Source organism: Anticarsia gemmatalis, chromosome 9 (genome assembly GCF_050436995.1).
Source record: "Anticarsia gemmatalis isolate Benzon Research Colony breed Stoneville strain chromosome 9, ilAntGemm2 primary, whole genome shotgun sequence".
Lineage (NCBI taxonomy): Eukaryota > Metazoa > Arthropoda > Insecta > Lepidoptera > Erebidae > Anticarsia > Anticarsia gemmatalis.
In genome coordinates this window covers 9,697,106-9,985,463 of record NC_134753.1, presented here as the reverse complement: position 1 = coordinate 9,985,463, position 288,358 = coordinate 9,697,106, and the positions used below count along the sequence as shown (strand labels likewise).

General features: G+C 34.4%; 11 protein-coding genes across 13 annotated transcripts; 5 read left to right on the top strand and 6 right to left on the bottom strand.

The window, feature by feature from the left end:
* Nucleotides 1–61,957: 61,957 nt before the first annotated feature.
* Nucleotides 61,958–202,860, bottom strand: LOC142975777 (junctional adhesion molecule 2A-like). The gene is made up of 7 exons (XM_076118845.1): nucleotides 202,600–202,860; nucleotides 162,615–162,820; nucleotides 134,722–134,857; nucleotides 129,020–129,153; nucleotides 89,707–89,826; nucleotides 86,760–86,904; nucleotides 61,958–62,469 (listed from the first exon to the last, which is right to left on the bottom strand). The coding sequence occupies exons 1-7, from the start codon at nucleotides 202,652–202,654 to the stop codon at nucleotides 62,387–62,389; spliced, it is 879 nt and encodes a 292-aa protein (XP_075974960.1). The 5' UTR covers nucleotides 202,655–202,860; the 3' UTR covers nucleotides 61,958–62,386.
* On the top strand, nucleotides 103,679–126,668 carry LOC142975768 (facilitated trehalose transporter Tret1-like). 3 transcript variants are annotated; one of them, XM_076118833.1, is made up of 8 exons: nucleotides 103,679–103,909; nucleotides 105,086–105,162; nucleotides 106,232–106,461; nucleotides 114,765–115,088; nucleotides 117,854–117,986; nucleotides 119,326–119,543; nucleotides 122,761–122,955; nucleotides 126,420–126,668. In XM_076118833.1, exons 1-8 carry the CDS (start codon nucleotides 103,809–103,811, stop codon nucleotides 126,642–126,644), a joined length of 1,503 nt encoding a protein of 500 aa, XP_075974948.1. In that variant the 5' UTR covers nucleotides 103,679–103,808; the 3' UTR covers nucleotides 126,645–126,668. The 3 variants fall into 3 exon arrangements, with proteins under 3 accessions (XP_075974948.1, XP_075974950.1, XP_075974949.1); XM_076118835.1 differs by lacking the exon at nucleotides 114,765–115,088 and having other exon boundaries at nucleotides 103,680–103,909; XM_076118834.1 differs by lacking the exon at nucleotides 103,679–103,909 and having other exon boundaries at nucleotides 104,956–105,162.
* Nucleotides 202,861–255,375: 52,515 nt separating the features above from the next.
* mRpL4 (mitochondrial ribosomal protein L4) lies at nucleotides 255,376–257,046 on the top strand. Its single transcript, XM_076118846.1, has 2 exons — nucleotides 255,376–256,119; nucleotides 256,359–257,046. The coding sequence occupies exons 1-2, from the start codon at nucleotides 255,485–255,487 to the stop codon at nucleotides 256,573–256,575; spliced, it is 852 nt and encodes a 283-aa protein (XP_075974961.1). The 5' UTR covers nucleotides 255,376–255,484; the 3' UTR covers nucleotides 256,576–257,046.
* Hyls1 (Hyls1 centriolar and ciliogenesis associated) lies at nucleotides 257,036–258,698 on the bottom strand. The gene is made up of 4 exons (XM_076118847.1): nucleotides 258,474–258,698; nucleotides 257,981–258,319; nucleotides 257,538–257,719; nucleotides 257,036–257,196 (listed from the first exon to the last, which is right to left on the bottom strand). The coding sequence occupies exons 1-4, from the start codon at nucleotides 258,589–258,591 to the stop codon at nucleotides 257,152–257,154; spliced, it is 684 nt and encodes a 227-aa protein (XP_075974962.1). The 5' UTR covers nucleotides 258,592–258,698; the 3' UTR covers nucleotides 257,036–257,151.
* A 433-nt stretch (nucleotides 258,699–259,131) lies between these two features.
* On the top strand, nucleotides 259,132–266,569 carry LOC142975775 (aminoacylase-1-like). The gene is made up of 10 exons (XM_076118842.1): nucleotides 259,132–259,323; nucleotides 260,028–260,224; nucleotides 261,220–261,389; nucleotides 262,599–262,770; nucleotides 263,693–263,839; nucleotides 264,014–264,084; nucleotides 264,202–264,318; nucleotides 264,612–264,707; nucleotides 264,931–265,064; nucleotides 265,427–266,569. Exons 2-10 carry the CDS (start codon nucleotides 260,137–260,139, stop codon nucleotides 265,629–265,631), a joined length of 1,200 nt encoding a protein of 399 aa, XP_075974957.1. The 5' UTR covers nucleotides 259,132–259,323; nucleotides 260,028–260,136; the 3' UTR covers nucleotides 265,632–266,569.
* Nucleotides 266,570–266,935: 366 nt separating this feature from the next.
* Nucleotides 266,936–269,984, top strand: LOC142975776 (uncharacterized). The gene is made up of 9 exons (XM_076118843.1): nucleotides 266,936–267,132; nucleotides 267,225–267,364; nucleotides 267,487–267,520; nucleotides 267,676–267,707; nucleotides 267,840–268,001; nucleotides 268,548–268,673; nucleotides 269,017–269,083; nucleotides 269,199–269,327; nucleotides 269,586–269,984. The coding sequence occupies exons 1-9, from the start codon at nucleotides 267,022–267,024 to the stop codon at nucleotides 269,982–269,984; spliced, it is 1,200 nt and encodes a 399-aa protein (XP_075974958.1). The 5' UTR covers nucleotides 266,936–267,021.
* Nucleotides 269,985–269,995: 11 nt separating this feature from the next.
* On the bottom strand, nucleotides 269,996–271,210 carry ND-B14.5B (NADH dehydrogenase (ubiquinone) B14.5 B subunit). The gene is made up of 3 exons (XM_076118849.1): nucleotides 270,975–271,210; nucleotides 270,559–270,702; nucleotides 269,996–270,243 (listed from the first exon to the last, which is right to left on the bottom strand). Exons 1-3 carry the CDS (start codon nucleotides 271,132–271,134, stop codon nucleotides 270,194–270,196), a joined length of 354 nt encoding a protein of 117 aa, XP_075974964.1. The 5' UTR covers nucleotides 271,135–271,210; the 3' UTR covers nucleotides 269,996–270,193.
* Nucleotides 271,211–271,619: 409 nt separating this feature from the next.
* On the top strand, nucleotides 271,620–272,506 carry Bka (FCF1 rRNA-processing protein Bka). The gene is made up of 2 exons (XM_076118848.1): nucleotides 271,620–271,758; nucleotides 271,853–272,506. Exons 1-2 carry the CDS (start codon nucleotides 271,756–271,758, stop codon nucleotides 272,462–272,464), a joined length of 615 nt encoding a protein of 204 aa, XP_075974963.1. The 5' UTR covers nucleotides 271,620–271,755; the 3' UTR covers nucleotides 272,465–272,506.
* A 135-nt stretch (nucleotides 272,507–272,641) lies between these two features.
* On the bottom strand, nucleotides 272,642–277,342 carry DMAP1 (DNA methyltransferase 1 associated protein 1). The gene is made up of 8 exons (XM_076118837.1): nucleotides 276,883–277,342; nucleotides 276,529–276,692; nucleotides 275,764–275,982; nucleotides 275,421–275,552; nucleotides 274,897–275,163; nucleotides 274,433–274,574; nucleotides 274,172–274,326; nucleotides 272,642–273,890 (listed from the first exon to the last, which is right to left on the bottom strand). The coding sequence occupies exons 1-8, from the start codon at nucleotides 277,082–277,084 to the stop codon at nucleotides 273,777–273,779; spliced, it is 1,395 nt and encodes a 464-aa protein (XP_075974952.1). The 5' UTR covers nucleotides 277,085–277,342; the 3' UTR covers nucleotides 272,642–273,776.
* A 346-nt stretch (nucleotides 277,343–277,688) lies between these two features.
* LOC142975769 (retinoid-inducible serine carboxypeptidase-like) lies at nucleotides 277,689–283,951 on the bottom strand. Its single transcript, XM_076118836.1, has 9 exons — nucleotides 283,755–283,951; nucleotides 282,872–283,101; nucleotides 282,374–282,473; nucleotides 282,078–282,223; nucleotides 281,494–281,815; nucleotides 280,549–280,725; nucleotides 279,401–279,478; nucleotides 278,209–278,363; nucleotides 277,689–277,793 (listed from the first exon to the last, which is right to left on the bottom strand). The coding sequence occupies exons 1-9, from the start codon at nucleotides 283,882–283,884 to the stop codon at nucleotides 277,725–277,727; spliced, it is 1,407 nt and encodes a 468-aa protein (XP_075974951.1). The 5' UTR covers nucleotides 283,885–283,951; the 3' UTR covers nucleotides 277,689–277,724.
* A 644-nt stretch (nucleotides 283,952–284,595) lies between these two features.
* Nucleotides 284,596–286,923, bottom strand: LOC142975774 (retinoid-inducible serine carboxypeptidase-like). Its single transcript, XM_076118841.1, has 9 exons — nucleotides 286,847–286,923; nucleotides 286,531–286,754; nucleotides 286,214–286,313; nucleotides 286,010–286,140; nucleotides 285,612–285,930; nucleotides 285,323–285,529; nucleotides 285,171–285,251; nucleotides 284,843–284,997; nucleotides 284,596–284,715 (listed from the first exon to the last, which is right to left on the bottom strand). Exons 1-9 carry the CDS (start codon nucleotides 286,896–286,898, stop codon nucleotides 284,653–284,655), a joined length of 1,332 nt encoding a protein of 443 aa, XP_075974956.1. The 5' UTR covers nucleotides 286,899–286,923; the 3' UTR covers nucleotides 284,596–284,652.
* Nucleotides 286,924–288,358: the final 1,435 nt, after the last annotated feature.

The following is a 288,358-nucleotide window of genomic DNA, read 5'->3' as shown; positions in this document are numbered from 1 at the left end:
GTGAGAATTGGAACTGTAGTAACTTGTCGTTAGTAACTATCGTGTCAATAGATCTTTCTGATTGAAAATTCGACTTACAGAAGTTGTTCAAACTAGTTCAGACATTGTCTAGTTAAATATATTATTACTAATTGTGTATTTTGCGTAGTGGCTATCTGATGATTTTTGGCGGCTTATTTTGCCTGCTTAATTAATCAGACCCTTTTCCCCTGAAAATGAAAATGTATTAAACTTCAAAGATAATTTTCTCAACTGGCTTATGATTAAAACAAAATCACGTAGAATAAATAAATAAAAATAAATTGAACCCATTACTGTCCCACTGCTGGGCAAGGGTCTCCTGCCGTTATGAGGGAGGGGCGAGGCCTTAAGTCCACCACGCTGGCCAAGTGCGGGTTGGGGACTTTGCATGCCCTTAATAAATGTACTAAACAAATTTTAGGCATGCAAGGTTTCCTCACGATGTTTTCCTTCACTGTTGGAGCATGTGATAATTATTTCTAATACACGCATAACTTCGAAAAGTCATTGGTGTGTTGCCTTGGGTTCGAACTTTAGCTTATACCACTCGGCTATCACTGCTGCACACGTAGAATAGTAAGTATAATTATTTTATACTTTTAACAACCTAATTCTGTTCAAACTTTTAACTAAAACTTTTTTTAAACCCATAATTATATTAAAAGACCCGTAGTATCCCTGGTTCTACCATAAATAGACTACGTTATCTCATAACAGAATAATCTCACTTATTACTACAAGTCGGATTATGACACTATTGTGTTACGAGTCCCACGGGAAAATGCCTAGTCTATGTCAAGGTCATGCGAGAAAGTCTAGCTATCATTGTAATTGGGCTTAATAGCTGCTATATTGAAAAAGAAAATGAAAGTACGTTAGTTTTGTTGTATATAGTGATCATTTTATCTTGGTTTATATTGTTTTTTTATAAGACGAAACCTTTTCAAATTTTACATTATTCATTACTGTTATATGTATAAAAAAAGAGATAAGCATCAATTGGCTATTGTAATTATTGCAATACTTTGCAAATAGCATAAAGGTATTTAAATAATAATTTTAATAATCTTATAAGAAAATGAAAACTAAATATAACGAGCTGTTTCAGGCCCTATTTTAACAAATAGAAGCAAAAGTCTAGACCAAGTACAATAACCAGTGACCCTAGTTTAAAAACTCCTCATTGAACTTTAGTTGTTTACCAAAACACCCTATCTAATTGTCTAACAATAGTTCAATTTAAACAGCTACTGCTTTTTTCGGGAAGGTCAAGTGAAATTACTTTTAAACAAAACTTTTCTTGTTAAGACAATCTTTTGTTCCCAATCGTATCAGAGCAAGATAGGTAACGCTAATTAATGTTCTTAGTAATTGGAATCCAGTTGGTATTATTTTTTTACCGGGAACAAACTGCAATTATGAAACTGATTAATAATTTCAATTTAAGATATTAATAGTTACGTTTGTAACTTAAGATTATGGGTGCCAAATTCAATAAGCGTGAAATTCATGTTTTAAATAATAATAATAATCTATTGATGCTAAATAGGCTAAATAAATGAATAGAAAATTAATATCAATATATAAGTATACCTAAAATTATATTTTGATTACATTTTAATATGAATAATTTTCAACTGGCTAGCTAAATTGAACTAGATTCGATGATAATATGGAAATGATTAATCTAAATAATATAAATGAAAAGCAAATTATTCGTGGCGTATTGATGAAACTAGCTAAACATGAATTTGAATAATAAATACGATGCGTGTTGTACGTGAAAGCTATTTAAGCTTAAAGGCTAGTGCATAGTATAGCTGCATTAGAATATAATATATTGTCATTTTACACAACAACACAGCAATGAACTGCAAAAATATTTCGGTATAGAGGCATTCACATTTGTTTATTTAATAGTAGAAGTAGTATTTAACATTAATGTCTAAAAAGTACACAAAATAAAACCTATATGGTTTTATTTGAGACATTTTTTTTTTTATTAAGACATTTTAACATAAAAGCTACATATGTTTTGTCTTAAACCTTAATATTGCGTAAACATCAGATATCATTGAATCTCATTTTCGCCTGTTGGGTTGTCTTTGACTTTAAAATTTTCTTTTGTTTAAGTAGGAACTTTCTCACAGGCTAGTCACTGGCAAACTGAAGTATTAGTGTAAAAAAAAAGGATCGGTACTCCTTATTTCTTTTTTTTAACCCGGAAGTACACTGCTGGACAAGAGTCCCAAAAACTTTGACAAAAGAGGTTAAACCTTATAAACCTTGAGTCCAAATTTTCCACTCTAGTTTGCCTATATAAAAAACTAGCTGACCCGCGCAACTTCACTTGCGTCTCATAAGAAAGAAATAACACTTTTTACTGTTACTCTGCTCCTATTGGTCGTAGCGTGATGATACAAATTATGCTTTTTTTTCACGAAAAATATTCTCAAAATTATTTATATCTCTTAATATATGTAACGAAGTTGCGCTAAGGCAGTTCCGTCATTAAAACAGTTGCCATGACAACGGAATTTTGTTAATTTAATGTCATTAATAATGACATTAAATTAACAAAATGACTCATTATAATATTGATTATTCGGGACTTCGTTCACCACCTGAATTTTCCCGGGAAATGCGTCATTTTACCGGGGTAAAAAGTAGCCTATGTCCTTTCTCGAGTATCAAAATATCTCCATATCAAATTTCATGCAAAATGGTTCAGTAGTTTAGGCGTGATTGAGTAGCAGACAGACAGACAGACAGAGTTACTTTCGCATTTATAATATTAGTATGGATATAATTTCTAATTAAACAATAATTATATTTTGGTTACAATTTTCATTGCAACAGCCTAATTCTCATATCAAAACCTACTTCAATAGGCTTCAATATACGCTAGCCTTTATCCAACACCTGAATACATTTTATATCAACGTTTGCACACCTAGTTTGTCTATTTGTTATCAAATCACAATGGCGGCCAAATCAACTAATTGAATGAGCTTTATTGAGATTGAATGGAGGTTGCCGTAGGTCATGGGATCACTATAAATAGTATACGATTACTGTAATTGGAAAACCACAATACACAAAGTAGGTTTGCTTTTTATAAAATTGAATCATTATGTGTATTTTTTTATTATTTATTCTATGAGATTATAAAATTGGTTAGTATTTGGGTCAGTTAATATTCGGCCAGTCTGTTAACGTTTTGAAAATTAAAAATATTTTATGTTACGTATCACATAAGAACGTATCTGAAATCTATACTAATATTATAAAGCTGAAGAGTTTGTTTGTTTGTTTGTTTGTTTGTTTGTTTGTTTGTTTGAACGCGCTAATCTCGGGAACTACTGGTCCAATTTGAAAAATTCTTTCAGTGTTAGATAGCCCATTTATCGAGGAAGGCTATAGGCTATATATCATCACGCTACGACCAATAGGAGCAGAGTACCAGTGAAAAATGTTACAAAAACGGGGAAAATTACGATTCTCTTATGTGACGCAAGCGAAGTTGCGCGGGTCAGCTAGTATACCATATTTTTACTACTCTTGAATATCGACAAGCGATGTCTTTGTCTTTTTTTCCTTTGTAAATACTACACAATTCATTCTCTTTTTTGGTAACTATTCCTAGAACAAGAATAAATTTGTAGGAAGCATAGCAACCGTCCAGGAACGCGTCCACGATGTTAACTGTCGTTATTAAGTCTTTACTTACATATTTTTTAATTTTTGTTTATGTTATACGTATATTATTATATTCATAATATTATAATAACCATTGTACTCTATAATAGAATTGTTTTACATCTAATTACTTATCTCAAGCACGCAGTGGTAATGTAAACATGTACGACAGTCACACTTGAATCGACATGATGTTGTCATGCCAAACGGAGATTAAATTAGTTATTCTGGCACTAGACTAGACTATAGATATACTGATATTCTATTTAGTCATAGAGCATATGTATGCAGCAGTAGACAAAGAGAATTGATATAGATGTCTTTTTTCTACTCGATGATGATTTTTCTTTCCCCCATAAAAGGGTGCCACAAGATAGTCGGCAGCAACGGGGAAGGCTCAAAAGGAAATGGCGGGATGACTTGGACGCGTTCCTGGACGGTTGGCAGGACGCAACAAGCGACCAAGAGCACTAGAAATCTATGGGAAAGGCCTTTGCTTAGCAGTGGGACAGAGAAAGAAGCTAAATATATAAAATAAAAATAGATAGTATAAGATGAACATAGAATATAGATAGTATCTATCGAACAAATAATCATCCATACTGAAGGATTAAATCCCTGTAATATTCGAGAAGCTTTTGCAGTTTCTTGAAAAGGAAGACAGAATTGATCCTAAAACGGGTCGTTTTCCAGAAATTGGTGTAATAAAAAGCGTCCAAATATATCACAAGTATAACAATAAAACACAAATAGACGTGACATATAAAGGAATCAAGCTTAAAAATAACCTTTAGATATGAAAAGGAAACAATCGGCCATTGATGACGTCACAATACCTTAAAATTAGGGATGTTATAGAGCTGCGTAACTGTAACCGACACTATCCGATATCCGAAACGAAATATTAAACTTAATATAAAAATATCGGATAATTTTTGCAGAAGATTTTATTTGTTTGGACTCAGGAACTTCCTTCTCTTATGCTTTTAAGTTAGGCGTAAGCATGTTTTCGAAATTGCCTAGCGGATAAAGTGGTGTGCGCGAGTGGCCGCTAGTTTGGATAAGGGCCAATGTATAAATTGCAAACCTGTTTGATTTTTACTTGAACAATTTCGTCAAAATCTTATATCTGTCACTAAAACGAATCAAAACAAACAAATAATCAGAAATCTTTTTGCAACCGCAACTGTATCCAAAACCAGACCAGCGGGCTTATCACGTATCTCAGTTGACTGCTAGTATACGTCAATAAATCCATGGTCACTATTCAGTACATTGCTGCTTTGACGTAAAGTATTAATCACTATAATCTAAGAGAGAAAAGAATGGACAGAATAGTGGCTTTCAAATGGTTGTCAACTGAGATAGCTCTCCAAACCAGAATAAAAATTTACGTGTTTTATGTGATGATAAAACCTATGTTCCTAACGATAACGATAAAAACTATATTTTAATGTTGCCACTTGCCCCTTAAATTATTATTTATATCCGTATCCGTATCCTTATCCGAAATTTCATATCGATAACATCCCTATTTAAGTATTGTGACGTCTCGAGGCGTACATAAATATTCACACTTTTACACAAACGTAAAAGGTTTTTTGTAAAATCAGTTGGACGCACTTTGACATTACGCCCAAAGCCATATTTCTTCAGAGCGAGTGCCCTTACGGTTCCAACACGTCTTAAGGACCTAAGCCACCTACTTTCCTCTGTACTGATATTTCGGAACACGTTTAAAGCTTGTCAAGACGTAATCTTTTAACGTTCTCTTTTATATTTCTGTGTTAAGGATTTTATTTACAGATGTATTTTTAAAAGTGGCTGGATTTTTACTTATGATGCAATAAGTTAGTATTTCATTAGCAACTTTGTCCATTTGGATTTTAATTTTATGGTTCTCGCGCTGCTTCGCTTGCGTCACAAAAGAGAGAATAGGTCATAATTTTCTCCGTTTTTTAAACATTTTTCACTGGTACTCTACTCCTATTGGTCGTAGCCTATAGCCTTCCTCAATAAATGGGCTATCTAAGAGAAAAATAATTCTTCAATTCGCACAAGTAGTTCGGTAGAGTAGATTAGCGCGTTCCAACAAACAAACTCTTCAGCTTTATTATATTAGTATAGATTACCTACATAGTTCCTGCGTGATTTCCGAATCTAAACTACCCTACGTCTTTTGAGGGTCCCAAACTATCTTTGTACAATATTTCATCCAAATCGGTTTATTGGTTGGCATGAAGATGAGACAGGCTGTGAGAATTAATACCACATTTACACATTTTGCGTAGCTGATAGTGTCGCTACACGTAGAGTGTTTTTATCATAGCATTGTTTTTTATAGATTTAGTCTAGGTACAAAAGTCTGGCTTATAGTAGATTTGTGTTTTATTGCACCTTGTGTGCACCAAATACCAAAACACTATTAATATAATTTACCGTGGAATCAATCTTTCACAGAAGGGAAAAAAACCAAACCACAAGATACAAAAGAGACCGTGTAAAGAAACAAAAAACGCGCTCATTATTCACTTCAAACAATTCAAAGCGCCTTAATTCTCCACACAATTTACTGATAAAATCCAAAGTGCGAAAAAGGTACCTTAACATACTTGAATTACGCAGACGGTAACGTTAATACGAGTAGGTGGCCAAAAAGTTCTTTAGCGACCAACATCGTGAGTAAATCCTTACGGCAGGTGCGACTTAGCACCAACTTGAATCCAAGTGGACTTTTGGGTCCCATAACGACTTCTTTGAACTTTCCGTTTCCCTTTGTAAGTGGCAAAAGTGATGAAAAAATTTTACGCCTTGAAGTTTTGATGATTTAATTTATAAACGTCTTTTGTATTCATTTCGTGTAGTATGAATGTTTTAGTTTTATTACCTTTTTTGAGATGAATAAAGTATCTTAGAAAGGTTAATGACCTCACGATCAAGATGTACCTACATTATAAAAAGAAATCCCATCCATTTACTCGCATGCTTAGTGCTACAAATTTTTGAAGACGTGCTTAAAACAGTCACACAAAAACTACTGAAAGAATTTTGATAATATTTGGTATATTGGGATACTTTTTACCTGTCTAAGTCTATGAATTTCAGTTAAGATTTTAGTGCTTAGATCTCTCTGAGCTTTCACTGATAACACTTATCAACCAAACTGCTAGTTGCTAAACCAATTCATAGACCAGATAAAGCTATTTATTCTATGAAGGTGCACGTTGGTTTTGTAAAGGATGAAAACCCTCATTATAATAATTGTACGAGACAATGCAATGCACTCTCTACAATACAATATCTCTACAATAGATACAAAATTGATGAACAAAGTATTTAGCGACTGCTTATAAATACAACAATTTTTATTTGAAAGAATAAATAAAACGGTGCATTAAAGTTGCAGCTGTAGGCGACAGCGACCTGTTAATAGCCAATTTCCTAGAAATTCTGTTTCCTTTCAACGTTGCTTGTACAAATTGTGTGGGTATAAAATCAATATTTTCATTGCATTACAAATTACCCGGCTACGAAGCCTCACAATGGAAATGAACTTGCGGATTCTCGTATCGCTGCATATTGGGTATCTCTCGAATAATTTCCATATAAATAAACTTCGGTAATTTAAATACTGTGCGTCTCCCAATTTCGTATATAATTAACTTCAATGTTGATAGTAATTATGCGATCATGCAGAAGAGCATGTAAAAGAGAATGAAAGAAAACAAATATACTGAAAATATACTAACATATAAACAACGTGCATAAAGAAAACACGTACAGAAATCGAATCCCCGACCAAAATCATTCAAGTAGGATGCATAAAATGATGAATAATATGTTTAATAAATAGTAGTATGCGAAATTACTTTAAAAAAATCTTTTGTAAATAAGACCATATTTTCCTACCTTACTTATTAAGGTTAAACAACGAGAGAATAAGTAAAACGCCAGACTAAATTATACGATGGTTGCATTATTTCTCAATGTTCGTGGTACATAATAGCGAGTTTTAGCGGATTTGCCTCGCTAATCTGCATAATCCAGATAATTTGCATTTTACCAATTTTCCGCACGTTATCACTACTTAATGTACTAGAATTACAAAGTAACTACTTGTTTATACATTGTTTGTTTTACAGATGATACAAATAAACTTTGTAGTATGTAATTTTATGCGTTAACAAACTATAAATTTAAATTTATTTTAGGTGCGCAGTAGACGTAACTGACAGTCCTGTATGACAAGATGTATGGATGTAAATGAAGCAAAGGAAGTGTGTAAGGATCATTGGTACCAGGTTACTTTCTCTAGTCTCTGCCTAGGCTACCCCTATGGGAAGAAAACGTGATTTTATGCAAACTATTTATGACAAAAAATCTGCTACATATAGTATACATACGCGGATTCTAAATGAAATATTTTTGCCAAGTAAACTGAAATGCTAGATAGTCAATAGTACCGTCTGTGTAGAAAACCTCGCTACAGAGTAAATAGGGAAAAGTGGCCAGTGCAAACTGTGCCGTAACTTTAATAAAAAATTAAAGCTGAAAGCTAAAATCGACCACAACTAATAAATAAAATAAATAAATTTAACCCATTAATGTCCCACTGCTGAGCAAGGGTCTCCTCCCGTAATGAGGGAGGGGTTAGGCCTTGAGTCCACCACGCTGGCCAAGTGCGGGTTGCGACCACCACTATTTTTAAAATTTGTCTTTCACAAAATGTTTAGAATTAATGACAGAAATGAAAGAATTGAGATTATCTTCTATCTATCAATCATGTCATTGACCTTTGTCTTGTAGACTATTCTATAATTCAATAGTACGAGTACGTGTCTCTTCGTCAATCGTCATCCATGTAGAACTAGACCGGAATCAAAACCCTTACAGTGACAGGTGTCCAATACAAGGAACCCTTTACGCGAACATTTGATATACTGTTTGTCTGTAGATAGAAATAAAATAGTAAACCTACTGATCGACTTCAAACGTAATATAATTGGGTAATGTATTTTTTTATATTTTAGGAACTTATTAAGAAAGCAATAATTGTAGCAGATAACACAAATACATCTTAAAATAGGGTTGTGTAGTTAACTACAAACTGCATCTATACATCCATCAGTCCATCTAACCGTCCGTCCATCCGCCCATCCATATATCCATCTCTTTTCTAAGTAATCAAGTCTGCTTTTGCAACACCCACCAATGTTAAAGTCTGCAGTCTGCAATACCCACAGTCTAAACAACTAAAAAGCTTTCTAAAGGTAGACCTTTAGGGAAGGTTCATATCTGAGAGAACATGCGTCGCGTATTATATCGGTCGCGTAACGCCAGAACAATGTATAGAAAAACACTTGACCGTTCACACTCAACCGATGATGAGTCGTTGCGAATCCCATACTATTTAGGCTACGCCCGACGCATCTTCGGTCAGACGCGAACTGTCCCTCAGAAGGTTTATATATTATTATATACTAGCTGACTCGCGCAACTTCGTTTGCGTCACATAAAAGAGAATGGGTCAAATTTTTTTCTGTTTTTGTAACATTTTGTACTGGTACTCTGCTCCTATTAGTCGAAGGGTAATGATATATAGCCTATAGCCTTCCTCGATAAATGGATAACTATCTAACACTGATTTTTTTTTCAAATCGGACCAGTAGTTCCTGATATCAGCGCGTTCAAACAAACAAACAAACTCTTCAGCTTTATAATATTAAGTATAGATAAACCAGTTGAAGCAAAAACCACCGGCAAAAGGTAGTTAAACACATAAACAAGAAGAAAAATCAATTTGTCCGCCTTTACGGTTCTTTTTGAATGTTTTTTTACTACTTCACAGATTTCTCGCGCTTATAAATCGTAAATGTATTTACATAACGATGTCGTTTCCTTTATGAAGTCGGATCTAAATTATCCAATTTACGTTTGATGCTTTGATGCGTAGTGCGTCGGAGCGAGGATTAAAATGACATCGAAATAAAATTAACGGTAAGTACTTACTTCGTTTATTTTCGGAGGCTTTGAGAGGTGAGAGATAAATTTGATCGGCGTCTTTTGATGCATGTAAATATAAACTGTCTGACTAATAAATGTTGTGTAAACTGTTGTTAATATACAGTGAGTTATCTTTTTCATTTATATACTGTTTCAAAATTTATGAGAAGGAGACAAAACACTGACGCAATCAGAACTTTTACGATGTTTTTTTTTAATAAGGTTAATAGAGTTTTATACAAGTGACGTTGCTAAACAAGGATTTTTGCCTTCATGGCAGAAATCTAAGATTAAGATTTTATACTATATCTACTGTAAAAAATGTTTCGCATGTATGTCTTTGGCACTGTCGAATACAATAACATGCTTTAGTCTACGGCAAAGGAAAATAATTTTACATCATAATATATGTATATAATGTCACATTGATGCCGAAGTCAAAACCTTACGGTCAGCAGTCGGATAATCTAACTACCGCGCCACATAGGCAGTCAAATTTAATATGTAATTGTATCAAATTATGTTTCTTATGATACAAACTTTTTCTTCCGCTATAAATAATTAAGAAATAAAAATTAGCCCTTCAAACAAAACTTTCAGTACCTAACAAAGAACAAGTTATCTTCAGTTTGAAGCGAAACTGGCAGTAAGTCGCCCTCTGCCCAAAGATAAGGTACAGTCAGTCACAAAAGTTTCACAACTAATTTAAATTTCACAGACCGTTTTACACTATAATATAACCTTTGTCTTAGCTCCTCTGGTCTTTGCCTACTCCTACAGAAAAACGGTGCGATTTTATATATGCATGTAAACGCTTAGTAGTAAGTACATAACTAATTTATGCTTGAACTTTTGAACTACGTCGACGCATATGAGCCAAAATGAAAGTAGGCATAAAACTTGAAAATGACTCATCCACTTTTGTTGCTGACTGTCCCTCAAGAAAGTTACTGGCCAATAGTAACTTTACAATCAAGGCTTTGGTCCTTCTATCTTAGCTCAAGAGGACACTCACCTAATTTTGAGTCCTTACTCCAACTTAATATTGAATCCGAGTATACCTTCCGTTCAATGTAGATGTTCTATTATTGCAAATTTTCTTGTATAAGCCGATGTAAACGGCTTTGGCTTAGTTTCGGAGATTTTACATACATATCCATAAATTATTAAAAACAAAGGCAGTGTTTGTTGGGAATAATACACGTGCATGGTACTAAACTCCGGTCTACTATTAAAAATAATCTTATATTCATTAGAAAAGTATCAATAGCATTTGTCTGACCTTGGCATCGAATCCAGTGTCAGGAGTCAAATCGCGCCACGGTGGGAGTTAAGTCGGGAATAATGCAACTTTTAAATGATGAAAGAGTTTTAGAGTTGGAGTATATTAATTACAGATATAATCCGGTACATAAATATCAATTTCTGGTCTATTTATGAGTGTTATACGTAGAATTACAAACGTTTTAATGTATTACGTAAATTATATTTTCAAACAAAATCAGTTGTTAATTTTCCTATGTGTTTCTCATTAAAAAGCTAAACCTTTATCCCGAACAATACTAATAACGATTAAATCATTATCGAAATGAAGCATTCCATCGATTTTACTTTCCACATGACCTCCTTGATTTATTTCAGGGAAATCGTAATTGGTATTTTTGTCTTTCAATTTAATATTTTAAATCATATAAATTACATAAAATTGAATCGGTTCTACATATTCGAAGACCTTTTTCATATTGTGGCTTGAAATTCCGGGAACTTTGGGAGTCCGAGCGCTCAATAAAGGCTTTGTCGGATATAAGTAGACCCTATGGATTGTAGGCTTCGAGGGAATTATAGGCGTTAGCCGGGTATGTAAAATTATGCTACAGTATTTTAGAGAAAGGAATATTTAAATAATATATGTTACATTAAGAACACGTGAGAATTATATATGAACTTAGAAAGTAATTCATTTGTTTATGCATTGTAATTAAACTTTAAGATGCTATTTATTGCACTTTTAAGTTTTGAAACGTTTGTGAATACAAGATTAAAGAACCTGTAACAAAGCGGACCAAAAATACATAAAACAAAATATCGCAAGCTAATAGCTATAATACCTACAGCTGTATATTAGCGAATAAAAAATCCTTCGGTCAATGACCAGAAAAATTCCCGTCAGCATTAGCTTTTAGCCTCACCCGTGTCCCTCAGGGAAAAGCTTGTCCCCACCGTAAGCAGTAAAAATATACAACACCACAAATATTTTATGTCCTCCCAAGTCTTTTACTTTGACAAGATTCCACGCAACCATTTAAAGTTTAAACCTGGACATAAAGCAAGCCAAATAAGTATTTAAATGCAATTCACTGTTGCTCCATTTCAAGTGAAATACAGTCACGATTTTACGTTTACATTAGCACACATGTTTCATGTCTAACGGCTTATCGGCAAAGTTCTAATTCAGTACGAAGTTTTTCTAATAGAAAACCCTAATCAGACTTTCCCAGGACTTCGGAAATGTTGCTTTTGGCGGTAAATTTCACTTAAAAAGCTTTTTCCTGAGTATGTTGAGGTTCGCGTCGAGTATAAGTCGATGGCTTTAATACCAACGCTATTTATACGAGGCTTACATTTTTCAGGATTATCTTTGGCCGTGCATCGGCAACGTTTAAAGAGCTCTATTTTTTATTTGTATAGATTCATTATGCTACAAAAAATGCATTGAAGTAAGAAGATAGCTATAAAAAGTGGCAATTTGGGTTTCTTACGATTTTTTATTCATGAAACTAAGTTAATTGGTTGGTTTGTTATTAGAGACGCGCACATTTATCACATAATAAATTTTAGTATATATTGTCAACACTTTACATTACTGTCAAGCTTGTTTAGTAATGCTTACTGATTAATAATAATGAGTAAAACAGTCTTTCTCGAAGTGAATAACAAGTCTTTGATATCAAAAAAATCTCTCTCATGTATGATAACATCTAAAAAAGTAATGCATTTTCCGTTACAGTGCATTCAGGAGACATTAAAAACAAACTTAACAAACATCTAAAAATATTATTCTTGTACATCCCAAAGTTATATTTTGTTTGTAAAGCGAGAATATTTGAATTGCACCGGACTGTGTCGCAAAACGTGAGCTGCATTAGTTATAATGCAACACGTTATCTCTCGATGATATAAGAGCAAAGTTTCATCGAATTTTGAATATTCAAAGATAGCTTTATACTGGACAAAACTGGTTAGTGAACTCATTTTTAACCTACTAATGGACTGCATTAAGGTACCTGAAGTGCTTAATTTGCCCAAATAGCTTTAATTAATTGGGTCAATTCGCAGTATTTGATGCATCATATTTGTAGGTTCTTTTTAAAATACTATAATAATATAACGTTTATTATGCACCTAAGATATTACAATGCAGTGGGTCTTAGACTCGATTTCGTAATTTTATATTTAGACTTATTTCGTAAGTATGCAACAACATTTCTTCTGAAAATGAAATAGATAATTATTTGTTTTTCTGTAATCAATGCAACAAAATTTACAATCAGTAACGCGTACGTACAGTCGGTTCTATCGGGTATACAGAGTTTTACATAGAAATGTACTACATTAATAGTTTCTATGATGCCCGCCAGAGGCGCCGAGCCGATTTTCATGCAACATTTCTCCATAGCTCCGTTGTCGATAGTGCACTTCCAAAATACGCAGTGAGCTTTGTACCTACGCGCTGATAGATTTCAGATCTTCAGATTTCAGAAAAAATATATCTTTCTTTTCTACGAAAAACTAACAACACGCATACAACGAGCGACAAATCAATTGCACGAATAACCTACAATATTATTAAGATTAATATCTTAGACTAAAATCGTATGCACGAGTCAAAGTCAGGTCAACAAATTAAACATTCTCGCGGCATCCGAACGTCTGAATTACAACTTGTTTGTCACTGTCCGTATTTTTATATAAAAAGTATATTTTGTTCTAATTCTCACGATCCACGTTGTTTGTTGTGAATATGAATTTATACCTTTCACGGGTCAACGACATGTGACACCATTTTGTAACATTTTTTCAGGCTAGAGGAATACTTAAATAATTTTGTTTACACTGTTATAGGAGCGATCTTCTAGCACTATTGACAATAGGCAACCAATTAGCTATCCACTTAGCTATTTTGTACATTAAACTGATCAGGGTATTTCTCAAGAACAATTTTTTTAAGTAACCTCAAATGTAAATCGCGATAGTACTAAGTGTAGATAATGCAGTTAAATAAGACAGTGCCCAAAGTTCAGAGTAACCAGCCTAAAATTAAGCTTCATTATCAACTTTGTACCTAATCATTATTTTCATTAATATCACAGTGTTCGTGAATGAGTTAAACAGGCGCGCGGAGCGATCTCTGAGGTTAAGCCACGCTTGATGAGGTTGTTCTGTGGATGGGTGACAATCTCATGCATATCGAGTTCCTCCGAGTTTCGGAAGGCACGTTAAATCGTGGGTCCTGGCTGTCAATTTCGAAGATCTTTGACAGTCGTTAATAGTCAGAAGCTTGAAAGTCTGACAACCAGTTTTACCGGCGGGTATCGTGTTAGAACCCAAATAACTGGGTTGTGGAGGTCAGATATGCAGTCGCTCCATGTAAAACACTGGTACTTAGCTGCATCCGGTGAGACTGGAAGCCGACTCCAAGATACTTTAGAAGAAAGGCTAGGACATGATGATTAATATCACAGTGCCTCTTTTATAATTAATTAATTAAACCTTCAAAATGTTAAAAGATTGGGCTTAACATTGATGAAATACACTTGAAATTGTTGTTTATTTTTTTTTGCTTAACATTGATACTGTAAACAACACCGCCACTTATATATACTTATAAAAAGATAGCGAACTCATTTTATTTTACAGGGTAAACTTTTGAACTTAAAATGTTAATCGCGGCTCAAGTTTTCCTATAAAATTATGAGGTGTGCAATATTAACAGGGATGTTTCAAAGTAAATACGACATTTCTAAGTTTTTTTATTATTAGCTAATAATTCGAACATTTTGTACGATGTTGCTATTTATAATTTGATTGTACTCAAGGAATATTGGCATGTTGAAAAAGCTTATTTATGTATAATTCATCACTGTACCTGATTTTAACGAAATATTTACAGCAGTTTTGACTTGATATGCATTCGATCAACACTTCTATTTTATTTTTTAAGTAATTTCTTTAAAGAGCTTTCCGCAATAATATCGCACTTCATATTTTAAAGTCCCCTTACCACGTGTATGTTTTCGATAACAAATAGATAAAACGATTTCCACGGAAGGTTAAAATGTAGAATTTGAGGTTTTGTGTAAAATAACTTTTAAATACAAGCAAAGCCCGGGCTATTCGCTAGTAAAATATAATCAAAGATAGATAAAATTGTATTAAAGTTATTAATATCTGCTAATGCTATCATGCCCTACATATTTAATCCACTTAATGGCGGTTATGTGCTTAGGCAAAAATATAGGCTGATTGAAAAACTTTACGAGTAAAGTAATATTTTGTTCGATACAATTCATAACACAGGCTTATGTACAGCCATGAGCATAAATATAAATACCATTACAACTTTCGGAAACAATTAAATATAGCCGTATTCATATTTTATTTTTGATTCAGAGCCTAACCATCCCCTTTCCAAAACCTTGCCCAGCAGTGGTTCAGTCATGGGTAAAATTTGTGACCTATTTTTGCCTATAGTTTGGCAAACGTCTCATAATTATGGGTACACAGTGATTTTAAGATTTATTACAAATAAACCAATTGCAGTAATTCTAGTTAAGGTGTAGAGAATGCAGAAGCATGAGAGGGTAGATACACGCACAAAGGCCCATTTAAGAGGCTAAGTGCGGAAAAAGCCCAGGAAACCTAACCTAACCTAACCTAAGGTGTAGAGAACCCTAGAGAACACCTTTATTACAGCACATGCATATAATGAGGGCCCCCCCCCAGGTGGTGACTGCCTCTGTGGCGCGGTCGGTAGTGTATGCGGCTGCCGTGCGAGAGGTCTCGGGTTCGAATCCTGGGTCGGGCCAAAAAGTCTTTACTGAGATTTTCTGTTAAGAATTTCTTAGAGATTGCCTGGAGTTGGGAAGTTGAGGTCGAAGACCTCCGTGCCTCGGAGAGCACGTAAAGCTGTCGGTCCTGCGCCTGACCTCTCACTAGTTGTGTCGGTTATCCGTCCCACCAGACTATGAGAGTGATGGAATAGAGAGTGTACCTGTGTATTGTGCACACACTTGGACACTATAAACAAAGTCCTGCATAGATGGCCAGTTTCAATGAAACTGTCCGCCGTAGCCGTATATCGGCTAGGAGGACATTATCATAATGAGGGGCACTATTCAATAGCGTGTTAATCACTATAATCGAAGGGAGGAAACAATATACATCAAAGTGGCTTTCAACAGTTGTCAACTAAATTACAAGATAGCTCCCTCAGGACCCCAGACTAGCTAGCTTCTACTGCACTGCGTTGATTATTTTGCTCGCAACTGTACCAGGACTCAATAAAATTACAAACTTGTATGATTGATGACTTATTGCACAGTTTTACTTGACAAAAACGAAGTACTGTACAAACTTGTAATTTGATTTCAGTTTTGACTGAGGGGTTCAGAAAATACTTATAAGAGTTCTACAATATATCCTATTTGTATATTTTTTACTTGAAGTTAGTTCTATCGATCTAACCCAGGTTACAAGTTTAGTCGTAAAATTTTGTCAATTTTCCCGAAGGAATATGACATAGAACATACTGTTGCTTGTGTTCAGTAGCACGATTCTGGACCACTATCGACAACCAGCTAGCTGTTGAGAAACTTTGTACAACCTGATCGACGCCTCTACGACGACGACGCGGCGTAGGAACTATTTTAGCAGTACATTCTAAAAATATCCAATCGTATTGGTCGACTGTAGAGACGCGCGGTGGTTTCTTTTTTATAGTTTTTAATGTTATTTCTCCAAATACTGGCTACTTTTATAATACTAGAATATAATAAAATAACAATGAATTAATGATTAATGATACTGAACTACTTCCAACGGCACCTGTGCTGAAATGTCAAGTCACATTTTCACATTACTTCCGTTTAGACACAATTTATAATAAATTTTACTGGTCTATTTTGTTGAATATAATAATTGATCGCTAATAAACCGTTATCTACACAACTATTTGTTCTAACAGGATTTATGGAATTAGTTGCAGTTTCATGGAAAATAGCTGCATAGGGACTGCACGTTTGACCTCTTTAAACTTTCGCTTATTTCGTATACCGTTTTTCGTAGTCCCGTTTACTCGACAGAGATAATTACTAACCAAAACTTCTTCGGTTATAGTAAAAACACACGTTTTATCATCATTTCCAAGCAGAGCTTATTTTTTTTTATTATATTATTATCAACACACTCTATGATAAGAGGGGTGATTCCATACCAAGCATGTCTTTACTGCTTGGTATGAAACATATGGATCTTTTCGTTTATATGAAAACCAATCAACGCCCCTAGCGTATTCTGAAAGAACTTATTTTTGTTATATTAACTTACTACATACAACAAATTTCCGTGATGTAGTGAACGAGCCAGTTGCGCTCACCGGTCGGTAAACGATCTGTGGGTGAAGCAACCGTTGGCGCGGTTATTCCATAGATGGGTGACCGCATTTTGGTATTTGACCTGGGCGTATCCGTGCTTCGGAGGGCATGTAAAATGTCGATCCCGGTTGTTGTAAATTAAGTTAACAACTGTTAAGCCACGTCAAAAGCATTTTGCGGCTTGAACAACTTTGACACTAGGTTTACCACTAACCATACGATAAGAAGACTAAGCTACTGCTATTGGTGTGTATGGTGTTATTATTTTGTGTATGGTATAAAATTACACGGGCTCGATTTTCACAAGAAAGTTGCATTTGTGTGATGCGCTTATAATTATTTCGGGTCTGATTCTACTTTGTGTCTGTTGTTTTTATATTGGTAAAAATCCTTGCTAGACAGTACTTTTTGCGAAAATTGTCTCCTTCTAATTCAAAATACAATTTACAGACTATGTGAAGTGCTTCTAAATCCCACACTATACAGTTTCACATGTATGACTGTATTGGCATATCAGTCAAAGTCACATAGCTATTCAAAGGTGAAAGCCGACGCATCACAATACTGTACCGGCACTGATAAATTACAAGCCAATCAGTAAAGCACTACCACCTATATCCAAATTGAAAGTGCTGGTTTTGATTTCCTCTATGTTTATGTATAAGTAAGTTATTTTAGTATAATATTCAGTAAGTGGTTAGAGAGTGATACAGAAAAAATGTATATTATTAAAATATACACTATAGAGATATTTATGTTTGAATACTGTTTTAAAGTAGGTATTTAATATATTTTTTCAAGAAGCAACTTATGGGTAATTTTTGTGTCTGACCGATAGCGTTTAAACTCATATAAATAAACGCTATTGAATAGATAAACTACTGCTAAATGTACCTCAGAAAAAAATAGAATATAGAACTTTTAGAAAAAAAATCAAGATCAACATTGGAATAAAATCGCACCAAACTTTTCATTTAACCCTATCAACTGGTATACGAATACACCAAATGTTCGGAAAACCTTCTAGCCATACAGTCCCTTGGTAAGTAAACCCCCTAAAAAGTGTCACGGCCGATATAACCACAAAATGGATGGCGGAAATGGATCGAAAAGATATACTGCTAACCACAAGGTTTACCAATGACAGTATTCGTCCAAATGAGATTTCGATAGCGATCTATGGCTTGTATTAAAACTGTAATGTATTGTACTGGTATGTTTCGTTCACCACAAATGTTAATGATTTTTAAAGGCTGTTTTGCTGTGTGAATTTTTTTATATCTCTTTAATCATAAGTATGTTAAGCTTGCGTTTTTGAATACAGATACAAAGAAACATACATAACATCACCCTTTTTTCCCACAGAGAAAATGTAGGTAGGCAGAAATCAAAGAGCGCCACATGGTACAATCCTTACAAACTTCCGTTACGTTCCGTTCAAATCCATACATCGTATCATACAAGCACCTGACGTTTTTGCAAGACATCAATTACTATATGTTCCGTGTATGTAAATCTTCGGAAATCGGCAATTGTTTTTAATTTGATTATCTTTTGTTTATTTTTATTTTAGAACATTTAATTTGCCTTGCCATGATATTATTAATTTTGATTTTGTTATCTGTAATTCCAGTGTTCACTAAGAATTTACCTAGCAATAATTTTCCTCTTGAATACGAATATAATAATTTGAGAATTTGAACCAATCATGGGTAAATGGCAAACGTTCTTGTAACCCGTCATAACCCACTAGAGAGCACTAAACCTTACAGAGATATTCGGTATCTACCGTTAGATCCGATGTGAATTTAATACAGTCCCACTAGACTAAATGCACGGTGCAACTTGACTCCACTAAATTCCCTACCTTCTAGGCTTTAAATCTTTCCCAGTCGACACCCTGAATGTTCTTCTTTTTATATGATCGTAAAAACTACTTTCAACCACCTTTCGTTTCGATTAAAAGGATATTTTACACAATATTAGGCGCTGTCTCCACGAGCGAGAGAATCGCGGCGATATTATCGTCGTGCCACGTATTTCTATACACTCTCTATGGAACCGTCTCCACACGGCGATAATATCGCCGCGATACGCCGAGTGTCAACGAGCGTGCGAAACGTCAATACATCGTCGCTAGTCGGCCGCGACAAGCAGCGAATCCGCCGCGCGATCGCGACGAGCGCGCAGCGAGCGCGCTGTCAAATGCAGCGTCATTTGTTTTCAATGTTGCCTCTTGTTTCGAGAAGCTTTTTTTTTTAAACAAGGAAAACGCGGGTTACGAGTCGCCGCGGAATCGCAGAGATTCCGCGGCGACTCGCGACGATATGCGGCGGAATTGTCGCTCGTTCGTGGAGATTGTCCGACGATACATGGGCGGACTCGTCGCGATTCTCTCACCCGTGGAGACAGCGCCTTACAGACAATTCTCAATTGCTTTTTAAAATCATTTATAATAACTTAGGATTTTTATAACACAATTTTAAATATACGAGAGTATTTTTTTATTCAATAAAAAACGTTATCTTATCTCCTAAATCCTTAAGAATGTATTTATTTAAACCCTTGAAAAAGAAAGACCCACAAAAAGTAAGTTAGCAACATTACAGAAAAACTTGAAGGATGACATTGAATTGTGAACGAACTGCTCCTGTATAATTCAAGCGAAAGACAACATAGCCAAAATAAGGAATTCTGGAAACAAAAAAATCTTACTTCGACAAAAGTATCCGAACAAAAAGGTAAATAAGGCTCTAGAACAACGGACAAAAAACAAAAAACAACTTTACGCAAAAATAAACGTCATTAGAGACTTAAAAGTTTTAAGATTCAGTCTATTTGTAGGAAAAATAACGGAATCAGGATATAAGAGTCGCAGGGGCGTGCTACGAATAAGATTTCATCAAGATAATTTGAAAGATGGGGCTGATACAACGCAGATAGAATCGACGGGAGAGTCTGTTGAATGTCCAACCTCTTTGGAGGAATGAAATGCATTAACAACACTTTTATAGTACGCCCTGTTGATTTTCCTTAAGGCTTTTGCTGCAGAATTGTTTTTTTGCTGCCGCATTTTATAGAACAGATAAGGGCTGAATGAGTTTTATGTAAAACTTGAATGGGTGTGATATTTTAAACTTTTGTTTATATTTTGATTTCGACAAATTCATATTACATACATAACATTACGACACATTTCATGGAGATAAACAAGGATTAAGGACGCCACGAACACACAAACAAATCATTTACTTTCAAACTTAATTGTAGTGTTTTTTGTAACCCATATTTGTTCCAGTACTGTGCAAGAGTCTCCTTACAAATATAGGGAGGGATTAGACCTTGAATTCAACACGCTATCTAACAAATAACAATATAATTATTGAAATCAAATAATATCAAGGCTCGGTAAGTTAACAACCGTGTAACTGTCAATTTTATACGCTCAACATCTCCATTGTTCAAAAAAGCCACACAAAAGCAAGTCGACGAATAAAATATATAACAAAAACACAGGAAAACTGTGATATATAGTTTGAAGTTAAAAGCTTTTGTCAATACCCTCTGGGTACTTGGGTCAGGTAGAGCGTTGACCTTTGAAATATTACCTACATTTCTCAAAGTATTTAATATTTCAGTGAATACTACGCGTATTCCGTCACAACTGTGTCGCTCTATTCGGGAGTTAGAAACGTATTCATTAATGATCTTTTTGGGCACGATTCTCTACAGTCAGTACTACGGAGTATGGATATTTTTGACATTTAATATGTATTGAATGGAATGAAAAAATCAATTCTACGGCACCCGCTCGGGGCGTTGATCAGGTTTATATACAAAATTATTAAATAGCTAGCCGGTTATCATAGTCGATAGTAGTATAGAATCGCAAAGAAAGACGCTACGACCCCACTTAATTTCCTTTTACATAATTTTGAATTGTTTAATCTTTCTATTGTTATTTTTTTTACATCAAACAGATTTTCAAATAATAGTGCACTTAACAACGAAAAATGTTTTAGTATTTGTATTTCCATATAAATGAAAAACAAATACTGATTACATTTTATGATGACAATAATGTTGAAAACAACAGCTATTATTAATTAAATACAAATAATTTACTTTGTCATTGCAATATGTTAAACTAAACATTGTAATCCATGAAACCAAAAAACAAACAATTACATTTATTTGTACACCTAACAATACTTATTTGTATATTATAATTTTGTCATGGATACCAATATGTAGTTATTTTGCCTTGCGATCCCGATGCAAGCAAGCCACTGCAACCTTTATCAACTCTTTTCCCAATGCTGCAGTATCACAGTCTCGCTTCCGCCAACGTAATATTCCAGATTCCTATACTATTAACCAACATCCCTACCACTGCCCTAATTTTCAAAAATAGGATTTCCAAGGCGGGTAGACGTCAGGCTAGTTGTAGAATCATCATCCAATTCCCTTTACAGCATGATTTACTTGTTGTGCCGACTCTTATTAATGTGGGATAAATACCTCGATTCTCTTCTACTATAGGCTACCGACAACAGGCTAGCTATCGAAAAAATTGTATGTCAATCGATTCAGCGCCTCTAGCGGGTGTAGTCGAAACTATTTTAGCAGTAAATTTTTAATCTTAAACTCTCGATACTCGATGGTTCCAATTGTAGAGAATCGTGCTAAAGGTCAAGACAAAGAAGGCATATTTATATATAATCGATATAATAATTTCATCTTGAGTACTATCGAGATTCATATACATCCGGCTCAATATACATAAACGTATGTATATACTTAGTATATCTTGGATAGATGGATGTATACATATTATATAACTTGGATAAAACCAAAGTTTTCACTGTGTTTACAAAGGACGTCGACCTAAACAACTGGGTAAGGAATTTGAACAAGGTTGAGTACACACTGGCCTTAGATCGTAGAAATATCTTAATTTAAAAGCAGTTAATTTTTCAGGAAGGTTTTTAAGTAAAAGGCATCTTTACTCATTTTTTTATTACGTAATTAGACCCTTAATGATTATAATTATTAGAGGTATACTTTTAAAGGTATGATTGAATTACGAAGCAAACTGAAGCGCGATTCCATACTACCGGTACTATCGAATATCGGGAGATTGACATTTAAAATGTGCCTCAAAAATAATTCTTACGGTACCCGCTAGTGCTGTTGGTCAAATTTTCATACAAAATTTCTCCGGTTGCCGATAGTTGACAGGGGTAAAAAATTGCGCGTCTTTTCTTTATCCCTAAAAGCTTATTAGTTGATTAAAAATTTCCATATATACGCACAATGGATATAAATTAACTAGAACTGGATAAAACCAATATAAAAGCAGTTAGTAATCGAAAGCACAACACCAATTGGTATGGCAATTAGTTTAACCACTGCGGCGAATGCAGCGTCAAATCAACAACTAATAGATAGTGTTTCAAAGGTAACAAAGCAGAAATTAGAGTCCGTCTGTCCAATAATAGAAATTATTTCTTTGCATTTACTCACAAAAAGTTGCTTCGATATTAAACATATAAGTAGAAGACTAATGAAGCCGTAGTTTGCTATAAAATATGCAATCCTGTATCACGATTTTTTACAGCTTAAGACTTTCAATAAGCTGACTATCAACAAGTTTTATATAAAAACATGACTGGCGCCTCTAGCGGTTGCCGTAGACATCGAATTTGAAACAATTACAAGTACACAAATATCAATCAATAATTATCATAATCTCTCAATTCGGAAGTCCTGACTATAGAGAATCGCGCAACTGTGAACTCATATGAGAAGATGTATATCACAGAACATTTTGTCAAATAACACGATACATTGCTTTAAAAAGACCCAGCTACATATGTGTCGTCACTATACTATATTTCGAGGTGCCCATAGCCAGTTGCGCTCACCGGTCAATAAACGATCTGTGGGTTAAGCAACCATTGGCGCGGTCATTCCATAGATGGGTGACCGCATAGTGGTATTTGAACTGGGCGTCTCCGTGCCTCGGAGGGCACGTTAAAATTCGGTCCCGGTTGTTATCTACTAAGATAACAGTCGTTAAGCCACGTCAAAGGCTCCTCGGGCGGCTTGAACAACTTTGACACTAGGTTGACCACTAACTATACGAAAAAAAAACAAACGTAGAATGAAAAATACGTGTCCCATATACTTGATGTTCAACCTAATGCTCTAAAAACAAATAAATTGGCAAACATCGCTGCTCTAATTGACCCAATGTAGCTAACAAATGCAGCTCTAAACTCAAGCTACATGCGGCTTAGAAACGCTCATTAAGCTCAAAATCAGGAACAACGTACAACCACAATTTAACTTAGAAACCAAAATTCAGTTCTATTGACAATGAATTTCAACTGTGCTGAGCGCAAGTTAGTAAAACAACTGTCAGAATTGTTTGCGCTACGTTTTATGCTAACTGCGTCTTCTGTACAGCGAGCGGCGGTGATTTAAATCAGAAAGCAAAAACTAGGTTTTGTATACTAGGGGATTTCTGTACATAATTATAATAAAACAGTAGAAAAAGTGTGTCCGTACATTGAAGTTGTACTTTATGTTTGCACTTTGAAGGACACCAATAGATTGAGTATCTGCAAAAAAACTCTCTGTCTGTTTGTACACGCTAATCTCTGGAAGCACGCAACAGATTTCAATTAAATTTTGTTACTTTGTTGTATAACTATGAAGCATAGACAACATATAGCTCATGTTTTATATTGATATGCCTCTAAGAAGCCGCGCTAAGAGCAGAAAACCATAAAACAGAGATAATTTTGCAATTGTAAGAGAGTTTTTCCATACAAAATATGTACGTAACGGTTGATTGTTCAACTGCAAATATATTTTTGTCATAAAACCTATTTTTTTCCTGGAATTTCTGCGGTATCGAAACCAAAATTTCTTTATAACATTCCATAGCCCGAAACTTCTTATGATTAGCACGTTCAAAGCAACCCAATCCTATTTAAAATTAATACATAATTACAGATGAGCTCACAATTAAAACTTTTACCTTTCATTATAAAAATTAAAATCCCGGGTTTATTGTTTCAAACTAAATTCTGGCTGACATCCTGAACAGTAGCCAAACTAACTGGAAACTCGAACTTGTTTATTTACATTTCCACACGAACAACATTGAAAAATTAATGTTTATTAAACAAGTAAAAACAATTATTTCATTTAATTATTAGTAGCAACCTTTAATATAATTTTCCGGAACATAGAACATTTTGCTCGTAATTTTGAGGTTAGATGGATGAATAAATTGTGTTAATGAGCTTTTAAATCTAATTTAAAACCTAAAAACGAATCACTCCAAATATTTGTTTCTACATCATTACTGATAAATCTTTGGTAATTGTTAGAAAAGAAACCATTTCTAGGGAATAGGTCCCCAAATTTTTCATTATTTATTTTCTGTATGTTTGAGTACATTAATTTACAATATTTTTTAAATCACAGCATGTGATTTAAGGTGTGTATAGACACACCTGAAAATAAAAATGTGTCTAGTAAAACAAAACAATACACAGATACACGGGTATATCAAAGCAGTCCAGCAAAATTACTAAAAAGAAGTTCGTGATATTACCTTTTCTAAAATATAATTGGTAAAAGTGAATGACCCTAGTGTAAAATATTTTGTGATAAAATGTACGGTTAGAATGAAAAAAGTTTTTAATAGCACATGTCTCAGGCTTCACTGCAAATTGGCAATTTGATTTACGAGTATGTGCAATATTGATTTGTGGTTTATTTGCACCGCGTGGTGTCAATCAAGTGTGCTTTTATTGAAAAATAACATTGTTTTCACACATAGAGTATGTATGATAAAAGTATGACAGTAGCGCAATTCTCTACTATAAACGACTATAGATCGGCAAGTTTTGTGTGAAAATTGATCAGCGCCTCTAATGAACGCTATGTGGGAACTACTATTGCAGTGCATTTTGACTGTTAAATTTTTGAAACTTGCATAACGCGATTGTTAAGATACAATTAAATATACTATATCTTTTGTCGTTTTCATTCAAAACTTGTCCATGGCCTTATTCCAAAACTATATCATAAACTTCTAGACCAATAAACATAAAATCAGTTATACTTTTAACTTCCGAGAAATGCTTACGAAACCGAGGTTTTCATATTATAATAATTCAGCTATACCGTGAAGAATTCCCCTAAAAGTTATCCCCAATGCAGGAGATAAAAATAAACAGAGGCGTCCAATATAGAAAGAGCTTTCTTGGTTTTTGGGTATTGTAATTTTAGATAGTTGGATTGTAGTTATGACTATTAGTGGGGGTCTTGTTTCGTTGGTTTGGGGTGACGTCGGGGCATTCTTGCATCGGAGACAGACGACGAGACGGCGCCATGCGGTGACTCAACAAACCATCCAGCTGCTTTATAGCTTTACTGCTGACTCACTGTAATTCATCATTAATTTAATTAAACGTGACAAAGATTACAAGCGCTGAATACTGATGGTAGGCTCGGTTAAGTTGGAGATAAAGTTGCGCTTGATGTTCTCTTGTTGTCAGATTAAGCCATTTTGTCTGTTGGTTCTTGATTTGAGTGACGTTTACTTAATGTTTGCAAATTTAATTATGATTTTGGTTAAAATGTTTGACATAGTTATACAAGTGTCTTGATGCACAGATTAGGAAAGTTTTATAAATTAAACAGACAGTCTTAGACATGCTCGTAAATGCTACAATATCAAATACAAGTGAGTGATTTCTATGTTACTGAGATACACATAAAAGTGACAGTTACAGACTTGCCAATGTTAATAACCTATTATTCGAGTCTTGTACACGAAACAATGCTGATAACATCGTTACAATAAGACGGAGCAATAATGTTTTCACAGAGAGAGCCACAAAACTTTATGTTAAAGCTATCTATGCTAATAAAATGAGCGTTAAAGATTTCACAAACGATGTTACATGATTGTCAAGGTCATGTATTTTACCAGACTGAAGTATATTTTACTACGAGACTGCTTAACAAGAACAAGTAACAAAACATATTTAAAGACGTGTTACAGAAATGCATGTAGTTGCGTAGCTAAAAGTGTGCCACAATATGGTTAATGGTGACGGAATAAGCCCAAACGCTAGATAGCGGGATGATCTGGAGGCGTTCTCATGTGTTTAGCCAAAAACAACCAGTGAAAAAGGGGTCTGGTAGTCCAGGGAAGAGACCTTTGTCCAGCAGCACACAGAACAAAGCTATATTAAAAATGTACGTAGTTTTTTTAAATACAGGAAATTGTTTTTACCGAGATAAATTTACTAGGGATTGCTTAAAATAGATACTGCGCATTTTAGAAGAATGTATTTTCAAAGAACTGAAACCAAACGCATTTAATAAATAATCGCTTGAAGCGTTAAAGCGCTGCATCTAAATCAGTAATGTTGACATCCGACACTAACATTTTAGTGTAATACTCAAAGTTTCCCCCTAAACAAAGACACCCTACGTCGCACTGCGGCCACCACCGTTACACTTATAAATTGCTTTAATTTAATACAACGCGATTCTGACGAACTCTGATATATTTCCAAGACTTTGCCACAAATAAATAATATTTTTGAAGAACAATACGAGATTTTTAAGCTAGGGATACACTAAAGAACCATATTCAAGTTAAATATATCTACAGCACGTTAAGCGAACCTAGGTGAGTTAAACATTATGGGACTACATTAAATATACCATTACATTTCGAAGACGGTGACATCGCGCAACGCTTTGTCCGTAGTGACAAGCGAAGCGCAGTAACAAACATGTTCGCATCGTAGAATTTTTTTGTACTAGTGTATCTCCGCCTTCAAATACCAAAATGTTCATAGAAAATTCTAGAAAGCTTTTTGCTTTGAGATAGTAAATCTTGAACTTCTAGAAAAATATTTACTGTAGGAAACTTTCCTAATGGTACAGACTTAGGAAACACTAAGTCTGTAAAAGTTTTATCATAACATCTAGGGGCAGACGATCATAAAATAGTCATAAAGTGGACGCGAATGAAATATACTTAGTTTAAAGCAGTTTCATTTTGTTAATGTTTCAAATCGTATTGCTGAATCACCCAAGGCATAGGAATTTTCTTTGAATTTAATTTTATGACGTTATAAATGATTATCGTCACTCATCCTATTATCAGACTTGTGTCTTCACTAAAAGAAATCTGTTGAAAATTACTTCGGCTTACCTACACCGATTAGAATTTTCCGTTTTTTTTATGAAACTATCAAATAGGTACAATGATCTTGCACTTTTTGCCTTTGCTTATAAATGTCTGGCCAGAACTAATGCAAGGTCAATAACCTCGTATCATATTAGACATAAATCATTAAATTCAAAAGTTTTGAAGTTCATCTATTATATTCAAGTTTTTCGACAACTTTTGCTAACAATGTAGATTTATAAGTCCAAAATGCTTCTTCATAAGACGTTGTTGCATATAAACGACTGCTACTTAAATATTATGAAAGATATACAATATATTCTAAGAGGCTACTTTGTGTTGCAGTGAGGAATGCTTTACAATGTCAGGGTGCGTTACGACCCCGTCTCGTTACCATGGCAACCGTTGGCTAATAGAGAGTTATGAGTTTGAGGGAATATTTGCTACAGATTTTACACATAAACTATCTTACTAATAAATTTTAATAATGTGTAAGCTCTGATTAGCGTGGTAGTTTTGTCACTTTCAATTGTTGTTAAAATGTATATAAGTGAAAAATACAAAACACTACACGATTAGTTAGTCAAGTTCTGGTGTTTATATTTGTTATAGTAGACACTTGTCCATTATTTTACTGTCTTAATTTGTGCCATAAATACTCTTATGTTCGTTGGTTAAAAAAAATATTTCGCATCATTCAGTCATTATCATTTTTGACTTTTTATCGAGGTTAGTAAAGCTTAAACTAAAACTTTAAGCGAGACTTTGGAATCCCATAAATTGACGATATAATATTGGAGCATAAACTTGTTAAATTATGTTGAAGATAATATTTTAAATGCAGTAACAACGCTACAATTATAACGAAAGCCGTTTGATCCGAGCATCCAATACCGTAGAAATTGCCAATAAGATTGTCTAGATTTACAAAGCTTCGGAAGACCCGTTTACCGAGATACTGTAGCCAATTTGCAACATAGACTAGAACAATGCAACAAGCACCTTTAAGATAAGTTAGATTTTGATACCATTATATATTTGTTTTTTTTTCACATATCGAAATCGCAACGCGAAAGTCCGTTTGTGTACTTTCATATATAACTCGTTAAACTGATTATTGTGAATATGAGCTTAGTAGAGTAGAGTGGAAACACGAAAATGGAGACGTGGAGTCGAAAACCATATTCTTTTTAAAAAAGAAGTTCCTACTTTACATAAACTACACTTTAGCGAAGCGCGTATGTCTACTATCTTTATTTGGATAAAAAAAACAAGAAATGTTTTTAGGTACTTACACTTTTTACGATGATGACCAAGATGCATTTTTGGTGTCGTGGCAGTCCCCTTCTTGTTCAAGGAAAATATAATGCACTATACATTTTACTTTTACTCAAATTTACTAGCTGACCCCTGCAGTTTCTCTCACAAAATTTTGATTAAATGGCATCGGAAAATAGAGCAGTAGCTCTATTCTCCACTACTATCGAGTTTGGTACGATTTTGGCAGTACATTTTAAATGTCAAACTTTCAGCAGCACCGACTGTAGATTATTAGATAGACATAGATTATTTAATAATGTTTTGTCTCTTTCACACAAAGATAGTTTGGAACTTGATTAAATGAGAGGACATGTATTGATTTATCTATGTATAAAAATCCTTCATTATTAACTCCATCAGGTATTAAGTATTTTGTTGTTTTAATAAACGGAGCTATCTGTTTTACTACTGATTTCCCACGGGAACATTAAATCTCTCCGAATCTAGTCTCCTAGAAGAAATAAACCTGCCGATTGTAGAAGTATTTAGGATCACTAACTTAGTACCACGATTCAAATATAATTGTATACCGTAAGTATACTTCTTAATTTAGAAAGTATTCTCTTTATTTAATTTCACTAGTTCAGAGTATAATGAGTTCGATATCGGATTTCAGAAATAAAAGACAGTTAAGTAAGATGATATTTCTTAAAGTTCTGATCGAAACTGCGCAATAAATATCGCACAATAGTCGTCAAAAATAAACTAAACTAACCTTTTCTTAGAACGTGTATTGTTTTCACCGATTAGGCGATTAATGAGTCTTTCAAGAACATTTCTTTCTACTTTCTCTAAAAGTAGGTGGTAGTAAAACCAAAGACTTACTATATGGATTTTTGCATCCTTGTTTATATTTATTTCTTTTATAATTAGCATACATGTGCTAAATGCATAAGCCCATTGGCGAGTTCTCGGACGAAATACCTTGTGATAACTTAACTGTACCCAAAACCACACCAATAAATGATTAAATTTGAATTGATTTGATTCGACTATGTTTCAATTATTGTTTTTTTATGCATGTTCATTGAAAATCTAGTTCAACAACTCGTAGTGATTTGTTTTGTTGGCTTACGGTATGTATTGTGTTAACCCACTTTACGTGTGCCAAGTAAAAGATTATACCAGTACCAATCTTAACTAGGTACTCCAAGTATTTTAGTTGTATACAAATGCTTTCGCAATACTGTAAAATGTTTAAGTCTTTGTTAGACTTTATTTTTCATTAGCAGCTCGGTATAAACACTCAAACTTTTTTAAGGAATCACTCTATCAATGGATGCATACCCTCTATTCCATTAAGTAGAACGGCATGGGCTAAATTTCCAAATACTTTTTTTATCACAAAATACAAACTATACTTATTTCATTTATGTAAAACTATTTACAGCTCCATACATTTTATTTTCATAATTAAAATTCAATACTCGTAACTTGGTAATAAAATAAAGTACAGTCAAAGGCAAAAATATGTACTCATACAATCACATATCCAAACAAATGTTTTATCTAAGAAACTAATTAAACACTACTTTTTGTCAACTTCAAAGTAATTTTCCAACCATTACGTATAGTTAAATAATAACTTATTGTACTTTGAGGATCTTCAATAATGATGTGGCAGGCATAATACAAGCATTGCTTAGTTTGGAATCAAATGACCGTGAGTTGGCCAATGATATTGATTTATTTAATAGCAATAATTTATTAACCTTTTCCTGCAAAAAAAGTACGATTAAAAATGTGATGATGCATAAATATTTTGCTCGTGACAATATAATGTACATGAACTGTTGTTACGACCAATCAAAAATAAAATTCCTTTATTATATTTTACGCCTTTATGTCATACTATAGATATTGATAAAGCGCTGCGTTGATATTTCCAGTCCATTTGACACAAACAAATGGACGTTTTAATTGGTGCATTCAATTTACTCCTTTCTTTAATTACTGCTATCAATTTAATGGGTGTAGAGTCGCGAAATACTGATATAAATTTCAACTCGATCTCGCTTGAATATCGCAGTACTATTACGTCAGAATGTTTGCAATTAAAACTAATTAAGTATTTAAATAAAACATTAATAAATTAATGCTTTTGCTAATTAAACGGAAGTTTTTCAGGCGTACAATTCTAAGTAACTGTTTTACCCGGTATTTTGTATTGATAGAAATCAACTCTTGTTTTTGTTTATCTTTCGTTAAATGGAAATATTGCATCGGAAGAAATGTAAATTAAATTTCTTGTTAGAATAATTCTTTTTTTAATATATTTTTATTGTATTAACTGTTTATTCACGGGAACCGTTAAATATTTTAAAGTAAGCATTTTTTGTTATTTTAATAACTTTTTTTTACCTCGTTTTTTTAACAGAAACATGTTTTATTTTTCAAATATAAATAAAAAAACTATTCACGGAAATGCTGTGTTTTGGTGTTTTCTACCGTAGAAACAAAATGATATCATAAAATAAGAAAAACAATATTAATGCATGATAACAATATCTTAAAATTATTTAAACAGAGTAAATTATTTAATTTTTGAAACGTATAAAAGGAAAAAAATAAAATAATGGAAAACAAGGACCGATGTCAGACCGATTGACCGAATGACCGATTCGGAGAATACATTTTACTTATAATTTATTTAAAAAACACACTTTTCTCATTACAGCCATTAAGATTTTATATAACATCGTTAAGAAAACCGTGTCATAAGGTATAATCCTAAGAATATTTCACATAGAGCTGCGGAATGTATAATGTTCCCAAATTATAGTTCCCGAGGGAAATTATAGCACAACGGTAACATGATCGACTGAACATAAGTGTTGTGTAAGTTATATAGCAACTCTTCAAGTGACTATAGATTCTTAGTAATTAGGTATATTATACTTGTAAAACGAATTATGAAAGTTTTGTACCTGTATATATGTACCTGTATGTAAAACCTGTAACGCGATTTGATAGCACTATGGACTATCAACAATCGGCTAGCTTTCGTGAACTTTTGTCTTGAGAAAAATATCGAGTATCGAGAGATTGACATTTATAATGTATTGAAGGAGATCCTTGCCCTGCAGTTGGACAAAAATGAGTTAAAAAATAAAGTATTAAAAAAAAAGTTCCTGCACCACCCGCTAAAGGCTTTGATCAGACTTCCATACTTAAGTTACTCGTATCTATAGCAAACCGATTTTAGATAGTTGATAGTAGTAGAGAATCATGCTACTAATTGCAAGAATGATGGACGAGAGATCAGTATACAATATACATATTATTATATTATATACTTTTACATAGTAGGTACCTTAAATTGTCAATCAATTGATACACGTGCCAATTTGGTCACCGGTACAAGATATTTTTGGTCCACATGGGATTTTCATTCTATTGAAGTACAAAGATTGAAATCTTTTCTTGAAAGTATAAATTCAAGGAACCAACTCATGAGTAAATGATGACGAATGAGTTTTTATACTATTAACAAGACAGATAAACATACATTTTTATAATGATTGATCACTCATTGACACGTGGTACATTTGGACAAATTATCTTTAAATAGATAGCCCTGGAAACTTTGTGTTAATGGGGCCTTCCTTATTATGTATTTGTAAAGTAATTTTGAGTAAAACGGTATTTAAGTTAAAGGTTATTTTAATGTCATTCTTGTTTACTTTGAGTTGTAAAAAGAATTTATAATTATCGTTTTATTTATATTAACTAATTATAGGAATGTGACAACGTGTTGTGTGTCCGGGAGAGTCCAATAAAGTGACATCACGTACTTCGCAAGTTTGTACCAGCCGAGTATTGGCAAGGATAGTTATAGTTCTACTTTATGTATACAAAATTTTATTATTTGTATATTTAATAATAAAAGGAAAGCAATTTTTTTAATAACTTTAACCAGTTCTCCTTTGTTATTTTTCAAAAATACATTATTTTATGTAACTATTTTTTGTGAATAAAAAAATTCATATCGATGTCTTTATTTCTTCAATAACGAACCGACGCTATCAAAAATATCCAATAAAATATAAAATACATTTTCATTTTATTGGAGAGTCGTTATCTTTTTAATTATTCATAACACGATAGCCACGTGAAACAATTATTTTGGAAAATGAAAAATAATACCTATAAATTCAATTCTGTATTTTGAGATAGATCAATGGATGACTTGTTACGGCCGTTGCTATGGCAACCACTTTTATCTAGAGTGAATTTAGCATTTGAAAAAAATTGTTTTGCAAAAATTGAAAAATAAACTGATCTTTAAATTGTAATGTTGACTTCACATGTTCTATTTTTTTTAAACACAAGTTCCGCACTATCAGTCTTGTACTTTCTCGAGAATTTTACAGAATATAAACAAGGATTTTGCTGTGGCAACCCTACGGTTAACAGCTGATTTGAATAGCTCCGTGTAATTTTTATTTAATAATTAGTATTTTTAAACATATTTATCAATAAAATACCAATTTCACACTTATTTATAGTTGGAATATCTGTATTTCAACATATTTAGTTAACTTATATAGTATTTATTGTGTAAAAATTGTGTAGTGCAAAGGAGATCGGCAGATTTCGTACAGCTTAAAGTTTGTGTTGTTTCGTAACAGAATTTGTACCACTTATTAAGGGGACTAAGTCACTTATTTTTATTTGGGAGTATTATTTTTAGAAGTCCGGATTAATTAGAAAGTATTTGTTTATTTAAATAATAATTTTTGGTCCATGGCTTATATTTGTTGACAACTAAAGAAAAAGAAAATCTCACGAGACGTCACTTTTCGTCTGACGTCTACGCATCCGCCAATTTGCTGTTGTTTTGAATTGTGGTTTTGACAGCATCTGAGCAATTTAGCGAACTATCGGGGCTTCTAAAAATGGACATAACTTTTACCTCCCAACTTTTAAAAATATAAGAATTTTAAAATAAGCTTGTCTATCATATTAGCTAACAATTAAAACAAAAAGTAAACCTAAACATGACATTTTATAAGCTGTACGAATTCTTCATATAAACCTGCCGTTCGCTTTTGGTGAGTAACAACTACCGGCAATCCGTTAAAAGTTTGTGAAAAGTTTATATTTTTCTGTATTTACGAGGATTCATTGTCGTCTTCTTAAAGGTAACGTAGTAACTTTAAATTAACAACTTATTTTATAAAGTTCTGCAGTGTAGTTGCACAAACAACTACACTTTAATATCTCGCAGAACAACATAACCTCCCATTGTTTGTTTGTGCCTTTTTAGGTGTTTTATTTGTCTTAACAGTTTCATTAGGTTAATTATTTAACATGATTATGACTCGCAAGGCCTTGGCTCGCCAGGAGGAGACCAAACTCCAAATGGCTTTGAGGGAACTTAAGGCCACCAAAGAGAGGTACAATCAACTCAGTGGTGAAAGAGACGACAATGAAAGGGAACTATTAGAGGTGCTTAGTAAAAACGATAAGTTGAAAAAAGAAATGTCAAAGTTGCACTCACAGTACAATCATGCCATAGACGACCGGGACAGGCTCCAACTCGTTGTTGACAGCTTTGATGAGTGTCGAAATGAATACATTTGCGCTCTGAACAGGATAACTAGCTTAGAACAACAACTACACAGAGCTAATAACAAGATATCAGACTTAGAGGAGTTAAATACCACCGTCATTGCCTCCACAAATCAAAGTTTATTCGACGAGTTGGTGGCCCCCGGCTTAGACAATGCTTCAGTTAATAACCTTCATCCATCAGTTATTATTGATCTAACACGAGATGATGAGCCCATTAAACATCCTAATTCTGTGAGGGTTATTAAGTGTAGCAATAAAAAGTTTAAGAAATATATAAAAATTAAAAAATTCATCACAAAGATGAAGAAACAAATAAAAAAACATAAATTCTTCATCAATTGTATGTCCTTAAACAGACACAGATTGCAACTTATTGACCAACTAAAAATGTATTCATTGGAGTTGGACAATGTCTCACTGCAATATCAAACAGACACAAGGGCTATGCAGTCTGAGATTGACCGACTCCATGAGTCACTAACATCCATCACCACTAAATATGAAATGGCTGCTAAACAGAGTAGGGAGCAAGTATTGGCAATAGGCAGACTGGTTAATTCCTGTAAGTGTGATAATGATAGTTCAATAACATTGTCAAATAACTCAAATTTAACTAGAACATCGCTGAACTATCAGCCAGAACCTGCTCCCTCCTCGCTGCCAATGATTAACACACCTCCCTCAACTCCTAATCCTCCTCAAACACATATTCCCACTCCTAGTTCTCCCATAATTAACAAAAAAAATAACATTACATTATTCAGTGATGAAATTGGTAAAGATCTAAGTTCCTACATATTAAACACTAACATGGAGCATTCAATCACAAATTATTGTACTCCTAACTTACCTTATTGCAAAATACTAGATAGAATTGTTAATTCTAATTTCAGCCAGGACACAACATTAATTATATTTGTTGGTAATAGGGGAAATGTAAACAGAAAGAAGTTTATTGACTATTTTGAATGTTTATCAAAACTGAATGTAAACAAAATTGTATTGTTTGCACTTCCCCTTAGTAAAGGTTTGCCACAGGAAGAACTTAATATTAGATCTAATTTAAATGTAATTATGCATAATTTGACATGCCAAATTAATGGTATTAATTATAATAAATTTCATTTTATTGACACTAACAGGATTGTTAGTAACTGCTTATATACAACCAAAGATAGTTATTATCTTTCTTATTATTGTAAAAGACAAATAGCAATTTCGCTATCCTATTTTATTTCTATTACAGCCAAGAACTTGGCTAAACAAGTTGCTTCTATTGAGCAACATAATATTGACATTTCAAATAACTTAGCCAGTAAATTGGCTAATAATTTTGACATTCCAAATAAAAATTATGACATGAATGTTGACGTGACATGTAATTTAAATTAAATCATGAGACAAAAGAGGTAACCTCTTGCATAATAGATCCATCAATTGAAAAGTGCCCTAATATAATTAAGAAAAATAGAAATGTAATTAACCTAGTGCATCAGAACATTAGAGGAATTATGGGCAAAGAGCTAGAAATTGAATTGTTTATGAATTGTAATTGTATTGATATATTTTGCATAACTGAACATTGGCTAAAAAGCAATCAATTCATGTTCAATTTTAATAATCACCAGGTTGGCAGTTCATTCAGCAGGGAACATTCCATACATGGTGGTTCACTCATATTAATTAATAAACAGTTAAAGTACAAGGAACGCCATGATATTGTTTCTCTCTCTGTTGAACGGACTGCAGAAATAGCTTGTATAGAGGTAGAACAGTTTATTGTATTGAGTGTATACAGGCCTCCTTCTGCGTTGTATGATAGTTTTGAGAGTATTATGGAAGATGTTTTAAATAAGGTAACAAATTTAAACAAATTTGTTATTATTTCTGGAGATTTTAATATAAATTTATTGGAGAATTCTAGTTTATGTATTAAAATCAAAGCTCTCTTTCAATCATACAATCTGAAGTACTTGTTTTTGGAGCCAACAAGAATAACTGCCACAACAGCCACATGTTTGGATAATATTTTCACTAATATCAAAATTAATGATAAGAAAATTATTAATCAATTAGATTCGGATCATTGTGGACAATTAATTTCATTTGATGCTAAGACTAAACATGTGGCTAAAAGAAAGATTACTATTGTTCCCAAAACCGTTAATCGTTTTGAAAGTTTTAAAAATAAATTAGCTTGTAGTCTTCCATTTCTAAAACATAATAATGATCCTAACAAGTTATATAATAATTTTTTTAAACTATTTTGTTCTGAATTTGATTCAGTATTTACTTCCAGAACGATTACGGTCCAAGACAGTGCTACCTTTAGTGAATGGGCTACTTTAGGTATACATAAGAGTAGAGCTAGGCTTTTTGAGCTATATGAAGAGAGAAATCTTAATAGAAGTGAAGGATTTCAGACATATGTTAAGAATTACTCAAAATTGTTTAGAATAGTTTGTAGAACTGCTAAGGCTCGCTACTTGAGTTCAAAGATTAAAAATAGTAATGATAAAATTAAAATGACTTGGAGTGTAATTAATAGTGAGACTGGAAGAGTAAGGGGCCACGATCGTGAATATTGCTTGAGTGTTGATAACAGAACCATTAGGGCGGATTCCGACGTAGCCCATGCTTTTGAAAAATTTTTCACAGACATTCCAATCTCGACTACCCAATCTTTGAACTCATCACCCACTGTCGCTGAAAGCATTCTTAAAGAAAACGTTACTATGTGTAACACTACTTTTAGGTTTGACTATGTCTCGCATCAGGACATTATAAAAGTTTTTAATAGTATTAATGTAAAAAATACTGCAGATCTTTGGGGTAATTCAGTAGTCATTACAAAATCTATTATTGATCTAGTTGCGCCCCAATTAGCTCTAATATTTAATAAGTGCGTAGATGGTGGTGTGTTTCCTGATCTAATGAAACATAGTAAAGTAATACCATTATTTAAGTCAGGCAGTACATCAGACCCCACTAACTTTAGACCTATTTCAGTACTGCCTACATTTAGTAAAATCTTTGAAAAATTATTATTCGATCAAATGCATTGTTTCTTTACTAAACACAATTTATTACATAGGAAACAATTTGGCTTCACAAGGGGTCGCTCCACTATCGATGCTGGTGTTGAGCTTGTGAACCACATCTTCGACGCCTGGGAGGACTCACACGATGCTCTCGGCATTTTCTGTGATTTGTCCAAGGCGTTCGACTGTGTCCCTCATGAAACATTGATCAGGAAATTACATCACTACGGTATTCAACATTCGGCACTGAATCTTCTTATCTCGTATTTAGATAATAGGATTCAAAGGGTCGAGGTTAACGGTAAGCGATCTGCGGGATCTGCGGTTAAAATGGGGGTGCCTCAAGGCTCAATACTCGGTCCTTTTTTGTTTCTAGTTTATATTAATGATTTACCACATCTTGTTAAGGATAGTCACGAGATAGTACTGTTCGCAGATGACACTTCATTATTGTTTAAACTTAAACGACAACAAACCACTCTTGACGACGTGAACATTGCTATCTCAAAGGTGGTACACTGGTTTGATGTTAACAATTTGCTTTTAAACGAGCAAAAAACTAAATGTATAAAATTTGTAACACCTAATGTCAAACCAGTGAAAACAGCAGTAAAGATGAAGGAAGATGTGTTGGACCTTGTGGATAATGCTAAATTTTTAGGCATTACAATAGATTGTAAGTTACAGTGGGGATCTCATATATCACAATTGGCGAATAGACTTAGTTCTGCAGCATACGCGGTCAGAAAAATTCGTCAACTTACTGACATTGAAACAGCTAGGTTAGTCTACTTCAGTTACTTCCATAGTGTCATGTCTTATGGAATTCTACTCTGGGGTAATGCTGCCGACACCCAAACCATCTTTGTGCTGCAGAAAAGGGCTATTCGTGCAATTTATAATTTAGGAAGTAGACATTCACTAAGGGAAAAATTCAAGGAAATAAATATAATGACAGTGGCAAGTCAATATATTTATGAAAACTTAATTTATGTACATAAAAATATCGCCCTTTTTAAAAAAAAAAGTGACATGCACAATATAAATACACGCAATAAAGACAAACTTGTTATCCCAGTCACTAGGCTCCAAAAAATAAATAGATCCTTCAGAGGTCAGTGTGTGCGATTCTACAATAAAATCCCGAGTGAAATTCAAAATTTAAGTCTCAATAAATTTAAGTTATTAGTTAAAAGTAATTTATGTCGTAAGGGATATTATACTATTAAAGATTATTTAGATGATAACAAAGCTTGGGACTGTGCTGCTTCTACCAAGTCTATTTCAAAATAATGTATTACAATTTGATATTATGACATTGTTATTAAATATTATGACATTGTTATTAATTTGTTATATTTCATTATTATGACATTGTTATTAATTTGGAAATATTGACATTTAAAAAGAGCAAGCCGTGAGTTTCTTGCCGTTTCTTCTCACGAGCAACAGCTTTTCCGAAACGGTGGTAGATAAAAAATATTTTGACGATTTCAAATACTTGTTAAAGTTTATGAAATAAAGAATATTTGACTTTGACTTTGACTTTGAAGGCACACAAAGTACAACCAAACCGGAAAATAAATTGTGGATTGCATAAATAATTGTTCCGTATGGGAATCGAACCCACGACCTCTCGAAGCAATGGTAGCGAAGTGGTGACCTAAACCACTGCGCCATAGAGGCAATCAAATAGTCAATTATTTTTGGTGTTTTAAATCCCGCGAGATACAAATGACGTAAGAAAATTAAAATTTAATATTTTTACTGTTTAGTTTAAAAAACACTAGTTACCGAATAGGTAATTATTAGTTATATTATTTTAAGCACTGTGTGTCATTGACTAAAATCAATAAAAAGTTCATTCACCCCTTAAACCATAGTGCTGAAAGTTGCATCGCTGATTCTGGCTCAGGGCAGTAAAAATCGACCAAAGCATAAAATTTCTATATCAGAAATTATATTACTCTGCACTTTCCAACATCAAATAAATATAGGTATTTTACCGCTTGTTCTACAGTTACTGCATAGTTATTTCTCGATCGTAGTACCACATTTTTTAAACAAATGTAAACAAGGTCAAAATATTTGAAATAACGACTGCATTAATAAATTCTAAAACCCCAAAAAACACTATAGCAACTAGCGAAAATATGAGACGAAAGCGAATTCCAGGAAGAGAACAGAAATTTGAAATCCTTGAAATTATTAATTTTCATGGCACCCTAAAACAAAACCTAAAAATTGAGGTAATAATTTTTAGGAGCAAATGACTATTGGCTATTATTATTTGACAAGCTTGCTATCATGTGCGTCGCATTTTATTTCTGTATAGAATACGTAAGAACAGATATTTTTATTTCAACCAGCTCCCAATGGAAAACATCATTGATAAATTACGAAATTTCCCCAATTTCTTCTTAATTGGGATCAATTTCTACTTTTTGACAAATGTAGAGAGGAAAACGGAATTATTCTTTTGTCCTTTTCAATATTTTCCATATACTACCTTAATTGAGACTTTTGAAGAAATCGTGATAAAAACGAATTATTGACGTATTTCTGTACAATTTAATTTCCTTTTTGAAGTAATTACTGTTTGATATTATTGAAAGCCAATCGTCGATTTGAATAAGATTGAAGCTAATTATGGTTTATTAGCAATAATAATGAATAATTATTATTATTGATAAAAAATCTGTAACGAGATTTTACCAGAAAGGTGTGTCAAAAAAGGTTTTGCTTTAAGAAAGCAGCCGTGTTTAAACGGAAAATAAGTTTCAAAACATGTTTACTACAATTAAAAACTCATTATGCGACACTATCATACCTCTAAATGGAATCCTAGGATTTAGAAAAGCAAGGTTATCACGTCAATATCACTGTTTAATATAATAACAAAAACACATTTCTAGCTACACAAACAAGACTCCGTACAAAACAAACATATACACATACACATAATATTCCTAAAGCCTTCATACAACCTTGACGAAACACGGTTTCCTTTACTTATTGCCTGAAATGATATACGGGTACAACTAGAGCCGTAAAAGGGAAAACACCGTGAAATTGACCTCCCTCACGGTAATACATCACTCCATAAAATAATGCGACCTATGGGACTACTAAACGTTTTCGAATCGGTACCCGAACTATTGACATTAGTTTGGCCTATATAGGGATTATGTGTTGGGTATGAAATATAGACCTAGTCATATAGGTTAGGCATTTAACAACAAGAGAAGCGCTAACAAAACGTACTTTGGGTTTAATCGAGATTTATTCGAATTCTGAGTACTTGTTTTGAAACTTAAAAGTAAAGACTTCCAACTGAACTGTTTTAAAACAGTTTATCGTTAGATTTTCTCAAAAACATCTTAAATTTGATTACATATTGACGTAGCTGCGGTAAGTGATATTGTATGAGTAGTAAACACACTTAGAACTAGCCTAGTCATCAAAGAAGATGGAAAGTCTTAACAGAGTTCATAAACAGGGTACTACAATTGCCCGGGCAAAGTTCCAAGCCTGTGCCAAACCGCCACGTGAATTTTTCTAACAGACAAACTCAATTATGCTGTTACCCCAGAGAATGAGCTCAGCATCTCGAAACCCGGCGATCTGACTTGCATTTTACTTAAACAAAGAAGAGTTATATGCATAAGAATGGATTCCACTCACAATAGTCACGCTAAGTGACATACAATAGTCCGTCACAAAAAGGATTTTTTCCTCAATCGAATCCTACAATTTTGTTGAAAGATAAGTAGGAGATACGCTCCAGGATTTCTTTCATCCTCACTAGAATGGAAATATTCTGAATTTGTAAGCGAATATCGCCGGCAATTTATACACTTAAAATGAATTATTGCGAACCTTTCCGCATAGGACCGCGGCGACGCGACGCGGCTCGCTGCTGTATGCTACAGAGTACAATATACACCAATTTGGCTTTTATGCAGCCTGAGAGTTTTTTAAGCTTTATGGACAAAACAAAGGCCGTGATAAAGTTTCCAGTATGTATACCGATTATTTAATGTACGCCGTTGACAAAGACTTGTTGGATAAAATATATCACAGGAGAGCTGTGTTTAAGTCGTAGCATAATTATTTACGTTTTAAATAAAAGCAATGTAAGCAAGTGAACAGATACAAAGTTATTGCATTAAAAACTCAGATTTTGGATGAACCTTTGTACGAGGGAAACATCTTTTTGTTTTTATTGAGTCTAAAGGCTTTTTGCTAAAACTCGGACAGGTGAACGTAAAAGATTTTTGGTGTTCGTCACACGCTGGGTTTGCCTTTGTTACAATAACGACTGCAATCACGACACTTCATGCATACGTCACACCGGTGGGGAAAACGAATTATATTTCAAATAACTACCTTTGTACGATGGGCGGGGACACGATGAGAATTTTTATGTTTCAGTCTATGACGGGTACCGTGTTTTTTGAGATACTGATTTTTTCATTGCTCCTAGCTCAATAACGAATATTCGACTAACAAACTTTGGGTATATTCCTTTTTAATTTAGCCCTTAATTAAAAGGGAAGTGAAAGTGCTTATCATTTCTTCTTTTAACACAGCCTTGCTTATCGATATTAGTCTAAATTGTACCTCTAAAAATACAATTAGCCAGTCCCATAATTTTACCTTTAGAATTTTTGCCGTCTAAATGTAAATGTATCTTTGCCTAATCTTGGAGTTACCCAGGCACAGTTTCATGCTATTCGTGACAATAAATTTCCTCAGAGTAATATCCAAAAGTCTGATATATTCAGCAATTTCGATTCTCAAAATGGCAAAGGTTGTGTCTTTTATTACCGAATTTAACGCCGTTGCTAGGCTTAAGAAAGAAATAGTCCCGGATTATGAGTGTGGGAGTAATGCGTTATTGATGAACGAACGAATATTTTGCTTCTAGAACCATGTTGAATTATTCATTGATTCCTAATGGAGTGACGTCATCTTATTTGACTTGGCAGATTGTTCGGTTCTGTTTTTTTCTTTTCTTTTAAGGACAACTCTTGCATTGAGCATGAATATTGAATTGTGCCGGAAACAATGGAATCGATAAACAACTAGATTCGGAACGTTTTATTTGTGGATCCCATTTATGTTTCTGTGTGAGGATTGAACCCATGACCGGCGGCGTATTTGTGGTGTAGCAACTACGAAACGTCGAGCTTTACATAGAATCTGTACCTTTAGCACGCGCAAGTTAACTTTATGTATCTAAATATAGCAAAAAGCCGTTGCCGTTACGTCTTTATTACTGACTCTAATCTCGTATCGTATTTATTTTTGCTCTCTGCAACGTGTATTATATTCACACACAAACTTATTTGCACCTATGTATAATCCGACAATGTAATAGAGTTTGCGGTTGTCTCGGGTATACAAAATTTAGAATTTAAGAAGAAAAGAACTATCTATAATCAAATTGTTGTATACCAATACATTATAACATATTTTGATAACTGAATGTATCAAAATTGGCAGTACCATTTGTTTCTTTATGACGCATGTGTTATGCGACATCTTTGAATGTCTTCCGCTAGTTGCACTACAAAGACACAATATAATATTGTCTTCGTAGGCTATAAAGGAGAGTTATATAACTTGCATTTATACAGAACATGTTTGTGGTAGTAGCACGTGTAGCGCTTTTGCAATGAAATTGGCATACTTGGCAATATACATATACAAAGTGAGGTCAATTTTATAGCTATATAGATTCAATTATCTGTTTGTACATACTTCTACAGTGGCTCTGTCTTTGGCGCTTACAGCAAAACCCTTAAACGGATTTTGATTATCTATACTAATATTATAAAGCTGAAGAGTTTGTTTGTTTGTTTGTTTGATTGTTTGTTTGTTTGTTTGTTTGAACACGCTAATCTCAGAAACTACTGGTCCGATTTGAAAATTTCTTTCAGTGTTAGATAGTCCATATATCGAGGAAGGTTATAGGCTATATATCATCACGCTACAACCAGTAGGAGCAGAATACCAGTAAAAAATGTTACAAAAACGGGGAAAAATTTCTTCTCTCTCTCTTATGTGACGCAAGCGAAGTTGCGCGGGTCAGCTAGTCTTTAAAATAAATGTAGTTGAAGAATCTAAGTCAATCATATTTACCAAAAATCACACTCCTTTTCATTTTATTTCACTCACGTGCTGCTCAAGTGAGCTAGTAAGCCTTAACTTTAAAAAGTTATCGGTATGTTATCTTAGGTTTGAACCCTAAAGCGCTTCTATATAATAATTACAAAACGTAAGTAATACTATATGGATCCGAATGAGGCGACTGTAGTTTGTAAGGATCGAACCAAGTGGCGTTCTTTGGTTTCTACAGTCCCTACAGAAAAAAGGCGTGATATTATATATGTTAAAAAAATATCTTCATTGAAACAAAGTAACAGAATTTTTCCATTCGTATTTATGTATTTTCTTCCGGGTGAAAAATTTATTGACGTGAACATTAAGAATCAATGGGGAAACCTTTTTGGTGGGTAAATAAGAAGGTTAAGGATCTTGATGAAGGTTTTCCCGGATGTTGTGGAGTGTACCTTTGACTAATGGCAACACAGCATTGATATTGATCGGAACCTTGAAGAAAATGCCATGGAAATATTCGTAGCAAATACGTAGTTTGATTTTTGGCTACAATTGCACGTTACAATAATTGTAGCGCCGCGTGTGGTGAGTTCGAATCCGACCCGGGGCAAATCATTTGTGTGATGAGCACGAGTATCTGTTCTGAGCCTGGTTGTTAATTTATCTATATAAGTATATATTTAGAAGTATATAAATATATTTATTAGTTAATTGGTTACCAGAGTGTGAGTTGTCCAATGATACAAAAATCTTTATTTATTTAGTTACAAACAAAAAATACCTACAAGTTTAACAAAATCCGGAACTACGGTACTCATTTTTAGGTTAAACAAATCGCTGCAACAAATGTACTCTACTTTTAGGAAGAAATAGTTGTTGATGGGCAATTGTCAATAGTCTCAATATTTCTTCATAGGTAATAAATAAATCAACAAACAATTTACCAAAAATTGCCTATCTAACGAAGCAAGTATGAATATATTTCGTATGAAAAACGTATTTTGGTCTAGAGACCTTTTTTCTGCAAATGGGCTAGAGCCCATTTACAGAAAAAAATATTTTTTCCAAATAGTTTTAACTTACTAACAGAATAGCATCAAGTCTAGAAAATAGCACTATTGCCTTAACTTCTCACTTTAATAAAGCGAACCGAAAAAACGCAATTCAAAACATATTATTTACCCTTTCTTTACCGCTTTTTTTTTCCAAACCTATTTTATACGGCAGCCATCGAAAGCCGAGATCACAACTTAATGCCTTTTCACCTATTGTTTCCATACATTCAATAGGAGAGTATTTCGCGAAGTGCATTTCTATGTCATCGATATTTATAAAAAAACGCGAATGGACGATACGGTGGTTGCAACATTTTATCTAACTGGTTTTATGGATTTGAAAGTATGTTTAAGTGATTGATAGATGAGTATTTCATGTCTAACTGCATATTTTTGTATTTGTTGATAGTTAAGTGTTTAATTTTATCAAGTAAACTCCGATAAATTAATGACCCACATATTTTGGCCTGCATCGGGATTCTCTACCGCCAGTGCAATTTATTGAATATACAGAGTTTCACATTAAATCAATTAAATGTACCGAAAATCTGTGTTTTTGTGGATTAGGTTCTCATACAAAATTTGTAGATGGCTAGCCAGTTTTTAATAGTCGATAGTGGCAAAAAGCTGCGCTACTGAACATTATTAGCTAACGTTAATAAGTGCGTTGATCTTCACCTTAAAAAAAGAAATAGGTGGTTAGATGTCCGCTTTAGACATTATTCTCAAATCGATAGTTATTTATTGGCCACAACAATTCGTTCACGTCTTGAGGCGTAGTAAAAAAAAAATCATTACTATTTGTCAAAAATTCGATCAAACCTAAGCGAAAATGTTTCAAATAGTTTGCATAGGTTTGCTTTGTACGCCTGAAAAAATATTCTATTCCAAAAAGCCTATAGGGGCTAGAACAAAATAAATACGTTCGCAACAATGTTGCCTAAATAAAACAAAAGTGTGTTTCTCCACTGAAAATACTGCAACGGACAATACATTACATTGACCTCACTGATGTAGAAAATAGCAATGGTGTAAATTTGGAACAAAGGCTTTTTGTCCTTACTTTACTTAACATTCCAGTATACTTTGTGCACTAATATTAAGATTTTTTTACATTTACGCAGGCAATTTTGCAGCCAATTAATAGTATTGCAATGAAGTAGCAGGCACTGCTGACACAAAATTTATCGCATATAACAGAAACGTGAACTAAGATGAGCCTCACAAATGTCTTATTTAAAATCAACAATTGAAAATCTATCACTTTCTAAAAATATATGGGAGCCTACAAGTGTGGACGCTAGTCTGTCAAAATGATCGATTTAGCGAATATCAAGCTCATCAGCAAATTTAAATAATGAAGAATATACATAATTACGCATACTTATTAATTTTAATTGTAGTAAGTAAATGGATTGCTACACATAGCATAAAATCACGGTCTAATACAAAATGCGCTTCAAAAAGTGTGTACACAGCTTATAGCACATACCGTTAAGCGACGTCGTAAGTTACACAAGTTGCGTTCGTATGAGCAGAGTATGAGGTCTTGACGTCATCAGTTGCCATAACGACGGTAAACTTGTTCCATAAACAACACCTGCCATTCAATGCAAGCGATTAATTGTTGATTAATCTCCCAAGTTTAGAAACATATTGATTAAAGGTGAGCAACTAAGAGGAAGTTCATCAATTTGGATTAATTGCTTCCCGTATTTGAGGAAGTGATGTTTTGGATATTTGATTGATTTCGCGATTTCAAGATAGCGGAGGACCTACGCGCTGTCTTTAGGGAAGATTTTGTACTAAACCGTATTTTCGTGCTGAACCGATTATTATCTAGTAATTATAGAGCAATTCTACCGTGATGATTTAAGCGTTTTTCAAATTAATTACAAATACTTAGTTTTATCATTTGATTATGGCCTAGTAATAGTAGGTATCATAAAATATGTATGAAATGCAGACAACTTTCTGATTATCGATAAACGAAAAGCTACCAAGATAATTGGTACCTAAAGAAAACTGATCAACCACCATAGTGTATTCTCCAAGAAACAGTTTTTTCAATAACATTTATCAAGATCAACCACCTTTTCTCAATTTATCATTTTTTACTTATAGGTATATGTTATCTCCTGTATATAAATCAGTTTCTTCAATCAGCTCCTTGCATAAATATATTCTAATACGTGACACATTAAAAAGACAAACTTAAACTCGAAACCCCAGCATTTATTTTAAAACCCCGTTCTAGTTCAGAGTGCAGTCTTATTGATAAACGACGATGTGTCTATCTAACACGCGATGTAAGCTACTACAAGCTCATGTTCCAAGAAAATAAATCAAGCGGACATGCAACCTTCAGCCGTGAAATTATCCATTAGTTTACCCGCTGTTAAATTTCAATAAACGGTTGTCTAGAACTCGATCGATTTGGCGTTTGAAAACTGATTTTATAGTGCTTTTATAGATTATCAGCTTAATGTAAAATGGTACGTTCTTCATCGCATTTTGCAGGCAGCATACATTTATTTCTTAAAAATACTATTGATTTATTATTTTCTTTTATCTAAATCAAAAGGGTTCATAATAAGCGTTAAGAAATTTAAGTACAGTGATATTTTTTAGAGATAGCTTCATAAATAAATTTTAATACAAACATCGTACAGAGCAGTGTGAGTGTCAACAACTGTGTACATAATCCAATTTTCAGTACATAAATACTTACGTATGTTTGTCCAACTAGCGATCAGCTCAGCTGCAGCAGAAGTGCGTATGCGGATTTTTCATTCGATTTTTCTCCATCTTTTGTAAACACAAGTTACTCCAACCTGCTACTATTCAGTCTTGCAGAGGCGTGTATCGACTATAACTTCACCTATAACGTAGAAGGCACTTGAAAATCTAGATAGCTAGATATCACACTTGCAGCTCAAATACTCGTCTAGTCTTACCTCTGTACTGATTACCAGGTCGTAAACCTATAGCCAAAGTCAAGCTAATTTGAACCTTTAGTCCTATAAGATAAGGTTTACAATAAATTGTTGTGAAAACTTCGCATGATTCTCAATATTGCACACGGTTTGCATGATACATGGCTTCAAGCGGGCACATGCATCGTTGAATCGGTTTTAAGAGTACTAGTTATCTGAATCTAAGAACTGGTTTTAAGTATTCTTAGCTTTTCGCAATTGATTACGTTAAGAAAAAACGTGCTTATAAGAGAAATAATTTCGACGACCGTATTATAACAAAACAAATGACATCAAATATAATATTGTAGATAAACTATTTTTTTCATTTTCTTTATACGTACATAATATCAAGCTTGTTATACCCGAAAGTGTAGGCAGTGGTGTATGAAATACTCCCGCCTTTCGCCATTAACAATATTAGTCTCATATAGTAGGTGGCAAAATTGTCATACACCAGTCTTTATTTTAGTGAAATAATTTACTAAAATATAAAGGTACAACATATTTCTGGAATAAGGAAACTGCGTATGACATTGACTGAAGTCGTGTGGCTAGCCACAGGTGCATGAAACTACGTAGGAGCTACTTCTCACGTAGTTTCCCCTGCTATGCGTAATAAGACTAGGAAATTAAGGCGCCGAGTGCATTTGAAGGCTATACCTATGAGCTCATATGTGCGTATACATGTAACCTGCTATTAACATGGGGACTTGAGATAAACATTAATTTTAAACTACGAAGTTACTAGAAATGCCTGAAATAGCTCTAAAGCCGCTACTACTGCTTTGATTCGCAAAAAAATATCTTCTGTGTGGAAATCGAACCAACGGTAACTTCACAACTAGATTTCTGAATAACTAACTAATGCCGGTTTCGACGGGAAACATCAAACATCCATCTAAACATCTACATTTTAGCTTCTATCACGTTAGTAACTAAATAGAGACGTCACTAAAATAATTTTGAGTTCTTATATATGTATTAACTAGCAATTCTTTCAAATGTTGACACAATAGCTAGCATAATAAAGAAAAGAACCGTTTAACATATTGCAAAAGTTTCGAAGGTTTACCGAGGTTGTTCTCTTCGAGCTGGCAACTTGTATAGTGCAACTTTGTCATCTTTTCACACGTCACACTCACGCCAAACCTCAACAAAATAGCTCTATGGCACTAGTTCACAATGCGAGTTGGCAACGCGGTAAATATTTTACATGGGATGTAAAGCTTGTTATTATACAGCTAATAAGCCTGTGTTGTTATTATTGGATTAAGTACTGAATTTTTGATAATGCGAATCCAATCTGGTGTATTGTACCTAATTAATAGTAGCCTTTTTTCAAAATAGTTGGCATGGTATAGTAAATATCATATTACTGTCTCACTGGACAGGGCAGGTTAAATGAATGAAAGAGTGGTTAGGCCATAAGTCAATCAAGAAAAAAAAAACTTCATGTCTTGAAGATTGAACGGTTCGTAATTTTAACGATAAGATTTCTTTATTATAATCATTAGTGTAATATTTTATTTAAATTAGTTGTCATTAATATAGTTTTTTAATCACAAAATTAGCGCAAATTAAAATATTTGAAGACCCTTTCACTTATTTTCACGTTAATAAAAAAAAATGCCGAATATAATATACCAAGCAAATAGTTTGTCAAGAATGTAATATTCTTACATTATTACCGTTTTACACATGCTTCCAAGAAATTTTCTACTACTCTTTGAATCGAAGTAAGTACATCAAATTTCTCGGAAAACGCGTGAAAGCATTGCATTTTGCAGACATTTCTGAGTACCTAGTTACCACGATTGTAAAAATATGCGCCAAACTTTTATACTAACAGTAGTTTTAGGAAGTAAATCAACATTTAGCTACTTTTGCCATACTAATTCTATGATTTAAAGTTAAGTCAGTTTTAATAACATCAGTCTTCTTTCAGGAATCTTTCTTTGAGTGATCCAAGCGAAATTCTGTGGAGAATAATAATTTGTGTTGATTGTTTTGGAAAAGTCCTTGTCACATAAAACTTTATAAACTCGGGAGCTAACTAGTTCGATAGCTATACGATACCAAAGAAATGATAAATCTCATAGTTATGACTAACATGTAAAGTGTAGGGTGTACTTATTTTTCTCGAACGTAACCTTTGATCCATCGTACCAGTATTAACTAATTAGCAGAAGCGAACAACTTAATTCAGCTACTCAATTCAAGGCCTTTTTCCATATTCAGTATACATTAAGACCCTTAGAATCAGAGGTCATTAACCTTGGATCATGAAAGGAGATCTTGTATTGTGTTTTTATAACCTTAAAGGAATAATTTCGCTTTTCTTTTGCACCGTTCTGCAGTTTTCCGGCTTCTTGCTTCTCGAACTTTACTCGAGAGTAAGTAATAAAATAAAAGTGTTTTTAATTTAATTTTCCCTTTCCTCGCGATCGTAGTCGTCTTAAATGGCGCGCTTGATAGACTTTTATTGAATAAGTGCAAAAAAATATAATAGTAACGCTTTCTTTATTTACTTGTATTATTATGTAGGATACTTTAATAAAAATATTCAATGACATTAAAAACAATTAAAATCTCAGATTAAATCCACTAAAAACCCTACCAAAAACTACCTCATACTCGTAAATCGTTTAACAGCCGTTTAAGCCGTGATAAAGTGACAGTTAGGCAGATTTAGTATCTCAAATTAGCAAAACGTGAAAGTATATAGTATATAGATATATTATCAAATATAGTCAATACTCGATAAGGCTTATGGAAAATTATTTTGGCGGTCACGCCCACGTCATGTTTACCAGAAAGCCTACAGTTATTTACAAATCGGTTCTGTTTGAACGAAATAACTACGTTTTAGGAATATTCCCATATTGTGGGTGAAGGCATATTACGTAGTTTAGCATATTCAGGGTCGATGTTTTATTTTGATAGTCTGAATAAAAGATATTTTTTTTGTGACATTGGGCGTTAAAAATTAAAAAGTGAAACTATATCGCACTTGTATGAACAATAAACAATGTTTGTACATTACTGAAGTGAAGAAATATTGTAAATAGCAATGTTTTCACTAGCTTCACGCCTCAGTTCTGACATTAAAACAAATACAAATGTGAAACAAATAAATGACAATCACTTATGCTGAACATAAACGCACATGTTTACGCGCAGTGGTTTAGGTTGCCACGTCAATACCATTGCGTCGGGAGGCCGTGGGTTCTATTCCCGTATTCCACAAATAATCGTTTCGGGTCTGGTCGTGCTTTGTGTCCGTTGTTTGTATATATATTTGTAAAAGTCCCATCGACACAAGAGCAATACTTAATGCGGTGTTGTCTTTTTTGTAAATAAAAAAGCTCTTGAAGTTACGAACTTACAATTACTACGATAATAAGTAAGGGTCTTCTGCCAAAATATAAATCAAACCGTATAACCAACGTTGTCTTCGTGAAACTTTACGACCTACGAGAAAACCCACATAATCAAGCCAGAAATAATAAAATATATCTTATTATTATCGGCACAGATTATGGGCATAAGACTTGATCACACGGAGTAAGCCTGTCCTAAGTCAACAACAGTTCATCGACCGATCTTTGAGGTATATCAGACCCTTGGACTCGCGTACTTTATAGCTTCACATATAGTATAGTGCAGTGTTACTTAAACTGCGGTCCGCAGACCCCTGAAGGCCACTAGTACCTCTGTCCCCTGTCTTATTTATGTTTATTTGAATTAATAAAATAGATGAAAGCAAGTATCGTAATGGTTATGCTATATATTAGTAGTAGCTGACCCAGCAAACGTTGTTTTGCCATATAAACAAAAAATTAAATGGTGTATGAAAAATTGATGTTGGCCGAATCTCAGACCAGTAGGTCTGAGAATCGGCCAACATCATTTTTTCATCAAAGGAGAATGGGCACTCCTGGGCTGTCGGCGGCCATTAATGAAAGTAGTGTCAAATTAAAGTAATGATAACTAGGAACAACTTTTACTAAGAACGTTTCGCTGCAATCCTTTCAGGAAACAATATATTGACATGTAAATATAATGGAATTTCATAGAACAAATACAATTATTTCGTGTCTGTAATGCATTTAATGTTGTGTAATAACGTTACATCTTCTTATAACGATTGCAATGCCATCAAAATGAACAATAATCGTAACTCGTATCTATCTATCATATGGCTTACCTAGTTTCAAAGTTGTTCAAGCCGACCGAATGTTATCTTAGTTGACAACAACCGGGACCGACTTTTTACGTGCCCTCGGAAGCACGGAGAAGCTCAGTTCAAATACCACAATGCGGTCACCCATCTATAGAATGACCGCGCCAACGGTTGCTTAACCAACAGATCGTTTACCGACCAGTGAGCGCAACTGGCTATGAACGCCTCGTTTTTAAGCTGAGCATTCAAGACAGATAAGTCGTCTCAGTGAATATATTATACGAGAGCAAGTTGTTTACTTGTTACGATATTTATATATTTACATGTTATGATTGTTCGAATATTAATAATGTCTACATTTGTATGCAATAATATAAATAGTACTTTTTATTTAATCTCCGAATATAAGCCAAAAATATGTTTTTATACTATTAAAAGTGCTCAAAAACAAAAATGTATTTTGTTCATCATATAAGTGCGTCGCGGCAATAAAACTTCTACACGGTAATTATAGGACTAAACTACATTAAAAAAACAAAAAATCAAGTTTGGCCGCGGGTCGCCCAGGCTCCATAGTATTTTGCCCATTCTCTTTTTGTGAGCATATTGTACTCAATATGCTCACAAAATTTCATGAGAATCGGTCAAGCCGTTGCGGAGGAGTACGGTAACTAACATTGTGACATTGGAACTTTATATAAGTATTAGATAATCTTATACGTTAAAACAGTGTTATTTATTTAACCTCCTGCCTACCAGGGTCCCTTTTTTGGAGTATGCTGTTGAAATTTTAGTATTGTGTTGACAATAGGATATGATATACAGGAAAAATAGTTTAAAAAATCCTTCATGGGGAAAATCGGTTTTTCACTATGTCCTTTATGTAGGACAAAGTGACTATATTACTATGTGATTTGTGTAGGACATAGACTAGTTTTAAGGTAAACAATGGGTTTTGGAAAGGAATATAACACAAATTAAACATTGTTTTAATAGTCAGAATTATATGTCCGTCTCACAAAGTTAAAAATAAAACAAAAGGAAAACTTCATTCAGACAAAACTATCAAAATAAACTTTTCTCATCTTCAACAATTCTTGATAACCAATCAGTCGTTAATTAGGAACATAATTAAGGGATCAATCAAGTTTCATTAATACCTATACGTATAAACTACTCTATTTTTTGGTGGAAATCGAAAAAAAACTATTCTTGTTTGGCGTAAAACAAAAATATCCGCACATATTTTGCTAAATACAGTGTTTTTTTATGACATTCACTCTTCTACATCGCGACTGTTTTGCTCCATGATCGGGTAAATGTGCAGCAGCTTTTGTACGGCTTGCTCTCTCCCTCTTGTGCTTAGACTCTATTTCCTCGTACTCATCGTCCTCCTCATAGTCGTCATCTCTTCCTTCATCATCCGAAATAAGCTAAATCCAACTTATATTTGCGCAACTGCATGACATAACTCTTATGTTTACCCTTTTCAACCTGAAAAATGCGGTGATGCAGCCATGCATTTACCCCGGCAAGGTCAAAAAGCTATGGCATTGTCATATAATAGCCACAAATATGTTGAAATATGTACTTACGTACTGTATAAAGTACATCAGAAGTCTAAGTACTAAAACTTTTATTGTCTACATTTGTCCTCTGCAAAGGACATAAAACAAAAAATCATGGTGTATTGAATATTTTATAAAATTATATCAAACTACCAGTGCACATCATCATTTTATAGTCTTAATTTATTAATAATAGCATAAAATCCAATAAGAACCAACATTTCAATATGATTAAAATCGATTAACTTATCCCTGCATGCACGCACCGGCACACGTCCATCTTCTGTCGCCATTACGCAAAAAGGGAACCACACGGCAATTGACATTTACCTATATTTAGTAACCTAGATATTCGATAGATGTCACCATCTAAATGTTTTGGAACTACCAGTTTAAAAAGCGGCAAAATATTTTTTTGAAATTTATCCGGTCTTATGTCCTATTTGTAGTACAAATGTAGGCAGGAGGTTAAGTGCAAAATTCGTTTTCGTACTAATATAACAAATTGGCCTGTTTATGTATAAGTTATGCATGGGGTCCTTGAAATTGTGTTTGATTTTGAAGGGACGCACGGACTGAAAAGGGTTAAGCAACGCTGGACTGTAGTGTATTGTTTACTTAGCGTATTAGTGTTTGGCGAATATTTTGTGAAGGGCACAGTAATATGACGGGCGACGGGATTATGAAACGTCGAGATTGTTCTGTTTACTACGTGTGAGATTGTCGTACGATTTCCATCACTAGCTACGCAAATTACTCTCTGCTTCCTATTAGGATTGATCAAAGCACTAAGTAATTTAGCCGGTGTATTCTGATCTGTCTGTATCTGTCTCGTCTACGTTTCTCATCTCAGTTCTAAGATAATCTCTTAAGGTAAATGCAAACAGATCTATGGCCAAACGTTTGCTCCAAGATATCCGATTCCGTGGAAGACAGACGTGCATATTCTGTTGATATTAGCATCCATTTATTGAACGCACAGAGTAATCCATCACACGTATATATGTTTACCCTAATATTCAAAGCAAAGGCGAATCAAAGCTTTATTCCTATATTATGTAAACAAACTACAGTATACTGACTGGCGATATTTCGTTATAGGTAGGTCACATAAAGCCTCATAACGTAGATGAGTTTTAGTCTTCCCATAGCCTACAGATCGATATTTAAGCTAAAAGCATCGCAGTAATCCCTTCCCTTCACTCAATATTTACGATCTCGAAAAGAAAAACAAGCGGGAAGCATCCCTTTTTTTAGAGAATCGACGCGAAACAGGCATCCATATTCCGACGTTTCAACAGTGAGAAAAAGCAAAAGCAATTTCGAAATTTTCACTTTATGAAACTTAGATTTGCGCATAAATTATTTTTTCATTTTAATTTAGATAGTGAAGCCGGCGGAATAGTGACATTTGTAATTAAATATTTCTCCAACCATATTAAAAGGCAGACGATAGAACTTCTGAATAATATTATTTTAGATTTTGGGAGTAAAATAAGAGTATGCAGTTTTGTTTTATTTTAAATAGACTGACTTTTGATTTTCTTCACCTACAAGTAGAAAGTGTAGTTTTTAAGACCTTTTTTCAAGATAATCTTTTCGTAAGACAACTAGCATTGCTATCGTTTCGTGGCCATTTGCCATGAAACGATAGCTAATTTTAATAATTTAATGTGTATTATTCTCTATACACATGAACATACTTAAAACAGTATCGATTAAACGTAAAACTGGGCTACGTAACTTGTAAAACAGAAACGTTGCAAGTCACCGATACACCTCTGTGCCCACAAACTCCCATTCCCAGTTGCAGTCCACTTGCATAATAGACAAGTGCTTTATTCACAACAGTAATGTTGGCAATAAAAATGTCCCGAAACTACGGCTTCAGCACACTTTGCAAGAAACACGGACTATTACAGCCACCATTTTAGAGACCATTCTCGCAAACTTTAGATTGTTTACGTAGCCTCGTACTATTAAATTTGGTCAAAATATACGTTATTTGTTTTTGAATTTATACTATTTGTATATAGATAAATATTTGCGAGTAGTTCAAACATTTGTGAAAATTATTGCTATTGTTACCGAATGTATTATATTTGTATAAGATAAACACTTGCATAGATTAATGGCTGTTTAATATCGCATTGATATTTCGATTTGAATAAGCACATTTAAACAGTTATACGAAACATAAACCTATATATTTCGCTTGCTCCAAGCACATGTCCAGCAAAATATAGGTACTGTATATGTATAAGCTCTGCTTTCTCCTAAAGTAAGAGCAGGATCTAGTTACTTTGGGTCTTTAGTAGGAAGATTCCAGTTTTGAACAATATTCTAACACATTGAGACCGTTTAAGAATCGATTACGTCATCGTACCTAAAATTTTTCATTAGCATGGTTCTTTACAGTTTAGATAAATAAACTATTACTGTGGACTATAACTAGTTATTTGAGTATAACACACATGTTTCGTGTGGATATAAAACAGTAGATGCAATAAGTGACGAGTTACACCGAATCTGCTGCCAGCAATTTTAGCACTTTATTTATAGACATGAATAACTGGCCTCCCCCTTTAGGATTTCGGAGCTTAATAACCAAAGTAAACCAAGTTGTTAGTTTACTGCTACTAAGAGCATTACTATAAGCCATATGCTGAACTTATATGCTGAATAACAAACCTTAGACAGTCCTTTGTTTGATCTGCATGAAGGCTAGCTATGTAAAGCTTGCTATAAATCAGGCCTTTACAAACGTTCGTCATAATCAAAATAATTACATGAATGTGACAAGGTACAAGTGCGAGCGAGAGACTCCGATAATATTACATGACTTAGATCACACATTTGTAATGACCCGAGTATACACACGTGTTCGATTCTACATGTTTGGTTCGGCAATTTTTATCGAACAACAAAACCGACTCGAAGCAGTTACTGCACTTTTTTGGCATATGCCGATCGGATAGTTCGTTCAGCTCCGATCGTCATAATTCGGTTTAAACATTCAAGCGTGTCTATGCCAGGCGGCATTTTTTCTCGAACATTAGTATACACATATTCGGCTTTGTCGGCATATGTGGCTTAGCCGAATAATAGCGAACCGAATATGTGTGTAGTAGCCTTACTCTCAAAATATAGAAATGGAAGGTAGTTTTGAATTTATGAGACTAATTTACTTAGTAATTAGTTGTGTTTGGAACATTTGATTTACTAGTTGTTAGTATGCAGTCGAATTGTTTAATTGTGTGTTTTACTTCCATGTTATAGTGGGTAGTTGTTAAAGCTTTTCGCATTTCCATATTATTGGTCTGCTCTGATTGCGCTTCTGATTTTATCGTGAAAACCATTCAGGGCAAAATTTTTGAGCTAGAGTTTAAGATGTGTGATGAAGTTTGTTTTTTTTTCCTATGTAGTCTAGTCCGTCGTAGCTTGGAGTTTGCGAAATCCACCTAGGGTGTAGATAATTATATAATTACATCTAGATTAAATTTGTCTGACGATATATTATAGAACTGCATTTTTTCTACCCTGCACTTCTAAATGAAGTAAAAATATGTTTATTCATAACTATATTAATAAAAAAATACATACAATTGAAAGTTAAACTGCCCGTAAAAGTACATAATAAGATAGCCGGCCTGTTCCCAACTTCAGTTAAGCAGAAAAATAATGGTATCATTAACTGAGGAGTATACATTGGGCAACTTGCCATGACAATTTGTAACCGATCATATGAACGAAGTAAATGCAATTTCAAGTATGTTTTTGTGAAAAAAAACGTTTAATTTTGAAATGAAGAGAAAGTTCTCATAATAGTATTAGTAATTTTCTAAACAAACGAAGCTTCGTGAGATAATTTTATATGCTTGTTTGAGAGTTTTTTAAAGTAATTTTTGCAATGATTGAAATACCAGTTTTACTGCTTGAGTTGCATAAACTGTTTGATGGACATAATGACAGCAAATATGTATGAAAAAATCTGTCTATATTTCACTTAATAAGCTTAGTTACATTTATGCAATAGCGGTGCAACTGGATATAAACTACCAAACCGCTCTAAACATAGTGGTGATTGAAGTTTACTTCCTTAAGCACAAGTAATTTATAGACCTAGCTAACGAGTGAGAAAGTGATATAGTATTCCGAAACAAAAAAATAAAATATATCAAATTATAATTCGCTGCTGAAAAAATATTTTGCTTACAAACACAACAGCGGATAAAATGTTTAGATATATTTTTTCCTTTTTGCAGAACAATTAAATTTTCGTATCATCCCTGGCTTATCTAAGCAATTCATAAATCTGTTGTGAGGCTGTATCTGTAAATTTATTTCTCAACGGTTTGTTGGTGCGTTATAACTTGGTACAGTAGCGCGATTTTCTACAGTCGGTACTAGCACGTATGGAACTTGATATTTAAAATGTACTTAAAATTTTAATTTCCAGCAAGCGCAAAGGGTGCTAATCCGTAACACGTATTCTCTACCACTATCAACAACCTTTTGTATAGGTAGATGCTATCGAATCTTTTGGCAACATCTTTTGCCTAGCTATCGAAAAAAATGTATAATAATATCGAAAAAAATAAATCTAATGAGTTCCGCAGAAATATTTTTTTCAGTACATTTTAAGTATCAATCTTTCGATAGACAATAGTACCGACTGTAGTACAGTCAGCTCCAAAAGTAGCTGATCATAATCAATCTTTTGAGACACTATATACTGAAGTGTGCACATTATTCCATGGAAAAAACATTTTCCATTGATTGACATTTTTAATTGTACCTGATTTTATTATGGAATAATGTGCACACTTCAGTACATAGGGTTTGAAAAGATTGAGTATGATCAGCTACTTTTGGAGCTGACTGTACGTTTACTACAGTCGGTACTATAGAGCGTTATAGGTTTTCATCAGTTTTCATACATTTGTCTATTGCTAGCCGGCTGTCGATAGTCGACAGTAGTACAGAATCGCGCTACCAATTCCAACTGCAATATTTTGCACTTAGGTTTGCCTTTTCCATTTGATTTACAAAGTGTTGCCTTTCCAAGCTTTGGGATTATCTTCCTTTGCTTTAAAGCGTTCTTAGCTTTGCACGAAAGCCCTCTTCATAGTTTATAGACGTAATTAATAAATTGAAAAGGTTCATTTGCTAATTAAAAATAAAATGTGGTTATTCAAATGAATTGGTTACGTAATTCTTATTCCTCAACTAACAACTTCTTTCTTTTTAAAACCAGAAACTAAAAAAGATCAGATGGTATTTCGATAGCTTTTCATAGGAGGATAGTTTTGACTTAAATGTATAAAAAAATATGGTTCATATATGCTTCAGCTTTCAAGTGATTGATTAATGGAACACAGTTGTTGTAGTTTATGTCGGGTTTGAACATTAGGCAAAACGGGAAACCTCTCCTTATCACCGCTATGCTATGTGTCGAGGTTCCCAATCTGGACAAATATTTGTATGAATAAACGTAAGTAAGTTAAAATCTATTATATTATTAATCAGCTGTCTGTTTACCACAGTTTTGCAAAATTTGGAATGAAATGAGCATATTTGAGTTGTCCAAATTATTTTTTTTAACCCGTTACTGTCCCACTGTTGGGCAAGGGTCTCTTCTCAAAGGACAGAGCAATAAGGCCAGGAGTCTATCACGCTGACCGTATACAGGCTTTTGTTCCAATGGGCTCTTAAATGGAATATTTCCCAGAAATACTTTTAACAAAATAAACGCATAACATCTGGCATTTGTCCAATCTTCAATTATTACTGCAATTACAGAAGCTTTGAATATAAGCCTTCCATTTCAAACACGATTTGCAGTACAAGTGAACAGTATAGTAGATAAAATGCATTCTCTATGTAGTAGCAACATTAAAGTGTAGCTAGCAGTTGTAGCTACGTCGAGTGTAGCTGCAATAATACCGGGACTTAATGTTACTGTCGTAATGGCTTGGAATTGCATTGATATTCTTATATAAAATATGGGACATTTAGAGAAGAAGGTTTGTTTGTTTCTATGTTCATTTATCGATTTTGTGAGGTTACATCGTTGCTGCTGCAATGTCAATACCGTGTGCTGTATATTCGAATACTACTTTTTATTCTTTGTTTTTATCTCATCTCGTGGCTTCTTTCCACTATTAGTTCTCAAAATGGAAGATTGAAGTCCACAAACTCTTGAAATTTGAAGTAAAGGCAAACCAATATTGGTATGATTGAAAAAAAGTTTCTGATTTCAAAATACTCTTATAGAGTTTATAATTATGGACATGTATTACTTTACCTTATGTACTTTAGTAACTGCAACCTTCCACAACTTTTTTGCTGAAAATAAGAGCCTTGCTGATCCTGGATCGTAAACTATAGGTATATCCATGCTAAGTTATATAGAAGTCTGTTTAGTCGTTTCCATTTATAACATTAGTATGTTCTATATGAAATATGGATGAAACTCAATCTAGATTATCTCAAATACAGTCTTCTTTTATTAAAATACTGTTAAATATTAATGATTGCTCTTAAATAATTTTACATAATCTGTTCATCCGTAGCGCATATTTCAATTCTATCTATATAGCTAAAGCCATAAAGATATGTTCCAACAGCCGGACCCGATGAAACCATAAAATTTTACGAGGTGCATTCAAGTAAAACTGACGAGCTAACTTTGAGCTCTCCAGCACATATTTTAGGACTTTGAAAGGGGTATAAATTAAAATATTCCTGGTCTAGGAATTTACCAAGACTCGACCGGGAACTATTTAATAACTAAATGGGAATATTTCTCGGACTTAGAGTAAGTGAGTTAGTAATAAAAGAAAGCATTGAACCGGGAATATAGTTACTAGAGAACAAATGACCAGCGACACGTATCAACAGTGGTGTGACATCTGATAAAGTCGCGCGACGTTGCCGAACTTCGCTCAACATGCTACGCTAAACCATCGCTATAGATATAAGTCGCGTGGTGTCGCCAGATATGACACGCAAAAGCTTAAATCAACATGTCGCCGGCATTTTGTCGCGGGACAAATTTTGTCCCCATAGTGTCTCCCTAGCTTAAAAAACTTAAGGTTCGTTTCACAAATGTCAATTAGCAGCGTCCAAGAAAATTCTTAATGTTTCATTTTTCGTGGAAGAACAAAGCATCAGCAAAATTATTTTTCTTTTGTATTAAGCCAGATTTTTTCCTAATGTCCTTTTAAAACACCCTTAATTAGCTGTGAGTAATCTGTGTTGTAATTTAGGTCTTTCTTGATATAAATGCAGGTACGAATTATTCTCTGTGTATAAGGGCTTATCAAAGAAGGGCTTACTATAAAAAAACCTTTCCATGATCAACCCTGAGCTACACAGTTGCAACTTTTACTTAGTCAAAAGTAACTGAAGTGTGACTTTTACAGTTGTTTAAGGATTCGTAGCAGTACGAATGCTCACGTATTGGCTCGGTATTAGAGCGTGATATCGCAAACAATGTACTTACCCCATTAAAATCCTTGAAAATCTCATGCACTCGTAGTTCATTCCGCAATCGACGAGTAGCCGCTATCAAGGCTATTTAGGAAGACCTACAACTGTTTTATAAAGTACCCGCTGTCACGCAAACGCTGTGACGAATACTTACACAACTCTGCTGTAGCTAAATTAAACTATTACTGCCCATAGTCGGGCAAGAGTTTTTTTTGTTCTTTTTAAAAGGCAACTCCCGCACTAAGAATGATTATTGAGTCGCGGGGACTTTAACAAACATACAAACAAAATGCAATCAGACCCGAAACAATTATTTGTGGATCGCACAAATAATTGGTCCGTGTGGGAATCGAACCCACGAGCTGCCGAGGCAATGGTAACGGCGTGGTGACCTAAACCACTGCGCCACGGAGGCAGTCAGTTATAAATGTAAGGCGCTGAGCCTATTTTTATGTTATTTCCATTATGTTGTTGTGTTTTCTGTCTTCTAAATAGTAATTTTAAGTTCGTGTTTAGTTTTTGCATACTTAAAATATGTTGTGTTTCATTAATATTTCCAAAACTTATGTACACGAGCTATACTAAACTTTATATTTAGTAAAACAAGGTATAATACAGCCACGGGCGTTTAAAACTACTTGTATAACTTTAATATTTTTGGTCGTAACTGTACAAAGACTAATAATAACTCATCTTAATACTCGAATTTCGAACGCCTTCAACAAATTTCCAACAATTTTGACAGGCTGTCAAAATTTTATTCTTTCACTTTACTTTTTATGGCATCGCAAAATGTCTTCATTAACAGCCAGCGCAGTCTGTATAATAATCCTTTTTTGTCTCTTACTTTTTTCATTGTTGCGCACATCAATTTAGTCGCCGGTCCCAAATTACAGTGAAAGCGATTTTGCGAGCTTTTATTATTTCAAAAAGGTTCTTAAGTGGGTTATAATTATGTAGGGTGTACTGAATTTTACTCAGAACGACTTGTTGATTACAAAACAACATATTATTAAAATATTTAACACAATTGCCATACTTTATTCATATTATTTGAGCGCATATTTACATATATACATACCTAAGTATATACACAAATGTTCGTGCCAGGTCCATATAACATTTTAAATAGTAAAGGAATATAAAGCAAACTATGAAGAATTAATATTATTTGAAACAGAAATTACTCAGTTTTGTAATAGCTAGTTTGAGTATATGAAAGCATTTAACTAATTACTGGGAAAATAAGTAAATTAGAATCATTATTTCGTGTATTCCATTTAATGAAATACATAAATTCGGCTTGGCACAACTACAAGGTATCAACAGTGAAAATATAATGAAGATTTTTTCAGTCATAGAAACAGGATGTCTTTCTATTCGTTCGTTGGAACATAGGCGATTATAAATTGTTACTAACTAATGAATAAACAAGGAATTATCTTATAATGTTTGGAAGAAGGTATGCTAATAAAATTATTATTTTCAATGTAGTTCCGCTTCCCAGTGTTGTGCAGCCACCTGTGGAAGAAAAAATATTGTTAGATTGTGATCGTAGTTCTTAACTATTTTAGACGTTCCAATTCGTATATTAAGTTTATCTCAAATATGATAAATTATAACGTTATTCTTTAAAAAGTCTAAATTCTTAACAATAAATATATTTTCAGAAAGAACAATTGACGATTTTTTTTCTTATGTTGAAGTTAAAGAAATTAAAAGTTTAATACAGTGTAACATTCTGTTGGTAGAAACGATCTTCTACTTTATTTTTATTTCAATTACCTAAAAAACTTACTTAAAACCTAAATTTAAATTTAAGCCTAAATTCATCACTAAACAATCAAAGTAGATACACAAAACATTATTATTATTTTGATCGCAAGAAGATTACAACTAAAATTGTTAGTCCCTCCATTATAAACGCAAACAAAACCCTGATTTTCAGTTATTGTTCTAGTAGTAAAACAAAGGCATTATCCACTTGTAATTTATATTTTTGAACAAAAACAAGCTCTTACGAGACCACAATCAGATTAGGCGAAAATAAGTCGCATAAGTTTTGTGCTAGACGTTCACAAATAAATGAATAAGATTTTCGAAAATCGCTGCAATTTGCTATTCAAGATAGTTTCTATAATTATCAAAAAAATATTCCAATTTTCATTTCATATTTGTTTCATTAGGACATTACAAACATAATGATATTTAAAGAGTAAGAGTTCATATTATACATATAGCAAAAGATCTAAAAATCATTATAAAAGTCGATATTGGGTCGCGGGGTCTTTTACAAACATAAAAACAACGGACACAAAGTACAACCAGACCCAAAACTTGTATTTGTGGATCGCACAATTATTGGTTACGTGTGGAATCCAACCCACGACCACTCGACGCACGGTTAGTGGCGTGGCAACCACCGTGACCGCTATACCACCGAGCCGTTGAATGTAATTATGTTTTTTAAAGTAAAAATCTAAAAATGTCAACAAACAATAAAAAATTCAAAGCATTACACCACCATCAGAAAGCCACAGAACACAACAGCCCAACTTTATCGAACATGTTTTCCATACTAAAAAATGTAAAAACTACTAGACTTTTATGAGCACCATAATAGCCAATAGCCATAACCATTGACTCCACCAAAACACGTGTACCCTTATCATAACATTTCCATAACCGTATTTCACTTAAGCCAGTACAGACTTAGAACAAATTTCCCCAAGGAGAAATAGAAAATTTACAAAGAAGAGTTTTAAGTTGAAAAGCTTTACTTAACCCTTTACGGCTTACTCCTAACCTAGTTTAGTAATCCTACATGCATGCTAAGTCTCGGTTAAGGAATAAACAAACTGAAATATTTAGAAATATATATGTTCATATGTAATTTCTAGTCAGTTAATGATATGCAAGCTTTGTTAAGTCCAAAAAAGCGAAAAAAAAACCTTATAAACACGTTAAAATATGACCAATTTTCCTGGTATTTTTTTATTGTTGAGAGAAACACTAGAAGCTATGAATAAATTAAGAATAACCTAACCGTATTTTCTATTTTTCCTGGAAGCGCAGTCAACTCTATTAAAAAGTACATAAAAAGCACAGAGACATAAAAAATAACAACGTTTCTGAAACAAAATACAATTATGATATTCTAACAAGGGTGAATGATCCCTTCGTACAATCAACGCAAATTTTATTCAATAACTAGCGGACCTGACAGACGTTGTCCTGTCTACACGTCTTTAATTTGTAAATATTAATTAACAAAACATTGTCCAGCGGACAAAATTGTGAATGTAAACCATTCTCAGATCCCCTTGAACACACAAAAAAAAAATCATCAGAATCGGTCCAGTCGTTTAAGAGAAGTTCAGTGACATACACACTTACAGAAGAATTATATATATAAAGATAACAAACTAACATGTGAAAGTATACGTCACTATAGACAGTCACTATGACAATAGACATTCTCCCGTTCAAATATTCATGAACATTTTGATCGATACGGACGATTGACGAATTTGGGAAAGGATTTAATGGTTAAGCTATTAAACCCCAATTTGTCTGCCATAATTGACCCGCGGACTAAATAATATATCAACGTTTTCGTTGTTTTGGCTAAGTTTGAATAATCGATTCATTTGTGGATTGATTAGTATCTGAATGCTATGGAAAGCTAAGCTATTCTCTATAACTTATTTACATAATAAGAACAATTAGTGAGATGATTAAAGTCAATAGTTATGACAGTTCACCTAAAGATTTATTGCGATAAGTCTTGCTACAAAATTGCACGTATATATTCGCAGGATCAGATAGTTCTTGGTTACTTAGAAACAGCAAACAATCGTCTACATAGTTGATCTAAAAGTATACCCCTTTTTGCAAGATATACAAACATCTACGTTACGTTTCCTCTTGAGAAAAATAATTTAGGGTTCCCATTTCCAATACCAGCAAAGCCTACAAAAGGTTGTTACAAAACATTCAATTTCATGTCTCGACAAGCAAAAAAATATTTTAATTATGAACACAAATAAACGCAGCCTTATTTAGTTTTTCCCTTTGCAGTAAACCTTTTAATCTCTTTTTGCTATTCGCAGTGTTGCGATACAGAATTACGAGTGTAAACTCACATTTCTTTTGTTTTAGCCACATGTTTTTCTGCCACTTATCTCGGTTTCAATTCTAAGCTCAGCTTTAGTTTTATTTTTTGCTCTGGGGTGAAATGAGAATAGTTTTTCTGTTTCCGTGGAGAGTGAAAGGAAAATAAAATTAATATGTTACTCAGTTGAATAGTGAAACGACCCTTTGCGTGGCTCGTTAGTTAATGTAGAGTAAAAAGAGTAAATCAAAAGAATAATAACAATGATAATAAATATACACGACTTGAACTGAAAATGAAATTGAAACTTTTTCATGTAAATAGTGAAAATGTTTTACAAATACCAAATGTTGCTGATACACACACAATTTTAGCATAAAGTGATTCTTTGTAAAATTATTTAGAATCTGAACCGTAGGAAACAGTATAGATAGATACAAAATCCACAGCTAGGTACATCTGTAGACTACAGACTGTAGTGCATTCTCTAAAGCCAATTTTATCGAGTATTTGACATTTAAAATATGCTGCTGCAATAAAATCTGTAGGCTCATATCAGATTTTCATATACAATTTGTCGATAGCTAGCCGGTTGCCGGTAGGTGATAGTAGAAGTAAATCTCTTGTCTGTTAACAATACAATAAAACCATATCCTAAAGGTAGCAATTAAATAAAATACGAAGAATTTCCTCAATAAATATATATTGCGTCAATCTTGTAACATAACAGCAAGGGAAATAATTAACGAAGACGAATTCCCTAATGGTAATATAATCACAAAGGTGTATAAGATGATATTACATTACGCTGCTAACGAGACAGTGAACACTCGCCATGATTATAATGAGTAAGCTAGAATATACCAACATTATTAGAGTATATTTAATACACGAACAAGCAGGTTTAAGCCGCTGCAAAATATGATGACAAAACGTGACAAACAACTTCTTATGTGAGAAAACTAAAATAATAACTAATTAAATAATAAATATTTGGTTACCCAATTGCTCATTGGGTACGTATATGAATAAAAGCGTTGTCTTAACGGCTTCCACTAGCTCTTAATTCAAAAAGTATACATAATATGTTTGTGACGTCGACGTCAAAAGTTTTCAGGGTATATTTTCAGTGGTTGACAAAAAGTGTCATTAAAAATAATGTACCATACATTAAGCTTCATTGTTAAAATTTCTCATGAAATTGTCCGTCTGAATAACGACATAATATTTTAAAATGAAGCCATTCTTATTTTACAAACCAACAGATTTTCAATTATGAAAAAGCATTAAATAAATTTTAAATTTGTTTAAAGAGAGCATTTTATAATTTTATTCTGCCAGTCATTTAACGAACTTTTAAAAACTCTAAAATGTAATTTTCTTATAGAAAACAGAGATGTCAGACATCTTTTCATTCTTTTTACTGTAATAGTAAAAACGTTTCAAAAGGATTAATTTATTTCAAACTATGCGATCAGATTGTACGAAAATAGATTCTTATTCTCATTATAAAATAATATTCCAAGGTTATTTCTGTCATCGCGGACCTTTCTTATTAAAAGCTTGAATCAGCAAAATTACAAACGTATTGTCAGCGAAATTAATCACAAGACTCGAAATGATTTTACAGAAAATTAATTAAACGCTTAATTGAGATGTTGGCTGCAGGTACCTCAAAGATACATTGAAAAAACTAGATGTAATGAAGCCAGCTGATGCTGTTCACCTCTCAAATGATTGGAAAAGTAATTGGAATTGGAACTTTACTTATTTGATCAAGTGAAAACCTGTATTTTGTACTTCTGCTACCGAAACATGTGAATCTAGTAAAACGATGCTTCAGTTGGTCTTAAAATATGAAATGACTCACAGTTCAGGTGTGCTTACAATAAAAAGCAAAAGTGAGAAAGAGTAATATCCTTTATAGAAAGTCTCCTGTCATACATTATCTCACAACTCCATCATAAAACATCATAATAGTCAGAAAAAGTGCAAAATACATTTTACGAAAGGAAATATTTTGACATTTCAATTAGGAGCATCGACGTCAACGGACGGCGTTCAACTAACGATGAAATCTTTGTATATTTTATCGATGATAATTTAAAATCTGACGCTCGCGTCGTAAATAAGCAGCAGCACGGTGAACAGTAAAAAATATAAAAACGCGACTCCCGTTTATGTCTCTTTTCGATCAAATTAAAATGTTATTGGAACGCTGTTGTCGTCTACAGGTATATTTTTTCAATAATAATTTTTGCTGCATTTTTGCATCGGGCATTCCATTTTATTCAATATTTTACTGGCTATTTCAGCATATACACGTCGCAAAAGTTCAGGCTAAAACATTTGGGTACACATATTTTTTAAAATATTATTATTGCATACACAATACACACATCACTCAAAATACTAAATTCCCACTCAATCATACCCAAATTTATCCTAATCATTGAATGAAGACCTCAAATATGAATGACTAGCTGTCCCGCGCAACTTCGCTTGCGCCACATAAGAGAGAATGCGTCAAAATTTTCCCCGTTTTTGTAACATTTTTTACTGGTACTCTGCTCTGATGATTTATAGCCTATAACCTTCCTCGATAAATAGGCTATCTGACACTGAACGATTTTTTTAAATCGGACCAGTAATTTCTGAGATTAGCGCGTTCAAACAAACAAACTCTTCAGCTTTATAATATTAGTATAGATATGATATTGAATTATCTAGTTACCCGTAGCAAAATGTCAACACTGTTTATTATAACCAAATGTTGCCTTTGCCCAACAAATTGGGGTTCTAAAATCGGAATTTCGATCCTCAAGAATTTGCTATAACCCTCAACTATCCAGGGGCATCTTTACCACAAATCGAAAGATTAATTAAACGACATCAAAATTTGGATGTGGTATTCAGTATCATTTAGTTGCCTTTAACGAGCCTTGAGGTCTCGAGGTAGTAGTTTGTAGACTTAATTGTAAGAAATCAACTTTATACGTTTACGTTTTCTAGCTACGTGAAATTAAAGGGCAAGATTTAGTTACTTTTAGTCGATATAGTTAACTAACTTTATGGTTTCAAACGTATAAGACTGTTCATAGCCAACTTTGCATGATACATATCAGCTAGCTTAATTTACTAATCTGTTGTTGGTCTTAAATGTATTCATCTGCTTGTTCTTTTTGTTTTGAAATAGACCCTAAAAAATAAATAATTACCTGTACTGTTATATTGAATTAACAAATAGTTTCAACTAGTGTGGATTTTACATTTGAAATCTGAGATTAATTCAGATACTAATGAATAAATCATGACAATAGAATCACACGTACATTACTCCTAGGTCTCAACCAAAACATCTTCACTCTAAGTCCACCGCCGCCGCCGTTGAAATAACAACCATAATTTCAACCCCAATTCAAACCCCAACTTCGGTACACAAAGCTTTATTGATAGGCATAACTAATTAATTCAAAGTGGGTATTACTTAGAGCCTGCGAAGATATTTAGGTAATGAGAATATGTAGTTCTCGACAGTTCCCAGACACATTAAACGTAATGCCATTACCAAACCATGAAGCAATTACGTTTGAAATGCGGAACACGCTGTATCATGTACTAATGTTTAAACTTTCATAGATGAAGAAGCTGCTGAGTGCTTGATGACACGACACACACATTCAATTAATTATAGCAGCAGTTTTTGCAATTAAGGCGTCTAATGGACCGATTATTTGTTTAGAGTACCTACCTAATTCGATGTATATAAAGTATTTGTGTAACTGTCTTCTAGATATTAATATTATAAGACTATAAATCGGTACTATTAGATATCTAAGTTTGTATCACTATCAATCAGTCTTAAAACTGTATAATACGGTATGAGAGAAACAGATAAAACACAGTGCGACTGTTTTCGATCTTTTAAAGATGAAAATTAAACTCTTGATGAAACCTACAAGATGGAAAAAAACTTTCATCAAAATATGTTTACCGCAGAAAAGGCGACTGTTACTGTTATATTCTAAGAAATAGTGGGAAGCCTTAGTGGACAATAGCGGGAATGAATAATAACATACAAGTAATATCCTGCAGTATAATTGAATATAAATACTACCTACGACATACAGTCTAGACTGAAAAAATATCTAGGTTACATTTCACCCACAAATGGATATTCTCGGAACCGTACAAAAGTGTACCACTTTATAACTGAAATCAAACAAATTACACGTGTATAGAAAACGAATAACATTTATAACAAAAAATACGACCAATAAAATAGACATTATCATTTTTTTCTTTGGGAATGGAAATTTTCTAAAGGTCACTGTGTGCTAATATTCACAAAACTTGGGTACCTAGTAAGGATTGGCGTGATGGATTACAATCAATACCTATTTCAATAGGTTTTGTTTCATCCTTTTGAGAACCATTTTTGGTAATAAAACACGTATATTTTGTAAATCAATAATGATCTCGCATAGATTATAATGGTCTATCTTTTGTCAACATTCTTTCTCGCGATTAACTCTACACTAGACGGTCTCCGTGGCGCAATGGTTAATGTGGTCGCTACGCCACTACCATTTGCGTCGCGTTCGATTCCCACACGGGACAATTGTTCTGGTTGTACGTTGTTGTGTTTGTATGTTTGTCAAAGTCCCCGCAACACAAGAGATTTGAAAGAAAAAGAGTTTCGACCTTTACGTATATGATTTCCATTTTGATTAACGCAATTGCTTACCACTTTCAATAAATCATATTAGTTTGGCAATGAAGTACCTAGCTAACAAGAATGTGCTTTAGAGCTTCTAGCATATTCCTAAGGAACAACATTTGTACTTCTTAACTCTCTAGAATTAAATGCAGTAAACGCTATAGTACAATAGTTAATAACATAATGACGTCAGACTCCGGCGTATAGATATCGTGGTATCAAATGCATATTATATTTTTCTTCGTTTTCCGATAAGTACATATAATTATTATAATAACGTTTGTTTGTTGTTAAGTTTGCTTTTTATTATACTCGACTATAAATATGAAACATAATAATCAGTGTTTCTACCATATTTTCCACTTGCGATATGAAGACTTTATTTTTACTTTTTAAAACGATGCATTAACATTTTAAAACATGCTTGTATTATCGCAACGTTATTTGCGTTTGCCCTGATATAATATTTTGTAATTTCATTCTCTAGGAAGGGAAATGTTCCTGTGTTTTCAGTCCGCCATTGCTGTTTTTAGTTTTCCTTATTTCTCCCTACATATTGACTTTATTTTCAACAACGTATTTCGCAAATGAACATTATGTTTGGCTTTGCTTATTATTTTCATTTTCTATTTTTGTCTTTATCTTTTTTTAACAGTTTCGTTCAGTATCTTGTTATTATTAATACTTGATTATTATATTTTGTTAAATTTTGCTTGGGGTATTTCACAAAGGCTAAGCAATCTCTTTTGGTAAAGCGTTATCAAAAGGCAATTACTAATGAGTAGTAACACAAAAAAAACGTATATAAAAGCACTTTGATTCTTTCGAAATTGAAACTTTAATTAACTTTCAATCACACAATTTTATTCCCACTTTTATTAATCATTAAATTGTAACACATTATAAATTATCATATATATGATACCTACCTATCGTACATACATATATAGTTAATTTGACATTTAAAATGACTTTGCAAAATTAGTTCTTACGGCGCCCGCTAAAGGCGCTGATCTGATTTCCATACAATTTTTTCGATTGCCGATAGTAGTAAGGAATCGCCTAAAACCTCATAGAAACGCTTTCACCATCGTTTTTCACAAGTTTTATTTATACCGAACGTCCATTTACCTTCAAACGCATAATCTCTATTCGTCGATTTAAATCAGTGCTCCCAAACTATACTATCTGAAACTACAAAACAGTTGCGTGTTAGGGAAATGCACGCTCACCGCGCAGCGTAATCGCCGGGTTACCGAAGGCTACCGAAGGTTTTACAACTGGGAAGGAACAAAGTTTGCTCGGTTAACTTGCTCGTACGAATACTTGCATAACGATGTACATGTAGACTAACTTTCATTGTACAGCTTTTCTTTTACTTTCTTTTGTATTTTAAAAGCTAATTTTAAGGTTTTGTATTCTCTGGTCACAATATCGATTCGGCTGCTACGGCACTTTTTTATTTAGGATTGTACCAAGTGACGTTCTTTGGTCTCTGCCTACCCCTCTAAAAACATACGCCTCGTTCACATAAATATGTAAATGATTAGTTTTTTTTTTCAATTTGAATTTTATAAAACTTTTAACACGGTATCAAGGTACAGTGGCTAAAATGTACCTTCATATAGCTGATTAATTCAAAAATAATAACAACTAACGAATACGCATAATGAAAACGCAGCTTTAGTGTAACACTGTAACTTTCCGTTGCTAACCACAATTCAACCTTCTATCGTAAAATACATAAAACACAAATATCTAGATTTACTCAAACTACTTACAAACAAATTTCACGAAATCAAATATTGATATAATTAAAAATATATGTATATTGATTGCTATCCATATAGTAACTCCTTTAACTTCGTTATTCAAATCAAAATGTAAACATACCACAAGTTTGTGTAAACTAATGAAGTTGTATATCAAATTGCTTTTGTGTAAAGTGTCGTAAATTACTGAATGTGTGATGCGCGCTTCTTAGAATACCACGGTTTTGTGCTTTTGAATATATATATATGTACTAGAGGCCGCCCGCGACTTCGTCCTGGAAATCCTTCCCGTGTAAATTCCGATCCTTCGGGAACTCCGGGATAAAAAGTAACCTATGTGTAATTCTGGGTCTTCGGCTACCTAAATACCAAATTTCATCGTAATCGCTTCAGTAGTATTTGCGTGAAAGAGTAACAAACATCCATACATACATAAAATCTCACAAACTTTCGCATGTATAATATTAGTTGGATGTACAATGTACATATATATTTGTATACATTGGTGATGGCTCAGAACACTCAACTCAAGTTCCTAGAATTACTCTACTATCACAAAATTGAGACGCATTGAACCAAACTATGATAATTATTCTGTTGTCATAATATTATCAAAATACAAATTTCTACTAACTAACATACCTGGAACTTAATTGGCTCATGTTAATTTGTAGGAAATGTCTTTTGAAATATTAGTTATGATGGTTTCTGAATAATTGGTTGGTAAAATTGGTTGATGTATTGCATCGAAAGCTTTTCGAAATAATTGCAAATAAATTATCGATTGAAACTACTTAGCGAAAATGTTGTACATTACAAATTTTGTTAAATTTAAATGAAGTAGTGAACTCTATAATAACTAACTTTATTTAAAACACAATTGCAAATCAAGATTCCAAATCAAGAGACAAGGATCGAGAAAGTAAAGTACTGGGACTTGAATGGAGTAAAATTCCTCAAGAACATTTTTACCTATACGTAAAAGGATTAATGTTGTAAGCGTGTGACTTGCATACATATTACAATATTACCGCCCACGTTCAGCCCCGATCACGTTAATATTTTAACCTTTAATACTTCAGGGTTTACCGACGACATTTTAATCGAATTACAACGGCCCTGGACACCGGACTTATCCTTGTTTAATGGATATTATCATTTTTATCATACGATTAAAACTACTACGTCTTAATTAACGTCTTCCAACAGCTGCTCCAAGATCCATATCATCTCTAATTCCACTTATTACTTCTCATGTCTAACCCTCATTAATATTTCCAAGATATTTTCTGCGACGAGGATAATCCCGAGCAATAATATCTACATGCGGCGCTGGTTTATTATGAAAATAAGGCTCGATAGAAACCACATTAGCATTCGTAGTTTGTACAAACGAACACATCGTGACCTGCAAATGGAAAGAGATTTTCGCTTTCCACTTGATACTAACATATGTGGCAAAAACTACACAATCTTGCACGATTTTTTGTCTTTCTCGTGTTTATTTTATGCAGATTGAATATTGAATTTTTGATGGCATTCTTTATGAAAACATTTTCGTTGTTTGTTTTAGAAGATTGGTGTACCCACGCGAGTTTAAAAGTCGAATAATAAATGTTAATTTAAAATCGTAAAAGAAAAATAAATGGCTGTCATTTCTTTGCAAAAATGTTCTTCTTTCAAATCGCACTTTAACAATACCTGCCAGGATTTAAGAGCGTAAGCTGGGAAGAAAAGGAAAAAATATCGAACATATAAATCCAATCTCCGTATCACCCGTATAGTCGGCATTCCTTTCATACAAAACGTTACGTTACCTCGTCCTTCCGCGTATAATGGAATCTGATATTTCAAGATGCAGTGTGCACGACAAAGATTTTATACGGGCGGCGTGGGTCAACGGGGCGCTATCAAAGGACGTCTGAGTGTACACTTCACACGTCTTTTGTACCGTCACGATACGATAGAGGTGTCATTACTCCCACATCGAATGCAGGCTCATATTTCCAGTAATTGAAACACAAGGGACGACAGGTGGACCTTTTATAAAGTATAACGAAGATTGCAGTGGGTGTTTCACGTGAAAGAGTGCTTTGTTGTGGTTCTTGTTGAGATCTGGATCGTTTTCAGATAATATTTTACAATATAGTCCATTCAGAAAAAAATCTATTCTTTAAGATCATCTTTTGTTGATCCACCCTTGCTTTTTACTTGACCTATGCATAATTACAATGGTCAGTTGTAGGCGTTTTAATAAACTATCTTGGATAAGGTCTTCTTTACCTTTAATTTGGAAGTTTAGACATCCCGATTCATTAAAACCAGAAGAGTCCTAATTCTACTACTATTCAGGCATTATGAGACCTTTCAATTCTTTTATGTACCACCATTTTGAAAGCTAAAGATTTATTTTATTCCTTTTTTTTCTCCGTGGTCGCTATATCTACATTAATTACCGACTATTGTATGTATACCATCAAAACCGTTCTAGAACAAAATAAAAACAAATCCTATGTAAGTACCTCTTCGTTATACTATTACTTACATCATATTGTACCTATCATAGGAACTTACTTTGTATTATTTTGTCAACTCAATACATTCCCAGAAGGCTAGGCACGTGTTTCATCTTAGAGTTTGTCAGTCAGGATTACGGTCAGAGTCCACTTTTACGAACTAACATCGAATTTTTCAGATAAAAACATAGGTTTTAGTATGTAGTCTACTTAGGTTTTTCCGTACTGAAAAAGTACTGCTATATTTCTTGACGGTTCTTGGGTTTTTTTTTATTTCTTTAGCCTGGTTGATTGTCCCACTGCTGGGCAAAAATCTGCCTCATCTATACTTATATTCTGTAGAGAGGTCAATTCTGTACATTGAATATATTTAAAAAAAAACCAATGGGGGATGTTTAGTAACGGATACTGATACCGAATCTGCAATTTATAATTTTCTTTTCTGTCTGTCTTTCTGTCTGTCCTCCGTCTGTATGTTACGCTGCCACGTAAAAACAAACGGATTTATTGCACTGAAATTTGGTATATGCAAAGAATAAGTAGTGGAGTGTTTCTAAATCTAGATAAGAACTTATTTATTCAACAGTGCAGAATATTAAACATTATACTAACATCCATCACATGAATCCTATTACAAATTATTGTACACTTCAGAAAATTTCAAAAATTATAGACACCGTTTTACGCTGAAATGAGTAAGTATTAGATTTCTTTATAGAATGTTGAATATATTCGATAGAGCCTCTCTTGAACCCAATTGAACCTTTACAAGTAGGCACAAAAGCCTCTTGAGATATCTTATTGATGAAATAATATCATATTATTACTGATATATGACATTATCTTACGTTTGATTAGTGAGTAGTGATAATAAGACAGAGATGATTATTCTTTTAAGATGCGAAGACTACAAGTAAAATATGATTGATCGTTATAAATAAGCGATCAAAAACAAATTGTGATATTGCAGTCGATAAATATATATTTGAAAAAATTGCAATAATAGCTTCTTATTCTCACTGCTTAAGAATGACTAATACATATTTTTTCTATAAACTATGATTATAAACAAAATTAATAACTAACTTAACGATTGTGAAGTGTTTTACTCATAATGTAAAGTCAACTTAAGATTCTTGAGATACTCTCAAAAATTGTGGTTTTCTTTTAATTATTATATATCAATAAAAGATTTGGCTTTGAGCCAAATCTTTTATTGATCATCAAAACACTCTCATCACTTGAATTCATCTAAAATAGAATTAATCCATGCATAAAATATATAGGTATATCATCTAAAACATAAAACATACCCAACATTACACTTTGTAAAACAGGTGTGGAGCTTAGAATGTATAAATAGAACCTTATTTGCGTACCATTTTATAAAGCACCGTATAGAAATTGTTGCATACATGAGCACAAAGAGCAAGCTTATCGCTTAGCGCGATCTCTTCCCGGTAACTTTGGGATGAACTGGGAAAAGTTCCGTCGCTTTTCAAATTGTACAAAATGTTTACTATGCTTGCATGATACATATTTTAAAAGGTATAGATACATGAAGAGTAAAAAGTAGTTAGCGTTGATTTTTGATAAAGAAAAGCGTATTTGGAGACCATTAGACATTTATGTATTAAGTATTACGTATATTTTATGGAAAATAAATGAAATAAAAAATACGGGCAATCATTATACTGATATGTTGCGAATTGATATATAGACATGTTTACGTATCAGACGAAGTGTTATTGGTTTTTTCTAATTTTAATTAGATTATTCGGAATAGTACTCCGGAGTTTGGTAACGTGCCCGGTATATAGCAACAGGATTGCCCCCTATTACATAGGATTAACATTTTAAGGCGAGACACGGGTGTAGTTAATACTCTTCTGCCTACACCTTCAAGTATGGCAGGCGTGGTATTATGTATGTACGATTGTACGTACATAGATCTTTTATTACACTAGTACATACTGTGGCTTCGACGCGTCTGTATCTAAAGTTCGATATGGGTTTTGTTTGTCTGAGCTATTGGACACATTTAATGCAACAAAGTGAATGGTTGTCCTCTTGAGATGCAAGACTTGGAAGACGTATTAGGTATAGGAACTTTCTGTCACGAATGTTTTCGCAGGAAACCGAAGATTGAGTAGCACAACAAATACAATGGAACCAGAGACGATTCTCTATCACTATCGATCGTCGACAATCAGGTACATATAGAAACAAATTGTACTAAAAAAATTACGTATCATAATCTGCTCAGCGGCTCTAGCGGCTGCCGTAAGAACTATTTTTGCAGTACACTTTAAATGTCAAACTCTCGATACTCAGTACTACTGATTGTAGAGAATCGTGCTAGATGTGAGTTTATCGTACAAGAAATTAATGAAAGATGGGACGAAATTGTGGCCCTATATGTAAAGCAGGCTTGCTATTCTATCTCTGTCAGTGTTGAAAATAGCGACTAAACTTTAAGAAAACTACGATAAAATGAATTTTCATTGATTATGCTAATATCCCATTCACAGGTAGTAACAATAATCTCACTTAAGAAGAAAGTATAATAGTAATTAATAAATTGATCTACCTACTTCATATTCGTTCCTAATCCAATAATGAAAGTATCATTGTGTTAGTACTTATTTTATGCGATTACTTCCAGAAACGTAATTTATATTAGAATATCTCTCAACAGTAGCCCGGAGTCTTGTAACGTGAGCGAGAAATGGCAATAGACTTACGCCTATTACATGAGACTAAAATTTTTAATGACGAAACGTAGGTGTTTTTCATCGGAGGTGTATGAAAAACACCCACGTTTTGCCATTAACAATGTTAGTCTCATGTAATACATGCCTACACCTTCAGGTTTAACAAGTGATATAATATACATATAATGTATTCCTGTACATATGTGCATACACATCACTTCTATACATGCATCTATAAAATCACCCCTTTTCCCACAGGGGTAGACAGAGATCAAAGAGGTATGTTTGTACCTCTGTACTATGATCTAACAAAACTATTTAAGTAATGTTTCAGAGCGAACACAGGTCAACATACTTAAATGATCGACTCACTGAGTTCAACCGCATTAGGGTATCTGTGGCTTACGGTCGGATTCTAACGATTGAACTATTTCGGCGCCTACACGCTGAACAATGGCTAAGCTTAGATCAGATTAGGCTTGAGTACGAGCATATACTGTCTGTTATACGGATTTAGATATTCAGGTAATAATTTTGGTCAAATAGAAAGCTTTAGTGTGTACAGGATTCAATATGTTAGACAAAATTTTATTAGATCTTATTTATGTTTCCTGACATTTTTGTTTTTTGTCGTTTATATGTTGTAATCTGTCTTGTAATTTTATAACCATTTGTCTAATAGGTTCTTAACATACTTATTCGTATTATATTTATATTCGTAGGGCGTTAGATATAATGCACAGTGTAAAAAACAATATCCGGTGTTATTGTAAAATACCTTATTTAACGAAAGAATATGAGACATCTATAATTCACTTACTAAGCTATATATAATACTAGTATAAGTTTATATCCAGCAAAATGATATATTGTTTTACCCATACATTGCAAACAACTAGAATAACTTATTCCCTCAATGTACGCATAAAGCGCGAAGTAAATCTCGGATTAATACCTCAAATTGAGGTGGATTTTATTGAGCCTTTCCTAGATTTACCACAATACTACGCAATAGAAATTCAGAACACCGTCCGTAGTACGTCTATCGCGGCACATTGAAGCTATTAGACCTAATACTATGGTAGCAGAATACTAATGAGTTACACACTATTTTTACCAATCGCGTAAAGTACTAACCTTAGAGATTAAAAGTAGGTAGTACATATTTCTTAGTGCGTGATCGTTTTCTTAATAGCGGTATTAAGTTTAAGGTCGATATTCAGATGAACTAAATGAGGCCCTTGAGAATACTGAAATAGTTATTTTTGTAGAACCAAGAATGTAGCTTCTATTTTTATTGGTATCAAGAGTGCAATCATTCGCCTTTTGAACGATTTTTACAAAATATTAAGGACTACAATCACAAAATTTTTAAATTGAGACTAATTAGTGGCACCACATAATTAATTATTTATTGTTGAACAATTACGTTCACTTGTTATTGTTAAAAAATATATTTCATTAGAAAGAAATATACCTGAGATACCGAGATTCGATTTAAAAAAAATGTATTTTAATGAACTATTTTTACAGCATATTATTTTTGAGCAGTGATAGCCGTGTGGTATATAAGTTGACGAAGGTTCGAATCCGAGGTAACACACCAATGACTTTTCGAAGTTATGTGTGTATTAGAAATAATTATCACATGCTCTAACGGTGTCTGAGACTAGGTATATCGAACTCTAGTATTGTCTAAATTAAAACGCATCGGAGTGCCATTTTGTCGGAGTAGAGTAGTGTCGTACAAGAATTTGTCGAAGTTCAGTTTTGTAGTCTTTTCGTAACACAACAAAAAACACTTCTTCATTTTATTCTTACGTTTTAATAACGTTAAGAATGAAATATATCAATATTAATATTAACAAAGTTTTATAATTTTGGACTTGAAAAAACACAACGTGGCGCATAAGACTGTCAAAAACACGTGATTGCAATATTCAGTACGGTATTTAGTCTTATCTATGGACGCATGCGCAGTAGCATGAAAACGACAAGCAGCTGGCATGCTCTATCTTTATTCGACATGCGGTGTTTATCTTAAGTTTCTCTCGCTTTTATTTATCTTTAATCGTTGGCAGTCACTATTTGCGGGCATTTTTGCATAGGCACCTATATCTCATCATGTAGGGAAAGAATTAATCTTCAATTTGGTATGTATAACATGATAATACATTATGAACGTATATATTTAACGAAATTATACCTGTTTACACCTGTCTGACATTAGGTTGCGGCCAAGTGAGGGATGGCACCTTGACCTTTCTCGGTATCTCAGGTATATTTCTTTCTAATGAAATATATTTTTTAACAATAACAAGTGAACGTAATTGTTCAACAATAAATAATTAATTACATTTTAATTAAAATTAATTGCGGCCAAATTTGGATGGCCACCTTTGCGGATCTGCATTGGTTTAGTTATAAATATCGATAAAAATTATATTTCATCAATCAAACATGTGAACGTATAAATCACGCGGTCGGATCTTAGACTACAAGTAACTTACGACTGTGCTATACATACTATAATGATAATATATTATCTATATGTTTAAAAGGTTAGTTAAACAAAATTTGATTGATTTAGACTAAAATAATCCATTAAAGAGAGACACATCAGAAAGTAATTTCAATGAAAGGCATGTAATTTCAAGGTGTTTGAAGTTAAAATAAATTTGAGAAATTTTGTACTTTTAGTGTTCTGACACTACCACCAAACATTTAAATAAGTAATGCATGTATATAAAGGTAACTGGAGATAAGTTGCAATCATGTCATGATGTAATCACTTGAACTATTTGGGTATGAACATTGGACGTGCAAATGTCAAACGGTTTGTAGTAATTCGATGCCTACTCTATCAACGGGTCGGATATTCATGGCGTACTGGGAGGTGACAAGTGAGGCTGAGCAAATTAAAACGTGCTCAATACGATGTATCGTGATTGGTGGCCGGTTTAACGTTTGAACTGAAGGATCTACATGCTTTGAAATAATTTCTCAACCAAGAACGTTCTAGCTTATGGACAACTTGAACTGTTCTTACTAGTTTGTTTACCAAATACAAAAGAAAATAGTTACAATAAAAATACATTCATAAAATCGCGCCCTTTTCTCATAGGGTTAGACAAAGACCACAAAATAAAACTACACAGGAATAATATAATTGGGTACGGGTAAAATGTGAACTTCAATTTTGGTTGGAGTCTGGTTGAAATTGGTAACATCAACTAATTATAACAATACATTCATAGTAGCGGTGAAACGGTGCTGACTTCTATATACAAAGGATATACTTAGAATCACTTAAATGTAACTTTATGCGTACCACAGGAAGCTTTGATCGTAACATACAAAGTTAATATTGATAAATTGATACCCGACTTTATTAATACAGTTTCAAATACACGTGGCTTGGTTTCCAATAATAGACTTATCCTGTGTTCCACAAACGATATGGAAGTCAAGCGAGATTTTTATCGTGTGTAAGAAATACGGTCAATGACGTGAGGAATTGATTTGTTAGGCCACGCATACTAATATTTTGAAAGAGAATTTAACTCTGTGTCTTCGCTGGATTGATGTGGATGAAAGCTGGTGGTGTAACAGTTTTTTCTTTCAAATATATTACGTTAAGAATGTTTGAATGTGTACAATAACAGATCGATCCAAAACGCGGTTTAAATTGACAGCTATTAAAGTAATTATTTTAAAAATCTCAGTCAATTATTTGTCACCGAACTCTGATGGACTATTAATGATGATTAATCGTTCCTATCGCAAGGATCGAAGTTAATATTAATTATCTACGAACACGTTAATCGCTTCGAGTACTGACCCCAACGACCTATTCATACTCATTTCAAAAGTTAATAAACAAGAAGCCTCGCAATAAAGTTAAAAACAAAGTTCACCGCAGCGGTCCTAGGAAATCGGTCAAAAAAAAATAACGACAGCAAAAAGAACTTTTTCAATCATAACATTCCGAGATTAAAAATTCCCATTAATCCACAAAGCAATCCCCTGATGAGGGTCGCATTGAATGAAACTTGTTACCGGATCAATTAAAAGTATAAAATAACAATGTTTAAACAAAACTGGGATAAGTAGAGATAACTCGACTCTTAACGGAACGTTAAACCACCGTAAGCGCTTCCCATCCACCCATTGTCTGTCTTTGTTGAGAAACACGAACCGTTTGTTAACTACCCCCGAGGTAATAAAGTATGGCTTTAAAACCTGATTAATGGGACCATGTAAACGAAACTTGAAAATGTCGGGTCAGATATAACTTGGTTTGATGTATTCCTTACTTTGTTGGATATTAATTAAACCAAAGATAGTTAAGTAATTCTATTTAATTAGAAATGTCATGTGTCAAAAACATGTGGCGGTTGTGATAGTGTAAAGCTGTGTTTACATTAGCGTAAGAACCTTACTTATATAGAACCTTATTATAATAATTTTAACGTTTAAAAGAATTGCATGTTCAATGTAAAAACGTTACGTGCAAGCTTTTTCACTTAAATTTCTAGAGAGATTACTCCACGATATAAGTAACAACTGCAATCAGGATTATAAACGATTTACTTTTAACACTATAAAATAAAAAGTACTAAGCATTTGTTTTAAACAGATACAGTAAAAGCAGATTATCATAACATCAGTCGTGGCTTATCAAAAGTGTCGAACTGCTGAGACACCAACGACTTATTTGCGGCTTTAACAATTTTGACCAACTACGTGAAAATTGAGGCAGTACGAGCAGAAAATTAAGAAAGATGTAAAACAAATAAATGTTTATTAATAAATAAACCATGCCAAGTTAGTGTATACTCGTCTTTTTGTTACTAATATCAGTTACAAACTCTGACGTAACGTACACATACGAATATGTCGCGACAATTAATAACAAACTGGGATTTTGATCAAACTTCCATAACTTGTTTAGTTTTCAGACATTAAATGAAATCGAGATTCCGAATTACGAGAAATGAAAGTCAAGGAATTTTCAAAGTCTTACGTAATTTAGAATACCAACAATATTTTGTTTTAATTCTTTATAGTTCCCTGAGATCATTCATAACATCTATACTAATTATATAAAGCAGAAAACTTCGTTTGTTAGAGCACCTTAATCTCAGGCACGATTTTTTCAGTTCGAACCAGTAAGTTCAAATATAGGCTACATCACATTATAAATTATAACGCTGTGAATAAATGTTGTGAAAACGGGACAACAACCTAAAGTCCATGCGGACGAAGTCGCGGGTGGTCGCCAGTTGTTAAATAACTTTTCACTGTCTTTGATTCTTTTCCTCAACATTTTAAAACACACCGTCCAGATATCACAAGAAACATTCATACAATTTTGTAGATTTTTGTTACAAACTCCCAATCTCTCAATTTCTCTGCAACACACATAAAACACCAGACGTAGGGTTGGCAGGTAACTCGACCGGCTTGTCAGGGGTTCCGATTTAATTTAGAAAAATGTCCCGCTTTATGCCTCAGTACGAACACATGGTCAATAAACGCGTGACATGGGAACATAATAACAGGAACTAGGTGCGTTTACTATATTTATTGGCCGTAAATATAATAAATGTAGGCAAACACTGTTGTAGATGTTTGTTTAGTGCAATACATCTTTATTGAATAGAAATAGAAAATACAATATTACCTTCGTTTGAAATTTATTTTGCATCTTTAAAAATATTCTAGAAATAAGGTACTTTATTTTTGATTTCTAGATAGTTTTTGTCTCGTTCTTGTTTGACTCTCTATAGCTATCTTCAAGCCTTGTAGATAAACTTTGTTCAAACTAAAAATACTAGTAAAAATCGTAAGTAAAAAATTTGTTTTTTTTTACTGAAAGAAAGTAAGATTTGTTTTCTTCTATATTGTAGTATATCGTAATTAATTATTGAACAAAAGCTCAATAACATAAACTTTAAAAAATATACTACGAAAATTCAACAAAAAATAAAAATAAAATCGAACAAGATTGACTTTCAAATAATAAGGTCGTTAGATCGAAGTCAAAACTGATTGCTAAAATAAACTTTTTTTTTTTAAATAAAAAATATGTGAGGTATGAAAAATAAAATTTAAAGATTACTTGAAACCTTTCTATAGAATTCACGAAGATGAGTAAAACTGTTGAATGGATAATGAAGGTGTTAAGGCACCTCAAAAGTTAAAACGAGGCTTTAACTTGAATAGGTAATACAAGCATATTCGGCAATATTTGTGAAATAATATTATGTGCATAAGAAAATTTTTATACCAAATGTATAAAGAACTATTTTTTGCTGTATTTGATAAGAAAAAAATATTTAACTTTGACACTACTAAGAAAATAACTAACAGGACACACCGATAAATTTTCTGAACAAAATCAGCCGAGAGTAGCTCAAAAGTTGACTTGCCTATATACTATCTCTCGGATACCAGTTGCATCTCAATCAGATGATAGAAAAATAGTTAACTGAATCAAACTTGAATGTGTTCATTAAACCGTACACATGGACATGCAGTCTCCCAATAGACGGGCATTTCTAAATGCAGTCCCAATTCTGCAAACCTAATCAATGATGTTGTCCAAATCGGTCCAGTGGATAAACTGAAAGGACCCAGCAATATCGACACCGCTCTGTATTCCCAATATTTCCATTCTGTTGGCCTTTTTGATCATCATCGTTTTGTCACTGTACGGTACTCGTTAAAGGTTAAACTGGATATGATGATACTGCATTCGAAATGCTGTAATGTATGTGTATGTACACGGTCACATAACTGCTCTTATATGCGAGCTTCTCTTGTCCAAATATGTAACTCTCATTTGTGTCCAATAATAAGTCATGAACTAATTCTTATCGTAAACTATCGTAGATATTGATTGCAAGTTAACTCAGGTTTAAAACATGACGACGAACGTTTACAATTTCGCCTAATAGAGACCCCAAATCATTATACCAATTGTACTTTTAACTAGGTATACGAAACTAAAAATCGTGGTTGGAAAACTTACATCAACCCTGAAACGAGCGTTAGTATATTCTGCGGAAACACCCGCAGTCGATCTCAACAAAAGAAAATCTGTGCTACATATTTTTCTGTACAAGATCACAATTCGAGATAATATCCGTGTATAAAGTAGGTCATCCTTGCGATAACCAAGATCTCTTATCTTAGAAATACGAGTAAGTGCGCTACGATGTCTTTGATATAGAAATTCTACCCCTAACCTCAAAGCTATGCGAACCTAGATTTAAGAAAACCAAGAAAAATAGCCGGACGGAGGAAATATCACGTACGTAACTAGTGGACAGTACTAAGGAGTCAAAGGTAACGAAACAAAAGTATGTTTCACACATAAACACTCTCACACTCTGAACTTTAGAGCAGGATATCTTTGTTGGGTACGAAAGTTTTATAATTCAACTTAGAGCTGACATTACCTGTGTTATATAACTTTATGCTAAGAATAACTGTGACGTCTTAAAAGTTTATGTTTTAAAACATCACAATTAGTACATACGTTTCTGTCAAAAGAACTAAATTATTCCTCGATTAACGAGAGGTTTTATTCCTTGTTTCTTCAAAACGTAGTTTTTTTTAAAGAGGATTTTTATAACCTGCGAGTAGCCTTACCAATCCACAATATATTCCCACCCAACAAGAAGAATTTCACTTCTACACATTCCTTACAAATAGGTCTAGTCTGCAACATACGTAGTTACGTCACAAAAAACCGTACATTTCCTAAGGGGACGAAAAACACAAACCGATTTCGTCGCCGAAACTCCGAACAATCTAGTAGTAAAAACGTAAACCACCTAGCCTTAAAACGGAACAAATTGATCCCAACCCTTGACACAGAAGGTTTACTTCGTAGAATATAAATGATTTAGTAGTAAGAAACACTGCATCGAGTCACATTGAGCCGCTAATGCTTTTAAGATTTGCGGTCTGATTCCGAACTAAGTTTTCTAAGTTAAAAAGAGAATTTAGTTTTTTGTTGCTTGACAAGTTAAGCTATTATAGCCGGATTGGACGTTTTATTACTGTATTCTGTAAATCTACGCTTTAACTACATATATCATATAATTCCTGAATTAAAATATTTATGAGATTTCAGTAATAAAAATAAATATCATATCGCAAGGTAATCAGAAAACAACGGACCGAATCAATCATCCGTCAATGATAAAGTATATTTCGATATCACCATACTCTACTCCCGGTCTAGTAAAAGTAGTGCACACATCGTGTGACGTAGATATTATGGAAATATTCTCCAGTATCCTTAAATATTAGGGCAAAGTTAACATAACTGTGCCATTTCTCGTTTAGCTTAGATCAGCTAAACTCACACCGCGCTCCGGTTAATTTACTAGTTACGCTCTCTCCGCTTCGCCTACATTATGGAAATTCCAGCCAAACGATCAACATTGGAAACAGTACACCTGAAATAAAGTGACTCTTACGAATAAATTACGTAAATAAAAGCCTTATTTTAGTACCATCGAGTCTATTTCAGTTTTAATTAAACACCAGTGAAATTGATATCGAGAAGGGCGGGCAAAAGTTATTGGAAAACGATTTATTTATAATCTAAAGTCCATTAATCCTTCAATCAAATAGTTTCAAGTACGGATTTTGATATTAACTATAGATAGATTCCATCTTTCGTAACAAAGTGGAGTACAATTAAATGTTAGTGGACTATTGGAAACGGTTCTGATTGATTAATATTAATACATACAAACTTAATTATGAACTATACATATAAAATTATATTATTATAAGTGTGCATTTAGCCGTAAATTGTATTATTAATATCGATGAATAAGTAATTTATTTATGACTATTGAGCCGAAAAATGACTTTCTAATTATGTTTTCGTATGAGCTAACTTTTACTAAGTGGGGTGATAAATTAACTGGCAAAATATTTAGACAAGTAAAGACATATAACATATATATATATATTTAGACATTGTAAGCATGTATAAGGTATGTATATTTTTTTGGAAAAATCTGCTCGTTTCTAAGAAAACTTGCAGTGTGTCTCACGCATTTGATTAGTTGTATTTTAGCTTAAAATTTAATACATAATTATAATGATAGCAGATTTATTTTTATTCAGTAATTTGCACTCAACCGAAATTCGTGTCAAAATACAAACTTTACTCATAGTTTTCTATTAAAAGCACACTCAATCATAGCTTTGACAAAACTACGGCCGGTAAACTTTTGATAAAGTGGACCGGCACGGCTGGAGTTTGACGGCAAGCCACACCGGCTTGGGTAAATAAATACTAGGATATACAAGGACTTAGAAAACCTATCTAGACGTTTATTATATTGGTGAGAAAGTTTAACTTTGATATAAAGATCATCGGAACATGACGTTCTGGCGCAGTAGTAAATACTAACGCAAAGGTTAGCTATAATTGTCTAATATATTTTCAGTTTTTACTGGTCTAATTGTACCTTTGTCCGTTGTTTGTTTATGGAGGCCTTGCAAAACAACATGAATATTATTAGGTATATTTTTTGTTAAAAAGAGTTACGATCGATCGTTTTAAAACCCGCTATATAGTTTAACTCTCACGTGAGCTCTAAACGAGTTTAACTTCCTAATTTAATTAACACAAGCTTTAAAAAAAAAACACAAACTCTTATCTACCTAAATACACGATGTAAAAAGAACACCGATGATCAATGCGAGAAGTAGTGTTTTGTTTTGTCATAAGTAAGCACTAACTGCCAGCATCTTCATACATATCAAAAGCCGCTAAAGCCATTGACTATCTTAACATTATTATGTGTAGTAAAGGAATTTTTTTATAAAACTATCAATAAATTCGTGAACAAATAAATTCGACTGTCACTTACCCTTATACTTTGGCTGGTACTGTTGATGAAAAAACTGGCCGTAAAGAAAAATAATCTAAATACTTACTGGTTTCTGGTAAGCGATGTATTGAGTACACAACTGCTTCGTGTACCTCCGGAAGACTGACCGGAGTTGTTCTGATCTTCTCTTCTTCCGCACTCTTCTCTAAGCTTTGCAGATATATGGAGTATATGCTGGCTGTACACCGAATCTGAGAAACAAACAATATTTTAAGTTCTAAATAGACTTTTGAAAAGCCTTAAAATGTGTGAATAATCTACAATTCCATCATCAAAATCACTAAACCGATTTTTGAATAATTCAGTCGAAAATCGACAATAGTAACCAATATCCACAAACCAATTTGGACTAGCTAAATAGCCATATGTGGTTCTTACAGAATCAGATGATCTTTTTATATCATCACTTTTCTTATTTAGTGGAACTTTGAATTGAACCAACATCAAACGCCTATTTGGAGCAGTTTTATAACCACTAGAAATCTACATTTGTTACACGTCAAATTTATGGACCTTATAAACAAAATACTTCATGATGTGTAATAAAAATCCCACATTTAAAACACAATATAGGTACATCAATATTCCTAAATCCTACGTAACCAGGCGTAAAAGCCTTTATCCCTGTTACTACAATTTTGTAGGATCCTATTTGAATTGCCCGGACCCTATTTCGTTTGATCGTGAAACATATAGGCACGAAATAAGTACTTTCATTATTGTCATTCTTTTAAATATATTGTCACAAAAAGCTGTTTTAGCTAGTTGTATTTTTTTTTTAATAATTATTTCGTAAACGCCAGTAATGATGAGAAATAACTTAAAATAAACAATTTTGTGCTATTTTACATTTCAAGTCATTTTTTCCTACAAAATATTGGTGGACTGAACTAAGGTCACGATATACAACAAGTTGACTTATCAAACCGTCTTTTTGCACATCGTTCACACATGGTGTAATATAATTAAGTAGTAAGAGGATGTAGGAAATTAATAATATACTATGTAATAAAAGGACGTAGTTAATTAAAACAACACTACCTATGGAGACAAGAAGTTTAACTAAATTAATACTGTAACTTTGAATTTGATAAGCTAAATCTTTGCTTCCACGAACGGTTGTTTCATGGAAGTAAAGATTAATCCGTCATACAGCAATAACTAAGCTACATTATTCCAAAAACATATTAAAGAATAGAAAAGTCCTGACACAGTTTCTATGCGGGCAAAGTTGCAGACAGTAGATTCTATGTTATAGCCAACTATTTTAAAAGATAAAGCATTAATGTTAGCATAATTCCTCATTATAGTTGTAGAAAACTTGAACAGAATTTCCGTAACAATCTCCGGAGAATTTAACTAATATACTGGCTTGCAAACTTGCAACTGTAACAGCCTAAGTTTTCAGCACAGGTAGGGGTTCTGCCTGCCTTTATGGGTTTAACATACATACATAGGTATGCTATTCGGTAGTCCAGTGTTCAGAGTATTACTTTTGAATCTGAAAATTGATGCGTGCACTGTATCCACACTTGGTACTATAGAGTAACGAATAACCGACATTTTACATTGCTTAAAAAAATATTTTTTGCAGAATACGTAAACGTTACAATTACTGATTAGATTTTCGTATAAATCTTCTCAACAACTATTCTAATGTCCAAAGTTTCAATAAATGTTTTTATTAAAGTTTTGTTGTTTATTTTTCATGAGATATTGTAGACCACGGTAAGAAACTCAGTAAGCAATTTCATAATAGGCGACTGCGTTGTAAATGGAATTATTTCTTCGCTATTAGACAAGGACTGAAAAAACTCTAATAAGTAGCTTCAATAGGTAATACTAATCAGCAGTCTAAAAAAACAATAATCTCGCACATTTTTCCAAATTGGATCACACAAAAGCAAAAATTCAACGAAATTGACTACTATTTAATTAGGTGAAGGAAAAATGTTACCGTTTTATTACCCATTGACCCAATAAACGAACGAGCTTAAGGCAACTGAACTAAATAAAGGAAGAATAGCAGAACCCATTTCTGTTTTCAACGTAAATAAAATAATTGGCTTAAGGAACAGATTCAAACGAATTTATAAAACTTTCAAGCCTTTTGAATTGGATTATAATGCCTGAGTATTTTTATTTCGAGGTGTACACAGTTCATTGTGTAGTTGTTGATTTCATTATGTAGATATTAAGTTTTACTAACAAAAAAAATGAGTCATTGTTACTTGTAATAAATAATATTCTATTCTATTCTATTCTATTATGTACCTACTGTAATACTGTCCGTTCTACCGATTTGCAGCAATATTTTTACATCAAATACATTTTTGCTGTTTTGATAGACATCGCCCATTCATAATATGTCTAAAAAAAGATTTTTTGAAGTTCTTTATTGGTATAGTGTATAATTGTACATAATATATAACTGTCCATTCTACTCATTTGCAGCAATTTAAATAGGAAGGTATTGGTGAACGCGTTGCCAATTCGTACCTACAAAAATATGCCTTCTGCTTCAAATGTATGCGTCATAATGAAAATGCAAAATAATGAATGGCTAATGCAGTCAGTGTTTGCTCGAAGACTAGTTTTACTCGACCGCTGTACTTTAATGGTTCCACTAGTTCCACATTTTACTGTTTAATGTCCCGAGCTATCTCAGTCGCCAGTCGGTAGAACATCGATTTTCTTAATGTTATGTCTTTGAAAAAGTTTACGTAAATGTAACAAAACTTTTTTGCAAGTTTCAAGATGAGCTAGACATAACAAACATTAAGTAGTAGTAAAAATGGGTCTCAGTTGACAGAAAACAACAGCGCGTAAGGTCCAGAAAGAGATAGTTAGATGAATTGTATTTCAATACTAAAGATTGACCTCAAATAGCTATAGACAGAGATAGGTAGAAGGAGGAAAGGAAGATCTTTGCCCTGCAGTGGGTAATTATGAGCTGATATTGCTGATAATACAAATAAAAATCTCTCACTCACCTTAATTTTCCCTCTGACAAAGTGATGTTTTTGTACAACAAACTGTATGGTACTGTATGCCGTCATCGGACCGCCCACTGTTTCACCGTCCACTCGATGCAAAACATGCTGACTCAGCGCCTACAAAGATAACATTACGACCTGTTAACTGGTAACTTGCGTGACACAAAAGATAAGGGTAAGAAAAACTTTTCCTCGAGGTAAAACCAATATGGGCCGTTACTTCACCCACCTATAAAGAAGTGTAAAAATAGCCGATATAATTTTATAAGACTACCCTCTTTTGGTTAATGTTATTGCAGTTTTAATATCTTCCGAGGATATAAGGACGTGGCGACAAGCCGAGTTACGACTATCAAGTTCGCCGAGTAACCTGTAAAGTCTGTTTTATTAGATCTAAAGTTATTAGAGCGACAAGATTATGAAATTTCTATAAAATGTTGTGAAGACGTTTTGACGTTATATTTCTATTTTGTAATTTGTAATATTACGCGGGTATTTATTTATGAAAGAAATTACTTTAATACTGTTTTCCTTCATACTCTAGCACGAAGGTTTCATAGATAGAGTATCTAAGATCTAGTATTTAGTTATTTTTGTACAAATAATAAAACTCGATAGCAATTTGTAATAGCAGTCGATATTGGTTCGTTATCGAGTTACTGACTGAATAATATACCTAGACATAACCCGCATATTGAACACACATGACCTATTGTATATCGTTTGCTTATCGGTGTAACTGCTTAGAAATATTTTTATTACCGCGTTTTCAGTACAATGTGTCACAAAAAGGTGTGGTAATGTTTATGGATCGTAAACAGAGACTTAGGTTAGTTCACGCTACACTAAAGACAAATGAGCCGTGGAAACGAGAAAATATGAATTCACAAAAGTAACACTTTGCTTTATTAATACTAACTTCTGAACAAAAACACCCGCAATTTTTTGCTAGTTACCAATATTACTATATACATACTATACTATATATACTTACTATATGGCATAATTTTAGCTTTAGAATTTCAAATATCTACCTACCTATCTAGTACCTAGCAATCAGAAATAGAAATATCTGTGCTTTAAATATTTGGGTAAAGAGACCCAAATTCGTTCGCACCAAAAAGTTATACGTCTCAAACAATGTTAGTATGTCAAATTTCGTTTCGTACTTTCAGACTTTGATAACAATAAATATTTAGAACTACTTAATCTATAATTAATAAACAAATTGACCGTTCTTTCAAATCAAAGAAACTTCAGATCTTATGGCCTATATTGTCCCTTTGATAGAACATGCAAAGACCAATCACTTAATAATGGCCCTATAAAGGAAAGTGACCTCAAAGGTTTTGGTAAATAAACAACTGAATAATAAAATGTCGTTTTATTTGAAACAACTAACAGGTAATTTATTCATGAGCCATTATGGAAAGCTCAAAGCGGAATTACGTCAATAGTGATGTAACGTTCTTTAATGTTTTTATTTTTGCAGCCACCTACATTCAGAGCACTTACGGAGTATGATTTTTTTGTTAAATTCAATGTTAAAACATAATTTATCAGGTGTGACGAACTCTTCTTTTAGAACTTTCAACGCTATTACAATTTGACGGATATTTACGGCATAGATCGAGCCAATTATTAAACATCTATCGACAAAATAGATGGTTAATTGATCAGCGTTCTTCGCTTAATTTTGACGGAACTAATTTTGACAAATAGGTATTTTTTACACGAGGAACAATATCGAATGAGGATAATCTAAAATTGTTTACCAAGACTCCACGAAGTTTATACTAAAGTTGTGCGGAACAAAATCATCGAATATTCATTTCGATGTTTTATAGATTTTTGGATTTAAATTCATTATCTATATAAAATTACAGAGGCAGTCTCTTGTAAAATAAAATCACGCATGAGTAAGTGTACTTAGTACACAAATGTTGAACTCAAAGCACAGTTTCACATAGCCCATTAATATCTTGATCATAACCTCGTTAGCTTCGTTTTGCAGTTCCACCAAGAAGCTACTACCCACTGACTCTGACCAATAGGTTTGGAATGCATATGTTCATAATTACAAAAGCATTAATCAACTATAACATTTAAACTCTCTCTCTCTATATTATTATAGTATAATTGAATACGGGCATTTTAAGGTAAAATGCGTGTTCGCGTTAATTCCCGTATTCTATTATACATTTATCAACTGCTTGTCGTAACTACACCATCATCGCTTCCTTATCCTTTGATGATCGCGGTCTGCATTCAAACCTCGGCCATTACCGTATTGATCTATTTGCAACGTATTCATCAAACATAATATTCATCTCTGCGATCTCAAATCCGACTGAGGACCATCGATCATATTGCCACACAGTGGATATTATGAGCCGCCTTGATTGATTGATTGTCGTGCCCCGTAATTAAACTGATAGCTTTAATTAAGTTTTCACATGAGATGACACATTCAATAATCTACGATTTTTTTAAGAGCGATGGGAATGTTGTTTGTGACTTTTAAATATAGGATCTTCTCTTAATACCTGGTGATATTTGTGAGAAGACTCTGTATAAGTAGTTTATGTTGTGGCTAAACCATTCTTTGCGTTGTCACTAGTTGTACCCTGAATCTTGTTATCACCGTCTGTAGACTATACTATTTACTGAAGATAAGACATCATGGTACTTACATACATAACACACTTAAAAAGCCACTGTATATAATAAAGATTTCTACTAGTTTAATGGCACAGGCGATTAAAGTTAATACAACAAATATTCAAGCGGTAAAGGAACAATAATGAACTTTAGATACTATCGTTTCGAGTGATTGATATCAAATACTTCCCTGCACTAATTAGTTCATTTAAGTTCCAAACCTACAAACGTAGTCTATTTCTTTTTCATCTTTATTTAATAAGGCTTTTAACTCTACGAGCTTAAGTCAGCCACATCACAACAAAAATAAAAAAATCTATACAGTTACAGTTATCTTCTTAAAGCTATGAAATATAAAATTATAAACACGTTTAGCTTCCATACTAGCTGGATAAACTAAAATATTGCTAAACATTCCTACGTCTAAATAATTCGAATATAAATTATTACATAACTCTTGCCTTTCTACAACATGAACCTTTTATCTAATTAATAATGTTTCGAAATCAACTAATTAAGCGTAGTCTATCAAAAACCGCAGATAGTCTTACAAATAGAGTAGTAAACTAGTTCTTCGTAAAAACTCTCCCGTACCATTCTGGTAAACATCAACATCCCGTATCCGAAAGGTTTATACCATCGTAAATCAATTCGTCAGTGCAAATGTACTATTTTTACGAACTCTAGTACAGTGTCGAGGTAAACTTAATCGAAAATCCAATGCTTCAATACCAGCTATTCGTAGATTCTACGAACGAAAGTAATTTAAACATCCAAATTGTATTCTATTAAAACCGTATAAATAAACTGATTGGTCATGAGAAGGCTGGATACCAATTTCGTTTTGCGTATTCGTAGTACTGACTCTAATTTCGATTGTAGGTCAAACTAAAGTTACGTTTCGTAGTAAAACTATATTTGAAACCCTAATTACGAACGTAATAAGGATTTTTAAACTCAAAAGTAATTGAGGATAACATTGTATTTATATTTGTTAATCACCACAAAAAGTGCTAAATTAATAAAGAGAGATGAAGTTAATAATTCAAAATAAAACTTATTTTAAGATTAGTGTTAAATGCCGTAAATATGTATTTTTTTCTATACTCCACTTTTGAGACACAATTAGTTAAAAAAAAGATCTATGGCATTTACTAAGTAAATCATCATCGTTTTTATATTTGGCTATCTAGCTGTATTCAACATAATACATCATTTCATCTATAGAAAAAAATATAATATTATAAAAAGCAATAAAATCAAAATCACTAATGACTGAATCAATATTAAAATTAGGCTAATAGCAGCGACCTCTATCACGCTCTCATTATCTACAACTTAACTACTCAACGCCTAATGTATGCCCACGCATTGATTACAATCAATACTCATTTTATTTTCGAATAAACAGAAATCAAAGAAACGTCAAACAGAGGTCAATGTTTTTAAATACACAATATACACATAGTATCATACCTTTTAAACCCTTAGGTATAGGTAGAGGTATATGAAGTACACCCACGTTTCGCCATTAACAATGTTCATCCCATGTAGTAGGAGCGAACCTATTGCCATTATATATACAAACAAAACTTAGACCTTCGAGAAATTCTCAATTCTGAACTGTTAGTATTTGGGAAAAAAGTATTCTTATTTGTCAAAAATATTTTCAGAAATCAATACCCAATTGCGATTGATTGAGATTCGATACCGCCCACGGAAAACACAACTCAATCAGCCATATTCTCTGCCTCATTATATATACGTAATATTTATCAATATTATTTCTTAGTAATTAAAGTATAATATATTCACAATAATTTGTTCATCAATGATAAGTGGTCAACCTAATGTCAAAGTTGTTTAAACTCCTTAAAGGTCATAAACGTGGCTTAATTTCTATTGTGTTAATTGTCATCGGGAGGGACTAATAGCGTCAAAAATACCGAAAACAGTCCTCTGAAGTCTAGACCAATGTTTCACCTCTGTTTGTGATAAAAGTTATTAAGGTCACCTTTATGTACCGCCTGTTATATTACTACCGGGATCGATTTACGTGGCCGCAAAACAAAAAGCTTATTTCGTTTCAAAGGTAGCTGAGAAATAAACTGCTCCTAAGCTAGCTTTGTCTCACAAGTCGTGGACAGATGGGTGCTTAGGACACCTAGTTTTTCATTTGCTAAGAACAAATAACGAAGAAAAAGGATGCCTGTAAAAGGCTGCAAGGTCTCAGCTTAATATAAATCGTAACTTCAACTGAACATTGAATTAATATATTGCTCAAAAATGTCGAAAGCAGGCAAAATTTCTATCAGACATTTTGAAATAATAAACCAATAAAAATGCTCAAAAAATAAGCAAACCAAACAATTTTGTAGTCCATAATCTTTCAGTGCGAAGCGTGTACAAAATGTCCAAAGATAGGTCGCCATCTATCACGGCGGCACAATAAAAAACTGGCTAAAACTGCGTATTCCGAATATCAAATGCTCGCTAGGACGACGGTTGACGTTCCAAATCACCTTTTTTAGGGATAATGCTAAGAATTATAGCAGTATTTATTGTTCGATTATGTTAAAGTCTACAGTGCGGTTCTATTTATCGTGTAGTATAGTTCTTTGAGGCACTTACGGCCTCAGCGAAGCGGTCCTTGCGAAATAAAATATCGTGGCCACATGAGATATTCGAGAACGATTTAAATTCTCGAAGCGTTCTGCTTTTTTATTTGTTCTTTTGTACGGTGCAAAATGAAAGCTAAGCTGAAGATTTCATTTTTTGTTATGTTTTTTTTTAGTCTTGTAGGCCTCAGAGACGTTAAGTGAAAACACCGTTTTTGCGAAAGAATTAATTACTACAGCTTACAGGACTGATGGTTAGTATAAAACTCAAATTAAAACAAAAGTTTCGTAGAAAATAGGCTAAATTTAAAACATCATAAAGAACAACTTTAACTGCAAATAAAACAACATATTAAATTCGTGAACTACTTTTATCTCTGGTATTTTACACACTTTACTCAAGCTGTAATTTACATAATCTGTTTAATTATTCCGTGTAATTGTAGCATTTGTTTAATTAAACGTTTACGATTTTTGTTGTTGAAACTGGCAAGCTGTAATTATGTTTAGAGCTCAGCAACTATCTCTAGGACTAAAGGCTTAATGCTAAAAGTTAGTTAGAGGCATAATTGCACAAGTTATGTACCTACTACACACGTAGTACGTTGGAACGATGGGCCGCTTTGAAAAACTTATGTTTGTGCTGTGATTCTCTAGAGATAGAGACTTTTACATGAAAGCATTACTAACTTAGTTAACTTAAAAGTCTGAATTGAACTCGTACAAAGACTATTCAGATCGTTAGGCTAAGTTTCGGCCTAATTGCAAATAATCAAACGAAGATCTATTAAATGTGCCCTCGTTAACGTGCATCGACTCGAATAATATAATTTTACACGTCGCATTATAGATATTATAGCAATTAATCCTTCCAAATAATACTGTTACATAAATTACTGTCCAATTTATCTCTTCGTTATTGGCAAACGCAAATATAACGAGTTTTCAGAATCCTACGTTGTTCTAATTTTGTTCATAATTAATAAATACAAACACTGGTTGTTACAACTGTAGCTACCTAACGCTTAACGCGCTAAACCCTAAATATTAGTACCGAGTATTACGCTCCTACTCTCCCTCGCAATTTCCCAGTTCCCCAAAACCAACTTTCAGGGATTCCTTCTAATTTGACGGTCTCATCAAAATTACTAAACAGTCACACCAGTCATTAATTATTTAACAAGCTCTCAAGTACATAAAGTATAATTTTAATTGAAGTTAGCTTTCAACTTTCAGCTTTCAAGACGTCCTTTACAAACTTGAGTAAAATTAAAATATCAAAATCAATTCGCCTTTGCTGTAGTTTCATTGAAGCAAAAGTTGGGCGTATCTTGACGTCAAAAAATAAAACAAACTAAGTGTAATTTTACTTTTACGATCTTCGGTTTGATCTAAAAATTGAAAGAGGTTTAATTGCTAGACTAATAACCTAGACTGTAATAGAAATCGATTAGAAATTTCAATCAATGCAGCCAACATTTATTCTAGTTAATATCTAGTAATTTCAGTGCAAATTGCGAGAACTAGTAGCCTAAAAGACAATTACGAATCAGAAAAGTAGCCGCAAAATACATACTATTCTATCGTCGTAAAAGTCTTAAATGGTTTTAAGTTGGCGAGACGTCTCGCGGTGACTGCTAAATAGATATAGGAACGTAGTTGCGCAATGTGCAGCTCGTTTCAAATACCTTTGTGGCTGCATCACTTACCGCGAGTTACTCTGAAGTAGAAATTTAAACTACCCTCTATATATTAACAGGAGGTTCTCTTGAGACTACACCGAGAATAGTTTGAAGGCCTTATAATCTGATATTAGTGGATAGTGGCTGAGAACCTGAGCTTGTTATTAATAATGAATTGTTTTATTTGAAGGCGCAATTGCAGCAACGGTCAGAATTGTTTTAGTAAGCATCGTAAGAATTGTTTGGGCCAAGCTATAGAACTATTTAATCAGTAAACTGTACAGCAGATTCCATGAAATAAATGGGGCAGACTTTTCACAATCTCGACCTAACTCTTACATTTAAAATATTTTATATTTATATTAACATTCCTCACATTCTAGGGTCTAAAAGCGAATCAAATATCAACACAGCTGACGCTTTTCAAAGTCCTAATATCCCCAGGTGTTATAAAAGTTATTTGAGACCTCATATTCTCTTATATTTTACATAATCCTGCCTTTGTGTGAAGGATAATTGTGTATTAGCTATTGATTTCTAACTAGAAACTTGACGAAGGCGTAGGAAGTATATGAAAATATTCTCCTCATTACTAACACCTCGTAAGTTCGAGTAGAGCCAGCAATAATAACAGATCATTTACTTGCTATGTACGCTTCCACGTGCCTTAATAGGTACTCGTCCACGTGGATACGTGGGTCGTGGGTGCATTCAAATGGTATTAAATCCTTTAGTAGCAAATAGATTTTCACCAGATAAAATACAGATTGTGCGGAACAATCTGCTTTTCCAGTAGGTACTGTGACCTCTTAACTAACTAAGGAATTAACTAATGGTCTAAAATATTAGGTCGGGGAAAAAGCCTTTTCGCATTATAATATGTATGAACTTGTAATAAAATCTTTTCTCTACACAAAAAAAGCTCGATATTTGGGTACCTCACGAGCTCACTGAAAGAAACGTAATGAACCGTGTACTCATTTGTGATTCTTGAAGCCAAAGAGATTTTATTACAAGCTCATACATACTATAATGCGAAAAGACTTTTTCCCCGACCTAATATGAGGAATTCGATGGAGTCGCGAATCGCACTAACTCCGTTGAGCCAAATACGCGTACCGAGGTTTAAAATATTGGATTCGTTTTTCAGAGATTTTCGTTCGTGATTATCCACGTGGCTTGCAAATTCCCGCAAAAAATCCTAGGTGAAAACCTAAAAAAACTTTCAAGAGTATTTGGTTAACCATTTAAAAATCAGTTTAAAGCCAAAAATATGGCTGTGTGCGGTCATTAAAGCCCAAATTCCCGAGGCTCCGTTTAAGTTCGAATCGTTCACCGTTGATGAATGAGACAATCAATTGCCTTTGACTTTTATAGGCATAGATTAATTAATAACGTGGAATGTATCGTACGTCTTTATTAGTAAACCGTCAATGTTTTAATTTAATTACTTTATTGCATTAGTAAATTATATTTGGACTAGTTGTTTAAATTGTAAGTTAAACAACAGTAGATATTTTATAGTTTCTATATTTGAAGTCGTTATTTTATGGTCGTCATTTGTTTTAATAATTCATATTAATAAATTAATTTCTACAAGTATTTTAGTTATTGATAGAATTTCAAATTTGTTATTAAGACGTCAATACAATAAAGTTATTATTTTCTGTTTTATTGTCAACATCTGTACGTTGAAAACCCATTTTATTCTAATCCATGCAAATATCATAAATGCAAAAGTGATCCTGTCTCGATATTGATATAGCTTTCAAATTACCTACAAAAATAGTTCCTACGGCGCCCGTTAGAGGCGCTGATCAGATTTTCATACAAAATTTTTCAATAGTTAGCCTTTATCATAAAACTTTGCATGCGTGCATGTCTTTTAAGTACATAACAAATAAACAGAACAAATATTCAATTATTCAACCTCTACAAACACAAGCTTAGGTTAAAGACCTTTTCGAATCTAGATCGCTGTAGATACTAGAACAGACGGCTTGACTAATAACACCTGCGGTCCGTAACTGATATGTAAAGCACTAGGCAACCATCCAACTACCACTTAACCACTTTGATTGATCGTGTCATTAGCCTCTTGCTCTTTTATATAGATGAAAGATGAGGAAAATATATTTAAAATTGGTCACTAATTAATTTTACTAAAAATATTCAATATAGAAAATTTTAGAGGAAGAGTAATTATCTTTTAAAACAGCATTTTCGCATCGTGAGCGATGTGTGATAATATTGAATATGTTATACCGTCAGAGCTAACGAAAGCAAGATTGAAGTAGGATTTACGCCGAATTTACATTCCAACCAAAAAATACTTGTAAGAACACCCAGTTCCAAGATATTTTTAGTACGAACATAATTATATTTCTAAGAAAACAACAAATCATTGCTTACACCTACACCTTCGCTACCGACTGACATAAAGTTGACCTCCTTTCCACACATTATCATATCTCATAAAAAAACTAAATAGTTCCGTGCTGTATAACAAATGTCATCATTCCTTCATTTTGTCGGAACATCCCCTAATATCAATAAAATGTGGGTAGCGGTAATTACAGCCCTTCGGTCATAATTTCATCGTAAATTGGCTCTTTTGATCCCACTACAGCGTACAAAATGTCGGTCAAAAGCGTGATAGAAATGTTTTTACGTTTTCACCAAGCTGTAAATATTTATTTTCGGTCATCATAATATTTTGAATGTTTATTACAAATTAGTTTGTTAAAGCTTAAAAATGATTCCGTTTTTATGTTCTAGATTCCTTTTTGAGTACCTAACGACTACACTTAAGTTTAACCAGCCGTGTCGTCGTATCGTAAGCTTATCACTGCCTCAAACATAATTTTTTTTAAAACAACTACACTGGACCATCAAGATTTTTAAGAATTTCTCTTTGGTTTTGTAGTCCAAGCGGTAACTAGCGTACGTGACCGTCGATCTCAGGTTCAAAAAAGTTGAGTGGAACGAAGGATATACGGGTATATCAGGCTTTCCTGTAGCGTGATTTTCTACCACTATCCACTGGGTTCACTATAGAGAAATTTTGTATGAAACCTTAAACAGTGCCTCTAACGGACGTCGTACGAACTATTTTTGCGCTGCGATTAGATGTCAAACTGTCGACACTCGATAGTACCGACTGCACAGAATCAGACAATTAGTAAAGTATCCTCCATTGACGTACCGTGTTGGGTGTACTCTGCATGTCCGTAATATAAAACAATAACGCTATAGACTGCACTTTGGTCCACAATCAATATATGTACATGTTAAGTATTATGAGTGTGTGATGTGAATTCTCTACATTCGGTACTGTCGAGTATCGAAATTTTGACATTTAAAATGTATTGCCAAAATAGTTCCTACGGAGCCCGCTAGAGGCACTAATCAGATTTTCGTGCAAAATTTCCCGATAGCTACCCGGATGTTGGTAATCGATAGTGGTAGAGAATCGGGCTGCAGTTCTCCTCTACCTGAACCGCATTAATTGTTAAGACATGATATGAATAAAACAAGATACTTACGTACAAACAGAACGCTAACTACAATGTTTCGTTTCGTCACAGCATTATGCAAGGGCTATCTTTTAAAGCACTAAAATATTAACGACAGTTCCCACAAATACAAGTCAGATAGAGCCATCACAGTAAAAGAAAGTATCGTGACACGAAGCCCTTTGATTTTACTATCAAAAAGGGTATAACCATAAAATCTAACGCCCTAATCTACAAGCCGTTGTATTTCCATCCAGCGGTCTCCATTTATTTTGATAAGAATAAATAATCTGTATTTTTACTATTATATTTAGCACCCTGTATTTAAATGACGTCATTATAAAAAACGGTGTTCTCGCACTCACTTTATAGTAACGTTAAACTGTTAAATATTTTTACTGGATATTAATGGGGAAGCCATTATGGAAATGTATTTCTATTAAACATAGACGAAATAAGCGCATTGACAAACCGTGACGACTTCATTTTATATTTTTACATTGGTAACTAATATATATTTTTTTTAACAAGAGACAAAATCAATACGTTCGATTTTTCTCAATTTTATACTGAACATAGGAAAGGAAAAGGTAACCTCAGTACTTGTAAATTATAATTATCTGCAGACTTATAGGTAACGTTGTTTCACCCACGATACAGTCCTTACAGATGTATATACATTATTCTAGTAAATAGCAAAATAAATATAAAAGACATGATTTAACACACAGTAGTGGACTCTTAAAAAAGAATCCTTTGACCGTTGCGTCCCGCCTTTTCCTAATTCTCTATTACGAATAGCGCAGCACTAAAACGTCACATAAAAGGAACGATTGCGATAGTATCTCGTAGAACATGCTTCATAAGCATCAATTCTTCTTTAGACGTTTTTAACTGTGGCTGTGTGTATTATAGGATGTTAAGTAGACGGTTCTCCAAACAAAAAAGGGAACTGAGGGGCGATATCATAAATATTTCGGTTGACAACAATTTGAAACCAACTATGCTGTTACATTGTTTTCTCTCTTCGATTACAGTGATTAACACATTACGTCAAAGCAGCAATGTGTACATAGTGGCGATCAATTTGAGTTGTCAACTGAGATATATGATAAACACGCTGGTTTAGACTAGAAAGTATCATATCTCCAAAACGGTGAGTTCTTATTTAAGTTAAATGGTATTAAGGTGTGGGCAGCAGTCTAGACCAGATGCCTTTATTAATCGGACAACCGTCTCTCTAACGTATACTCTCTTTATCTTACTTTTTTCATTGTTATTTCTAAATAATCAGTAAATCAAGAGTTTTCTAATAGCTACAATACTGTGATTAAAAGTCAGTTATAAAATTTTAATATGGTATTTCAAACTGTTGATTCGTAAATGAAAAGAAAAAACTTTTAGAGACAAAGACTTAACTCCCAAAATTATGTATGTGAACACAAATTAAAGGAGTTGAATATTACCCAAAAGCAGGTCTTTGAAGATTACCCAAAAAGGGTATCCCAGCTAACGAGCTATAGTCTGTGTGCATAGTCCTATAGTCTATAATACTATAGGCATCTTTAGGTTCAACCCACGAACGCACAGCAATTATTCCAATTGTTTTTGAGCCGTTATGTTAATTTAACTGTTGTTTGAAAGCAAACTTTGTTCAAAGGCAGCCATTAGACAGAATTGCATTGTTGTTGATTAAACACCGAATTTTAATACTGTTGATATTGTGATATCGCCTTTATTTATTTTTGTAACAGATGTTTTGAATGATAATAATATATTTATTTGATAATACTTTATTTATTTGCTAAATGTTGTAAACACGAAAGTAATATTTTAAATGAATAAATTGTTTATTTAGTTTTGTATAAAATTAAACCATACGTAGGTTTCATTGAACAGAAAATTAAACAAATAATTTCACTAACAATGGGTCATTACGAAAGTAATGTAAACGTTAATAAAATTAGCTCAAAATTTTTAGTTCACATTAAGGATAGTTTGTAAAAATCGTACCAAGTGGCGTTTTTTGGTATATCCCTATGGGACAAAAGGCGTGATTATATTGTATGTAAAATTAGCTCAGTTATAATGAACCGTACACTTTCTCATTACCACATGTGTTGTAATCAGATAACTACTGTTTATTTATTTAAAGTCCAATCTGTCATTTGTTGACTGTTTGATAATTGTAGACACGCCACTTTCAGATAAAGAAAAGGTTATTGTTCTTTCCAATAATAAAACAAGAGCTATACCGTCACTTTTTATACTTTTGAGGCAGCGTAGTGTCACCCCTATTTTGGCTGGTTATGTCAATTTTAATAGAGGCAACACTGTTGCCATTTTGCAGATATGTTGATGGGTTACTATAAGGAATATCACAGTGTCACTGAAATTATGTAAAACTCACATTTTTATCAGTCCGGCAGCATCTATTACCTACTTTATAAATGTAGCACGTTCAACATTCAGAAAGCACAAATGGGACACAAAAAAACTGAAATCGGAGATTTAATCTTCAATTAAATACTTTTCAAAAAACTTTACTCTTTATTTATTAACCCTGAAATATTTCGGGTCTATGAAAGCAATATGTCTATTGAAACACATCCTGCGGTAATATCACTAAAATACCTTGTGTTTAGGGTACAGTAGAGTTATTTCAGATTCTCCGGGAACTCTTGTGGTGACGTCAGTGACCAGATTAATTCCTACATAGCAGAGGGAAATATTTAATAGGGTGAAATCTGAATAAGATTGAAATATTTACACCATACCCTTGCAGGGGCCAAACAAATAGGGATGGAGGCTATTTTGAGCATAGACATGAACTACTGTTAGAATATATAACAACACAAGGTAAAGTTCACTGTGCAAGGAAATAATATTTCGATTCTAATGAAGTTTTTCACTAATAAAAATTATTAACTCACATCGAAATTTAACTAATAAAAATACTTTTCGGCACTTTTTCTAACTATATTTTTATAACTTCACAGGTTGCATTGAGATACTTTGTCCGTCAACACAGACAGCATTAAAAGACAACCGCGCTGTCCTTAGATAAATGCCATACAATTAAAATTAAAAGCAAACATCGAGTTTGTCAAACGCACTTTTATACAAAAAGATAGACACTAGGCACTAGTACAATTCTTTCAGAGACATCGTGTCATCTCAATTCTATACTCTCTGGTTTATCTCTAATATCACATTTATATTAAAGCCTCAGCCCTCCTTAGTTTGAGAGGAGACCCAAAGGGGAGGACAGCAAAGAGTAAAAAAAACACGTTTTTCACTGTTATTGCACTTAAGTATTAAGTAATCTATCGTAAAATGCACACGAGATTGATCAAATATTTATGTATACTCTTGAACATTTCAGTAAAGCAGTTAAAATTTACAACACACTTAATCAGTGTTTGAGTTACGTCGATAAAAAATACATAAATTACGTAATTTGATACAATAGTAGCAACAGAAACTTTGCATTTCTTTTGTTGCACACACAAATTCTTTTACATTGTTTTTTGTATAAACTTCGTTTGTTTCTTTGTTGGGAATAATTTTTGTAACTACGAAGCTATTTTTTCATATTTTCGATTGTGGATCCGTGAGAGAGAATGTGTTTTATAGTATGTTTAGTGCGGCATTATTCAACATTCATGTTATTTCTGAATAACGTTTTGTCACGGAAAATATTTCCTCGTGTAAAATTTTGCAGGTAGGAGCTATAAAGTCTCTAATTTCAGAAATGTAATTTTGTGTCTAACTGCAGAACCGATTCAAATTTATGGCAACTAAGAAAACGTCATTTGTATGAACTTTTTTAGTGAACGAAATTCATGGGGGCATACTTAATGTACAGTAGCAAGATTCTCTACAGACGGTACTATCGAGTATCGAGAATTTTACATTTTAAATGTACTGTGAAAATAGATCGTACGGCCCCACTAGAGGCGGTTGTCAATAGTCGATAGCAGTACAGAATTGCTACGCATATCAGCAAATAAAGATAGACGTAAATGATACGTAGGTATCTCTATACCGACTACACGTCCAATGACAGGAGTTCATTACGTTCAAACACATGTAGTATTTATAGCAACACTATAAATATAGCATGTATATTTACTTATTGCATTATTTTTACAATAGCCAAATACGCAGAGTATTAAACAAGTCCAAATATACACGTGATTTTGTCTGATAAAAGCAGGGTTGCACGGTTATAAAATGTCATTTAACAATGACAATAATTGTACTGCTGACTCCAGAAAAAATATTCAACAAGCTTTAGGCATGTTTATTATCGAATTTTCCTTGGAGTAACTGACATTTCGGCGCAGATTTCAGGCCGCAGGCTAAATGACAGAGTTCTATAATATATTAAACATGCAACGTAAAAGTTTTCGAGCTATAAGCTTGTTTTTTAAACAATAAAATTTAAAATGTATTTTACTGTACTGTACATTACCAGGAACGGTAAAAATCAGTAAATCAAAAAGCACTAGTAATAAAAATACGGGATGAGTTATATTCATTCCATTTCACCAACCAAAAAGTTCTCAGTGCCTATATTTATTTGAACCACCCAATTAATTTGAAAACGGTTGAACACTTTTAATTGACGAAAATAGTTACTGTTAATTGGTCTTCACGAGAACAAAATCAAAGATTCAGACAACCCTAGTTGTACTATATAGTAACATATTTTTATTGGGTATAAGTACTCCTATTGTACCGATTAGTCCTTTAGTATCAAACAAAGATGGGGAACAGAAACAGCCCGTAGTGTGTTTAGTGTATTTTTATATTTGTTTATCTTATAGAAACTTCTAATTCTAGATATATAGCACCTAACTATATATAGATAAGTAAATATCTTTAATACTCATAGAAATATGGCGAGTGAAAAAAGAAATGTTGGAGAAAGAAAAGGGACGACTTATAAACAATGGCTAGCTGCTTTAACAGGTATCGTTTGTTGAGTAAATTATTTACTTAGACAGCTAGTATGCGCAATAGTTAAGATTGTTGTCATAGTAAGCAGTTAACGCAGAAGAGTACCCTTTTTGATTATGAGGATATTTTACGCTTTTTTATCTGTTGAATAACAGAAGTGATATCAATAACTTTCATTTTTTATAATCAATTTTATTAACGCATTTAAATGCATAGCAACTACCTTAACTATTTCGCAATGCACGCAATCGCACTTAATAAAATAGTTTAAATAGAAACATAAAATTTTCGGATCCGAGATAAAGTAAGGAAAAATCCTATCAATTTAAATATTTCGTGGCTTTATAAACCCCTTTTGAATTTCACCTTCAAAAACGACATGCCGCTTCAAATTTCAAACATAATCAATGGAATCAAGAGTTTATTCTGAAATTACCCTAACGGATGTTTATATAAAGTAACTTTTACATTAACCTGAATCAGTCTGTAATTAGGTCAAGTAACGGTTTTACTTCACGCAGCACGGGGACTGTTCCGCTACGGTGTTATGACAGTTCTACAATGGTCTACAAACAATGTAGTTTGCTATACTTGCTGCCTCTTCTATAACCGTCCTATGTGTAAATAATCAATACCATCCCGTAAGGTATATGAGTATGTATGTAAGTTGTATTGGCAGAAAAGCTATATTATGAAAACTACGTCTTAAATATATAAACAAAAAATGTTTAATCTGAAAGAGGCTTTGTTTTAGTCACAAGCTGAATGAAATGTTTATCTTACATTAATACTTTTTGTTTCTTCGACTATAAGGTTTTAATGTCTCAATGCCTGGACTTTTTTAACTCATGCTCACCAGGGATTTAATTGTAACTTAATGTTTTCGATATGTTTTAATATTATGTTAGCGCTACGGTGCAACCATAAACTGTCTTCATTCGATACTGTTTTGGGTCGTGGAAATAAGAAAAACTCAGTTGAGTCAAGTCAAAAACAAAGAAAATTTCATTACTAAAAATGGTAGTACACTTACAGGTCAAGTCATATCAAATATCTTTAATAGTCATCGTTATCATTTCAGCCAACACAACACTCCTGACATACGGCTTCCAGTCAGGCTGGGTGGCACCGATGACAAGTATCTTACAATCTGAAGAATCTCCTGCAGGAACACCACTGAACGACACAGAAATGTCTTGGGTGGCCAGTTCAATATCCCTGTTCGCGTGCTTGGGAGTCCCACTATTTGCTTACACTGTCGATAAAATTGGAAGGAAAAAGACTATTTTAATTATGGCTGTATTTCAAACGGTAAGTTTTCTTATTCATAATCTTCGTATTGCATTTTCGTGTTGGAGACTTTCAGTTGCAAAAAAAATAGGATTTTTAAATCGAAAGTTGAACTTCAGGAATTTAAAAATATTTCAATGTAGCTATTAAATCTTGTAGCCAAACCGGTAGGCTTACTAAACAAACCAATCCCCAACTTTCACTTGACGTAGTGGACTCAAAGTCTAACCTCACACTCAGGAAGGAAATCTTAGCCCAAGCAGTAATTATTAATGGTTTTTATTGTTATTACAATATGATATTTACAAGAAAAAAGTTACTGCCGAATTAAAACCTACTTCTTTTTTTTTAAGAAGGTTAAAATTATTTTAAAAAAGAGATAAATAAATCAATATCTAAAAATATATTCAGTCTATAACTGTCATTTGCGCCACTGGTCGACGTCGACAATGGTTTAAATTACCAACCCATTTGAGATCATTAGTCTCAATAGCTTCTAATGAAATAGTTCAAGGCTGTGACGTCACGTCAATATTTACATCGCCCCATTAATTCACGGAATTGAAGAACGATGTCCGTGAACCTCATTAATTATTCAGTGTTCTATCGTAGATATTAATCGGATTGACTTAGTACTAACTACTTTGTAAGGTAAACTTTGTTTTGTAATCACTCGATTTTGGCTTTTATTATAAGAACTAGCCGCACCCCCAGCTTGTCCAAGGTTGACATGTTAGGTAGTCTGTAGTCTTCCTTATGAATGTGGTTATATATTAGCTTAGCCTTTGTTGGTTATTAATAAAAAAATAAATTTAGAAATTACTGCCCCACTGTTGGGCTAATGTCTTTACCCAAAATAAGTAAAGGGTGGCCCCTTTCTCAATTAGTTCTTTAGTTCGTCACACTGCTGAAGCTAATGCGGGTCGTGGATTTAGGGCTAGTTTTAGAAATAAGATTGTATTTATAGTTTTTTGAAACTATAAATTTCAAAATACTGTACTCCAAACTCTGTGGTAGTAACAGAAAACAACATTAGAGATTATCTGCATCTAAATCTACATTATTTACTTCAAACGAATATTATAAAAGACAAAGTAATATCATAGGTACATAATGTCATGTTCGTACGTCTCTCGATTTAATTATTGCATATATTATATACAATTTGAACTATAATCATAGAAGATTAAGCACAGCTGCAACGATGTATTTCTCGAACAAAGGTTGAGATGTGAATGTCGCTTTGACCATACCACTGTAACTCATTTGCGTAATCTAGGTTCTAATCGAACTGTAATTGAAAAGCGCCTTTGTGGCTCGTAGATTAATGAGGGGTTAGAACTATTGTAAACTATACCTGTCTAGGGCATTGATGCTCTTGCAAGTAACATGTAATAATGTTAAACGGTCGAGTACTGAAATATTACTCAAGCGTAAGTATTGAATTTTATGCACTTTTACACAATATAGTCTTTTGAGGGCTATTTAAAATTGATTGAGTATGTATTGAGTAAAAGATAATGATTTTATGTTCATAATAAAAAAAAACAAAATTGTTGTACATGAATGTTGTACTTCGTTTACAATATTCATTATTTGTGATTGGAACCTTTTTTTAAACAGAGAATTGCCTGTAGTAGAAAAAATGTTGAAAAAAAAAGAATAATTTTTTAATAATCCATTTGGAATTGCGCTGGGTGTTAGGGCTCCATTAGGTAAATGCTATTACCCCCTCGGGGAGTTTCCACCTTGTCGTGGTGAGGGGGCTCAGTAGCCGTGGCAATCCAGCCACGGTGAAGCTAGGAGGGACTCAACCCGTAAGGCCTGACGTTTGTCGGGTTCGGGGGCTACCGCCTCTTTCGAGGTGGTGGTCGCGAGGAAGAAAACCTCTATAAAAAATTACCCTCTGGCGGCTCCGTTCCTCATCCCACAAACCTTCGGGTCGGTGGTATGGGGAGCGGTTCTGGCTGGTGCGGCGGGAAGCAACGGCAGGTAATCTCCTCGCGGAGATTGCTGGCCGGGGCTTCTAGGCCAGTGGGGGGGAGGACGGGCTCACCCGGATTCGGTATCGTTTCCAGGTGGGCAGACTTCAGTCACCGTCCTCAGACTCGTTAGCCCGGTGGAGGTGTCGTGGTCACGTCTCGCGGCCACTGCTGGGACCGAGGGCCTTGCCTTAATTGGCTGGGCCAAGAGGAGAAAACCTCAATAAAAAACATTAGGTTAAAATGCCCGTGAAACCTGCCCGACCTCACGGAGTAGATAGGGTTACCCAGGTACAGGGGGCTCTGCCTGGGTGGACGGTATATTTCCCCCATACTCGTGGGACTAGATATGAAGAATTCAAAATTAAATAAAAATACCAATAAGGGAAGAGATGACGAGGTCCCTGATGGGGACGAGGGGGTATTTAGGCGTCCTACAACGCCTGAAGGTACCCAGGGGGTAGAGGGAGGCGGAGGGGGTTCCAGACCCCTGACGCCCGGAGACGGTAACACGCTCGCGGAGTTATCCGAGGGACGACCTATGTTTCTCAGGCGTCCCTCGATTAGCGATAGCGAGTCGGGAAGGGACGGGGCTTCTTCTACTGGCAGAACCCGTCAGTTTAGAAAGGTGCGCCCGGAGGCTCAAGAACTTGGCGGGTGCTCGGTCTCTGGGAGAAGTAAAGGTCGGAAACGATCCGTGTCGGCCACGCACCAAGAAACCGAGCCTCTAGTCGCGGAGACGCCACGAAAGGGAAACAAGAAGAAGCGTGGAAAGACGCGTTCCCCTCCCGGTAGTGCGGCGGATACGGACGTGGCCATGAGTGCTGGTGAAGACAGTGCTCCACAAGTGGAGGCGCCGTCTGACCGGGAGCTAAAGGAGCTGCCCGCATCTGACATCGCCCAGCTGGTTTTGCGGCATATGGACGCCGTCCGCCACGTTGCTGATCGCTCCGCATGTCTTAAGGGAAACTTTGTGCGGTCTCTTAAGGAGGCGGAGAAAGGAGTCCGGCGGGCGGCGTCGGAATTAAGTTGCCGGTCCGCCACAGAGGAGAACATCAGGCTGAAGGCGGAAAACCACCACCTTAGTCTCAGGGTCGATCTCCTCACTAAGGAAGTGGCGGCCCTGAAGGAGATGGTGAAGCCACCGCTGGCTCACTCAAGACCATCCGAAACAGACTCCGAGGCGAGGTCTGAATTCGACCGTAAAATTGCCGATTTTCGGCTGTTTTTAGACGCCCGCTTAGGGGCCATCGAGGCTAGGCTGCCGCCGGAGCCTCGCCTCCGCCCTCCTCTGGCAGCGGACAAAGCTAAAGGGAAGGCGCAAGCAGTACCCACCTTTGAGACCAATGCCGCAGTGGCGCATGACCCTCCGGCCTCGGCCCCTTCTTTGGTTCCCACATCTTCCACTCCGGGAGATGGCAAGGCCGCCAAAGGCAAGGGCAAAGGCAAGGGAAAGGGGAAGAAGACGGGCGGTAGCGTCGTGCCGCTCCATGCCGCAGGTCCCGCCCCAAGCCAAACTGTAGGGGACCTATCGGTGGCCCCATCGGATCCGTCACCCCTTACAGAGGGGTGGAACATAGTAGCGCGCAAGCGCAAGGAGAAGGGGGCGAAGGTCGCTGCACCGGCGGAGGCAACAGTAGCCGCGGTCGGTAAGCCCCCTACTAAGAAGCAGGAGAAAGCGGCGATCCCGCTGCGCCCCCCGTCGACGGCTGCGATAATCTTGACGGTGTCGCAGGATGCCGTCAAGAAGGGCGCTACCTACGCTGAGTTAATCGCCAGGGCGAAACAGAACATCGTCCTGGCAGATCACGGCATCAGCGGGATTGCCAAAATCTGCGTCGCTGCCACAGGTGCCCGAAAAATGGAGATCCCCGGGCCAGACGCGGAAAAGAAGGCGGACTCTCTTGCAGAGAAACTAAGGGAGGTCCTGGGGGGTGACGCCATAGTGTCCAGACCCTGCAAGTGCGTGGACATACGGGTCCGGGGTCTGGACGACTCTGTCACCCCAGAGGAGGTGGCCCGGGCGATATCACATGTAGGGGGCTGCCCAGTAGATGCGGTTAAGGTTGGTGTGGTCCGCAGTGGCCCGCGTGGAGAGGGAACGGCTTGGGCTAAATGCCCAATCCCAGCCGCAAAAAAGGTGGTAGATGCCGGAAGGCTGCTGGTGGGGTGGGTCTCGGCCCGGATTAGCGTCGTCGAACCCCGCCAAATGCGCTGCTTCCGGTGTCTGGGTGTAGGACACACGCGGGCCGTGTGTGACTCTGTATGTGACCGCAGCGACATCTGCTACCGCTGCGGTCAGGCTGGGCATAAGGTGGGTCAGTGCTCTGCCGCGCCGCGCTGTGTCCTATGCGCAGAGGCAAAGTTGCCGGCAGAGCACCGTCTTGGGGGTCCCTCTTGCAGAGCCCCCAAGCCCAAGAAGAAAGGAGGAAATGCGTCGCTCAAGACGGGGGGTAAGGCCCCCCAGAATATTAAGAGCGGCCAGCCGTCACAGGCCGGGGAGGCGATGGAACTCGGTAACTAAATAATGGCCGAGATCAGCCTCCTCCAGGCGAACCTCAACCACTGCGCCGCTGCGCAGGATCTTCTCCTCCAGAGTATGGCGCAGTGGTTGATACACGTAGCAGTGGTCTCCGAGCCCTATATGGTTCCGGCCCGTAATAATTGGGTCGGGGACCTGACGGGCACGGCGGCCCTGGTAAGGTTGGCGTCGCACGGCTCGCCACCTTTTGAAAGGGTGGCGAGGGGTCGCGGGTGCGTGGCGGCGTCAATGGGATCCGTGACGGTGGTCGCATGCTACTGCTCTCCGAACTGTGTCCTGTCTGACTTTGAGCAATTCCTTCAAGAGGTGTCGAGGCTCGTCAGATGGGCACACCCCTCCCCCGTTCTCGTGGCCGGGGATTTCAACGCCAAGTCTGTGGCGTGGGGATCTCCGGCAACTAATCCCAGGGGTCGGGCGCTGGAAGAATGGGCTGTATCGCTCGGGTTGGTGCTGACCAACCGGGGTTCGGTAAACACGTGCGTGCGCCAACAGGGTGGCTCGATAGTGGACCTCACGTTCACTAATGCCGCTCTGGCACGCCGTGTCCGGGACTGGAGTGTGCTGGTGGAGGTCGAGACAGCATCTGATCACCGGTATATCCGGTATCGGATTCTCCCTTCTCCAGCCGCTCCGAACAGTCCGGGTCGGGCCCCGCGCGGGGCCGGCCCGAGGTGGGTGCTGGGGCGTCTCGACCGAGAGCTGCTGGTCGAGGCGGCCCTAGTGCAGTCGTGGAGTCCAGCGCCTGGGGGTCCGGTGGACGTGGAGGCAGAGGCCGAGTGGCTCGTGGACGCGATGACACGCGTATGCGACGCGTCCATGCCGCGGGCCCGCCACTGCCCTCCTAGACGTCAGGTGTATTGGTGGTCTCCGGAGATCGCGCAGTTTCGACAGAACTGCGTGATCGCTAGACGCCGATACGCCCGAAGCCGGCGTCGTCGCCGCAACGAAGCCCGCGAGGCCGAATTATATGCCGCCTATAGGGACTGTCGTAGAGCCCTATCGGTGGCTATTGCGGAGGCCAAACAGAAGGCTTGGGAGGAGTTCCTGGAGACGTTGGACCGTGACCCCTGGGGGCGGCCCTATAGGATGGTACGCGCCAAACTGCGCCCTTGGGAGCCCCCAGTGACGGAGAGTCTCCACCCTGAGTTCCTGGAACAGGTAGTAGCAGGCCTGTTTCCGGACCGGGGGGAACATCCTCCCCCATTTGCAGCCGCGGCGGCGGCGGATTCGGAGAGCGGTGGCAGCAGCAGTGAGGAGATTGAGGAAGCAGTCGCGCCCGAAGTCACCTTGGACGAGTTGCACCGGGCGGTGGATAGGCTGAAGGGCCGTAACACCGCTCCGGGGCCCGATGGAATTCCCGGTCGGGCATGGGCATTGGCTCTGCCCAACGCACTTGAATCCAGGGTGACGTGGCTGTTTTCCTCGTGCCTGGCGCAGGGTCATTTCCCCCGTAGGTGGAAGACGGGGAGATTGACCCTGATCAAGAAAGAGGGACGCCCGCCAGATTCTGCGTCGGCTTTTCGTCCCATCGTCTTGCTCGATGAGGCCGGCAAGCTCTTTGAGCGCCTTTTGGCAGCCCGTCTCACCGAGCACTTAATGGGACCGGGACCAGACCTCTGCGACTCGCAGTTCGGGTTTCGCAGGGGCCGGTCTACCATTGACGCGATCTCGCGGGTGAGATCCCTGATTGGGGATGCAGTAAAAGGTCGAGGGGTGGTTGTGGCGGTGTCTCTTGACATCGCCAACGCCTTTAACTCACTCCCCTGGAGCTGCATCCTCGCTGCGCTCAGCCACCACCGCGTGCCGGAGTACCTGCGGAGAGTGTTAACATCTTACCTCTCCGACAGGTCCGTGGCGTATCCCACGCGGGACGGGTGGCGCCAGAGGGTCGTCAAGTGCGGTGTTCCACAGGGGTCGGTACTTGGTCCGACGCTGTGGAACATCGGCTACGATTGGGTGCTGCGGGAACCACTCGTGGCGGGGGTCGACGTGACTTGTTACGCCGACGATACCCTCGTCACGGCCCGCGGCGATACATACCCGGAGGCGGCCCTCTTGGCCACGACCGGCGTCGCCGAAGTCGTCAGCCGTATTCGGCGCCTGGGACTCGTGGTTGCCCTAGAAAAATCCGAGGCCATTTGTTTTCATGGGCCTCGGAAGGCGCCGCCGGTCGGAGCGCAGCTAGTGGTGGGCGGAGTTCCCATTAGCGTTGGTAGGTCGATGCGGTACCTAGGCATCGTCCTCGACAGCAGGTGGAACTTTCGGGAGCACTTCCGTCGCCTTGCACCCAAACTTGTTGGAGCTGCTGGGGCACTGGGAAGATTGCTTCCGAACCTGAGGGGGCCCTCGGGTGCATGCCGCCGGCTTTACACCGGCGTTGTGCGCTCGATGGCTCTTTACGGGGCGCCCATCTGGGTGGATGCCCTGAATCGCCGGAACACTGCGGTCCTTCAGAGACCGCAACGAGTGATGGCGAACAGGGCCATACGGGGATATGTGACCGTCAGCTTTGGAGCGGCATGTGTCCTCGCCGGGACTCCCCCATGGGACCTCGAGGCTCGTGCCTTGGCGGAACGTTACCGCCAGGCGAGAGCAGAGAGGGACACGGGGACCGGGTCGCTGTCAACGGGGGCACTCGCGCGGCGTGAGTGCCGCGACGAAATCCTCCGGCAGTGGTCCGAGCGGTTGGTAGAGCCAAGCGCCGGTGTTTTGACCATCGGCGCTATCCGACCGGTCCTGGATCGGTGGGTCAACAGGCGACACGGGTCGATGACCTTCCGGCTGACGCAGGTCCTCTCCGGGCACGGTTGCTTCGGGAGATACCTGTGCCGGATCGGCAGGGAGTCGACGATGGCTTGCCATCACTGCGGCTGTGCCGAGGACACGGCGGGACACACACTCGCCGTGTGCTCGGCGTGGTCGGTGCCGCGCGCGGCGCTTGTTGACGCCATCGGAGCCGATCTGTCACTCTCGACCGTGTGCCAGGCCATGGTCGACAGTGACGAGGCATGGAGCGCCATGGTCACCTTCTGTGAGGAGGTGATCAAGCGCAAGGAGGAAGCGGAGCGGGCCAGGGAGCTCGATCCCCTCGCTGACCCAAACCGCCGACGCCGCGTCGGGCGCAGGCGGGCGGCGCACTTGCGCCGCCTTCCTCCTTAACTGGAACCTCCGGGTGACGGAGATGGGACTTCCGTCGCCCACAGGAGAGGTGAGGTTCCCAAGATAGGTGATGGGCGGGTGGTGTCACGTCCATCGTCTATGGTGTTTGATGCCGTCACTATCCACCCAGGCGGCATCACCCAAGGTAGGGCCCCCCAGGTAGGGGGGCGAGCCGCGCATGGCGTGCGTCTTGCGGTACTAGCTTATAGCGGTTATCCCGGCGCACGTCTTTGCGGAAGCGGTTGGACACTCGTCAGGTTTTTAGTGGGCTCTACGGCGGACCACATACCCCGTTTGCGCAGTCCCAGTGCGGCGGGGACCTAGCCGGTGGGTCGACCATTTTAGCGACCCCGATTGGTTTCCCTGACGAAAAAAAAAAAAAAAAAAAAAAAAAAAAAGGTAAATGCTATTATAATACAAAGAAAAAAAAAATCCGTTATCTGAAGCTATGGAACAGACTCTTCAAATCTTTTCTAGGAAAAATGTCCTATTTATCCGACGAAAATGTCAAATTTTAATACAAGAATAAATACAATATTTTAGGAAAAGCTTAACCAATACTAAGAAACAAATTTTTATCACCAAAATCGAACGATAAAAATGCCCAAAACAATTTCACTAACGAATTTATTCTATTCCAGCTATGTTGGATAATCAACATCCTCTCTTCAAGCACAGCTAGCTTAATAATTGGAAGGTTCTTTGGTGGTCTTTCGTCTGGCGGCTGCTATAACGTAGTCCCCATGTACGTGAGAGAGATCAGTCAGGATGACATCAGAGGGATATTGGGATCTTTCCTAATTTTACTCCAGAATATTGGGTTTTTAGTCATGTTTGCCATGGGTTTTTATATGGACTATTATGTGGTGCTATACATAGTAGTGTGGATACCAGTCATCACGATTGTTATGATGCTGTTTGCGCCCGAATCTCCTGCTTTCTTGGTGAAAAAAGGACTGAATGATGTGAGTTTTTCAAAATATATGGTTTGATTTATTAGACGCTGGCGTTTTAAGAATAACGTTGATTGATTTTACACTCACAATTACTTTTATTTACGATTGATAAGTCATGTCAATGAACCTGAACAACTTGGCGCATCATAAAGGACACAACAAAATAAAAACTAATGCAAGAAAATCATGTTATATACACCTTTTATCTTATTTATTGAATGTCGTTACATTTATTTTTACGTTACGTGATCTAAAACATCAAAAACTACTAAAGGCAGCTTAATATTATTCTGAGAGTAAAACTTATCGAAGGCAACTGTCAATTAAATCTAACGAATATTTATATTCATCGTTTGTTTTATGTCTAGGTGTCCAAGGTTATATCCACAACCACGAACACGGAATACACGTTGAAAAAAAACAAAGGAATTATTTAGTATTTAAAACTTCACAACAGTGCTTTCACAAACAGTTTTTCCAAGAATAGTACTCGAAACAACAGATTCAGTATTTATATTTATTGTGTAGTAAAGTCGTTCAAAGAGCTGGAGAAAAATGTTCCTTATTTTAAATATTCGGTTTAGAGAAGAGCGATTTCCTGCAACTATCGGCTATCGACAACCGGCTAGATACTCACAAATTTTATACAAAAATGTATAGTGGGATTCTCTACAGTAATTACTTTACAGTATTGAGGGTTTGACTATTAAAATGTACTGCCAAAATAGTTCCACCGTCGCCAGCAAAAGGCGCTGACCAAATTTTCATACATTTTTTTCGATAGCGAGCCAGTGTCAATAATCGATAATGGCATAGGATCGCTTGTACTGATCACTAGTAGACTCTTGTGGGCTTCCTGGGAACTATTTATGCAGTACGTTAAAATATCAAACTATCGATACTCGATTATACCGCCTGCAGAAAATCTTGCAACAGGAAGCGTTTTATATTTATTATATTCTAGTGTTTACTCCTTACCATATTTATGGGCTGCAATTATACAACCTCAGTCCGCACAAACGATTTACTGGCAGTCTCGTTAATACCAGTTCATTACGTTCCAAGTGATATATTTGTGCGCAAAGCGACGGTAATGAGGCTATTTACTAATCCATTAATGAAGCGAAAACATGTCCATACAACAATGGTAGAAATGGAACAAGAACGATGATTCTATCTCGTGAATTTCTGTTTACAAATTCGCGATTCTTGAGTTTAAACTTTGTAATGTTGACGACGATGGACGGGAATTGTCAAAAAGTAAAATTTAACGAATAAAAGTTGTTAAATTTTGATACATAATTATGATGACTTGAGATTTTATTCGAGTTGTTAATAAAATTAAGTTAAAAAAAATTGGTAACGTAGCATTTGAAAAATAAAATTATTGAAAATATAATTTTATTAGACAACGAGCGAAGCAGAGAATGTCTTTCGTCTGAATGATATGGCAAATAGTGAGCACATGTGTTGAACAAAATTGTAAAACTACTACAAAATATATCACAGAAAATCTTGTTTAAAAGTTCTATTGAAAATGTTTAGGTAACAACACAGACATAAATATGTGTACCAACGTAGTATAAAAACAGATGAGCCAACGTTCAGACATGCAGGTGCAATCCCTAAGGACGGCATTATTCAGGCGAAATAACTTCAAAGTTATTTTTGTCCATTATGAACTAGACAGCACTAATTTTATAAAGAATGGCTTTGGCTCTGCTTAGGGGATTTATAAAACACTGCAATATTTCGCGATAAAATTTTATTAGTATCAGTTTATACTAAAGGGCAAAAACCTCCCGTTTATCATTCTTTGTCTATCTCTGTCTATAGTTATTTGTTGGTATTTTTTTATAAGAGTCTCGCACCTCACATACCACCAATATTTTTCAGTATATTGGTACGTACGTACGTACGTACGCTCTGCTTGTTTGCTGGGACACACTCAGTACGGAGTTTTACTACAATCGGTGCTATTAAGCATCGAGAATTAAATATTTATAATGTATTCTGAAATTAGTTCCTAATGTACACGCTAGAGGCGCTGATCAGGTTTTCATACAGGTATCTGGAGGATGGTAGGAAATCGCGCATTACGTGAAAATGATTTCACGATATACCGTTATAAATATTATAATCTACGGATCCAAATATGTAAATGTTCGAAACAGTTCTTGAATTCTGCTGGGGTGTACGTTCTAATATATTTTAGTGCTAATTTCAACATGTCCGATAGCTCCTCGTAGGCAATAAAACATGTTTATTGCTTCTGGAATAGGTACCACCACCTGTGACATCAAGATGTATTATCGGCCCGAACTCAGGCAATTTTATATGGTTACATGTTATATTGTAGGTATGTAAATTAATACTGAATAAACGGTACATTTGTGGCTATTATTACTTTCCTTGATATGTTATTAAGTAGAGGAGCTCCGTAAATGTATATTGCAAAGTATTAATTAACGAAGGACATCAAAGTACATACCTATATAATTTTGCTGTCCGCTCCGAGGATAAATATTATTTCCATCTTGTTAGCTTAGAGACAACAAATGGTTCAGTTTATTTACCTACGTACATTTAAAAAATAACAATTACTATCACTTAAAATTATTATGCGACATATTTACAAACGTATAGAGCAAATACTCTAGTAATGAGCAGAGAAAATTAAAACCCAGTGTTGGATGGTGGCTTCCCTACTCTCGATATTAGCTGAATCCTTTTATTTGCTAGTGAATGTATAAACGGTTTTAATTACTTTGCAGGAAGCAGCGTCAACGTTGTCGGTGCTACGAGGGCTGGACGTCGACGACAAAGTGATACAAAAGGAACTAGATTACATGAAAAACGAAGAAGAAACGTACAAATCTTTGCCAACCGTTTCCTTTTTAAATATTTGTAAGTTGAAGTTGGTTTTCTGTCTAAAATATACCTGGGTGCTTTAAGAAGTTTTTGCACCTGAAGACTAACATCTAACCTACTGGGTTTTCATATTTTAAATTCATACTTATTCAACCATTTATGGTTTAAGTATTATATTACGATGACGTAATAATATATTTTGTTAAACTCGTGACAGTCTCACTGCTGGGCAAGCGTCCCCATACGAACAAGAGAGTAGTAGGTCTAGAGTCGACTACGCCTGCTTAGTCAGGAACATATCCTGGAGAAAATTGTTAAAAAACTTTTAGACGTGCAAGTTTAATCACGATGCTGCCCTTCACTGTTAGAACAAGTGATAATAATTATTTCTAATTCACATAAATAGCTTCGAAAAGTAATCGGTATCAAAATCAATAAACCATTTACGGAAAACGTAATCATTTAATCAATTGTTTTGTTCATCTTGTTCTTGTGATGGTTTATGGCAGGTTAATGAATGAATTATTTTTTCTATAATAACACTGCCATGGAGTAATATTACAATACAAATAAATATGTTTGTATCATATAATATGTACAAAGATACAACAAAGACTAAATCCACGTGTTGATTGTTCTAAAGCCTTTTATATCTTTTGAGCTCTCAAATTTTGAAGAGTGTTTCTTCTCTAATCTTTGAACACATACGTACTTGATGCTTAATATAAAACAGTTCAAATTAATATTTCAATTAATATTTCGAATAGTTTTTTTTAATAATATCGTTTTGTTATACAAGCATAAATCCCTTCCTGGAATAAAATAGTGGTTTGGTTTTTCAAACTCTACTAAATTGATATTATTTTCAATTCAAATATTTATATTAAAAAACAAAAGTCAACACCTGACTATCAAAATAATGGCGGATACAAATAGTCAGATGAATAAAATGTTTTTAGTGCAAAATGAAATATAATAATAAATATTTGTAACTCGCGGAATACAACGCGAGAAAGGTCCATATATAACAAAGGCAATGAAATGAATTCCATGTTGAATATGTTTTGACTTTCGTGGATTTTTGACAAAAATCTGAAATCTTTGTTTGATGATAAAGGATTGAAATATTGGTGTACGTAAGGCATTTATTATTCCAGTTTCTACGCCATTGAGGTGCAAAGAAAAAAGTCAATATTTCAAATTTTAAATCGCAGCAACTTTCTCTAGAATATGTTTTTTTTAACATCGGTATCGTATTAACATACCCGTATGTAAAAATCCTATAAAACTTAAAATTAACTTGTGTAATAAACAGTTATTATGTGTGAGTAATTGAATTCAAATTATTTGATTATAATCGTTAATTTCATTCCAGGGCAAAATAAAACATGGCGTCACGGCTGCTATTTGAATATCGCGCTAGTGACGCTTCGCGCCAACAGCGGTAACTTCGCCATTTTGACGTTCACACCCGCCATCTTAGCTGCTTCGGGCGTCACCGTTAACCGTGAACTTCAAACGCTCAGCTTCCCAGCAGTTATGATCCTCGCCTCGTTTATCTCGATGAGTTGTGTGGAAAAGTTCGGTCGGAAGGTAAAACCTTTTCCAAAGTAATTTTGATAAATGTGTTTGTTCAAGTCTAATCTTTATTTCTGATCGGATTAGACGAGAAATCTTAGTTTGCGTTTGTTTATTTGTGAAGTACGTGTTGTTATGAAGGGGTGACTTATTACGAGGGGTATGAGACGAATGTAAGCGTTATTTGCTTTTGCGTTCATGCGATTGCCAATCACTTGGTTTAAGGTTTGATTCCTTGAATTGGTTCTATTCGGTGACTTTTAATTTAGTATAAGGTGTAAGATCATTGGTTTAGGCTTTCCAGATGCGATCTTTTTTCAAAGTACTCGTATTTGATGCTACCTGTTTAATAAATTCATCGGAGCTGTATAACTAATGAATATGATGGACCGAACGTCAAATAACATAAAATAGAACATCGTAAAGATGGTATTAGCGGTATCTACCTGAGCACTTGTAAGGCTTGTACCCTCTCAAAGAGACGTAGGCGGTTCTTTACACAAAAAGCTTAACTAAATAACACTCACTAAATTTATTTTAATCAAATTACTTTGAATTATTTCTCTTTACCGCGTTATATTATTCAGGCGTATATGCGTGAACGTAGCAATAATATAATAAAGCTAACAGCTACCCAACACGATTATAAATAACGTACATTTTTGTTCAAACTTTGCAGACGGCTATTTTACATGCTAATTCACGTTGACATGTATCATTATAATCGTCCTTTATGTCCCTCTTCAAACGGATAAATGTACTCGTTAATGCCCGTTGAACTTTCGATAGAGTACAGAATAAAACGGTACTTAACCCCGCGTTCAAGAATTATTCTTTAGTGTTATATTTTTCATGTTATTTCTGTCTATCTTGAATTTTATTTCAAAGTGATATGTTGCTGGAGTTCTTATATTATTTATTTGTCGTTAAATATTTACAGTTCAGTCTCGACTTCAGACGTGTTGTTCATAATTTGAAAGGCATTTTATACACTGATATACATAGATCGGAGGGATAACTCGAGAGCCTATTACTATAGATTAGTTATAGCATAGTTTACAATATTACGTAACGGTTTCGCATCAACTCGTCTATCTACAAAGTAGTAGCAACCCTCTCATTCAAATTTTATGACAGACACAGGCTGATAAGCTGAAATCCTTTGCCTTTTTCACCCGGATCAACGCAAAGGAAAAACGTAACATATTGGGTTCAAGTTTTGTACAAATACAGAAGCCGGCGAATGGTGGCAAGTAACTGGCATGCGGCCAAAAACTACAGACAATCAGTTGATTCTTACAAGTTGAGGGCCAACTAGCTTGATATATTTTAGACGCTTTTATTACTTTGCTTTATCGTGCTCCGTGTTGCTTTAAATGGATAAATAGCTCTACGAATTATACAGTAAACTATATTTGCTTAATAAATTTTAGATACAACTAGGCAATAACTTCTTGCTTTAATGTTAATAGATTTTATACGAATACAAAAACATTGAATATAATTAAGATCTCATAATTTAATAGAACTTGCAGTATATTATACCATATAATACATTCAGTGTAGATAATACACTCATTAATTACTTGTTACTAAGCTACTTGTAACTCATCAAAATCTTCCGTTAACAAAAGTTACACGAATGTGCAGTCTAAAACTTTGGAATACACTGCGTAGTAAACATTATTACATAGATAAAAAATCTAAGTAATTACACAATGAAATCGCAACAAAGAAATATTTTCTCGCAATCCATTGTTCTCTATAATGGACGAGGGCTACTTCAGTTCCCTTTCAACTGTTTTAAGATTTTATACAGCGAGTAACTTTTAAACGTTGAAACAATTTTGTTTTGTATTTTATTGTTGAATCAACACGGTATTAAAATGTGTTAAGAAGTTTTGTAAACAAATGTGAGTTGGAAAGAGCTTGAGTTGTCTTCCTGTCACCGTTCTACTACAAACTTTTAATATGCACGTTACAATGTCTCCGTGCGGCTCAGTTAAAAAGTTCCGCTTATTCGTAGTGAGACAAAAACCTCACCATTTGTCGCTGTGCAAATTATTATTTTTTGTTCCTGTTCGTGCTAGAAACTTTTTAATAAATATTATAAATGGAACTGGGCTCTAAATATGAATATACAAAGTATAACTTTGGGTTTTAAAGCCATCTAAAGATCATGTTTTCGTACAATATCAAGAGCTTCTTTCAACTTGTAAAAGCGTATAAAAATCACCATTCTTGTTGCTATTTCCCATTTTTCTCGGAAATCCATTAGCCATAACCGTTCTCAATTTGCTTGCATTCTAAAAAATGCAGACGTTCTCTAAAATAACATCAACATACAAACGTAAAAGTAACGAGTACAAAGATTTTTACAACATTTTTATCCGCAAAATTCTTGGGCGAGACGCGTTAATTCGGAGCAGAAAATCTCCACGGTATAGCATGAACAAGTGACAAATAAAGAAGGTAGAAACACGACGAAACGGGTTGTCCAAGACAAAATTAAGTTGTCTTTGAGTCCGCAAAGAATTTAATCAAAAGCAACAGATGCAGGGCATTCAAAGTTCTTTCTACAGCTCGGGAGATACAAATTAATGCGACTGGCCTTAATGCAAATTGAAAACTGACGTGCCACGTGGCGCTGAATTTATTAATAACATTCAGAATTCAGCAGATAGAATAGAATGGCAAACGTGTAAGTTTCCTTCTCTGTGTAGAATAAACTCTGACCGTATCATGAATCGCATTTCTTGCTAACGAAGTGTAGCATTTTTTATAACAAATTGGCAGTAGCGCGCGGAATCTCCAATCAAATCCAAATCAAGTGGATTTAGTGAAGCAAGATACATGCTGCACCAGACAGTTACGAGCTTTTGTGATTGATTGCTTTATGGAAAGGCTATAAGTTAATCGCTCGCACAATAGCCGTAGTAAAGGCCCCTCACGGATCCCAGATTAATACGAGCGCCGAAAAGTTATTTTTTCATAACTTTATTAGATTAAAGCTTTAAATAAACTAGTTCGGTGTTGTTTTTTTTATATTTCAAACGTCAGTCAATGTCATACAGTCTAGTATCTTCAAAAGTATTTTTATTATTAAATAGCAGATTGAAATTAAAAGTACAAAATCTTATTCTTATATTGTCTGCAGCACCTAATATGAAAGAACTATGTAATAATATATTTTCTTAAAAAGCAAACAATTAACATGTGACATTGTTTCCAGCCTCTCCTAGCGTCAACGTTCATAGTAGGGGGTATAGCGCTAGGAACCCTAGCGACAACTATGTTGATACAGCAGCAAGGAGGTGCCCCGCCTGTTTGGATCCCAGCACTGGCCATCATCATATACCTCTGTTCCTATGCTGGAGGCATCTCACCTATGCCGTACATTATCATGGCTGAGATGTTTAATTTTCAAGTGAGTATATTATGCCTATTCTCGTACCAAACTTATCTTACTAATATAATAAATGAGTTTTAATGTTTATACATTTGAGTCTGTTACCAAATCACGCCAAAACTACCAAACGGCTTTTGACACAATGCTTTTGACCGAATTTACACAAAAAAGATACTTTTCATTACGTGATTTTTTACGCGGATAATGTCACGGGCAGAAGCTTGTCAAAGTATATGAGTGTATTTGCATTTGTGCATTTGTTTCTAGCTCTATAATGGCATTTTTAACGTCTAGTATAAGTTCGGCCGTTCAATTTTGTACAATATTTCTTTCTATTTAACTTAGAAGTGATTAAAAAAGAATTGTGCATAGATTAAACGTAAAAAGTTTGAAAGACGGCGAAAAGATAAACCTGCTACTAAACACGACTTAGTTTAAAAGTTATAGAATAATCTCGTACAGTTTTGAGCGTGGGTTAACAATTTCCATTATTTCAAAGAATGTTTGGAGAATATTTAGGAGAATCAAAGGATTCCCAAGTTTCATTCATAACGTAATTGACAATTAATTCCCAATATTCCACCTTGACTTTTGAAGTTACATAACTTTGAAAATCCAAACGTGGGTTTTGGATACGAAACCTGATCGCGAAGTTCATGCGTGGGCCGTGCGGCCGTATGTATAGATTTCTACGATTATTTTGATTACATTTTAGTAAGCTTTGATTAATTTGCTCTATAAATTAAAGTTTAAGTACCTACTATAGCGCGATACTGTACAGTCGGTACTGTCGAGTACCGAAAATTTGGCATTTAGAATGTACTGCCAAAATATTTCCTACGACACCCGTCAGAGGTGTACCAAACTAATAATTTGTTGTGCTTCCATAAATTTTTCACTGTTGGGCAAGAACACCTCTCGGAATACCTATCACGTACGGCTTGGTGACTTTTCTTTCCGAACTATTTTAAAAAACTTGGTATTTCTAATCTTTAATATAGTTAATTTGTAACGCGGTGCATTTTGGACTATCGAGAACTATTGACAAATTTTGTATGAAAATTTAATCAGCGCCTCTACCGGGCGCCATAGGAACTATTTTTGTAGTACATTTTAAATGGCAAACCCTCGAAACTCATAGTGCTGAGTAAAGAGAATCGCGCTACTGGATATCTGATTCGTTATAAAGACAATTCAAGCGTGGTGTGTAAATGTACAAATAAAGTGGTTTAGTGTAGCAGACAGTTACGAGTATAATGATTGGTTACCAACCGCTCTCTAAACACATCTCAGGAGGTTTGCCTTACAGCAACTTTTAGTGTCTATTATTTTGAGCTTGGAGACCAATTCTCGCAAATATTGTTACTGAAAAGGACAGTTTATCAAAATAAGATTATTTTGTGCGCAACATTTTTATAAACTGCTATACGAGTAAAATTAAGTATTGTCAGCAAATTCGTACATCAACTTTTAAAATCAATAACTATTTAACAGATAGCATATTATCTTATTTATACTTTCTCAAATTCCTGAAATGTTACACTACGGTACCTGAGATCAGTAGAAACTTAATTTATTTAAGAGTCTGACGCGTAACCATTTCTTTTGATAAAATATTAACAATGAAACGTTTTAATATTTTCACAAAATACATTTGATATTCAACCTACAGGTATTTCATATTCGACCCTTATCGCGCACATTAAAAGGCTTTGAGAAATCTCTTATTTGTATCCAATAACGAGGCAAGAGATAACAAAAAGCCCAATATTTTGCGTCACTGGATTTTATTTTTCTATCGTAATTCTTGTTAACTTATTGTCCTGTCAGTTCGCACATCGCGAAGCAGTAAATTTTCAAAACACAATCCTCCTTCTACAATTTATTTTCCATTCAGAACGTCAATCCCGTGACACTTTTAATGCAATTTATTTTTCTTTGAACAGCCAAGAGTGTTGTTAGAGATATTTTCACTCAGAATTTTTTAACTTTGACACACTTTTTTTTTAGTACAAAGTGAACTCAAAATCTGTCAAGTACTATTCAATGTTTTCTTGATGTAAGGAGATAAATTAAGACTTGAAGCGATGAGAAGGTCTGGAGGAGGTAACATAAGACCAAAGCTCAAACAAAGTAATAAGTTTCAGACAATGTCGACGACACCATTCATGAAAATGTTTGAGTTGTGTATAAAGGATTGTCTCCACTTTAGACGTAATAACTTATTCCGTTGATGGATAAGGATTGTCAAACATTCTGTACCGAAATGAACATGCTCTGAAGTTTATGACAGATGTCCAAAAACTAGGACGTTTAAATGGAACAGATGTTAGGGTTTGATAAAACGACTAGAACGCGACATACGCCTGATGTAAGTAGTAAGTTACGTTCATAATAATTACAGCACAAATAAAACAGAAAATACACACAGACTTTCATAATATTTTCTCTGCAGGTTTCCATAAATTAATTCGTATTTAGTGTAGCAGTATTATTTTTAAAACAAAACTTTAACCAGAAGTCAACACACCTAAGCGCATTGTCATAATCGCACGGCAGCGTAAAGTTTGCACCTAATTAAGTTTCCAAACTACCCCGCCAGAGTTCTAGGCGATTTACATGTCGGCTCTCGTGAATTTGAATTTACAGCTACAGCACTCTAGTTGGGGCTTTTTCTATCTGACGTTAAATGGCCTACAGGCGTCGCCGAATTCCGAATTACGTACTTTACATATTTCCTTCGAATTTTTAGGACTCATGTGGCCTTCAGGGTTGAACTATGGTCGGAGCGTGTCAACTTTGGGTGAACTTTTCGAACTAGGCTAAAAGAAAATGGCTTGTTATTTGTTTAGGGTACCACTTGTCCTTATTTTCAGTTTAACTTGAGGATAATCGAAGCATTTGTTGAAGCTTGTTTGTTCTAGCGAACGGACGTAAACGCATAAAAAAAGCAATTGCAATTACATTGCAGTGCACTTACAGTAAGCAATTTCATTCTGCCAGTTTTAACTACCGTTTCCCATGCACAATTTTATCATAAAATCCAGCTATTCCCACTTCAATCTGCAAAGAAAAATACGGAAAAATTGTCGGGTTTTAAAATTTAAGCGCACCTATGAACGTATCATCAATATCCGTCGGCTTAATGTTTTAGCTCACAAAAGGGGTTCAGTTACGTATGGAGATAGGTACGAAGTATATTCTCCATATATCCGTGAAACCGGCCAGTATCTACGAATTTTTAACCCACTAGCACTTCTAGAGTTATTTTTTACTATAGGTAAAGGTATTGAATATTTCTAACGGGTATCCTCACAGAATTTTGGAACTGTCGCTATTTTGAATTCTATTTAAAGCAATGGCAGGTTTTAATTATTAAATCAAGCCTCAGAAAAAGAGAAGGGATTATAGGAAAAAGACATGATATTATTATGTATATGTATTATTACATGTATATATTAATATAAGCATTTTTGTTTCAGATTCGAGCAAAAGTCATCGGTGCATTTGTAACACATGCGTGGTTCCTCTCATTCCTTCAGATAGTGACGTTCACTGCTATTACAAACTTGATCGGTGCCCACAATGTGTTCTATTGTTACGCGGTCACAAACATCCTAGGTGCTTTTGTTACTCTCATATTCTTGCCAGAGACAAAAGGCAAAACTGTTGAAGAAATCGAAATGGATTTGAACAAACGAAGGTGATTTCAAATAAAATGTCTGATTATTTTCTCTTTGTTTTATTTGTGATTGTTTGAACTGGCTTTGGTTTTGATATTATTTGAGAAATTATATTATAAGAATAGTTCGAGGGTTTAAAGGTTTCGTAGTAGTCTAACAATGGAATAATTCAGCTGGGAATGTCACTAACTTTCCAAACAGATAAAATTATGGCGTATGTATTTTAAAAACAGAGACAATAGCATAATATATGAGTCATTAAGCTTCTTAATTCAAGACCTGCTGCTATTTTGATATACATACATACGTACATGTAATAGCTTCTCTTCTTATTCCTATAGGGGTAGAAAGAGACCAAAGAAGACTAAGTAAGTCTCAAGTGATATATTTACGTCAAAAATCGTAAAATAATACTAAAGAATAAAAGATGTTTCCAAAACGACGAATCAATTACACAATCTTCATACAACAAACTTGAAATGCCAACTTAAATAATAATACCTTCCACTCTTCCTAATTAGTCTAAGCTAATTAAACTAATTAGAGATAATTACGAACGAAATAATTCAATACAAAATAGTCACACATCCTTCTAATACTTGAAATGTTTTAATTAATACTAAATTACTTTGAAAATAATTACGTGTTTCAAGTTCTGTAAAGTCTTTTCAATTAAAAAAATAACAAGCTAAGCAACTTGGAACAAAGCCTAGTCTTTCTTCCAACTATGAAGGAGTCGGCTTCCAGTCTCACTAGATATAGCTGAATACCAGTTTTTTTGCATGGACTGACCGCTTATTGAACCTCCATAACCAAGATCAATTACGATGTACACGGGTTATAAAATAAAACCCCTCTCTAAGACTGGCTGTCAGATTTCCAGGCTTCTTACGACTGTAAAAAATTCAGGCTGGTAACGACTGTAAAAGATCTTTAAATGACAGCCGGGACCCGAAATTTAACGTGTATTTAGAAACAAGGAGGAACTATGCAGGTTTAAGAAGTCACCCATCCACCGACCAACCTCGGCAAGAGCAGCTTAACCAGAAAGATCGATCCGGCTGTTGTTACTTAGCCACAAGCTCTTCTTTAATTTAACAAGAACGTCCCCACATATTACATAAACTAACATTTGCTCAACGTTAAAAGATTAAACTTTATTAATATTAAAATTGTATTAAAATTCAGTCTAGTTTGTTTAGGCCTTGTCTAAAGGATTAATCAATTTAGAATTACATCATTGCAGTATTTGACATTTTAATTTTACGTTGGGAAAAAACATCGATTTTGAAAATCTCTTAACAGTGATTGCTTACCACAAAAACCACTTAATTTGAACACAATTATCGAGCTGCTTCTGCCAAATACTTTATTTATAAAACTAGGTGCTTCAAATAATTTTCTTGCTGCTGTTTAAAGAACAAAAAAAATGTCACATCTTTTCTCGTGAGGCTTTATCCCAAACTCGTGTCAACAGTATTGATTGTCCGTAATCGCAGTTCACGAGAGAATCCATATACGTTTTACAATAAATTGATGTATAGAAATAGAAATGGTTTATTCGAAAAACTGTCACGTATCAAAAAATCCAGTACAATTTTAGTTAATAGCACTTTAACAATACGTTTTGGAATTCCGAACGATTCTCCGCTGAAACTGACATTCGATTCGCGATGTTCACTCGTTTGTAATCGATCATTGTACTTATAGCAACGTTTTCTTTGAAAAGACAAAAGTTTAACAAGTAAGTTCAATGTCAAGTGAAATACTATGAAGGTTAATATTTTCTGTATTAGATTATTACGGCTTAAGTTAAAAAGGGCGCTTGACAACTCTTCTTGGTAGTGAAGCTCAAGACTTAAGACTTTAAGAAAGTGTGACTAGATATACTTTCTTAAATTTTTAGTAATCCCTTCTGACTTTACGCCGCTTGCCCTTCACTATGATATAAGAATTTACGAGTAACTTAGACAAGTCAAAATTAAAACACTTTTTTTATCACAAGAATAACAAAGCCTCAAATCTCAAACTACAAGCTAGCATATGTTTATTGAAGTTTCGTTTTAAAGGTAACCTCAGAAGTAATTAATTAAACTTGTATGGCGAAGGGTTGCCAACTTCTAAGCGTTGGACACAATGACCATTGACCAATACAAGGAATATAAACATTTGTTCCTTGTATACTAGGCCGCGCCAAACGGCAGCAACTTATTAAATATTTAACTACAGCGAAACACGAAAGTCGTCAAATTACATAACATTCTTTTAATTCTTCAATAATTGAAGGCTTGCAACTAATTTATCACTTATTTCAATAATTTTCCTATTAAAAATTTATTCGTCAAATTCCTAAAACCCAATTCTTATAGCCAATAAAGATTGTTTATAAAATCACTTACCGCATCATTATTGATGAAGAAGGATAGATTAGCCGCCGGCAGTGAGTGTCGGCTAATGCATTCCACTTTTAACTTCATGCCCGGCCTGTACCTCCGTCGGAGTCCATACATCGATGGACCTGACTTCGGTAACACTGAAACAAAATACATATTTAATTTAAGAAAATATTCTACTAATATACATATTATGAAAAATGATGTTTATAGACGCTATAAACAGGCGTCTATGATTAAGGTAACATATTAGTATTCAAAACGAAAGCAAGTAGCAGGTTGTTGTTAAAAAGTCACATAACTTTCTAAGTGAAAGAACCAAAAGATTGTTTTGAGATATAACTATTTGAAATTCTCATGGCGTGACTTATAAGACCCTCTAGAAATCTGTGGTTAACGCCATCACATCACAACTTAGACCGCTAACTTCAGATGACACTGCCCAGCGAAACAACAAGCAAACCAAATAATGCACGATAACGTCATATAACATGCTTTATCATTCAAAGTTTAATTGAATACTGGATATGATAGGTCATATTCAGTACTAACTGACCCGCGCAATTTCGCTTGCGTCACATAAGAGAGAATGGGTCATAATTTTTCCCGTTTCTGTAACATTTTTTACTGGTACTCTGCTCCTATGATATAAAGCTTATAGCCTTCCTCGATTAATGGGCTATCTAAAACTGAAAGAATTTTTCAAATCGGACCAGCAGTTCTTGAGATTAGCGCGTTCAAACAAACAAACAAACAAACTCTTCAGCTTTATACTCGTAATATTAGTATAGTATAGATTCAGTTAAACTTAGTCGATAGTTACCTATAACTATCGTCAATTCTAGGTCATCAGAACATCAATAGCCTATCCAGTGTAGACTCAAAATCTTCAATCAGAACACGTCAATACACCTTTGATTACTCCTCAGGGATCAACTTGGTACCGACGTACCCATTCATATTCAAAGTTACAATGTATAACGGCTATAACGTTCAAGTCGGTTATTTAGCAAACTACCGCTTTAGGAAATGGGTGGCTTGTTTTTATGTGAGAGTAAAGGCTAATTCACGTTAACATTTTAGTAACGTCAATTGATTTTTTAGGCTTCAAATTTCAAGATTAGAAAATCAAATACACCCGTATTTTGGTCCCACGCACAATGTTTTATAAAATGGCTTGTAAATAGACCTAGGTTTTCTGGGGTGTTTTTTTTTGCTGCTAAGAACAAGTGAGCCAAAAAGAAGTTGGTTTTTAAATACATAAGTCATCAACACCCCTTGGGAATACCCCTAAAATATAATTATTATAACACACTTTTTATGCAACGTAAATTTTTCAGACTTTCGATTGGAAGGTGACGGTGACACGAAAGTGTAGTATCAAGAGTTTATCAAAACAAACATATTTTAGGTTACTATATTTTGCGATAAGACAACTATAAAATTCAACTATGCTATTCCATCGACTTAAAATTCCCGTTTACCCTAGCCTTTAGTGTGTCGATAGGAACCTAATATGCATATGTGTGTGTTTTTACTGACTTCATTGTTGAACTTTTCGTATAAATCTAAACTAGTGCCCTTGTTATTATGGCACCGTATCGTTGCCTCGCATCTTACTCCTATTTACATAATAAAGGGATGGAATATAGCCACCTATCAGCGATCAACGATGTACAATATACATTTTGTATGCATGCTTAGTCCCAACCTTTGTTCGCGATAATCCCGAAATTATATGTAGTTGAAAATGGGGAAGATATCAGATAAATCTTCGGTCACATCTGTTTAGTTTGGACATTTTGTATTTTGAGTTAAATTTTAGGATGCTTTTGTGCTATATTTATCACTTGGTAAATTAAAAATATGTATTTTGTTGCATAAATAGAGTATAGAGGAAGTAAACGCAGTTTCGTCTACGTGTTGTCACGCGGGCGAAGTGAAAATTCCAAACGCGAAATATTTAGTAGAACTTCAATACGTGTCGTGTCGTTCCTTGCAAAGTATTCCTAAAGAATTCTGCACACAGAGAGCCAAACTACTGCAAAATTTTAAGACTATTTATTAGTATAGGTCAAGACAATGCAATTTATTTTAGTATCCTATTATTCTTGTTTATTGTTTAAAGATTGATTGTAGCCAATTAGGTACTGTTAGTTAGGAAAAAGGAATACAATTTAAAAATAGAATAAAAAGGAAACATACACTTAACTACATATGTGCTGCCTATTACCCTTACAGTTCTGAAACCAATTTATTCGGAGGGTTAAGGAAAATAGCCTCGCATTTCCGCATATAAATCGTTGGATGAGTAAAAGGGTTATAAGTAGTTGGGGTTCTGGGATCACCACTTAGTGCATTAATGCGGTATTTTAACTACCTCGCGATAAATTGTGGTAATTACCGAGTTTAGTTATTAGCTGTTGCTGCTACGAGTGATGTTGGTCCAATTAGTGCTGTCACTTAGTGAATGCTGTTTATACTTGAAGCCGTAATAAATGTAAGGGGAGCGTTATACTCCGAGAAAGTAAAATTAAATATCGTTAAAGGAAATGCAGTCTTCAAAGGTTTTTCATTTGACTCCTCAATTTTCCGTCAAAGGTTATGAACATAATGGTAAACTAGCTTGTATTCAAAGTTCGTGTGTAAGGAATCAAGAACATTTCTAACAGGCGTGCAATTCTTTGATGCAATTTTTCCACGCTGACACCACGCGCTCGCTGTAGCATTTTCATTTCGTCTAATTGCAGTTCTATGTTTCATTTTTAATTCTAATAAATAAGAATACTGGAACGCACTAGAACAATATTTTTAAAACACCCAAATGGAACTTTATTGTAAACGTACCAGCACTCAGTGTAATTTATTTTTTGTAGAGAAAAGTAATAAAACATTATATTTCTAAGAGCCTTAAGCCTCCATACAACAAGTTTTCGTAGCTGTATAAATATTCGTTAAGCTGTAAATATAGCTTTTTCGTAGAGCACAGTATTCGCATAAAACAGTGTCACTCTGAACGTTTTTTACTAGCCTATAAGGCCCTTAGATCGCGTAGTAAAGTCTGTCGCTTTGGAAAGGTCGATTGGGAGCCTGTTTTATCGCTGAAAGGTGTACGTTACATGAAGAAAATATATAGTAATATATACAGGTACAAGGGTTATCATGTCATAAAATAAAAGTCGAAAAGTCGGAGAGTCGGCACACATCTTTGTCAAAGACTGTTTTATGATGCGATCTGCAGTGAAGAAGTCGTATTCCTCAATGATCATGAGCGAACCTTTTTATGGTCTGAGACTTACTGTCCAGTGAGTAACAAAGCTTTCATTATGAGTATAAGGTACGGGTAATCTGTATTGACATTTTTGTATTCATTAATCATTTTTGTAGCGAAATTGCCTGACAGCTTGAGATGTAATTTATGTGAATAGAAAGTTAAATATGTGGAAATTATATTTAACAGAGATGTGGGAATATTTTCAATGCATTAAATTGTTATTATATAGCAGTGATAGCCGAGTAGTATAAGTTGACACCTCCCACGCAAGTGGTCGCAGGTTCGAACCCGAGGCAACACACCAATGACTTTTCGAAGTTATGTGTGTATTAGAAATAATTATCACATGCTCCAACGATGAAGGAAAACATCGTGAGGAAACCTTGCATGCCTAAAATTTGTTTAATACATTTATTGAGGGCATGCAAAGTCCCCAACCCGCACTTGGCCAGCGTGGTGGACTCAAGGCCTAACCCCTCCCTCATTACGGGAGGAGACCCTTGCCCAGCAGTGGGACATTAATGGGTTAAATTTATTATTTATAAATTGTTATTTGACATCAAATTATAGAAATGTCGTTTACACAACTTTAAACTCTCATGTAACCACTAAGATAATCTTGCCATTATTATTTTGATATTGAGTTGCTTTGCAAGTAAGTCAGATGTAAAGTAATATTTTGACAAGCAATTTTCTGTTAAATAATTATGCCAATCCTTAAAATAAAAAGGGTCTTAAATCAACGAATGAACATTATACAAGAAAATATACATTTATCCCTATTTTAAGGGTTTGTTCACCCGCCTATTTGTCTCGCCCATTGTTTAGCTAGAGTATAAACCAGGCAACAATTTCAAACAAACTTGACAAGCCGCAAGCCGAGCCGCGGTTACCAAAACCGCAGTTTTGTTGACGCTCTAGCGCTTTGCTTGTAAGCTGTTGCAAACTCGTCAATAATCGAACAGTTTGCTTAACTCGTAAAAACTGATGCTTAAGAGTATAATCTGGGGGCACGGAAGTGCCCCCGCAAGTCGAGCAAAAAAAAAGCGGCACGGCCGTAACATCCTTTTCTCGAAGCAATTCGGGCTATTTTTGACACCCCTATAATTTCGTTGTGGATAAAACAAGAAGCCTGGATTTTCAGCAACTAATCAGTCATTGTATAAACACGGTATATTTAAAATTTCAGTCAATTTGAACCAGTAGTTTAAAAATGACAACTTGTTAAAATTTTGAATTTTGTCACTCACTGATTCACTGACTCACTGACTCACCGATCATCAAAAGTCTAAGGTACTTCTAGCAGACTTAGAAGCTTAAAATTTAGAATACAAATAGGGTTGAGTGTTTTAATCATGGGAAAAATTTAATATTTTCTAATTTCGGTCCAGTTTTCTAAATACACCAACTGCAACAATAACTTTGTAATCCCATATAAACGTATAAGATTACAAGGTTACATTTGCAGTTAATGAATTATTATTACTGTAGAAAATAAAATAAATAGGTGTAAATAGGTGCCTACTATATGAGGCATAACCGGAGGGTGTGCAAGAAAACACAAATTCGCCATTAACATTTCAGGAGCATTAACTAATCAAATCATGCGATGGCCAGGTCGGTCTATTTGTTTTAAAGGTATTTTTTTTTAAATTGGCATGATAATAACATACGTAATAACTTAAGACAGAAGGTCCTTTAAGTAGAGACTAAATAGATTAATCGACTTGGTATTATAAAGATCTCACAACTTTTTACGGCGAGACTTGAGGTTTTTACAGAATGTTTTTGATGGCATATAATAATCTACTCTCAGTTAATATATTAATGGAAGATTTAAGTATTTATGCAAATATCCAAGTTTGATTCTTCTTTTATTTGGACAGGAGAAGGTAGAGTTCCAAGGGAAATAGGTAATAATATGTAAGTTGTCTTTGTGTGCTGACTTGTGGTGCAATAAAAAGTACGGGTTAGTTCTATTACAAGCTTAAAAGTTATACAGTTGAAACTGATGATCAAAAATATAAACAACTTAAACGCCCGTTGCACTATTATAATAACTTATACCGTATATATAGAAAATACAGTTGAACGAGATATTTAGATATCATCTACTACTAAATTGGGATTATCACGGTCATTGATTATATTATTTACCCAAATTTGCTTGGTTTTAAACTCTGTGTCTATTGCCTGATAAAAATCCTGCTTGAATACTTTGGGTCTGCTTGCAGTTTGTTATTGAATACAAATAAAACTACCAAACGGATTTTGATGAAATTTGGTACCCAATTGGTATTCGTTACACAGGTAGTTTACAACGAATTAACACATAGGACATTTTACCCTAACAAATCTGTTCACTCAAACAAAATCATAAGCAGAATCTACTGACACATAAAGAAGAACGTAAGTAGTAACATGTATGACTCACCCACGACATACATATGCGTGTGCACCTGCGCGGTCTGGAAGGACGGCGCATCGGCGGACACCTCGCATGTGTACCGGCCGCCTGCCGTCTGTGTCGCCGCCTGGATTGTCAGTCGTTCTGCGTCGCTTGCTTCCCGCTGTAAAACAAACATGTATTAGAATGCTATTGCCTATACGTGTATTGTAAAAAGGCGTAAGTGGCTTTGAGTTGATTTGCCCTTAAGTCTTTTCGACACCAAAAGTTGCAAGACATTTTCTTGCCGGACGCATAGCCCTTATTTTTATGTATTTTTTTTAATCACGACTGACGCCTTTTTCACCTGAATTCCTGTTATAGATATTGTGAACCAAGCATAAAAAACATGTAACATTGAAGTTTGTATCCTCCAACTAATAAGTATTAAATTTATTTGCGATAAAGAACTTCTCTCTTCATACCATCAATGGTAGAAAAAATACAGTCAATACCTACTTCTCTTTTGAAGTTGTTACAAAAATAAATCAGCCGCTTCATTATCGTAATATCTATTCTAATCCAACGAGGAAAACCCAGTATTTCCATTACATACATACGCGGTATTGATAACAAACTAATAATAACAATCAACCAGCCAGTAGATTAACAACGTAATAATATCAATGGAAAATTTCAGTATATCTCCATTATTCTCCATCAATTACTGTAACGCTAGGTAAGTGAATTAACTTGAAAAAGCCGCACACTTCTAGTTAATAGCCGCTCGCTCTATGTTGAGGGAAATGTAATTAGATTTACAATTTCTTTTTGTTTTTTTCGACACCGTAGGCTGGTAACATTGGTAATTTTATTTGTCGTTGCCAAGTAATAATTTGGTTAGGGTTTGAATGTGTTGACTCTAAATTGAATAGTAGATGATATCTTGATTTTTTAATCTAATTGTTTTCTTACCAGCTCTCTTATTTATGGATGAAAAGTTTTATCGAAATTTTCAGCCAAATCTTTTAACATTAAATACTTAAAAGGTTTTGATAAAACTTCACAGTATTGTTGATTATACACGAAATGAAGGAATAAAAAAAAATGCGTACTTGTATGAACTACAATAATTAATAATATATTTGTACTGGTTTTTTTAGATTTTCATGTCTTAAAACTAAAGTAGCCTGATTCTTAACGGTTATTATCATCGAGTGTCAAGAGTTGGATATATAAAATTTACTGCAAAAATAGTTCTTGCGACGCCCGCTACAGGCGTCTATCAGATTTCATACAAAACTTAACTATAGGCTACTGAACATGTCTTAATGTAACAATTCCTTTTCTATATCACAATATATTATGCTTACCATTTAAAAATAGAACTCAACAAACTTTTTTCTATTCTTAGCTTTTCCTAATACGGTCACATATCATCAATCAAATCAATATCAATATAATTTTAGTACATTAGTCACACAATCATGTTTACAATCACTCCAAATATGTACTCAGTATACAAATATCACCCGTAAATCAACATCATTGTTAATCAACCAATCAATTTGATATTTGTCACAAAATTCTGCAATTTGGATGTAATTATTCGGCCTAAGCTATTTACTTGACTGCATATTGTTACTCTATGAATATGCATGTATACTGTATACATAATCAATTTCGTATTTACACAATTAAGGTTCAGCACCCACTATTGGCGTGATATAGCAGGTCAAGATTTTTTTAATCCTCGGCACACACACATCCTGAGGACGCCTGGTTATGCTTTCAAGATGCTCGTTAACGAAAGGACTAAATAAAGAAACGTAAAGACGCCTCTGTATAACTGGGCAGTCCTCGATTGCAACGTTATTACTCTTCTCAATTTAAGCTAGGGACTAGACAGTTCCAGAAGCATTCTTAAGTACACCTTGACATGATTCTATAGCAGAATAAATTGATGTCGTTATGCGTCTGTACGTAGGTGTTATGAAAGATTCGTTGTTGTGCTGATAGTGGGTACAGGACCTTACTTCGCTCAGAGGTTGATTATAGCCAAGTTATATTAAAGATAATTACATGCCTTATGTATGAAGAGCCTTTTTGTGTTTTTCTATTCGGCTTTACGTGAAGAGATTAATGATTACATAGAATATTCTTTTTCTTTTGTATGTAATACGATATATTTCTGGCTTATGTTTTGTTCGCTCTATTTTGTCGACTTAAATATTTTATTTGGAAACGTTTCGTATTTCGTTGTCTTTATTTAGATTATTTCTGTTGACGGTTTGTGTAAAATAATAAGGTAGGTATTTGATTACTTTTAAAATGTTGTTAATTGAACTGTTTTCCGTATGTTTGGTCATTACAAACTACGTTTCGCCATCATGCCGAGAAGTATTTAATTTTTTGAACCCTTGACTGTCCTAAGCTGTACTGGGCAATGGCCTTCTCGCGAATTACAGTAGGCTTAGGCCTTAAATCCGCCACACTGACCAAGTGCGGGTTTGAAATTTTGAAACCCCCTAAGAAACCTGTCTAAAAACTTTTAGGCATGCAACGTTTCATCACGATTTTTTTCTTCTTCTTTAGAAATTAGTGTGTTCGAACAGAATCGCGCGACAACCCTTTATGACAGCTCTTGGTTAATACGAGAGAAACGCCTTCATATAATTGTTATATTATGTATACAATTATCACCCGTACTGGAGCTCGATTCTCTACTACTATCGAATAACGACAATCGGCAAATTGTCGAGAATTTTTGATTGAAAATATAATCAGCTCCTCTACCGGACGTCGTATGAACTATTTTAGCAGTACAATTTGAAATGACAATCTTTCGGCACTCAACAGTACCGACGACTGTAGAGAATCGCGCTACAGGTTTTCATACAAAATTTCTCGATTTCTAACCCGTGTCGATAACGGATAGGGGCAGGGAACCACGCTATGGATGTTGGGATAATTATCCGTATAATGATTCGATATTGTAGACTTTAGAGAATCGAGCTACTGCTTAATATAAAATGTATGCCTAATACGTTTTACATATAAAAATATCGATAACGTCTCGATAACGAGGTTGAAAGGGGTTCGTGATCGCTTCTCAGTACTTTCAATCGCCCTTCACTATATAAACTAGTTAACATGTATTATAAAGGTTAATTACACTTTATTCTAGAAACACAGCAATTAGCAGCATGCTAATGTATTATATATAGTACATATTACTGCGTTATCTTGCATTATTTATAGGTTATATTGAATTATTATCAATTATAACGTAACGTGTTATATTAAGAATAGGTGAAAAACAAGTGCTAGCAATAAATTTTTGTTGCCTAAAGTTAGGCTTTAAGTCCACTAATTTGAAAAACTTTGTGTTTCGTCATCATCGGCCCAGCTTTTCTTCCGATATATGTTGGTCTCTTCTTCTTCCAGTCTCACCGGTAGCTCAGTTGAATACCAGTGCTTTTACATGGCAAACATTATAACATGATACCCTTTATTAGTGAGACTGGTTGTGAGAATGTCAAGCTTCTGACTACTGGTAACGACTGTCAAAGTCTTTGTAGTCATTCAAGAGCTGCTATAGAATCGATTTTTATTTCACAATTACAACATGTGACAATTTATTTTTTCCTAAAAATACAGCCTGGATAAAACATAAACATAGTTTTACTTCTTTTATTGAAATATTCGTGTAATGATATTCTATTATTACATTGCTCAGTTGGTTACCCCAGTATTACGATAGCAGAGTTCGATTTCCGACTCGAATAAATACGAGCCATAAATTGTTTTGTTTTAGAATGTTCTTAGCGGCGTGATTTGTGTGTTTGCAAAGTCTTCCGCGACGCAAGGATTATCCTTAAAGTGGGACTGTACTTAAAAAAGAAATCCTTAAGCTTTTCAACCCTGAATTTGTAAATTCAGATCTTTTTACGTACCTATTGGATTGTTTGTTTAGTAGGATTTATGAAAGTAGTGGTTTTAATGGTCAACTTTTACAATCTTTAGGTGTTAGACAAGGCCTAACGTATCAGCAGTTTGATGTAGCGCGATTCTCTACAATTGGCACAAACGAGTATCGAGAGTTTGAAATTTTAAATATACTACAAAAACAGTTCCTACGGTAACCGCTTGGGGGCGCTGCACAGATATTAAAATATTTGAGAGTAATATAAAATTTCTCAATAACCAGTCGGTAGCCGAAAGTGGCAGACAATCGCGCTACTGGTAGTCAAATGGCGTACTATGATCGCTCATCTCCTTAGATGAGCGATCATAGTACGCCTACGCATAGAATGGGCAATCTTATTGTGGCAAGTAAGGACTTATTCTATTGATCATCTAAAAAAGAAATTAGCACAATTTGTTACAATCACCTGAATCAATTGTCTCACACCCTGTAAACTCCACAATAAAATAAACAGTGTAACAATCTAACACATTTATTCGATCACAAAGAAAAGGAGAATTTAGCTTGTGACATGATTATGTCAGTTGAGGAAAATGTCATTTGTGTCCGAGGAAACGTGAGTAATAGCGATCCGGGAACAGGACAACGGAACCGGAACGGATTAAAGCCGGCTTTTGACTATGGGATATAATTGTATTCTATCTCTACATATTGATGTATTGTTATATTATAACTCTCGTTTGTTGCCCAGATTGTAATTCAAATTTTACAATACAAAATAAATATAATACACACAGCTTTAGAAACTACGTCAAACGGTTGCTTTTCACACGAACTTCACCATCCAAACAGTAGCACGATCCTCTACCACAATTGACAATAGACAACCGGCTAGCAGTCAAGAAATTTTATATAAAAATCTGATCAGCGCCTCTAGCGGACAGCGTAGGAACTCTTTTCGCAGTACATTTTAAATGCCACACTCTTGATACTCGATGGTACACTTTCAAAACATCGCTTAAATGGCCGAAATATTTGTAATTTAGCATGTAATAGATATTTAATATTTTTCTTATCTTTATCTTATATCGCAGAATGTGAAATGTATTCAACAAAATGTATGGTAAGCGATAAAATATGAGAAGATCTCTTCAAGATTTAATATAAATTAATAATATTATTATAATATGTATCATAGAAGGTATATCCCATAGTCAGGATCCGGCCTAAACCTTTCATCTACCCAGCAGATATTGGTCCGCTGTGGCACATGCGCCCTTTTAAATTGGGAGCTGACTAATTATTCGTGTGTGACTTGATATGTGGACGCATTTTCCTCATACGGCTTTCTACGGAATCAAATTTCAAGAGAACGTAAAGGAAATTAGAAATTAGCTTGTGGTGTTTAACCTACTTATGGGAAGTGCTTTATTTGGTTTTCATTTAAAAGAGTTATTTATACATTTTATGAGTTAGTTAAATTCCAAAAGCGGCACGTAATGAGTAATGTTTTTTTTTGTGTAGGCTGAGACCAAAGAACGCCACTTGGTACGATCCTTTCAAACTTTCATCCATAGATCTTGTTATAGAGGACCACCGGTTACGAGTACTACGCACCTGACCTAAATTACAATCAAATCTTATATCTACCTAAATTGCACTTTAGTATTATGTGCACAAAGCGCGCTTGCTTAGAAACTAGTCTGATTTTCCGTTTTGAAATTATCGTTGTTCTATAGCTCGATTTTTGACTACTATCGACTATTGTTTTAGGAACTATTTTAGCAGTACATTTTAAATGTCAAACTTTGCTATACTAGACTGAGGAGCCGACTGTAGGGAATCACGCTACTAATTAAAAGATTTACAAAGAAATTAAATATTTAAATTTTTAGGTAAATCTTTAAATGAACTGCAAATATACTTATCTAGTCTTACAAATGTCGGTAGACCATAAACTGTGAAAACTACGCGCTATCTCGGCCTCACTGGGCAGCGATTAAATAAAAATCACGTTCTAGATCTCAGTCTGTTTAATAGTTTATTGCACTTCGTTCTTTTCTCTCTGTGTATTAACTCATTCTCGTTTATAGTTTAGTAGGTTCTACGTTTATCCTAAGAATAGGCTTAAAAGTAATATGTATGATTTTCTTTTATCATTTTTAACATTTAAAAAGTGCTGTAAAAAAAGTTCCTACGGTAACCAATAGAGGCGCTAATCAGATCTTCATACATATTTTTGATAGCTAGCTGGTCGTCGATAGTCTATAGTGAAAATCGCGCTATTGTATGCTATGCAGTCGCAATATATTTCTTTGACTAAAATGTACTGTTAAATCTTATTTTCAATAGTTCCATACTTAAGATCTTATATCCAGGAAAACAAACATCAACATTTCCTTATTTCATAACCATCATTATTCTAATCATAGAAATTTAGCATTACTCGTTATTTATTCTAAAAGATTAACTTTACCAACGTACTTAGCGTTTATATCCAAGAAACGGGAAGATAATAAATCCTAAGACGTAAATCCTCGCTCAATCGCCTCGAGGTCTTTACTTGTTTGCGTTGCTATCAATATGTATAAGATAACACTGATTATTTTGCTTTACAAAACCAATTCTAGCGCAGTATTGCAGCAGCAATGCAATCAAATCAATGGAATAACTCGATATTTGTCGTTTATAAAACGATATAATAAAGTCCTATGTATTGATTTAGATGCTATCGTTTCGTTTTTGTGTTGCATGACAGCGCTATCCTAGCACAATTCTGTACAATCGGTACTATCGAGTATCGTTGACTGACATTCCAATGGTAATACAAAAATAGTTCCTATGGCGCCCGCTAGAGACGCTGATCAGGTTTTCATACAAAAATTTCTCGATAGCAAGGCGGTTGTCGACAATCGATAGTGATAGAGAGTCGCGCTAGAGATATAGCAACGTAGGTATAAAGATCGTCTATTGCAACTCTTGCATCGATATGCCTTGTTTAAATGCTTAACACGAGTATTTACGTCTATTATAAATTTGTTCTTATGACAAAACAAAACACGAATAATGCGACGCGATTGCTTCGCAAATAGTTCATGTTTACTAAAACTACGTTATTGTATCATAAAATCTATGTAATATAACGATTATGAACTTTAACTATTTGCCTGATTTGTTGCACTTAGCAAAAATGCGTAGAAGTAAAACTGGGTTAATAGTTTTAAAAGCACACTCGTAAAAGACATACCTTTTTAACTATACAACATCTATAACAACAATAAAAACTAACATTAATCTTGTACCAGATAGACAAAAAAAAACATTTTAATTAAGCGATACATTTTTCTAAGAATCTATTGTATTATAAATACTGCAAATTACTTCTTTGCTTAGTAATTGTATACTTTAAGCCCACAGCAAAACGACGGCTACAAACAAAAAACTCAATAAGCTAACTCACATTTTTTTATTCGTTTCACTGCCCACAAAACTGGCACCATAATAATTTGTAACGAACTCCCGTTCGGAAACACACAGCAATTTGGTCGTATTCCTGATTGATTTCCGGATAAACCCAATATCATATATCCATATTGTTTCCGATCGAAGTATCTCTGATGTATTAAGAGCTTACGTTCACGCCATTAAAGCACATTAGAATTAGGTTACGGTATTATTGAGATGATAATTACATTGGAATATTATACACTGTTGAAACTGTAGTGTCTAAATTGTCTCAGGTATTGAGAGGTTTTAGAACCTGTAGATGTAACTAACTTTCTACGTTGGCTTCGCCCAGCGTGTAAAGATTTCGTGGAATAAAGAGGCCTATATTATACTATGTGTTAATCTAGGTTATAAGCTATCGGTGCACAAAATTTCATTAAAATCCGTCAAAAAGATTTTTCGTGGAAAACTAAACAAACATATAATATACATTCTCACAAAATTTCGCATTTATTCTTTTAGTAAGACAAGTACACTTTTTGCAATTACAATTTTTGTTAAGGTCGTGATTTATTAATGAATTTTAAAGTTATTAATCACTTTAAAATAATGTATAAGAATACACTTTGCTTTTTTACGTAATAAGTACTTAAATATTTAACTCGTAAAGTAATTATATTTCCATATCCCGGTATGCAGGTAACCAGTAATGAACAATGGAAAATCGTAGGCATTTCGCCGATAACAAGGTACTATCGAGATCACAAGTGCGCCACTCAGGGTTATGAGTACTTATGAGCATCTATAAGTACAGTAGCGCGATTCTCTACTGCTATCGACTATCGACAACCGGCTAGCTATCGAAAATTTTTGTTGTTTGACAATCGGTTCAGCGCCTCTAGCGGCCGTCTTAACAACTATTTTTTCAGTAGATTTTAAATGTCAAACTTTTGATACCCGACATTACGGTACCGACTGTAGAAAATTGCACTAATGTAGAGCGACTACCGACAACCAGCTAGCTATCGAAAAATTTGGTTAGGCAATCTATTCAGCGCCTCTAGTGGACGTCGTAGAAACTAATTTTGCAGTACATTTTATACATCATACTTTCGATACTCGAAAGTACGGTCTGTACAGAATCGCGCTACAGATATCGACATACGCTGTCGATTCAATGTCCACAAAATGTGCAAGCTGATAACCTAATTAGTTGACGTGTATCTGAACGTGACAAAACAGAATATTCTAACGCTTTCGACATGTTGAGTGCCGTATTTTGAGTGCATTAATTAAACTGTACTGCAAATAATAGATGCGTGTTATAAGATACCAAAAAGCTATGGAGCTTTTATAAGCACCTTAGCACATTTTTATGCTTAAGAGTAAACTAAAATAATGATATAATATAACTTTATTCCTTGAAAATTTGTTTGTTTTTCATAAAAAAAAATGTTGTCAGGATTTTATAAATATAATAATAATAATATTGTTCTCCTGGTCAATAATCGGCTACGGCAGCCAATATTTATAGAGTTTCAATTTTCGCCCATTGCCCAGGTACACTCTATATTTCTTCAATCTCATAGCCCAACGGGACGGATAACCATCACGACCATTGAGAGGTCAGATGCAGCATAAAAAGAGCCTTTGTTTCATTATAAGAACACCTCTTCCTTGATTTTTAATAAAATATTTTATTCCAGTCAGCTTTCTTGAACGGTAGGAACAAACTACTCGTGCATGACTTTCCTTAAATTTAACAGCTTAAATTGAAAACTTACAGCGAGCGGGGCTCATAGTTAAAACGTTTTTAAGTCTGGTGATACTAAATAGGATTTTAAAAGCAAAGAACAAGATTCAAAGAGAGCGGACTTTCATAAATTAATTAAAAAAGGTAAAGGTCTGTCATAAATTTTCTTAGACAAAGATATACCAGTAAGGTTTTAGTAGATTAAAACTGATATAAACAGGATAAACATCGACGCAATCGGCCACAAAATAGGTGAAAGATAAAAAATAATTTCACCAACCTTCGCCATTCGGGGCTAATACTGTCATCAGTAAACCGAGGGCGATTCATCCCTAGAGAGATACCCCCCGGAGATAACACAACAGAGTTTTCAAACAAATTAACTTTCATCCCTCCGGTATCAAAAAATCTAAATCCATTTTTTCTCTTTTTTTCTTTGTATAGATTAAAAAGGCACTATTTTGTATCACCGCTTTAGGCATAAACAAAATAATAAACTAGGCAGATATCCGCCTAGTGAAATTTGTAAAGAACAAAAAAGATTATCTGTTTGCGAACTAATTAGTTATTACTGCGTAATGTTTTTGTTTTTAATGTTAAACAACAATTTCTAATAAGGGATTTGTAGCAAATATACCAGCTTTACTATTTCCCTGGAGAGCAAATTACTTATTAGCTATAATATACCTTATATTAGTTCTAGTTACCTACAACACTTACAAACGGATTATCGTTTAGACAAAATTTTATTATGTTTACAAAACTTTAGCGCATAGTCTGTAAACCAGTATCGAGTGTTTGACATTTAAAATCTAATGCCAAAATAGTTCTTACGGAGCCCGCAAGAGGCGCTAAACACTTTCGTGTAAAATTTCTCGATAGCTAGCCGGTTGTCGGTAGTCGATTGTGGTAGAGAATCGAGCTATTGTATATTTGTGCTAACTGATACTTCTTCTACTTGGGCGTTGTCAGCTAGGCATCAACCAGCAATCTATGCTTGCCTTCGCAGTCAAGTCAACGTGTCAGAACAGACGGTACGTTATTCTTATGTGCTTAGGTTGACGCCTGATTGATTGACGCTTACTTGACGGCAAGGCAACAGGCAATACGCTTACGATCCCTTGCTGAGTCGAATACCGCGCTAACAAAATTCCCTATCAATAAAAATTTGATAGACTTTTCCACGTTCATCAAATGATATTCCAAACAAAATATTGTACGTGAATTCAGGCGTTAAAACAATACAAGAGAGAATTTACTCACGTCTGAATAGAGACATTATCATTACGCCTACAACACGTGCTTCATGAAATATTACGATAATAATAACGCAGGAAACTTCCGCAGTTTTCTTTAAATTATGATACAAATATACGGAGGAAGGAAAAATCTTTATTGTATTCTATTACCAATTATTGTTATGTACGCGATATGTATTTACTTGTATTTTTCATCTTTAACGAGAGATACAGATAAGTACAAATCTGGTACCAGTCTGGTGGTCTATATGGTGCAAGGCCCCCCTTTCTCATTATGGCAAGAGACCTTTGCTTTAAGCTTTTAAGAAGACTTTCAGCTTCTGTTTAGGGTTATTAGTATATGAATGCCTAGAAGGTCAGTCATATATATCTTGAAACTTCGTCATTCCAACGAATATCTATCTGCTATGTAAGTTTGAAACATCCAAGACCGCCCCTAGCGTATATCAAAGGAATCAATTTAGTATGGACGTCCAAAATTCAAGCACTACCGACTACCTATTTGTCTTTCGGACGAGAGAATCTTGGTACTATTGGAGCGAGTACATTTTCTTACTAAAGACGCGACTGATGTTTGCTGAGACACAATTCTGAGAAAACTGACTGTATTATACCAAATGAATAGTAATATCCAGCCGGAGTGACTTTGCAGGACATTTTATTGAATTTGGTTGACATTACCAAGCCAGTAAAAGCTTCCCTGCGTTTTTTTTTTTCATTCGTTAATTTGAGATTTATTCCGAGAAAATTCCACGTAGTGATCTAGCCCGTCTGGATTTTATTTGTAAACGTAATATCCAAGACAACTAAAGGGTATTAAAATGACTATAATAAAAAGCTCTAGCAATATATTGGTCCAATGGATTTAGTTATTAAGAAGATGTTTTTTAATAAAGTCTTTGAAAGGTATTTGCTTTATTGAGTTTTTTACTTTAATCGAAGGACTAATATTATAAAATATGTTATTCAGTTTTCATTTTTCTTTAATCCCTATGTAATCAAGATCACGATCTAATATAATTTCCAACGATATTACCCAGGCACTAGATACATGCACGGTGGTAATTTTTTTTGGTACTGATATAATATGTCGGCCTCCGTGGCGCAGTGGTTGAGGAGGTCACCACGCCACTATCAGTGCATCGGGAGGACGTGGGTTCGATTACCATGAGGAAAAAGTATTTTTGTAAAAGTTACTATGTTTGTAAAAGTCCCCGCGACACAAGAGCAATTTTAAGTGCGCGAGTTGCATTTTTAAAGAATGAGAAATGAAAAAACCTACCTATACAATGTCAGACACTTGCATTGAGCAAAAATGTTCAATCAAACATACGTAAAATGTACTAACAATATTTGTGAACAAGTAAACAAACGCCTACTCGCTAAGATAAACACTAAACAGGGTACTTAATCCTCAGTGCCATTTACATTTTAACCAAGAACCTTGTACGTCTTTAGCGGTATAATTAGGCTACAAGCGACTTTACCTAAAAGTATCTTAAAATATTCAAGTAAAAATGTTTCGAGTACTAAGTGCCTTTTCAGCACGTAAGGTTATTACGTAGATGGAGTGTCGATGAGTCTCGATGTAAACGTAAGCATATTTAACTTAATGTTGGTGAGTTGTTTATTTATAGTGTTGTGCGAATTATTTTACGGTATAAAATAATCAGGGTTGGTGGACACGTTTGTGAACTTGGGAAGTCGTGATTATTATGTAATTTCGTTTCTGAGACGTTAGAATGTAGTGAAGACTTTTAATTTGTAATCTCTCATCTAATCAAACAGTCGTGAACGTCAAGCTAACGTAGATTATTATGACGCTTTATAGTTTTCGTAAATACATTTTGTAATAACTTTTATGGAACTCGAATAGATAAACGTTTAAAAATTACGGTGTCGGTAAACAAATCAGATAAACCTTACAACAGTTGCTTAAATTAAACTCTGTCGCCACGAAGGAAACGAACGAAAAACACTGCACGATACCAACTTCCTTAAATCGTCTCCGACTTTACGATTTATGTAAACTAAACTAGATTAGGGAACAGTTTTAAAACTGTCGACTATAAAAACTTCAGGCGTTTCACCGTAATCCCTTCAGCAATTCAACCTTTGTGACAGTGTAGAAGGGTAGCTAACCCCAAAAATTCTAAAAATACCTCGAAAATTCGTGTAAAATTTAAAGTTTTTACTGGCAACCCTAGCTATTATGGTAGTGTCGATGTAGGCAACACCGATTAAGCAAACGGGGCTGCTTTAACAAATTATGGCGGTGGGAGTGTTCCGCCATAAACGATGGCACATGGTGCCACTCGGCTTATAGTTAAAGCTACATGATTTAACTAAATGATTACGCTTCTTAGTTTTGAATGAAATAAATAATTACTTGCGGCATGAAACTTTAGTACCATAAAATCCATAGTGTATTAAAATTTCAAAAAATTAGGCCTGGCATATTCGTCATTTGATTTCCAGCCATTCTTTATTAAAAATGAGTTTTACTGTACAATACATAAAACCTATAATGTTTTCGTGAAAAATAAAGTTTAGTTAATAACTATAAGAGTCTCAATAACACTAATTATTCTACTTACAACGGAGAGAAGAATACGTAAAAACATAGAACAAGGCCTTTTGCGAAGAGACCGGAGAGAACTTACAGATTTCTGACACGAAAAAAGACCTTCAAAGCAGCAGCCGCTTGAAGACTAGAATCATTGAGTATCGAAAATTTGCGTAGTATGAATGGCCTTACCCCACTTGAAATGTATTATATGATATACATTCAAATACGTAACTTTACTCCAAAACTATAAGACAGCAAACAATAAGTACACAGTTTAGAAATCGTCGTACAACTTCTAGAACATATTAGATAAACGGATTACATGGCAGCCGTTTTACATGTCAGTATTACACACTGATACGATCTTACAGGCATATTGTGGGAACACAAGCCGCGGATGTTATGCCGAGGGGATCTCTTTAAAGGGTAAGGTCTAGTGGCAAAACATGGAATGTACCGGTTTAATCCTCCCCTTGTTGCCGTAATAAATTAAGCATGTTTACGGTGGGATTTTTTTTCTTTGTTTTTCTAGTGACATGTTTTATATGGAGTGAATTGTACGAAATATTTAAAAGTACCATATAACTCGATTTTTGACACTACGTACATGATATCACGCTTGTTACGCCACTGCACAATACACCTACGTTTAGTCATTAATAATGTTAGTCCCTCGTATTAGAGGGAAGCCTATTGTCATATACCAGGCATGTTACTAAACTTCAGACTACTATTAATACAATGTTATAAAAAATATGTCGTAGTTTTCAGTCAGATACACTACTGACCGCGCCACATATTATATTATCGCAACATATTTGAAAGCTAAATACAGTGGAATTATATTAACGTTAATAGCACAGATAAAACAGGAATATCGAAACATCGCTAGTTACCGGTGATTTCGGTAGTTATCGATTTTAAAATAGCATACAACAAACTATGACTAAAAATATTATTATTAACATAACAAAATTAATGGATTAACATAAAATTTCACATGTATAATTTGCAATATCCTCCAATTAGTTTTTTATGTATACTAACACTCGAACATTTTCAAATGATACTAAAAGTTACGAATAACAAAATAGAATAACGCTTTTTGGCAATATTTTACTGTATAGATTAACTTCGTTAGGTTCAAAATTAGCATAGCAACAGCACTTTGTAATTTTTGGCAACGAAAATTTAATGGCATTATAAGTATGGAAATACGTGTACCTATCTTTATGAGCTCTTGTACATATTTAATAGAAACAACTTTAACCAAAAATACTTTAATAATACTATTATATCGTTTGACATTAAATATTCAAAAGGTAACAATAGAAAAAGTGTTTACCTAAATAAAACAAAGCTCTATTACCTTTCCAAGTGGTGTTTCAAAAATTTCAAATTCACGGGGTTCGGCTTCTTAATTTTTTTAAACAAAAAAGATTTTCAGCTTGTCCGTTTTTCTTTGTAGTTTAATGAACATTCCTAAGCACACAGGTAAGCAACGAGGGCCGGGAAATATAAAATTAATATTTTTCGCTTCAGTAGGTTGCTCAAAAAAGTTGCTTTCAAACGTTTTGAATACCGTTGCGAGGCTATTATAAAAAAGTTTTAAGAATAACTTGCTCCATCGAGCCCGGAGAGCGATCGTTTTAGATTTTTTTGTAGTTATATTTTTAAGAAATTCGTTGGTTCAAGAGGTAGTGTAACATAAGTAACCCTGTAATTTATTCACCAGCATAAGTGCGAACATGCGATAGATACATATTCTTGCTTGCAGTAGTAGTTAAAAATACCCGCTTCTGACCGCGATGTCCTCAGCGTGAAAAAAATTCCGGACTAAAAAATATTCTATGCGTCCACCAGTTTATAAGCTATGATAGCACCAAATTTAATGAAATCCGTATTTTTTTGTAAAAGATTAAATAAACATACACACACAGTCATTAGTCCTCACAAACTTTCGCAATTATAATTTTAGTAGGATAGATAATCTCTATTTGTTTAATGTCTTCAATTTAGAATAGTTAAAACTTTGCTATCACAATATCAAGCAAGTTTACAAAACTAATAGCTATTTACGTATCGTAATTGATACTCGATCAACCGTCACGGAGTATCTCTTAAAAACTTGTAAAACCAAACTTTTGTTTCAAGAAACTCACTGAGGGATAAAATAAACTAAAAGTTTTTAAATAACCTAATGAGTGTAGCTTGTTCTACTCTTAATAGTAAATTATATTTACTGAGTTATTCACGTTTTAATGATGTATTATTTGCCCTTGTAACTTCTTATTCTTGAGGTGCCTTCTGGAGGCACCCATTGCCAGTTGCGGTCACCGGTCGGGAAACGATCTGTGAGTTAAGTAAACTTTGGCACGGTCATTCCATAGATGGGTGACCGCATACTGGTATTCCGTGCTTTGGAGGGCAAGTAAAAAGTCGGTCCCAGTCGATATCAGTTTAGATAACAGTCATTAAGCCACGTCAAAGGCCTTCGGGCGGCGTAAACAACTATGATACTAGATTGACCACTGACCATACGATAAGAAGAAGCCCTTTTAACTTAAAACAAGAAACAAATAATAAATGTTAATCCTACTACGTATCCTACAAATATTATAAATGCGAAAGCTTGTGAGTATTGATGAATGTGTTTTGGTTAACTTTTCACGAAAAAACTACTGGACGAATTTTAATGGGTACTCTGATGGTTTTACCTTTAATCCCGAGAATTTTTTTTCACACAGGCAAAGTCGTAAGCAGTAGCTAGTAATGGATTCATTTGGAACAAGAATATAAGGGTCGCTGAGAAGTACTAGTTCTATCAATTCTATCAACCATTAAAAAAAATTGTGACAGAAAGGTATATTTTATATGGCGAAATTGGCTGTTAATAGATTTTTGACACAACTAATCACGAGACATAAGTACTCCTAACTATTTGGAACATGTTATTTTTACGCAGACAAATTCGTTAACATAATTTACTTATTGACGAAAATAGATAAAATGAACACAAGTATTTTACTACACCCACTACCTAATACCTCTTACTTGTCTTTCAGGCAAAGTTCCAAGCCCGTACTCTTGTTACTTAATCCGTTTAATACTAAAAGATCCTGTTACTAAATATACTCGTAGTTGGAAATATTACAAGCTTTATAATACACATATAACTTTTGAAAGTCAGCGTATACCAGGGATTCTCGAACCCACACTCCACTTTGTGTGGGAGACTGATGGTTATCTCACTAAGTTCTCACCGCTCCTCACTTTGTGTAATTCTATGAAATAATAGTTAGAAACTCAAAGTTACCAGGAATTTCTCATTGGCATATTCAATGACCTTTGTAAATAACTGTTTGATGAAACGTTCTGATCGAAGTCCAACTATCTTTCATAAATATAGTCCTTGTTTACAATTATACTGAATACATAAACCGCAGTTGCGTTTCACTTGGTCATTAAAAACAGCAAAATATTTTATAGGAATTTTCATTTTACGTTTTAAAAATTGAATTAAAAAAATACTTGAGTTGTAATCCGCTTGATAGTTTTAACGTATTTAGCACCGCGGGTAGGAACTAGACCATCATTTAAACGTTCATACATATAATAATAATGCAATTAAGATAAAGATAATTTTGGTCTGTTACATTTCACTGATAGACTCTTAAACCAATTGAGTAAAGATCTAAAAAAGTGTCAAATCCCAAATTTTGTGCCAAATAAAAACATAAGTTACGCAAGCTGAGTAATAGACATACATTTGTATCTTCAGCTAAAGCAGCTTGCAAAGGAACCACAGGTACTGCACTATATTAACTAATTAACCTAAACATCAAATCGGTAAATTGATTACAATAATCCTAGTGTAAATGGATAAAGGAAATAAGATACGTAACCCAAAACAGAAATCAATCCCACGCTATTACCAACACAGTAAAGCAAACATCGTATTTATTACCAGTGTTATTCAATTTTACCGTTTCTCGTCATCGAAAAAGCCATTGTCAATAGACACACGGTACGGATATAGACAATACGCTCTGATACTGAAATAAGCAAACAAAGCTTACGGATATCACATTTCAATAGAGCCTAGTTAGGCCCGTTTCCACTGGCAGCGAGATATGACATTAATCAGCTCACTCAATGAACCTATTTTGATATTATTCGTCATCTATAAATAGATGTTGGTTGCATTTGTGTTTATTACTACGATTCGCATTTATGGTAACCCAAATGTTAAATAGAGTGTAAGTAGTGCAGGAATGCGTCAATCTTATTCAAAACGCTTTTTAGTTGGTATCCCAATACTGGTTCATGGATACCGATACCAGTCATTAGAAAGGGTATAAGCTTTATTAATAATTATTCAAATACACCTAGATTCAGGTTCATTGCCTAGACATATTGTGTAAGTGTTTTAACAAGCTAATATCAAAAATATTCGATACTGTAGTATGGCTTTTATAGTTCAAGATTTTTTTTTCTCTTGACCTTTGTACCAAATTAGTTGATGGATGTCAGTTCGATATTGGAAAAATCTGCGCTTGAATCATGGTCTCCCTTCTCATTGAACAGGAAACCTGAAAACCGTTCGTTTAACACTTAGTTTCACTCTTCAGATCAAATTTTTATATCACATGCCAGTGCCAAACATTCAGATGGGTGACTGCAACTGGTTTTAAGCATTCCCATCGATAACCATCAGCCTACTTCAGCCCAATAAACAGTGGCACAGCATAATCGAAACATACACGGGCGTTCATTCGCCTGATATAATCCTTTCAGCACGAGAATTGATGGCCTATTCTCTCCCCGAGCAGTCTAAACATTAGCGCATCATTTTGTGTTGCAATGCATTGCTGCCTGATTGAATGAGATTCAATCGTATCGAGTGTGTTGATGGATAATGCGATAAGCAATTTTCTTGTGATTGATCTATTAACTAGGTTTTGGAATGCTACTGACAGTTTGCTGCACTTTGGAGAATTGATGCATATTTGACACGAGAAAGATTTCAAAAAACATATTCAGCGTTATTTTTAGTGAAAAAAACTTGTAAGCTCAGTATCACATTTTTGTATCTCTAATATGGAGCGTTTCTAATACATTCCTAGATCTAAGTTAGCAATGACTGTGAGACACCTTTGCATGCCTAAAGTCATCAAGCCGAATTTTGGCACCATTAACATGTTTAATCGAAAAATAGTTATTATTAACCCAAACTTTAACTACTACTACTACCAAATAAACAAACATTTGTTTTGATAGAAAACTGAAGCCACATATTTTACATACATTACGTACAATTTTATCACTGATCAAGTGAAGTGGAGGCGCACGGTATGGCAACATCGCGTGTTGTTTCAAAGCAACTAACCGCAACATGAAATTTCCTGTCGGAAACACACTTTAGCGTTATTAAATTTTTTTTTTTGTTTCTTTTTTCTATTATATAAAGTAAAAATATGGGTTGTTCGTAACAGCCTATTTATATTCAAATGCTCTTATAATTATGTGTGTAGTAAGTACACTAATCTAATAGATTTCATTGGGATAAGTTCGTAAAGTTGCAAAGGAATTCCAAATGCAGCAATATTCTTGAACTAAGATTACCAAGATATTTTTGAGACATATAGATAATATCATAAGTAAGACGATAATCTCGGGTCTGAACTTATTATAATGTATTTCAACTTATTTACGGCAGCGGACTATGTATAATTTGTGAACGAAAATGTTTTTTATGTTTCGCATTTATATGTCTACAAAAAATCAACAGGAATTGGATATCCTTCATCTTGAAAACCTTTTTCTCAAATTGGAGTATATTATCATTGCATTTAAAGATAATAAAATTACATTTTTATTTCAACGGATAATCTTTTTCATTAAAATTGTAAAACAGAATTGCAAAATATATTTTTTTCTTCAATTCCGTACTATGTTTTAAAAATATATCATTAAACAAAATATTTTACAAATATATAATAATTCCAACAATCAACAAATGAGTTGTTTCGCAGTAACACGAACATTATATAATTTAAACGCTTTTCAAAGCATTACAATACAAAGACTACCAAGAACTAACGTGGGACCAACTTACACAATGAAAACGTAACTCAACATTTCTCTATCAACTTTCTGAAGAAAAAATCGCGTGTTTGTCCTCACTTCCATTACCTAGGTACTTATAGAGACGTTTGATTTTTATACAACTATTTGTTTCGCGGTATTCTGACAGACTTGACGTAGTTTGAAAGATATCATTTTAGTAATATGCCAATGTTTATTGAAGCGTTTGTTGATATTCTATCATTCAATCATAGTTGGTAACACAATAGACTTTTTGCGTAGTTGTGAATCTGTACCTCGATTCTCTACCACTATCGACTACCGACAACCGGCTAGCTATCGAAATTTTGACATTTAGAATGTACTGCCAAAATGTTTCCTACGACACCCGTCAGAGGCGCTGATCAGAATTTCATACAAAATTTCTCGATGACAGGTCGGTTGTCGGTAGTCGATACCAGTAGAGAATCGAACTACTGGACTATTTGGAAACTTTAAGTAAAGATTTAGAATAGCAGTGATAAGGCTTTAAAAATTAATTTGTCAGGTAGTTTATTAACTTAAACTATTTTTGTCCTATTATATTTTTGGATCATTCCGGATCTACGGCTACTCAATATTCACTGTTACAATTTGTTTATTAGCTGACTACGCCTCGCCATATCTGTACAATAAAAACATGCAAAATAATTTGCTAAGTTTGTGCGGTAAAAAGGTCTGAATATTCCTTGATCAACGTTAAAAGCAGCGAAGTAAACAAATCCTTATAAAACATTACTTTCAACAAAACACAATAAAAATATCAAAGTATTGTCAACAGATATTATCGTGAACGGAAATTCCGTCAGCTTTTCTCCACTTTGATCCTTATCATACTCTCACAAAGTACTCTTTCCACAATATCTTACATTCTAACGTTGGAAATGCATTGCAGATTTTATAAGAAACCAACATATTTTTTACTTTGTTTGACACGCGCGTGGGCGGCTACGGAACTTGATACTTAGAAGATCACAAACACAAGTAGGAAGAAAGATAACTTGAGAAAAATATCATCATACTGCGGAAAATATCGCAATAATCTACCTACTGTTTATACTTTATGCAATTGAAAGTATATGTGGTGTAAAGGGCTTTTGTGCAGAGGAAATGATTACAACGAAACTGAGTTTAAATTAACAAAAAAAATCTTATGTTCTTTAACATTGTGCTCGCAGTAGCGCTTTTCCCTACAATTGAAACCATCGAGTATGGAGCGTTTGACATTTAAAATGTACTGCAAAAATTGTTTCTAAGACGACCACTAGAAGCGCTGATCAGATGTTCATACAAAATTTTACGCTACAGCTAGCCGGTGGTCGATTTTCGATAGTAGTACAGTATCGAGTTACAGCCAGTGTTTTAACATGGATGACAAAATACACATTATAAACGTAAATATTCGAAATGGCCAGAAATTGAGATTTTTCATCTGATGTTTAGTCAACTTTATATAAAATTACATTATTTCAGAAACATGTTACTATTGTATTCATATTTCAAGTATTCATAATGTATTTATAATTAATCTTATTAACAGTTTCACTTTGGTTCTCGGAAAAATGTTTTTATTTATTAAAGCGTAAAATACTGTAAAACCTCAGAGGATTACTTATTAATAAAATGAATGTACGAATTTTTGAAATACTTTCAGAAGTACAATGAATATAATGTGAAAACAAACGCATGACGTAATATTAAAAAAAAAGTTGATACCCGTTCCATGATAACATTATGTCGCATCGATATCAATATATTTAACTTACATTACTTCGTATGAACCGTATTAGACCTTTATTTCCAAAATAAAAACGTATAAAACCGTATATTCGACAGATAATTGATACCGAAGTGAGTTATCGTGTTATTCCCAGAACATAACATTATACTAAAGACTACAGCGCCAAAAATGTGCCTCCGAAGTCATAAAGTTACACAATTACGAGAGGAATACCATACCCGTTATACGTTTATTAATCGTCACTCGTCGAACCGATCCCTTAGCGAGCAAGCCTTAACGCGATAAAAACTTTATTAACGATCCCACCAAACGTATGTATTATGAACATTAATGAGGATGCCAGACAGTTTTCAGTAATGAAGCCATGTTGCGTCCCTGTGATAAAATTTAAGTGGCCCACGCGGACATAAAATGAGTTGATACTCGAATACAGTTGGCGTAACAATCGGTTGTATAAAACGCCTCCAAGGATAGTGACGCCGTCAGATAAAGATTATAACGACGTACATAGTCACTACATATTCCCGATAGGCTGCCATAAAAACCATTCACCTCGTAATTATGTAATACGAGAAATTTCTTGACGCCAAGTGCGGCGATAAAATAAATAAATGTTCGCACCGTTATCACTGTGAGCGCATTACGTACACGCAATTATACGGACATGATATATTTAAATGCTGACTACAACATCGTAATGCCAAATTTGTGCTTAGTCACGTCACCGACTGAAACAAATTATACTTTTTTCTCTGAAATTGTGTCAATTATACTTTTAAATGTTGTTTACAAAATTTATGAGATAATTAAGCCACACAATGATCGTTAATTATATCACAGAAGGTTAGAACGTTTTTCCTTGACACACAGTTCAGCGGTATTTTTCTAACATTAAGAGTACTTTACTTCAAACACGCGGTGAAGCCAAGACCAGAGTAACGAAATTAAAAGCTCCAGCGGAGAGCCCTTTGAGATTTTAATTCAGAGTAAAATTTTAATTTGACCAAAAACGAAATGGTTTATTATAATTTAATTTGAGCAGAATCTTTTCGCAGCTACAACATCCTGCCATATCGCGGCGCTTCGAGTAGGCTCGAGTGAAAAAATTACCCGTCCGCCGCGTAGACAGGAACGTAACGAATTACATTAATACGAAAACGTAATGTATGGCTTTACTTTGAATTATAATTACATCTGTGAAGCGTTCGTGTGCCGCGGAACATCCGAGAAAGAAGTTACAAAACTTAATTTGATATTTGTTATAATTTGTCGTGTTGTTGTAAACCTACGAGAGAAATGGCTGGGGAAATTTCATTTTCATGGCAAGTGAATTGTGTGTGTCAGTCAGATGGTGGGCTCGTGTTGTGAATATAACTTGCTTCATTGCGGACTTGTGACTAAACATACATAGTACATCTATGTACGGTTAGCCACGTGTACGCTGCGGACTGCGACAACGCGAAAAAGGGTTACGTTGTTTTTAATCTTGCTAGCGAAAATATATTGTATTACATGTTGAACTTATTTAAAGTTAAATTATGCAGCAGACGTCCATTTAAAAAAAGTTATAGAAGCAATTTAATACTTTTTATCTATACTAATATTATAAAGCTGAAGAGTTTGTTTGTTTGTTTGTTTGAACGCGCTAATCTCGGGAACTACTGGTCCGATTTAAAAAAAATATTTCAGTGTTAGATAGCCCATTTATCGAGGAAGGCTATAGGCTATATATCATCACGCTACGACTAATAGGAGCAGAGTACCAGTGAAAAATGTTACAAAAACGGGTAAAATTATGATTCTCTTATGTGGCGCAAGCGAAGTTGCGCGGGTCAGCTAGTTATTTATAAACGGTATAACACAATGACGAACAATAAACAGAGATGTTTAACAAAAAGAAAGCATTCAACGTGAAATGAGCTCGACTGGCAAAGAAACACATTATGAACGAACCGAGAACTTCTAGTTCTTCATAAACACGCAATACTGGGAACTCAACATCATGTATGAAATAACATGCGTCCTTGAGATACTCAAACGAATATGATTAATTTTCTGAGAAGAAACGAGAAAACAACTAATTTGCACGGAAAATATGCAGTGCAAATGGAAGCAAGAAATATACTGACCAATTAGTCGTTTATATACATTAAATAGTATTTATTATAATAAGAATACTGTAGCTGTTGGACTAAGCAAACAATTAGAAAAAACAGTCGATATACCTTTTCAAATGAACGAGTTTTATATTTGAAAAACTACGGGATCAAAATGTCTGTTCCAATTTAAAATACATGAATGTTCTACAATGGCTATGCGGTTATATCCGGCCTTTGTCAATAGCAGAGTTATTCGGAATGAATACAGAACAAACACTTCCATCATAAAAAATGGACAGTTTGTTATCACAAAATACAAAACCTAAAGCTCAAAACGATTGTATAATAATGAACACCGGTGGTCGCATAGTGATATAAACCAACTCAATTGCGCATAGGTATATAGCGCTGGAAGCGTTCATAGCAAGTTGTGCTCACCGGTCGCAGTAAACGATCTGTGGGTTAAGCAATCGTTGGCGCGGTCATTTTATAGATGGGTGACCGCATTGTGTATGTGAACTGAGCGTCTCCGTACTTCAAAGGGCACGTAAAAAATCGGTCCCGGCTTGAACAGCTTCGACACTAGGTTGACCACTAACCATACCTACAATAGATAGATAGAATTGCGCATATTTTTTTCATCATTCTTCATATATTTTTTAGGGGTACAAAGTTCAACTCTTATATTCTTTGTAGCTGCTTAGGAGTTTAAACATGACGTGCACTGACCTACTCCCTTTCACAGAGAACCTTATTTGTGTTACCGGGAGCTATAGAAACTTATTTCTACCTACACATGCGACGAAATGCAGGTGAGTTGTTACTTACATGAGTGCTATGTAAATAGATATCCCTGAAGGCGAAGTTTGCCAAAAGTCTAGACAAGTGAACACGTACCAACTGTACAAGTATATATAAATAGATCCGTCCTTCGAAAACATTTTAAAATATACTTTACACTGCCGTTATGCGGCAAAACGCTTTTAACGGAGTACTTCCATCAAATATATCGCATTTCAAACACAGTTTTAGCCACGATGTAACTGAAAATACCTTGAAATATTAATATTGGCCGTAAAACAATTCATGTTGAAAATATTGTAGCAATATTCACGCGCGAAAAACGTTCGAACCACTTTCCAGGTAAAGCTGTTATTTACATGTTACAATTCTTTTTCAAGCACTATGATCTGAAGAAAGCGTTATAAATTCTCTTTCCAATTATGCGGAGAAAGAAATGATTTACATTGCAATGTCGTTAGGAATGGAATAAGTATTCTCGTTATTCTTTAAGGAACGATAAATGCAAACAATTAGAAAATGACGTGTTACTTGTATGTTTTTAAGCACTAGTTATGTTACACGTACTCTAGTGTTGTAGCTACATATCTTTAGATTTTGTTATTACTCCATGTTCTCAGTTGTTATTACCTCTGTCCTTTTATTTAAAGCAAAAGACAACATAATAATTTAATTTCAAACCTACAAATTCAGTATGCGTGGGTCTATCAAGTTTTGACCGTTTCAACATTTTCAACTTACAATTTGCTAGTAAAGGCTTTTATTTGCATAACAATAGGGACTTTAACGGTTAATGGCGGTGGTCTTCGAAACTTGGAAACGAAACTGTCTAGACGTACGCTTGGCAACTGCGTAGACAAACTACTTTCATCGATCGCTCGTGAATTTTAGTTTAAACAAGAATTTAAGCCGAGGTATGGCTGCCAGTTATATTTTAAACTCAATTCTAAAAATGCTTTGTTAAGAATTTGCCGCATGCATTCATAGTAGTAAGATATTTAACTATAAAGAATTCCGCAAAATGTTGGACTTAAAAGCTATAATGGTTCAGCAATAGTGGCATACGTAAAATAATGCTCGTGTATTTTGCGTGAAATCTGGCTGACCGATTAACAGCACTCACGTTTCCTAAATAGGATGAAATTCCCGATGTTCTGACAACGTAAACATAATAAGCGAACAAAACTTAACCTAGAATTGTTGCGAAACACCTATTAATTTCACCACGTAATCTGTTACAATGTTACGCTTTCACCAGACCCATTAGACGGCTTAAGCTGATCTCCTAAATAGACGAAATAAAATTAACTAATTGGTATCCCGCTCACGATAACACTGCAACTTAAATTAACACACCGCTACGGCTTAAAACGGTCCAAAATCGTTGCTTTACAAGTTAGCCGGGTTATCTTACAACTTACTTTGTAAAGATATTACAAACTCCATCAAAGTCCAGTGCGGAAACGCAGCTTATCAGAACAAGTTAGATCAGTATCTAAGTGTGAAACTTTAATTGCTGACTGGAGGTAGAAACTTTGACGGCACGACTCGTGCATTTGGTATAGGTGGTTTGTTTTACCGTTGTGCCTCGACTGTGTGGTTGAATAGAACACGAACAAATGGTGCGAGTCACAACAATAGAGTACTGGAAACGCAAACGTAAACAAACGTATAACATGAATGGTTTTCTTTAGTCATTTGTACTTCACAGTTGTACTGAAGTAAATTATTCCAATTTTGGATATGTTTTTTTAAATTCATTTATTTAGCCTTATTCTTTAATAAGAGAAATAGTAGGATGTTTTTTTAACACAAAACGAATTTGAGAAAGTTTGCCATATATTTCGGTATTTATTTTAAAAAGCGTTCAGACATTCGATATGAAAGCTATGTATCAAGTGACTTCAGGGATGACTCGTATGTAGATTCAAAAAACAACAAACGAACTAAAACAGGGAAATTAAAAGGTATAAATACAAGTAGTGTACGACCACTTTAACAAAGCTAGGTAGGTCATAAAATCTTTTAATTAAAAAAAATAAATAAAAATAAATATTATTGGACAACTCACACACGGTCATTTGATTCCAAACTAAACAGAGCTTGTACTATGGTAACCAAATGACTGATAAACATACTTCTAAATACATACTTATATAGATACATTAAAACCCAGGCTCAGAACAAATACTCGTGCTCATCACACAAAGATTTGTCCCGGGTGGGATTCGAACCCACTTCACGCAAATAAAGAAAAAGTTATAAGTACCTTAGCATTTATTGAAATTTCGATGTCATAAATTGGTCCGTAGCTGTAAAAGTATTGACTGTTCTGTCAGTCACTATTTAGGTCAATACTAGCCTGCTGGCATCGACCCTTTGACAGCTACCATAATTTGGTTATAGCAAGATTTAATGTGCCATAGTGCAATTACAGGATGCTACCAAGTGGAAAATGCTCGCTAAACCAGGTTACCTATTCCGAATGCACGATTAATGTTGAGACACAGTATCATAACGGTCTTTTGGGTACACGAGAGGTCTATTTTGAGTTCACTATTATCGCGTAACTTCATGAAGGTAACCTTTTGACTCGAACGAAAATTCTCAGTTGTTGTAGGAATGCAAAGTCCCAAGTATAGCATAGTAGTCATAATGAACAAAGCACCTCTTATTTTAACGGGAGTTCTGTAGCGTGATTTTCTACGTCTTCATGCTATGAAGCGTGCACAATTTGACAATTACTTCTCTTCAAAATTAGTTTCTAAGATCCCTAAGATAAGGTTTTAAAACAAGATTTGTTGATAGTCTATAGCAATAGAATATGTAACAACGTTTGAGGCAGTTACAAACTACTTAATCTATTACACGATATAACTACGTTTTACAAAACATAAAAATTGCTAGCTATTTTTGCGCTAGCATTAATCCTCGTATCACAAAGGGATTAAAAATATTCAAATCATTCAGAGTGGTAGAGTGCATAATCTGCGGATCACATCAAGATTTGTCGTAACCGGGAACTAGAGTAATAAAACAAATGTAAAAAGAAGATTTTCCTGTCAGTATAATCTATGTCTAGACGGGAATTAATAGAAAGAGTTGACTATACAATTGGAGTTTAGATTAATTATTATTCGGTTTGTATTTACGTCGTATCCAGACCTTAGTGTTGTTGAAAGATGGCATCAAATAACAAGAAAGTTATTATGTTGCCATAACGTGACGTTATACAGTTGTTGCGCTCACCGATCGATTAAGGATCTGCGGGTTAAACAAACCTTAGCGCGGCCATTACATATATGGATGTGACCACATAGTGGTAATATAACTGAACGTTTCCGTCTATCCAGGAGAGTAAAAAATCACGTTATTGAAGGTGCCATGTGCAACATTTAACAAGATATGGTCGCAAAAGTAATGTTTATTATTTTGCTTTGTGCAGCTTCATACAAAGAAACTGCGGTGTAGATGAACTACTACTGCTTTTTTAATTTTGTTACTTCCTACAGTCACATTGCATGATGCCAATATTGCCGTGACGTGTGTAGAAGGCGTTTTTGTGACATGCGGCAACTACTTAACAATCTGGGTTATGGGGTTGCACGTTCTTCGACTGAGCTACTGTGTAATTCAATGAACTGAGCATACAGCGCGTTTTCTAAACACTAACGAACTGAAACCGAAGAAAAATAAAGAAACCGGGTTAGGTATTTAGTATTGTGGCTTAGATTTCTGTTTGCCAGCGTTACCTGACAATTGTCATTTTTCTTCTATTTTCAAAAGAACACTATACCTGTACCTCGATTCTCTACCACTATCGACTACCGAAAACCGGCTAGCTATCGAAATTTTGACATTTAGAATGTACTGCCAAAATGTTTCCTACGACACCCGTCAGAGGCGCTGATCAGATTTTCATACAAAATTTCTCGATGACAGGTCGGTTGTCGGTAGTCGATAGTAGTAGAGAATCGAGCTACTGAACGTTGTTTCGAAATTTTAAAAACAACAAAATATCACAGATACCCCAATCCTTTACTTCCAGCTCCCGCCTATCTAACCTATAACCTATGTAGACCTAAATACTTTAATGAGTGCATTTATTATAATCACGCTGTTTACAATGTCTTCGTTCCGGAAATACTTACAACAAACTATTTGAAAGTTTTCCAGTAATCTTTTAATTTACATAATAATATCAACAAAAATACTCACATCAACTTCAATCCCGGGTATCCGAAAGATCTTGAGCGGCGGTACGTCCCTGGGCGAGTACCGACAGAACTCCCTGTCACCGCGGTACCACTTGACGGAGTACAGTTCCTCCTGCTCGAGGTCGTAGAGGCACTTCATCTCCACCTTGGAGCCTCGCTCCACAGCCTCCGGCACTACCACGTGCACGTTGCGAAGGCATAGTGAACCTGCGAATGACAAACAATAGAGTTCGTAACATATATTATTATGTATCTGGGTAATTTGATTTGTTGATTGTTTGTTTAAACTGTTTTTTTTTTTGCTATCCTGTACTGTCCCACTGGGCGAAGGCGAATTTTTCTCGAATCCTCCCTATCTCCTGTTATGCTTATTATGTTTTTTTTTGTTATAATAAGAATTAATAATTATTACAATCTTATTTCAATAATATCTTTATAAGAATTGTAAGACTGAGACCCCACTTTGACGTGATAAAGCAATTAGAATACTAGTCAAAGAAAAGGATGGCGCAATACAGTCAGTATCACTATCTCTTTTTAAGAGCAAAACTTGGACAACTTGAGGAAGCAACAGTACGGCCTTTGAAAAATTAAGCACTTTACTCATGATCTAATTCTGAGTGGCCGGTACATTTGAAATAAAGAAACAAATTATGTTGTTTATTTTCGCAAATTTTGTAGAATTTTTTTATATTTATTATTTCAAAGTGACGGTCCATTAAAAGTAAATTATTTAAATTACATAAAACAGCATTCATCATCTCAAAAAAGTAACTTGATGCCTTCCTCATTTTTACCTTGAATACAAAATGTCGGTACTAACTCCGCCAAATGTAATACGTTGAAACAGTATACATAATGTTCTACATATTATTCCGTATGTAAGGTTTTATTAGTACATAAAAGTTCTAAGCTGCTTATCGAGGTATGTGGATCGTAAAATCTACCGGCGGTGAGGGTAAAATTCATATACACGTTGATAAACTAAGTGAGTTTAAACTGATTGTAAGTAAATTAATCCCTCCTGTAAAACGCTTTAATATACTGCACGAAGATATAAACTAGGTTAGGCCGGAGGATAATCTAGTGTATAAACCTTACTAACCATAGATTATTTATTGACAAGCGGTTTCACAGAAGCAACAGTCTCTGGTTTGTATTAGATATGTATTATTCAAGCACCAAATGTAATAACTATTGAAACTTATATTTTAATGAAACTTTTGGCAAAAGTATAGCAAAAATAAATATACATTTCCTAGTGAATGGGGTAAAGTAAATATGATAGTTAAATGTAATGATTACAATAATATGCTATTGCGCAGAAATTTTTGTTGTTTGGTGAGTATAGTAACATTTAATTTTGTAGTTTTGAGGGAGACAATATACCATCATAACAAAAATATTCAAATCGTCTCAGCTGTTTTGATGTAAATGAACGATAAACAAGAGACATTGTGGATTGTAATAATAGTACTCAACTCGATCAATAACATGAATACTGCGTTGTTTTGTCCAAAAACTTAGGAGTGGAATTTCATTTGAAATCACACCCTTCTCTAGGATCCCTTTAGGCCCAGTTGTCATAAACACTTAGAGACACCCTTCGTCAAATATGTCAACTGATCTAAATCTCAGAATGTCAATGACCTTATGGGTTAAGGTCAGATAGTCCGCACATGAAACTATTGATTTATTTAGTTCCATGAGTTATTTATCGAGCGTATTTTTATCAAGATACTAAAATAATTTCAGGACCAAAATGTCGCTGGAACTATGCTTCAATCGGGAATCATGCCAAACACACTATGCTCAGCGTGTCCAACTAAGTTCTAATTGCGTCATCGTCTACGTGAAAAGATTTCCCAGGGTAAAAAGTGTTAATCTAGGATATAAACTACTGTGTTCCCGCCAAAATCCGTTCAATAATTTAAAGAGTAAAAAACATAACTTCTTGATAATCTTTCGCATTTATAATACTAATAGGATGATTGCTGAAATTGTCACTGCACTTCAAAGAATTGTTCAGAGAATTCTGTATCAATACAACCATAATGAAGAAAATACTATCTGTAATATCCAGGCACGGATTTTTTGTAATATCACAATGATAAGTTGAAAATGAATGTATTGTAATCTCAGCTTCATTTGTATTTTTGACAAGTTATAAGGACCGGCGTTGTTATACGTCTAGAATAATGATCACGTTGTTTTCTTTAAGGAATTCTCGTTCAACCTAGTTTTTTACTAATAATACATTTTTCATTATGTTGTTCATAAAATAACATAGATATGTTATTTTATTTATGTGTTCGGAATATCAAATTGTATAATTACGTGCTAGATTAAATTGGCTGTGTAGTATAAAAATATAAAAACTGTTTATGAAAGTAAAAACTGTTTTTGGTTTGTTTTTAATAAATATAAAAAGCATACATAGAAGGATGATTTTAGTAACTTATGTTTCATTTATACGTAAACCCTCTGAAAATAATATTATTTTGCCTATGCGATAAATTTTAAATATCAAACTCCTGTTACTCAACAGTACTAATTGTAGAGAATCGCGCTACAGCTCTGTTATCAAAATTTGTGTTCCCGGTAATCAGAGACTTTACATAATAATATATCTAGTTGATCATGTTTGTTATTAGAAACCATAATACCAACGTATTGGAAAAGCTAACAGCACGGATGATTTACCCTATGTTTACTCGTTACTGCGTCGCCAGAGGGCGTTGAACGTCATAAATAAATTATGAACATAATTTATGATTTTCATGTTGTGAAAGTGTGTATATGTGACAGTTCACAAGTTTAAGTGGGCTTAAAAGCTTTAACATGCTTTAATAAAAGTGAAAGGTAACATTTCATTTTTTTTATTTCGGTTTAAATATTTAGATGTAGTTTACATTCTAGTAATCACGTTAAACGGCAAAATATTATTTTAACAGTATTTCTCTATTTTATGACTACCTTCTACCTTAAAATCTTTTTAAACCAAAGACCAAATCTAACCCAAACCAATCCCTAATAAATAAAACAAACCCTTTACACAAGCTTTCATTCAAGAAACGATGTAAAACATCGATTCTAGAGCACATCTGGTCAGTCGGTTTGAAACAAGCTACTTTACATGTTCAAACACTTAATCAAAAAGCAATGAAGCAGCATGCAGCTGCACTGAACAAACAAGGAAGAGTGGAAACAACAGATGTCTAATACTTAGTCGGAATATAAATGAACCCTCCCGTTCAAATTAAACAAAGCTCCTGTATCTGTTCAAATACTAGTGAAGCCTTACATTAGCTTGTAAATTACTAGGTTTAAATGATCAATGAGTTTACGTTGAAGATCGTCGGTTGGTGTTTGTAAGGATATTATTATATAAAGTTTATGAGAATAGTGTATGTATGTTTGTTGCTCTTTCACGAAAAAACTACTAGACGGATTTGGATGAATTTTTATAAAGTATAGTAAGTAAGTACAGTTTAATACACAGAATACTTTTAACCTAGTTTAATAAACAGAATACTTTTAACCACGGTAAATCATTTTACGTGCGGCCAATAATCTATAAAGTTTGTAATGTTTAACTACTATACTATTGATTTCCATATCTGACAGCAGATATCGATATGTTCTTATGAACAATTGATCAACGACAGGGGAATTAAAAAGATCATGATCACTGATTGGCGTGTGATCCATAAAGTGACGTCATGATAGTATCAAACATTCGTAATCGCGTTATACGAAATGTTAAGGAATGGAGGTAGTTCGAATAGAGCGCGATTGTGGCCTTGATGTTATAAAAATTTGTATTAGTATTAAATTTTATTAACATATACATAGGTATTATTAAAAAAAATAGATATCTGTTCTTAAACTCAACTTTTAAATTACTACCGGCCTAATAAAGGGGTTAAGCCTAATTGGATATTTCTACTCCAAACTTCCCCAATAGTTATTTTAAGTAAAAATTAGAAAGTTTCCACTACAGTAGCTAACAAAACATCGGAAAATCCCAAGAGTCTGTTTAATTATTTTAATATCGTTAAAACACAACGTTATTATTTCCAAGTTCAATATTTACTCGAATCCAAATTACTTGCTAACAAAGTACCTAATTTGATAATTATGAAAGCATATTAATCAAATATAAACATAATTATAAGTTATTTAAATTCTTCCTAAAAATAAAACGTAGAATAACCTTGTCTACATAATATGGTAAGCGTTTTTCATTTTAGAAAGCAATTGTTTTTGCGACGCAAACGCCCGTTACTAGAATTTTAATAAACACCTTCGTCTTGTTGCTAAAATTTATACTTTTTCGATTTTCGATAACATAATGATTTTGTAAGTGGAAATTTGAGCTGGTCCCAGTCACAGGAAGCAGAAATAATAATTGCGGTCCTAGTTGCTGGAACCCTAAACAGCAACACCGCATTTCGAATTTTAAACAAATTGTCCTATTTAAAAGGTTTTACATTTAAGTTGAAACTTCTTAGGAAAAGGTTTCATTTCTAAAACTCCTTCTATCAGCTCTCGACGGAATGCTCCTTCCTGGAAACCCTGCACCTGTACTTGGCTAGCAAAGTAGATGCTTAACCCTTTTAATTAGGGAGGAGAACAGGGACTAAATTATATAAGTACTTATTATATTGTTCAATCTATAAACTTCCCCTAGAATATTTATCGGTAGTTTGTAAGTACATTGCGCATTTTATAGCCACTACAATAATTTTGTAGTCGCAATAAATAGTAACATTTCTTAATACAGCTAAGTTTTATTTTAATTCTTGTTCATTGTTTTATAGGATAGCGTATCCTAAATGGACTATTACTCAAACGTAAATAGTTTATGTTCTCAAAATAAGGAATATTGCTGCCCGTTTATTTATCTTCGTTAAATTATCTACACCTGCTGGAATCTTATTACGTCTACTTGATAAAACTTTATTAAAATCATAAAATTCTGTCTTGGAATTTTGGACAGACACTGGCAATTTTATAAGCAACTAGATTTTTGACGTAGCTTCACTGGCACTGAGTTAAAAAATTGGCTATTTATTTTCTTATCTTAATCAAATTCTGGTATTTTTTTCCGTGCGTTTAGTATCGGTTCCATCTGGGTCTCGTGTCTATAGTATAAAGTCTATTAATCTGATCAAAAATATATTAATGTCAAATTATAAAAGTCTTGTGAAGTCGGTTAAAAATATATCATTGATCTGTAGCTCGATTCTATTGACTACCGACAACCGAACTGTCATCGAGAAATTTTGTATGAAAATCTGATCAGCGCCTCTGATGGGCGTCGTAGGAAATATTTTGGCAGTACATTCTAAGTGTCAAAATTTCGATAGCTAGCCGGTTGTCGGTAGTCGATAGTGGCAGGGAATCGAGGCACAGTAGCTCGTCGATAGTGGTAGAGAATCGAGGTACAGATCTGTGCATGCAAATTCAAATTGTTCCAAATATTTTGTGCGATTATGTAAAGTACAGTCATATAGCCTTTCATTTTTCATATCATTACGATGGCAGATAATAACATGCTTTGCAATATTAGTTAATGTTTCATTTAGAGCCACAAATAACGTTATGAAATTCACGCGACTTGCAATAATAAGCTCGGCCTTATGACTGTGGCTTCGATCCAACTCATTTCGCTTTGATACCCACTTCCCGCTTTTAAGATACTAAAATACTGAACACCTAAGCTTATTTGATTCCTATATCTACGCCAACGTTTTTAGCAGTTGGTTTTTCAATATTTTTTATAAAATATGAAACCAAAATATTATTTTCAGTGTAGTTTTTAAGTCTATTTATATGAATTGTTAATTGAGAATCTGTTGTACTGTATTATTTCGAATTGTTATGCGACAAACAAGCACATTCAATTAATTTAAATTATTCCCGGTTTATTATCAAATTGAAATCATTTAATAATTGAAAATTGCAATTTAATATTATTCAAGATTCATTTATTGTTATAATTATTGTTATAATTGCACAATTCGTATTACACAATTGCGTATTGTGTAATACGAATAAATAAAATAATAATAAATAAATAAAATTGTTATACAAATACGTATTTGTTGCAATTGTCAAAAATCTATTTGAACTCCGACCATAAAATGTCACGATTGTGAAGGCATCTCGTTAACTAATTCTTAAAAATCTTTGTACAAATCCAAATAATTTTCAAAGACCTCAAATAATAATTACAGTACAGTCCGCAATAAAAGGTATGGATGGAACGATAAGAATATCTTATTATCTCTTATATCAGTTTAAAACTATTTTCGGTCCGATCCCTGTTGCCTCAAGATATTTGTCACACATAACTAATTGTCCTAGATTATTATGAATAGTTCTCTAGTAGTACAATATTATTACTAATTAACAAACAAGTTTTGAAAATAGCTTGAAAGCAATTGCACGAACAGAAATCTACATATTCTGAACTAAAGATTTTAAAGAGGCCAACATAAAATAAACCAATTTGATATCCTTTGAATATTTAAGTATATTGGTTAGGTATACATAGTAGTTTTAGTGAATTTCTTCAAGGACTTCTCTTGATGACTGTATCTCAAGTAAATAACTTATATTATTCCCTATGTTGGTCCACGTGGAATAGCACAAACATCCTTCAAAGAGCCTGTTGGTCTGTAGTGTGCCAAATAAATAATGAGATGGAATATGAAAGAATTCCAGAGAGCACAGATTATTGGATACGTCAGTCCTCTTAGGAGCCTCCATGTACCCCATTAGTATTAGCCGCTTACGAATGTTTGTGGGAATATATAAAAGTAGAGGCATTTAGATTTGCGTCCACGTTATTACATTTTTTCCTGTGACTTTATCTTGTGAAACTTTTTTTGACGTTTTTAGATAACTTTTGCCTTGTTCAATGTATTTTTATGTATATCGCCAGGAATAAAGGAAAGTCAAATAAAGTAACATTTGTACTAAAGATAATATAAAAATTATCGGTTTGTGAACTATACATCAACGACAACCAGCTTTGTTCATCTCCATTTTCCAATATCCGAAAACAAAAATACGCTCCTCTCAATCGAATTCTCGTGTCGGCAGTTAAGCAAATGAACGCTTCATCACCAGTGTCATAACCTCCTTAGTATTATTGGATATGGAAATAGGTCGCCCGTGAATGATTGGCTCGTTTACATTATGCGTTAAAACGACCATTACGTCGCACGCGGAAATACGACCAACCGACTCGTTTAGCTCAGCCCATTCGCAGGAATTTTGATACCCACCAAATGTATGGTATTAACCGTCGACCATTTAGTCCCTCGCGCGGCAACTTACAACTGAAACGTATTGCACATCCAGAGAAACGACCACACTTTATCGTCCACAGTAATCACCACATTCCACGCTATATCTGGTATGCGGGTCCTATCTAAATCGGTTGCCTGTATATCTCATTTCAATACCCAACTTAAATTCAACCCCGCCGCTGATCGTTTAGTGCTCGGTTTAAGCACTAGATGGGCTCTCATTCACGTTATCATAGAGCCGTTATAATACGTACCATACAATTCGTTCATAAAATCTAACGCCTTATAACGTGCAATGTAAATGAGGTAGATATTATATACCCGCTGTCAAATGTAGGAGGTTCTAATATCGCGAAATGACGTGAACAATATTCGCGAAGTAATTTCGTCGATCATAAAATTCTCGACGAACATAATATCTGGCGCTATTGCTATGCACCAAGTTTGCTAGAACGTATAAAGAAATTCCCCGGGTAACTTTGGCAATCTTGAAGTTATTATCATTTCATGTCGCCATATCTTTTTGTTTTCATTGCACGTTAATTACACTTTGAGCCATAAATCAATCACTTTATCCATTAACTCGAATATTATGTTTTACGAAAGTAACTATACTTGTCTTTGATTCCATTCAACTGTCTAGTTAATGACTTGCAAAATAAAGGTTAGAATTTGCTCTAATGTTGAAGTCTGACTCAGGATTTGTATTCATGTGAATGTCGGAATTCGTAGAAAATGTGACCTAGTTTCGTTAAAACGTTATTCAAACGACTGTTTCTTCCGTCTCGAATATATTGGAGTCGGTTTGAAGTATAACCTGGCACGAAATTAGACTTTTTAGGAACGTCTGTTATTACCTACTTCTCAAAGCGAATTCAATAAACTAAACATTTACAAATATCCTATATGCTTTTCATCAGTCTTTCTTCTTGGACAGTTGTTCCTGTTTAGAAAACCATGACTGTTTATTGTCGTATCATAAAAAAGCCTATGATTTAAGATATTACTAGTACGATCAGTCTATTTTCTCTCATAGTTGGCTACAAAAACCCCGAGATCTAACAGCAACTTTCTTTCCCACATTTTTTTTAACCCATTACTGTCCCACTGCAGGGCAAGGGTCTCCTCCCAAACGAGGGGGAAGGGTTAGGCCTTGAGTCCACCACGCTGGCCAAGTGCGGGTTGGGGACTTACTTTTCCCACAATTATTACGTGTATTGTTCAAATAACCAAAGTGAATTTGCGAGGCATAGCTAGTCTTCTTGTAATGGTTAATGTGAAAAATGCCTTTAGTATTGTTTAATGTCGAGATCGAGTTGCAATACGCTTAGTCATGAGCTTTTATTCAGAGAGAAACGTTGTCTGAAATATGCTCAAGATTCCGAACTGTCATTTTTTACACATAGGTTCATTTTTATAAATCCTACTAACATTATAAATGCGGAAGTTTGTGTGTCTGTATGGTAGTAACTTTTACCAGAAAAACTACTGAATAGATGAGATTACAATAATATGACGATTTCGATAGTTTATAACTTATTGAAATATGTTCACGCAGCCGAAGTCGCGAGTTGTTTATATTCAAACATTTGAATAATAAAATTAAGACTTTAAGACACACCGTGTGAAAATAATAAGATAACCGTTGTTATGTATGTACAATTGGAACCATAGAGTAAAGAGACGTTTAAAATGTACTGCAAAAATCATTTCTACGATGTCCGCTTGAGGCGCTGATCGAAACATGTTGAATGAAAATGTGTAACATACAATTTTTTTAGACAGCCAGCTTCTTGTCGATAGTCGATACTAGTAGAGAATCGAGCTACCGCACTCCATTCCTACGCCTCTGTTATGTTCTGCCTTATATACAGCGGCTTATTGCTATATCCTCACAAACACAAATCCACACAAAGTTTAATCCTGCGTAATATACTATCAGTCTATCTATACTAATATTATAAAGCTGAAGAGTTTGTTTGTTTGTTTGAACGCGCTAATCTCAGGAACTACGGGCCCGATTTGAAAAAATCTTTCAGTGTGAGATAGCCCATTTATCGAGGAAGGCTATATGCTATATTTCATTATATATCATCACGCTACGTGCTACGCTACGCGCACGTGACGCAAGCGAAGTTGCGCGAGTCAGCTAGTCGTAACATATAGTGGTACAAAAACTCAGTTCCTTATATATTTCTTTGTGTATTAGTTTTTGTGACACGCCGTCACTCGCTCTCCTTATTGTGTCACCGTTCATAATTGATGTAACAGATTGGAGCATAATAGGATTGCTAGGAAACAACAAATTAGAGAGATTGCATCGCGAAACATTACTTATTCTATTGAACGTGGCGGAAATGGGAATAAGTAAGTGGGTCTGAGAGATTCTTAGTGCATTTTAAATCATGTCATGTGATTTGATGAGTATATTTCAAATGCTAAAAACATGATAAGTAAGAAGAAAATGTATGAATTGTTAGCACAGTATTAAAAGTTTATTTACGATAGGAATTCCCCAAGTATTAATTCTACCATTTATTTATGGATGCAGATCATGCAATGAAATAAAAACATATAAACTATTAAAAATCAACTACCTGCAGTAAAATTTTACACTGCTCAACGGCACTAAATCATTAAATAATCACTGCAATACAGTCATATTTATCACTTCAAAATAACAGCAAAACTATCCAAGTTTCAACTCCACAAAAATACTTCGTAAATCAAACAAACAAAATAAAATTTGTGAACATTAATTCAATTGTAGAGTGCAACCCGTCACCATGATTCACACCGTAAGCCTGTATCATCCGTAGAGACACATTAGTATTCTATCCATTGCCGGCCGAGCCCGCAGAATAATGCCATTACACCGTTGCAATTGCGTATTGTGTGACCAATAAAATTTAGTGATCGCATTTTACAATGGTAATTTTAGTTCGGTGTGTAATTTAGAGGATTTATGGTAAATTTGTTCGTTAACTAGTTGTTTGTTTGATGAGAAATAGGATCATAACATCCACTAGAATTTAGTGTTATACATAAATTGCGCAGAACACACATGAATATGTGCAATTATGCAACCACTAACTACCAATCACCCAAACACTCTAATCATGGTTGTTTATTATTTATCTTGTATCGCAAGTACTTTTGCATTAAAAAAAACGGACGCAGTGTCCACAAGGAGCGTAAGTCGTCCATTTTTTTGATCTCATTCATAAAATTGTGTTGTCAATAACCAATCTGGTGAAGTCGAATCATTTAATTAAAAAATACCCAATAACCAACTCCATGCAGTTATCGACACAGCAACCTAAAGAAGCCGTTGCAAATTGAACATTCCAATTTTCATTGGCAGGTAATGGTCGCCTATTGCACGAACTGAGATTGAATTAGAACGGCGAAGAGGAATAGAGCGGACATGTCTATCAAACGTACCACTGAGTGTGCATACTAGAAGGGAAACAATATTAATGCGGAAAACGGAAACTAGGCAACGGATATAACGCTGCGTTATCACATGATTGATTTAAGTGCAAATGAGGATGTTTATACAATGTTTTGTTAAAGGAAATCTAGACTTGAAGGAGCGGAATTCTCTAGTTGATTCTGTCGAGAATCGAGAGTTTGACATATAAAATGTACTACAAAAATAGGTCCTTCAGCGTCCGCTAGAGGCGCTGATCAGATTCTCTTACAAGATTTTTCGGTGGTCGACAAAATACTTTATACGAGTAAGACTGGTCATTGTGCCCAAAATATACAACAGCTATTGTTTTTTAGGTAACACGTAACAGCTTTGACAAAATTCGTCTCTAAAATGCTTTTTACAACAGTAGCCAGTAACTAAATATAAAAGGTCTGTTATGTCGAGACTTTCGTATAAATGCAATACCAAATTATACCAAGTATTATTTACTTGGCGCTGATCATATTTTCATTTAAACAATCTCTATAGTTTGCCCGGTACTCAAGGCAACTGCCCCTTCAATGTCCTCACATTTAACTCGATGAAAATGTGAATTTACTGCTGTTATTTTTATATAACGTGCTGGACACACCACTTGTCTGCAGATATGGACAGAGCTTAACATTGTTTGAATTCAATTCAAATTTTCCACTCTGTTATCACATTCATAGTTGTTAATTCTGTTGCCACAAAGGACTGTCACGTAGACTGCCACGCTTCTGTCCGTCAATCGAACATTTGAAATACAGAATAACAGAGACTATGCTATTTGTAAATAGCTTTGAATTCCCAGAATTTACAGCCACTCTTTGACACTTAGCATAAATAGTAGTATCATGTTAATTTTATAGCATCCATAAATTTTAAATAATAGAGTCTGAGATTTGTCTCCAGACAGAAAAATACTCAGGCAATTTGGTAAGAAAAGAAGACCTGTAGAATAAAAAAAATACCTGCACGTATTTCGGTTATCTTCAAACGATTTATTTAATGAGGTGAAATATATAAAAGCAACTATAGCCTAACAACTTAGTAGAGAGCCCAGACATGCATAATCCATGCAAGTAATACTAAGAAATCTGTGCATTTTCACAATTTAAGTAGCTATATCAAACAGCCATAGCCAGCTGCATAAGCCACTGATGACTGTCTTAATTCTGAATGTTTTATACCTTCGCCAACCGTGAACCTTGCATACAAGGCTCTCTATTAAGTACTATTTGCAACATTCATGTTTAAACTATAAAAATGAAGCGACAAATTTTCATTCATAAACAAGCAAACAATAGATTTAAAAAGCCGACACGAAACCAGAATCTATTTATCGATGACTATACCGTCCGCAAAAAAAAAAACAAAACAAAAATGGCATTTCATTTAGCAATATTTTTTAGTACCCGCCCAAACGATTCGATTAGTAAACCTATTTTATCATACAATTGGAAACCTACTAGAGCAATTCAACTGTAACATTGTTTTGTATCGTTCTCTAATAGAATGCCTATATATCGATAAAAAATAAGGTGTTTTTGACAGCATCAATTGCCGTTTGATGTAGTTTCGTTTCAAAGGGAATACGACTATTTATTTCTGTCACTCGTGGCATGTTTTGTTTTAATCTACTTTCGGTGAAGGTGCTTGCTTTCTTGTTTGTATTCGTTTACTACTCAGAGGTTTAAATTACGTAATCGGAATTGAACATCGTACTCCAGTGTACTACAAAAGCGTTCGCACTTGGGTTGTAGTTTATTTAAATCCAGATTGCTTTTCCGAGTATGACATAGAACAGTTCTATATCTATCTAATAATAACAATGGCTAAGTCCTTGGGTGCATTTTATAGTATATATTATTGATTATCCTTATAATCACCGGATTGTAACACCATACATTACTGAAGGATTAAAGTCGTCTAAAAAGGGCCTCAACGTAATGGCTTCGGCCACACGCACGCCTTCCAAATGTCCGGGACTCTGTAGTCCCAAGATTTGAAAGAGACGTACATAATAATGACAATAAACTATTTATTATCTCAGTTTCTCTTGCCCTGAGATAGTACCGGACCTGTATGACTAGATGTATGGATGTGAAAGAGGCAAGGAAACTATACAAGGGCGTTCTTTGGTCTCTGCCTACCCCTATGGGAAAAATGCGTGAGATTATGTATGTATCTATCGAAATTGTTACAGTATGCCCTACGTCTCATTACCCTTTATCGCAACTACAAACTCCTAAGTATAACTTTCAAACTTTCGAGTTGCATGTCTCATAACAGGAATTAACGCAATCAAGCATATTTATGCCTTTATTTTGCTTGACGTAATAGCTCAGGTTACTCTCGCCATGGTCGCAAGCTTACTGAAAATCAAGGGTAAACAAAGCTTAATCCCTTATTATATTGTTCTCAATGTTATCGTGTTGCCTTTGTATGTATTAAAATAACTAAAGAAAAATAATAACATTTTGTATTACGGTAGAGCTGCTGATCATCTTACTATGAAAAAATTGACGATGGTTGACTCGATAATGGTATTTAATAACACTGAAAATGCTTGTTAGTAATTTACTTTATTAGCCTTTAGTCTCAGTTAAATTTAAGTTTCCTTTTTATTACATTCCGGCTTTTATACCCAAAAGTAGATAGAGGTGTCATACACACAAGCTTCGCTATTATCATTCTTATACCCGTATAATAAGGGGCATGTAACCTACTGCTATTACAAAACGGTTACGAAACTCCGTGCTACTATTGAGAAATATTCATCTTACTTCAAACATAATAATCAATAGAACATAGATTAATAACGTAAGAAATAAAATTCGATTTCAGGCACTTTCTCAACACCATACAATTTTAAGCTAAACAAAAATATCTTGGCCAAACGGTAACCACGGTGCCGATGTATTCTAAAATAAATTGTTTCCACATAGGAACAGACCGAAGCTATCTAAATCTAAACTTAGAACTAGAATAGATAGTGACAATAAATAAATCCTTTTACGTTGGATAGGTCGAGTAGCAACTGATTTTCAGTGCGATCTAATTAGGCTAGATCCCGACCCTAATAAATGTTTAGAATTAAAGATAGAAAAAAACGCGTGATAAGCTTGAATTGCTGAATTTTCTTTTCGCTCTAATTGTTTACTTAATTAGATCGATGGTATAGTAAATTTAGAAGATAATCAAACTTTTGGACTTGTTAGTCTTATTGCTAGCAATTGTGAATAGAGATGAAAATCTGAGATAGTTAAATCCTTACATGTGGATGTTTCCTATGATTCCGTGATTTATATATTAGGTACGTGGATGTTATTTTACTTTTTTTGTTGTTTTAATTTGATTCACTCATAATAATCCAGTGCTGAAATGTCAAGAAAACAAAGATAGACTATTCGCTCTCATTCCCTTGTTATATTAAAATAGTTCCAAAACGCGAAAGTTTAAAAGTAACGAAAGCTTAAACAATCTTCACCTGAACAAAACTCTAAAATCATATTCTAAAACAAAAAAATATTTTAAACACCAATTGTGTTATCACGCAACAAACATTAAACGCATATTGTCGTGTTCACAGGACATGTGAATACAAACATTATTATGAGACGTCTTCACACATACAAATGAAGGCATTAATGGCCCATTCCCTGTGCCAAAACGACCTTACAGATAAAACTAATTCATACCACACTCCGACCTTGAACTTTTGCCAGTTGAAAAAAGCCGACAGGCACTTTCCTACGCTTCCCGTTATATCTGAGATTTTATGCAAAATCAGATAAACCTTTGGAATATTATTATAATTTTACGCTTTTGAAAAATATAATAGGCTTTTGTAAGAGTTTTTATTACCAATTTTGATCAGTAGCGTGATTTCAAACCTTCGATCGTATTGCCCACTTATCGCTTGTAAAAGTATCGAAAAAGTAGGGCGTTATGTTTGTCTAATTTTCTTCATAGAAAATTTTAGCTACTTCATATCGATACCAATTAGCTTTTTATATCAGTGGAGTGTAGAATAACAATTTTTTGTACATGTTCTCATCTATCGAACAGTTCATTGAGCTCAATTTCAAGCTTTAATTTTCGTAAAGAAATAAACCTTTTTTTAAAGTAGCCTGAGACAGAAGGACTGATTTATTCAAGTTCTTTTTAAAATATAAATAAAAAACAGAATTACCTAACCTTCATGTATAATAGAATACGGGAATTAACGCGAACACGCATTTTACCTTAAAATGCCTAACGTTTCGGCGCAGGTTGCACTCGCCGTGGTCCCAGGCAGACTGCAACCTGCGCCGAAACGTTAGGCATTTTAAGGTAAAATGCGTGTTCGCGTTAATTCCCGTATTCTATTATACATTAAACATGCAACGCGAGAGTTTAAAAGTTATGACCTAACCTTCATGTTTGTAAGCTTTTAAACCAAACATGAAACAAAAAACACAAGGTGACAACTAAAATACATTGGATAAAAGTTTTGTTTCGTACAATGCGGGCTACAAATTCTCGACGGTAATGGCAATGCTATCGAATAGAAATCTAGGACAACTATCGTGCGATCAGCTAACAGTAAATGGAAACTTTCAGCCAACACATTTAGTTTCTATAACTTTTAACTACAGTTTACAATGTGCAAGATTGTAGGTATGGTGTTTGTCAAACTAGCAGTTTACCATGACGTTTATATAGTTCCTATAAGATCGCAAAGTTTTGTTAAAAGCTTTGATTTATTAAAGAAAATAAAGACCCTTCTTTCGGTCTGCACCTATTCGTAACAGAACCGGGCGCTCGTATGTATGAGCTATAGTCTATTTCCTATGATGGATCGTACAGAGGCTTTGGAGTTTTTGAAAGAACTAATTCATTCTAAATTCGGCGGAGATTTAAATTCGACACGTATTTTGGATAAAAGCAAATCTATATTACAACATTTTCCGAGGTATTTGAAAACCCTCCAAATTTGTACCGTCATTCCCACATTACATTTATGTAACGGAACGATCGAACGGTCTTACAATGTGAGCTATTTTTAGCTACCACCACAATGCTAGCATTTTTCACTCTAACACCTATACAAATATCCATCTTTTGGAACAAATTTTAATATAAATAACCGCTTCAGATCGAACGTGTAGCTGTGATTCATGGTCAGCCCACGGGAAAATTATCGGTTGGGGTGAAATTTGAACCAGACAGATCATAAATTTGAACTAGTGTTGGCGGGTTGCATTTTAGAGTACCTACTATCGATGACGTTACAATTGTTTGTTTACGCCAATACTGGAAAGAAACTGTGGTAAAATTCTGTAGCATGACAGTTGGTAGGTACTATCGAGAATCAAAAATTTTACGTTAAAAGCGTACTGCGAAACAGTTAGTTAGTAAGATTTTCGTACAAAATTTCTCGAAATCTAGCCGGTTAGCGAAAGTTAATAGTAGGAGATAATTTCGCCACTGAACCTGAACTGAAATAATCGAGTCATTTTAACACTGCTCATCCAAGAATGGCCTTAATCCTTAGTGTAATTGAGTACATCTACTTAATCTCTTGTATAAGTAAGCTAACAATATTATTGCACAATATTGCCCAATCAAAATATAGCATTAAAAGGTCACAGTTATTAACAAATGAACAAGGAAGCTTACATTTCCATTATGAAGTGTTCTAACACATTAGTATTGAATATTTGGTTATAAAGGTCACCTTAAGAACGCTTGTAACTAACCTAAATACACCACACTAAGATAATAATATAACTACCAAAACCACTGATTTTAGTAATGCCCCGCTTTAGCAATTATTTGAACAACGTTGACCAGTAGTCTGACAAAAAATTAACCCGAAAAATGCCTCTTCATATGTGAAAATTAAAGCAAGTGTCAGCAGCGACAATATTCAATTACGATTATGACATTATTTATAGATTTTCGCGAAATACTCGGTAGTGTGATGAGAGCTTTATTTACCCCAGAGCACATACAATTAATATCATCGATGAATAAATTAAATGGAAATGCACTTGTTATACACCAAAATGAATTTGATTAACCAATACAGCCATCTCTGTTCATGTTGTCAACATAATGGCCATTTTAAATGAATTAATCTTTTAATTTTCAGCGAAAATATTATATTTAAACGTAAGCACAATATTAATTTGAACATAATGAGCATTTTGCAATTAATCACTATCAATAAATTTAAAGTGATGACAAAATCTTTTTACAGTTTTAAGTGACAGATTTTGACTAGGTCACTGCATGTACACACTGTCATCAATCCCGTAGCTCGATTCTCTACTACTATAGTCTACCGGCAACCGACCTGTCATCGAGTTTTATATGAAAATCAGCGCCTCTGACGGGCGTCGTAGAAACTTTTTTGGCAGAACATTCTAAATGTCAAAATGTCGATAGCTAGCCGGCTGTCGGTAGTCGATAGTGGCAGAGAAACGAGGTACTGATGAATTTTAAGCCGCTTTCATTTTAATTTTTCAATAAGTAATACCTTAGCTATTACGCCAAATTTTTTAATATTAAAAGAAGAAGCAAAACCATAAAGTTCTTTCGAGTTTTTATCATTCACCTTTATTACCATGGAGATATTTTTTAAGTAAATAAATAGCCCTCTTTTTGACCTCCAGAGGGAATTTCCAAAGGGGTGTCCAGGGAGGGCCTATTGTACGAGTCGGCACATTAAAAATAACGTTTGTCTCAACTTTGTTTTAAATGTTTTGTGAGAATTATACCGCCTTTTGTTAGGGTCTGTGCGTATGTGCCTTTGAATTTACGACTAAAAGGTTTAGTTGTGCCACTTTGCGGTTAACTATATTGTAGGGAATCTGTGTCGTCGTACTAAAGAGGACTCTTATTAAATATAAAGAGATTTTGTCAGACATGTTTAATGACAACGTATTTTTAAGAACAACATCTTTGTATCTACATAATATCACTTAAAGGTGTAGACAGAGGTATATGAAATTCGTATGCGCCCCATCATTTTCTATGTTAGTCCTATGCAATAGGGAACGAGCCTATTGTCATATATTGGGTACGTCTCCGTCTAGTTCATTCTAATTTGTATTAGAATATTTCCAATTACCACGGGGCCCAACCGATTACCGACCAGAAAGTCGAACTCGAGACCTCGTGATCCGAAGTCGAATATACCACACCAGTACACAATATCGCCCAAATCATAGACTCCATATCGAGTGTTTGCCATGACACACTTAAAAATACCATTTTGAACACTTACTACTATTGTTTTTGTATAATGTTGTACACAATGAGTCATGCAAAAAGGTTTGGCACAATCACAATATTTGGAATGCGTCCAAAAGTACCTACGTAGTGCTATTAAGAGCGGAATGGCCAGTTTCGTCGCCAGTCATACGACAACCAAGAACAAAGAAAAACAATAATTATATTCAATATTCATTACAACCTTTTAAGAAATAGTTATATTAGTACTCTTATGTCCTATGTAGTCTCTAACTATCACCGTGACGTGTAGATGGTGTGCAGTAGCGATAAATAACTCGTAATTGTAAAAATATCAATGCCAAACTTTGGAATCGACTTTGTATTTACCTTCTTCAAGATTTTCTGCAAATGTCGTCATGTTGCAGGCGATATTCCAGTTTCTCCGAACCAATCTACCTATTGGTAAGAATCTCACGGAAATCCGTTCTGTAGTTTTAAAGATTATTGTAAACAGTCGTGCACAGTGAGGTAGTTTGTACCCAACTTTAAAAATGGAAGATGATTCTTCACGAATTTCATCGTGAATAATTTAATAATAATATTATAGTAATATTTATGTAATGTTGATACAGTTGACTGACGTTTCAGCATTCAGCCGTAAGCAACGACCTATTAACTTCTGTCTAAAAGGTTTTTGACCGTCGACATGTAAAGTTACAAGATACAAATTCGTGGTACATTATTTTCAACACGCAACACATTCAGTGACATTCACTTTCTAGTTTAGCCGTAATCTAGTAAAAGTTTCGCCAGTTCCACAACGCCAGTGTCAGGCGAGGAAATTCTATGCCTCTGAGTTTAGTTATCAGAGCTCTTTAGGGAAGACGACACGATACCGATGCGCGAAATATATCCGGCGCACGCATTTTTATATTTAAATAAATCACTATAAACTTTTCGTGAAATGGATAATATTCACTTATAATTAAATCGGTTATATGTAACATGATTATGAAATAGCAAATAGCAAATGTAGAACTAATTTTAAATGATCACAAAACCTTTGCTGTTTTTACTCGGTGTCACAAAACACACATTTTTGACTATTTCCAAGAGGAAGAAGAACCACGAATAGATAACATTTTTAAACTATAGGAATCAATTAAATTACGTGTGATTGTACAAAGTGTTCCTACAGTTCTATTAGCTTAACAAAACAACAAATCGATATCGTATCGTTTAACATAAAAGATCGAACCGGAGCTAACATAATTTCAGCGCAGTGAGTAACGTACGCTAACCTCCGTCGTACGGCGCCGTCACCGCGCAATCAAGCCGCGGCCCACGTTCAATCACTTTTGACAAATAATATCTGTTTCCTGATGTATTTCCGACAGACACACAAAGAGCATCAGGGAAAATCATTTTAGTGGGCGCCTGCGACGATGTAGTAATGGGTTTTTATTTGACCGTGATAACTTTGTTGAGTGAAATGTTACTTTTCAAAGAATCAATTTTGCGATAACAAGTTTTATGTAGGTCTAGAACTTATAACATAATAATATGGCACTTACACAATGTAATAGGCATCGTATGTATTAAGCAGTATTGCATCACATTAAAAAAATTGCGTGACAGCAAAACCATGTTAAAATAATTACTTGCATTCTTTTTATCATCATCTAAATCACGAACAAGAAACCACACTTTAAAAAACAGGAAGCCGTACAGAAAACGCTATTTACGTCACTAACAAGTTTCCCAGCGCATAAAATTAAACCGGGAATCTTTTTTCTCGGGTTCTAACCAGCATAAAAATTGAAATTTCATGTTAAGTTGTGATTGCTCGGGAAATGGATTCTGAGTTGGCAAATTGCCAACTGAATGCGAGTACAAGCCGTTGGAAACGAGCCTCAGAGCGTAGATATGAGGCGACAAGCGCGAATCCACTCTCTCTTAGTCCTGAATGAATTCAACCGAGGCGAGTCAAGCGAAGTAAGGCGAAGCACCGCACAGAGTCAAACAAAGCGCTCCGCAAAATGAGAGTGACGCGTCTTAAATTGATTACGAGGTTTAGCGGAGAGATAGGTCTTATTAATTTAGACTGTGGCTATTCATTCCAGTGGTTTTGTTTCTAATGGAGCTTCTTATCATTTTGTTGTAAATGAGGTGAGGAAAGGTTGGAGGTTGATAATATCGCGATGCCAGGCGACAACGGTGACTTGCATCTATAGTATCACATTATACTTGGTAACAAAGGATGGAAAAAATGGAACTTTACATGTTGGGAACTTATAAACATGTGCTTATCGAATATTAATCGTTGTACGTCACATAAACTTTGTTCTTAAAATAAATAAAGTAAGAAAGTCTAGAGTCTCGTAATTAGCCTGCGATATGTAAAACACGTTGGAAATTCTACTTGGTTATTTAAATAATTTAGGTACATATACTTACATATTTAAGTAGCTCGTTTATATTATTTAAGAACGTAATTTCTAGTCCTTTCCCGGCCGCTCTCTTTTTACTTCATCGTACAATATACTTGACATAGTAAGAGACATGTAGGTAATGTATGTTTATATATTTAAGTCAAGATTAATAGAAGAGCCTGTAATAATAACACTACATTTCCGAATCACTACTATACTATTTTACAGGAATAAAGTCTCACTGAACCTTTGAACAAAATCATTAACACGATACAATATAACTTTTTATAGGGACACGTAACATAAAAATTCAAAAAGTAATTTTGAGACATAGTAACTAAGGAAATTGCAGCGCTTAGAATAAATTCTCTTCACTCCACGTACTTATCTTAAGTGGTCCTATGAGAAACGCCTCATTTAATTTTAATGTATCCCGGACGAGATACTTTACGATGTCTTTTCTTTAGCAAGTGGAATGAAGAGTTGCAAGTCAACATTACTCACAACTTTTCCTACAGATAAAACGTACTGTGTTATATTCAAAGGGAAACGTGATTTTATAAACTTAATAGATAAATACGTAGACCGTTCTTTACGTTATATTATGAGTTTTAATATATATTTTAAGTGCCTAGTTAATATAAGTGGATGCCTCAGCAACGATATTGCGTCAGGCATCACATTACCTCTCACGCGTAAAAATATTTTCATATTAAATTTGTAATTTCAGTGCTATAAATTCGTGCTAAACGTCTAGGCCAACAGTACACTAATAAGGTATAATACAAACCGTTATAAAACTGGTTCATACAATATAAATCACCTTCGATGTAACTTGAAAACAACGCAACATGCGAACTCATTTTTCCAACTCTTATATCATAAATCATTTTTTTACAATAAAAGGATCCAATTGAACTTTCTCCTTTTGAATCACGCATCGTTATTTATCCATTGTGTATGGCCGCCGGCCGCTGTCTACCAAATACGTTTTTAGGACGGTCACAGACAAACCACGCCAGACGACACAAAGATTTTGTAAAATAACAATGAAAAACCTATTAATTGGAACTTAATAATCTACACAAAAAGCTAGATTTTTAAGAAATATAAAGTTCACCTACGGGTATTCTTACTGGCAGGTCAAATATTTTTTTTTGTGTAACTCATAATTGCAACATAAGAATATCTTTATGTGTATGGGTTCTTAGTATTAGTATCTGCATTAATATTTGTTCAGTTGCAATAACTCCCACGATCTTCTCGTATTAGTATTGTGTATAAAAACAGTAAAAAGTAAACTTACAATTATAAGAAGAAGTATTTAAATATTGAAATTTTTAGTAACAAACAAACTTAACATCGTTTCAAGAAAATAAAACTCAAAAAGTGCGTTATAATCTTATGCATATAATATTTCCAATGCAAGTATAACATCACAAGCTTTACATTTATGCTGTAGCCGGCCTGTATGCGTACGGATGTCGGAGCCAGCCTTCCCGGAATCACTGTATCCACGTTACGAGTTTCCTACCGTTAAGCGCCGGTTATTCCGATAACCCCCTTTTAGTCGTCTTTATACTATTATATACGGATCATGGAAGTATAATACCTAGGATGTAAACGTGTCTGGAGCCATCTTTAACCCTGTAACTATATTATAGTTTCACTTTCATTTAACATCTGAGAATACTCAGGAAATATATTTTACTAGTCTATTCTTCCCCGAAGTGTATCCTCCATATTATACTATAGGTCTATATAGACCTGTACTTTTTTATAAAAAAAAAATCTGCTTCGGTTTCTGTTTTCATTACCATTCAACGTGGCAATGCTAGTAGTCTTCTGGGTACGTTACCTGAGGACAGCGATTCGGAGGTATATAATGATGCCCTGATTTAATATACATATTTTTGTATTTTTCTTTTGTATACAGTTAAATATAAAATGTACATTTTTTAATGTAGGCCAACGGATGAAATACAATCTGCTTATCTCTTTTTTACACTTATCAGGAACACAATCTAGTTATCTATGCTTTATGAGATGTTTCATCAAGTGCTTTGAAATTTCTCGGAAATATATTTTTATATAAATAAATGAGATACTGAGAATACCCTAGTGAGATTACTGTCTTTGAAAACTTAACATGAAATGATTTATCAGAAAACAAGTCCCGATATAAAAAAAAATATACAAGTTTCAGTTCAGTTGTTTTCGGAGTTCATCCATACATGAAGATAAAAATAAATATTACTATGGAATAGAAAATCAGAGAAAAATTTGAATATCAATTATTTTATAATAACAGACTGTACACTAACTCGTCATCTCAAAGCCGCCTTAACATCACATTAATTTAATTAAGTACTTCTTATATAATATCTTTGGCTTAAAACACTCTTAGCAAACGTGCAGTCAAAGTCACAGTAATTAATTACGCGGACTTTCACACCGATACAAAACTGACGCAAGCAAAACGATACCAACTTAAAGCGAAGTTCTTTCAAACTTGGATGATATAATGCTAAACAGAAGCAAATAAGAAGGCAATATTTCACAAACGTAGAACGGCTTTATTGCTACTCCATTATTTATGTGTTACACCTGATTATCTCAGAAACGACTATGCTGAGTCATAAAAGAAATAGATGGCGTCGGCCAGAGAAACACAGTCGTGCTCTCTCGTAAATTCCAAACAAACTATTGTATAATTTCAGTCACGCTTTACAGCCTGAATTACTAGTATAAAGTCTTGTAGTGGTAGTTTGTTATCTCAAGCCCCGAGTATAACGTATCAAACGTTTTTCATACAATAAAACACATTTCCAGCTCCAATTTATAGAAGGTAGTTTACGTGACCGTTTTATTTGTACAAGCAAAAACTTAATAGATATTCCTATAGCAGGACTTAGTGGTATTATTACGAGAAATCGGAATCTAATAACCGTATGCCTGAAATAGCTGGCAGTCAAATTCCTTTCCGTATTTACCTCACAGCACGCCATATTTATTCGTTCTTATCACAAAATCGTCGGTAACAAATTACATTTCGTCTGAATGTACAGGCGTACATTTACCATAACTTTCCATAATCCATTACGCGTCTATCAGGAGCAGACACGGCGGTCGTGCGCCAATCCCCTCTCACCGTGATGTGCACACGTCTATTCTGCCCAGATTCAGATAGTCTATCGAATGGCAATGGGAATCAAGAATCATTTGAAATAGAGCGAACAAACTAGGTGTATCATAAAGGCTCTCGGTTACACCCTGGCTGTTCTACCATGAAATGTTCAAAGCTCTTTGGCGCCGCCCCAAATTTGAATATTCCATTGTATGAAACTAGAACACAGAGTACGCATTGAGATATAAAATGAAAACTTATCTTAGAAAGTAATGGATATAAAATAAAACGAAATTTTCGCATTACTATAGCGGAAAGTGTCACCTACATTTTTCGTCGCAGTTATCCGTAATTTTCTAGCATATTCATATAATCCAAGTGTGCTACGCTTCTGAAACTCGTTACGTTTTAGCGTGTGCGATCGTATTTTAAAATGCTAATATTAAAACAGTAAAAATCATGTTTTAGGTGTAAACCATGTCTTAAAGTAGTTATGAAAACATGAATTAAAACATGATTTTATTATACGTGATGATATATGATTTTATAAACATAATTAACTATCTACTAATTCATTACTTTTTATACATTACAAATAATAGTAGTCTTACATCAAGTCAGCTTAACATTCAACTAAGATTAAAACATTTTGAAAAAGTGGCTTAACCTAATATTATTTACTATTTTAAAGAACTTCTCAACAATATTTTACTCATAAATACATTCATCGAAATACGTACTTACATGAGTACTAACTTATTTAATTTTTTTCCAAATACATACGTTTTTGGTCAAAGTGCTATAAAATATTTAAAACAGTAGGTTTTGTTTTGTCAGCGATATGTACGAAAGCGGCTTAGCGGCTTTTAGTTTGTCAGAATTCTATAGTACCTAGCCAGGTTTGAACAAACCTTTCACCGCAGTTATATTCTGTATAAAAATACTTTTGTGTAGCTACACTTCAGAATATTTCCTGTAAACAAATAAAAGTATCTGGGAACATACAACAGAATAACTAGATTTCAACTTGAAATAAGGAATTCACGTTTCTTCAAATCAAGATTTACTATTATGGCTCCACTGTGCTATAAAAGTTCCGTAAGTACTTATTCAATTATTTTAAAACGGTACCTAAATGCAAATATTGCAGTCGTAGAACGCTTGCGCCGCTCCGTACAAGCGTACACCTCTATAAAAGAAAACGATTACAACTCTATACAATACTTGGAAAGAACAAAACGAATATCAGCTTCGTTTTTACTTAATTAAACTTCATTAGAAAAGTGCTTAAAGAAAAGTAAGTACTTTCTTAACTTTCACCTTTCTTATTATTACATTTTTTTCCTGTTTCACAGAAATAAATGTTATTCTAACGTTGAATTTATTCTAGTTGGCCACATTCAGAAATTGCTTAAAGTTTGAGCGATAAATAAAGTTATGCCATATCTTTTATCGTTGAACTATGTTGTAATGAAGTTTTCAGACAAATTGTAGCAGCGCATTGGAAAAAGTAATTCACTTTTGAAGTTCGTGTTATGTGTTTGATAATGAATGGCGGTACGAAATACGTCTACAGAAATTGGGGGAACGAAAAAAGCCGAACAAATAATATACCAACAGTCTACATGTATTGCGTGTTGTGTTACACACTTTGAAGGGCATGTATAAACATTATGTTGTCTAATATTTTAATTAAAATCTGTAAAATCACAATGTGATTTTATAGATATTTATACGAAGTGGTTTTTATAATTCAGCACATATCATAGTATCCGAATATAGTATGAGTTAGTTCGTACCAAATTAGAAATTATTCCAGTCCAGTCATCAACTCTAATGTTTATAAGCGTCATCAAAGTCCCCGAAATAGCACAAAACACATTTACCACGTATTTATAATTTATAACATGGCAGAATAACAAATGTCGCTATGCTAGCACTCGCGAATGAAAACATCTCATTAAATATAACATCACTAACAAACATTAAGCCTTATTAAGTAGTCCCACAACATTCCCATGTGCACGATACAAAATAATTGTAATTACACTATTACTTAGAATCAACCACCACCTGCCACTTAAAATAAAGCGAATGGAATTGCCACACAACCGTTACTCCTACAATTCTAATAAAGTTTCCATAAAGATTTATGTTCGCCACAATTTTCTTTTAATTTCCAAAGAAATTAGGGAGTGAAAAGAGAGAATTATTTGCAAAAACGAGAGAAATTTCTTACTTGGAAATTAAAGTTGTCTTCTCGTTATCTCCCCCAATCCGTTTAATACTAATTCTGTAATTCTAATTGGACGCTGTCCCTTATTACTAGCTCAGAATCCAATCAATAGTCGTCAAACTAACTCGCCATCTGTCGCTCCCTATAAATAATCCCTTTGACATTTCGTCTCAGTATTTTTTCAAATCAGAGTATATTTTTACTTTTTGGCGGTCCCCCGTCGCGGGAATGTTGCAGAATTCAATATTGCTTAATGGATTAAGTAAAGAGTTTTGAAGTTACAAAGTCATGGAGAGAATCCTGGATTCCTTATTTACTAACAGATATGTAAAACAGTACGGAGATGTAGGAAACGTATACCTTAGTATACCTATTAAACAATAACTATAAAATTCAGTTTATAGATGGACTATTCCAGCATAAATAAAGGGTATTTGAATTAAACGTCGATGTACCTCGGAAGACATTTAAATGAATGTCCAAAATATAACATTTTGGAAGAAATCTGAAAAAGAACTCAACATTAATTAAAGCTAAAAGCTGATTTAAATCTACGATACTAAAGAAAAACGGAACCAAAACCTGAAAAATTAGGCTTTAAATAACTGATTACGACACTACTTCTTTCAAGTTTATCTTTGGCCTTAGTTCAATGGCGCAGTAAATCGTCTTAAATAACTTAATCCAGCTATAACTGTTGAACCAAGCACTAAAATCCTTGCTCAATGAAATCCAATCTTTTCTAATCCGCTATAAAATATCAAGGAAATAAATAGAGCTTTCATTTTCAATCATTACATTTCTAGAAACTTCGAAACGTCGGTAGTTTCTCATGTAGGATTACTTATATTTTACAGATTTAACCTCTCGCAATGCACTATAAATATCACAATTAATCGTGTCAAAATATAAGGGGCTAACTTCTAAGAAATTTGGTAATGTTATCTATTGCTAATTTCGTGTGGTAGCAAGTATTCTAACTATTAAACCTTTCAACGCCCACGTATAAATAACTTTCGTACCGACAACCCCGATTTTTGCGGATACAAGTGACATGTGATACTTTTTAGAAAACCCACACGACTCTAGGGCAAGTTAGTTGAGAAAAATGTATCAAGTTTTCAATCCAACATTGTAGGTTGAACCACTTAAGAAATACCTAGAAAAAGATATTGTTTGCTTCTCAGGTATCTGCGAAGGCGGTATTATGATATTCCTAGAAACTTAGTAGGTAGGACAGTAAAAACTTGTTTATTAATTCACAGCTTGTAGTTCTTCGTAAACTATTATGAATGAATTATGAGAAGGAAACATTAATTGCGATGTTGTTTCCTCACAACTTAAGTACTTTATAAAATAGCGTAGTGTTCAGAGAAATTGAAATATATTTTATTTTTGTAAAGTTATTAATTATTTAACGAAATCATTCCCTTGGCGCCAACATAAAGACGCAACGCATCACTAACATAACTGAAAAAAAAATTAAATACTGTGAGTGGGATATTTTACGTGCAATAGAGTTAATTTGAACCAAATATTTCTGTGAGTTATAGTAATTCCTATAAAATAATTGTGCAAATTTATCAAATAACGCACTTAAAGGTCCTCGTTTTGCCCCTTGGTTTTCCTGCATTGTACAACACTGGTTCACCTTTTTAAAGACTAAAGAACGACTACGTTCAGCAACGTTAATCAAATACGTCAATTTAAACCTATATTTATCAAACTTCTAACAAAAATAAATGCATTTTCTTCAAACACCAAACAAAAGCGTCACTTTAGATTGCAATCGTCAACATCAGATAAAAAGATTCAATAGATATTTGACGATTGAAATGGTGCGGAACGCCCTCGTCTTTTAGCCCAGGGGTGGCGGGTTCTTTCCCCTCTGAGACAAATTCTGATGTATAGAGGTTTGTATCGTATCTGACCATGTTTAATGTAAATTAATGTTAGTTACTGCCCTTGCGAGGGTAAACTGTACACATTTTAACTTTCCCGTTATTCAACACTGCTTTTGCAATTTTGCTGCCCGAGTAAACTTAAGCACCAAAAAAAGTTTTCTGTTGTTTAAATAATAGAACTCACACTATCGTGACATATTTGTTTTGAGAAAAGTCAAACATCACTTACAAAAAACTGTTCTTTTAAAACCATAGCGCAATTCTCTACAGTTGGTACTATCGAGTGTCGAGAGTTTGACATTCAGAACGTAAAGGAAAATTAGTACTTATTATATTAATTAGTAATTTTCATAAAAAAATAGCAAGCCTTTTGCCGATAGTCGATATTGATAGAGAATCGAGTCTCAAAAGTAGAGTTCGAAACATTTATCAAACTCCCAATTCATTTTCTTCTTTAGTAGTTTGTAATAGCTAAAAACGTAATGAACATCAGTAAAATATATTTCACTACATCAACACGTAGAAAAATAGCGCGCATTTTTGCAAAGCCCTAACAGTTATAATAACATCCCCAGCTTAAAATTCACTAGCAGCAAACAGGGTTAATTTTAATAATGTGGCTTTGAACAACACTAATTTCGTTCGTAATACACCTCGCTACCCTTTCTGTGGATTAACAACGAACCGGCGCACGGTGGTCGCCCCGCTGAACAAAGGCGGTCATAAATCCGTAACTTCTTAAATTAAGGTTTATTTCCATTAAAAATGGATTTAAAGTCTATATAGTTACACATAATTATTATAAAAAACAATTCGATAAAAGTTGTAACAGAAATAAATTAATAAAATAATATTTTAAATCAAATGTTCCCTGGTTAGAAATGCTTGCGACTAAAAAATCATAGCTTTTCAGTATGGGGTTATAATGTAAGTGTATATAATAATAATTGAATAAAATCTCTACTATATAGTGGAGATTTTATACATACATAAATATATACATATTATATGTATCTATATATGAGCCTTATTTGAAATAAAAATCATAATCACAATATATGAATATATTTACCACCATAATAACAAAAAACAACTTACTATAACAAAAGTAAACTTATATTTATTAAATCTATAACCTGCTTTAACATAATGCCCATTTTCTTACGGGGAAGTTTCCGAAGACCAGTAATAAATGGATCTGAACTAAGTAAAACTCGATTTAATAAGTCGGTATTTGTAAGTTTTCTTGACATTTTCGAGTATGATCTCGTCTAAAGGCCATATCATTTTTTTTCCCCAATATATATTAGACAATACTGTGCAACTTCACCACCATGAATAAACGATACGGACTTTGTGGACGGAAGCTGGGAGATTGTACCATGGATATTCTTGAACTAGAAGTCACGCGGTTTCTAAAGTATATTCACTCAATTTTTCTGAATTAATATGAAATCCTGATGACATAGCATGCAAAATTATAGAGCAACGATCAATTAAATATTTATTTCCACCTGTTATTTCAACTGAGATTGCAGAGTTATTAAAGAACTTTCTAGCAGTATTTCCATCGTTCGTTGTCCCGCTTCCGCCACTTCGCGGTTTGCCTACTATTAAACCTAATCTAAGTCTAAATTGGTTCTGTATAAATAATTTCCTATTTTAATTTACTTCTCTTCTCTTCTATGCACATTTATCCAATTTATATCAAAACTTCTACATATGTTTGATATCTTTTGTTGTAAACACTTAATGTCAATATTTTCTTCATCCAACAGTGGAGGTAGTATTGTTTCTATTACGTGTTTACATTTTAATCCACTTTTCCACTAACAGATGACCAAACTTCAAATAAATGCAACCTCGAAAAGGTACATTTAATCAAAGAACCTGAAAAAAAAGAAAATAGTATTGATTTATGTTTCGTAGATCGTGCTACGAGAGGCTACGAGCGGGCCTGCAAAGTCGTAGAAGCGGTGTAGTACGGAGAGATGCAAATTTGTGCAAATAAAAGCTAAATATTTTCAAATTAACTATTTCGATAATTATTTTAAAGTGAGTCTCAATCTTTCGAAATATATCGAAATATACTAAAAGTCTACATGAAATCTACTCTAGTGTAAATTTTTCTCTAAAATCTTGTGTGGCGTAGCATTTAAAAATAAACACATAATAAGTAAATACAGGTAAAAAATAGATTAAAATAATAAAAACATACCTTGTTCTTGGAAATCCATAGCACAAACACCACTCAACAACAAAACAATTCCGATAAATCACAATTACACAAACACGTGCGCGTGAGTCGCTGATAAGGGTGTGAGTTGCGTTTAATGAAGCGCTCACTTCGGAAGTTCACAAAGTAATGATAATTAAGTAAAATAGTCGGTCTGTTTATAGTTTTCGATTGTTTGTTTATCGGTGTATGATGACGTGTACATAAAAAGTGGTGACGTGGCAACTGACTTTTCACATTTATGACCTATGGGCGAGACCACCGTGCGGCGGAACAGCTGTACCAAACAATATCGTTCTACTTAATGATTATGTACCTTATTGCATACTAGACTGTATTGTGGACCTCTAATTGTTTCATATGAGATCTTAGAGTTATCTAGAGGCAGTCTGTTTTGCAGCCTATTATTCTATGCACAAATATCATTTTGTAAGGGATCATTTTGACAAATATGGGAATCATCTTGACAATTTATAGGAAATTTCTCGAAAACACAAATCCTACTAGCTCAAATAATATGGATGTATCGGATGTCTTTATTGTAGGCCTTAAAACTGAATCAATTTGGATAAAAATTTGGAAAACAATAGATTCTGGTTTCAGTAATGACAAAGGCCACTTCTTCAGTGAGTTGAGTTTTGAGTGGAAACTAGTTTGATTTATTACTCCGATGATGAAGATTTGTGACCGTAAAATACTAGTTTTGTTGTCAACCAAAATAAACTATGAAAACTAAGTAAACATTTATAAATAGGAAGTTGATTACTTTCCACCGTAAAGTAAGTTTGGTTTTTGTGTGTATGATGAAAATAGACTTCAATATAAAAATCACTTTAGTTTTAAACTAAATTGGAAACCGATCTATTTTTAAAGTTCTTTAGTGGAAAACTTTTATATTACTCCACGATATTGAATACTAAGTACCTATAAAATAATTAAAAGGTAGCTTCATAAAAGATTTCTTTGTACAAAGTTGTACGGTTTCCTTTTCCCGCTATTTTCCGTTTCACGCGATATCAGTGCGCAGTTTTAATCTCATATTTTATTCCTTTTTATTTCTCCGTGCCACTTATTTTGTAGCAATCGAAATAAAGGGAATTTTATCTTTAAAACAATTGTATAATAAAATTAATTAAAAAACAAGAGGTATAATTGCAATCACTGCTTGTTTAAATGCAGTATTTTTTTTCAGTAATTGGACACTAGCTTGTGCCCGCAATTTCGACGTCGTTGATGTTTTTTTATTAATAAATAAATGCCATCCAAGGCCTGTTGCCTTGTAATGTATGTGTCTAGTAATGACTTTTTGAAGCTATATTTGTTTTAGAAATTATTTTCACTTATTCTATTTCTAACGGTGAAGGAAAACATCGTGATCAAAACTTGTATGCTTAGGAATTCTTTAACACATTTCTATAGGTCTCTCTCATCTAGGTAAGGGACTTTGTATCCCTTTAAGGATAGCTTAAATAACTTAACCATTTAAAATATTTTCATAAAAAGTATAATCAGCTATGACGTAAAAGTAGTAAAGAAAGGTATAATGTAAGTTTCTAATAAGTTGAAAAACCTGCGGCATAACCAACATTTCTTGAACGACAGTTAGGTTTGACCCAGGTCTTATTAAGCCTTATTCAATAATGTAACAAACAGACCCTAATTGAATGTTTCAGTTGTCGTGGATACTAATAACCGTGACTTGAGACCTGTCAAAGAAATAAGGTCGACACGCTAACCTAAGTCTTTCAATGTGAAATAGTTTGTTAGGTTAATTGGCAAGTTAGTTTAAACTAGTATGCTGAGATTTCTTTTAGTTTATACCAGGGAAATATAATGAAGTAATGGCATTTTTTTTGAGTCAACTTATTGTCACATGCAAGGCACGTTACGAAACTTCTGGGTGCTATGGAAAAATAAATGTGTATTACGATAAACATGGCTTTTCTGTTTTGGAGATTGAACGAGAGACCGATTAGTACTGGCATGAGTCACAGCTCAAAACAATTATAAGGCAGTTATTCCGATTATAATTTTGCTGTGGATATTTTTATATGGATTATCAAAATTTGTATATGCCTTATTTTAACTTCATTTTAACTTATGAAGATAGGTAACTTTTTAAGTTATCGAAAAGTGTTAAATAGAACATAAATCAAGCATAATATTGCATTAAACTCTAATCTTTCAAGGAACTCACATTGTTATAAGATGTAGTTCGACACTACTTACACAATACAATTTGCAAACGCCTCGACTGCATGTAAGCGACGAAGTTTATTAGTACGACGCAACTTCAACGTTGCAGCGTTTATGTCCGTGTTAGCGTTATACCACGTTTAATCTTTATGCTATGTGCATTAGCTGTGTTATACTTATTTCTAGTTATTATAATCGTATTTCTGGTAGAAGAAAATTGACGACCTAGGGCCGGTAAGTCCACGGGAAAAGCTTTTGCCCAACCATGGGACAATAGCGCATATCTAAAATCCCGCCTATTCCCCATAGGGGTAGGCAGAGACCAAAGAATAAAAGAACCAATAATCAATAAATGATAAAATACACAAATTTAGTCTTACAACTGGTATGGTTTAGGAAGCCTTAGTACCAGGAATTCTGGAATTTATAATGAGCCTTCAGATTTTCTAGTTTGCACTGTTTATACAGATACATAAAATCGATGGGCAGTGATCAAAGAATTTTTAATTGTTAAGTATTGTTTATTTTGCGTTATATAGACTTACTTTGCTAGATGATACGGACGTTTTTATATCGATTACAATTAATACTTATCACATAAAAGAATGAAGTTTCTCCAGCCAGTACCAGTTACATCCACAAAACAAAAAAACGGTAGAACGAAATCATATAGTACATACTTCAAGATTTTATAACATCACATAACATTTGAAAAAATTACCAAGTATTCTCGGGATTTCACAACATTTTCCTTCACGTAATGTATTGCGTGTTGAGTTTGACCCCGAAAATGTGCGTTTTATAATTCTGACTTTCCACCGCTGACGGTTTCATAAGAGAATATTATGAATATATGAGGTAAATGAAGCTATAAAATGACGTTTTCCGCAAAAATTATCGCAAAATTTCGAGTACCGAATTAATAAAAAAAATCTCTATATATATATTTCCAATTAATTACTAAAAGTATTACATCGATTGCGGCTCATCATTTATACTATTTATAGTATTGTTGAAAATAATACGTACAGTCGCAAAAGATACATTTAGTATTATTATTTGTCCTGTACCTATTCAAACCTAGGTCTACGCAGGATTGCTAACAAAACGTACGAAAAAAAGCCTACGTAATCCGTACATAGCTAAGAACATATTTACCTATTTTAATATATAAGGCTCCATTGTAGGCCGGGTCTTTAAGCATGAAACACACACAGAGCGGGAGTGCGGTGAATCAGTTTCAAGACGAAATCGCTCTGATCACTGTTCATACACCAATTGCGCGACTCTACACTTGGTACGAAGGAGTATCAATTAGGTCCTTCGGCACTGGCTAGCGGCACTGATCAAGTTTTTATAGAAAGTTTCTTGATCTGATCTCTAATCTTGGTTAGTTTCTTGATCTGATCTCTAATCTTGGTTAGTTGTTGAGAATCGCGCTACAGGAGGAAGCAGGCCGTGTGCAGCTGTACTAGTCCTGGTACCAATGGTGGGTGCTACAAATTCCTAAACCTCCGGAATTTTTGCGTGGTCGTCTACATGACTACTTGGAATTACACCCGCGGTACTCCCGATCCGAACCGCGCCCGCCCCGCAACCGCGCTATGTGTGTAGGAGGCTTTACTCCATTGTAGGCCGGGCTTTTGCGTTCATTTATATTTTGTGAAAACATTTACGAATCTCCACAAACGGTGAGATGCCACAAGACGTTGGAATTTCCCGTTTGTTTCTGCTTCACAACCGATACTAAGGAATTCAACAAATTTTAATCAAACAATTGTAAACGCGGAAGTATCTGTTTATTATTTTCATTTTGAGAAATGTGAAATTAAAATGAAAACAGAGAATAGGACCCACGAAACTCCTGTTACTCTTGCATAGAGATTACAGGAGTCAGGAAAAAATGTAGGCTAACTTTTTTAAATAATACTTTTTGTCGAGGACTCTTTGGCTAGTGAAAAAGACTATGTCGACCTTATAGAGAAATTCAAAGAGAATGATTGTGTAAAAAAAAAACAAAAAATAATACTTGATTGTAAAATAAATGCGATCAAAATTATCATTTCGATAATTTTTGCCATCAAATTAATATTTATGTGTTCAACCAAATATACCAAAAAGATTCCAACCGATCACAAAAGCTATCTCTATGTTCAATAAACAGCAATATAAAACAACTGTCCCAGTTATATTATTTCCGTTATATTTCCAAGATAAGAGGTCTCCTAATATTATAACTTGATGTGTATTTACACAGTGCGACCTCAACTCGGTGAGCTCGCGGTCCACGGAGATCCAATAAAATAAAGAACATTATTAATATCGGTATAGGGAATATTTGAAATACTTGAGAAGGTCACCTACGGATTGTATTGAAATATAGGTCGCAATAAATATGTATAATAATGTAGAACATATATATAGATAACTAAGTAACTGTTGTAAAGAATTGCCATTTAATATTGAAATAATAATGTAACATATCCTTTACTTTAAATGGTTTGCAATTTTTTTTAAATAGTTAAATAGTTTATATAGATAAACTACCTCTAAATGTACTCAGAAACCTGAAGTGAAGTCATTACCGCGTGTACACGTGCACCCATACACGTGTCACTCACAAGTTTTGTAAAAAAAAAAACAAAACCATAAAATAATTATTCCTATTGACGAAAATAATTGCTCTCAAATGAATGCGGAAGTCAGTAATTACTTGACAGCAAACAACGCTTTTCTATGATTGATGTTTTCTACTATAGACCGACAACTTAGTAAAGAGCCTTATTATGGATTATACACATTACACCATTACCACCTTATAAACATACAGAGTAAGGTAGTGATGTGTAACACATTGAATGGTGTTGTGCCAATCGGTAAAGAAGGGTAGTAATATTCCAACGTCTACGCTAGCCGCAAATCTTGTTCACAAGGTTCTGTACTAAGTGGTTGAACTATACGTCTACCAAAGGTGCTAACAAGAACCGAAGAACTCTCTATTAAACAATCGATACATGATTACAGCCCACAGTTTAACAAACATACATGATAACTAGAGTAAATTAATGTTGATCAACTGGTGAAGGGAGCCCTTGACATAGTTTGGATAAATTGATGGGTGATAGGCACGTGGCCCAGCCCTTAAACGGCTATAAATCCTTATTAATTGTATAAATACGAAACAAAAACTACCTTTTGGTTATTGCAATAAAACTATTGAGTTGAAGCCGCAATTCCTACTTTCAATACCGAGCAGCGAACGTTTGACAGTATTATAAATGGCTTGAAAAAAATTGTTGTTGCAAAATACGCCAGAAGCGCTGTTCATTTTAAATATTAAATATCCCGATAGCTGACCGGCTGTCAATAGACGATGGTGCTAGAAAATCGACACACTGATTTTTCTACGGAACTCGCCATTATAGTAGATAGTAGAATAAACAGTCTCCCACAATATAAGTTTACAGTTCTTTTAAAAAGTATAAAACAAGGACATACTATTGTCACGTACATGCTTTGTTTTGCATGCATATTTGTAACGTAACTCGTAGAAAATTCTCGAAACTTCTTTGTAACAGCCATAATACAAGTATTAGCTATTCAAGCGGTGTGGCCACTTCGCTAACCTACTTATTGCAAGCTGAACTACAGAAAACTAGCAATAGTAAATTGCAAACGGGAGTAAGCAACGCATTCGTGGGGCTGTAGAACAAACAACGATATACGGCTACATAACTACTGGTACATTCTACCAATCATGAGTACTTAACTACTTCTATGTTGTCGCAGTTATCTTACATTTTGCCGCACCGTAAACTACATCCTTAGCGCTTTTACTACGAGAAAACGTAATTATTTAAACATTACTAAGTAAACCCTTGTGCATCAAATATTTAAAAAATATACATTGAGGTCTGAAATCACCTTCTACCAATATGAGAGACGGCTTTGATTCTACTTCGCTGGCTGACTAAGGTTTGAAGATTATGTATTCCTTCCTGAACTACCTACAGACCTTTCAAGCACGTGAATTATTTTCTTCACTATGTTTATATTCTTTAAAAGACGTCGATATGCTGCCTAGATTGCGCACGCTTGCGTGGGAGGTTAAAGCTTACATCACACAACTATCATTAATTACTTCTAAAAAAAGCTTACCCTTTCTAAGCGAACTATGAATGAGCCCGCAAAAGAATGCCTAACGATACCCAACATAGACCGTCGTTTATCGAACCTAAAACAATTAGCTACACAACCAAGAGCTGTTTTAAACACCACTATAATATCACGAAGAATCTCGGGCATAATAAAATAATTTCATGCCGTAAAGTCTACAAACCCTGGGGAAGTGAAGCAATTATCCTTATTAAAGATTCAACCATTTTGCATAATCTTCTACTCCATGATGTGGAAAAATTGGGCAATATATATCATAATTAAGGCCTCCATAAAAATGTGAAAACGATAATCTTTACGAGTTACGAGCACTTGAGCTGGCCTGTTTTATGTCTGAATTATGAATGTTCAACTTGTGTGGTATTAAACTGCTTAAGTATCTAGGCTGTGGCCTGATTGGGTAATGAAAGAGATATTTATATATACTTATATACGTATAATGAAAGAAAATGATATTACATTATGTATAAGATTCTATACACTATTATCATGATCTAATTTGTCGTGAAGCTATTCAGGAACAACATTCAAAGCACAGTGGTTTAGTTCCACGTTAAAGGATATCATGGGTTCAATTCCCACGCGGAAAGTAATGTATGTATAATTTCGATTTGGTAAATAAATTTCAAAAAAATCTTCTATTTGTATATGTAGTAACTTCTAATATATTTTCATTTACAATTGTACTGAATAAACAATATGTTTTTTTACTAACAGCGCTTACATCAAGATTAAAAATACAATTCTTAACGAAAACCTTACACTATGTTCAACTGTATTTTTAATTATTACAGGCCAAAAAGTAAGTCACACGAATAAAAGTAAAAAAAATCTAATAAATTATGCATTGACATATTACAAAGTAACAGAGTATTTGTGAGGTACAGTCGACGTCAAGTGTACAAGGGGTGTTTGTGTAAAAACCGACAAGCGATGTGTCTGTGCGACCCACAGGCCGACACTAGCAAGAATAACAACGAGATATACACAAATACAAGAACACAAATATACCTATATAAACAGATATTGATGTGGGGTGAATATTTGCGACACCACTGTACATTCATCGAGGTTCTGAAAATGAGTTGAAAATGGGTTCAGACTAGCGATTTTCTAACTGTAATGACTATTGGAAATCGAGTAGCTATGGACAAATTTTGTATGAAAATCTTATCAGTGCCCCTAGCGGATGCCGAATGCACTATTTTTTAAAACATCTTATAAATTTCAAATTCTCGATACTCGATAGCAGCAACTGTAGAAAATTGCGGAACAGTTTTCGAAATAGCAATCAAATTATATTTATTTTGATCAAATGTCAACACTTAAGTAGATACCATTACTAGATTATGGAAGAGTACTTACGCCAAACTACTTTGTTTTTTCAGATATTTTAACCCAATTAACGACTGATAATACATATGTTTTTTATGATATTTTGAAACTAATTTTATTGGTGTATATTTGCAATCTTCATATTATACTTGACTTTATCATTCTACTTTTGATAAGGTTATCACGGAGGTCCGTGGCGCAGTGGTTAAGGTCATCACGTCATTATATCACATATTATCATTGCTTCGGGTCGTTCGATTCTCAAGGAACAAAAATATTTTCTCAAGTCTGGTTCTAATTTGTGTTCATTGTTTTTATGTTTGTAAAACATCCCAGCGATAATAGAGCAGTTCTAAGTGTGGGAGTTGCCTTTTTAAAAAGAACTACTCAAAACTTCGAAAAGATATTTAATAAATCTTACAAAAGGTATCCTGACATTTTCCGCTGTTTTATCATAAGAACAGAGACATTATTGGCACATTTTACCTGTCGCCCCCGAGATTACGGCTCCTTTAATTAAAAATTAATCTATAACGTTGCATAGTTTATAACACGACCTACATTTACTACAATGTACCTACTTTGTATAAAAGTATATTAATGTCACGAATAAGTTTAACCTTGGAAAAGTCTCGAAATTGTATTTCCTCATGATACTACAACGATTAGGAAATAACTTCTGAAACAAAGCGAAACATGTAATATCGTTTATCTAATTGTATTTCTATAACTTTGTAGAAGTCGTACTTTACCTACCCTACTTTATTGATAGCATGATAAGTTAATATTTATTATTTAATTCCTCTCTGACTCCTGTGATACGGCCACTGCCGTACCTGAAGTTCTAAGTTAAATTCCGAGGTTGGGCAAAGTTTCCTGTATCAGGATAGTTATATGTATAATATTTTCCGTCGGTAACTTAGTCAGTTTATACATACATACATACGTATATGTAGAATCTGGCTTGTTTCCTATTATATGGAAGCTACCACTAACATACATAAATTGTAATTTTTGGTCTATGTCAGTGCCTGCAATATTATTTTAAGAAACATAAGATTGTTCGCTTTAATATGTAGACTTCAAAATACAGCTTCTTCAATGTAACACTTAAATTGTTTACTTAAGTATTTGTAGGCTTCAAAAGCACTTGCCATTGTCATGCCGCCATAGTCAGTTTCAAGTAAAGCCTTTGATCATCCGTATAGCAAATTTTGGTTGTTAACGAGTGAGCACTACCCACCATTAATGTTTGTGAATCATATTTCGGTGATTTTAGTCGTGGGCACAACCCTTTGTACTGTGCCGACAATCGAGACTGACCTACAAAAGGCCTAGGTTTCCAAAAGGCTAAATGATTACCCACATTACCTATATAACTAATGATACGTCTATCATTGGAATCACATTATACAAGACGTTCAAATAGCCAGCTCACGAAAACCTACCTAATATCCATTCGCACACAACCTAAGTCATAAATCATATCTCAGACCAGGTATTAAGCAAAATAGAGGCTAGCCCGCTCCCACCGAGCTCAAAACGATCAAGGCGCTTCAAAACTAATGATGACATATGACCAAATACTAAGATACCTGCCTTATATACTACAACAAAATATTTTGACAAAGCCAAAGGTCTGAGGTACCAAATCCTTACTAATTGCCTGCTGCCCTCTAACAAACAGTGTAATATATTTTCCAAGAATCGCGCCTTGCCAAAACCACTATAAAATATGCCTGGAACATTTTCCTAAAATTACTCTATACAAGCCGGCCTCTTTGAGGTAATTTTATATAAAACAATTAAGCTGCCTCCAAAGCATTTCATCGAGGGAATTATTTTTCAACGTTTGTTATCTTTTGTTGTATTTTAATTTTTAATGTTGTAATATTACGTGTTAAGTTTCATGTCTTTTATTAATTCAACATTTCAGAATGATTAGGAATTCATTTATTATTACTTTACTTTTAGTATATTAATTTAAATATTCAACTAAAATATCTGAACGAACCGTTGAATAATTGATTTCATAATAAAAACAATTCACGAGTTATAGTCAATGAATTAATTATCTGTTACCTGAATGCATATATTAGTATTCATGTTACCAGATTACTCCGCAACGGTTTTAATCAACGCACAATGTATCAAATTATTAAACAATCCATTTCTATACCCTCAATTAATATAAATGCAAATTATATTTTCAATCATTAAATCTAACCCCGTAATATACTAAACACTAGTTGAATTGAATAGTTTATTATCATCGATTAAACGTTTATTTATTAATGCCTAGCTAAGTAACGATATCACGAGAAAATCACATCAAACTTACCGTGTGTTATTAGTAGAAGTATAAATATTCTTATCGCGTTCCTTAAACTATACATTTTTACAATAACTTGGATTATAATTTTAACAACAATATAATATTAATCAACTATCACTTTATATACATTTATATTTTACACACTTATTTAAATTATATTTTATTTATTGTGTAGCACTGCACTGTTCGTGACGTATTTATTCATTTCGTTTATCGTAGCGCGTGTGGTTCGTAGAGGGGCGCGTAGCAGGCGTGCGCTAGCGAGCGGTCTACGTCGAGACTGGCCGTAAGAGCGCGGAGGCTTAGCGCTACGGGCTCTCACGGGTTGATGAACGAGGTTACTCATCTGTTTGTTCTTTTCAAATGGAATCTCTAAAGGGGCTCTTTTCACAGCCACCCAAGAGGGTAGCATGTTCCATTTCGAAAGTACTCTCTAGGAAGTAGCCAGTGATTACTGTTTTAAAACCGTTTAAATTTGTTCGAGCAACAATTAATTATTGTACAAACTTTAGTGTAATACATCTTGACATTAAATGTTCTGTTCCGTTGTTAATAATGTTGAATTTATTGTTTCAATTTGGTACTGTAACCTTTTAAGGTGAACGCTTTAATGATGATAGCCAGTCCGTAGGGATTAATCGAAGATTAAATTCTAAAAATACAGAAATACTGGGTTTTAATTGGCAAAGTGGACAAAGCTGGTTGTGAAACACTTTTGTGTTTTGTTTTATCAATTTGTAGTTTTTGATAAACATTTATATTTGGATTCATTGAGGCGTGTTGTGTGCATGACCTATAAAATGTTTATGTTCGCTGCTATTTATTTATAAAATAAATATTTTCACGAAATGATTTTTGACGTGATCACGTGGCTGTCACTAGTTTTATACTCGCTCGTAACTATAAACGTTTTGTTCAGGTTTTGCCGTTTAACCGTTTATTATTTTAACACATTTATAGTATTTATATCGTTTATTTAGTGCCTGCTTTAAATGTTTTATAGCAGCTAGTTACTTCATTATTCCTCCAATTAAGTTGCACGGTGCCAATTTGTTAACTTTATTTCGTAATGAGGATTCCAAATTTGGAAAAACGTAACTTGCTGCCCAACAAAATCTATACGACTGATCATATTGAGAGGTATTTTTAAATTTGTTACGTACTGCAATTGTTGCAATTGCTTCAAATATTGCTTGTGTGTTGCGTGGACGTACAAACAACGGATACATAGTATAAACCTAACCAGATTTAACTAATTGTGGTTCGTAAAAACAATTGTTCCTTGTGGAAATCGAACTAAGGATACCAGCGTGTCGACCACCCTACCGCCTGCGCCATGAAAGCAGTATACATAATACATGAGACAGCAAATTATGAAATTCTTTTGCGAATCGTAGAAATATTTATTCCGAGTGGCAACCGAAGTCACGGTACAAACATATTCCATTATCCAAATCATATCTTTCTCACGTTTTCATAGTTCCCTATTATTTTCACGAAAGTGAAAAACAAAAAACCTGTTACGAGTATTTCAAAGGCACTTTTTTCACTTTTTCGCAAATAATGGAGCAACTTGTCGTGATTCACACAAAGTTAAAAAACAACGTGGGCGCCTAGTAATTAAAGTACAAACAAAATTAAATTTTGAACGTGAAGTTGTATAATAAATATGAGAAAATATGCGATAAACAACTACGCTCTGCTTTCAGGCGTATTTTGTAAAAATATCTCTGTCTCCCTGAGGATATAAGCTTTGTCATTTCATACTAATCGGTTCACACGTTTACATGTAAGTAAATGCGCAACAAAGAGATGATATTAAATTCTCCTACGTTAGAGTTATCACGGCAAAAATTACGACTTATCCACAATTTATTGTATCGCTATCTCATCTAATTCGGTTTAATAGTTTAGTGTTTAAGCCTAACAGATAATATAATCTCTACTCCACTTTCTTACTAATATTTTGAATGCAAAATGTCTGTGAGGATGAATGTATGTATGTTCGTTACTCTCTCACGAATAAACTACTGGACGGATTTTTAATAATTTGGTGCTCTAGAAGATTATATAACACATTAGATACTTTTACCTACGATAAATCTTTTTATGGGGACGAAATCGCGTGCAGAAGCTAGTAGCTCAAAAATAAATATAAATAATCTATCTGTGACGCAGCTTGAGTCCAAAAAAAAATCAAGAAAGTCTGTCTTTTAAATCATTTTCAATGGTTTTTATCTCAGTCGCGTCTACGGCTTTAGTTTTCAAAGAATAAGCACTGCTATTCAGCGTGGCAATGCAGCCAGCCTTCAGGGATCTTTTCCGCGAAGTTGAGGCTTTCACCTAGTCCGTCTGCCTTTTTTGTTTTTATGTAAATAAACGTAATGTTCTTGTACTTATAAAACACTTTATGTATAGCTTAGTAAGCCTTTTAAATTTCTAATTCTGCTTTTGCAACAATCTGATTTATGCTTATATCCTGCTTAATATTATAAATGCGAAATTTGGTTTTCCAATCATAATATAATATAATTTATAACCATACTATCGGTATCATTTATTGTAAGCATTTTATATAAATTTAACATAAATCAAGTATTATACTAAACTTAACTATGACTAATAAACAAAAAATGTAATATTTACAATTATACAACATAATATATGTACAATACATACAATGCACACAAAAAGGAATGTGTCACGCGTCGTAGAATTTTTCCTTATAATCGTCGACCGGCAACGTACCCAGAATGCTGGCAGCATTGCCACGTTGGATGGCAATGCTTATCCTTTGGTTTGGTGGATTATCATGTTTATCATATTTATACTTTTGTGATCCTTCGATATCGCTGAATAAAAAAGTAGTCGCTAGTATAAAAATAAATAAATTATTAAAATTAAAACGCAAATGTAAGCAGAAGTTATATTCCCGTTAATTTGTCGCCGCTGTTATTGAAAAACCAAACTCCCGAAATTTTGCCAAGAAAATTGCACCCCTCATCGCTCTCCCCTAATTCTTTCGAGTTCCTTAACGTCCTGACTACCGGGGTTGGATTCACTTACATTTTGAACTCAACCGATGAGCTTAAAACCTCTGAATAGCAACTGTGCAATAATAGCCAATATTAATAAATTAAAGAGAATTAATATACATATTTATATATGCTTCTGTCAAAAACTTTTTTAAGTAAAAAATATTCTATGTCTTAATCTTTTGTGTGTTAATAATAGATTATACCATATATCAGCGTACTAAATATCATTAAAATCATAAAAACGAGTAAAAAAAATACATTCATATTTACTTACAAACTTTCTTATTTATAATATTAGTGAGATTAGACGTAAAATTGCAAGAGTTAATTCAATCAAAAGTTTCCACAACCCGATATTGAAAAACGTTTAAAATCTCAAACAAAATCAAATATTGAGCCTTCCCGATATAGATTAAACAGAGCGAAGATTAAAATAGACCGGTCCTGAGTTCGATCCCGTTTTGATACATTGACTGTATAGACATGCGAATATTTTATTTATCCTCGGACTTCGTGTGTTTGGTTTTATGTGTCTGTTTCCATTTTTCGATATTGGATTTGTTTTTAACGTCTCTTAGGATAAGAAATAGGAATAATAAAAGGTATATATTGAAATAATGATTTGATTATCTTTTCTGGTCTTCATTTAATAAGGACTTTTAACTCTTTGAGCTTAAGACAGCTCTGCAGTAACAATGGAAAATGATATTATTACACAGTGACAGTATTTTCTTAAAACGACGCAATATAAAAGTATAAATACACTTAGCTTGCCTACTACTTGCATGACTTGATTAATTGATTAGTAGTAACAGTAATAGTGTAGTTTATCTATACTAATCTATACTAATATTATAAAGCTGAAGAGTTTGTTTGTTTGTTTGAACGCGCTAATCTCGGGAACTACTGGTCTGATTTGAAAAATTCTTTCAGTGTTAAATAGCCCATTTATCGAGGAAGGCTATAGGCTATATATAACATTACGCTACGGTCATAAAGAGCGGAGTAGCAATGAAAAATGTTACAAGCACGGGGAAAATTTTGACTCGTTCTCTTAGATGACGCAAGCGAAGTTGCGCGGGTCAGCTAGTATTATTATATATTGCTAACAATTAAAGCAAAATTCTGACAAAGAAAAACATATAACACCATAACTTATTAAACCATGAGATCAATAAGGTACAGACAAAATATACCTGCCCTCTCTACCTAACTCTTCGAAAAATACATGAGGTTCCACTCAAAGATAAAAACCTTCCACATGTCAAGTCTTCATCAATAATCGCGCTCTCGGCGTTTCCACGACGCTGGACATTGGCACTCAATGCTAATAGACGTGTTGGAACATGTTCATATTTTATGAACGAGGTCAACGACCTGGTCAGATGATAATGCAGCTGCGGAGATGAGATTGATACAAGTAAACAGAGAGGGTGGACTTCACGGTATGTATACTACAAATATTATTATAACGGTAATTGATAAAACCAATCTTGGTGATGCCCTTTATGAGAGTGTTTTAGGGTTTGAGTACTGAGTGAACTGATTCTGAGTTTATGACTAGCGTGAAAATATTTTTACGAGGTAGAGAAAGTGCTAGAAGGATTGTGTGACTTTTAGTATAGAATGAAAAATAACTAGTTACAAAAATTAAGTAACTTTTGACTTACCTGCAAAATAACAGTTTGTAGAGACACGTTAACTCTAATCTAATAATAATAACGTCAATGAATCGATAAAATATATAATTTCGGTTTAATCGATTGATTTTTCAATACAGTGATTCGTTTGTAAATGACAGTTAAAGTCATCTAATAGGGAGTCATGACATTGTTTTGAATGACCCATCAGTCCTAGAGTCACATTGACGAATGTTAATGTCCAATAGAATACCTACATCATTAACCCTGGCGGGAAATGGGGTCAAGTAAAAAAGTATTTGATTAACATCACTCTATGGTTAAACTCAAAGTATTTATTGGTTAATAGTCCCCTAACACAAATCTAATATTATAAAGCTGAAGAGTTTGTTCATTTGAACGCGCTAATCTCAGGAACTACTGGTTCGAATTGAAAAATATTTTTTATGTTGAATAGACCATTTATCGAGGAAGGCTAAGGCTATATAAAATCACGCTACGGCCATTAAGAGCGGAGTAGCAACGAAAAATGTTACAGAAACGGGGAAAATTTAGTCTTTATCTAGTCTAACCTAAATTTCGCACTGTTGGGTAAGGGTCTCCCCGAGGCATAAGTGACAGGTGAGGCCTTGAGTCCACCATGTTGAAAAAGTGCGGGTTTAACCCCCCAGATCAAAGTGAAAATCCAATATCTTAGAACTCATCATTGCAGTTAAAATGAATCCAAGTCTTGATATATCGAATTAATGTTTTCGAAGCTAATGAAGTAAGTCAACGAGAAAGATTTGAGCTGTCAAAGCTTCCTCTTCCAGGAATATAATATTGTTCAATAAAAGATTCTCTGAACACAGTAATTATGCGCTTCCGAGATCCAACCAAATAAACGACTATTTATATTACTTCTACGAATTACTAGACTAACGATCCGAATAAAAAATAACCAGGTATCTATGAGAAGATCACAGAAAAATGGTGGAAGACTAACCCACGCTTACGCAGCCGTAAAGTCGCAATCGCAGTTCTTTTCCTTTTTTTACAGAAATAGGTGCAGGACTAAGACTGGCTACTAATTTATGGGACAGTGAGCATCAATTATTTTTTATCTATTTTTTAATGTAATGTTAATGGTCAAGAACTTTGACATTGGCTTACCGATAATGTTGTTTTCATTGACAACAGCCGGCACCAACGTTCATGTACCACTAAGCGGTCACCGGTCTATGGAATAACCGCGCCGAGTGTTGCTTTACCTACAGATCGTTTATCAGCTTTTAGACTTGTAAGCTCAACTGGGTATACGCAAGCAAGAGACGTTTTTAGAAAAAAACAACTAATTTTCTTGGCTTGTAGCGTGACTAATAGAGTTCAAGAAACAATTTCCATAGCAATCAAATTTATTGATCAGAAATATATTTTTTATATAAAATAGGTCGGTGATTCATTGTTTATCGTATGTAATAATAGTAATTATCGGTTCGACCTCGAACTTGGATTTTACAGCAATCGTTTGTATCGACCAGCATAATAAATATGTCAATAGTTCAAAGGTTATGAATAATAGTTTTGTTATTAAAGTTCAAATGTAGATAAAGATATAAAACCAAAAGCTGTACCAACTCTATTTAAATAAAATCTCAAAAAAAAATCATGTATCCTACTACTTTAAGTCTTCCACTAAGATCCCAAGTAACAAAATCTTGATATCATTTTCCTAACCCGAGAAAACAACCTTGGAAATCTCTCTCTAGCATTATAATCAGTAAACAAAAAAATGTATTTTCAACTTTAAATCTTTAGGTGTGATATAAAGAGGATGTAAATGTATTTACTTTTTTATATCGAGTATTCGTTTTCAAATCCACTTGGCTAGATTTATCCTATTCACGGCAACACATCGATACGTTCACGCATCACAAATCGCCGCATAAAAAATGCATTTCTAAATTCAATACCGCAAAATCGGCGGCTAGCTATCCTTTATTCTAGACAGTTGGACATGGCAGTTAAAATGTAATATGTTGTATGAATAGACAGGCAGAAAAACGCAGAGCCAGTATCCCAGCTTTTAAAGAACTATTGTATAACCTTTTTTTAAGACATTCCCGCACTAAGAATTGCTCCTGTCTCGCGGGGACTTTTACAAACATACAAACAACGGACTCAAAATACAACCCGAAAGAAATTTTTGTGGATCGCACAAATAATTGTCCCGTGTGGGAATCGAACCCACGGCCTCCCGATGCATTGGTAGCAGCGTGGCGACCTAAACCACTGAACCACGGAGACAGTCAAAACCTACCCATTAGAACAAAAAAAGGAAAATTTACAAAAAATACTGTCAAAATACGTCTTCTCAAGCTATCTGTTACTTACTCAAAGGTGATGAAACCGGGCATTAGTCTTATAAATATACTACTGAACTGATTTTGTCTACATTTGGAATGGAGATATTTTAATAGATTAAATTTATATACACTTACTTATAATAATCAAGCTTAAAGCGACCAAACTGGGATAAAACTTTGTACGCAAGCGGAGCCGCACTAGTCAGCTAGTAATACCATAGTAAAGTTTCCTTTGGAATATTGCCCAAAAACTCTAAGACTAACATCTTCCTTATAGAGGTGAATGAACTGAGTATGACCTCTCTTATAAGCATTGATAAAATACTACTGACAGTCGTCCAATAACCCAGTTCGCAATATTGCGTTCCATGAACCTAACCTTATTGTCTTTAGGGCTCAGCTTTGCATACAAAGTCTGGTTTGTGTGATCAGCTCCCCGCTTATTAAAGGAAAATATCGTGAACTAGTTTTATCTAATATTCGTATTAAGTACATACATTGTTTGTCGTATTATGCCGCAGTTTCAGTTGATAATATGAGCTGGCGATATGACTCGGGAATGCTGTGATAGACTTGTTATTTGCGAAATTACTTTATGTGTTGTTATATTTTGTATTTAATTTCTACAAGTTATTTTGTTATTATTTAATTCCTGCGTGGCCTGATAGACACTACATCATAATACTCCTACGACACAAAATCTTTTAAGTTATTTATATACTAGTAACATTTCATATTCATTTTATTATAATATTATACAATACAATATTAATATTTATATAAGGCATTCCACCAACATGGTAAAAATATACAAATTCCTATAAAGCTATGCCCTTGTTAATATTAGATTCAACAATTTGTGCAACCAAAATTGTGTCTCACTTGTTGCACGATGATTTCTCCAACGATTCAACCTCAACACCATGACGATACCTTCAAATTAATTACAAACCACCACAGAGGCGACCCCGTGCGGCCGCGGTCTAATGTTCAGCCATTTGTAATTATTACACGCCACTTATTGGACCCTCCCATTGTTACCTAAATGTATGCATTCCGTATTTGTACCACTATCAACGTTATCATAGATGAGTTTCCCGGATAGACGCATTTATATGTATTGTGACAATTTCCACCGTGTTTTCTGATAAAAATGTTAACAATTTTGAGCGTAAGACTGCTGTAGATACCATTTCAAATTCGGTATCAATGTGTAAAATATTATCAGCCTACGCCAGGTCTATTTTCGGTAGCATTTGTGCGGTTATATTTTCAATCAAGCTCGCTTTAGAAACTCATCTTATAAAGACTAAATGAAGGTTTCGTCCGTCCATCTTTTCAATTCCTTAGACGCTTTCCACTTCATCAACTAGATACGATTGTAATATCCTAAAGTAAGTCCAGACGGCAAATTGAATTATAAGATGAAAAAAAGCCTAACTTATACCATACTAGGTATATCTACAAATTGTACAGTACTTTACTGTTTATGAAATCTAGATTTTTTCTCGGAAAAAAAATCCCGTTGGTTAATACATATTTTTGGTTTGAAACCCAGAAAAACTTGTTTATTTTTTCGTCGAAATCCATCTAGAGTATCCCGAATGTTGACTGTGTTGAGCTGCGGGAATATTACATTACCTAGAAATAATACATTACAATACTGCCAAACTAAGCTATTCAACAATTTCACGGAGAGATGCATCACTTCAATATTCCATGTATTCTATTCGGCTCAATAAACTCACATCCAATACTAACCATAAAATAAATCCGCCAAAACAAATCATACATATTTGTGTTCAGCGAAATCCCGCTGATATTGTTTAGTGGATAATAAATTCAATTGTGTCTTTACCGTTATCGTATTGTATAAAAGGAGGGCCGATGCCACGTGACTAACGATTCCTTCCTACAGATAATTTCCGGACTCTTCACTATAGCCTGACTTCAATCGAACAGATTAATTTTCGTTTCACAGTGTTTTAGAGTTGCCGTCAAGGAGATAAACCACGGGCAAAGGAATAAGTTTCTGCAGCTTGTATTTATAGAACTTTCGTCTGCGATTTTATTTAAATCTACTTTTGTTCGATCGGGGAAGGGAAGAAATATAGAGAGCTTTCTCATGCACAGATTATCCGAGCCTAATAAAGAGCGGAGATTGCTACGAAGCATCGATTTATAATCTAGTTTTCCGCGGTTTTGATGTCTGCGAAGATTGCGTATATGTCAGTCATAAGCTCGAAATCATATATATAGTCGAAATAAGTTCGTATGTACTCTTATTACTAGATTTATTACATACGCTTGTAATAAATATAGCAGTGAATGCTGCACATTAATATCCAACTCTATACACTTACTGTAATGATACTCAGCGAAAAATAAAATGTAGGCGTATTATTCAGGCTCTAACAAATAGCCAAAAATCTTGGCAATAGTGCAAAATGTAAAGGCGGTCATTCACCCCATACATTGCAGAGTGACTGACCTTTACAAACTCTTATTTGGTAATATTCATTTACATAAGGAAGACCATATGTTAAGACTAACAAAGTTGGATTAGCTCATACTAGTTACACAGTTTTGTCTTTCTGAGACTGTTTTAAAGAGTCAAAGTATTTTTATCAATATCTGGTAATTGAGATATTATTTTCATATTATCGAGTATCTAGGAGCTATTTATTAAGTACATTTTTAATGACAAACTCTGCCGATTGTTGAAATCGCGCTCTGATGTGCGACCCTCTATAATCGGCACTATCAAGTATCGAGAGTTAGAAAAATATACTTAATGCAAAAATGTTTTGACGGCCCTAGGTAGAGGCGATGGTCAGATATTCATCCAACATTTCTCGATAGCTGGCTGGTTTTCGATAGTCGATAGTTATGGAGAATAGCGCTACTGGTATGTCCCAGTTAACAAATTATATTGGTTTAATAATATACGTTTTACAAAATTTATAGCATCCTACTTTGATAATTTCGAAATTGCCAGTCAGGCCGGTCATAATATAATACTAAAATAGCACCAATTTGAATATTCTGAACTATTCCAAACTTAGTATTAGACTTAATTTAAATAAAGTTCTGTATATGTGATGAAAATATCAAAATTGTTTAGTTTCAGACTTTAATATACGGCTCATAATTAGATGTCTTTATTTCGAAATAAATTTGAAGTTTCAAAGTAACTACTTTTTCTTCTCAAACTTTATTTTTGAACGCTAAATTTTCAGTCGTATTAAACGATAATCTCAGCCGATGAAAATGAACATTAATTTTACAATTTCTCGATCCGCAACTTGTTCGTTTTAAAGTAAACTTTCCATCAATTTGTATAAAAAAAACTATGCTACTGACTACAAATTCGAAGCAAAAAGGCTTAGCGGAGTGAATAAAGATTCTTTATTTCCACGACCACCTGGATTTACTGAACTATTTCGTAGCTAGTCTCACTGAACTGAGAGAAAGATCTAATTTATTACTCTTACGAAACGGCCAACCTGTGCAATAGCTTTACAATTTAAACGCACTGTCTACGAATTTAATATTAAAATCTTGTTGAATGACTGAATGTTTTATTGAAGAATTGCGTAAAAATACAAAAGAAAGTGACAAATAAACTTATTTTATGTAGTTGCGGAGTCCGCGGATTTTTTAAAAGTAATTTTATTAAGTATTATATTGTATCGTGGTTAGCCGTTTCTTTCGAATATCTATGCTGTTCAAAAAAATAACCATTTCATTTACTACTACTAGGCAAGGGTCTCCTCCTAAATTATGCCTTGTGTCCACCATGCTGGCCGAGTGCGGTTATTAATTTATGCTCGAAAAAAAAAAATGTTTAATAAAGTTTACCGACTCTATGAGATATATCTATAATATACATATCTAATTTCGTCCGTAAATAATCAACGTTAGGATTTCTTAGCAACAAACATCTTCATATCGTACATAGTTTCCAATTATATTCTCTCGGAAATATTCGCAACCAGAAACATACAAGTACTAATTATCTTGGAACCAAGAGATGCCCGCTATTAATAGCCGGGCCACAGAACAAAGGCAATGCTTTGTATCCCGTGATATACATCAAAATGTGTAGTATATTATCAAACTATATACCCATGGGCGTAAAGAGATATGTTCAGAAACTGTGTATTACAATCTCTTGGGATTTAACACGTTACATTACCATGTTTTCTTATAATTAGAACAATATATTTAACCTTGTCTATTGATTATAGCTATTTTAGTCAGCATCCGATATATAATATGGCAATTAAAGCGAATATATTTATACGCGAGTCGAGTTATAATAGTCACCGTATATCCGAATTAAAAAAATCTAATTCTTGCAGTGACTCAATCATAAAAAATCAATGAGCATTCCCTCCAGACAGCAAACTTAGTCACTCATGAAATGTGCTAAATGTTTTTATTGTAAAGTATCATATTTTATGAATAGTCATAGACGCCCATGAATCACTGAATCCGGTCATCCAGTAAGCACTATCGATTATCAATTATTTCAGAGTAGAAAACAGTCACACAGATTTCCGCACTTTCAGTTAGAAATAAATTTTACTAGACAGTGTAAAAACTCCCTAGTAAGCTCTATTTTCTAAAATACGAGTACATAATATTAGCCAGACAGAAACTATCTAACTAGACATATGAATATGACAATTTATCAATGGCAAGATTCTCTATAGTCTGTGCTATCGACTATCGAGACTTTGACAATTAAAACTAACTGATTATTTGATTGTTCATTACAAAATCGGTAGTAGCAGGAAATCACCCCTCTTAAACTGGGTATCAACCTCTAACGAGATATATATAAATAAATACATAGTAGTGTCATAATAGTTATACTCAAAAAAAAGTTTTTAATAGACAATGCATTTCGAATCTTAACTATTTCGTGACAACAAATAGTCAGATAGCCACAGCGCTATAAGTTGTTAAATAAATAACACCCATGGGGACGACCCCTAACAAAACAACATAATTAGCATTCCTTATCAAAACTTATAAATTTACTCTCCCGCACCAGTTTCTAAACAAAATAGGTTAAGTGCGATCTAAAACAAAGCACATTGTGTTCCGTACTTTTTGGCTAAAATTAAAATAACTGTGTCAAACAACTTTTAAAGTTGTGTTGTTTGATTATATTTTTACCTAATATGGTACTATATAACAGGATATGTATATGAATAATAAATAAATCATCCATAATCTAAGGGATTATGCAATACTTAATTTTTGCTTGTAACGTTTTTAATTGCTTGCTATACTACATCCTAATCCTACGTAATTTATTTTCAACTAAAACTATTGCATTCTATAAAACATCCCGGAATATTTTTACAACAAATATTGAGAGTCCAACACGTAACATTTCAACTGCAGCATAGAACTCTTGCAAAATATAGTAAGTGGATAAATAATGCCTCAAATATTGTTAAATTATTAAGGCCATAGCGGCAAGGTACCGAAGGTCGCATGACAGCCATAGCTTAGTTTTATAGACCCTTCGAATGTGGAACTCTAAATATTAATAAATATTCCATGAGCGGAGCCTTTTTTCGCTCGAAATAAGCCAAAATGAGGTTAATGTTTTACCGTAGCCCGTTTAGAAGATCATGTGAAATATAATAAGGCACCTGCGATGCAAATGACAAGCTTCAATAGTTTTCTCCCTCAAAATGTCAGGGCTTATGAAAGTTTAGTGTTCCTAGAATACAGGGTGGAAGAAAAAGGTTGTAAAGAGAAACTACTTTAAATATTGAAAATAACTGGATACGCTGAAAGGAAACATGCTTTTATTTTTAAGTATAAATATGAGTGCGTTTTAAGATTTGTGATTAATGCTCACAGGAACCAGAAATCGATAAAACGTCATTGACTCCTATTTTATCCACCCTGTATACACGTTCATTAGATATGTATTGTCTACATAGTAAGGTAAGGTGTGGGTAAAGTTTTCGAATAAGGTTTTATACCTTTTATGTTATCGGGTAAAACGTCTGTGCCGATAGAAATTGTATTAGATAAGGCGATAAGGACTAAATTATTTTTATTTTGCTTGGAACTACAAACATAGGAAAAAACTTTGTAACACTAAAACTATTTGCGTATAATCGATGTAAAGTTCTTATAACAAACTTGCACACAAAAAAATAAATTTTTATTCATTTGAATGTGCTTATAAATATAAAATATTTATGCCTATACTTTTTATCGTTGAATATAAATACACTTGAGATCAAAACCCCGATAACGATATTATTTAAAACTAAATTTGAAACTTGCAATATAATTTTATAGACATTTTTATAAATAAGTGATAAGCAATAATAACATCTATTCTGAAGAGTTCTATTTGAGTCTATTTTTTATTAGATTTGCATCATTTGAATGCCAAAATTAAATTTTATGTACAAAAGAGGCTATTTTATTGTAATTGTGATGTCATTAACCTCTATCCTCCCCGTTCAGTGCAAGGAAAAAAACAGTTTAGTAAAGCTTTTCAATGACTACAGGGTTTAGAAGCAACAAATAGCAGCGTTAGCGTTAGCCATGATTGTGCCGAAGATTTGATTCCCATAAATGCATTGTGTTACCTACACAGGTGAGACTGGAAACCGAATCCAATATGGTTGAAAGAAAGGCTATGCTGATGATGATCTAGATAAATGTGGATCCAACCTAAAACTGGATTTTAAACTCGAAAGCATTAAAAGCCTGCTACAGTAGCTCGATTCTCTACTACTATCGACTACCCACAACCGACCTGTCATCGAGAAATTTTGTATGAAAATCTGATCAGCGCTTCTGACGGGCCTCGTAGGAAATATTTGGCAGTACATTCTAAATGTGAAAATTTCGATACTCGACAGTACCAACTATACAGAATCGCTCAACTGAATTGTTAGTATATACGACGCACTACCCATAAACATACCCCGTACCCACAGGCAAGAAAAATAAGATTATCCCGCAGTAAAGGAATTATTTTCTTTAAAGGTTAAAGTTGAACGCGGTTGTCGCAAAGTTGCAGCAAAGTGATGCGTTGCCAACGTCGTGTCGCTTATCTGACAGGACAACAGTAACTCGTTCCCTTCAGCGAGTTTTACGACGTGTGCGAAGATAACGCTGCTTCCTATTTCCCCTTTTACTTCTACATCAGGAAAAGGATTTACTTAGTTTGGTTTTCATTTGATTTATGTAAATATGCTTAGCAAAGAATTTGTGGCAACATGAGAATACTTGTACAGACTCAAGAATTTATTTTGACAATCCAATTTTTTGATCAAAAATATAATTTGACTCGTTACTTTCTTACTGCTTTGTATAGATGACGACTCTTCGTCCGTGCAATGGGAAAAGGAATGATATTATATCAGTTTCCAAAATTCCTAAAAATCTAACTTATGACACTACCATCGAGGTTCCTGTACAATATTTTCTGAAAAGGAAATTAAATCATGTTAGAAACATGATTAATACACGTAAGCCCACAAAAAGGTCACAAAGAACCATAAAAAAGTACAGTGACATAGCTAATTCAACATAAAACTCTCAATCCCTCTCACATTCAATCATACATTGAATCGTGAAGTTCTGCAAAGAAACCGGACCGCATACAATAACATTGTGTGTTTACCCTCCTTCCTCGTCGTAACGAGTTAACTTTTGTTTCAAAGGACTAGGTTCTGTTGTCGGAGACAGGATATCCTTCTCTTTATCGGGAATCGGTTTGCCTTAGCTTGGATAAGTTAATCGCGTATTGTTTTTATCCTGTTGCTAGAACGTAATGTTTTTAAAAGTCGGAAACAATTTGCGGTACAAATTCAGTCTAGGACTTTTCATTTTCTTTTCCAGCTCAAATTACATCTCGGAGATAGGATATTTATCACTAAGATACCTATTTCCAGGCTATTTCAGTAAATTTTTTGTAGTTCACGCGTGAACCTACATTAACTTTTAATATGTGACGCCATATTTTTTAGCTCTGGTTTTCAAATATATTGGTGAGTCTGAATTCTTGTTTCATGTGTCTTCAAAACGGCTAGTTTAACTTACGAAGTTATATTATTATATCACTAATAAATAGTAATATTTTTTATCTAACGTAAATGTATACCAAAATATTATGCGTAATAACTATAACGTACTACGCACGTACGAAGCGTTACCTTAGAATCATATTATTATCATAAGTTTATGTACTTAGAAAATATAAAACTGCTATATAAAACAGCAATAGAATATTGTTCCAAGTTTATTATTAAAAACACGTACATAAAATGTATTTATTGGGGGTACTGTGTATCAAGATATTTATTGAAAAACATAACGAAAAACATAACAGTTATGTCACGCTAGTTTCAAACAATATTGGGCAGAACGAACCAAGATTTCATTGGCATATTTGTAGCAAGTTTAGAGAAAAACCTTCTAACGGTGATTCACTTTGAACTATCCACACATTTGTACAAGCAATATTTCTACGACCTAAACTTCCTAACTCCGGGCTCTCTCTAAGAAATTAACAGAGTAACTCAGAAAATACTTTTTGGCCCGACCCAGGACTCGAACTCGAAACCTCTGTACTGCAGTTGCATACACTGCCTAAAGCGCCATAGGAGCAGACTAGCATCAGCTATACAAAAATCAATATCTTTTTGAGGGCAATCTTGAATTAGTCCAGAGAATTTTTATTTAATTCTCTTATTTTTCCATCAATAAAATCAAGTAAATCGCTTTTAAATCTATTCCACGTACTACCACAGAATGGGATTCTATCCATGGTGAATATTTTACACCAATAAAATGTTCGCATTCCGTGTCAGCGATGGTCCATTTAACTTTAGCCTTTGTTGATCCGACAGAGGGCGCTTACAAATTATACCTATTGTTTATGTGCCCTCACGTAGGGCTGCCAAACGACTGATTATATTTGCGAGGCTATCAATTACGAATACTTTGAAGGATTATTTTTATATTCGCGTTGGATGAAATTTTGTAAATTACTGTTTGTGGTGACATTTATTGATAATAAATAATGATTGTGTTTAATTTTTTAGAAAATATTAATGTTCTTTTACTAGGTTTAAATAAATAGGTGACATTGTGCGATGTAAGGCAATGTTTTTGTTTACAAGTGACTTAAGTTATAAACTGTTAAGGAATGCCTAGAAGCATTAAGCCCGCCTATACACCAGCTACTATACATGAAGATTAAGTAAATAAATTGTAAACAAAAACATGTGATATGAATAATATCCTTCAATACATTTTCGCATTCTTCCTCAGTAACAAAAATTTTGCGTAAGCATCAAATTTCCATACAAAGAACAATTTAGCATCCATACAATAAAATTGACGCACAAATTCATATCAATCTCAGTGAGTATATTTTATTGATTCCTTCCTCATAAATTGTACGGAATCAATCGAACGTCGAGTCATTTGACCGAGACTTAAGATGTTATATAAAGTACCCCCTTAGGCGAAGATCGTCCCCTATGAATATCAAGCGATGCAATTCGATAGGGGAAGGGCACAAAGTTCACCGAAGCAGAATCATAGAGAAAAGTTCTTGCATCATAAATCACTTGTTTGCCAAATAAATTGTTCAATAATTATGGTGTACTGTGTATTTCGCTATTTTTATTACACTTCCTAAATAATGAGTTAAATAAAAAAAAAATACCGTCTCAATATTCCGAAATATCTAGTTATATCAAAATATCAATTTAACATTAATTTGAGAATTGATTTCTACGTCACCAGAATATATTATTTAATCTATACTAATCTATACTAATATTATAAAGCGGAAGAGTTTGTTTGTTTGTTTGATTGTTTGTTTGTTTGAACGTGCTAATCTCAGGAACTACTGGTCCGATTTGAAAAATTAGTTCAGTGTTAGATAGTCCGTTTATTGGGGAAGGCTATAAGCTGTATAACATCACGCTACGGCCATTAGGAGCGGAGTAGCAACGAAAAGTGTTACAAAAACGGGGAAAATTATGACTCATTCTCTCTTACGTGGCGTAAGCGAAGTTGCGCGGGTCAGCTAGTTCGAAGATGTATTTCAACCGTGAAAAGTGAGCTATCGTTAGAAAAATCGACCTAACTTCTCTATCACAATGTTATATGCATTGGACGCAATTGTCTTGCACCAAATCCTGTCTTTGTTTAGTCTAGGCGGCCCTATGACTAATAAAAAACAAAAAAGTCAACCAATATACAAGAGAAACCACACAAATTCTTCGGTTGCAGGCGTAGGCGGATCACGTCCACCGCATGCAAGGAAAAGGGTTGGGGTAGTCACACGTTTGTCTGAAAACGAAAACGTAGATAACCTACATTCTTTGGTGAATGAATGAATTTCTTTTTCACATTGATAATCGGCCGTCTATCCAAAAAAATCTTTGAAGTACGTATTAATTAGCGCCTCTAGCTGGCACCATAGGAATTATTTTTACAGTGCATTTTGTTTTAGTAAAGCTCTCATAATTCGAAATCCAGAATCGCGATGCAGACCGCAAGAATACGTTTAGGTAATGTGTTCAGATTTAATTAAGTGTTCTTGTGTCAAGAACGAAATAAAACAGTACAAATGAAGAAACATGAGGCTACGGCTATGAGGCCTATTTTGTTTTACGAAGATTTCACTTGCTAAAAGTCACACTCGGAAAGTGGCTCGTTCTTATCGCAAGGCAATAATATTTCCGATGGGCTGCCCATGCGGTTTTGTACTACCTATTAGAAGCTTTTGCTTAACAGGCACAACATTTAAAGAAAATAAGATTGAAGACGATGTGTTGTTTCAAATTTCGCATTTAATAGAATATCTATATAACGCATTTTAATCCATATACAGGCAAAATGTAATCACACAACCCTAACTAGTCTACAAATTATAATTACACGTTATCTTTCACTCATTGTTCAATTTCAAATGTATAGTATCCGTACGTGAGCCGTAATGGCTACAACATTACTTTATACTCTCGCATACAAATTTAATTAACTAAAACGTCTTAGAGCAAACAAGTGAAGCATCGTGTAACAGGACTATTGTTATACACTGTCTAAGTCTTCATACTATGTTTGTTGTATCAAGCAGTAAAGTAATTGACTTGTATTTAACTAGGTTATAATATATTACTAGTGTTAGTAGTTAGTTTTGAAGGATATGTTCTAAAGAAACATATGCTGTAACGCATTTTTTTAAATAAATGACGATAGTCGTTAATGGGAAAAAATAATGGTTCCTTTGTATTGAAACAAAAAGATGTAGTAGAAATACGTTAAAGCTAGCGACAAACCTAAATAGCCTTAATGGCTATGGATCTTGCAATATTTATTAGTCTAATGTGAAATCTATAAAAATGGGCCCCTTAAAAGTAAGCAAGATCTTGTTTCACACTAAATGCACGACTATTCATAAAATTTAGTATATTGTCGTAGTTAAATTATTACATGTTCCCAGTAAATTAATTCCCAGTATATATTTAGCATTCTCCGTAAACTACCTACACCACGGAATATACATATAATTAATTATTATTAATTTAGCGTAATTAAAATCAGTTCAAATGCTAAAGGTTCCAAGATTCTGCTAATAATAATTTCCTGGGAATTACACCTACCATTTCTGTTTTTTTTATAAACCTCTTAAATGGCAAAGGCATACCCACACAAAGTCTTCAGTGATGAAAATGGCAATTCAAGATTAAGTACATATAATCACGAAGAAACCTTGCATGCCTAAAAATTTTTTTAATGCATTGAAGGCATGCAAAGTCCCCAACCCGCACTTGGCCACCGTTTTGAACTCAAGGCCTTACCCCTCCCCTCGTTTGGGAGGAGAACCTTGTCCAACAGTGGGACAGTAATAGGTTTAAAACAAAATTGTAGACTGTTCTTCGATAATACATGGTGCCATTAACTCTTAAGCTGTGGAAAAGATATGAAAGGGATCAAACTCTTTCATAAAGTGTTCAAAGCATATCAAGCACTGCTTAACCCACATCGTGAAAATACTCAATGTTGTTTTGATCTACCCAACGTCAAGAAGTATCAAACAAACACGGATTCATATTATTAGTTTAGGATCAAGATCATCCTAAACTAATATTATAAATCCAAATCTCTGATCTGTTACCTTTTCCCTATAAAAATAAGACGAAGAGTGTTTTGAAGCTCAGTGGCACTTCATAGAACCCGAAGAAAATTTAACTTTACTCCATGCAGAGTTATTGCTTATTTAAACCTAAAACCCAAAAGTTATTAGTATAGTATGGGTATATTATTTGAAAGGGGAAATGACAGCTTGTTTTACCGACTTACTGAAAAGTACAGAAACTGACTCCTTGGAATATTAGAATCACCATATTAAATTTCCACTTCATTCTTCTCAAATCTGTTATGAAGCCACATTTGACGAAGAAATCTGCGAAGGAGTGTTGTCATGTCAAAACGCCTCATGTCACATGCGTAACACTACAACCTACGCTTAATTAATGCAATTTTTTCACTTTTATATAAAAGCAAACTGAAAGCTTGAGAAACCACATTCTTCTCGCAAGAACCAATCGTTTCAAAACGTTTTTGATTTGATTTATTACCCCCTCAGATAGCTGTTAAAATGTTAAAAGTTACAAGAACAAGTTATCGTTACGAACAATAAAACTATCGTAAACATTAGCCAACACTCGAGTCTTACAAACGCATAATGGAATGCACAGCTTCACCCGTTTACTCGACCATTACCTAACCTCACAATGCAAGCAAAAATATTTTCATTCTTACTCTCAGGCCCCCGGGAGCTATTGTTGTCGACCTGTCGCCGTCCCCGTCTGCTGCTTTCAACTGCCACTGCAGTATTAAATGGAAAATCAAATAAACGTTGAAAAGATAAGGTCCGTTATCTTATTGTGCTGTTTATTTAATATCGGTACAAAGTTTTACTTTGATAAAATCTGTGATCGCTAGTTAAGTTATTGTTATATTTATTAGATGTAAATAAAAAAATATTCAGAATTTCATTTAAAAGTATTTTTCACCTTCGATTACTTGACGTTTCAGCACAGTTCAGCGAGAATTTTAAACAATTGTTTACCTTAGATCGATTGAGATTTCGGAACTCGGTTATTGTAACACAGGTCATTCAACTTCTGATAACTTCTTACAGCAAAATTATAACTATACATGAACTAGGATCAATGTATTAAAACTGTCAAGACGAATGAAAGTGAAGCAAACAACGTTAGCAAGTGGTTTTCGCTTCGCCTTCCCTGTGGGGATACGACGTAATGTTATGTATGTATGGAAAACTACGTTCAGGAAACTATGCTTCCAAATCTATACTAATATTATAAAGCTGAAGAGTTTGTTTGTTTAAACGCGCTAATCTCAGGAACTACTGGTCCGATTTGAAAAATTCTGTTCATTGTTAGATAGCCCATTTATCAAGGAAAGCTATAGGCTATATATCATCACGCTACGACCAATAGGAGCAGAGTACCAGTAAAAAATGTTACAAAGACGGGGAAAAATTTCGCCCATTCACTAATGTGACGCAAGCGAAGTTGCGCGGGTCAGCTAGTTTTATATTAAACAAAATAACAATATGAATATTGATCACAAAGCTTTATATTGGTTAAAACAAAATAATCTCATTCGTTAAACCTCCTGACAGATTTCATTCCAACCTCAGTGTTTCATAATGAAATTCCATTATAACAATTAAATGAACGCAAATCACGAATACTTATTATGTAAATATCACCGGTAAAACATTTATTCGTACATTTTAAACGGATAGCCAATGATGATACATTTTCATTACGTATGAACTCATCACGAGAATCTGATCTGTTCTGTTGTTTTATTATGTGATTTTGCCTGTTTCATTGTTCAATTGGGTTTAAATTATTTATAAAGAAATATTATTTACATTCGTTATGGAAAATCGGTATCCTTTTTTCTTTACGGCCGACGTTTCAGCAGAAAACGTAAGATATTATTGTTATCCGTTGACAGTTTTTCTTTAAAGGCACTTCATTATTATTTAGCTTGTAGTTGGATCTCTCACAGCATTGAGTTAGTTTGCAGTTTTTACTCATTGCTTCCAACTGGTGGTCAAAGGTCTTTTCCCGGAAAGAAAAAAGGGTTTTCTGTCCGAATGTCAATGGCAGTTGTACTGGTGGTCAGGGGTCCTTTCCCGGAAAGAAAAAGTGGTAAGGCTTTCTGTCCTATCAATAAATTTTGGACATGCTTAAATTAGTTTTTCCTACGACTCTATCTATTCACATCCTATATCGTTTTCATACTCGCTTACCTTACGGTCAAAAAAAAATTTGTATACCCACACTAGTGTATCCTGCTTTCTTTGATATCAAACCATGCTTAGTACTCAAGTTATAGTACCAGCAAGGTGTAATTTCACATCTCAAATCTCAATAACCGATACAAACATCTGATATCTCAAATAGTATTTGTACTAACGTTTAATTGAACAAGATTCTTGTACCGATCTTGTCTTCAGTAAGAAAACCACAAGCGTCTATCAATTTAGTAATAGTATTAACTGCTGTAGTTTAGTGGTGGGAATTATTAGACTGTGAAGTTAGTCCTAGATCAATATAATATTGTAAACAATAGTTAGGAAGTGACTGAAGTGTATCCACTCGCGTGTAATTTGTTTAATTATTTGATATTCAAATGAAATAACGGTTAAACAATTGTCGCAAAATTTTATCAATACCGATTTAGTCGTTAAGATTTAATAGCGTTTATTACGTGTTATTATTAATATTAATACACACATACACGATGAAACGATATCGAATATTCCTAATTGCGTTGCAAGAGTAAATACTTATAACTGACTTCGCTGTTTCAAAATTAAAGTGCTCTTCCCTTTAAATTTGTTACTCTAACCTTAGTTTCTAGGAAAATCTGTATCCTGGAATAATAGGAACGGAAAACATTTAAAAGAATCATTCATCTTTATTTTTTTTATATATTTGACTTTCCAGTAGTTATTCTAATCTCTCACAAGATATTACCTAGAACTGCTAACAAATCTAATTTTTAAATTAGTTCTACATAACCTGCTCACTAGCAAACCGAAATATAAAAATAGAAAAGCCCCAAATCCAATATTAGCTCGTACCGAAATAGTCAAACGGTAATTCTGAGGCTTGCAAACGTCGATCTTCGCCTTTCACTGGTAAATAATTAAGCAACCGCAGCAAGTATTAACGTAACTTAGAGGTTCCTTTGACTTATCAAAGAAACATCTAACTTCCGTCCGCCGGCGGTACACTTTCTGTTAAGTATAAATCTTGGACAAAGCTCACCTACAACTTCGTGCAGTGCCTTAAAACTATCTGAAAGAAAGAATTTTCTGATAAACTTCTCGATGATACTGCCTTCGCTGAAAAGGTAGCTAGGTTTTTTAAGATTTGTTCTAAACTGAGCTAAAATAGCTAATTAGCTAACATACTTAATAAGGAGTGTAAAAGAGCCTTAGTTGATAAACGTTAATTTACGACTTTTGCCTGTTTTATTTTTTATATTTAAGCAACAAATGAGAACTATGGTGCTCTGTTCCAGTCTTCTGCTAGTTAATAATATGATATATTATCTTCGAAAATGGAGGTTATATTAATCATATCTCATATATTACGCAACAAATCGTTATGAGAATAATTTTAATTCCGTATTGTGTCCCAATATTTCGCTAAAACAAGTAGTGCTCCACTTGCCCTAGCAATACATACCAATAAATCGATGAAGCGACAGCGTATCGAGGAAACGACGATCTCTTTGCCGACTGTTCAAATATACGAACCTTATACGTTGCCAAATGCCCCACATTCGGTAAAAGTACAATAACTGTACCATACATCAGTACTTTAAACATTGGGCGTACGCTTCAAAGAAATTCAATACCAAATAACTTCGAATCAAATAACATTATTTATTAAGAAAATTACTTCAAAAATTAAGCCGACTATAAACGGTGAAACCCGAGAAATCCTTCGTAGAGAAATAATCTCCGATCTCCGGGTAACTTTTCCAATGTTAAATGAAAAACAACTTGTACTAATGAGAGAAAAACGTAAGCTCAAAGCGAAATCTTTCAATTTAAAAAATTGGTTGGCCAAGTTTATCGACGAATATTGATACTCGAGGCAGTTGCTCAACGAGTTCGTTTACTGGAAAATTGTGTACAGCAGTATTATATTCTGAGCGAGCGGATTCCATTATTCCGGGGAGTACATTTTTATAGAAAACATTGAGTGTAGTGCGTCATGGATTATGATAATTGGGCTTGCTGAGCGCGCATCGATCACTGAACCCCTCGTAGGGAGATGGATCTAATCCACCATTGTACTCAGTCGCAGTAATCAATCATTTCTATTACCGACCACATAACAACGACAAGTCATGTACTACGTATACACACTTATTAATATTTCTCTTGAAACTCTGAAGCCTACTTATTACGAAATATTCACATTCAAAGCCATCGATCTTTTGACAGTTTTGAAATTAAAATGAGCGATTTGGGTGCCAATCCTCATCCATAACGCGGGTGTTTGTTTACCTACTTTGTTTTCATATACCTTTTGTAGTATAATTTATAGGTATGTTCCCTTATTATGTACATTGTTTTAGAGAAATTAACACGCTGAAATTATTTTAACCATAATAAGGTTTCGTAGCACCGAGTAACAAGTATTATTTGTTATTCGATGTTTTAACCAACTTACATCGACCTCGGTCGTAGGGGAACAACAAAGTGTAGGTACTCCTACAAGCTGCGATAGTTCAAAAACGTTATGAAAGATTTTGATAAATAAAAAAGCACCATTTAATTTTTCGACTGGAATTCAAATTTAAAGGTCACATTTATATACAATCTTTCCCATAATTTCTTAAAAGCGTAAAGTTATATCACCCAATAATTACCTCCACGTAAAGCCTAATACAATTCATTAGTATTTCAAGTATCATCTCAACTTGTTCAACAATATTTTGTTCTCAAGTAGATACTAAGCTGAGAGTAATTTCGAAACTTAATAAAAGTTGTTAAGCCAAAGTTGAGTCACTTTTACGGCAATTGGGAAATAAACTTATTTGAAAAGATTAAGAAATATTAATTAGAAAAGTATTAATTAGGTGAAGCTGTTCAAGGCTCGTTGCATTGATTGGTAAATGATCAACGGGATTACGCAATCTTTGTCAATGTGAAAATATCTATGTTCGTGTATTTGAGACTTTACAAATCTATACTAATATTATAAAGCTGAAGAGTTTGTTTGTTTGTTTGAACGCGCTAATCTCAGGAACTCCTGGTCCGATTTGAAAAATTATTTCAGTGTTAGATAGCCCATTTATCGATAAAGGCTAAAGGCTATATAACATCACGCTACGACCAATAGGAGCAAAGTACCAGTATAAAATGTTACAAAAACGGGGAAAATTATGACCCATTCTCTCCTATATGACGCAAGCGAAGTTGCGCGGGTCAGTTAGTAACTAAATACAAACACACACAATCCCGATATCTTCCTATAGATAAAATCAGTTCATGTGTAATACAACTAAGCTCATTTCCCCGTATCTAGTTAGGTTTCATGTCAGGAGCAAAGACAATTTTCCGTGTACATTTCCATACAATGGGTCAGATATGTGTAATTTCCTTTGACATCCCCCGTAGTTAGTCGGTAATCTAGGGTCAAAATAGGCTAGAATAGAATGCGTAATCTAGTTTCAAGAATCAATCACGGTGGCTTTATTACGGTCATTAATTGTACATACAAATTTTACTGACAAATATAATAATTAAGTTCTAATATACATATACGAGTACGTACTTCTTCATAGGTGAAACAAGCACACGATTTTATACGCTGTAGAATCATACTACAACAGTTTATTTCACTGCCAAACTTAATTCAATGTTTTATACCACTATTTAAATAATAACAAAAAACCATTTTGCAATCAATTTATGTGAAAGGAATTTAAATTATACACATTGTGTTGTTTAATGACTAAACTTTAAATGACTTTTAGTTCTTTGTCGTCAAGTTTGAGCGACCACAGTTTACTCAATCTCGGTTACGTCATTCATTCAATAAATGCAAAACAAACGCAAAGTCGATTTGAGTCGGGCCTCAAGCCGGAAGTGTCAAAATATTCCTTTGGTAGTCCCCAAATCCATGTCAAAAGCCTACTTGAGCCTTTTACCTTCGCCAAGAAACGAATAGTCAACGAGTTATAACTGTTATATCAGCTAACGTTTGAGTTTGCCGCTGTTTTATAATGAGCAAAACAGATTTGCGTCAGCTTTCCTCGGCTTAGTCGTCGACGCGGCTTTTGTCCGACTTGTCAATTATCCCCGATAACGACTGTTATTACTAACAGTTATTAACTTTGTTTAAAATTTAATAGTTTTTTTGGCAAGCCGAGAAATTAATTTACTTGATACAAAGTGGATTAGATATCATCCCTTAATTAAGAATGGACTGCTCTATCCTCACGAACTTGTCCCAACTAATCTATTTAGTTTTCTACGATGCCCGCTTTACTATCGCTATAATAGAGCGAAAAATTGCTGAATATATTTGCATTTATTATTGTGACGTAAATAAAATTTAATGATCATAAGACCAGGGAAAAATATCATAACTTTTCAAATATTTTGTTCAATAATCATGAATTGCTTTACTTTATAGAATGCATAAATGTATATCTGTAAAGTTTTATGGCTCTTCCTCGCAATAATTTCTTATAGCCGTGACTGTTCAAAAGCTCGGTATAAAAAGGGGATGCAACAGGCCTAGGGGAACCGGAGATAGGGATCACAGGGGCGAAAAGGAAAGCGAAGCGACCGCGGGTCTAGCCGACTGCGGTTGACAGTTTTAAGCCGCTACATTATCCCGGTTGCGAAACAAATATATAAAAACGCATAAATACAAAGCGGTTATGTTAATTATACTGGATAGTATTATTCGGATAAGCCAACGGCCTCCTATATTGCGGCGTAGAGTTTCAACCGGATCATTTATTACAGCGATGACTGCGGCATTGCCCTTACAAATTCAAGATCCGCGAGGGTGCTTCCACGAATCTTCATGCCGCGTCATAACTCCACTCAATTTGTACAATCGCACTTAATGATACCATCTGAGGTTATAGTGTAAGCGACTCACGTCCTTACTACGTTCGTAATACGGCATATAAATGTGTAATGGTTTTCAGAATGGTTAGCACGTCGAGAATACTAGCGGTAAGGCTATCGTTTCAGGTGGGAAGGTGGTTCAATTGTACGTAACCATTAGGACTTACACGTGACTAGATGGACAATAGAGGATCGAAGTAGTGGGACGTGCTGCCTCGCTATCGAGACCAAACCGAAATAATATTTAAATGTTCCGTCGCCTTGGTAACTGTATCGTTCATTATCTGGAATCCATACGAATCTATTTTTTGCCGACATTCCTGGGAAGTAAACATCGTTTGTGAGTGGTAAAGTCTGATTTTACGGAACCTTTAATTAATGGTAAACTTCTTTAGGTTGTGCTACTTTTTACATGGCAAGCTTTTAGCTGGTTCCAAGAAGACTTTTAAGGTTTAAGGTGGGTGTTGTTACTGGCACAATTATACAAGGATTCGAGAAAACTACTAATTGGCTAGGTAGCATGAACAGTCTAAATAAGCTTTCCTGTTAAAGCCTCTATGTCTTTGAATAAGTAAACCTGGATTTATAGTTAATAAAACGATTAATTTATAAACCTAGTTATTCCGAAATTATATTATTAGGTACGTGTATAGTAAATTAATGCAAATACCTCTATTTGAATTTCAGTACAATTCAATTGTATAAGGTTACAACTGACTCTACTGGAATTTCGCTCCCGAATTCATAATTATTATTGCATCTTCTAAGCGGATGCAACGGACATTTCACATCCACCGTGGTTAGTTACCCGACTAGGAAACATGGGGAAATATATATGATTATTATATAACTGTTTAGTTTATGCAATATTTTCTCTATTTTGCATACAATAGAGCCGGTTAAGAAACAAGGGCCAGTATCAATCATTGTAAAGTGAAGGTAATAGAACATCTAAGGACTATTACCTACTACTATGGACTATCTACAACCAGCTACCGAAAAAGTTGTATAAATATCTGTTCAACGCCTCTAGCGGGGGCAGAGGGAACTATATTTTCAGTACATTCTAATATCACACTACCGATACTCGATAGTACCTCCAGTAGAGTCGCGCTACTAGTATTCGAAATAAACATATAAAATTATCTTGCCGATAAAAGTCTAGTGACCGTATCCTTTATCTGAGCTAATTGAAATTTGCTATTAAGGAAACTTTGAACAATTATTTATTCAATAATATTAAAATCAAAGCGGTAGTGTTTGTCGCGCTGCGCAACTTGTAAGTCATCCGAGGGGAATGGCAGCTTGTCTTAAAGGAATCAAGAACATGCCTAATGAGGTTTACATTGAAGACAAATCGCCTGTCTGTACCACTCCTTTGTACGCCATCTGATAAAATAGTGCCTAAAAATCTGAAAATAATTAGGCATTTGGCTTCCGAAGAAATGAATTAAAAATTTTCATAAAAAAATATTTATCGAGAATCGTCATTTTAGTATAGTAAATGACGTTCCCTTTGAGTTGATATTTCAACGTTTGAATTAGAGTAAAAAAATATATACACACAATCGCTTTGTTAGTATCAACATTTTAGTGTTCACGTTAAAATAAACATAACAACAATTGTCGCAAACAGTTTTAAATAAATTTCGGTGAAATTTCAATTTAAACCAAACACCTAATTTACGAGAACTAGACGAAAAACCGCATGAATCAATAGCAACAAACAATACTAATCCTTAACAGTAATTAACAATAATATAGGATTCAGTTAATATGTATTGCAAATCTGCCAAACCACATAATACAATCAATTGCAGTAACTACCAATGTATGTAATCCACCCAAATCGATTTAGTAATTACTATCGATGGAGTAATATCGATATGAATTAGTCGCAGCACTAATGGGAAACGGACAGAGCTAAGCGTAGAAGACGCAATTCAGTGATACGACTAAGAGGTTTCGGAACCAAACCGTCTGTTAAACTGTCTTGTACGTAAATGGGGACGTGATTTAGACCCCAACGTTTGTCTTAAATAAGCACGAATCGTCTAGAAGTCATTTGTAGGGAGAAACTAACAATGTGTGATGGACTGCGTGTTTGTTTGAGGAAATTCTGTAAAACCCGGAATTTGGTAATGGTTTTTCGTTATTAATACTTTTTAATTGAAAATTCAAAATATCTTCTCATGAATGCTACTATACTATACTTTATGTCGCTTGGTCTATTTTCTAATGCCCATTATTTTATAACTTAATGAGGTTCTAAGTAAACAACAAACTAACATACTAACTCATAATGATAATTTCTAAAGATGCATTCACGAAGGAAACTTAATTATTTTAATGAAGGAACACGTCAAAAGCTTGTACACTGAGAAAAAAATGAATAGAAACATAGTCCAGAACATGTGAAAAGATAATTATGCAAACAATGTAAATCCAGTGCATCTTTAGTTAAACTAGAACATTCGCATTCGACTCTAATTGTGTTTTGTGGACGCACAGCGCTCATAATTTCATAATACAATTTATACGAACATAACCATGAATGCAAGCCTAAGCTAAATAAATGAGTACCGGGCTCGTAGCGTAAAAGGCTACGCAAGTCAACAGTGAAACAACTATGAAAATGCGTTAAAGCAATGATTTTGATAACTTTTTTACAAATTTTGTGTCACATTCTGTTGCTACCTATATGTATCGAGCTTTAACGTAAGTGCTGCACCCTTTGCTGTCGTTAAAAGCTTATTCAAATATTAAGAAGATAACGCTATCTCCCATAAATTACTTTGTGGCATTTAAATTAATTACATTTCCTTGAAAAATCTTCAACAAGTATCTTTTTATTTCTTTCAAAGAAAGAGGAAGTTTTAGACTTTCTTTGATTCTTTAAATATTATTTTCATTCAAAAGTTTTAGAAGGCCCTTCTAGCAACGTAATTATACACTGACCCAAAAAAATTGAGGAAAAAATAGCATAATTTGAATGTACATTATTTATTTAACATGTACTTTTGAGTTCGGAATCACTTACCCAAGGTTTGAATCACTTATGTGGAACCGACTAATTTAGAACGAGCTTGAGTAAACTTCGCGTGTTGCTGCCAAAGAAACTTTCTTGTAATTAAAAATAACACGGTGAAATGTGCCTACGGTACAAGTATTTTTAAACGAAATTAAGACGTTATTTTCGCGATATATTAAGACTTTATTTTTGCGGAGTTACAAACGTAGGCGCCTTGTTAGTGTGGAAAACATCGCGTCGTTCATTTTTAACGACACCCACCGACTAGCACGGCGATACTCAAGCTGTGCCCACGGCCCGCGAGCCTGTTGAGAATGGCCCGGTAAAGAGCTAAAAGCTTTGTAGGTTACTTGCAAATGTTAAGAAAAATCCCGGAAATGTTTCCCGTTATTGTTTTCTTAATAACGTTTTAAAAGTTTTGTGTTTATTGAAGTTGTTCTACAAACACTTTAAGGAAAATATACGCTGATAAATTAGGCGTATTGTTCTACGTTAGCAATGATACGACGTGACGCAATACGACGTACGTAAGTGCACAGTCAAAGCAGCGGCCTACCTCACACACTGCCTACGTAGCTGTCGTGATGCCTCAAAATGATATAGTTTTTCGTATTCCAACATAACAGAATTTGCGCACCGCATGAAGTCGCGTTCATAATAAACAACGGACAACTCGCAAAGACAACACTTCGGTAAACAATGATTGTTTCACATTCGCAACACATGTGCGATAACCATTATTTTCCAGTGTGCAACCACAATCGATGCTATATAAAATCACATTCACAAACATACAACGTGTGCAAATATTTGAAAACTGATTGGATTTGTTTTAAAATTAAACCATCTCGCCAATGTTGGTTGCACTACATTACGCACACACATTTGGCAAAATGGTTTAATTTAACTCGATTAAACTAAATACTAATGTTCAAATTCCAAAGGTTTCGTGGAATCGTGGCAATTATAAATGATCTAACATTTGTGTGAATGCGAAAAATACAAATTATTATTATTTAATGTTAACTTTAGCTCGCGGCTCCATTAACATAAATAGATTTCCCTGGACACCAATTATATAGATTATAAACTATCCTAAAGGCTAAAATAGTACTTAGCTAGAATGGGAAATAATTATCCGTTCATCCATTGAAACAAAGTTTCATATTCTTAAATTTTACCTAAATATTAATTTCAAGGACGCAAAACACAGTTAGAATAATAATATAAGGAACTAAAAATATACTTTATAATTAAATATTATAATAATAATAATAGGTTAAATCGAACATACTGGAAGCCTACGCGTGAGCCGTGACTGATTAAGTTCTAGGAATTCTGAATAATAAAGTTCGTGCTACGAATACTATTAGTACTGGAACGTGGTATTTAGAAAGAGGAATGAGAGACCTTTACTCAGCAGTTGATGTCATCGAGTAGAAGAATAATGATGAAGAAATACATAATAGAAAACCACAAATAAAATACAATTGTTGCTTTAACAATGATAAATAAAAAGATTACAGCCAGTTTTCTAAAATTATTTTCACACTTACATAAGTCCCCAACACGTACTGGTTCTTAACCCCTCTTTCGCTGCGAGGGGAGACAGTAAAAGGGTATTTTTTTTAACTATTGCTATAGTTAAATAACTTTGTATACAGGAAGAGTAATACGTAAACCTTGTGACATCTTTACAGGACATACTTTGTAAGTTTTTTTGAAGTCTGAACAGCAGCATCTCGTATGTATATCCAAAATAACTATTTGGAAATGGAATTTTGAATCACTAGCAAAAGCTTGGCATGAAACAGAACGTTGAACGCGGTCATTGGTTCCACACTTGAAATCGACAAAAAAAATACTTTTTCACCATCTGCTGTGTATTTATTGAGCCAACAAATGTATAAAGAACGGGTTTTGTTGGCATTCATTGACATTGCTGAGTTTCGTAAAGTCAAAACAAACAAACGCTTTTGAATCTAAACAGACCTCATTCGTTGGCTTTCGTTGGTTTTATATGAATACAGCAAAAGCTTGACCTTCCTAATTTTAGGTCAACCCCTAATATAATGTCCGATTTTCAAACTAATAACGGCTTTTCAAGCAAAACCATTGAAAGCATTGACATCGTTTCTTTACAACGAATACAACCTGTTGGAATACGTCACATAATTCTATTGGAGATCCAATATAAATCGCCTTCATTCGGTGTGTCAGCCACAATGCGTCAGATAGAATCCCATTTCATTTGTGAATATACGCCATTACAAAGCCTTCTTATTTGAACCTTTATTATCTTTGAGTGCGCTTTACGTTTGCTTGACATGAGACGACGACGTTTCGTTATACCCATGTCCATTTCTGAATAAGGTAATAAGTAATTAAACAAGTTATTAGAGAAATTATTCAAAATATTGAATGTATATAGAATTTTCAATGATGTAATTAAATGATGACTTATCTGAATCAAATTAATAAATTATGCTATGAAATTAATTTGAGATCTCGTTAACAGAAGCAGTTCTTAGTATCAGTTAAATAATTGTAAAGATAATTAAATTGAAACATGTTTGGTTTCAAATTAATCATATTCAATTTCTTTCAAACGTTTTATTGACTTTCTTTTAATACATTTTTATTTTGGTTGAAAATTTACGATGTACAAACAGTACCTAGCACTGTCTAATACATTTTGAATTTCAAAACAAAAAACCATAATGATCGCACATACATAAAATATCTTGGACCAATTAAAAGTAATAAGGACATAATATAACGCGGAAATACGGAATGTACCCACCTAAGAGCCAGAGAGGAATTCTTCAAGGGAATTTCATTAAATTCCCTCTGCTCTTATTGATATGGGCGCTTGCCGCTCGAGGCTGGGTCGCACTTTATTAAGAAATCATATGAATGTCGACGGGAATGGGTGTACGTGACGATACGCCATATTGCCGATACCACGCTATTGTCAACGTACAGATGAGCGAGAAAACGATTAAATAAATGACATGGTTTTTCTTCTCCGCTTGCACAACACATTTGAGGTTGTCCTATTCACTGAACCATTTGATAAGTTGATTTAAAACTGCAGAAACTTGGTGCATTTTAACTCTTTACCGTTTTACTGTCAGGCACGGATGTCCTACGTCCTTGAAGGCCCTTAAACTATCCAAAACAATGTCTAAATGTGAATTACTATTTATGTATGTCAAGAACGTTTTCAGGTATGCGAGGTTTCCTTATCATGTTTTCCTTTTTTAAGTAAGTGGTAATGTATTTTCCTTTTTTTAAACACACAACTTTGAGAAGTTAAATGTTCCACATGCTACCATCTTATAAACATCTAACGTGGCACGCAAAACGTGGACTCAAGGCCTAACCCCTTCCTCGTTTGGAAGGAGACCCTTGCCTAGTATACTAGGACAATAATAAATAAAAAAAGTTTTAAAATTGTAAAGTCGTTATAAGACTTACTGAACATGTCAAACCACCTTCTCATCTCAAATATCTTTATATTCACGACAATAAGGAAGAATAACATTCTAAGAAACTTAATGTTCCGACATAGTAAATAGACGCCCACTTTTGATCGCAACGTTTACTGTAACAGCCTCGCCAATTGAATGTCTCGGACCCTTCAATAAATTACACATTTAATGGAAGTAGCTGATGGAAAGATGTTATTGTTCCATCACCACCTCCCGTTCACTAATTCTGTTACTTTGTTTGAACTGTACTATATTAAATTGCTTTACTTGTAGAGTGAATTAAATGACAACGTTAACTAGATTATACTGTACAGCTACCGTGAGGAAAAGTAATTAATAAAAACTAAAACCAATAATTATAATCTAACATACTTTTTACAAAATGTTATTTTTTTATTTACCTTAATACTTTCATTAAAGTAATTTAATACCCCTTTTCAATACGCGCTAACTATCTTATCTTACTTTAAACTTTTACTGGTACGTTAATAACCTATTCTTTAACTGAACAAAAAGTAAAAATAAAGATTTTCTTCAAAATTCTAAGATTTATTCGCAAAATTTAATCTAAATATCCCCGGACGCCATTTAAATAAGGTCACGAAGCACTATTTTGAGTGTCGCTGTCGACATAAATGCTTTATTGGGGAACAAGAGTATTAGGAACATAGCAATAAGCACTTGAAACGTTTCGTTTGACGTAAAGATGCCTGAAAATTGATAATGTCACACTATTTAGTTGCAAATTGTGTGCACCTTTTGGCTTCATGCACTCTGCCTTGAACCAGTTCAAACTGATTTAATTTTATTCTAATTTATTTTTTACTTTTCGACAACTCGGCACAGGTTTCACCACTTTGGACAACTCACTCACGGTCACCTGAATTCAAGCTAAGCAGAGCTTGTACAATGATAAACAGATAACTGATGAACATACTTAAATACTTCTAAATACATACTAATATAGATCAATTTAAAACCACACCCAGAACAGATACTCGTGCTCATCACATAAATATTTGCTCCGTGTGGGATTCGAGCCCCCCACACGCGAGGCTAACAGCAAACGTATGGAAAATTCTACTTACCTACACACAAAAATTTCCACTTCTGACCAATACAAAGTCTTGATCTTTTCTTAATATAAGACTGGTGTCTTCGTAAGCCAACTTTTAACAACCGTAAAATTTTATGTAAACCACATTTTGCCTAAAATAGTACAATAAAACACATAAAACCTTGTGGAAAATATACTTGTACATATCAAATGTAACATATTGGTGGCTACGTAAATAAAATTAGAATGAATACACGTGAATGGGTTTGGCACGTGGAGTCAATTGATCCCGATATAAAATACCAGGTTCCACAATTGTTAACCAATGTTAACTAAGTTATTTAAATAGAAAATGTACCTATTAGTTACTACATTATTGTATGTAGGTAGAACTGACTCAAATGTTTATTCAAGTGAACATTATAAAGCTATTAGTACCTTGTATGATTAAATTTAAATATATTCTATGACAAATGACAACCGATGCTGCAACGATTTTTGTGATTCGATTTCCGCACGAAAGTTAAATACTTAAAGTTTTGAACAATCATAATGAAATTTTCCGCGACAGGTATAGAAGTTTTCTTAACTATGAAATCTCGGATGATTAAATGGGTTTTGATTCGGTTCCCTGGTGGACGGAGGTTCATAATTTTGTATAATTATTGTGAAAAATCAAGACAGATTCATTATTTTGATGACCTTCGCTTACAAATAATTATTATTCTACTCAGATTACTTAAGCTCAATAAGAAGTTGCCTTGAACATAACCATAGTCTCATTTTCCAAAAAGGATCAGTGTATTCTCTTTGTTTATTAATAATACCTCCTTTGTGTCGTGGAAACATTTTGCCCTTGTATCGTGGTTACTCGCAAAGTTCTTAATAAGATTTACCTGCACCGTACTCCAAAACATGACACAAATTAAAACCGCCAAGCATCACATACTAATTAAATTTAAACCGAAACTTACTCCGAAATATTATTTAATTTGTTCAAAGAATATTACTTAGAGTTTTTTGCATTTTTTAATTAAAACCATAACTCACGTCGGAGTTTGTGCAGCAGATAACTGTTGTTTAAAAAGTTGGTGAATTCATTCATAAAATTATTCTTTAAAAGCTAAGTTAAAAAACATATCTACACTACTCTTTGTTTAACAGGATTAAAGCTACGATAATAACTAACTACAGAATTTTGAAAAGATAATATAAAGTGCAAATAATTACTCTTCAAACTACAAAAAGACTTGGGGATTTTTCTCAGCAGTAATAAATTACTATACTCAACATTGCTTACCCGTTTGACTGAGTAATTTATAAAAACACTAACTAAGCGCGTTTTATCAGCTCTCGCAAAAATATCCATAACTAGCCGACCCGCACAACTTCGCTCGTGTCACATAAGAGAGAATCTTAATTTTCCTCGTTTTTGTAACATTTTTCGTTGCCACTCCGCCCCTAATGACCGTAGCGTGATGTTATATAGCCTAAAGCCTTCCTCAATAAATGGTCTATTCAACACAAAAATAGTTGTTCAATTCAAACCAGTAGTTCCTGAGATTAGCGCGTTTAAACAAACAAACTCTTCAGCATTATAATATTAGTATAATATAGATACGTGTCGCACAAAGGGTAGACCGTCAGTCTAGGTCCAATTAACAATAGAATCAGTTACATCGTTCGAAGTCAGTTGTTAGTTTTCTGGTGACCTACATATTGAAATGCTGAAATATTCCCAAAATATAATAAACTGCTAACCAAATATACAAACAAGTGCCTTGGAATTGAACTAAGCAACATTTTAGGACGTAAAGGCAATATTTAAGGTCTGAATACATTATATAAAGTCGTCAGCTTTCAATTTTGAAGCAGTATGTATTGTGTGTGTAAATTACGATAAGAAAATAAGAGAGGCCTGTGTGTGCCGAACATTATTTCAACTTCAGAATTCAGACGTTTGTTGTTTTCATTCAAATGGTTTAAGAACTGGGACTAACATCGTTGATGGTGAAACGTGGGCGTATTTCATGGACCTTTGCCTGCACTCCCGGGTGTACCAGGCGTGATATTATGTATGTATGTATGTATTTATATATTTTATACAAGCTGGCATCGTGCCCGCTAATATATAACACGAAAGAGGTAAGCACTTCAAAAATCTAGTTAATACCAGTTTTTCCGCTGTCGGTGTATCCCAAACTTTAAACTTTTCACAGTTAGTTTTAGTTGTGGAAATGTGAGCAATTAGGGAAGAATCGGGAGTAACTAACACGTACTGCACTGCAGTCTTTTCAACTAGTTATCGTTATTTTAACAAACAGCTTAAATGAAAGTAAGCGGTAAAAGAAATTATTTTATTTTCTTGAAACTTTTGTACCGCATTGTTAAAAGTGGCCATCACGCTCCCACTCGGATAGTCGATTCAATTTCCATAAGGAAAATATATGGTGTTTTTTCTCCTTTGTTGTTTGTTATACTAAATTAATGTATAATGAGGCAATTTTATTAGACAGAGTAGCCGACTACTAATCACGAGGTTTTGTCTAAATTATAATTGAAAATTTCTTCTCCTATCTTCTTCGGGGAGGATTTTCAAAAATTCTTTCTTCGTGCTCCACTACACTTCCCAAGAAATCTTCATACCAAATTTCAACCTTCTCCTCTATCATTCAGTCACTCAGTAAACGAAGAGTTTTATATATATATATTGAATATTGATTGTTTTATAGAATGTGTTGTATGTATTTGGCTCGAATTGTTACCTTAATATTCGCAAGCATGTCCAAAAGGGTCAACATTCTCATGGAGTACATCAGCAATTGATTGCGACCCTTCCTTTTGAAACCCGGGTGGAGTACCGAGATATTGCTTTGTAAACGAACGCTATATTTTAGGGATCCATGGGTAAACAATAGCGTTTTTTAAATCGCCATAGCTGTGTTTTATCGTTTCAGTTAGATTCCAGTACTATTTAAACTGAAATATGTAATAAATCGTTCTGTACCTCGATTCTCTACCACTATCGACTACCGACAACCGGCTAGCTATCGAAATTTTGACATTTAGAATGTACTGCCAAAATGTCTCCTACGACACCCGACAGAGGCGCTGATCAGATTTTCATTCAAAATTTCTCGATGACAGTTAGGTTGTCGGTAGTCGATAGTAGTAGAGAATCGAGACACAGGACAGTAGCTCGAGTCTCTACTGCTATCGACTATCGACAACCGGCTTGCTATCGAGAAATTTTACACGAAAATATGTTAAGCGCCTCTACCGGGCTCCGTAAGAACTATTTTGACAGCACATTTTAAATGTCAAACTCTCGATACTCGACAGTACCGACTGTAGATAATTGCGCTATAGTAGATGATAGTGGTAGAGAATCTAGCTACTGTAGCTATCTATGCCATCAAAAACATTCTGTAAAAACCTCAAGTCTCGCCGTAAAAAGTTGTGAGATCTATATAATACCAAGTCGATTAATCTATTTAGTCTCTACTTAAAGGACCTTCTTTCTTAAGTTATTACGTATGTTATTATCATGCCAATTTAAAAAAAAATACCTTTAAAACAAATAGACCGACCTGGCCATCGCATGATTTGATTATTAGTATGTATCACACTACACAGCACGACGAGAAGTTAATGCTCCTGAAATGTTAATGGCGAATTTGTGTTTTCTTGCGATGACCAAGTCGATCTATTTGTTTTAAAGGTATTTTTTTTTTAAATTGGCATGATAATAACATACGTAATAACTTAAGAAAGAAGGTCCTTTAAGTAGAGACTAAATAGATTAATCGACTTGGTATTATATAGATCTCACAACTTTTTACGGCGAGACTTGAGGTTTTTACAGAATGTTTTTGATGGCATCTCACTTCTTTTTGTAGAGCGAATAGAGCAAACATAAGTCCAATTTGTATGGAAAGCCGTATTTTTTTTCATAATTCAACATATTTTCCTATGGGAATGTTGTTCAGTTTCATGAGCTAAACACCCTTACCCACCCTATACCCCCTCCCGTTATGTCTCATATAGTAGATACATATTTACACCTATTTATTTTATTTTCTACAGAAATAATAATTTAATTCATTAACTGCAAATGTAACCTTGTAATCTTATACATTTATATGGGATTACAAAGTTATTGTTGCAGTTGGTGTATTTAGAAAACTGGACCGAAATTAGAAAATATTGAATTTTTCCCATGATTAAGACACTAAACCCTATTTGTATTCTAAATTTTAAGCTTCTAAGTCTGCTAGAAGTACCTTAGACTTTTGATGATCGGTGAGTCAGTGAGTCAGTGAATCAGTGAGTGACAAAATTCAAAATTTTAACAAGTTGTCATTCTTAAACTACTGGTTCAAATTGACTGAAATTTTAAATATACCGTGTTTATACAATGACTGATTAGTTGCTGAAAATCCAGGCTTCTTGTTTTATCCACAACGAAATTATAGGGGTGTCAAAAATAGCCCGAATTGCTTCGAGAAAAGGATGTTACGGCCGTGCCGCTTTTTTTTTGCTCGACTTGCGGGGGCACTTCCGTGCCCCCAGATAAACAAACGTACGTATAATTAACAATGTTCAATAATATTAATGCTACTCTTCTTCATTGTGTTTTCCAAAGAAATAAATCGTCGTTTGTCTGAGTATAAAATAAAGACGTGACGAGAATTTTTGGCGCTCGATGCACATCAAAAAATCAAACGCTTGTATACCTACAAATGCAAGACTATGTAAATACACAAAACCTTGGTTTTGTGACTGAGAAACATACATACGACATACATATTTGCATGTTTGACCTTAAGGTGTAGGCAAGAATGTATCAAATTCATTCAGATATCGTTATTTACAATATTAGTAGCATGTAATAATGGCCTATTGCCATGTACCGAATACGTCACCAAACTCCGGGCTAGTGCATACATAAAATCACGCCTTTTTTCCGTAGGTAGGTAGAGACAAAATAATCATTACGTGTGACGACAAATCAAATCAAACTTTAAGCCGACGGAATAATCCATTTTATAGAGAATTCAAATAACTGCCCAAATGGATTCAATTTTTCAGGCCTATCATTGAACACAGCTTACGGCTGCCTTTAATTTCCAGTCGCTTTTTTCACCAGTCTCAAATAATCTGCCTGCAAATTGAGATAAATTTTCCGATGATAATAAAGTTTTTTGAGGAATTTATAACTAAAAGAATTTGATTAAGTATACAAATTATATTACTTTTGACAATCACAGACACAATCACAATCATACATATGAAAACAATTTGTAGCACGATTCTGTTCAAACGGTACTATCGAGTTCCGAGAGTTTGACATTTAAAATGTACTTAAAAAATTGTTTCTGAAGCACCCGCTAGAGGCGCTAATGGGATTTTCATATAAAACTAGCTGACCCGCGCAACTTCGCTTGCGTCACATAAGAGAGAACGGGTTAAAATTTTCCATGTTTTTGTAACACTTTTTACTGTTACCTACTCTGCTCCTATTGGTCGTAGCGTGATGATATAAAATATGCTTTTTTTTTCACGAAAAATATTCTCAAAATTATTTATATCTCTTAGTATAACAAAGTCGCGCTAAAGCATATCCGCCATTAAAACAGTTGCCATGGCAACGGAATTTTGTTAATTTAATGTCATTATAATATTGATTTTTCGCGACTTCGTTGAATTTTCTGAATTTTTCCGGGAAATGCGTCATTTTCCCGGGGTAAAAAGAAGCCTATGTCCTTTCTCGGGTATCAAAATATCTCCATACCAAATTTCATGCAAATTGATTCAGTAGTTTAGACGTGATTGAGTAGCAGACAGACAGACAGACAGACAGAGTTACTTTCGCATTTATAATATTAGTATGGATTATTCGATAGATAGCCGGTTGCCGGTAGTCGATAGTGATAGAGAACCGCGGTATTGGAAAATTAATCTTAACACGGGTTGTGTGGGGATTGTGGACAAAACTAATATGTGAAATACAAAGTCATACATTTCGTATAGATACTTTTAAATATTAATCCTTTCAAATGAAAAATAAATCAAATGGTCAGTTCAATTGCCACGTAACACGATCCAGATATCGACTGAATGCACTTTATTACAAAATTAAATGCACAAACGCGTCTAAACCGAGTCGTTCAATTGATGGCTGGCACAATATATTGCACTCACAAAACAATCCAGTTACCCATTCGCGTAAATTTTACTGAATGCATGCCATTATTCTATCGCTGATTCATAGATGGTTCTGTGACTCATTGAATATTCTTGAATATTCTACTGCAGTGTTTAATGCATTCAGTCTATAAACCACAGTTCTTTATCTTTAATATCTTAATGGATAAAATGGCAAGAATAATAATGCAGTATCCAGTTTCATTCATGTCATTTGGTTTTATCTGAACAAAACCAAGTTTTTATCGTCTATTTTTCTATGCACTGAATTTTTTAGAGTAAGTATTTGCGGCTATGGATTTTAACTTAACAATATTTTCTAACGAAAAGTAAATCCTTGCATTGATTTAAAGACATAGGTTAAATATGGTTTTGTCTGGATCCGAAGAGCATAAGTCACTGTGGTAGTGGAACTCTTTGCGTTACTTTAGACTGCATTAAAATTTATTCAATGAAAAAAATACACCAGCAGAAATACGAAGAAACCTTCGAAGTTGTACTCGCGCACGAAGGATTCTATACCATTACATATAAAAACAGCAAAAAACGTGTTTGTTTGTTTTATGGTAGCCCCCCTAAAAATAAACTTTTATTCTGTTTAATAGTGTTTGTAGTGTTACCAGAAATACATCAACTGTAAAAAATCCGACTGTTTAACTATGACGGTTCCCGAGAAAGCCGGGTAACAGGCAGACAGCGAAGTCTCGGTAATAGGATCGCGTTTTTACCTTTTGGCACGGAACCTTAAAAACAAGAACAATATTAAAAACAAAAGTTACTGTTATGATGTCTTTACAAAATTCCAAAACAACAACAAAGCGTGGTCACGAAATAAGTTAAACCTTATTTGACTAAAGCTGACTTGTTGAGTAGAGATTACCGGCAAATCTCTTCCTTGATACCCTTAAGTAGGTGCTCGAGTACCTTCACTTGAGAGCACTTTGCTTCTCAGAATTATTCAAAGTATATCAAAGAACAAGCCATTTAAATTTTAAGCCATTAGAATAGGTTGAATCAGACAACGGCTGCTTACATTCTTAATCTAAGGATATTAGTTGAGCAAAGAAAGAGTATTTTTATATCCCAGTGTAATTTTAGATGGATTTCTCGAAATTTGATAACGGTATTAAAGTGTTTGAAGCAAAAAATATAATGAAATTATTTTTATAGACCTCCGGCGACTTCCGCATATAGACGATTAGCTAATGCCTACAGGATTTTCCAGGAATGAAGGCTCTAATTGGCTGTAATGTTTTCTGAGCCAATAGTCTGAAAGTTAGAACAGGACAGAAAAAGTAAAAAACATAAAACAAATCACAGGTAAAATTAAAGGGAAACCTTAAAAACAAAACTAAAAAGGACGATTATTACAATGAAATGTTTTACAAAACATTTATAAAAAGTTCCCTTTTGAATTTCAAACCATAAATAATACACGACAAGGAATGGAGGTCCAAAATAGAAACAAAGGTATCATCAAATAATTATATCAGCATTTAGTGAAAATTGGTTGACAAAAATGAATAATTGAATAAAATCACTTAGTCGCTTTGTTCAATTTCAAACACGACCACAAATTTAATGAAACTTTAGTAGTTCCACAGTACAGGCTAAGTAATTTCCGGGAACGAATAAAAACACCGTTAAAAACTACAATTGACCCACATTTGTTTCCACTGCGTCGATTAACTATTCGATTTAATATTCCAACTGAATTTCTCCTCTTTCCGAAGAAAATAAAGGTGATAAATATAGTTCGTAAATCGTTTTTCTTTACACCCCTTTGACAAAGTGGGTGTTTACCACACAGTAATTTTGATGCTATTTTTGTCTTTTGAATTCAAAGCAGTTATTTTCTTCCTTTCATAGACCTAAATATAAAAGCATTCCACCATGTACATTCAAGTAATGTTAGTAAAAAAACATTGAAAACATTTCGTAAGACCTTTTTTTAGCCTAGGGAAACCGATCGATTGGCCACAAAAAATAACAAAATAATAAACATTTGACGGTCAATCTAACACAATGAACAAATGTCACTAAACTTAACTTAAATCGAAAAGTAAACAAGGAAGTAAATGAAGTTCATTATCAGATAAATGAACGAGTAGTGAGTCATACCTGTTTCTCGTCAGAGCCATGTGGCCGTCTGTGAAGCAAGGGCGACGACCTATTCAGCCAGAACAAACAATCCCGAAACGTAGCAAAAGCCTTTACATCGCTACACGGATTTTTCGCCACAATCACACGGATTATTGTTTTTTTTTTCAACTTTTATTTTTTCAGTTTGTTTGGTTTGGTTGAAAAACGAATTTGAAATGTGGCTAAGAACTCTACTGGTGTACTTTTCTGTTTTTATAACTCGTTCTGTTATAACAACGGCTATTTGTGTAATGTTGGGTTTTGCGCGTTATGTACGATTTTATAACATTCAAAACCTTACGACTAAACAATAATAGATAAATTGTTAAAATATGAATGGAAATTGCGTATGTAGAAATAGTCGCTCTAAGAGCAATCACAGTTTATCGTGCTGTCGAAACTCTGTCTATGATTAAAAATGCTTCCTATTATATATTATGGCACTAACATTGTTAATGGCGAAACGTTGGTATACACCAACGTTTGTAATACTACAAACACCTCTCTCTACACGCGTTCGCATCACCTTTCCCTACACCTCGGGTATAACGAAGACGAAATTATCAGTGTATATCTAATTCATAGATATAATAATTATATATAGTCCATGATGACCAACCAGCAAATTTTCATGCTAACAATAATGTGCCAATTTTTTTATATAACGAAAACATCTTACTCAACATATTCATCTAATCAAAAAAGCGCAAAACCCAGCACACATAGACGAAATAGCAGTAAAACGCTGAACGAACAAACTTGGCACAATGGTATTTGTTGCTGCAGCGGCTAAAAGGTACAATGGTGAATGAAGGGTAGTTGGCGACACTCAGTCGGGCGTTCCGTGATCTTGTCGCTGCCGTGGATCTATGCCACTATGTGCATACGGTACGTCCGTAGGTTAACTTTGAAACAGGCACATTTTAACAGGGAAGTTAGGAATTTGTGAGTCTGTATGTTTGATGGGGCTGACATGGCTCTATATATATACCAAATTCCTGAAAAAAAATGTGTCTGAAAGAAAGGGATGGATCTGAAAGTAAAGTAAGTGTAGGGGCGCTCTTTTAATGAAGCTGTATATCGCTGCTGATTTTAGTAAAATTCAATTTTTCAATTTCTTGTAAACTATGTACATTTTAAATACGTATTTACAATTGATATAAGTCCAGAACCTGAAGATCATATCAAAACAAAAAAGGTCGAGTCATTTTACTACCTCAGACAATAATTCAAAATGCACATTTATTTTACTTTTTAAACAAAGTTCTGCAATTTAAATGTGGAACTTGACTCCTTAAGTACACAATTTCATGTAAAGTACATGTTTAATTTTATTTTTTGTGGCATTTTTTAAATAGGTTTCAAACGTTCCGATATTATATTGATTTTTAGTGAACGTCAATTTCAGAAAGATAAAAAAGACTTAAGTAGATTGATCATCAAACTTTATAATGAATCTTTAATAGTTTTATATTTTTATAGTACTTAAATTCTTTTAATAGACATCAAATTATCTAGACTAAACCTAAAAAGTGTAATAAAGATTTTCATCTATATTTTTTTGTCCAATAAAAGACTCAAACATAACACATAATTACTATTCTTGAAAAGGTATCCTATGCTTTAATTTTTTCGCGATAAGACTCGTTACGTTATAATATTATTCTTTAAAAATTTTGAATAATAAAAAAGATCTTACCCAAATATCGTACTTAACAATATTTAACCTACTGGCATTCTTCCCTCCACGCAGGGGTTGCACTCGCTATCGATTGAGTTAAACGCAAACAACACTGGTGGCATCAGACCAATCTAGACCGACTCGCGTCCATCCACGTACAACTGATCTCTTTAACCGCCTCTCTGACTCAAAGCAAACTTATTCAAGGACGATTGAATTTCTATCTGTTTATTCACAAACAATTTGCAGCAAAACCTTGCAAGTTCTATTTTAAATTAAACTAGCGAGCTGATCCAACTTTGTCCGGGTTTAGTGCAATTTTATTCCTTTGATTATATTCCCGTGGGAATTTTGATCCCAAACAAACCAATGAAAAACATAATAATCCTGTGTCTGAAATAACTTGCTTTTAACAACAAAAAATAATTGAGGATCAAGGAAATAACAACAGTATTTACTTCTTTTGAAGCTTATTTTTTGTATATGTATGTGACAGATTTCGGAATTCGTGCGTCGTTTCAAACACTCTATGAGCTAAAGGTCGCATGGAGACGAGTTTAACAATCACCGTTAATACACAAATCTTTAGCACTAATCTATACTAATATTATAAAGCTGAAGGGTTTGTTTGTTTGTTTGTTTGTTTGAACGCGCTAATCTCAGGTAGTTCCTGAGATTAGCGCGTTCAAACGACTCACGCTACGACCAATAGCGCAGAGTACCAGTGAAAAATGTTACAAAAACGAGGAAAAATTTCGCCCATTCTCTAATGTGACGCAAGCGAAGTTGCGTGAATCAGCTAGTAAAACCTAAAATCCATTTTCATTTAACGCCTAAGTATAAAAAATATATTTACTGAAATAAAACCCGATAAACTGTGTTTAATTTCAAGTGAATACGAATAAACGTTAGAAACTACTGCTTGCAATTTTCTCATATTCGTGATGTGCAAAAGATCAGGAAATGTGATGAGTATAAGATTAAGGAAAAGATTTATCTAGCTAATATCATTGTGTTGGGAAGACTTATGAGACATTAGTTATAATTACGGAAATATTAAGGCCGTTCTACGGCTTTCACGTGGCTATGTACGCCTTTTATAAGGATATATTATCATGGTTTTGGTTGACGACTGTAGGTCAACAGGGCAGAAAATATTAAAGGGAAAATATATTCTTTAAAAAAACTGAATAATCGCATGTTGAAAAGGGAAAACATAATGTATACTAAATAATGGACTACTTTTTTTTCACTTATTACTGTTCCATTGCTGGAGTCCTCCGCATCTGAGGGTGGGTTTAGGTCATGGCCTGGCCTGAAACCACCCTCTGGCCAGACCAAGTGCGAGTTGGAGACTTTGCATGCCCTCAAGAAACACGTTAAACAATGTCGAGGCATGCAAAGTTGCATCGTAATATTATTGTCCTTTACCGTTTAGATAAGTAACTTTTAACTTTATTTTAATGTTTTACGTACTTATTAACGAAATGTTAAATTGTATATTAGCGTAAAGTTAGAACTCTACGTTAACTACTCTACATGGACTCTACTATATTTGTAATCGAACAAAATATGGCAGTACCAAATAAATATACGTGTACATATTCTTGTACTGCACTTCGCTTGCACCAATATTTGTTTTATAAAGTAGATCTGCAGTTTCGCTCCCAGTTTGAAAGAACTCAATCAAAATTGGAATCCGTGTTTGTTATCGCAGACTCACGTAACTGAAGTGGTTGTAGGCATTCGTAGATATTCAGACGTAGCGCATGATGGCTGGAGGGCACGACCCTGTGCCCCACTGAACCACTGAGCCAGTTATAAAACTCAATCAAAGGGAATAGCTTGACATCGCTTCTAGCAGTCGAGACTAAATCAACATATTGCCGGCTTATATTAGATTTTGTATGCCTATTTGGTGTGGGTAAAATATCGAGCGTAGTACTTGTGTATCACAAAACTTATGTGAATGAAATATGGGAAGATTGTAAGGATTGTAACAAGTGTCGGTCTTTGGTGTCGGGCTATCCCTATCGGAACATGATTTTATGTATGTATATGTAGGTAAAATCATTACTAAATTCAATGTTTATACTTTTTTATACATAACACCTGTTGGTTCCGAAGGTATAGACTAAGTTGTAAACACATAGGGGTCGAAATACCGCTGACTTAATTATATATTTATGTAATAGAAGCGACTTATTGCATGATTCTAGATTCATGTCTCTAGACAGTATATCACAAACACTCGGACAACACAGGTAGTTTACATTTTTTTTATTGAAATAAAATATTTTTATTCTACCGTAAATACGCCGTATCTAACAAAGGAATAGACAACAACATCCACACTCAAACAAACTAAATTAATTTAAACGCTAGCCAGTTTGAAACAATAATTGAAAGCTATTGAAAGATCCTCAATAACTAACAAGACTAAACTTATATTGGAAACTGTCTTAAATAAAAGCCGGTATTAATAAACCACTGTCAAGTTGACAGGCTATGCTTTAGAGAAATTTTGTTAGTTAAAATAGAATGTCTGTAGCGCAATTCTCTACTGGTACTACTGGTGGATTTTTATGTATATTGAATCGTATTTGTTTTCGATAGATATATCGGAAACAAATACGTATATAAAAATCTGATCGCCGCCTCTTGCAGGAGCTTTTGCAGGACATTTTATACGTTAAAACCTCGATACTCAATAGTACTGGTTTTACAGAATCACACTACTGAAAACCGACGGATCTACCACCACCGACTATCGACCACTGGGTAGCTATCAAGGAATTTTGTTTGACATACTGATCAGCGCCTCTAGCGTGAGCCATATGAACTATTGTCGCAGTACATTTTTTACGTCAAACTTTGGATACTCGATTGAATTGGCTGTAGAGATTCGCTCTACTGTAACAAGATTTTCTACTACCGAGAGTCTGACACTTAAAATACACGTGCGAATTATTTCTTAAGGCAACCGCTAGGAGCGTTAAACAGATTTTGGCGCAATTCTCGATATTTAGCATTTTGTTGATAGTCGATACGCGACAATAATAGATAATCGCACCACTGAAAACCATAAGAATTGGCTGGTCTATTTTTTTTTTTAAAAGCATTATAGACTGACGAAAAGTCTATCCCTCATAAATATGTGTCCATACTATAATAGTCTCCATTATAAGTAAAGAAGTTTAGTAGATAAGTAATAAAACACTCGCTATGACGAAGCGGAACATTCCAGAAATGCCGACGGTACTCTAAGATGTTAGCGGTTCCCCGCCAACCATTTATGAGCATTTCTGACCAAATACCAGGTCGAACGTCGGACTTTTCTCAATCAATAATGCAATAACTTAAGATATTATATGACCTCTATACCATGAGAGCACGCGGCGACCTACTTACTCGAAGAATATTTAAATTGACATATATCGGAAGTCGAAACCCCTTGGAACCCTTATAATTTTGTAATGTCCATCCGTATGTCGTGATCGATATATTACGTATTAGGATGGGAAAGTTTTGGCGATGTGTTTGGAAATACGTTAAGGTACGTGCTACGTGTGTGGTAGACTCGATATACATGTAAAATAAATTTCTATGTTGTTATTCTGAGAAACTAATTTTGGACGAATATAGTTTTTAGGTTTATTCTCAGTTCAAGAGCTTTATTTTCAACAACAATAATAAAATTGTTGTGATGCTCTACATTTCCAAAAAAATATATATTACACGAACCATCTAGCGTCCATTCAAACTTGCTATACCGCGTTCAATCGATCACTAGCCATTTACTACGCAACAAAGGTCCACCTACATATTCAGAGTATCACTAGGAATTGACAGTTTTACCAACGTTGTCGCCAGCGTTAGCGAACTTCGACAAACTTTAACGACACGGATAGGGTTAGGTAGGACCGTACTCAGCTGTGGTTTTATTGCGTGTCTGACTTGTATTGTTTGCACCAAGTCAAGTGTAAATTAACACAATAAAATTTATTAGCTCGTTTGAAAGGAAATACATAAGATTGCTTTCACCTCCACCCGCCACAATACCACTAGGTGACTAACTTGAAAGTTATAAAACTTAATGTTCGAATAGGAACTTTCTATACGTCTGTTATTTTCGTGTATAAAAAAAGCAGTTTCCTTTTGCGGAAAGGCAGCGAATATGAGAGACTCTACAAAGTTTTCAATCACGCATAATACCTAGGCCTACAAAATACCTACACAAATGTGTGTGGAAACTAACGACAGTGTGTGTAGTGCATTTGTCTTTGCCTCTGTCTATAAAAAAATCACGAGTGTATAAACTTAACACATCAAAGAGAAAATTTCATTACTTTTATTACCTAGGTGCTAGATTAGGAAATAGTCAACAATTATTTACAAAACTTCAACGCAAGCGACGATGAAGAATGACGGAACATCATGATGTTTACTTCTATCGCGATAATCAAAGTTCATTCAAAATGCATTCGTAATATCAATCAAGTAAATGACAATAGCTATTATAGGAAGTATTAAAAGGCCAAAACTAATATTATCACGTACATAAAGATACACTTACTTAAGTTCAGTACAAAAGCTGTTAGCTATGTAAGTGGTGAGTTGGAACTCGTAGCACCTCGTAGTGTGCGGGCGTGCACTCGGTACGTGCGCTGAATTTTATCATCCCATTCAATCTTTGAGGGAAATGACGTGACGAAAACTAGAGCGTCAAAATAAACTTGAATGCGAATCAATATTAAAGTTACGTATGGGTGAAAGAACACGGAAACACCTCGACTACTATGGTATTATAGTTCAATAACCAAAGGAAGGAAGGGGTTGGGACATGCGTTGTGCACGTTGACCAAGTGCTGTTTGGGGACATTTGTATGCCTTCAAGAAACGTATTAAACAAATTTAAGGCACGCAAGGCGTTTAGAGTTTATCAGGCGCGATTAATAAATTACAACTGAAATATTTTTTTTTAATAACCCTACTTTTAGATGAAGCAGTAACAGTACCTGCTTTGTAATTACATAGTTATATAATAATAAGACTCTCCGCATAACAAAGTGCACATTCTAACCTACTTCTAACCTCAGCTTCCGGGTACATCCTTCAAAACGACTAGGTTTACAGCACTATAAACGTAAGTACACAAATATTCGCGTATTCAACAGAACAATGTAATATTACGGGTTACAGATGGGGAAAAATTTACGTAGCGGCCCTTCGGTCATCCTTTGTTCTCGTCCATAGATAAATAAATTACAATAGAGGTACATACACTCATTTTGCTATGAATACACGCGTAATAAATGAAACCGGCCGAGGGTATGCCACCTCCCATTTCTATGACAAAGGACACTACATTATTTGCAAGGGCCAAATTGCGTTGCTCGACTAAAATATGGCGGAATTAAACAGAGTAACTGATTAGTTTTCAATGTTGTATGACATGGTTAAGAAAACTAGGGCAGTGGGTGGCAACTTTTGTCATTAAACTATTAATATTTAGCTATTATACTGACCATCCGGTTGGACACGGGTCCAGGAGAGGGCTCCTCGTACTTGCAAAGTTTTCGTCCAACTCATTTCAACAAAAAGCTATAGCAGAATTATCAGTAATGCAGCTTTCTCTCGATATTTTCCTGCATCCTAAAGACAGAATTACTATCGGTCAAAGACTTTGTGCCTTAACCATAAAATACAGGCTTTTAGGTACTGCTTGAATCGGCACATTGCTACAGAATGTGCCAATATTCCTAGACGATAGCAAGCCATTAGGTGTATCATACGCTATGGTTAACCAACATTTAGTACAGGAACCGCCTAATCAACGGTTAACCACAACAGTCGTCAAATTATGACCCGAATTCCGATCAACTTCAGGTTAATCTAACAATTTTACCTACCACTCTATGAGATATTTTACTCTGAGATATTTCGGAGCTCCAAATATACATAATTATAATAGACATAAACCACACGAGGTTACAAACAAAACTGTTAATTAATTTAAAGTTTGTTTTGTTCTGAATAAACAATCCAGTTTAAAACATTAGCTCGGGAGAATGTAGATAATAACATTCTCATATTAAATTATTTTACAACATATTATATCATAAAATGAATGTAGACTCAATAAGGATTTCTTGCTTACCAATCAGGCTAAGTCGTGGTATTACTTATATTTGTTACTATAATTTTTCAGGACAATGTTTAGCACGAGTTCAAAACTACTTCTGTCAGACATTGTATCGTCAAGAAGGTACTCTAGTTGTAATTTATTATTGCTCCTAAAAGGTTACCATGGAGTCGAAAAGCGAGTCACAATCAATAGAAACGAAATAGAGAGTTAAAACAAAGGAGAAATCCGAAATTAACGGCGGCGCTTCAGGCTAGGGGCTTTTAATTAAACTCAGTACAATACGTGCAATTATAACAAACTTAAGTATTCAGACTGAATACGTCGTTTCGTAAAAGAGTCGTAGAAAAACGAATTTATGTTCTACGCGGGTTATTAAAGTAAAGAAAGGCCTATTTGAATGGACGGGATGAGTTTCTTAGCCGCCGTTATGCCGGAGATTCAAGCTATGTAAGGAACGTAAGAGACTGGCCGGTACTATAATATAATGGTGGGTCATTTAATGCGTAAACGTAACATCTTTTTACGCTATATTTGTCGTCTTGAATAAGGAAATTGTTAAGCTATGGGACACGTGACTTACTTTTTTACAAAATTGTATTTAGCTGGTATACCACTGTAATAATTCGATAATTCGAGCGTTTTTCTTTTAATCAGTGTCCGTGACAAACAAAAACAGTTAAAAGGTATTGTTTTACATTAAATAACATAGGAAAACCCCCATAGACGGACACAATGAACGAGTAGGAGAGGGTATTGTCACTGCACATGACAGCAGGATTAATGACCACAGAAAGGTAGAGCTCATGGGCTCGATAGAAACTACTCGATTCGAGCGAACGTGTACGATTAGAATCTACGAATTGAGGTATTCAAACAAGCATTTCTGATAATGAAATTGTCTGGCTTTATGCCAATATAATACCAATGTAATAAAACCATAACGAACACATAAATTGCATCGTTCACTGCTGTTTAACTGGATGCAAGCCACTGAAGCCACATAATCCATATCAGATATTTATTTGCCTATGAATGTGTAAACTCGCTGTATATTTGCCAGTCATCAAAACGAATACCATGAAACATCATTTATTATTGCTGCTTAGTGCAAGCTTAAACCAGAAAACCCGAAGATGCCGAGTCACAAAGTGATTGCATCTATCTATACGTATATAAAACCATCATACTATTTATACCTACTGCCTGTTGACGAAGTAACTTTATTTGTAGAAGTAAATAGTGCTTACAACGTAAAGTCTTATAATTTTCTCTTTCAATTTCAGCCGTACTCCCTGAGCTAACGATCTCATCAAAATGTGTTGATGACTATCTCTATGTGTAGGTACATACAGGATGGATGTGTAAAGTGTAGCGTTTTTCTCCCGACCGACTTTAGGGACCGTTAAAAATTCAAAGAACGAGCGCAGCGAGATTAGAGCTCTAGTTTGAAAGAGTAATTCTCCTGTCTATTGTAACAATGAAGCTGTCAAGTTTCACATGAAAAGCAATAAATCTGTGCAAGCCTTAACATTTACCTTCCACGACGCCGGAGAGAATGTTACGAATGAAAATAAATCGCTCCTAATTCAGAGCCAAATCGGCGAGATGAAATTGAAATTGAGATTGGGCTGTGTAATGGTGCTATATAGTGATCCGAACGAGCTCCTTGCTCTCGGCACGCCGTAGCGTAATTAATGCCCCGCCGGGAGAAAATTGCCACAAATCTGCACTTTCAATTTGTGCCATTGCTTAACGTCGGCAGGGGGTGGCGGGTTATAGATCGACGTAAGATGTCTAATCAGCAACTTGCCGATCTTAATGTAGATCTATGAACACCAATTATTCTAGATCAAGTAGGTGCGGTAGTGTTTTGTTAACTCAATTTGCAATTACCTATGTTTAATAGTAGCACAAAGCTCACTCTTTTAATTTTAATTACATGACGATTGTAGTCATTTCCGAACTTAAGTATAACTCTATTAATTATGATCTATATGTCGGCTTTTTAACTAAACGGAGTGGAATTTTTTGTAAGAATATATTTCAGTGTAGGTGTAGCATACCTCTAACTTAAATACCGAAATTATATTAATTAGGTAGATAAACTTGCGTAGGTAGATGTCATAATGAAAATCCGTCTTTAGCCTTGTTGGTCAAACTTCGGAACACGTTATAGTAGGTACTTACAATTTAGTTTAATTAATAAGTAGTGGTTCAGGTGGTGTAGGTAGGAACCTACTTAGGAACAAGTTATCAGCCATCTCTGAAACTAAATTGTTATAAAGGATGCGATCTAGATTCTGTGCTTTGACAAATAAAATTATATACCTACAATTAGTTTATTTACATACTTACATTTTATTAATGGATATTTGTTATTTTTTTTTAATTGGTCAATATCAAAGAATAATTACAATCGTCTGACTAAACTAAAACACTAAGTTAATGTTTGGTACATTGAATGAAATGCGTAGAGCCACAGGTAAACACAGACCAAAAAGTACTGTAGTAATTATTTTATCTCCTTCTAAGGTGTCTTCAACGAGTCAATAAAACTTAGTAATAATTATACTATTAGTGAGGCTTATTGACGTATCAAATATACAAGTAATTTGAGGAAACATTTTTTACAAAGATTAGATTAGATTTTTATTACGTACTAGAAGAAAACCTAGCAGGATAAAAGCTAAATTAGTGAGAAAATAGTTTACTATCAGGATTGTTGTGAATATCCGAACGTAAAATAAACCTAACCTAAAAATAGTGACAGATTACAGATGTTTTGATCTCTGACATTTCTGAGGTTATTTTTTAGCAAAATATCTAAGCTATTATTTGTAGACATATTTTAATAAAAGTGTGTCTTAAAACGGTTGAAATATGACTTCCGCACTGATTAGTGCTATAAAAAAGCTTCACATATCTATCGCGCCTCAAATAAGAGTGTTTTCTTCGAGTGTTGCAGTTGCGCCCTCAAACACAAATTTATCTATTACAAAAAAGCAATGGGATTTCCAGCCACAGTACACCAAGCCTCGTGAAGTGTGGATTGAGAATGTAGACACAGTGGAGGAGCAAAAGCTTGGACTATTCGAGTTACATCCTCTGGTTTTCGCCGCTCCTCCGCGGCTCGACTTGATTCATAAGAACGTTATTTGGCAGAGGAAAGTAAGATGGGTGTCGTGGGCTAACACGAAGACTAGAGCGGAAGTCCGTGGAGGTGGCAAGAAGCCCTGGCCGCAGAAGGGTTTGGGTCGAGCTCGTCACGGCTCTATCCGTTCTCCACTTTTCCGCGGCGGTGGTATCGCTCACGGCCCGCGCTCTGGTAAATCTCACTTCTTTATGTTACCCTTCCATATGAGGATACATGGGTTAACATCTACTCTGTCAGCAAAGCTTGCTCAAGATGACTTACATGTTGTGAAGGATCTAGAAATCCCAACAGATGAACCAGGATATTTAGAAGAGCTTATTGAAAAAAGAAATTGGGGTCCTTCAGTATTGATTGTTGATGAGTAAGTATAAAATTCTATATTTACTGGAAAACAGATGTCCATACATATTTTATTACTTAAATGGACCAATGTTTTTGTTTTTTTATCAAAACCATTACATTATATCCTCAAGTAGAACTTTATGGCATCAATGCGCAATTGGGATGTTATTGTAAACAGTTTAATACTATGTAATAATTCTACTTGTTTTGATTTCTTTAAAAATCACTTAACTAATCCTGATTTTTTTCCATTTTCAGCACTGATTATGCTCCAAGAAACCTAATAGCAGCTTCAGACAGCATGGGCCATGTGAATGTAATGCCTGTCTATGGTCTGAATGTGTACTCCATGTTGAAACACGACACTCTCATCCTAACACTAGCAGCTGCTGAGAGAATAGAAGAAAGAATATTACGCCTCCTTCACTCAGATACTAGAGATCAACAAAAAGCATTCAAATTAGACCAAGTGTAATAACAATAATTTCAAATGATGTCAGTTTAATTCATAAAGTTCTTATTAAATAGTGCACTATAAGAACTCTTTTTCTTTTTCTCATGGTATTTAAGAAAATAAGACCTTATATCATGATATAGTACATACATAATATCACGCCTTTTCCCATAGAGGTAGGCAGAAACCAAAGAATACCACTTGGTACAAACAAGCAGATGTAATGCCGTGAGGGGTGCCCTAGAAAGACATGATAAATTAATGGACTTTAATAAGAATTTTATGAATAAGGGTCTAAGTATAACAATCTAAACAAAATATATGCATTTTGGTTATGATAAATACTTTCAAATTTTGAGCATAAAATTCCATCCATATTAAGTTGACAAGAATGTTTTCTAAAATTTTGTTATGCTCCTAGCTATAAATACCCCTTAGTCTTACTTAAAAATAGTAGTATATAGAAATTAGAATACAAAACTACAAAAATAATAGTTATTTTATTAATAACCTTACATTAATTAATTACAATTAAGATCAATGTCAAGTTGATTAATGAAGACAATATATTTAATTAACTTTTATTGCAAATGAATGTCAGGATTTTGGAGCGGCCTCTTTGTCTCTGTGGGAATCTGGAGCCTGGAAAAAGTAAAAGATAGGATTATATTTTATAACTACAATAATTAGTCTTTATTTTGTAATAATAATAATTAAAAATCCAGACTGAGTTTATTACCATTGTTTTATAGAATCATAAAATAAGAGTAGATTAAAAAAAATCACGACTATGCTTCTGATTAAAATAATTGTTCAATCATAACGTTTGGAAAAGCCAGAGACTGACTTTCCTACCATCTTTTTAATACATTGTCCAAATACGTCAACTGCTATAAAAGACTTCTCTTTGTTTATGCCATGCTGCTCTCCTTAAACTAATCTCATTCAGCTTTATGCAGTGAAAGAAAAAATAAAGACCTCACCTTGCTTGCAACCTGCCTTGGCACATTCCCTGCCATTTTCTGCCTAATATTCCATCTCAGGTCTGACCAGTCATTCTCTCCAGGGACATTAGATTTGTACTTGCTCCACAATGAAGTGTACTGGTGGTATAATGTCACCGGGTCACATTTCTTTGTTGTTGGCTGTTTTGCTACTTTTATTACTGGAAATAAATAGAGAAACAATTATATTTTTAATATGTTTATTCAAATAATATATCACATTACAAAATACATACAAAAATCACCAAACTGTGAACCAGTTTATAAATTTAGATAATGTTTTATGAAATTTTACTTGAAATAATCAGGTTGCAATTTCAACTAATATGGTAACAGACTTTTAATACTGGTTTTTCTTTGAATATGATAATTATTCATTTTATAAAGCACAGTGGTAAAATTAACACAAACATAATACTTACAATTATTATTGGCAATATTTTCTGCTTTTTTGTTCTCTTTAACAGACTCCGACTTCTTTTCAACCCTAACACAAGAACATGCTCTCCGAAGTGGCTTATCCTGTACTTTCCGTTGGCCTAAATTTGGAGCTGAATGTATGTTCCTCACAGGTATACCTTTACGTGATTTCTGACATTCTCTTGTACATAGTAATGGTACTTTAGGGTCTTGTACCTTGGATTTAATTCGGGATGAGAATGTGCTGGCACTGTGTAATCTCTCAGGACCTTGAATTTCAATCTTCTCATGATTACTAGAGTTCTTCTGTTGAAGATCGTACTTTATTAACTTCTTTAAATCTGGAAATGTAAGTTGGTTAACTTATTGTTAGTTTTTTTTACACATATATATTATTATTATTTCACTAGTAGATAGATTTAGCAATGTTATAACATATTAAAGTAAGTAGGTACATAATTTAACGTAACAGAAATATCTTTAATTACCACGAACCTGTGATAAAATACTTCAGAACTTCTCCACTAATGTTATGAATACCAAGATTATTAAGATATCTCAACACCTCTCTCGCATCCAATTCGGATGTTACCTCATAATAATTAGCATCCATTTTTAATTTGCACCCAATTACTACTTTTTTAAATCAAAATATTATTGTTGAAAGACCGTTGCATCCAGTTCAACAACCTTCATTTTGAGTTGACTTTGACAGTTTTGACGTTTGACACTGACATAAACAAAGAAAAAATCATTCGTTTCTGCGCTTGACTCACATAGTTTTCGCAGCTAAAATCGACTAAACATATTTTTATAGACATCAATTATTTAATGATAGAATTTTAAGATTTTAACTCTCATAAGTTGATGTTTGCTAGTACACAACTTATGATTTACCACCCATTGATCTATTTTATTTATTTACTTAATGTCACATTAGACATGATAGGGTTATAATCCATTGACTCAATATTAGCCAATGACTTAGCTTTTCTTATCTTTCAGCTATATTCCGATTCTGAATAAAATAAGATTGATACATTATGAATAAAACGATTAATTTATACTTAGACGTAAAATTGTTTTTTTTTAATATAAACCACCGTTCCATTGTGCCGCGCCGTCGTTGTCGACTCTATGTGCTATATCTGATGCTGTCACTTTTTTACGAAGTGGGAAAACCCGTCTGAGCTTTGATGTGAAAATCAGAACAAACACTGTGTGTGTCTGTCAAATTATGATGTTGAACAAAAACAAAGCATTGGATTCATTTTCCTAGTGTTTACCTCTTAATTAATTGATGCAGCCATGTTTTGTAACCAAATTAAGTGTCAATGTTGATTGCGTAAGTATATAATATTAAGCGCTGATTGATTGATTTTAGGTTGTTGTTATAGTTTCATTTGTAAAATTTTTCGTGTAATATGTTATAGAGAAACATAGCAATATTATAGTAAAATGATATGTCACTGCTATTTTAAACGCAAAATGACGGCTTTCAATATTTACAATAAATTTTAATAATATTAATTTGGGTTAAATACTTGCCTAAAATTACAATAGCCAAATGCTGTAAAATATACATAGTTATTAATTTATGCCAGTAAGTGTGATTATTATTTTTTAAACATTTACTACACGCTAACGTTATCATTGACGGGTTAACCATAATAAATAATTTGATTACCAAATATGCGGAAAGAGCAATGAACGAAAGAATGATATCTGTTTTTATAAGGCGGGAAACAAATAAAAAATATACCTACATTTAATGAATAACGTTTATTCTGCGTACTTCTCGTAACATTTCACTGCTTATTGTCCTTACACTGTTCACGTAAAAAGCTAATCTGTATAGTTTTGTCTGAGAGCTAAAACACAATTAATTATATTTATATTACATACATATATAAATCATTTTTTTTATTCATATTTGTTGGTCATTGTCATATATAGGTATATTTTTATAAAGTTGATATATAATAATGATTGTGCTAATTACAGCAAAATATATGCAAACACTACAACTATTTATTTAATTTGCCGTAGGCATACACCTACTCGGTATTTACTTGAAGTTTGATAACACGGGCTCGGCTCGGCTCACCGTCCGATGTGAACAATCATTACCACTGCAGTGTTTGCTGCGATACGTACCATGGCAGCTAACTACGAAAACAATCCGGCCGTCGCGAATTTCGTGGAATATCTAAGAATACCGAGTGTCCAGCCGGATATCAATTATGGTAAGTTTCCAAACGATTATTTTGCTATCTTTTACCTAAAAAACGATACTCATATTGTTGTTGATTTTTAGTTTTTAAAAATTTTCCTCTTCTTATCTAATTTAAAAGTTTATTTTTATTTACATCTTTTACATAGGTGTATGTTTATCAATTAAAACAAGTTGATAAATTTGTATAACGATACGGTCAGCGTTTAATCCATAATTATCTTTACTTTCTTTCTACGCGACGTAAAGATACACAGATGACCTTGGATCGCCTCAGTTCATTGAATTTTAAATAACTTTTTTCTGCTTCGCTTTTGTATAAAGTTTAGTGACTCATTCAGGTTTTAAATATTGCGCTGCGTACACTTCTTTATTATTATTTGTTGTTATTTTGTAAAAAAATTCAAGATTAAAATTGAAATTGCTGACGAAAATATTAGCTTAGTACAGGGTGCGTAAATTTTTACTGAAAAGAAAACATAATCTCAAAAATGCAAAACGTACATTAAATTCTAATTTGGAGATAGGTAGGTACATTGTTTGTTATTAATTATTTTAGAATTGTCTTTTGTCAGAGGATGGGTAGGTACCTGGCATGTACTCATGTGCTGCAGAAATATAAACAGTAATCAGGATACGGCACATCAATAAATTGGAACTCGCAATTGACACTACTCCCTACGCGTCGCAATTGGATCTCACGTTAAATACTTAGGTCCTACAGATTGTGCGAAATACGACTTGGTATACTCAGAATTGTTCTATTTCGTAGATGTTTATTTATGTAGGTACTACGTCTACTTTTGCACGATTGCCGGCGAGGATGTACATTTTACTGCTGCATAAAATATGCACCTACTAAAAGTACTTTCCTTTTTTTTTACTCAATTTTTTCCTAACCATACGGTGTCAGGTATTCACAATAATGCCGAGGTCACACACTCAATCAACTTCATACTTGAACATATTCCTAAAAAAACCTAATTCGACGATTTATTAACGTTACAGACGACTGTGTGGCATTCTTAAAAAAACAGGCTAATGGACTCGGCCTTGGCTTGAAGGTATATGAATTGGTACCACGCAAACCCATAGTGGTTATAACATGGGCCGGCAAAGATCAATCGTTGCCGTCAATCTTGTTGAACTCTCATATGGATGTCGTGCCCGTCTTCGAAGTAAGTACAATAAAATAATATCTACGTAAATATTAAGAAAAGATAAGATATCTCGTCTAGATATACACGTGTATTATGTAAAGGATCAACTGTGATAAAATATTATAATAATGTAGGTAAAGGTGACATTTAATTTTAATAGACACAGGTAAAATACGAGTTTACTCCAGTTATAGCGGTTTACAATCAGAGTCAGACAATCCTTAATTAATTAATAGGCAGTTAGTATTGCTAAATTTTTGATGCGACTATATTTAGACAAACTTTATCCGTTGTAACCCCGTAAAATTGTACCAGTCTTTTGTAAACCTGCTTACGTGCTTAGAATTTTTATTTAACTGGCACCCGAATGACCGATGTTCATAAAAATTAACATCAAAGCTGAGTAATAACTCGTAAACAAGCTCATTATTAAATGAGTCTTATAGCTATTATATCAAAGACATTTTACCTATAACTAAGTACGTCCTGTTTCGGAAAACATGTATTTCCACTTTCTCGAAAGCAAGAAACGACCCGTTAAACTTGATTTCGACAAAGTACTTGCACCTAATATGATTCGGCATAAACAGTTTATGCCGTAACAGAAACGTATTAAAATGTGTCATATATTGAGTACTTTAAATAGTTTTTGTCGCTGTAGTAATCTAGATCCCGTCATAGGCTGTACGAGTATGTTTTCTTGTCGATTGTCCTAGGGGAGCTCAATGAGTAACTTCCTTCGATAGGGATCATGCCGCGTAACTAGTTACATAGGTACATCTAAACTCATATGAGACCCTTGTCTTTGTGCTACGCAGTTTTTTCATGTAGAATATTAGATACAACTAGCTGACCCGCGCAACTTCGCTTGCGTCACAAAAGAGAATGAGTCAGAATTTTCCCCGTTTTTGAAACATTTTTCGTTGCTACTCCGCTCCTTATAACCGTAGCGTGATGATATATAGCCTATAGCCTTCCTCGATAAATGGGCTATCTAACACTGAAAGAATTTTTCAAATCGGACCAGTAGGTTCTGACATTAGCGCGTTCAAACAAACAAACAAAGAAACAAACTCTTCAGCTTTATAATATTAGTAAGCACCCGTAAAGTAATAGGGGATGTATTAAATAATGGTGAACGGTTTACCGCGCAGGTACAGTTGTTTCGGAAATGGTACCAATGATATACAGAAAGTATCACTCTCTCATTTCTACCTTTATTTACAGAACAGTTGGACTTACCCTCCATTCAGTGGGCACATCGATAAAGATGGCAAAATCTTCGCCCGTGGTTCGCAAGACATGAAATGTGTCGGTATTCAGTACCTCGAGGCTGTAAGAAAGCTTCAAAAGGCTGGAGTGCAATTAAAAAGGACCTTGCACATTTGCTTTGTGCCGGGTAAGTTATAATTTAATACCGGTAAACATTATTACAACGGCCAAGTAATGTAATAGCATGTTAGGTCCAATTTCGTGCTAGCTATGGGAACAATTATGGGACCTTGTAGCTTTCTTGGAAAGGCGAACGGCAGGTTTATATGAAGAATTCGTACAGCTTATAAAATGTCATGTTTAGGTTTACTTTTTGTTTTAATTGGTAGCTAATATGATAGACAAGCTTATTTTAAAATTCTTATATTTTTAAAAGTTGGGAGGTAAAAGTTATGTCCATTTTTAGAAGCCCCGATAGTTCGCTAAATTGCTCAGATGCTGTCAAAACCACAATTCAAAACAACAGCAAATTGGCGGATGCGTAGACGTCAGACGAAAAGTGACGTCTCATGAGATTTTCTTTCTCTTTAGTTGTCAACAAATGTAAGCAATGGACCAAAAATTATTATTTAAATAAACAAATACTTTCTAATTAATCCGGACTTCTAAAAATAATACTCCTAAATAAAAATAAGTGACTTAGTCCCCTTAATAAGTGGTACAAATTCTGTTACGAAACAACACAAACTTTAAGCTGTACGAAATCTGCCGATCTCCTTTCTTGCTTATCTAAAAGTTTTTGCTGCACACAAGGCGATTGTATTACGTCAAAAAGTTGTAATGTACCTATGGTTTTTCTGCAATAAATGGCTTTTTATTGACATTTTATTTGATACCAATGGCAAAATTAAAAATAATGGATCTAGGTAAAGAACTACGGAGTTACCTTCTAACTAAAGGGTATCTTTTTAATCGTCTCTTGTAAATCTGGATTACTATTCCGTTCTGAGCTCATGATATGTCTGTAACTTGACTCACATCCACCCTGCTGTACTTACTCTATAATAATAGTAAACATCGCGATTCCTGCATTTTATCTTTAATTTTAGATGAAGAAATCGGTGGCCATGATGGTATGGAAAAGTTCGTACACACTAAAGATTTCAAAGACCTTAACGTAGGTTTCGCTTTGGACGAAGGAATGGCCAGTCCCAATGAGGAATTTATTCTCTTCAACGGTGAACGGAGCATTTGGCGTAAGTACTTACTTTTATGAACATGAACCCACATATGAGAATTCAAAAGTATTTTTTTGTACCTCAAAAGATTCTTGGTAGCACTTTAAATACAAAATATTGTCTTGGTATATTGATTGTCTTTGCATTCGTACACTTGCAATATATTTATATACATTTTGCTTTTTGCAACAGAAATTCACGTGCACTGCACAGGCCAGCCTGGTCATGGCTCCCTACTGCTTCCAAATAATGCAGGTGAAAAGGTAGGCACACCAAAATACTAACAATATAAAAAAAATATTATTCCTTAAATTATCTGTAATTGTGTCATGTTGGTTAAAAAGTTGTTGTTTAAAGCTCTTGTTTATTTTTCATTTCAGTTGAGATTCATAATAGATAAGTTCATGGATTTGAGAGCCGAGCAGAAAAAGATTTTGGACAGTGATCCTAAATTGACAATTGGAGACGTGACTACGATCAACTTAACTCAAATATACGTAAGTGTATCCCACGGTAGCAGTAAGTGCACATACCTATCTTAATTTTTAAAATTATTAAAATTGAATATAAAATATGTATCTATTAATTATTATTTATTTAGCCTTACTTTATTTTCAAGCTGTCCACTAAATAAGAAAGTGGTAAGTGGGCTAAATTATTAGTTGAAAATGGGAATTTGAACGAAATAACTAAGTAATAATATTATTATATTTATAATTTTGTCTTTTTTATATTATATATTTCTACTTTAAACACTGATAATATATTAAGCTCAGTTTTATTACTTCAGGGCGGAGTCCAATCCAATGTTGTTCCGGAAAAGTTGACTGCAGTCTTTGATATGCGTTTAGCGGTCACCGTTAGTCATGAAGAATTTGAGAGGAAGGTACTTATATTTACTATTTTTTCCACTGTATAAAATAAATTATTTACTTAAGTTGATTGCTTTGAAATGTATGTCTACTAATAAATTAAAAACAGTAAAAAAACATTATTTTGCATGGCACCTGTAATGTAATCAGTTTTAATAATTCACCTCTAAAATAAGTAAAAATCGTTACCTATATTATTTTAAATGTTATTAAATAAATCGTTTGCTTGTTTCACAGATCAACCAATGGTGCAAAGAGGCAGGTGAAGGCGTAACCATCGAGTTTGAGCAACGAAACCCGTGCGTCCCTTGCACTAAACTTGACGAGACCAATCCCTACTGGATCGCTTTCAAAGCAGCAGCTGATGAACTGTAAGTTACCAACACTATCGTTATAGGAACTGGAAGTGAACTAAATCACTCACTTCCGGTCAAAACAATGTTTAATACATCATTATTCCCACGTAAAAATGTAGTACCTAAGTAGTATCTTGGTAATATGCAACAACATAATTATTTTACCTGTTATTCGTAAGGTAGGTTATCTTTCATTTATCCTCGTAGATCCATCAGAAATTACGTAATCGCATTGATAATAATTATAATGAGAAATGTTGTTAAGATAACAATTACCTATGGTAGACAATGACATGATTTTATGATACATTTACTTTATTATTTACTGTTTTAAGAAAGATTTCTAAACTTTAACTAAGATATCTTTTCATTCACAGAAAACTAAAGCTGGACTGCAGAATTTTCCCAGGAGGCACTGACAGCAGATATGTCCGCAATGTCGGCATTCCCGCGCTCGGCTTCTCTCCAATGAACCACACGCCTGTGCTTCTCCACGATCATGATGAGTTCCTCGACGCCGAAATATTCCTCAAGGGCATCGATATTTACGTGAAACTCATTACGTCTGTCACTAACGTTTAAAACGGTTGTGCATTTACAAATTGCGATATTTTTCATTACTATAAAATTAAATGTTAGGTGTAATAAATACTAAAATAATAATAATCTTCCTTGCATGCTGACTCTAAGAGTAGACGACTGATTTTTTATTATACTTAGCGGTCTACCGTCTGTGCCTTTTAGAAAAAAAAACTGCATTTATTTTTTAATATTTCAATAAGTTGTAAGCGACAGCATTTATTATTTGCAAAATTTTACCTTCATTCTATAAACAAATCTGAAATTAACAGATTCCTAATATAATATGCAATCTGACTTCATTGTAATAATTAGAACGCAGTCCTCTCCCATATAGGTACGAATATATTTTTCTATCTACTCTTCTACGGAAGAGCGAAATGAGAAAGGTGGAATTTAATTAATTGTATGTAGAAAGGGAGTAACGACGTTAATAGACATATCCCATAGTGTTAAGGAAAACATTAATCACTGGTAGTAAATAATACATTTATATTTTACCGACCGTACATATTGCGTACATAATATTTTTTGTTTTAATTTATTTAAGTAAATTATATGTTAAACGTTACCAATGTGTTTATTAATTTGTTACTATTTATTGTAATATCGTTTATCAAATAATAATGATTATTGAATAGTCCGGTAAGTTCGTTACAAATGGTCGTTAATTTTGTGACCTATTAATGTCGTTAACTGATAACGTGTCACGTTCTGGGTGCTATGGCCATCTATGTCAAACCAGCAGTTTACTAAAAAAAGAATAATCTTTATGACTCTGACACAATTTATTTAATTACTTATGTATTTTATAATTAACACTGTTATTAGTATTATGACGTTATTACTTCTTGATTTATTTGTTCTAAATATTATTTTTCTGTATTGTGCCATCTAGTGGTACTTATATTATTTTAATCAAAATAAAAACATAATAATCATTTGTCGTTTTTCTCTCATAGATTATTCTGATACCAGACGATAAACATGATTCTTAACATATAATATAGTTAGAGTGACTGCAAATGAGACCGATTATCTTTTCGAAATAAGAAAGAACTTTCTGCGAGAACTAAGAACTTCTCTCTCGAATTCACGCTTTATCACTTAGTTAATTGAGCGATATTCGGTTGATTTGCTGGTAGCCTGAAAATAAGCAGAAACTAATAAATCGTATGATGATTGATGAGAACCGAGCATCATTCATTTATTTTATCAGTCTATGTTGTGTTTTTAATCTGTGCTAGCATTTCAATCGCGTGAACGTGTTCTTCATTCATTCATTCATTCTATTAACTGACAGCAAAAGCAACTCAGCTGTCACGCATTGGAGATCTGCGATTTCGATGATTTTTCGCAATGTTCACAATATACACAAATCATTAATAAAAACATGAATAAAATTTGTAGAATATGCCTTGAAGAAGGCGTTCTATCGTCAGTATTTACGAAAAACTACAATATAGCACTATGCGATATGATAGAATATTGTTGTAATATAAAGGTAAATAATAAATAATAGGTATAGTATTTTGTTTACCATAGAAATTTTTCGGAATATTTGAAAGAAAAGTTATTTGTATATTTATTTTCCAGATAAGTAAAGACGATGGTTTACCAGAGCAAATGTGTAGTAATTGTATTTATAAGTTGGGTGTAGCATATCATTTCAAACAGACTTGTGAGAGTGCAGATATAAGACTGAGACAATATTTAGGGCTTCGTACTCCTAGCAAGTAAGTTCCTTTACCCTGATAAACAATATTATATTTCTGAATACTACTGTTATTTCTAAACAACAACTTCTTCCAACTGCTAGCTGGTGTTTAAATAAATGCTTTATGGTTTCCTTTTTCAGATATAATGATGCAAGTGTTGCAACTGACCCAATAGTATGTATTCCACAGATTTAAAAACTTTAGAAACTAAACAAACTTTAGAGATTATATAAGTATATAGTTTAATTTTATTTAATCTTAGCTCATACATTTGGTAACTATCATAAAAACAAGAATTTATTGTTGTTTACACTTCCTATTATTTTCAGGTTCCTACCCATGCAACAATAATTAAGAAATGGTAAGACTGTTAAAAAGAAGTATTTAAATTAATAAAGATTATAAAATACTGTGGCCCAAGCTTGTAAGAATAAATATATTGTAGAAGCTGCTTAATTATTGCAGTATGGAATAAATATATTGTCTTTTACAGTAAATGTAAGCAGACTGAACAGAAAACAAGCACAAATTATAAAAGAAAACCAGAAAATGAGAAATTAAAAAGAGGTCCTAAACCTAAGCCTAAACAAGTGCACAATTGTTATCAGTGTGACAAGCAGTTCAGATGTCAAGCACAACTTGAAATGCATGTTCGGTAAGTTGGTACTCTTAAATTCAAAGTTCCCTGTGTAACTACCGTTTTCAACTTAAACATTCACCCACTCATTCATAAACACACTATAAACCTATTTTAGTTAAAATGCTACTAGAATATGTTTGCTCTTTTTCATTTCGCTAAGGAGTGAAAGAAACAAAACACTTTCTTATCTCCATGTATTTTTAGGCGCTTAACACACTGCCCCGCACCACGCAGCGTAGCGCGTGAATGCGTGTTCGAACGTTGCTTGTAAGTATCTCCGTTTGTATGGAAAACACGCACAGTCTAACACACAGAAAATGCATCCACGCGCGTTCATGCGGATCACGCGCATACACGCGTGTTTCCATACAAACGGAGATACTTACAAGCAACGTTCGAACACGCATTCACGCGCTACGCTGCGTGGTGCGGGGCAGTGTGTTAAGCGCCTTATGAATAAGAGGGTTAGACTATTAAGTTTCATATTTATATTTCTAGGTTTCCTGCTACCTGACATTTGCTGTATAGTGTAATTACTGAATATATTTTTTTAATTTCTAGGACCCACACTGGTGACAAGCCATATGTATGCATGTATTGTCCAAGACGGTTTACTCAGAAGCATAATCTCACTATTCATGTCAGGATACATACTGGAGAAAAACCATTTCAGTGTGAAGTTTGCAGGTATCAAGTTTTTTTTTTGCCAATCTCCATTATAATAGATTACCACAGAAAGTTTCTATGGATCTGAAACAGTGGTATGGCATGCTGCACAGTGATGCTGATGTGCATAGAGAAGACTATAATTTTATTATAGTGTTTCTTTGTGATATGCAGTTGACAGTACACCAACCCAGATTGGTGAAAGAAGTAAGCTTTGTCCTGAGAGTAAAAAAAAATGCATGCCAAATGCATTGAGATATTAGATTTAAGAGTTACAAAGTGCAATATTACTTGCAAATAGATTAACTATATCAAAATCTATAAAGTGCTTATTACAGTTGATTGAGAATGTTTACTGTTTCAGTAAGAGATTTTCTGCTCAAGGAAATCTTCATGCTCATCTCAAAATACACACAGGACAGAGAGACCATGTAAGTAAATATAGTGTTTCCTATTACTTACCATAAAAACTATATGTCAATAGTGTCTAACTTATTTAACTTACCTATGTTCAACTTGTCGTATTATAATTAATCTTATTTCCAGGTTTGTACTTTATGCAACAAATCATTCATAACTTCAAGTGAGTTAACTCGGCACATGAGCAAGCATAGAGGAGTCAAGAACTTCAAATGTGATTTGTGTGGATCTGCCTACATACATGCTAGAGATCTAGTAAGTATCAAAACTATATACCGCTTGTATCCTTATTCATTATAATAAATTAGTTTTGCCATAGATCTATTCAGACACAGGGATAATCATCATGTTGCACAATTATGACTCAATACATTTTTGAAATATTAAAGCAGGAGTAAGGGGGCTCTATGTATGGGCTTCGGCTCCACGCACGCCTTACTTTACAAATAATATGGTTGCTATGGAAGAAAAATAAAGTGTAACACATTTGTAATATATTTCTGCTTGTTTCAGAAACTCCACAAACTAAAAAAGCATCAAATAGTGCCACAAAATCCAAAAATGCAGAATGAAGGTTTCAACAACAGTAGTAACATAGACATAATAGGTATAGATGTAGGAAAAGATCCTCCAATGCCAATGAAAGATGTCAACCACCTTATTCCTCACCTAATAGAAGAGAAACCACAGCCGAGCTTGCCAGTCATACCTGAGAGTAACCAACCACTGTTGACATACGATCATAAGCCCAAAGAAATGTACCATCAGTATCCTAGCAAGGTTTTTGACACACATAGCTGTGCTATTTGTGGGGAAGGATTTGACTATGTTACTGCTCTAGCTCACCACTACTTGCATAGACATAAAGATCATGAGACTGTACAGTCAAAGCCCTTTGGTTTACCACAATGAAACAAAATTAATTGTAGTCAACAGCCATCTATTTTACACATCTATCGGACTTTTGTAGGAATCAAAACATCATTGGGTGTTAATATGATGATTTTATGACAGTATTATTATCTGTAATAACACTTCCAAAATAAATATATTATTTATAACAAAGATTTGTATTCATTTACAGTTACTAGTTACAGAACTAAATAATAATGTCTATTGATTTAACGGACTGGGACCCATGGTTCCAAGATGTCGCCGATCTTTTTGCGTTCTGAAAACAGAAAAAGAATTTACAAATTACTTTTTTATAATCATATACCTAGAAGATTTGTGCTAGAGTTAAGAAGGAACTTATTGATTGAAGATTGTTCTTAGTAAAACTAAAAGCAATTCACTAATTTGGAAACCAAGATTAATACAATGTTGTGAATATTTCTAAGGGTGTAAATTTCATAACAAATATCAAAATAAATTATTTTGATGTTTTTAAAATATTACATCATAATTATTTCATTTTTCATCCTCATGTAAGATACTCTGAATTCTTCATGTCAATAAAACTCATTGCCCAGTTCACACAACTAACCTGGGGTAGGGAAATCCTCAGGATGTAGTTCAACATAGTGCCTGAGCACAGCATCTTTCTCAGCTAGGTATTCATCTCGCTTCTTTTGTACCATTGTCAAGATTCCAGTAAGCCCACCAGCAGCAATTATGTGTTTCTGAATACCTAAAAATAATTAGACACTTTATAACCATGGCTCGGTTAACTATATTATTCACAAAAAAACGAAATACATTTTGACGTAAAACGCAGCGCAAGTGTAAACAAATATTCTAGTAGTTACCATAACCCTAAAATCTGTTACTACTATTGATATACTGCTTCTGTATCACTCATCGCGTTTATAAAAACATGTACTTTCAATTAATGTTTGTGCAAAGATGTAGCTTATTGTTACTGCTTGTTTTGAATGTTATTGTTATGTAATTTCTACTAACCACTGAACGGAGGACGTCTGGTTTGGAAATTGACAAAAGTCGCACCAGCTACTCCAAGACTTATACCAATAAATTCGGGCCAGAACTTGTTCAATGCGGGAGTTTCCCTTCCTGTATTTCCTAATTTCAGGAGCTCTATCGCTGATAGTTGCGAAGACATTTTAAATAAATGTCGATCTCCTACTAGAATCGCACAAATATGAGGGCCAGAACTCGATCTAGATTTGACAATGACACTTGACAGTCATGACAGTTAATTTATAAACTAAAGACCGTAGAGGAGAGACAATATAAAAATTCATTAGTGAAGTTACTAATTAATTATATACACACGTACATAATATCACGCCTTTTTCTTTTTAGGGGTAGGTAGACCAAAGAACTGAATAATAAAGCAATCAATTATTGATTACATAACTCTATCACATGCTGACTACCGCTAACTGTACTCAGAAACCGGGCCCTAGTAGTTTACTTCATAGTGCGAGTTCGACAGCTAATATGAGTGCCTATAATTTTAAGACTTGCCTCTCTAAGTCCGAGGAGGTTTTGAATTATTAGAAGCTTTGTAGACATAATACCTATATCTAAAAATAATCCTTATGACATATAGGGCATCTCTATTTTGCGACTTTTAGTGACAGGCTAGAAGAGACAACTGACATTTGACATGACAGTATCTATAACCTATCTTTTTGTGGTGTAAACGTGAGGTTATTGTTTACGAATCGTTTAAACTTCTATCTAAAGAGTTTCCGTAAAATAATAAGAAGTACGCAATATGGTAAGTATTGTTCAGATTGTTTCATTTTATTCTTCTGGTTCTTACCTTAAATTATTTTTTAAATAACATGGTTGTTTGATTTATGTTGTTTTAGGGGAAGCAACGTAAAACTCGAAAAATTGTGGAAAGAAAATTTGCCAAGATGAAGAAGCTGATAAGTCTCAGTGACAGTAGAATAAAACCTGCGGATAGAGTAGAACCCAAGAAGAAAAAAATAGATCCACATGAACTAAAAATAAGAGAAGCTCCACAAGCCAGCTCAGCTTTATTCTTTCAATATAACACACAGTTGGGGCCGCCTTACCATGTTTTGGTAGATACCAACTTTATTAACTTCTCAATAAAAAACAAACTAGATATAGTGCAAAGTATGATGGATTGTTTGTATGCTAAATGTATACCGTATATAACAGACTGTGTGTTGGCTGAGTTAGAGAAGCTTGGACGAAAATATCGTGTTGCGTTAAGGATTATCAAAGACCCACGTTTTGAAAGGATCACTTGTCTACACAAGGGCACTTATGCTGATGACTGCATTGTACAAAGGGTGACACAACACAAATGCTACATAGTTGCTACCAATGACAAAGATTTAAAAAGAAGAATTAGAAAAATCCCTGGAGTACCCATTATGTATGTAGCAGAACATAAATACACTATTGAAAGGATGCCTGATGCTTATGGTGCTCCGAAAGGAGCGATTTAGGGTTAAGATTGATTAAATAAATTAAAATATTCTTAAATACTGTATTTTGTTTTTTTTAAGCTACACAAATTATTTCTTAAGACATCTGATATTATTTGAATAAAAAGGCCAGCTTGTAAGTTCTCACTATGTAAAACAATCTTACTGATACATGGTTACAACATTTCACAAGAGCAGAATACAAATTTTACAATGATTATGTATGTATGAATTAGTTGCACTATATTTTAATCTATAGGTTACTAGCTGACCCGCGCAACTTCGCTTGCGTCACATATTACGCTATGTTTTTGTAACACTTTTTACTGTTACCTACTCTGCTCCTATTGGTCGTAGCGTGATGATATAAAATATGCTTTTTTTTCACGAAAAATATTCTCAAAAATATTTATATCTCATAGCCCCCTTACGCACTAGCGGTTAACCGCGGGAGCGGCTAGCCGCGCGGTTACAGTTGCCTGACAAAATTGTTGGCGGTTATGTTGCGGTTCACAGGCGGTTGTATATTAAACTATAACCGCGCGGCTAGCCGCTCCCGCGGTTAACCGCTAGTGCGTAAGGGGGCTTAGTATAACGAAGTCGCGCTAAGACATATCCGCCATTAAAACAGTTGCCATGGCAACGTAATTTTGTTAATTCAATGTCATTATAATATTGATATTTCGCGACTTCGTTGAATTTTCTGAATTTTCCCGGGAAACGCGTCATTTTCCCGGGGTAAAAAGTAGCCTATGTCCTTTCTCGGGTATCAAAATATCTCCATACCAAATTTCATGCAAATTGATTCAGTAGTTTAGACGTGATTGAGTAGCAGACAGACAGACAGACAGACAGAGTTACTTTCGCATTTATAATATTAGTATGGATAGGTCTATAATCTATAGGTTGTTAATATTATTACCATTACTCCTATGACTTAAACATATATTTTCAGTCATAAGTTATCTTTTTCAGCTTACAGTGCAGTTGTTTACATTCAAGTCTCTTTCCGCTGTATTTCATTGCAGATTGCTATACATTTAATACATAAAAGGGCTAATATGGACACAAAGGGTCACATAAGTGTAATAAACATTTTTGTCATAAAGTCACTTATTATTATAGACATTTAATTTAAAACAATTTTGCAAGCACACAACTTGTCAAAATGATCATGTTCATCCACTACAGAACTCATACATATTCCTTGCCACAAAAGTTTTCATGTCCAAAACATAGTTCATCATTATTATTGTATCTTCCCACAAAATTCAAGTTCACTATCAATGTCTATGAAGCACTTGTTCCATACTTATTTCGTTAAGACATAATACTAAATGGTTGTGTTCATAGCACTTGGAGATCCAACTACGTCGATGATTTCACCCACTGGCTTAGACTCACTGTCTGCTACCGAGTTGCAGATAGATGGCGGGATTGTGAGAGTCTGAAACAAATATTACATAATTAGTATGAGTTAGTATCACTATTCAAAGGTGTATAATGAAGTTGCTTTAAAAATAAAAAATGTGAATAGTTAAAAAGAAATATTCAGCCCTAACTCTAATGATATAGTGACTGTTAGCTAGAAAAATAATTATAGGACTTCATACATTCTTCTCTTAAAACGGACGAATAGCAGACTACGCAGTTTTACACTTATTACACTATTTATCAATTAAAACGACAAAGAATTTATATATCAATATTAAGTTAAAGAATACTAACCTTCCCAGGATTGAGAGCCTCATATTGATGACGTAGAGCTTGCAGTTCAAACTCGCATGATGCCAGTGCATTCTTCAAGTCTAGAGCCAACGCGAGATCCGAGCGCAACTCATTGAAATGCTTGCAAATCGCCTCAGTAGGTGTAGGAGCAATATCTGTAAGCAAAAATATTATGAAAAGATTGATTTCGATTGCAACCAAGTTATCCAGGAACTTGTAAAAATATATCATCTATTATGTGCAGTAATATGAATAACGTACCAATATTCATAAGACGAAGCTCCTGTTCTATGGCCTTGGTCTTCCTCTGTCCTACTCCAGGCGGCAGTTTCATACGCTGAGATCGCAGCCACACGCCAGTACCGCGAGCTTCGGGGAACTTTATACCAGACCATTCTACAGTCTGCAAAAGAATACAATCATTTGTTTATTGGTATTGCAATGTAGGCTAATATAAAGTGCCTTGCAAATTTTTCGTCGACATCCTTGCCGTAGCGCAGTGTACGGATTCCAACAGAACAATAAAATTATTTATGCAATCCACAAATAGTAGTTTGAGTTCTCATTATACTTTGTGGCATACTTAGTTTGTTTTATGAAAAAGTCCAAGCAACATAGTCACACAACACTTTTGGTACTATCTATTTGTATAAGATATACATAAAGATCTAACTAAAACATGTAGTGTATTCGAAAATCAAGAATTAAACATAAGGTATACTTACAACACTCTCCACAGTGCGCATAGGTCTTTGTTGAGCCGTAAGCTTCTTCTTATGCAGCTTCCTGTCATGGCGCCTCGCGATACTAGACGCATTGTTCGAAGGAGTACTAGTCCCTTCGTTATTGTTAGTAACTTGATTGACCGGCTGTAAGTTGCCGCTGTCTGCACGAGATATAAGTTTCTGTAAATCTTGAGTCTTTCTTTCCCTTTCACGTTTCCTTGCTTCGATTTTCTTCAGTTCTGTGAGTAGCATTTGTTCTTCATCAATCTGGTGAAAGAAAAAACATTTTCGTTACAAATATTGTGTATAGTGATTAAAATGTTTAAGAGTTATTTTCACAAGAAATGAATAACAGTAGGTAGGTCCATCAGATTGTGTATTTTTTATGTCCTATTGACAAAGTCATTGTGACAACACCAATACATAGTGAGATAATGCACGAAACCAGCTCATAAGGTAACTGACACTTCAGAAGTGGTTTAACCAGGGCTTACTATAATTATGTTTTGAATAAAGATATTTACCTGTTCCTGAGTTCTATCAAAGAGTCTTCTAAGTTGTTCCTTCCTCTTCCTTTCATGTTCGGCATCATAGTGATAAATACGCTTTTCACCATTAACCATAGTCACAGTGTTTGACCAAGGGTTTGTTTTCACCTGAGAAGCAATGGAAAGGCCATAATAACACAAACTAAAAATATCAACCTTAATATTAACACAAACTTCTTCTTTCTTGTATAAAAGATGGTAAAAACTGGATAAATGAATGTAAGGTATGCAATACAACCCCTCATAAGATAGAAATAGTTCTTGAAACTAAAGACAATTTTACATTCAAATAATAAAACACATTAGCAAGATGGCTCACCTTGCTCAAAGTAGCACAAATACCATAATATCTCTCCTTCAAGTCCTCCACACTGCGGTCCCTAAATGCAGCACGGTCCCATCGGTCATGTATAACAATGAAGCGCAAGTCAAATCTCTGACACAAGTCCATGAGATGGTCAGTCTCGGCCTGACTCCAGTCTTCCGATTTCAGGTACTGGTTGTACTCTGACTCTGAATATGATGGTATTGATACTTGCTGAAAATAATAATTTTATTAAATTATATGGGGTTTATAAAGTCAATGTCTAGGACAGAGTGAAGTGGAAGAGAAAGATCAGGAAGGCTGACCTCACTACTACGGGATATGGGATTCATAGCATGGAAGAGAGAGAGAGAGAGAGAGAATAATATTGAGGTAACAAGAGGTTGTTTCATAAGAGAGCCTCATATATTTTATTGAAACTTAGGAGAGTTCAATTTGGGTAAAAATATTGAAAAAAAAACCTCAAACCACTGTTAAATGCAGAAATAGTTGTTGATACATAGAATATTGCTTTAGGTACAACTTACAGCTTTAATCTTTAGTATTATATATGTGAATTTTTTTTAACTAGCATAACTATTTCCGTAAAAACCTTTTTCGTACCCTAAAGACAATTTTACAAAAACAATAAGGCAAATTGTTGATCCGTTATAGATTTTTGTGCTAAGCTACACATTTAGCTATATTCTTTTATATAATAGATTATTATAAAAAGATGTTAACACAAATTGAATGTATTTCATTTAAAACTATACTTACTTTATTGAACTGCGCAAATGGATATTCTTTAGCTTCATCAGATACACGCTTCCAGTGATGGAACACAGCATTGTCCTTACGAGCTGGGTTGGTAAATGGTGCCCATGTCCATTTTCTTACTTTTCTCATACCAAGCTTAGCTTTGGTTTGTTTGTAGGCTTTCCCTGATTAAATTAACATTAAATCAGTTGAGTAATACAGTACTTATGAATTAAGTTATTATACTTTCCATGAAGCATTGTGGTGCTACTTAAATAAGGTGCTATCAAACTGAACATGATATTCTTTGCAAGATAATTATATGAAATTAGCAGAGTCAATGTTTCAATGGTGAAGTGTTATGTTATAGCTTACCAGTGTCTGTGGGTAGCAGCGGTGGTAAATCCTTATTATCATTGTACAAGAGTGCAAACACCTCCCTGTGCATACCCTCAGGACGCTTTACAGCCTTCGCAGTCACATATTTCTTCTTTACCTTATCACCATGTAAAATGCTATCTCTACTTATTTCAGCCGTGGGCTGTTCTATGTCTAATATATCAAGAATATCAGCCATTTTACTTAATTATAAGCTACACTAATCAAATAAATTTGTTTTGGCACTGGAATATAAACGAACAACAATGGAGTTTGGGTAGCAGATCCTGGTCAAGAATTATCCCAAAAAGGTCTTAGTCTTCTTTTTTACAGAAACTTGTTATGTTTTTTAGTGTTTCTCTTACGGCAAATTCAATGAAAATCAGTAATTTACAAGTTTTTAATACACAAATTATTAGTAAATTTGACTGTCAATGACTTTAGCAAGCTTTGACAAGTGACAAATTCATTTTGACAAACAAACTGTCATAGACAATTCTTTTTATGTCTAACATAGTGTGACCAAGCCAATTAATATTTTGGATTTGGTTAATTGGATTGGGTTATGTTAGCTTTAAATTGATAGCTATTTAGGTACAAGATAGTTAGTCATTGATGGTCTTCATTTAGGACAATATACATTCCAGAAATCTTTATATAGTAACTAGCTACATTGTGTAGATTACTTTATTTACGTAACCCATAACCGAATACTTCAATAATGTTTTTAATAACTTTTAAATTGTATTTTTGTAGCATATAATATATAATGATGGTATTGTAGATAAAAACAAAAACAATGGTAAATATAAGTAGGTATATATTTTTATCAAGATTATTTATATGCTCGGTATCGGCATCATCCTTGTTGTAATTCTGTACATAGCGGCGGGGTTATCTAGCGGTGTCTGCAATAAAATAAAACAATATTGAGAACTTATAGAAATAAAACGTCACATTATAGACAATGCTTCATGTACTGCGAACACAATTCGTACAGTAGCAGGCAGCAGCGAATAACTTTCTCATAAGACGTAACAGCAATTTTTACGTCTCAGGCAAGTAACACGAGATTATTACTAGTATGGTATGTCATTACTCTACTAAGAACCTAGTTTTAAGAATCTTTTTTGCATGCTTATCAGTTTATTCAGAATCCAGCAAGTTCCTATGATTTCAAACTATTGCTCCCAAACAAAAGGCAAATTGAGTGCATTGAATTGCCTCAATCAATGTATTAAATCAACAACACTTCTTCCTTTATAAAACGTTAATCAAGGTCTATTCTAAAAAATAAATTGCGATGTAAAAACAGTTTCTTACAGATTGTCCAGCAGCGTTGATCCAGTAGAATTTCAATCTCTCCGTTTCCCGGAAGTAACCTTCTACGTAACTGTTGACAATTAGTGTTCGTCTAAGAGTGTTGCTGAATGCACTTTGTCCGGCCCACCTAAGATTGTTTACCCATTCTAATTGTCCTGTAATGCAGAAGTTCATAAAACTTATAATTAACATACCTACTTAGTCATCCATGTCTTAAAACTATACGTATAAAACATTTGTAGACTTAATTAACAATAACAACAACTTTTTAACAGGCATAACTAAAATTGAAGGTGAACATGAAAAATTGGCCACTCGGTAGTCTTTAAAATTTGTAAACGATTGATGAACAGCTAATCTAGGTTTTTCTTATAGGTTTATGCATTTTCTATTCTGAAACTAGTATCTACTTAAGTAGAAGAGAAAAATATATTTAAAAAAAATCTATATAGGTACCTAACCTTTTTAACGAACAAATTTCGCCTGAAGACTGGCTATTATTGGTGAAAATATAATGATAAACACCATTAACTAAGTATTAAAAGTATAACCTACTATTTTTTTTACATTTTTGCCGTGCGTTGCCAGTATGATTTATTTCATAATGCATAAATCAGTAGAATAATGCATTATTACCTATATTCATACGGTAAGTATACTCTTTGCCAATTAGGAATACGTAGGTCAAACAATAGCTGTCTACTCTTTCTAGCTGTTTAGTATGTAAATGTTATGGATCTTATTACCTATTTATATTAAATCCAACCTAACAATAAAATGAAAAAGCACTTAGCTAGTTTTCTGAAGCTTCTCTGAAACAACAGATTTCTTAAATGTTTAGGTTTATTGAAACAAGATAAAAACTTGTAGGTACTTCCTCTTTGGAGAAGCAAAGCATTAAGTAGAGTAGACCATTTTTCGGTTACGACATTCGGTCCCTTCCTGATCACGAAACACTTATTGTTAAAGCGTAGGTATAATTAATTGCGAATAACACCTCTTTGCTATCAACCTCAATGTCACGCATATCGCATTCTATTTAAAAAAAGGCGACAAAAAATGGCTGAATTAAATAACCAATTTTGTTTTGTGAATTTTCCTTCCGAGTATCCTGTAGATACAGTCGATATATTATAAATAGGTAGGTACATATTATTATGTACAAGGAATCAATTTTTAAATTATTAATTACCTGGTGTGTTTGTTATTGCGTCTAAATTACCATTGTAGATGGAGACTGTAAGATTCGTGTTTTGGAGAATGTGCTCAACTGAAAACAATAAAAATTCAATTAATTTAAGATCCAGATGGGTTGGTGAGTCCAAAAATAAATGTGTTATTGTAATTATATGTATTTGATATCATTTTGCCTTGCTTAAAAGTTCATTACTAATTAATTCGAATAGATAATTTTGACTAAATAATATAAATCGATTTTCTTTTGTTTTAAACATCGGTTACATTCGGTAAACAAGGATCACTATTGAGACGAAACGAAATGTTTAGATCTATTATTAAATACTTATTTGAAAATAAGTATTACTCCATTACTATCTTACTGCTGAGCAAGGATCTCCACCCCCGTAATAATGGAGAGGTTAGACCGTAAGGCCTTGTCGATCACGCTGAGCAAATGCGGGTTAGGGTTACTACCTATTTCCTAGGTAATAATTTAAATCAATTTGATTTCGATGCAAAGGCATTATACGAAAAATAAGTGCCAATTAGAGAGCATAAAATAACGCAATTCTATTGCACATGCAAGTGTCTTAGGATAATGACCCGTTATTAGATAATTTTGAGTATTTTTTTCTTACTTCATTACTAGTTTTAGTTTTGTGTTCCATGGCATTTCATTACGGCTCAGCTCTGTTTATCAAGTCATAAGTAATCCTATTTTGCATAGTAATCACTTAAAGGTCATGTATTATCCCACCAAAAACATTCAGTAAAAATATAACCAAGTCTCGATGAAGTTGCTTGTTTAACTCTAAAAAGTAAAGCCAAGTCTAAGTTTCGTTACTGAAATTTCTTTATTATATTATATGCAAGCAGTGATAGCCGAGTGGTGTAAGCTGACACCATCGCAGGTTCGAATCCACGAAGAACGAAAATATCGTGAGGAAACCTTGCATGCCTAAAATGTGATTAATACATTTATTGAGGGCAATTGAGGACATGCAAAGTCCCCAACCCGCACTTGACCAGCGTGGTGGACTCAAGGCCTAACCCCTCCTCCTCGTTTGGGAGGAGACCCCTTGCCCTGGAGTGGGACAGTAATGGGTTAAAATAAAATATTAAAGGCACATCATAAGTACTCTACAAAGAAAAGTTCCTTACTCTTGTCTGTAAACGGCGTCATATAAGTGCCACGAACGGCTTGCGCTACATCAGCCCGGTGTGCGTCGTATACCACATCTGAAGAAATACCCAAGGCTGGTGCGACTCTGTTGTTCATTAGGTTTACACCCTCCACACCAAACACGCTTCGTATGTAGCTCTCTCGGTTAAAGTAAGCTGCAATATAAAATAGAGTATCAATTTACTTAGTCGGTTTTTAGTAAGGTTTCACAATTGTGATCCATAGTTCTGCTCCTAAAAGCCCGTTCACATGACAAGCGTTAAACATGCGTTTATAACTATATAGTATATATGTTACTGTAAAAGCCCGACCTGTGGTAAATCCTAAGATTTTCCGGTAAAACCTAAGATTTACCAACTCGCAACGGTAAAAGTCCGAACAAGCCAGAGTTTAAAAACTATGTTACGATATATAAAAAAATCCTCCTTCATAACTATGTTTATAACTATTTCACGGTATAATTATATACTGTGACATAATTATAAAGAAGGAGTTTTGGGCAAAGCGACATGGGTAGGTTAGGTTAGAAGGCTAAGGTGGGAGCGAGCGAAGCGAAGCTCCCACCTTAGCCTTCGTGGTTATTTTTTTTAACCACCCAGAAGGAGGAGCCCCGCGAAGCGGGGCTCCGGCGACATCTCGATATCATCAAGTGAGTATAGGTAAAAGTTCGAATTAAAAGAATTGTTCGGACTTTTACCATTGCGAGTTGGTAAATCTTAGGTTATACCGGAAAATCTTAGGATTTACCATCGTTCGGGCTTTTACAGTAACATATACATGTTATTCAAGCTAAGGCGCGTTTTAATTTTTGCCTGAAAAATATTTGTATTTTTAAACATGCTTTATTAAAAACGCGTATCGAACACTTGTTGTGTGAACGGGTTCCTAAAAGTTCATATTGTACAAGCACATATGTAGTTTACCTCTACTTTCTGAAGGCTCCCTGGTTACTTTCTCGACTATGTTTCTTAAATTAACAGCCACTGCCCCACCGTCTCCGTTTACAAAAGTGTCCAATGTAAAGAAATTGTTGAAAGCCGCTTCCAAGCTTCCGCTGTTGACTAATGCGTTTGTTTGTTCGGATAAATTTTCTACTGCAGTTCGACCTTTGCCATCGATGTAACCAAGTTCCTCGAGGTAGAATCCAAGTTTTGTCATAGCCACAGCTGGAGATATGATACCATTGCCTATTATTACACCTTCAATATTGATGGGTTCAGATTCAGATTCAGTATCAGTTTCACTCTGAAAAAGCAAAACACATCTTAAAAAATATCATTAAAAATTCTTAAAGTTTTGTGTGCGAACAAGTATTTAATTCACAAAATGCAAATGCATCGTAGTTACTAAGAACTCGACAGTAAAAGTTCTTACAAAGACTTAGTCACCAACAGGTTAAAATTTACGCGACCGTAACTAACTCTTATGCAACAGAAAGTTGAATACAAAACAAATAATATGTAAGAGGTATGTTATATATTATACACATCGCGGTTTTGTAACTTACTGGTGCTTGTTTGAGCTCATTGAGTTTTATTGCAAGTGCTACGGCCGATTGTGCTCCATCCGCTTGTCCCAATACATACAATGGTGAGTCTCGGTACTCTTCGTGAACAGAGTAAAATGATTCCAAAACGATGAGGAGATGTGCCACTGCGAAAAAATATAAGAACGATGAAAGTAAAATCGCTCGTTAAACTGTAACTGTTGCAGAAATTAAAACTCATGTACACAGGCATGTCGATCTAAAAAATAATACTGCCGAAACAGTAACTAGATAACGTCTTTAAAAAAAAGTCTTACCGTTTTCATCCACGTTCGTAGGAATTTTACTATTATCCAAGGGAGTACTAAATCCAGTGCCCACGGGAGCATCAACAAATAATAGATTGTAATTATTGATCTGAAAATAGATAATTAAAATAGTTTAGTTACTGGTTATCCGTAACACATAATTATTAACTTTTATGTATAACCATATCGATTGCCCAACGACGAGATAACGTAATGTCAATTCATGTCAATGGATATGCGATTAATCTAATAAATGACCACAAAATTATGCTAACGCAACGCATATTTACGCTAGTTACTTGATGTTTATAACAACATAAATTGTGAAAGAATTTTATTATGTATAAAACCAATGATAATGTCCTTATTTTGAATCTTGAATTTCATTCAAAGAATAATTTAGGGAATAAACACAAGCATCAGAATAGAGTCACGATTTTTTCCCATAGGGAAAGGTAGAGCCCAGATAAATTTTAACGTATTACGAAATTAAAGCGTCAAACTCACCCAAGAGTCACTTCGTTCATTGAAGTTGGTATCGTATGGACCAATCATACCCAGATTTGCTAAAAGACTCGGTGGGACGCCTGTCACACCGTCTAACCATAGCACTATCGGCATACTAAGGGTAGAGTTAGCTACTGTTGGATAAAACCACCAAAACACATCCCCGACATCTCGTATCCTAGTAAACGCTGCTGTACTCTTAATGTCACCCACGCCATCACCTTCCAGTTCTGAAAATTCGAAATAAAAACATCTACTTAATTGTTTAAAATCCACAATTACATCACGCACTGAGATGATTAGAATAAGTTTTTCATAGCAGCTAAAAGATAATCACGGAGACGGCATAGCAGTTCAAACATAATTGATAGTTTCAAATGGATCATTGTCAGTAGAATATTAGTTCATACGTCCCTAACTTAATTATTCAATCAAATTTCTGGTATCTTTGAATATAATATTCAGATATAAACATAGGAAAAACAATTTCTAACATCTGATGTCATTCTACGGGAATTAACGAAGGTGTGTAATGGTGCTCGCTGTACGTGTTAGCCTATTACAAGTAGTCGGAACAAAATGTAGATAAATAGCGAGATAATTCTGCTTATTTTTATAATAATAGTAATGACTTGTATGATGGTTAATGACTTTAATAACGTCAACATGTTCACAGGGGACATTACGAGACAGTTTTACGTAGCTATTTATCCTCATCATGTTATATTTTGTTTTTATTAGAATTAGAATTGCCATTTATTAGCAAATTATTATTTTATACAGTTATGCAATTTATGTAACAATATTTAACACGACACGATGTTGTTCTTTGATTCATAAATTATGATAGCACGGAAGAGGTTTCAATCGAATATGAACTTACTGATAACAGTGTAAAGATCCTCAACGCCATCGTCCCTGGTAACCAGCCACCATATCAGTACTCCAAGGCCCGCAGCCACTACCAAAGCGCAAGTCACACTCGCTGCTATTATTATAGTCCGTTTTCGCATTTTTATTATTTTTTTATTAAAATACAAGAATCAGCACTTGCAGCCCTGTGCTGTTCTCAATATAAGTGCGGCTTCAATTTCCCAACTTAAAATTATCTATCGATAATATTCGATCCGAAATCGACCCTAATTTGTTTAGATAACGATTTGCATCATAATTATCATGATAAATGAAATATGCAGATAAACTATAATCCTATTTCTATCATTTTCAGTACTTTTGATTAAAAAAGTTAAGATAGGTAATAGGTATGTTCTTTTAATTTCTGGCAGGTAGGTACTTATTTGCTCGTGACGTCATGTACCTAATAAAGAATTTATTTGGATTTTACAGACTAGATAAAATATATTATAATGTCGTCCTTAAGATTGGTATCAGCTTGATATTATTGATCATTATAAGTGATTAAATTGATTTTATGAGGGGTAATTCCATCTGGATACTTTGCCGGATGTAGGGTATACTCTACGCAAACGTACGGCTTGGGAACACAATAGTTAATTAATTCGAAATGACTTCTTCAATATTTATAGAATCCACAGTATTACATTTAAAGTTATAAATAATGATATAAACAAATAATATATATTCTTAAGCCTTTAAAATAACTTTTTACGACACTGTAGGTTTTGTACAGCTCCATAAGTAAAGGGAGATTAGGTAATAGAGGTGGACATTTATTCTTTGATAAAACCAAGTAACCACACACATTCGTTTTAAAAACCTTTATTGAATACATAACATAATAAACATTATACTAAATGTATTTAACCATAAGAAGTCATGTCGCGAAGGAAAGCCCTAGTTCCGTAGGGATTGTCTCGTGGCACCTGTAAAGACAAAATGAAAATTCATTAATTATTGTTTTAAAATGAAGTAAATTCCTCTGTAGACTCCATCTATAAATTCGTTGCATATAGTGTACCAGTGACTACTCTTTTTTGCGGTCTAACTTACACTATGTCCAGCGTCATTTATCCAAAAGAATCGGAAGCTTCCGTATGACTTGTAGTAGCCCTCCAGTCGATTGTCCTCCCAAATAGGGTTGCGGGGTGCATTCTTGTATCCTTCTGCGCCGTGCCAATTTAGGCGGTCTACCCACAAGATCTGACCTGTAATTTAGATTTTTGATAGTAGAGCGTGATCTCTTATTGCTCTTTATTCCATAAGCAGCATCCAGCGACAAAATACTTTAATAAAGTTCACTTAAGTAGTAAGTCAGTAGTATGTAGTGAGATATTCTTAATCCCAGATAAGTTGTAAAGTCTAGCTGTTCGTTACGTACCTGGAGTATCGCAAATCAAGTCAAGATTTCCATTGTATTTCGTCACTATAATAGGATTTTCTTGGGCCAACAACTTTTCGACTGTAAAATGTTAAGAATGTAATTAGTATTAATACATATTAAAGCGGCAAAATATATGGTGTTATACTCACTGCCTTCAGTAACAGGTTTCATGAAGTCTTCTCTTAAAGTATCAAATACTGCATTAGAAAGCGAGCCCCAGGTCACGTGACTCGGTATTCCTAATGCTTCTTTCACTTCATTATTCATCAGATCATACAGATTTACCTCTCCTTGCCTTGTATAACTCGAGTTAGAGAAGTAAGGTCCGTTACGGATCATCATGTCTCTTGATATTTCTGAAATTTTATTTGGAGTTAGCATCATTCTTGTTTACGATATAAGTTAGTGAAAAGTATACAGCTTTATGTTTTAACATACCGTAAGCAGTCCTTGTATCTGGATTCCAAGGAACATGCATCTTTGTCAGAATGTTGTAAAAGTCAACACTTGTAGTAGATCTAAAGACTGCCTGTTGTGTATTCGCCCACTGTGCGGTAGATTCAACGTACAATCCTTCGTTAAATAAGCGTTCTGCCTCTCTTGCTGCAGTTTGTATATCGTTGTATCCTGCTTGATCTATAAGACCGGCTGCTAACAGCAAAGGCGCCCATGTGAGAGTAGCATCAACTGGATGTATCCATGCGTTGCCCATCGCGATTCCCTTCAGGTTAGATTGAATAGTGCCTGCTTGTTCCGCCTACGGGTGATACAACTTTTAGTAGTTATAGTATATTTCGTGGATATAATACTTGTATGATTGTACTTATAAAGTATACCTCACGCATCCGTAAAGCCATGTCAACTGCCATCTTTCCTCCGTAGGACTGTCCATAGATGTAAAGTTCAACACCTCTGAATTCCGGATGCCTGTTATAAAATCCGCGCATAAGTTCCACAAAATCCAGAGCTGTAGAATAAATAAATAATTATTTATACTAAAAATAAGTTTTATATCATTTTAAAATAATCTTATTACGCACCAATTTCATCGTTAGTCTTTGTAAGAAATCTGGGATCTTCGACGTAACTAAATCCTGTACCTACGGGATTATCAAGGAAAATGACGTTGAAGTTTTTGACCTGCGGATAATGCATGAATTAAGTAGTTAATTAGCAACATCAGAGAAACGAAAATAAATTGAAAAACTGTAAATTAAAGAAATAACAGGCACAAGAAGGTTCCGTTGTAATTATATCTAATCTAGTTGCATAATATTAAGAAAACGATTCTCCTTAGACAAGAATAAATAGATAACACTTTATAATTTGGTCATAATATATTTTTAGTTTGACTTACCCAAGTGTGATTTCTCTCTTGAAGTGTTAGGTCTAAAGGTCCCAAAATTTCAAAATTCCCGATGCCTGTGGAGGATCCACCTGGTCCTCCCTGGAGCCATACTACTAAAGGCCTTTGAGTATAATTTTCGACATCAGCAGTAGTATAAAATAACCAGTAGAACATGTGAGCTCCTTCCCTTATGTTCACATAACCGAAGTCTTGCGGAAATGTTCCGAATTGCGCTAAAACAATAAATAAAATAGATTGTTTGCAGAAATTACAGTAAAACAAATATAAATAATACTTATAAAAGTTTATCTATACTAAACAATACCTGTTACATATTGACTACATATGGTTAAAATTAAAATCGAATAAAGCCACATTTTGATGCCGAGGTACACAATGTACTGAAAGTGGATCAGTATAATTATGTATTATCAATAATTTACTGATATAGTATCTACATTGGGCAAATTCTGTTGCTTCAGTTTTTGACGAAGATATGCATAGGTATACTAAATTTGAATGTGTCAGATTAATAGCAGAAATGATTGCGCTTGTAATAAAAACGATACGGACGAATTCAAAATGTGGGATCCTGTTTCTTATAAGCTCTTAGTATGTATGTGGGGACTTTTACAATAACCTCTGATCTAAACCAATGGTGCGATAGGACTTGATATTATTAGTTACTTTCTTTCTTTCAACCATTATATTGAAAAAGGGACGGTATAGTTAGGTTTAGTTAGGTTTTCCACTCGCTCGGCTTCCATTTTCCCAGAGTAGTGTTTATTGTTTGCCGTTTAAGAGCTACTTTCAGGTTCTTTATTATAGTGTAAATTTTTTATTTACATTTTATATTGCATCTTAAAACCATATATTAACTTCCGAAATAAGTTGAACAAAGTTTATCCAGTGACAACCGGCTTGGAATGACATTAGTAGAAGGTTGACACAATAAAGGCTCTTTGCTAACTCAAATCTTAGTTTCGGTACATTGTGAGCTCGACGACGTGTTCACCTTAGAAATGAACTCGGTTGACCCACATAGAGCCATGGAATTGCACAAATCACTACCTATTTGATATGGTTCCTCAATGGCCGGTGATACTAATGATTACATTGGTTGTAGAGATATGTATTTTTGGTTAATACCGACAGGTATCGCATGGCTTTGAACTAAAGTGATAGTATTTCCTGTAACTTGTATTTGAATTATCATTACGTATATTATAGTCGATTAATCGCTGCTTATTAACATTGGGTACAAGGTACTAAACGAACCAATCATGTAGGTACTGTTTCTCCATTTTCAGCTGTGGATACAATTTAATTTTCCATGTTTTATGTTCGTAGAAGCTAGAATAAGATAGGTCTAAAATGGCATCAAAGATCTATTGAGCAAAGATTGTCTAAAAAGATTCAGGAAGTTTGTTTTAAGTAACGCGGTTTAAGCACTGTTTACTACTTGTAAATGGAATTACAAATATAGGGAAATTAGTGCAATTCAAATCGTCTCTTCAACGGTAGAAATGCATGTGTGCTGCATGATAAATTATTTAACTATATTATCCGAGATTGATGATAAAATTTCCGTTTTGTTAGAAAGGTGCGATGTGCATGCATGCTACATGCAAATAAATACATCAAAAGTCTTTCAGAAATGAACCCAATTGACCTGCGTTTCCTAAACGTGTGGTTTTTTCTTATTATACCCCGTACTCTAATTATCCTGTTGTAAAACAAACGTGCCGCATGATGTCCTGAACAACATTTACGTCATTGTCAATATCACGAGGTGATAAGACGTAAGTCTTTATCACTAAGACGACAAATGAACAAA

What these genes read in the sequence shown, in the direction of transcription:
- LOC142975768 (XM_076118833.1), top strand. Translation starts at nt 103,809, where the DNA reads ATGTGTTTTATAGTATGTTTAGTGCGGCATTATTCAACATTCATGTTA. An exon ending in ATGGCTAGCTGCTTTAACAG is followed by an intron (nt 105,163 to 106,231) that starts GTATCGTTTGTT and finishes TTATCATTTCAG; the next exon opens with CCAACACAACACTCCTGACA. An exon ending in TTATGGCTGTATTTCAAACG is followed by an intron (nt 106,462 to 114,764) that starts GTAAGTTTTCTT and finishes ATTCTATTCCAG; the next exon opens with CTATGTTGGATAATCAACAT.
- LOC142975777 (XM_076118845.1), bottom strand. Translation starts at nt 202,654, where the DNA reads ATGTATAGTTTAAGGAACGCGATAAGAATATTTATACTTCTACTAATA. An exon ending in ACTTCTACTAATAACACACG is followed by an intron (nt 162,821 to 202,599) that starts GTAAGTTTGATG and finishes TGTCATTCGCAG; the next exon opens with GTTCACTATGCCTTCGCAAC. An exon ending in TACCCGGGATTGAAGTTGAT is followed by an intron (nt 134,858 to 162,614) that starts GTGAGTATTTTT and finishes TTTGTTTTACAG; the next exon opens with CGGGAAGCAAGCGACGCAGA.
- mRpL4 (XM_076118846.1), top strand. Translation starts at nt 255,485, where the DNA reads ATGACTTCCGCACTGATTAGTGCTATAAAAAAGCTTCACATATCTATC. An exon ending in TCAGTATTGATTGTTGATGA is followed by an intron (nt 256,120 to 256,358) that starts GTAAGTATAAAA and finishes TTCCATTTTCAG; the next exon opens with CACTGATTATGCTCCAAGAA.
- Hyls1 (XM_076118847.1), bottom strand. Translation starts at nt 258,591, where the DNA reads ATGGATGCTAATTATTATGAGGTAACATCCGAATTGGATGCGAGAGAG. An exon ending in AAATATTGCCAATAATAATT is followed by an intron (nt 257,720 to 257,980) that starts GTAAGTATTATG and finishes ATTTATTTCCAG; the next exon opens with TAATAAAAGTAGCAAAACAG. An exon ending in CAAGGCAGGTTGCAAGCAAG is followed by an intron (nt 257,197 to 257,537) that starts GTGAGGTCTTTA and finishes TACTTTTTCCAG; the next exon opens with GCTCCAGATTCCCACAGAGA.
- LOC142975775 (XM_076118842.1), top strand. Translation starts at nt 260,137, where the DNA reads ATGGCAGCTAACTACGAAAACAATCCGGCCGTCGCGAATTTCGTGGAA. An exon ending in CCAGCCGGATATCAATTATG is followed by an intron (nt 260,225 to 261,219) that starts GTAAGTTTCCAA and finishes TTAACGTTACAG; the next exon opens with ACGACTGTGTGGCATTCTTA. An exon ending in GCACATTTGCTTTGTGCCGG is followed by an intron (nt 262,771 to 263,692) that starts GTAAGTTATAAT and finishes CTTTAATTTTAG; the next exon opens with ATGAAGAAATCGGTGGCCAT.
- LOC142975776 (XM_076118843.1), top strand. Translation starts at nt 267,022, where the DNA reads ATGAATAAAATTTGTAGAATATGCCTTGAAGAAGGCGTTCTATCGTCA. An exon ending in GGGCTTCGTACTCCTAGCAA is followed by an intron (nt 267,365 to 267,486) that starts GTAAGTTCCTTT and finishes TTCCTTTTTCAG; the next exon opens with ATATAATGATGCAAGTGTTG. An exon ending in TTTCAGTGTGAAGTTTGCAG is followed by an intron (nt 268,674 to 269,016) that starts GTATCAAGTTTT and finishes TTACTGTTTCAG; the next exon opens with TAAGAGATTTTCTGCTCAAG.
- ND-B14.5B (XM_076118849.1), bottom strand. Translation starts at nt 271,134, where the DNA reads ATGTCTTCGCAACTATCAGCGATAGAGCTCCTGAAATTAGGAAATACA. An exon ending in CAGACGTCCTCCGTTCAGTG is followed by an intron (nt 270,703 to 270,974) that starts GTTAGTAGAAAT and finishes AATTATTTTTAG; the next exon opens with GTATTCAGAAACACATAATT. An exon ending in TGAGGATTTCCCTACCCCAG is followed by an intron (nt 270,244 to 270,558) that starts GTTAGTTGTGTG and finishes TTCTGTTTTCAG; the next exon opens with AACGCAAAAAGATCGGCGAC.
- DMAP1 (XM_076118837.1), bottom strand. Translation starts at nt 277,084, where the DNA reads ATGGCTGATATTCTTGATATATTAGACATAGAACAGCCCACGGCTGAA. An exon ending in TTGATAGAACTCAGGAACAG is followed by an intron (nt 275,164 to 275,420) that starts GTAAATATCTTT and finishes TTCTTTCACCAG; the next exon opens with ATTGATGAAGAACAAATGCT. An exon ending in TGCGCACTGTGGAGAGTGTT is followed by an intron (nt 274,575 to 274,896) that starts GTAAGTATACCT and finishes ATTCTTTTGCAG; the next exon opens with ACTGTAGAATGGTCTGGTAT.
- LOC142975769 (XM_076118836.1), bottom strand. Translation starts at nt 283,884, where the DNA reads ATGCGAAAACGGACTATAATAATAGCAGCGAGTGTGACTTGCGCTTTG. An exon ending in GGATCTTTACACTGTTATCA is followed by an intron (nt 283,102 to 283,754) that starts GTAAGTTCATAT and finishes TCGAATTTTCAG; the next exon opens with AACTGGAAGGTGATGGCGTG. An exon ending in GACGCCGTTTACAGACAAGA is followed by an intron (nt 279,479 to 280,548) that starts GTAAGGAACTTT and finishes TATTGTTTTCAG; the next exon opens with TTGAGCACATTCTCCAAAAC.
- LOC142975774 (XM_076118841.1), bottom strand. Translation starts at nt 286,898, where the DNA reads ATGTGGCTTTATTCGATTTTAATTTTAACCATATGTAGTCAATATGTA. An exon ending in AAGAGAGAAATCACACTTGG is followed by an intron (nt 286,314 to 286,530) that starts GTAAGTCAAACT and finishes CATTATCCGCAG; the next exon opens with GTCAAAAACTTCAACGTCAT. An exon ending in AAAGACTAACGATGAAATTG is followed by an intron (nt 286,141 to 286,213) that starts GTGCGTAATAAG and finishes TTTATTCTACAG; the next exon opens with CTCTGGATTTTGTGGAACTT.